The 231,213-nt window shown below is 36.2% G+C and overlaps 1 protein-coding gene across 2 annotated transcripts; it reads right to left on the bottom strand.

The window, feature by feature from the left end:
* Positions 1-91,063: 91,063 nt before the first annotated feature.
* VCAN (versican) lies at positions 91,064-230,047 on the bottom strand. Of its 2 annotated transcripts, XM_007487345.3 has the most exons (15): positions 229,341-230,047; positions 215,439-215,514; positions 207,600-207,977; positions 201,155-201,329; positions 198,732-198,859; positions 175,159-175,452; positions 165,608-168,682; positions 139,415-144,721; positions 135,943-136,056; positions 133,811-133,924; positions 123,669-123,827; positions 122,172-122,254; positions 96,216-96,360; positions 93,198-93,380; positions 91,064-93,055 (listed from the first exon to the last, which is right to left on the bottom strand). In XM_007487345.3, exons 2-15 carry the CDS (start codon positions 215,506-215,508, stop codon positions 92,928-92,930), a joined length of 10,353 nt encoding a protein of 3,450 aa, XP_007487407.2. In that variant the 5' UTR covers positions 215,509-215,514; positions 229,341-230,047; the 3' UTR covers positions 91,064-92,927. The 2 variants fall into 2 exon arrangements, with proteins under 2 accessions (XP_007487407.2, XP_007487408.2); XM_007487346.3 differs by lacking the exon at positions 165,608-168,682 and having other exon boundaries at positions 229,341-229,846.
* Positions 230,048-231,213: the final 1,166 nt, after the last annotated feature.

Genomic DNA, 231,213 nt, shown 5'->3' with positions numbered 1-231,213 from the left:
TTCACTTTGCATCAATTCATGAGTCTTCCCAGGTTGTTCTGAAACCATCCTGCTTGACATTTCTTATACTGCAACAGTATTATTCCATTATAATCATTTACCACAACTTGTTCAGCCTTTTCCCAAGTGGTGGATGTCCCTTCAATTTCCAATTCTCTGCCACTACAAAAAGTGCTGCTATAAATATATTTTTTACATACAGGTCTTTTTTCTTTGATCTCTTTGAGATACAGATCTAATACTACTATTGCTGGCTCAAAGCATATGCACAGTATTAGAGTCCTTTAGGTATAAAGGAAACATGGTTTTCCTATTTTTCTCTTCTTAACAGGCAAAATAATTTCTAAATTTATGTAAGAGAAAAATAGTCTTGCCTTCACAGCAAATAGAAGGTGGAATATTCAATTGCTATACATCAGTGAGTCTGAATCTAGAGTATAGTATCTCTTAAGACTTTCCCACTTTACTTAATGAGGATCATAAACCTAGCAAAAGACAGGAACTTAGAGGTCTGATCTCCAATGAGTTCAATTCCTTCATTTTACATATGAATAAACTGAGGCCTAGAAAGATCAAAATATTTGCCAGATTTCATACGAGTAATAAGTAGAAGAGACAGAATTTGAACCCAGTCCTCTAACACGCTATCCAGTGGGCACTCTGCTCTACCTCGCTTTCTTTCATTCATCCGGTAGCACTACAGAGAAAAAGACAGGTGATTAATAAATATAAAATCACATCTTCATTGCTTGTGTTTTGCTTTTCAGATGTGTTCTTTTCTCATTTTTACAGTACTACAAAAAGCTTAACCTCTACAATAAACTGTAATTTAATTCACAGGATGGCATTGATTTCTATCTAGTTTTAATGCCTTAAAAAATGCACATTGAACTTCCGGTTAAGATGGCGGCTTAGAGAAAGCTGAAGTTCAGATCTCCGGAAAACCCTTCCCGACCGATCTCAAACTAGAAGCTCCTAAGGCGCCGAAATTCAAAACGATCAACAGCACAGACCCTGGGAACCCTCCTCCTGGACCTGGACCCGGTTCAAAAGGTACGGCTCCCCTTAAAAGCCAGAACCCGAGATCCCTCGGACCTCAGGGGTAGGAGCGCAGAGTCCAAGGCTCCCGGAAGCGGCAGCCGCGCTGGGCTCAGAGAGCAGGGTCTGAGGAACAACAACCCTCAGGGTCTTCTACCCAAGTCCCAGTCCGGGTGAAAGTTACTGCCTGGGGCTTCCGCTGCAAAGAGCCCGTCGGTCAAAGAGCCAGTCGGTCCGGGTGAAAGTTACTGCCTGGGGCCTCCGCTGCAGAGAGCTGGTCAAAACAACAGCAACCCTCAGGGCGGGCAAGACAGCCTCACGGGCTGGATCCTGCTATCCAAGTCTCAGTGAAAGTCTGTGCTCTCGGAGCTTGGGGAAGCGGCAGCCCATCCCCCCGCAGGCCGACGAAACAGCCTCACGGCCAGGGATTCTGAAGGCAACTTCCGGAAATCGAGCCAGGGGGAGAGTGTGGCCTCGTGGTCCGACCCTTCCATTCCAGTTCCAGTGAGGCATATTCAGTTTAACCCAGGGAACGCTCATAGAACCAACATCTGCCCAGGACTAAAGCCTCTGATCACCAGACAAAGACAAGAAAAGCCAATCCTCCACGTTCAGAGATGACAAACTCCACAGAAGCACAGAAGCCCCAAAATACCAAGAAAAATAAGAAGAAAGGGGCGACTCTGGACACATTCTATGGAGCCAAAATACAAAATACAGAGCAGATAGAAGAAGATATACAAGAAAATTCTCCAAAATCTTCCAAAGGAAATAGAAACTCTCCACAAACCCATGAAGAATTTGAATCAGAAAGGACCAAAAAGATGGAAGCCCTCTGGGAGGAAAAGTGGGAAATGATGCAAAAGAAATTCACGCATCTACAAAACCAGTTTGACCAAACTGTAAAAGAAAACCAGGCTTTAAAGCAAGAACTAATAAAGCAAAGCCAAAACACCAAGAAATTAGAAGAGAACATAAAATATCTCACCGACAAGGTGATAGATCTGGAAAACAGGGGGAGAAGAGAAAATTTAAGAATAATTAGACTCCCAGAAAAGCCAGAAATAAACACCAAACTGGACATGGTGATACAAGATATAATCAAAGAAAATTGCCCAGAGATTCTAGAACAAGGGGGCAATACAGCCACTGACAGAGCTCACAGAACACCTTCTACACTAAACCCCCAAAAGACAACTCCCAGGAATGTAATTGCCAAATTCCAAAGCTATCAAACAAAAGAAAAAATCCTACAGGAAGCCAGAAAAAGACAATTTAGATATAAAGGAATGCCAATCAGGGTCACACAAGACCTTGCAAGTTCTACGCTGAATGATCGTAAGGCATGGAACATGATCTTCAGAAAGGCAAGAGAGCTGGGTCTCCAACCAAGAATCAGCTACCCAGCAAAACTGACTATATACTTCCAAGGGAAAGTATGGGCATTCAACAAAATAGAAGACTTCCAACTTTTTGCAAAGAAAAGACCAGAGCTCTGTGGAAAGTTTGATACCGAAAATCAAAGAGCAAGGAATACCTGAAAAGGTAAATATTAAGGAAAGGGGAAAAATGTTATCTTCTTTTACTCAAACTCTCTTCTATAAGGACTACATTTATATCAACCTATGTATACTAATATGTGGGGAAAATGTAATGTATAAATAGGGGGTAAAGAAAGACCAAATAGAATAATGGTTCTCACACAAAGATTCACAGGGGAAGGGGAGGGGAAGAAAACTCCTATAAGAAGGAGAGGAAGAGAGGGGGGGGGGGGTTTACTTAAACCTCAATCTCAGGGAAATCAACTCTGAGAGGGAAAAACATCCAGATCCATTGGGATCTTGAATTCTATCTTACCCAACAAGGGTAAGGAGAAGGGAAAACCAAGGGGGGGAGGGGGAGAGGGAGAACAAAAAGGGAGGGAAAGAGAGGGGGGAGGGGGAGGGAACAAAAAGGGAGGGACTAAAAAGGGAAACATCAAGGGAGGGGACAAGGGGGACTGATTCAAAGTAAATCACTGGACTAAAAGGTAGAGCCGAAGAAGAAAAGGTTAGAATTAGGGAAGGCAATCAAAATTCCAGGGAGTCCACAAATGACAATCATAACTTTGAACGTGAATGGGATGAACTCACCCATAAAACGTAGACGAATAGCAGAATGGATTAGAATCCAAAACCCTACCATATGTTGTCTTCAAGAAACACACATGAGGCGGGTTGACACCCACAAGGTCAGAATTAAAGGATGGAGTAAGACCTTCTGGGCCTCAACTGATAGAAAGAAGGCAGGAGTGGTAATCATGATATCTGATAAAGCCAATGCAAAAATAGACCTGATCAAAAGGGATAGGGAAGGTAATTATATTTTGTTAAAAGGGACTCTAGACAATGAGGAAATATCATTAATCAACATGTATGCACCAAATAATATAGCACCCAAATTTCTAATGGAGAAACTAGGAGAATTGAAGGAAGAAATAGACAATAAAACCATACTAGTGGGAGACTTAAACCAACCATTATCAAATTTAGATAAATCGAATCAAAAAATAAATAAGAAAGAGGTAAAAGAAGTGAATGAAATCTTAGAAAAATTAGAATTAATAGACATATGGAGAAAAATAAATAGGGATAAAAAGGAATACACCTTCTTCTCAGCACCACATGGCACATTCACAAAAATTGACCATACATTAGGTCACAGAAACATAGCACACAAATGCAAAAAAGCAGAAATAATGAATGCAGCCTTCTCAGATCACAAGGCAATAAAAATAATGATTAGTAATGGTACATGGAAAACCAAATCTAAAACCAATTGGAAATTAAACAATATGATACTCCAAAACCGTTTAGCTAAAGAAGAAATCATAGAAACAATTAATAATTTCATCAAGGAAAATGACAATGGCGAAACATCCTTTCAAACCTTTTGGGATGCAGCCAAAGCGGTAATCAGAGGCAAATTCATATCCCTGAAAGCTCATATTAACAAACAAGGGAGAGCAGAGATCAATCAATTGGAAATGCAATTGAAAAAACTCGAAAGCGATCAAATTAAAAACCCCCAGCAGAAAACCAAATTAGAAATCCTAAAAATTAAGGGAGAAATTAATAAAATCGAAAGTGATAGAACTATTGATTTAATAAATAAGACAAGAAGCTGGTACTTTGAAAAAACAAACAAAATAGACAAAGTACTGGTCAATCTAATTTAAAAAAGGAAGGAAGAAAAGCAAATTCACAGCATTAAAGATGAAAAGGGGGACAGCACCTCCAATGAGGAGGAAATTAAGGCAATCATTAGAAATTACTTTGCCCAATTATATGGCAATAAATACACCAATTTAGGAGAAATGGATGAATATATACAAAAATACAAACTGCCTAGACTAACAGAAGAGGAAATAGAATTCTTAAATAATCCCATATCAGAAATTGAAATCCATCAAGCCATCAAAGAACTTCCTAAGAAAAAATCCCCAGGGCCTGATGGATTCACCTGTGAATTCTATCAAACATTCAGAGAACAGTTAACCCCAATACTATACAAACTATTTGACATAATAAGCAAAGAGGGAGTTCTACCAAACTCCTTTTACGACACAAACATGGTACTGATTCCAAAACCAGGCAGGTCAAAAACAGAGAAAGAAAACTATAGACCAATCTCCCTAATGAATATAGATGCAAAAATTTTAAATAGGATACTAGCAAAAAGACTCCAGCAAGTGATCAGAAGGATCATTCACCATGATCAAGTAGGATTCATACCAGGGATGCAGGGCTGGTTCAACATTAGGAAAACCATCCACATAATTGACCACATCAACAAGCAAACTAGCAAGAACCACATGATTATCTCAATAGATGCAGAAAAAGCCTTTGATAAAATACAACACCCATTCCTATTAAAAACACTAGAAAGCATAGGAATAGAAGGGTCATTCCTAAAAATAATAAACAGTATATATCTAAAACCAACAGCTAATATCATCTGCAATGGGGATAAACTAGATGCATTCCCAATAAGATCAGGAGTGAAACAAGGATGCCCATTATCACCTCTACTATTTGACATTGTACTAGAAACACTAGCAGTAGCAATTAGAGAAGATAAAGAAATTGAAGGTATCAGAATAGGCAAGGAGGAGACCAAGTTATCACTCTTTGCGGATGACATGATGGTCTACTTAAAGAATCCTAGAGATTCAACCAAAAAGCTAATTGAAATAATCAACAACTTTAGCAAAGTAGCAGGATACAAAATAAACCCACATAAATCATCAGCTTTTCTATATATCTCCAACACAGCTCAGCAGCAAGAACTAGAAAGAGAAATCCCATTCAAAATCACCTTAGACAAAATAAAATACCTAGGAATCTATCTCCCAAGACAAACACAGGAACTATATGAACACAACTACAAAACACTCGCCACACAACTAAAACTAGACTTGAACAATTGGAAAAACATTAACTGCTCATGGATAGGACAAGCCAATATAATAAAAATGACCATCCTACCCAAACTTATTTATCTATTTAGTGCCATACCCATTGAACTACCAAAATACTTCTTCACTGATTTAGAAAAAACCATAACAAAGTTCATTTGGAAGAACAAAAGATCAAGGATATCCAGGGAAATAATGAAAAAAAACACATATGATGGGGGCCTTGCAGTCCCAGACCTCAAACTATATTACAAAGCAGCAGTCATCAAAACAATTTGGTACTGGCTAAGAAACAGAAAGGAAGATCAGTGGAATAGACTGGGGGAAAACGACCTCAGCAAGACAGTATACGATAAACCCAAAGATCCCAGCTTTTGGGACAAAAATCCACTATTCGATAAAAACTGCTGGGAAAATTGGAAGACAGTGTGGGAGAGACTAGGAATAGATCAACACCTCACACCCTACACCAAGATAAATTCAAAATGGGTGAGTGACTTAAACATAAAGAAGGAAACCATAAGTAAATTGGGTAAACACAGAATAGTATACATGTCAGACCTTTGGGAGGGGAAAGGCTTTAAAACCAAGCAAGATATAGAAAGAATCACAAAATGTAAAATAAATAATTTTGACTACATCAAACTAAAAAGCTTTTGTACAAACAAAACCAATATAACTAAAATCAGAAGGGAAACAACAAATTGGGAAAAAATCTTCATAGAAACCTCTGACAAAGGTTTAATTACTCATATTTATAATGAGCTAAATCAATTGTACAAAAAATCAAGCCATTCTCCAATTGATAAATGGGCAAGGGAAATGGATAGGCAGTTCTCAGATAAAGAAATCAAAGCTATTAACAAGCACATGAAGAAGTGTTCTACATCTCTTATAATCAGAGAGATGCAAATCAAAACAACTCTGAGGTATCACCTCACACCTAGCAGATTGGCTAACATAACAGCAAAGGAAAGTAATGAATGCTGGAGGGGATGTGGCAAAGTAGGGACATTAATTCATTGCTGGTGGAGTTGTGAACTGATCCAACCATTCTGGAGGGCAATTTGGAACTATGCCCAAAGGGCGACAAAAGAATATCTACCCTTTGACCCAGCCATAGCACTGCTGGGTCTGTACCCCAAAGAGATAATGGACACAAAGACTTGTACAAAAATATTCATAGCTGCGCTCTTTGTGGTGGCCCAAAACTGGAAAACGAGGGGATGCCCATCAATTGGGGAATGGCTGAACAAACTGTGGTATATGTTGGTGATGGAATACTATTGTGCTCAAAGGAATAATAAAGTGGAGAAGTTCCATGGAGACTGGAACAACCTCCAGGAAGTGATGCAGAGCGAGAGGAGCAGAACCAGGAGAACATTGTACACAGAGACTAATACACTGTGGTATAATCGAACGTAATGGACTTCTCCATTAGGGGCGGTGTAATGTCCCTGAACAACTTTCAGGGATCCAGGAGAAAAAAAAAACACCATTCATAAGCAAAGGATAAACTATGGGAGTGGAAACACCGAGAAAAAGCAACTGCCTGAATACAGAGGTTGAGGGGACATGACAGAGGATAGACTTTAAATGAACACTCTAATGCAAATACTATCAACAAAGCAATGGGTTCAAATCAAGAAAACATCTAATGCCCAGTGGACTTACGCGTCGGCTATGGGGGGTGGGGGGGAGGAAAAGAAAATGATCTATGTCTTTAACGAATAATGCTTGGAAATGATCAAATAAAATATATTTTAAAAAAAATGCACATTGACAAATTACTTTCCATAACTGGTGAGATAATTTCTTCATGGAGTATATTAAATATACTTGTTGATTCAGAATCTCCCATCTGTCACACTGATTTCCAGAAAGAAGCTTGGCATTTTGGTAAAAATCTTTTTGTTGTTGTTTTTTTTTAAGTTCATCAGGGTATCATAAGTAAGTGACTCTTCCAATATAGTTATTACCCTAATAGCTGAATAACCTCAATGGTACTAGAGAGTTCTAAACCTCCCTATCTCGAGTGAGTTACATAAGCACTGGAGTTTTTACTCAAAATTACTAAGCCCAGATTCTGGATTGTGTAGGAGAAATATGCCACACAGAAGCAGCAAAAGGTGATTTGACTAGTAGTTGTTTATACAAAGTATGAGGAAAGTGGATTTGCAGAAATAGCAATCTAGCAACAAATCACCAGCTTTAAAAACTCAGGTGGGAAAATCTGAGTGGGCATAATCTAGGATGAATTTGAGTAATCTGAGGTATTTGAATTTGAGTACACAGGTAAAGAATTTGAGAATAGAGCAGTGACAATCGCAAACTCCCTGGAGATTGCTTTTCTTGACTGCTCAAGGAGAAAGACACAGAGTGAGGGATCTGACAGCTGCAATAGGCTGGTGACAGCTGGGGAATCATTTGCCACTTTGGCCAAGCTTAGTGATGAATAAGCAAGGTTTTCCCCTAGGGAACCTATCTGTTGGTATTATCTGCTTTGGGAAAAGAAAAGCATCAGGGGAACTCTCCTTTCATGCTTAGTTTTATGGTCTTTGGGGTGACAAAAGCAAATGGTAGGTATTTGTTCCCTTTGCTTCATGCAACTCAAAGAATGGAACTGAATTTGCTGAAGCACAGTGTCTCATCATTGAAAGCCATTGGGAACAGGAGTTGTTTATTTTTCTCTAGATTCCATCAGGTCACAACTTCCTCAGCACCCCTGCCTCTCCCCTTCCACAGGTTCTATTCAGAGCCATTGACTCCACCAAAAAAAGGAGCCATTCATTTTAATTTCCTTACCATTAATGGACCACTTCTTAGTATGATCCAGTCAGAGAAGAAGCATGAAAGGATTTGATTTCTTGTGGTTAAGTGGGTCAATTCATTTTCCCCTTCATGGACCTGGAGAAAGAGGACATTTTAATTGCTGATATGATTTTTTATGGCTTTGAAGTCCTAGAGTGGGGAACCTACCCATAGTTCCCATTATAAGCCACATGAGGACTGATTTTCCTTTGCATTACAGTGATATTCCAAAAACCTCTCTGGTTGGGAAGGTCTAGACATTCTTGTTTCATGACATCTCCACTATAGATAGGCTTCTCCTCCTACATGTTTCAAGGGCAATTCCCTTCCCTTCACCTATCTGTGAATTCTCCCCTTCTGTAACCTACTAGTTTACTAACTAACTAACTGGGACTTGTCTTCCTGGGATGTCAAAGATGGAAAAAAAAATCATACTAAGTGAGATCATGTACCCCTCATAAAACATGTTAAACTTTTCTATTTAAGGACTGACCAAGTTATACTCACACCAATTTGGGAAGGAAGGATAATAACAAAAAGTGGACTTCAGGTCCAGAGGACCTTACACAAAATGATTGCTTTCTTCCTATTCTAGTCACGGAATCAGAATCTTTTCAATCAAAGCTTGAATTCTCCCAATGACCAACTCAAGGATGAATTCAACTCCTCTGAAGATCCGATTGTATTATTTGTATCCCTCACTATTCTTATTTACTCTCCTCTCAGGTACCATAAGTTACACTGCCGTGTTAACATTTTGGCATTATTGCTGGTTTGCATTTGTGAAAATTCCAGTCCTCATTTCCACTCCCCAAAAAAGCAAATGTAACAGAATGAGCAATTGTCTTTATTGAAGAGTTTGGCAAAAAGTTGTCTCTTTTTGGGATTTCAGCCTATAAGAAATCTACTTGCAGAGAGAGATCAAGATGAAGATGATGAAGGCAGCTTTGTGTAAGGGGTTTAGGGCTGACATTGGAGACAAGAAAATAGGGTTCAAAAAGGCTTGAAAACACTTCTTATAAGGCCTTGAGCAAGTCACTGGTGAGACTCAAATAATCAGGGGCACCAACAGCACAGCAAAGTTGTAATGACCAAATGATATCATGAATGTAAAAGAGTTTAAAAATATTCAAGTCACTTATAATTGGGAGGTATTTATTTGTTGTGGTACCAGGTTTATAATAGACTCTTCAAAGGCTATGAACTATGATCTTTGACTCAAGCTGAAATGTCTTCATGTGAGAGGTGATGTCCTTGTTTATTCCCAGTGGCAAGAAACAAAATTGACTTTCTGAGGTTAAGTCCAGAAAGACTTGGCACTGAAAATATGCAGTAAATGTAGGTAGCACAGTGGAGAGGGCATCAGGACTGGAGTCAAGAAGTTGTTACTGCTGTTCAATTGAGTTCAATTCTTCATGACTCCATGGATCGACCACAGCACACCAATATTGGCCATCAGGTTTTCTTGGCATTGATACTAGAGTGGTTTGCCATTTTTCTCTAATGGATTGAGGCAAAGAGAGATTAAATGACTTACCCAACATCACATAGGTAGTAAATCTGTTGGGCTGGATTTGAACTCAGGTCTTCCACATTCTAGGCTCAGCAATCTTATCTACTAAGCCATAAAAATGTCAGGAATTAGAAATATCTGAGTTCAAATTCAGCACATACTGGCTTTGTGACCCTAGGAAAATCACAACTTCTACTTGTCAAAGTTTCTTCATCTGTAAAATGGAGATAATAATAGTACTTATTCCTTGGAATTGTTTTGAGCACCAAATGAGATCATAATTGGAAAGTGGTTATTTCAGTATATAACACTTTAAATAAATGCTAGTTGTTATTATTATTAACATCAGGTAGCTGGATGGCATAATAAATAGAATGTTAGACTGGAAACAAGGAAGACTGCAAGTCATTTATTTGTTCTCTGCCTCGGTTTCCTTATTGGTAAAATGGAAATAACAATATCATCTATTATACAGGACTTCTGTGAAGATAAAAGGAGATCATACATAAAAGTGTTTTGCAAATATTAAAGTGATGTAAAAGTGCCAACTAATCTTATTATCTCATGCTTTAAAGTTTAAAAAGGACATTACATTGATTATTATTGATTAATATTTTTAGCCAAGGCTTATCATCAAACCACCTACTGAGGTATATACTAGAGTATAGTGGTGAAATATGTTTGCACAAAGGGAATAGCCAAGCACATGTAATAAGGACAGCATGGTTTATAAAGAGCTAGAGGTGTATAGGAGATAGGGGCAATGGACTTGATGGTTCAAATCCTGACTTACACATACACGTACTAACTCTATGAGACTAGACAAATTACTTAACTCCTCTGTGACTCAGTTCTCCAATATGTAAAATGAAGGAACTATATTTGATGTCTTGATTTGAATTCTATGATCCTATGAAATCTTTGAAGTATTGAAATTCATCTAAAGTGCTTCATATGAACAAATTAATTAAGTTTGAGGTTTTAATGATTTAGAGAAGTCTATCTGTGAGAACCTTGAAACAAAAAATGAACTACATATCCATTCACTTATTATTTTGAAAAGAAATGTATCTGGGTGCAATGATTGCAGTAAGCACAGAAAAGAAATAAATAAAGCTTGTTGTGGTTCTGACCATGTCTAAGTTCTACCAGACTTAATTGTCTTGCTTCATGGGGAATATATTTGCTGGTCTAATGAGGGTCAAATTTTCAAGTGGATAAAAAATGGATGTTTTTTTCCTTATCCTCAGGACAGAAAGGTTGCAAAAACTGGACATTCTGCACCATGGAGATGGAAATTCCATAAACTGTAAGAAATGCTAGGAAAGGCAAGGAAATGTGATTCATGCTCACACTATGCCCATGTTATTACTAAGACATGCTTCCAAAGGGGAAATCCAATGAGCTCTTAAATTAATCTGACACAGCCTTAATGAATTTAAGTAGTGTGTGCGGGAAGGAAACCTCTTCATTGACATCTGATCATTAGAACTAACATACATTTATGAGATACAGATGGAAATACTTATATTCAAACCAAATGAATGAGCAGCTAGGCATAGCAGTTGATCTTGAGCCAAAAAGAGAACCAAAATCAAATCCTGCCTGAGATACTTCCTAGCTCTGTGGTCCTTAGAAAGTCTCTTAGTCCTTCTGTGCCTCAGTTTTCTCTTATGTAAAATGGGAATAAAAATACCCTACCTACCATTGTTATGATGAGCAAAAAATTAGATAATATTTACAGGACACTTCATAAATCCTAACTAGTATTAAGAGATTTTTGTACACCAAAGTCATTTTTTGGCATACTTTTTCTATAATTGACAATGGAAGAATTTTTTTAAATCTTGAGAAGCTATGAATATATATATATATATTTTCTTACTAAATGCCTTATTTAAAAAGATAATATTTAGCATTAATTTGATATTTCAGTAAATCTGTGGTCTCATCCCTGTGAGTAATCAGTACCTCTAGATAATAACCCCTTTCAACCTATGTCAAATCAATAAGCATTTGTGACTCATTATGTGCCAGACAGGGTGTCTTCCAAAAGTTGACATTCTAATGTGGACAACATATAGACAACTATTCACATACATTCTATTATAATAGACAGACAGTCAGACTGACAGAAAGAGAGGAAGGAAGGAAGGAAGGAAGAAAGAAAGGAAGGAAGGAAGGAAGGAAGGAAGGAAGGAAGGAAGGAAGGAAGGAAGGAAGGAAGGAAGGAAGGAAGGAAGGAAGGAAGGAAGGAAGGAAGGAAGTCTGTCCCAGTCCAGAATAACAGTGTACATTATTTTCACTAGAACCCTTTAACAGAGAAGCTAGGTGGCACAGTGGGTAGAGTGTGGAGCGTAGAATCAGAAAGACTCATCTTCCTTAGTTCAAATCTGACCTCAGATTTTACTAATTGTGTGACTCTGGTCAAAGTCATTTTACTCTTTTTGCCGTAGGCTCCCCATCTGTAAAATGAGCTGGAGAAGGAAATGACAAAGGACTCCAGGATCTTTGCCATGAAAATCTCAAAAATGGGGTCACAAAGAGTCAGACAGACCCAGTTGAAATGACTGAACAACAGATGCCTTTAAGGAAAGTCTGGATAACAACTTATCGGGTATAATCTAGAGGTGATTCTTACTCAGGTATATATTAGACTAGCTGGACACTAAGGTCCCCTCCAATAGAACTTAAAAAAAGAAAACTTTTCTTGATCTTATCATTCTTCACTAGTCTCAACATGTCATTGTGTGGTTTGGTAGGCCTAATACTCTTCATCATCATCAATCATGAAATATTTTCATCAATCTTTAATTACCGTTCCTCTATCTTCTATCTTTAAATTATGTTTAAGTAATTACTCATTTTTCAATTATCAAGCATTTATTTTTTTCCCTTCTGCCTGCTGGAGGGAAAAAAGAAAGCATCTTCACAGTTACATTTTTAAAAGTTGAAAATTTTGAGACACATACAAAATGTGTTTAAATAAATTTAAAAGATTTCAAACAAATTTGATACAGCTAAGATTTAAAAAAAGAGAAATGGGGGGAATGTGGCAGTTTTGTTTTATTTTGTTTTTGTTTATTAACATGGGAAATATTTCCAAAATGCATAAGAAACTGATCCCAATTCATGATTTAGACAATGGAAGTTGCTTCCTGAAACCCCTACAGGTCCCCAATACTCACCAATCCATTATGAAGGAGAGAACTCAAAGCCCTTATTCCACTTTGACACCAAACCTACCTCTTACTTCTCAACTATGGGAGATCAGGCCCCACTGTTCCCTCCTCATCTACTGCTGGGTGGATGGTTCCTCAAAGTCCTTACCTGAGCGTAGAGTCACAACTATGATCCTTCTAATAAAATAGAAGACAACCAGAACTTCCAAACTGCCCTGCTACTATGCTCTCTGAATTACTACACATTGCAATATGACCTGTCAATGTATCCTAAAGACCTCTGAATGTTGTCATCCTCTTTGCACTGTAGTCTCTTATATCTCAATAAATGCCCATTAGAAATAGGAGTTCCTAGAAAGCAAGAACTGGCACATTTTCTATTTTTCTCAATGGTGCCTAAGTGATTGTGTGGCACATAGTAAACACCTCATAGAAATATTTTTTCAGTCATTCATGTCTTTTAAAAATCTAAATTGATAAATATGTTCCTTGTACAACCCTATCAGTCTCTCCTGTCAACTCTACACTCCCTTCCTCCTCATAATTGTCTCTACTGATTCTCTCCAACCAACAAGACATTGTGTTCTCATCTGGTTTCACTGAATTCCTACCTCATACCTAGTTTATACCTTTGATTAACTACTTCAATGGAGATGACTAAGAATTGTTCAGGCTTAGTTCATACCTTTAATTGGTCAAAGTTTTCTCATCTGACTAATCTATCAGGCACATAGTATTTTGTTAGTTACTTTAATTGAGATAAAGGGCTGGGAGATCCCCTTCTTCCATATAAACACAAACAGATTTACAGTTTAGAACTGTATAAGTCAATGTTCAGAAGCCCATTTTCCACATTTGCATTTCTCAATTTAAAAGTCGTTCAAGTTCAAATTCTCTTCAGTTGTAAATATGTTCAAGCTCTCAGGGGAAATTGTTACTGCTCCAGATGGCTGGCAAATGGAGAGAGTTCCCCCTAATTTCACTTTATTTCAAAATAATTGAGCTTCTCCCCTTCTCGTGTATGTAGTCTGCTAAAGGAAAGCAAACTATCTGCATGGTGTAAAACTGTGGTGGGAACCGTCCAAAATGTGTTGTGTAACTTAGTGTTTGTGTGTTGTTCATGGGTAAACATGAGAAGATGTTGAGTCATCAGAATTATTGTTTACAGGCCATCAGTTTGCCTGTCAAGTTCAAAAGGAAGAGTTGGCTTTTAGAAGAAGGCAGAACAGAAATAGTTTGGGATTTAGCAATAAGAAACCTTGATCACGTCTGTTCTCTTTTACCTAATAACTATATCACCTTGGTCACTTAGCCTCTCTAATATTCTTTGAGTCTTCTTCATTGGGAAAACACTGAATAATGCTTATACTACCTTCCTACTAGGGTTATTATGAGGCTCTGTCATGAGAATCATATGAAGGCAAAATGTAAATATCATACCTTGCAATGTTTGCACTCAGAGAATGATGTTTGTTTTCTAGTTGATCTTTTTTTTTCCTTTCAAGGTAGACTAACATAGAACCCCAACCAGGCAAAAAGGACTAGTTTCCCAATCATTTAATTCTAGTTTGAATTGAGACCTGGGTAATAGAGGACAAAAAGAAGAGAGCAGAAACTCACTTATCAGAAATGGAATAAATCAAAGATAACTCATGTCAGTGAGTTTATGCACACATTTCTTAGTGAAAATCTCTAGAGGGTCATCCAGATTAATGCTCAGGGGCTTACAACAGATTAGCAATATAGTAGTCAGAAATTGAGTCAAGTCAGAACCTCTAAGCATCCAGAACTACATATTCTGATGTAAATTGCAAATTAAGCTCTCTGGGGACACACCAGAGAATATTACAAAGTGAAACATACACATTTAAATGTTCTAGGATCGTAGTTAGTACTGGAAAGGAGCTTAAAGGCCTTGAGCCCTATTCCTTCATTTTACAAATGAAGAAACTGAGGTTTAGAAAGGTTAAGTGAGGAGATGTATACTAGGCACTAAAATGGTGGAGAAAGGGATGCTCAGCTCACATAAACCCTCAGAACACATAAAAATAAGAAATGAAGCACCTCCAAACAAAGGAAAGGGTCACATCCCACTGGGGTGAGAGGAAAGAGTAACTCAGTGAATACTGCATTGTAGAAAGATGGCAAAGCACTCACTTGTGCAGCTGTATTATCTTTCTAGTGAACTGAAGAAACAAAATAGCTGAGGAAGAGCAGCCCAAGACCAGCCCTCCAAAGACCTAAGATAACTGGCCTGAGACAACAAAGGGGGAAAAGGTATGGAAGATCAGCCCAGCACCAGCCCTAACCCTTTTCCTTATGGCTTAACATAATAAAGGCAGCACCAGCTCTACAAGGTAAGGAAAGGGAAGAGATGAGAGAAGCCCAGCTTGCTTCCAAATTGTCTGAGGCAAAGTGACAACAAAGTAGAGGAGTAGCCCAAAGCTAGTCTTTTCCACCTCCACAAGGCCTGAAGTAACAAGTAGAAGATGAGGACAGTCAAGCACAGAAGATAACAGGGAAATTGAAAGCAGAGGGAGCAAAATCTAGCTAGATAAAAACTGCCACAAGCCCCATTACAAGAAACCAGCCAGTCAATTCCTTAGACGTGACATTGAGGGACCCCAAAACAGCCACCCCTACACCAAACACTAGAGAAGACTATACTACAATTTTGGGAAAGCTCTCTTTTCACTCCAGGAACAGAGCAGAACCTCAGTAGATAGACAATGTAATTAAAGGGGGGAATAATAACTAGAAAAGTGAGGAAAAGACAAAGAAAACATCCTCCAAAGTTAGAAAGTTATTTTAATCACAGGGAAGATCAAAATACAAATTCAGAAAAGGACAACTGCAAAGAGAAAACATGTGAAACTTGAAAAGGAACTAAAAAAGGATGTAAGGTCCCAAAAGAAATCTTAGAAGACATTGAAAATAGTATTTTTGATGAAATAAAAAAAGAAATGATAGAGATTCAACATGTTGGAAAATAGAATGGGTCAAAAGAAAATTGAGGCCAAAAAATGCCACTGAAGAAAACAACTCCCTAAAAGCTAGACTAGACCAAGTAGAAATGGAGACCAAAGAACACTGAAGAAAACAACACCCTGTTGAACAAAATGGGCCAAATGGAATGGGAGGCAAAAAACCCCACTGAAGAAAATAATTTTCCAAAGGATAGAACAGGCCAAATGGGAGAAGAAACCCAAAAGCTCAAAGAAGAAAATAGCCTCCTAAAATTAGAATTAAGCAAATGGAAGTCAATGATTCCATAAGATATCAGGAAACAATAAGACAAAATCAAAAGAATAAAAAATAAAAAAATAGAACACAATCTGAAAGACTTCACTGGAAGAAAACTGACCTGGAAAACAGATCAAGAAGAGACAATCTAAGAATCATCAGAATACCTAAACGCTATGATCAAAACAAACAAATAAACAAACAAAAAACACTTGGACATTGTATTACCAGAAATCATTAGGGAAACTACCATATTATCCTCAAGTAATAGGAGAAAATAAAAACTGAAAGAATCCATTAATAACTTCCTAAAAGAGAGTGTAGCATAAAGCATTACATAACTATTATAGCAACATTTTTAAAATTCCCAAATCAAGGAAAATATACTGAAAACAACCAGAAGGAAATAATTTAAATATCATGGAGTCACAGTCAGGATTACATAATTCTTGGCAGTTTCTATATTAAAGGACCAGAAGACATGTAATATGATATTCCTAAAGTCAAAAGATTTAGATCCACAACCAAGAGTCACATACTTAGCAAAACTAAGCACAACCCTCCATGGGGGAAAGTGGTATTTCCCAGGTATTATCTCACGTGAAGATGCACCCAAGAATCAATATAGTGGAAAAGAAGATGGGGGAGGGCAGTGAAAAACAATGCTTGAACTTTACTCTAATCTGAATTAGCTCAAATTGGAGGGTGTAGTAGTCAGAAGCAAAACATTTGTGAACAGTGAAAGGCTAAAAGGGGAGAGAGAGAAGGGGAAAGGGGAAAATAAGATGGAGGGAAACACACAATTAATAATCATAACTTTGAATGTGAATGGGATCAACTTACCAATAAAGTAGAAAAAGATATCTGAGTGAATTAAGAAACAAAATTCTACAATATGTTGTGTATAAGAAACACATTTAAAGCCAGGAGACACAAACAGAGTAAAAGTAAAGAGCTGGAGGAGAATCAGTTATGTTTTAGCCAAAGTAAGAAAAGCAGGCATAGTAATTATGATCTCAGAACAAGCAAACATAAAATTTGATCTAATCAAAAGAAATAGGGAAGAAAATTCTATCTTGATAAAATGTACCATAGACAATAAAACAATATCAATACTAAACCTATGTTATCAAATGGCATAGCATTCAAATCCCTAAAGAAGTTACATGAGTTAAAGGAGGAAATAGTAAACATTACTAGGGAGGACCTCAATCTTCCACTCTCAGAACTAGATAAATCCAAACAAAAATAAATAAGAAAGAAGTGAGGGAGATAAATAAAAGTTTAGAAAAGTTAGATGTGATAGACCTCTGGAGAAAACTGAATGTGAATAGAAAGCAATATACATTTATCTCAAAACTAAATGGCATACTCACAAAAACTAACCACATAAGAGGGCACAAAAGCTTCACAAACAACTGAAGAAAAGCAGGAATATTAAATGAATCCTTTTTAGACCATAATGCAATAAAAACGTCATTCAACAAAGGGCAGGAGAAAAAGATAAAAGATTAATTGGAAAACAAATAATCTTACCCTAAAGAAAGAATAGGTCAAAGAACAAATAATAGACAGTATATACACTTTCTTTAAAAAGAGCCATGAGGAGACAACATACCAAAACTTGTGAGATGCAGTCAAAGCTATATTTAGAGGAAATTTATTTCTCTAAATGATTGTATCAATAAAATAGAGAAAGAAAAGATCAATGAATTGGGTCTACAACTAAAAATAAACTAAAAAATACAAAAAATTAAAAATCTCTAGTTTAATAACAAATTGGAAACCCTGAAAATCAAAGGGAAGATAAATAAAATTATAAGTACGGAGACTATTGAACTAATAGATAAGAAAAAAAGAACTGACTTTAAGGGAGGAGGAAAAAATAAAATAGACAAACAATTGGATAATTTGATTTTAAAGAGTAAAGACAAAAGCTAAATTACCAGTATTCAAAAAATGAAAAAGATAAAGAAATTACAACTAACAAAGAAGAAATTAAAGTAATTGTTGGGAATTATTTTGCCCCACTATATGCCAATAGATATGATAATCTAAGTGAAGTAGATGAATATTACAAAAATATAAATTACCCAGATTAACAAAAGAGGAAATAAAATACTGAAACAATGCCATCACAGAAAAAATTATATGAATTATCAAACAATTCTCTAAAGAAAAAGATTCCAAGGCCAAATAAATTCACAAATGAATTCTACCAAACATTCAAAAAACAATTAACTCCAATGCTACATAAACTGTTGGGGGAAATAGATAAAGAAAGATTGCTTCCAAATTTATTTTCTGACACAAATATGGTATTGATACTAAAACAAGATGAACTAAAAGAGAAAGAAAACTATAGACCAATCTTCATAATATGCAAAATGTTTAAATTAAATACTAGTAAGGAGATCACAACATTATATCACAGGTGAACAGGTAGGCTTATATCAGGAACGTAGAAATGGTTCAATATTATGAAAATCATTAGCATAATTGACCATATCAACAACAAAAACAAAAGAAACTATGTGATTATCTCAATAGATAAATTAAAAAAAAACCTTTGAAAAATACAACACCCATTCCTTATTTTAAAAGTCAGAAAACAAAGGAATAAAAGGAGCATCCTTGACAATGATAAAGGGCATCTATTGAAAACTATGAATGATTACAAAAATATAAATTGCCTAGATTAACAAAAGAGGAAATAGAATACTTAAATAATCCCATCTCAGAAAAAGAAATAGAACAAGCCATCAAGGAACTTCCTAAGAAAAAATCCCCAGGGCTGATGGGTTAACAAGTGAATTCTTTCAAACTTTTAAAGAACAACTAATCCCAATATTATACAAATTATTTAACAAAATAAGCAAAGAAGGAGTTTTACCAAATTCCTTTTATGACAAAAATATGGTAATCATTCCAAAGCCAGCCAGACCAAAAATAAAGAAAGAAAACTACAGACCAATCTCCTTAATGAATATAGATGCAAAAAATATTAAATATGATACCAGCAAAAAAACCCAAAAAACTCCAGCAAGTTATAATGAGGATCATTTGCTATGATCAGGTGGACTTTATAATAGGAAAGCAAGGATGGCTTAATATATGAAAACCATCCATCAACAATCAAACCAACAGAAATCACATGATTATCTCAATGGATGCAGAAAAAACCTTTGACAAAATACAATACCCATTCCTATTGAAAACTCTAGAAAGTATAGGAATAGAAGGGTCCTTCCTCAAAATAATAAACAGTATATATTTCAAACCATCAGCAAGTATCATCTGCAATGGAGACAAGTTAGAAGCCTTCCCAATAATATCAGGAGTGAAGCAAGAATGTCCATTATCACTTCTGTTATTTAATATTGTTCTCAAAAAACTAGTGATAGCAAATACAGAAGAAAATAATTGAAGGGATTAAAGTAGGCAATGAGGAAACTAAACTATCACTCATTCTAGATGATATGATAGTATATGGAAAGAATCCCAGAAAATCAACTAAAAGACTAGTGGAAATAATTAACAACTTTAGTAATGTTGCAAGGAACAAGATAAACCCACATAAATCATCAGCATTTCTATATATTTCCAACAAAACTCAGCAGCAGGAGTTAGAGAAACTCTATTTAAAAATACACTGTACCAATATAAAATATCTAGGAATCTATTTGTCTAGACAAACACAAGAATTATATAAACTGAACTACAAAAAACTTGTCACATAATTAAAACTAGATCTAAACAATCAGAAAAACATTAATTGCTCATGAGTAGGATGAGCTAATATAATAAAAATTACAATCCTACCCAAATTAATCTACTTATTCAGTGCCATACCTATCAAACTACCAAAAAATATCTTTATAGAATTAGAAAAAATTGTAATAAAGTTTATCTGGAAGAGCAAAAGATCAAGAATATCAAGTGGAATAATGAAAAAAAATGTGAATGATGGGGGCCAAGGAGTATCAGATTTTAAGTGAACTATAAAGCAGTGGTCATCAAAACAATATGGTACTGGCTAAGAGACGGAAGTGTGAATCAATGAAATCAAGTTGGGGTAAATGACATCAGGAAACTAGAGTTTGGTAAACCCAATGATCCCAGCTTTTGGGACAAGAACTCACTATTTGACAAAAACAGCTGGGAAAATTAGAAAATAGTATGGGGAAAATTAGGTTTAGATAAACATCTCATACCCTATACCACGATAAATTTAAGATGGGCAAATGACTTAAATATAAAGAGTGAATCATAAATAAATTAGGTGAACATAGAATAGTATAGCTGTCATGTCTATGGGAAAGAAAGGAATTTAAGAAGAAGCAAGAGATAGAGAACATTGTAAAATATAAAATGAATGACTATGATTATATCAAATTAAAAGGTTTTATACATAAAAAACCCAGTGCAACCAAAATTAGAAGGAAAGTGACAAACTGGGGAAACATTTTTATAACAAAACTCTCTGATAAAGGTTTAATTTCCCAAATATATAAGAAATTCTGAAGGGTAATTTGGAATTATGTGAAAAGAACTTTTAAAAATCACTGCCCTTTGACCCAGCCATACCACTGCTGGGTATATACCCCAAAGGGATAACAAGGAAAAATATTTGTACAAAAATATTTATAGGCACATTCTTTGTGGTGGAAAAAAAATTTGAAAATGGATGGGTGTACATCAATTGGGGAACAAATTATAATATCTGATGGTGATGGAATACTATTGTGGTGAAAGGAATAATGAACTGGAGGAATTCCATGTGAATTGGAAAGACCTCCAGGAACTGATGCAGAGCAAAAGGAGTGTAACCAAGAGAGCATTGTACACAGAGACTGATGCACTGTAGCACAATTAAATGTAAGTGACTTCTCTACTAGCAGCAAAGCAATGACCCTGGAAAATCCAGAGGAACTTATGAGAAAGAATGCTATCCACATCCAGAGAAAGAATTGTGGAGACAGAAACACAGAAGAAAAATATATAATCGATCACATGATTCAATGGGGATATGATTGGGGTTTTGATGTTAAAAGATCACTCTGCTGCAAATATGAATAACATCAAAATAGGTTTTGAACAATGATACATGTATATCTCAGTGGAACTGCTTACCAACTCCGGTAAGGGGTGGGGTTCAGGGGGGGAGGAGAGGGGCGAGGGGAATCATGAATCATGTAACCATGGGAAAATATTCTAAATAATTTTTTCAAAACTATGAATTAGCATTATCTCTAATGGGAATAAACTAGAATCCTTCCCAGTAAAATCAGGGATATAGCAAGGACACCCATTATTACTATTACTATTTAATATTATACTAGAAACACTAGCTATATCAATAAGAGAAGAAAAATAATTTGAAGGAACCAGAATAGACAATGAAGAAACAAAACTATTACTCTTTCCAGATAATATGATGGTATATAGAGAACACCAGAAAATCAACCAAAAGAATTAATAGAAAAAGTTAACAACTTTTGCAAAATTACAGGATACAAAATACTCATATACATCAGTAACACTCCTATTTATCATCAACAAAGTTCAACAGTAAGAGATAAAAAAGGATATCCCATTTAAAATAACTGTAAATAATATAAAATACTTAGGAGTATACTTACCAAAACAAACCCAGAAACTCTATGAACACAATTATGACACATTTTTCATAGAAATAAATTCAGACCTAAAGAATTATAAACATGTTGATTGCTTATGGATAGGTCCAGTCAATATAATAAAAATTACAATCCTACTAAATTAATTTATATAGTTAGTACCATTCCAATAAAAATACAAAAACATTATTTAAAGGGGACAAAATAATAACAAAATTCATCTGGAAGAACAAAAAGTCAAGAATATCAAGGGATTTAATGAACTCTGAAGGAAGGAGGCATTTCAAACCATACTCTAAAGTGTTAATCATCAAAACAATCTGGTACGGGCTAAGAAATAAAGTAGTGGATCAGTGGAATAGGTTAGTAAATCAACACATAGTATTTAGTGATCATAATAACTTAGTGTTCAGTAAATAAAAGATCTAAGTTTTAGGGATAAAAACTCACTATTTGACAAAAACTATTGGGAAAATTGGAAAACACTATAGTAGAAGCTAGACATAGACCAACATTCCATGCCATATACCAAAATAAAGTCAAAATGGATACTTTGTCTAGAAATAAAGAAGGATACCAGAAAAAAATTAAGGAAACATGGAAAAGTTTACCTTTCAGACTTATTGATAAGAGAAAACATTATGATCAAATAAAACAGAACATTACAAAAAATGAAATGAATCATATTGATTACATTAGATTAAAAAGTTTCTCTACAAACAAAACTAATGCAATCAAGATTAAAAAGGAAACAAAACATTAGGGAGGGAATAATTTATAGCAAGTGTCTCTGATAAAGGCCTCATTTCTCAAATATATGGAGAATTGAGGCAAATTTATAAGTGTACAAGGCATTCCCTAATTAATAAATGATGAAAGCATACAAATAGGCAATTCTCAGAGGAAGGGATTAAAAAATTTTATAGTCAGATAAGAAAATGCTCCAAATCACTAGTAATTAGAGAAATACAAATTAAAACAACTCTTGAGAAGCCACCTCACATCCAAAAAAATAACAAATATGACCAAAAAGGAAAATAATACATTTTGGAGAGGATGTGGGAAAATTGTAAGACTAAAGCACTGTGAACTATACAACCATTTTGGAGAGCTAGATGAAACCATGCCCTAAGGGCCATAAAACTACACATACTGTTTAACCCAGCAATACCACTACTGGACCTGTAGCCCAAAAAGATCAGAGATAAGGGAAAAGGACTTTCATATAAATATTTTATTACCTCTTTTTGAGCTAACAAAGAATTGGAAGCTAAGGGTATGTCCATCAATTACTGAATGAGTGAACAAGCTATTTTATACGGTTGTAATGGAAAACTATTGTACCATGAGAAACAATGAACAGAATGAGTTCAGAAATTTCTAGAAAAACATAACTGATGCAAAGTGAACTTAGCAACACATGTGTATAGAGTAACAGAAATTTTATACAATAATCAGCTGTAAAGGACAAAACTATTATCAGCCTAAACAAGATTTCAAGATGACTCCAAGGGACTTGTGATTAAAAAAAAGTGCTAAATACTGTGAAAGAAGGAACCATTAGAATCTTCTTACAAATAAAAACACACCAGTCTTTATTTCCTTAATGAGTTTTTGTTTGTATATGTGATAAATGTCTTCAATTACAATATGTGGAATATGGAAATATGTATTTCATGAAAGCAACTAAATCAGACTATTTGCTACCCTAGGGAAGTAGAAAGGGATAGAGAGAAGAAGAGAATCTGAATAATAGTAAAATAACAAAAAGGCAAACAGCAAAAAGCAATTGTCAAAAATTGTTTCCACATGTAACTGAAAGAAATAAAATTCAATTTAAAAAAGGAAAGGATAAGTGGTTTGCCTATGTTCACAGAACTGGTAAATATTTGGAATTCAGCCTTTCTTGACTCCAAGTGCAACATTCTATTCACTTCTGGATGTCTCTTCTCTTTAAGAGTCAGAATAATTATTTCAAATTATTTCAAATATCTTGAATGATTATTTCTAGAAAGCCATACAATAAATAGCTACTTAGTTCTATATTTTTTAGTTTGACTAGATTAAAAGAACATGATTCCATATCTACTAAAATACTTCTTGAAGAGCATTACTTAGGACCCTGAACTAAAATCTACCAAGAACACCTAGAGATGAAATTTAAACATATTATAAGCCCATATATTTCAAAGACTACTGTCCAGTATTAGATAAACAAAATAAGTATAGTTGGTCTTGTTTTATGATACCAAAGTAAAAGAGCTGTGGGACAGGTTGCTCAGTGGATTGCCAGTCCTAGAATTCAGAGGCTTGGGTTCAAATATGGCTTAAGTCACTTCTTAGTTATGTGACCCTGGGCAAGTTACTTAATCTAATTGCCTAGCCCTTTCTACTCTTCTGTCTTAAAACTGATAATAAACAGAAAGTAAGAGTTCTAAAAGAAAAAGAAAGAAAGAGGGGTGTAGGTGTGTGTGTGTGTGTGTGTGTGTGTGTGTGTGTGTGTGTGTCTTTGAGACAGAGACAGAGATAAAAAGACCTAGACACAAAGACAGAGAGCCAGCTGGCCCTATAGACATCATGAGTCACTTAAAGAAGCTTATTTTCCAAATTATCCTGGGGATGAAAGTGGATGTGGGAAAGAAAAGGGGAGCAGAACAGTTTTCATTCAATAATATTATATATAGATCCTTTGTTGATTATTCTCATTGTTTTATTATTTATTTCTGTTCTCCTCAAAAGTTGTACTATTTGAATGCTCTTCCTTATCTTGGTGGGTTGTCATGGTGAGAAATTCAATATTTAGGCTTGAATAAATTTCAAATATTTCACTTTTGGGACTGGGAGAGTGCAAACATTAAAATAGGTAAATTTTCATTTAAAAGTTCTTTGCCTTTGAACTTAAGTCCATAAGGGTGGGGCCTATAGAATTAAATATTTAAAAGATTATTAGTAGTAATCCAGAAATGGAATAATAGTCAGGATTTCAAAAAGGTAATAAAAATTTTCTTTTAATTAAAAATAAATAAATGAATGAATGAATAAATAAATAAATAAATGAATGAATGAATGAATGAATAAATAAATAAATAAATAAATAAAAGGAAGAGTAATAATAGAATTTGGAACTTGAGATTTTAAATGAATGAAAAATTATTTTAGATAATTTTTTGTCTAAACAAAACTTAGACAAAAAATTAAGTGAGAAAACATTTTAAAAAGAAAGAGCAATAATAAATATTTCTTAGGATCAATTTTTTTGAAAATTTTATTTAATTAGTTAATTTAGACTATTTTTCCATAGTTATAAGATTCAAGTTCTTTCCCCTCCCCCAATCCCCTTCCACACCCAACACTCAATTCCAGTGGGTTTTACATGTGTCATTGATCAAGACCTATTTCCATATTATTAATATTTGCACTAGGGAGATCATTTAGAGTCTATATCCCCAATCATATCCCTGTTGACCCATGTGATCAAGCAGTTTTTTTTTTCTGTATTTCTACTCCCACAGTTCTTCCTCTGAATGTGGATAGTGTTCTTTCTCCTAAATCCCTCAGAATTGTCCTGGATCATTGCATTGCTACTAGTAGACAAGTTTTATGATCATATTACCTTTGCAAGGTTAGAACATCACTGTATGTCCCCCAAAAAAATTAAAAAGAAAAATTAAAGTATTTTTCATATACCATAATGCAATAAAATAATATAGAGAATGAAAACAAAGGATGAAAATATGAATTAAGATGATAATAACATAACATAGTAGAGAGTAAGATATAGAAATGAGTAGAGCCATTTTGAAGGGAGAATAGCAAAAGAGCCACAAGTGAGAATAGATGCCTGATCATTCTAATCATTATTGGAGAGGAGGCTAATCCCTCACTATTCCAGTGAGCTCAGGCTAGGAAGAAGCCCATCAATATCCTGTCCCAGACTGAGTAGGATGGAAAAAGAAATGAAAGGCATAAGAAATAGTCAAAAGAGGAGGAAAGCTTGTGACTTACCTAGAAAACTCAAGAGAATCAGAAAAGCAAGGGGTTGTGATGATCCAAAAGCTTTAGTAAAGTAAAATCCAAAATAAACCCAAAATAATCATTAGTATTTCTCTATGGCAGTAACAAAAACTAGGAAAAAGTTATAAAAACAGAAACCCCATTTAAAATTTTAGAAAATGCATAAATCATATGAGCATCAATAATCTAAGATGCACACCAAAAATATAAAGACAACTAAAGAGACTTCACAGGAATAAAAGATGGCAAATAATTATGGCCCAACATGACTCATTTGTTAGATTCTGTCAATATAATTAAAATGATTGTCCTACCTCAATTAATTTATAAATTGAATCCTATATAAATCAAAACCAAGAGAATGCTTTAAAGAACTAGAGAAAATAATAAAAACAACAATTATTTTGAAGGAACAAAAGATCTAGAATTTTTAGGCAAACAATGAAATGAAGAAATTAAATGGGAATTGAACTTCTAGACTTTCAAATATGTTCCAAAAAACATGAAAAATATTTGGTACTGATTAAACAATATGAAAGTAGAATAGGATAGACTAGTTAAGACAAAAATCAGTTATAATCATATTCATTATCCCAGTATTTAATAAACTGAAGAGCCTGACCTTCATGGGGAAGGACTCCTTATTCAACAATTTCTGGGAAAATGGGGTAACCATTTAGAAGAAAATATGTTTTAGACTAGTCTCTAAATAATATTTCAAGATAATTTGAAAATAGAAACTTTATCATTTCATATTAAATATCACAGCTTTTAAAAATTAGGAGAGAAAGAAATGAGGGACCTTTCAAACATATGGCTAAGATAGTTCTTAATCATATGAGGGAAAGGGAAGAGGGGAAAGCAAACATTTGTTAAGCACCCACTATGTGCCAGGTATTGTGACAAGCACTTGACAAATATTGGTTTATTTGATCCTCAGATCTCTGGGAGAAAGGTGCTATTATTATCCCCATTTTGTAGTTGAGGTAACTGGGGCAGAAAGATGTTAAGTGACTTACTTGCTCGTGGTGACAAAGCTTGTAAATTTCTGGGGGTAAATTTGAATTTAAGATTTCTTGACTCCACACAAGGGATAGAGATAGAGAAAGGCAACATCCTAAAAGAAAAAATAAATAATTTGGACTATTTTTGAATGAAGCAAAATAAATGTGGTAAGGAAAAGAGAGAGGGGGAATTGTCAATTGGAGGAAAAATTTCTCCCTATTTGGAAAAAATGCTTCTATCCAAGCTATATAGGAATTGATACAAATATGTAAGACAAACATTCACTACTCTAGCTGATACATCAATTATCAAAGGATGTGAATTGGGAGAAGCAAAGATGTCAGTGTAAGGAGAAGTCATATAGCCAACCTCTCCTTTCAATTAGCTTGGAGGAGCACCAGAGCAAGTAGTAATTTGGAAATCTAAGGAAAAACCACAGTGGATTATTTTTCCAGCCCAAGATCATAAATTCAGTCTCTGGGGAATTGACCAGAAACAGCCTACAGTTCTGTCACTGATCATATAGCCAGATCAGAATTTCAGATTCAGTTTTAAAACTCACATTAGTTCTATCGCTGACTTCAGAGTAGAATCAAGAATCCATGACCCTGCATTCAGACCATGGCTAAGCCTTTTACCTCTGCCATTCTAAACCTTTAGAACTTCTCAACTAGCTAATCTGTGCTACAATCAGCAAATATCTACTGGACACGCCTAGAGGTAAATCAAAAATTTGTTGCCTGCATCAACCCTGGATCTGATGCCTGCAAAGTCCATCAGCAATCGAACCATGCCCTAAATCAGGCCACTTAGAGCCCATTAACATTTTGTAGCTCCCTGGCCTGAGAAGTTGGTATAATTGGTGAACCACAAAGCAATCAACATTTATACAAAACAGCTGCAGGACCCTAGAGACTACAAATCTGGACAAAATAAGGCTCTAGCACTCTCCAGAAGTGCATAGGGCCTGACTTCAACACAAAATTCTCATCCAAGAAGCAACTCTGAAGGGATGAATAAACAAACAAACAAAAAAAGATTTCCATGATAAAGAGCTATTATGGTGTCTGGTAGCAAAATGTAGAAATTGCCAGGCTGGAGCCTGGAAGACTCATTTTCTTGAGTTCTAGCCTCAGCCACTTTTTAGCTGAGTAGCCTTGTTTATCTCAGTTTCCTCATTTGGAAAATCAGCTGGTGAAGGGAAATGGTAAACTACTGCAATATCATTGCTGAGAAAAATCAAATGGAGTCACAAAGAGTTGGACATGCCTGAAAATGACTGAACAACAATGATGCCAAAGATACCCAAGACATAAACCTTAGCAAAAGAGAAAAATTCCAAAATACATACAAGCAAAGTCTCAGTGAAAAACACCACTGGCCCTTAGTTGAGTGGAATTTATGTAAGAAACAAAGCAAGAATTTTAAAGAGAAAATATTATATAGGCAATGAGATCTCTAAAACAAAGAATTGGATGGAGCAGCTGGGTTGCTCAGTGGATTGAGAGTCAGGCCTAGAGATGGGAGGTTCTAGGTTCAAATCTAGCCTCAGACACTTCCCTGCTGTGTGACCCTGAGCAAGTATCTTAAACCCTGTTTAGCCCTTACCACTCTTCTGCCTTGGAGCCAATACATAGTTGGTAAGGATTTAAAAAATAAATAAATAAACAAATAAATAAATAAAAGAATTAGAAAAGAAATGAAACTATAGAGAAAAGATTTAGAAAGACAAAACCACTTGGCATGAGGTAACTAATTTCTTAAAAATTAAAATGAATTAAAGAGAAGGTACTGACACCATAAGACAAAAAAGAATATGAAAATAAAGTTAAAGCTTGAAAAATAGAAGAAAATGTAGGATATCTCATATGAAAAACAAATGAACTTGCAAACAGATCAAGGTAAGAATATATTTATGTATATTCTCAAAAAATGGGGAAAAAATCCTGGATATCATGTTGGAGAAATTTTGAAGAAAATTTATGTTTAATATTTAATAACATACCTAATAACATACCATAAGTCAAAGTATAAATTATAAAAAATCCACCTGTCATCTCCTAAAAGAATCCCCCAAATGAAAACTTCCTGGATTAACAAAGGCAAAATTCAGAGATTTCAGGAGAAAAAGAAAGAAAGAAACAGCCATGTGAACCGGTGACAATAGAACTTAACTTCCCCACCAACTGGTCAGAATTCTGTAGAAAAATACATTCAAATCCATGGAGAAACAGGCACAAACAGGAAGATAAGAAAGGAGAGAAGAAAAGAGAGTACACATTCAGCAAGAGATTAGTCATAAACAAAACAAATGCTAAATTAAGAAAGCAGATCATGATGAGAGGTTCAAAAGGAAAAAAAGGGTAGGAATTTTTGACTGGATTCTGTCTGAGGGAAAAAGATCAGGGTCAGGGGAACTAAAGCTGATTGTAGCTAATTGTATAAAATATCACAAACCAATGCAGAGAAGCAGAAAGATAAACATTATTTATGGCCACAATGCAATAAAATTATATTCAACAAAGGACCATTGGAGAATTAAAAATTAAAGTCTATATAACTTAATAATAAAAAATTAATGAGTCAAAATAGATCATTAAAACAATATATAATATTAAATATAATGACAATGAGAGAAAAATAAGAGAATTTGGGAGATGAAGAAGCCAAGGCATCCTTTAGGAGATTTTTTAAATTTCTAAACACTTTCACCAACAAAATGGAGAAAGAAAAAATCACTCAATTGGGCATGAAACAAAATAAAACAAAATCTAGAAAGCTAATGATTTTAAAAATTAAATACCAAAATAAAAATTCTAAAAATCAAGGAAAATATTAACAAAATTGAAAACAAAAAATATTGATTTAGCAAATAAATGTAGGAGCTTGGGGGACAAAAATGTAGGCTCAATGAGCTAAATTGGTTTCTTTTAAAAGAGAAAAAGCAAATTTCCAAAAATGGAAAATTATATTTATTTATATAGAATAGTTTCCATGGTTACATGATTCATGATTTTTCCTACCCCTCGTCCCTCCCCACAGAGCTGACAAGCAATTCCACTGGGTTATACATGTATCATTGTTCAAAACCTATTTACATGTTATTCATATCTGCAGTAGAGTGATCTTTTAACATCAAAACCCCAATCATATCCCCATTGAATCATGTGATCAATCATATGATTTCCTTCTGTGATTCTACTCCCACAGTTCTTTCTCTAGATATAGATAGCATTGTTTCTCATAAGTTACTCTATATTGTCCTGGGTCATTGCATTGTTGCTAGTAGAAAAGTCACTTACATTCAATTGTGCCACAGTGTATCAGTCTCTGTGTACAATGTTCTCCTGGTCCTGCTCCTTTCACTCTGCATCAATTCCTGGAGGTTGTTCCAGTTCCCATGGAATTCCTCCAGTTCATTATTCCTTTTAGTACAATAGTATTCCATCAGCAACATATATCACAATCTGTTCAGCCATTCCCCAATCACTAAACACTATCTAATTTTCCAATTTTTTGTCACCACAAAGAGTGAAGTTATAAATATTTTTGTGGAAAATTATTTTTAAAGTAAAATTCACAAAAAAATTAAGAAACAAAGGAAATTATATAAGTATACATCAAAAAAAAACCCAAAACCAACATTAAATAGATGAATATTTACTGAAAAATAAAGTGCCAAGCCAAAATATAGAGATTTAAATAAGTCATTTTAAAAATATTTTAAATTTTAAATAAGTCATCATGATATTATCCCCTTTGATAAGTGGTAAAAGGCGAAAGTAATGAGCCAAAGAGAGAGAGACAGACGGACAGACAGGCAGAGACAGAGACACAGAGAAAGAGAAACAGAGAATCAAAGATAGAAGCATATGCAAATCCAAGTCCAGCAAAGACTTTTATTTATTGAACCCAAGAGCAATTATCTAGGAAAGAAACTAAAAGTGTGGGGGTGGGGGGAAGGAGGAGAAAGAAAAGTAAGTGATTCTAACACACATGTATAATGATGATAATAGTCAGGTAATAGAATACATCCCATTTCTATAGCACTTCAATGTTTACACAGCCCATGCCTTACAATAGACCTATATAATAAATAATGTGTCATAATATGTATTAAATTATAATAAGAAAGATCAAGGTGCAGAGAATAAAGTAACTTGCTTCGGGCTTTAACAGTGATAAGAAACAAGGCTAGGACTCCTTTCCACTATGGTATGCTGCCTGTGAAAGAGCTCCTTTAAAAATTCTCAGCTCCCCCAAATTATCAATCCCTATTTTGGATAAGGGTTCTGTGTAAGATATTAATTCTCAAAGTACTGTCTTTCCAGAGTTATGCTACCTTATTATCTTGAACTTATAATAAACATATATGTAATAATGATAACTAACATTTACATAGCCCATACCTATATGCCAGGCACTATATTAAGTGTTTTACCATGATCTCTTTGAATCCTCACAATAACCCTGTGTGGAAAGGAAACAAGACTGACAATTTGTGGGGGAAGGGCCCAACTGGGAGTGGCAGTTGGGTCTTGTGACTAGCACTTCCTTCCTGCAGGGTGTGGACTTGCTTCCGGGTGTTGGAGGAGAGAGGAGCTTGTTCAGCCCAGTCAGGAGTGGCATGCTCTTCTTGGTTCAGCCCAAAGACACAGGCTTCTGAAGGTTAGAATTGTTCTTGTTTGCTTTCTGTCTACTGCTAAGATTTCTAAAAAGACAAAACTGGACTGATATAGAGTAGACGGAAGTGGGAAAACCCTCCGCCAGCCTCTAGAGCCTGGCCCTATACTCTGAAGCTGAGAAAAAACTCCAATCCCAACGAGTTATTAAACTATATTATTTGAATTCACAGTCAGATAAGTGGACTATCTTTTCTGGTCATAGAGGGAGCTGAACTTCAGTTCAGTCATTCAAGGACCTCATTGGACCCCTGCTGTTTCCTCTCAGCAGGGGGCATCTCCCCCCCTTGCCTCATCAAGCAATATTCCCTCTCTCCCCTTAACTCCTCCATACCCTGCTACAAACCTCCCATTATCCCCCATTTTTCCAACCCCTTTTCCTTTCCCAATAAACATAACAGTTTTTGGCAGAGCCAGATAGGTTTTCCAACCTATTTTGTCAAGAATTTGGGAAAAAGAAGGCAATTGGAGTTTCAGAGAAGTCAGGCCTGCATACATTTCAAAAGCCTGTGTGACTGTGAAAAGTAACCATTTTGAGAGCAGTGCTGAGTGCAACTAATCTGCCTAGTGATACCACACCCAAATGTAACCAGGCAACTCTTAAAGGGCCAGACTTAAAAAATATTTTTCCTGTTGCAAAAGGCTTTTCAAGATAAAAGATGGCAAAGAAACTATTACTTGCCATGGGTTATCTAGCCTGGATTGCATATTTCTTTTACATGCTTTACGACTTATTTTTTGTCACGATTCCGGATTATATTTATTTTCTGCTTAGCATCTATGAAAGTTTGCATGGCTGAATATAAGTATGTATCGCTTGATTTCATTCATTCCCACATATGCTGGAGCATTATTCTTCGTAACCCAATTATACCATGCCCTAAAAAAAGGTGTGCATCTAATTTTTGGGAAAAAAGCAAAAGATAATGAAATGGCTGTGACGATTTTAGCCATGAAGGAGGAGATAATGCAAATAAAGGAAATGAGGAAAATTCTATTATTATCCCCATTTTATAGATGAAGAAACTGAGGCTGAAAGAGATTACAGTGATTTGTAAAGAATCACACAGCTAGGGAGAGTCTGAGACTGGATTTGAACTCAGGTCTTCGAAATTACAAACCTAGTACTTTATCCACTGAGCTGCCTATCTATCAGTATGTGTGTCTCTGAGTACACATTGTATATGTGTGTATTTATGTATAGTATACATACATGTATATGTACATATATATGCACATGAATGTATAATATACCTATAAATACATAATTCGTATATACTTTAGTTCTAGAATATAAAGCACTGCATTCATCATGTAACTTTCAATTCCCATAGTCTTATTTCACCCCTACTTCCTTTCCATATCTAGTCCCCAACTCCTTGTAACTTTATCCTCTGATTTACTTGTTTATTTTATTAAAAGGCTATTTAATCATTTTATTTGACAGATAAATTGCCCCTAAAAAGTCTCAGGCAAAAGATCAAAATGTCTCATTCTTTTTCAGGGAGCTCCCTGTAACTTAACAAACAACCTTCTTGATGTTTGGTCTCACCTTCTCCAGCCTATGGACTCAGCCATTCATAATGTGCTTATACATAAAGTTGTTTGTTTTCCAGCCACATTTGTAGCCTCTTTGTCAAGATACTATGAATCCATTTGAAAATGTGTCTCCTAATGTTCATTTATCACAGTGCATTACTGAAAAAAAAAATGAATTCTGGGGGAGATGTCACCTTTCTCAAACTTTATTTGAGATTTGACCTTTACCAATGTGCAATAACAATGTTTCATTGGAACATGATCTCATAACCTGGGTCTATGTCTATTTAGGAGATTGCTTTGAGAACCACATCCATTCTATTAAGTTCTGATGGTCTCACAGAGCGTTTTAGCAGTCTAAGCCAAGAAATCTCCAATCCAAACAAACAAAATGAGAAAATGTGATTAAAATTCAGCATCAGATTGATGCCTGTTTTGTTTTCAGTTCTCATAGAAATGAAAAAGGCTTGTGGGATGTCATCTGATCCATTGCTTTGAATTCAGATAATGCTTTAAAGATGAAAAAATAAAGCTTGACCTTTCTTTCTGCTCAATTCTTCTTGGAGGAAGAAAGAAGGATAGGTAAGTTATCATGCCATTAGAGGACAAAACTATCTAGACTGAGTCAAAATAAAAGTTATAAGTTATCTGTGACACGTCCTAGAATGAGTCTGTATCTAGAAATGGAACCAATTTAGACATTTTGGCTTAAAAGATTTCTATGGGGAGTCAGTGTGATGGAGGAAAATAATGCTGCCCATAGAGTCAGGCAACCTGGATTCCAATTCCATTTCTGATGCTTACAACCCATGTGACATTAGGTAAATCTAAGGACCCTAGGTCTTGGTTTCCTCATCTATAAGATGGGACATGGGAGGTAAGAAACACATGGCCTCTGAGATCCTTCCTAGCTTTATTTCTATGATTCTATAACCAGTTACTAAATTGAAAGAAGCTAGTATAACTCCAAGGAATATTGATGAGTGATTTAGCTCTTTGACTTTTCATTCACATAATATTTTATTCTGACTGCATGTTTTTCTTCAGGAGGGGAGAATTCCCTTGCTGACCATGTCTTTTTTTAATCTTCATGAAACTGAAAAGTCCTTAGATGCATCAAGCCCAGTTCTCTGAATTCAGTTAATATTTTCTGTTCATAAGACAAAACTTGACTTTTCAATTCATTTCTTTGATACTGAGTTTGGGTGAAAGACATATTTTAACATTTCGCTGTTATGCTTTATGATAGCACTTTGCAACCTTGAATACACTTTTCAGGCAAGACTGGGTATTACCTAAACTTCTAGGTATCTTATCTAAACTTCATCTTTCTGTGTCCAACAGTGTTATGTACACAGTAGGCATTCCACAAGTGCTTACTAAATTGAATTTGATAAATTAATGTCAGGAAATACAAAATAATATTCAGTAGGAAAGGTGGGGGAGGTTAAGGAAATAAAAAGATGAAAACATTGACATTGCTCCCCATTTTTAGCATGAGACCTAGTCTCCTACTTCACTGAGAAGCCTGGGTCACTTACTAGGAACTCTATGAGCTATTCTCTTTTGCAAATCAACATGTATCAGCATCTTCCTTTCTCTACTCCTCTCCTTTCCTAGAAGAAATATACTCACTCCTTACTAATGCTAATTAATCTTTTTGCCTCATCCTATTCTTCCTATAAGCTCCATGGTCTGGACCCTGCAATTTTCTCTTCTTTCTCTTGTACTTTAAATAATTTCCACTCCACTGTATCATCCCCCACATCAGGCCTATAAATATGCTTATGTCTCCCCAATCCAGAGTAAGATTTTCTTCAAGGAGTAAGTCACTATCCCATCCAGTTACCTCTTGATAAGAAATATCCAAGGGGAAAAAACTCTGTATCCCATATATAAACAACTATGTACATATGCTAGACAGACATGCCAGCAGACAGGCAGATAGACATATAAGCATAAAGACAGAGAGATAGAGATACAGTTGGAGATAGAGATAAATATATAAAAATGCAGGAAATACATACATGTATCTTATATATACCCATAAGTGCTTAGTGTCATGTCTAGCACATGTCTAGCAATTAAATGTCCATTTAATGATTGAATTTTACTGAAAAAGTTTCAGGACAGTGATGAAGGTAAAATTACAAGGGATTAAAAAAGAAACGGTATGGGGAGAAAGTACAGACATTGAGTATAGAGGATTTTTATTTTTATTATCTACATATGTAGATACATATACATATATAGTATAATATAAACATATACTTGTATTATATAGATGTTTGTAGATATATTCATATATTATAATAATGATAATTGTTTTATTTATTATACTCTATTATAGTGTTACATAAGGTATAATACATGTCATAATATATATGTGGTATATTTATATATAATAGATATGTATTAAAAGACCACTATATCACATAAACATTACATATAGAGTTATATGTGTGTATACTATATATATGTATATATATATATATATATATATCATAAGTAGAAAGTAATTTCATCACTTCCATATTCATATATATCATAAATGGGAATTCATTTCAAGGGAAGGCACTAGAAGTAGATGAAAATAAGAAAATCCTCCTGTAGGAGGTATGATTTGAACTGAGTCCTGAAAGAAGCTGAGGAAACCAAGTGTCAGAGATCAGGGGCAGAACGTTGGAGGACGGAGGAAAGCCAGTGCAAGGGAATACCTATAGGACAGGGAGTGTCATATATGAAGACAGTAAATTTACAGAGTGATTGTCGGAGAGCAAAGTGGAAAAAGAATGGAAGCTGAGAAGGAGCTGGTTTGGGATAGGTTCTAAATGACAAATAGGGAGTTCACTGGACTTTCCAGAGTATGGAGAAAGAAAGGAAAAATGACATGATAAGTCGTTTTTGCAGCTGAATGAAGAATGAATTCAACTAGGAAGAAACTTAAGACATGGTGACCAACCAGATAGTCACTGAGATGATTCATTAGTGAGATAATGATGGCCTATATCGGGGAGCAGCTGATTAGAGGAGAAAAAAGGGATCTACATGAGAGAATTTGTGAAGGCAGCAACAAGGCAACAATAGGTTGCTTTAGTGGAATAAGCAAATGTGAGGAATTAAGGAAAATCCTTTGGTTTTCAAAACTTACTTTCCTGGTTTACTTCTTATATCTCCAACTACTCCTTCTCTATGACTGATTATCACTTGCTTTTCCATACCTTGATATGCATATCTAAAAGTTCTGCCTTTAGCATGCTCTTCTTTCTTTTTCCTTTTTTACTTGGCAATATCTCTTCCCTCAGTCCCATCAATCACCCTAACTCAAGTGCCCATCAAAACTGCGTTCCTAGCCCTGGACTCTTTGGAGTTCGTACTTGAAAGACTAATTTTTCCTTTCATAGAAAATTGACATTAACTTTTCCCAGATGATTATAAATGTATTCATTTCCCTACCATTCAAAGGACCCAGAGGGGCAAAATCATTATGGATCTCAACCAGTACGCTCATCATACTAACACTCTCCGTAGGGGACATACAAATATCAAAGTTTTATCTCAGGGGTTCTGGCTTCACCAAAAATGTCAAAAGATTACAAACCTCACATGCATGGATTATGCTCCTACATAATAGCCCCATTTGTAATTGCCTTGAGAAAGGGATGGTTTCATTTTTGCCCTTGCATTGGCTGTGCCCACAATTTGCAAAACACTGTGTCTTCTTGAATGGAATTGTTCAATTTCAATTATTGTAATTTGAAGAAATTTCCTAGATGACATGTTTCAAGATCACCTTGAACATGGTGTACATGATGGATCTCTCCAATGGTACTTCCCAATGAAAGTTAAATTAATGTACAATAACCCAAGATAAATCTTCAGTCTCGTTAGAATAGAGACATAGGAATCCTTTTCACAGATGGACATACTGCATCAAAGTCAAATGGTTTTGCTGCTAACAGATATGCACAATCAAGACAGGAATGTGATCCAGGCCCATGAAGAAGAATGAGTTTGCCTCCTTCAATTAATTTTGTTCTGTCTCAAATTAATTTGATGTTAAGTAGAAAAGAATCTTAGGAATTTCTAACCATAAGTCAGGTAGTTCTCTCAGAGAAGCACTATTATTCAGAGCATGAAAAAAGATAGACAGAGACTGAAACAGACAGAGACAGAGAAATGGTCATTCATATCTAAGACAAATTACTAACCATCTGTCCTTATCAAGGAGAAATTTTCTATTCATTGCACCCTAGGAAAGGAAAATCAAGATGATCAGCAGGTAGCCAGCCCCGAAATGATCAAAACCATGAGCTGGAAACAAGAAGAAATGTCCACTGTAATCATGTGACTGGAAGATTAAGACCCAGAAGAAAATGCAAACAGTGAAATGTCCCTGAACAGTCAAGAGAGTGTAATGTCCAAGGAGCAAATAGTGAATGTCCAGCAGATAGTAACATCAATAGTGGCAGAGGGATGAATTGGCCTGACTACACATAACCCCTATGCATGTGTATTCTATACATTTATATGTGCCTTGACTACATGTATTCGCTATATATGGATATTATATGTATGTTTTCCAGGCACATATTTCTCTGCATGTTTTCCTCCCATAAATGGTATCATGGGGAGAATCTTTTCTTGTCATTTAATTTGCTATGCTATTGATTTAATGCCTTTTGATTTGAAAAATACCATCTGGCTGACTGAATAAAAGTAAATACATTAGTTGGTCTTATAAATGATGGTTATGAGTGAGGGCAAGCCACAGAATGGCTTGAATTTAAGGTAGCTTTTCTAGAAGAATGCAATGCAAGAGGTAGTATTTCAAAGTCTAACCATTCTTTACTTATTTTTACTAATTTCTAGGAATTTTAGAGCTGGACCAAAATGGCACTATAAATGATATTATAGGCTTGTGTCATACAAGAATCAAGGGTCCATATAGAAGTACATGGCCTTTTCATGTTGGTTATGAAATTACTCCTTGTAGAATAACAGAACAATAGGAAAAGCATTTCTTACCAGAAAATATAGCTTCTCAAGGGTAGCGGTTCTTCTTGTTTTGTCTTTATATCCTCAAGATCTAATATATAATTATAAAAATATTTCTAGCTGCTCTTTCTGTTGTGGCTAAGAATTGGAAGTTGAGGAGATGCCCATCAATTGGGGAATGACTGAACAACCTGTGGTATATGATGGTGATGGAATACTATTGTGCTATAAGGAATAATGAACGTTGATTTCAGAAAAAGCTGGAAAGATCTGCAGGAACTGATGCAGAGCAAAATAAGCAGAACTGAGAGAACATTATGCACAAGGCAGCAATACTGGATGATGACATCTGTGACAACTTGGCTATTCTCAGTCAGCAATACACTGATTGGGACAGTCCTGAAAGAGATATGACAGGAAATGCTCTTCACCTCCAGAGAGAGAACTGTTGGAGTTGTCCTTCACATCAGTGTATTTATGTATTATTAATTTGGAGGCTTTGGTTATGTATGAGTTTGCTCTTACAACAATGACTAGGATCAAAGTGTGTTTTGCTTGACAATAAAAAATGGAAAAGAAAAAGCTTTACTGTATATTAGACAGCTAATTAGAATTGAATTGAAATTGAAAACTATCTTCTAGCACCACCTGGTGTTAGGTTTGGGGCTACATATTCTGTAAACTCACCAGAGCACCAAGGTGAAGAAACCTCCCTACTTCCTTGCTATTAGATTTATTGATGATATACAAGCCAATGGAGGTACATATGACCCCAAAGGGTATCGTACTAAATGTGCTTTTCAACTCTATAACTACTAGAAGTCATATCTGCTTGTTTGGATGTTTGAGAAGGAAAGCCATGAATACAGTGGTGTCAGGAATCCATATATGTCCAGAAATGCAGACTGGAACACAATTAACTGGTAGATAATTTTTTTAAAAGTATGCTCTCACTGCCAAGAGGAACCAGTCTAATGTACAGGAATTCCCTGCACCTGCAGGCACATTAACCAGTTGCCTGAGTACAAGAGAAAGGGAACTTTCCAAATGGTAACATTATCTTTGGCACCATCTGCCTACCTAGTATTAATTCACCAGTCACATGTAACTGCTGCTGTTCTGCTGAGATGATGATGATGATGTGATGATGATGATGATGATGATGATGATGATGATGATGATGATGATGATGAAGATGGCTATGATTCAATGTCTCTCCCTCTGGTTCTCACCTCCATAAAACAAGGAGGGACCCAAACTTTCATTATTCACACATCAGATTAGCTAGGAAAACTTGCCTTCTAAGGAGCATTATTGCTACCCTCTTTCATGACCAGACAATCAGTCCCAGAACATGGAAGAGTGCCATTGTCTGACTTGTTGGTATGATCAAATTTGTTTGGCATCTCTAATGGCTTGATGGAAACAGTAGTCAGAACTCCAGAGAGATATAATAAAAAGAGTGCTAGGTTTGGTGTCAGAAGAAACCTGGATCTGAATATTGCTTCCAGATTTACTGGCCATGTAATCATGAGCAAATCATTTAATTTCTCTAAGCCTCAGTTTCCACATATTTAAAAGAGTAATAATAAAACCTCTAGTACTTACTTCACAAGATTAATGTGAGGATTAAACAAAATAATGCAAATAGTGAGCTTTATTTGGTTGTTTCAGTAGTGACCAATTCTTCATGATCCCATCAGGGTTTTCTTGACAAAAATGGTAGAATGGTTTGCCAATTCCTTTTCTAGTTCATTTTACAGATGAGGAAACTGAGGCAAACAAGATTAAGTGACACTCCCAGGGTCTCACAATTAGTAAGTATCTGACTTCCTGACTTCAGGCACTGCACTCAATAAATTACACCATACCACCTTAGCTGTCCTTAAAGCACTACAGATATAAATGATAATTCTCAACAAGGGTCAGTCATTTGTACCTGCCCTAAAATTCTGACATCACTTCATGATAAGCTGTTCTTCCAATATCCTAGTCAAAAGTAGGACAGAAGAATAAGTTAGCTCACTTTTAGATTAATAGCATATGCTATGTTTTCTTGCTTGAATCCTTCTGAGAGAGGGTAACATCTTTTATAATGCTCTAATGTTTTCCAATTTGGCAGAGCACATTAATATTCCATTATTTTCTCCATGTAGCCAACTCACATCCATCCTCATCATGCCCATGCTATTGATTCTAAAATGTTTCAGATAAAACAGATAATGAATGACGAGGTCTTAAACTACTCAAATTCCAGTTGTGCCCTCTCCACAGTTGTTTTTGTCGTTCCTTGCCATTTACCAGAGTAGCCCTGCTCTAGTTCAGTCCCCATAGGAGACCTTATGAAAATGAGAGGTATATTTCATAGGCAATCCCAGTGATCCGTATTTAATTCTCTCTATAAATAATGTGCCAGCAGTAGCTGACACTTTAGGAAAATTGTTTCCCCAGATATAAGTGGAATGCTGGTCAGCATTATTCAAGCACAGCATAATCATATTTGGGCTCAGCTTCCATTAGCACTTGTGTTTCCTTCTCTGCCTTCACTTAATTGTTCCTTCAGTGGTAGTGGCTGGGAATTTGACAATATAGAAGGACAATATAAGCACTCTGGCCCTGGAGTTAACATTATGTTCAAAATTCTAACTGTGGTATTTGCCAGAAGTCCCCTTCTGCTTTCCATGGGCCGACACTTTAGGACATCCCTAGTATAACAAATACAACAAATAGCTGGCTTTTGTCTTTCTCCCTGGGTCCCATTGCTTCATCTTCACTGTAGCCTCTTCTGGAGCAGTGACATTTCCAGGCACAGAATAGTCCCTCAGTTCTTCTTTGGGGATCATCATGGAAAATGGGATGTACCGGGAAGATTTTGGACTCATTTAACCTAATGATGAGGCTGAGATGGGTCTTAGCGTTGGCCATTTATTATTCCTTCTTGGGCCAAAAAACTAAGAGAGCTTAAAAATATTTGGCTACTTCACACTGAAGGAGCCATAGAGAAACAGTGATACAGTACACCTCCCATTGATGACATCTAGTGGCATAATATCTGAATGGCACTTTCTCTACAAGAGAACTCTTAGCCACAATTCACCCAGTTTCCCTGATTTCCCTGCCATGCAATTAGCTCATGTTCAAACCCTGCAAAAAGTTAGATTGAACTTTAAAGTAACTTAACTTAACATGTGAACTTGATGGTTGACAAGATTATAAGAAGACTACTTCATCTGCCCAGAAAAGATAGTGTTGAACTTGAAAATTTAGGCTAGCACCAGAACTAGTGTATCCAATGGAAATTTGAGTACAGCTTATAATGGAAAAGGATATTGAAAGACTGAATTCTTCACGTCCCAGCCCTCCAGCCATACTTCTTCAAGGCATGAAGGAGCATCTGGTTAAAATGTTCACACTTTCTAACATATGACTTATCACTTGTATATATATGGGCATATGATTTGGGTTTTGGCTTTAAAAGATTGCTCTATAGCAAAAATGAATATGGAAATAGATATCAAGTGATAGCATTTATACAACCCAGTGGAATTGCTTGTCAGCTCTGAGAGGGGAGAAGGAAAAGGGGAGGGAAAGAAAAATGAATTGTGTGAACAAGGAAAAATAAATAAAAATAAAAAATAAAAGTTCTATTGGCTCAAAAAATATGTTCAAACTTTCTAAGGAGCAGGTAACATCTTGCAATGAGGAGAGAAGACACCCCAATGTTTAGCATAACCTCAATCTATATGAGATCTCATAGCTATAAATGTAACTGAATTGTCTGATTCATCTGATAGGATTTCAATCGCAACACTTACTTAGCTAGTTGGATCTTTCTACCCTGAACTTTATCAGAAAACAGACACAGTGTGATATATAAAACTCATAAGGGCTGGGAATCAGGAAACCTGGGTTCTAATCTTAGCTCTGCCATGGACTAACTAGATAACTTTTAACAAATGAATTCATTTCTCTCCTTTTTGGTTTCACATATGATTAAATTATATTGAAATATGCAATGATCAACTGTGAATGACAGCTATTATGAGCAATGCAAGAATCCAGAGCAACTCCAAGTGACTCAAGATGAAAAAAGGCCATCTACCACCATAGAAGGAACTGACAGAGTCTGAATGCATATGGAAGCATACCATTTTTCATTTTATTTCCTTCATGACTTTTTCTTATATAAGTAATATATCTCTTCTTTCACAGCATGATGAGTATGAAAATATATATTACATGATAATACATGTATAATCTATGATATATTACCTGCCATCTCAGGTAGGGAAGAAGGGAGAGAGGAAGGAAGGGATTATGTATGGCAAAATGTCAGAAAATATTTATTAAATATTGTCTCCATGTAATTGGGAAAAATATAAAAAGGTTTTATTATACTGAAGAGATATTAATTAAACACTTCTACAGAGCACTTGCCTTGATAATATAGAGAAGGCAAAATTCTGAATGAGAAGCATCCATGACCTCTTAAAGCTTATAATTTGATAGAGGAATAAGATATAAACACACATAGCTATAATATAAAATATTAGATAATAAGTATATTAAATAGGGCAAAAAAAAACAAATGTTTATGGGTGAAGTATGAGGAAAGTCATTGATAACCATAAAATTGAAGACCATAGAAAAGGTGGCATTTTAGTTTGACTTTTAAGGATATGAATGGAAGCAAGATAGAAGATATGGGATAGCCAACAACTGGAACTCTCCCAATATTCTGCTACAAATACCTTAAAATTAACACATCAAATTAAATTTTGAAGCAAAAGAGCCAATAAAAAGACAGAGTGAGATATTTTTCTGACCTAAGAAAACTGATAAGAAAAGCAGAAGAAATATGTGCCTCTGAAGCCACACATACAGTATTAGCAATAGTAGCAGTAGCAGCAACAGCAACAGCTTCAGAAGCTCTCACTCTAGAATTTATAAGTGGGGGGAGGGGTGGGCTACTGGTCAGAAAGAGATTACAAGGGACTCTTTGTTGGTACTCTGTATATCTAGCCCTGAAGGGCAACTCTATTACCCAAACACAGTTCTGAGTTGCAGTGCCATAGTGGAAATGAGCACCAGCAGTCATTCACAAAGTAGCAAAGTCCATAGTCACAGATCCAAGCAAAGAGGAATGCTAACACTTGTGACTCCAGGGGATGAGGGGTTCTTCTTGGATAAAGACTGGAGTGTATACCAGAATAGTAATGAACATACCTCTCCCAGGATCACACTACCTTGGAAGTACCAAAAACCTGAAGACTTCCAGAACTAGCTCAGAAAATAGCAATTTGAAAAAAGTCTAAGGCTGAGGACAGTGCTTCCCCATCACCAAGTGATCAGAGTCCAACCTTTAACATATAGTTGAAAATCAAGAAGTGGGCTAGAGAAACGAGCAAAAAAACAAACAAACAAAAAAAAAAAACAGAAAGGATTTGACCATAAAAATATACTGTAGCATCAGAGAAGACAAAAACATTAACTCAGAAGAAAGAAATAATGTGAAACTACTTACCAAAAAATCCTAAAAGAAAAATGCTGTTTAAACTCAAACCTAACAAGAATTCTTGAAAACATCAAAGAAATAGAGAGAAGGGGAATAAAGAACAAACTGAGAAAAGAAATGAGTACAATGTGAATCTTAAAAACTACTCAGACTGTACTTCACAAGATTTGATTTAGCTATTTCCTTATTGTAACAATGGAGATACTTGGTCTAACAGAACCAGGAATGTCTTGGGAACTTTACATTCCTCCACCTATATTTAGACATACTTTAGGGGAAGATAAAGTTATAAACTCCTGATAGAACAATGAAGGTACTTAACTCATACCTTATAGTGAAGCTAGAACTTTAAGCTAAGTCTGGTTTTAGATCTAATACAAAAGGGTGTTAAGTACCTATAAAGGTTAAATTAATCACAAAAAGGTCAAGTAACTCACAAAAGGCAAGCTTAACAAAGAAGTGTGAAGTACTCAAAAGATATAATCTAACCAAAGAAGTGAAGAGTGATGAGAAAAAATGTGGGGTCCTGGATAAAGTGTCTACTGTGATTGGAAGATGTAAAAATTTAGGGGAGGTGACATAAGAGAAAATTCTCTTTAAAAGGAGGCTAAAAGTCAGTTCAGTATTGAGTCAGAACTCAGTTCAGGAGATTGAGTTCAGGGAAGGACTGGAACCCAGCTTGGAGGTGGTCTTGTGGTGAGTGATAAGACTGACTCCCTTTCCCTTAGGCTCAGGGAGGCCACTTTGGCCAAGGCCTTTAACTACTGCCTGGCTCAGCCTGAGCCAGAGCAGTTTAAATGAATTCTCTCTCTCTCTCTCTCTCTCTCTCTCTCTCTCTCTCTCTCTCTCTCTCTCTCTCTCTCTCTCTCTCTCTCTCTTTCTCTCTCTCTCTCTCTCTCTCTCTCTCTTTCTCTCTCTCTCTCTCTCTCTCTTTCTCTCTCTCTCTCTCTCTCTCTCTCTCTCTCTCTCTCTCTCTCTCTCTCTCTCTTTCTCTCTCTCTCTCTCTCTCTCTCTCTTTCTCTCTCTCTCTCTCTCTCTCTCTCTCTCTCTCTCTCTCTCTCTCTCTCTCTCTCTCTCTCTCTCTCTCTCTCTCTCTCTCTCTCTCTCTCTCTCTCTTAAAATCTCCATAATTCCCAGCTGACTTGGGTATTTTATTATTTGGGAATCATCCCTGGTGACCAATCATTTAGATTTCAAGTCAAAAAAGCTAAAATTATCTTTACAATGATGAAAGAAAATTATGAAAAGAGAATACACAGCTTGGTAAAAAATACTGAAGAAAATAAGATCCTAAAACAGAAATGGCCAAATGGCAAAAGAGATGCAAAAATATATGAAAGAGAAGAACTAAAAAAAACAGAATTGGCCAAAAGGAAAAAGAAGTACAAAAATCTCACTGGTGAAAATAATTCTTTAAAAATTAGAGTTGGGCAAGCAGAAGCTCAATGACTTTATGAAATATAAAAAAATAAAATAATGTTAAAATAATGAAAAATTAAAGAAAATATAAAATATTTCATCAGAAAAACAGCTCAGATGAAAAATAAATAAATCAAAGAGAGATCATTTAAGAATTAAGAGATAGAAAGAAAGAAGAAAGAGAAAGAGAAAAAGGAAGAAAGAAAGGAAGGAAGAAGAAGAAAGAAGAAAGAAAGAAAGAAAGAAAGAAAGAAAGAAAGAAAGAAAGAAAGAAAGAAAGAAAGAAAGAAAGAAAGAAAGAAAGAAAGAAAGAAAGAAAGAAAGAAAGAAAGAAAGAAAGAAAGAAAGAAAGAAAGAAAGAAAGAAAGAAAGAAAGAAAGAAAGAAAGAAAAGAAAGAAAGAAAGAAAGAAAGAAAGAAAGAAAGAAAGAAAGAAAGAAAGAAAGAAAGAAAGAAAGAAAGAAAGAAAGAAAGAAAGAAAGAAAGAAAGAAAGAAAGAAAGAAAGAAAGAAAGAAAGAAAGAAAGAAAGAAAGAAAGAGGAATTAGCTAAGGGGGAAAGAGAGAGCAAAATTCGAATGCAGAAATGTTTATTATATAAAAGAACTATGCAAGGAAGAGCTTTCACAATGAGGGAGGTAGTGGGGAGCAAGGTCTGAACCTCACACTCATAAGAAATGCTTCAAAGAGGGAAGAATATATATATATATATATATATATATATATATAGACATATTAAGTTGTGTATCGGAATGTTAACTATATAGAAATATGAGGGGAAGCAGATAAGAGAAAGGGGAAGAGATGATACAATGGAGGACAGATTAAGGGAGGCAGTGGTTAGAAAACTGGTTAGAGGCACAGGAGAGAGGAAGAAACAGAAGAAAATGAGATAGTTGGAAATATACTGTAATTACCACCATGAATGGGAATGGGATAAGCTCACCCATAAAACTGAAGCAAATGGCAGAACAGATAAGACACCAGAATCTAATGTGTTGTTTACAAGAGAAACAGAAAACACACATAGAGTTAAAATTAAAAGCTGGAGCAGAATCTGCTTCAGTTGAAGTAAAAAAGGCAAAAGTAGCAATCATGATATCAAAAAGCAAAAGCAAAAATATACCTAAATAAAAAAGATAATCAGAATAATAATAATTATTATTATTATTAAGAAGAATAAATCACTATTTGACAAAATCTGTTGTAAATGAAAAACAATTTGACAGAACTGAGCTATAGACCAGTATCATACACCATGTTACAAGATAAGAGCAAAATGGATACATGACCTAGTAACAAAGGGAGATATCATAAGCAAATCAGAATTACAAAGAAATATTATCTATCAGATTTATGGATGGGAGAAGAATTTGTTAATAAATAAGAGATAGGATAGAAATGATTATTAAATATAAAATGGATAAATTTTGAATACATTAAATTGAAAAGGTTTTGTACAAATAAAACTAATGAAGCCAAGTTTAGAAGTAAAATAGTTATTTGAGGTGAAATTTTAATAGTTCCTTGGGTAAATGTCTCATATCTAAAATACATATAAAACGTTGTCAAATATATAAGAATGTGAACCATTCCTCAATTGATAAATGGTAAAAAGGTATGAACATAGTTTTTAGATGAAGAAATGAAAGTTATATATAACTAAATGAAAAAAATGCTCTAAATCATTATTGATTAAAGAAATGCAAATCAAAACAACTGAGATATCACCTGACACCTATCAGATTGGCTAAAATGATAAAAGGGAAAAATGACAAATGTTGGAGGGAATGTAGAAAAATGGGTACACTACTACACTATTGGTGAAACTATTAACTAATCCAATTATTTCAATGTGCAATCCAGTACTGTGCTTGGTTATAAAAATGTGTACAGTTTTTGATCCAACAATTCCACTATTGGATTTATTTCCTCAGGTGATCAAGGAAAATTGAAAAGAATCAAACCAGAATCCTTTCCACATCATGACTTTCCCTATTGTATTTTTGATATGTCACAGGTCAGCATAAAAAATTAGGTGGAAAATTAGGGGGAGTTCAGCAGAAGCTGAATATAATACACAGCCAACAAAGTTTAGGAACTCATTTGTAATTAACACTGACCTACATATAGCATATGATCAAATGCTTAACCCAAATTATAATTAACAAGGATCCATTGAAAGGCAAATTTAAAGTTAATTGGAAAATAAATAATCTAATTATTCAAAACAGGTAGGTCAAAGAAGAAATCATAGAAACAATTACAGACTTCATTAAAGAGAATGACAATGAGGAGGCATCATACCAAAACCTACAGGGTATAGCCAAAGCAGTACTCAGAGGAAAATTTATATCACTGAGTGCCTATACCAAGAAAATAAAGAGGGAAGAAATAGTGAATTGGGCTTGCAACTTAAAAAAAAAAACAGAAAAAGAACAAATTAAAAATCCCCAGATAAAAACTGAATTGGAAAATTAAGGAGAAATTAATCAAAATGAAAGTAAAAGAACTATTGAACTAATAAATAAGACTAGGAACTGGTACTTTGAAAAAACAAAATAGATAAAGTACTAGTCAATCTAATAAAAAAAAAAGAAAGAAAATCAAAATAACAGTATCAAAGATGAAAGGGGCAATCTCACCTCCAATGAAGAGGAACTTAAGGCAATTATCAAGAACTACTTTGCTTAATTATATGGCAATAAATATGACAATCTAGGTGATATGGATGAATATTTACAAACATAAATTGCCCAGATTAACAAAATAGGAAATAGAATTCTTAAACAACCCCATCTCAGAAAAAAGAAATTCAACAAGCCATCAAGGAACTTCCTAAGAAAAAATCCCCAGTGGTCAGATAAATTCTGTAAAAATATAATTGGCAAGTTATAAAATAAAATATTTAAATGGAAAACTGTTCCAAAATAGGTTCAAAACTGATCAGATATTTTTGATAGAGGTAATCAAAAGTGTCCTCAGTGATGAAATGAAGCTGAAATGTGAACTTGCCTTCAGGGCCAGGCACAAGGATGCTAAAGAGACTCTTATTATAACATAAAATATTTATTGAAATATATAAGGATAAATAAAGGATTTCAAATTCCAAGGGATTCTAAATCCACACAAATAAACTCCCTGGTTCCATTTAACAGGCTACACTAATCCTCCATATCTAACCCAAATTTATACTATCTAAATAAAAACTAGCACTATATCCTTATAAATCTTAACTTTGGGAAATATCCTGGACTTCTGGGTAAACATGGTAGCAGTCTAGACTCAGGACTCTTCCTCTCCTCAATACCTACTGATATAGACTACCTCAAAAGACCAAAAAAAAGAACCAACCAAATTCATATAAACAAAGGGATTCAACAGTAGGGCACAGCATTGAAGGTACATGGTATTTGGGCATTTCCACACTATAAGGGGGTGAAAAGGTCTCCACCAAAACACGAGCTGATCTATCCTCCCCCACCCCACCTACAGAGACAGAGTCAAAGCCAGCACATGCTAGAATCAGTGAGTGAGTGAGAGGCACCTCTAAAGCAAGTGAAGGGCACCTCTAGGTCCTTGGCAACTGACTAAGATCACCAAAGACCTGGATAATATTTTATGGAGGAAAAATCCAGACTACAGAGGAAATAGCAGGACAAAATACAAATAAAGGCACTAAAACCTTCCAAAAAATGGAAATTGGCCACAAGTGCTTGAAGAATTTAAATTGGAGCTTACCAAGAAGATTGAAACCTTCTGGCAAGAAAAGTGGGAAACACTTAAAAAAAATAACAGTTTAAAAGACAAGAACTCCCAATTGGAGAAACAGCTGGAAGCCATGAAAAGTAGGATAGGCCAAACTGAAAAGGGAAATCAAAAGATTATAGCAGAAAATAAAAAGATTATAGCAGAAAACCAGGCCTTAAAGACCAAAATTGGACAATTGGAAATCAGTGATCTTGCAAAACAGAAAAAAATTGATAAAGCAAAGTCAAAAGCCTGACAAAATAGAAGAAAACAAAATATCTCACTGACAAGATGATGGATCAGAAAAACTGATCACAAAGAGACAATTTAAGAATCATTGGTCTACCTGAAAACCCAGAAATAAATAGAAATCTTGACATCATACTACAAGAAATTATCCAAGAAAACTGCCCTGATGTTCTTGAACAAGGAGTAAAATAGACATTGAAAGAGTTCATAGAACACCCTCTACACTAAGTCCTCAAAAGACAACTCCCAGGAATGTAATTGACAATTTCAAGAGATTCCAAACTAAAGAGAAAATTTTACAAGAAGCCAAAAAGGGACAATTCAGATATCAAGGAGCACCAATCAGGATTACACAAGATCTGGCAACTTCCATACTAAAGGAACACAAGGCTGGGAATATGATATTCAGAAGGACAAGAAAATTGGGTCTTCAACCAAGGATCACTTATCCATCAAAACTGACTATATACTTCCAAGGGAAAGTATGGGCATTCAACAAAATAGAAGATTTCCAAGTATTTATAAAGAAAAGACCAGAACACAAAAACCAAGAGAAATATGAAAAGGTAAATAAGAAAGAGAGGGGAAAGGGGAAAAATGTTTTTTAATTCAAATTTTCTTCTTTAAGAGCTTCAATAAGATCAAATTATTTATATTAATATATCAGAAAAATGTTATTTGTAACTCTCAAAATTTATATTCACTATTATAGTAATTAGAAGAATCATTCATAGGAAGAAATTGGGATAATAAGTGGTATAAGATGATATGCAAAAAAAAGAAAGAAAACATGAGGGGGGGATCAAGGATGGCACCAAGAGAAACTTGAAGAAAATAAGATAAATAGATAATATATACCACGCAAAGAGGCACATGGGAAGGGGCAGGGGAGAATACTCTTATAAGAAGGAGAAGAAGAGAATACTAATAGGTAATATTTAAACCTTACTCTCAGTGAAATCAATTCTGAGAGGCAAGAGCATCTAGATCCATTGGGGTAACGATTTTCTATCTTACCCTACAGGGAGAGTGAGAAGTAAAAACTAAGGGGAGGGGGGCAGGGAGTACAAAAAGGGAGGGAAAGGAAGGAAGAGGGAACTTTACAGACCCTAAAAAATAAGAAGAAGAAGGGAACAAAAAGGGAGGGGTCAGAAAGGAAAGCATATTAAGGTTAAGGATTAGGGGAACTGATTAAAAGCAAACTACTGATTTAAAAGGATATAGCAAAAGAAGAAAGGACAGAACTAGGAGAAGATATCAAAATGCTGGGGAATACACAAGTGACAATCATAACTTTGAATGTGAATGTAATCAACTCACCCATAAAACAAAAACAAATAGGAGAGTAGATTAGAATCCAAAATCCTACCATATGTTGTCTGCAAGAAACATACTTGAGGTGGGAAGACACTTACAAGGTTAGAATTAAAGGTTGGAGCAGAATCTATTGGGCCTCAACTGAGAAAAAGAAGGCAGGAGTTGCAATCATGATATCTGACAAAGCCAAAGTAAAAATAGATCTGATTAAAAGGGATAGGGAAGGCAACTGCATCATGATAAAAGGCAGTATAGACAATAAGGAAATATAAGTAATCAACATGTATGCACCAAATGGTATAGCATTCAAATTTCTAAAGGAGAAACTAGTAGAGATGAAGGAGGAAATAGATAGTAAAACTATACTAGTGGGAGACCTGAACTTACCACTATCAAATCTAGATAAATCAAATTAAAAAATAAATAAGAAAGAGATAAGAGATGTAAATGAAATCTTCGAAAAATTAGAGTTAATAGATATATGGAAAAAATAAAAAGGGACAAAAAGGACCTTTTTCAGCAACACATGGTACATTCACAATGATTGACCATGTTCTAGGACAGAAAAACAAGGCAAACAAATGCAGAAAAGCAAAAATAATAAATGCAAACTTTTCAGATCATAATGCAATAAAAATAATAATCAGTAAGGGTACATGGAGAGCCAATTCAAAAATTAATTGGAAATTGAATAATATGATTCAATAAAGTTGGTTAGTTAAAGAACAAATCATAGAAACAATAATTTCATTGAAGAAAATGGAAATGATGAGACATCCTTTCAAAATCTATGGGATGCAGCCAAAGCAGTAAGCAGGGGGAAATTTATATCCTTGAGTTCATATATTAACAAATTAGGGAGGGCAGAGGTCAATGAATTGGATGTACCAAAAAAAAAAACCCAAAAGTGAACAAATTGAAAACCCCCAGATGAAAACTAAATTAGAGATCCTAAAAATTAAGGGAGAAATTAATAAAATCAAAAATGAAAGAACTATTGAATTAATAAATAAGACTAGAAGCTGGCATTTTGAAGGAAAAAAAAACAAACAAAATAGACAAAGTACTGGTCAACCTAATTTAAAAAAGGAAAGAAGAAAACCAAATTAACAGTATCATAGATGAAAAGAGAGACCTCATCTCTAATGAAGAGGAAATTAATGCAATCATTAAAAATTATTTTGCCCAATTATATGGCAACAAATATTGCAATCTAGATGCTATGGATGAATATTTACAAAAATATTAATTGCCTATATTAACAGAAGAAGAAATAGAATTCTTAAATAATTCAATATCAGGGAAAAAAATTGAATGAGGCATCAAAGAACTCCCTAAGAAAAAATCCCCAAGGCCTGATGGATTCACAAGTGAATTCTATCAAACATTCAAAGAACAACTAATTCCAATATTATACAAACTATTTGACATAATAAGCAAAGAAAGAGTTCTACCAAACTCCTTTTATGACACAAATATGGTACTGATTCCAAAGTCAGGCAGGTCAAAAACAGAGAAAGAAATCTATAGACCAATCTCCTAAATGAACATAGATGCAAAAATTCTTAAATAGAATACTAGCAAAAAGACTCCAGCAAATGATCATAAGGGTCATTCATTATGATCAGGTGGGATTTATATCAGGAATGCAAAGATGGTTCAATATTAGGAAAACCATCCACATAATTGACCATATCATCAAACGAACCAAAAAAAATCACATAATTATCTCAATAGATGCAGAAAAAGCCTTTGACAAAATACAACACTCATTCCTATTGAAAACACTACAAAGTAAAGAAATAGAAGGGCCTTTCCTAAAAATAATACACAGTATATATCTAAAACCATCAGCAAACATCATCTGCAATGAGGATAAACTACATGCATTCCCAATAAGATCAGGAGTGAAACAAGGATGCCCATTATCACCTCTATTATTTCACATTGTACTAGAAACACTAGCAGTAGTAATTAGAGAAGAAAAAGAAATTGAAGGTATTAAAATTGGCAATGAGGAGACCAAGCTATCATTCTTTGCAGACGACATGATGGTCTACTTAAAGAATCCTACAGAATCAAATAAAAAGCTAGTGGAAATAATCAACAATTTTAGCAAAGTTGCAGGATACAAAATAAACCCACATAAGTCATCAGCATTTTTATATATCTCAAACACATCTCAGCAGCAAGAATTAGAAAGAGAAATTCCATTTAAAATAACCCTAGCTGATATAAAATATTTAGGAATCTATTTGCCAAGACAAACAGGAACTATATGAACATGACTACAAAACACTTTCCACACAATTAAAACTAGATCTAAACAATTGGAAAAACATTGATTTCTCATGGGTAGGATGAGCTAACATTCTAAAAATGACCATTCTACCCAAATGTATTTACTTATTTAGTCCCATACCCATTGAACTACCAAAAAACATTTTTTTTCTGAATTAGAAAAAAAAAACATAACAAAGTTCATTTGGAAGAAAAAAAATCAAGGATATCCAGGGAATAATGAAAAAAAAATACAAAGGAAGGTGGCCTTGCAGTACCAGTTCTGAAACTATACTATAAAGCAGTGGTCATCAAAACAATATGGTACTGGCTAAGAGACAGAAAGAAGAATCAGTAGAATAGACTTGGAGTAAGTGACCTCAGCAAGACAGTCTATGTATGATAAACCCAAATATCCCAGCTCCGGGGACCAAAATTGATTATTTGATAAAAACTGCTGGGAAAAGTGGAGGGCAGTATGGGAGGGATTGGGTTTGGATCAACATCTCGCTCCTTACACCAAGATAAACTCAGAATGGGTGAATGACCTGAATATAAAGAAGGAAACTATAAGTAAATTGGGTGAACACAGAATAGTATACATGTCAGATCTTTGGGAAAGGAAAGAGTTTAAGACCAAGCAAGAGTTAGAAAAAAATCACAAACTGCAAAATAAATAATTTTTATTACATTAAATTAAAAAGGTTTTGTACAAACAAAACCAATGCAATCAAAATCAGGAGGGAAATGACAAACTGGGAAAATATCTTTATAACAAAAACCTCTGACAAAGGTCTAATTACTCAAATTTATAAAAAGCTAAATCAATTGTACAAAAAAAATCAAGCCATTCGCCAATTGCTAAATGGGCAAGGGACATGAATAAACAATTTTCAGATAAAGAAATCAAAATTATTAATAAGCACATGAAAGTGTTCTAAGTCTCTTATAATCAAAGAGAAGCAAATCAAAACAACTCTGAGGTATCACCTCACACCTAGCAGATTAGCTAACATGACAGCAAGGGAAAATAATGAATTCTAGAAGGGACGTGGCAAAGTTGGGATATTAATGCATTGCTGATGGAGTTGTGAATTGATCTAACTGTTCTGGAGGGCAATCTGGAACTATGCCCAAAGGGCCCTAAAATACTGCCTGCCCTTTGATCCAGTCATAGCACTGCTGGGTTTATACCCCAAAAAGATAATAAGGAAAAATACTTGTATAAGAATACTCATAGCTCTCTCTTGTGGTGGCAAAAAATTGGAAAACGAGAGGATGCCCTTCAATTGGGGAATGGCTGAACAAATTGTGATATATGTTGGTGATGTGTGCTCAAAGGAATAATAAACTGAAAGAAATCCTTGTGAACTGGAACAACCTCCAAGAAGTGATGCAGAGTGAGAGGAGCAGAACCAGGAAATCATTATACACAGTGACTGATACACTGTGGTATAATTGAATGTAATGGATCTCTCCATTAGTGGCAATGCAGTGATCCTAAACAACTCGAAGGGATTTATGAGAAAGAAAACTATCCACATTCAGAGGAAAGACTGTGGGAGTAAAAACACAGAAGAAAAACAATTTCTTCATTACATGGGTCGAGGAGAATATGATTAGGGATGTAGACTCTAAATGATCATCCTAGTGCAAACATTAACAACATGGAAATGGGTTCTGATCAAGGACATATGTAAAACCCAGTGGAATTGTGCATTAGCTATGGGATGGGGGAGGGGGGGAGAATGATTCTTGTAACCAAGGAATAATGCTCTAAATTTACTAATTAAATAAAATTTTAAAAAATAATAATAAAAAAGAAATATCCTAATTAGATTAAGAAAAAATATAGTTTAACTACTAAATGGAGGGAATAAATACATATATTATAAAAATAAAAAATAAATCTTAACTTTGCCTTCAAATTATAAAATAGCAATGGCTAGCTGGTTGAGTCTCAACAAGAATCAAGTTAGGACTCTGAGTCTCAGACTCAGAGTCAAAACCAAAGACCATGTTTTTCTTTGGTCTTCTCAAAGTTAAACAATCTATAAAAACCACAATAGGTATTCAATACTGTTTCCCAAGTTAGGAAAGGAAAACACCGAGCTCCTTTAAAGCATTCCCTCAGACAGAGAGAAAGGCAAAGATGTTACCTCCTCCAGCCCTGAGAGAGTCTCTGAGAGTGTCTCTGCTCACTGCCAGAGAGCAACTCCCAACTGCCAGAGAGAGTAACTGACATAGAAAAATGGTTATAACTGTCACCAGTTGAAATTAACTTGCTCTCTCAGCTCTGCTTCAAACTCCAGTTCTTTTCTCAAGCAGCCACTTTACTCCTTATCTCTAAACTAATAAAACAATACTTATTTTCTAATATCATCCTTATAGTTAACTAGTGAATTTTATCAAACATTTAAAGAACAACTAATCCCAATACTATACAAATTATTTGACAAAATAAGCAAAGAAAGAGTTTTACACAATTCCTTTTATGACACAAATATGGTAATCATTCCAAATCCAGGCAGACTAAAAACTGAGAAAGAAAACTACAGACCAAACTCCTTAATGAATATAGATACAAAAATTTTAAATAGAATACCAGCAAAAAGACTAAAGCAAGTGATCAAAAGGATTATCCACTATGATCAGATGGGATTTATACCAGGAATGCAAGGATGGTTTAATATTAGGAAAACCATCCACATAATTGACCATATCAATAATCAACCAACAAAAATCACATGACTATCTCCATAAATGCAGAAAAAAAGGCTTTTGCAAAATACAATACCCATTCCTTTTGAAAACACTAGAATGTATAGGAATAGAAGGATCATTTCTCAAGATAATAAGGAGTATATATTTAAAACCATAAAGCATTATCTGAAATGAGGACAAGTTAGAAGCCTTCCCAAAAATATCAGGAGTGGAGCAAGGATTCACATTATCACCTCTTTTATTTAATATTGTACAAGAAAGGCTAGTAATAACAATTAGAGAAAAAAGGGAAATTGAAGGGAGTGAGGTAGGCAATGAGGAAACTAAACTATCACTCTTTGCAGATGATATGACAGTATACTTATGAACCCCAGAAAATCAATTAAAAGGCTAGTGGAAATAAATAACAACTTTTGTAGAGTTGAAAGGTACGAAATAAACCTACATAAATCATCAACATTTCTATATATTTTCAATAAAACTCAGCAGCAAGAGTTAGAAAGAGAAACTCCATTTAAAATCACTATAGATAATATAAAATATTTAGGTATCTATCTGCCAAGACAAGCACAGGAATTATATGAACACATCTACAAAGCACTTTTTACACAATCAAAACTAGATCTAAAAAACTGGAAAACATTAATTGCTCCTGGGTAGTGTTACAGGTAAATTTTTAGGGTTGAGACTAAATATAATTTTAGTGGTCACCAGGGATTTAAGTTCTAAATCCCAATGAAATACTCAAATCAGAATAGAATTTTATGGTGGTTTATTTACAATAGAAGGAAGAAATTAAGAATGAGGGAGAAAGAGGGAAAAGGATAGATCTACTATGGCCTGGCCTGAGCCAGGGGGAATTCAGAGGCCTCAGCCAAGGGGTCTTCCCAGAAGATTAAATATAGCTCAGCTTCCAGCCATGAGGCTTCCTCCAAGATGAGGGGCCTCCTTGGAGGCTGGTGCCTTCAGAAAGCCAGGGAAAGAGGATTCTGCCTTAACACTCATCACGTGGTCACCTAAGGTCTTAGTTCAGGCTTAGGTCTCCACACTCCAGCCCTCCAAGTCAAGAATCACCACAAAGAGCCACCAAAGTCGCTCTCCCGGGAAGTGAAGTGAAATATAAAGGCAGTTCTTTACATCACTTCCTGTGTCTCACATGTACCAATGGTGGCTTAAACTTGGCTTAGGACAGCCCAGAGGGTCAGTCAGTTGTTTCTGATTTGTCACTTGCTAGCACATGTGGGTCACAGACCATCCTCCCCCACACTTAATCCTTAAGTGGCAGTGTATACATTCCTGCTTGCTAAAATTCTAAAGACTAAGAAGGGTAGAATAAATCTAAAATTCACAGTAGGACAAGCTAATATAATAAAAATGACTATCCTAACCAAATTAATCATTTATTCGGTGCAATACCTATCAAACTATCAAAAAACTTTTTAATAGAATTAGAAAATATAACAAAATTCATCTGGAAGAAGAGTAGATCAAGATTATCAAGGGGAATAATGGAAAAAAAATATGAAGAATGGGGGCCTTAGTAGTACCTGATCTTAAGCTGTACTATAAAACAGTGGTCATAAAAACAATATGTTACTGTCTATGAGACAGAATGGTGGATCAATGGAATAGACTAGGGATAAATGACCCCAATAAGCTAATATTCCCCAAAAGCCCCAGCTTTTGGGACAAGAACTGATTATTTGACAAAAACTGCTTAGAAAATTGGAAAATAGTATGGGAGAGATGAGGTTTAGATCAACATTTTAAACCCTATACCAAGACAAATTCAAGATAGGTAAATGACTTAAATATAAAGAATGAAATCCTAAATAAATTGGGTGAACATAGAATAGTATACCTGTCATATCTATGGGAAAGGAAGGAATTTAAGACCAAGCAAGCGATAGAGAACATTACAAAATATAAAATAAATGACTATGGTTATATCAAATTTTAAAAGTTTTGTCCAAAAAAACACTCAATCCAACCAAAATTAGGAGGAAAGCAACAAACTGAGAAAAAAATTTATAGCAAAACTTTCTGACAAAGGTTTAATTTCCCAAGTACATAAGGAATTAAGTCAAATTTACCAAAAAAAAAATAGAATTATTCCCCAATAGACAAATAGTCAAGGGACATGAATAGGCCATTTTCACATGATGAAATCAAAACTATCAATAAGCACATGAAAAAGTGTTCTAAATCCTTCCTAATTAGATAAATGCAAATTAAAACAACTTTGAGGTACCATCTGAAACCTAGCAGATTAACCAATATGACAGCAAAGTAATAAATGTTGGAGGGGATGTGGCAAAATTGGGACACTAACGCATGGCTGGTAGAGTTGTGAATTGGTCCAACCATTCTGGAGGGCAATTTGCAATTATATGCAAAGGGATTTAAATGAATGCCTGCCCTTTGACCCAGCCATAACACTGCTGGGTTTCTACCCCAAAGAGATAATAAGGGAAAAGTATTATACAAAAATATTCATAGCTGAACTCTTTGTGGTGGCAAAAAATTAGAAAACAAGGGGTTGTCCATTGATTGGGGAATGGCTGGATAAATTGTGTTATATGTTGGTGATGGAATATTATTGTGCTAAAAGGAATAAATAAATGGAGAAAATCCATGTGACCTGGCATAACCTCAAGGAAATGATGCAGAGCAAAAGGAGTAGAACCAGGAGAACATTGTACATAGAGACTGATACACTGTGGCACAATCTAATGTAATGGACTTCTCTACTAGCAGCAATACAATGATCCAGGACAATCCAGAGGAACTTCGGAGAAAGAACGCTATCCACATCTAGAGAAAGGATTGTGGAACAAGAAATGCATTAGAAAAATATATGCTCATTCGTATAATGAGATAGGGATGTGATTAGGGTTTTGATGTTAAAGGATCCCTCTACTGCAAATACAAATAACATAGAAATATGTTTTGAACAATGATACATGTATAACCCAGTGGAACTGCCTGTCAGCTTTAAGTAGGGGAAGAAGGGAGAGGGGGAGAGGGGGTTATGAATCATGTAACCATGGAAAATATTCTAAATAATTTTTTTAAATAAAATAAACAAATAAATATAAAATAAAGAAAATAAAAACATGACAAGATTTATATGAACTGATGTAAAAGGAAATGCAGAAGAACTGAATTAATTACTACTGGAGAAAATGAATCATGCATATTGGCATTTATTCTATAAAAATACCAGGCACATAACTAAGTTGTAGCTAAATAGGAAAATTGCTAATACTTTCTTCTGAGAGAAACAAATTAAGGAATTACTAAGGGAGTTGACTTCCTTGTACAGACAAAGGTAATAAAAAATTATCTCATATGATATTTAATTATTTAATCTTACAGATAAGGTTAGACACACCAATGCATTAGATAGATAGAGAGAGAGAGAGAGAGAGAGAGAGAGAGAGAGAGAGAGAGAAAGAGAGAGAGAGAGAGAGAGAGAGAGAGAGAGAGAGAGAGAGAGAGAGAGAGAGAGAGAGAGAGAGAGAGAGAGAGAGATGGACAAAGAAGCAGATAGACATGCAGAAAGGTGGATGGTCAGACATGATAGAGATATGGATAGACAGAGACAAAAAGACAGATGAACTGACAGACATATGAATAGATAAATGACATAGATAGATGATGGACAGACAGAGAAACAGACTGACAGAAAAATGAAAAGACTAATTATAGGCAGTTGGATGGAAAGATAAACAGAAAGATTTTATTAAACACTATGATAAGCACTATGAATACAAGCACAGACTATTGAGGCAAACCCTGTTTTCTAAAGGATTACATTCTAATGGGAGAATAACATATATAAAAGGGTGTTGGGGTGGGGGAGCTAGATGACTCAGTGGATTGAAAGCCAGGCCTAGAGATGGAAAGTCTTCGGTTCAAGCCACAGATACTTCCTAGCTATCTTAACCTTAGCAAGACATTTGATCCCCATTGCCTAGCCCTTAATGATCTGCCTTGGAAACAAATACATAGTATTCATTCTAATATGAAAGGTAAGGGTTTAAAATTTTTAAAATAAAATAAAAAGGAGCTGGAAGTGTGGGATGGGAGAAGGAGTCAACATGGGGGGAAAACAGCTGATGAGGAGGCAGATCCAGAGATTAAATTGAACCAGGCGCAAATAATGAGTGAGCTTCCCTAGAACCCCTCAAGAAATGGTGGGTCTATATTGGGCAGTCACCAATCTGGAGAAAGAGAGTCCCAGGAGAAAGGTTTCTCTAGAGTTGGAATGCAGAGAAGTTTGCAGTCAATTTTTGAGCTTGGAGTGAAATAAACATAGCTGGGCGCCCTCCTGATATGATGAGCCAAGAGAGAGAGCCACCAATCAGGAGAGCAGGGTCTCAGGGCAGAGATTTCTTCCATTTGGGAAAGCAGTTGAAGAAAAAGAATAAAATCCAAAGAGTAATTTGAACCAGGAGTAATGTAAAGGCTGGAACCCCTTTCAGTTTTATAATGAGCATATGCAAGCAGACCACCAAGTATAATATTACATCTTGTGCTCTGGTATCTTTTCCAGAGAACGAAGTTGGAAAATTATATAAGGAATTTGATAAGGTCCTACAAATTAAGTTAGTATACTTTGAAACTCAGTGACTTAAATCAAAGGTGAAAATAGAAAGGGAGGTGAACAATATTTCAGAAAATAAGGTTGAGGAGTAAGAAAAAGAATAACCTAGAGGCTTATATGAAGCTTTAGATAGATAGATAGATAGATAGATAGATAGATAGATAGATAGATAGATAGATAGATAGATATAGATCAGTGATATCAAATGTGATCCCTGTATGGGATGCATATTGACTTAGAAAACCACAAATTAACATTTTCCATGTTGTGTTTTATTTAGTTTGTTCAACATTACCCAATTACATTTTAATTTGGTTCAGCTGCTCAATAATTTTGCTGCTATGGACAGCACCTCTAATCTAGATTATGAACACTTTCATCAAAAAATGAATCAGAAAATATTGGATGTGGTAAGAATTAAATATTCCCAAAAAAAGTGGACTTGAGCATATCAAGTGAAAGGAAACAACTTATTACTGATATCCTGGACTGAGTAAAAATCAAAATTATCATCAAATAAGAAGCAAGGATAAAAATGAAAAGACATAGCATTTCTAATTGGATCTTTAATTTTTTTTAATTTGTTTATTTGTTACATTAAAATACCCAGTCAACTCCCTCCCTACCTCCATTCTCCCATTAGAGGAGACATCATTTGACAAAATGATATATGTATAAATAAAATTATATCTTACTTATCTCTTTTAACCAGTTTTTTCTCTGGAGGTGAACATACACAAGTCATTCTTCAACCAATATTTCTGTTGCTTTATATAGTGTTCTCTTGGTTCTGCTCTTTTTACTCTTCATAATTTCATGTAGGTCTTTCCATGTTTTTTTCCAGAATTAGTGTTAGTCATTTCTTATGGTGCAATTATATTCCATCACAATCATATGCCACATCTTGTTTAACTATTCCCCAGTTAATAGGCATCCTTTCAATTTCCAGCTTTTTGCTACCACAAAGGGAACTTGCTATAAATATTTTAGAACATATAAGCTCTGTTCCTTTTTTTGATCACTTTAGGAAATAAGTCTAATAGTAGTACTGCTAAGTCAAAAGGTATACACAGTTTTATAACTCTGAACAGAATCCCAGATTGCTCTCTAAAATGGTTAGATCAGTTCAACCAACAGAATATTAGTGTCCCCATTTTTCCACATCCCCTCCCACTCCGACATTTGCAATTTTGTCCTTTTACAACTTGGGCAATCTGAAATGTGTGAGATGATATTTCAGAGTAGTTTTGATTTGCATTTCTCTAATAATGATGATTTAAAACACTGTTTTCATACAGTTACATATAGCTTTGATTTTCTTCCTCCAAAAGCTGTCTGTTCATATCTTTTGAACATTTATCAACTGGGGAATGGTTTAGATATGAGACCTCTTTCTGAGAAACTGTCTTTAATTTTCCCCTCAGACTTACTACTTTCCTTCTAATCTTGGCTAGATTAGTTTTAACTGGACTTTTTAAGAAAGTAGTCGACTCTGAAAATGGGAAATAAGAAAAAAAATAAAGGAACTAATTCTGCCATTAATTCTTAGAAAATTTTAATAGCTAAATAGCTATTTAATAGCTAAGTGACAAAAAGAACTCAGAAACTACCTCAGCCATCAAAGAGACATGATGGAAAAAGGAAACATTGTTATAATAAAAGTTCATTTGTAAAACATTATAGAACAGGATGAAAGAAAATCACAACCAGAATTGTAAAATAGTGGAAAGCATTTAAGGAGGAAGTGATCCTGTTGGGACAACATCACATGAAGCCTATTTAAGCTAGTCCATCCCAAAATCATTTGTAGATGAAATTGGAAGAAGGAAGCAAGATTTTTTAAAAAATGAAAAATCTCAGGGACATGACTTTTATCTCACACTCCAAAAAAATGTTATCAAAAGACATCATCAAATACTGACCCACTAATCTACTTTTTCATTTCTATAAATTCTCCTGGATAATGATCTCTTGTATGCTGAGAAATAATCCTTTATGAAAATATGAAAATGAAGCAAATGGGCTTTCTCAGCCACTTTTCTACAAAGCCTAGGTCTTCATAGCCACACAATTGAAATATATACAAAGATTAAAATCCTTTGGAGTCTATTGTTTGATCATTTCAAAAAACATTTGATGGAATAAAGTTTAATCTTAAAGAGTTTACCATACAAGATGTATGGATTTTTAAAATGTATATATGTTTAAACTAAAGAAGATTTTATAAGAAGGAAACAAGCATTTATTAATCACCTATTATGCATCAGGCATTGTACAATTATCATCTCATTTGATCTGCGCAACAGCCCTAAGAGTTAAGTACTATTATTTCCCATTTTGTGACTGGTGAGCCTGTGGCAAAAAGAGGTTAAGTGACTTGCTCAGCATCACACAGCTAGTAAATATCAGAGACTGAATTTGAACTCAGGTCTTCCTGACTCAAGGTCCACTTTCTATCCACTGAGTCACCTTGCTGCCTATGACTTCAAGGGCAACTTTGTTCTACACTGTTAAAGATCAGGATCTAGCAAGGCATCAACTAGGAAGAAAAGCATACTTCTAATAAACCAAAGAGTTCAGGGATACAAGCATCCATCCAAATAGGATAAACTTTAAACCTCTACTCACATTGGTGATCACCAGCACCATGGAAGATGTCTTACAGACTCCAAAACCGAAGAAGTGTTCTCTACTAATAACAGCATCCTCCAGATGCTCAAGTTCTCAGAAAACACTGTAAATGGAGCCCTGGAGCACTACAGGGCTTCCTCAGTGAGATCTATAGTCACTTAAAGAAATAGACCTCATTATCCACATTGGAAATATAAACTTGATGAAAAACATATATTGCCCAAATTACAACAAGCAGTTGGATGGGTCATGAACAGGCACTGCAAATGGACAAAGAGTCGACTCCAGAAGAGGAAGAGAGTGGCCTGGATTGTATTTAGGAAATTGTGTAGAGCTTTCAATGATTAAAGCTACTCAATGCTCCAAAAGTCCTTGTTAAGACTAATATTCTCCTGATGATGCTATATGGCTGCAAATCATGGAACACTGTGATCTCAGAGGAATCACAATTGTAAAGGACCCAAAAGGAAATGGAAAAACACATGGTGGGTGTAAGCAGACTGCATCATTTTTACCAATGATGACTTACATGTGAGATTGGGTGTAAAAGATTTCACCAAGGACCCAACTGCCTGAAAAAAAGAGGTAGGCTTGTCATCTGGTGAAAGTGGGGGACAACTGAGGGGCAACTTGGCACTGCACTGGTATCTATGAAGTATTTTTAAAAATCCAGTAGGCTGGGTAGATACTCTTTGAAGAGTTAAAAGTAGAGGGACTAGAGAGAGAGAGAAATATGAACAAGAATTTTATAAGATTAGATGGCATTGGAAGGCTTATGATACCTTTATGATGGAAGTTCCCACGTTTAAGATTATTGACCCTTTGAAATATTTACCTTCTCATTTTCTGAATTCACCGCAAATGTGCCAATTAAAATACAATATTTCTCCCCATTTGAATGTAAACTTTAAGGGCAAGGATTATCTTATTTGTTGTATGTGAATCTTCAATGTGTCTGGCACATAGTAAGTTCTTAATAAATGTCTATTGATTGATTAAATTATTTAAGTAAAATAATTTATAAAAAGTATCTTCTATCAGCCACTAACTTTACAAATTTCTTTCAGATACCTTAACCTACTAGACAGATGTATAGATGGAAAGACAGACAGATTGATATGACATGACATAAGATAAAACATTTATTTGATAGTGTTTATTATGTGTCAGGCACTTTGTTTTAGACTAGAGATACAAATATAAGCAAGCAAGACAATGTCTACTTTCAAGTAGATTGCATTCTTCTGGGAAAGACATACATAAAGGGACTGTCAAAAGGGGAAAGAGAGGAGGGTAGGCAAGACAGCTATCGTCTTGGAGTCCTGAGTCTCAGAAAAGTAAGGTGAAAATTCACTTACTAAATCTATCAATTCTGGGCAAAAACTCTGTGACGTAGGCAAGGAAAGTATTATTTTCCCATTTTACATATTTAAATGAAGGAAAGTAAGAAATAAATTAAAACTATCTAAGCTCACCTAGGACTAGTTTTAGTTCATTCATTCAACAATTATCTATTGCTCTGTTTATGGATATCCACAGGCCTCTGACTCAGAAACCAATTAAATGTCCTCATGGAAGACAGGAAACTGTCAGATGATATCTGTACCTGTTCCTAAGTGGACAGGGGGACAAGAATAGAGAACAGAAAGAGGGAGAGGAGTACCTTGTATCCCCAAGAGACTGCCACACTCATAAAAGTAAGGTGAAAATTCACTTACTAAATCTATCAATTCTGGGCAAAAACTCTGTGACGTAGGCAAGGAAAGTATTATTTTCCCATTTTACATATTTAAATGAAGGAAAGTAAGAAATAAATTAAAACTATCTAAGCTCACCTAGGACTAGTTTTAGTTCATTCATTCAACAATTATCTATTGCTCTGTTTATGGATATCCACAGGCCTCTGACTCAGAAACCAATTAAATGTCCTCATGGAAGACAGGAAACTGTCAGATGATATCTGTACCTGTTCCTAAGTGGACAGGGGGACAAGAATAGAGAACAGAAAGAGGGAGAGGAGTACCTTGTATCCCCAAGAGACTGCCACACTCATAAATATGCAACACTATGTAATACCTATATTGTAGCAAAGTTGTTAAGAACATGATAGCTACAAAGTGTTACACAAGTTCAAACATTATTTCTTTCTAATGCATTATGCTGCTTCCTTATCCTATAAGGCAAATATCTGGTCCCATATTGTATAAGAAGCTTGTCCTGATGACCCCCACCCAAATGACCACTGCTTTCTCTGAACTCAGCAAAGACAGCTAGGTGGTGTAGTGGATAGTGCTGGACTTGGAGTTAGGAAGTCCCACTTCAAATCCAGCCTCATATACTTACTAACTTTGTGTTCTTAGGTAAGTCGTTTAGCTTCTATTTACCTCAGTTTCCTCTTTTTTTAAAGTAGGGGTAACAATAGCACCTCCCTAGCAAGGTTGTTGTGAGGACACAATGAAATATATGTAAAGGGACACAGGCACATAGATAGTAGGTTCTTACTAAAGGTAAGCTATTGGTATTGCAAATTTCTATGGCAATCATAAAATTCTATGGCAATTCTTAAATGCTGAGTTAGCTCTTATACTGTTAGTTATGGAGTTTTGTTTGTTTCTTAATATGTATGTAGTTTATCTCCAATCTCCACTAAGGGTAACAACAGTCCACAGGCACATGGAGTTCAACTAGCACTTTATTCCTATTATTCCATTTGAATCTGACAACCTATCTACAAGACTGTAAGCGTAAGGACTTTGCTCAAATTCACCTAGTGTGAGAGGGAAGATTTAGTCAGGAATCTTCATACAGCCAGTCCAAGGTTCTTCCCACAGCACCATGTTGACTCTTCCCCCAAGTTCATGAATTCTTTTATGCTCCAAGAAGAGCATCCTCAATCCTGTAGGAGCTCAATAGATGTCTGCATTGCCTTGCCTGATTAACCACTAAAAAGGAACCAAGGATACCAGAAATTTCTGTTAATTGACATAAATCTCTGCAAAAAAAACAATGCTCTGAAAAATGGCAAAGAAAAACATGTATTCATTGCAGTGTGAGTGTACTTAAAGCAAGAACTATGGCAGTTCACATTTGATGTATAAGAGGTCCATCCGGTACGTCACTGGTACTTTGGCACTCCAACTGGGCTTTGTTACCTTTTTATATTCCCCTTCCAGGCATGCATAGGACATGATACAAAAGGAAAATGATGGATGGAGTAAAAAGTTTTTTGGAAATCCCATCAGTAGGAAAGAAGGGAAAGGGGGGAAAGATAAAGAAGTAGAATTCTAAGATGAATGAGGTCATGTGGAACTGGAAGCCTGCTGACCATGCTCTGGCAGCCTTAACTTGCAAATGGTTCGCAGATCTTTTTTTTACCCCTGTGCCCCAGTAGTGGCAGAAAAGAAAACAAAAGGAAGGAGACAGTTATTTCTGAGATGACCATTTGACCCCATGAAAGAGAATAGGCTGTAGCTGAGATTTCCAAGGCATATCCAGGTGTAAAATTAAGCCAGATACCTCAAGCAGCAAGCAGTCAAATGACCCAGAGATTATTTAGAATTTAGGATATAGGAACTATCTACCACCACTACCTCAGCTAATTGTAATTGTGAGTTTTCTTTGTTACATGTGAAAAGAAAGGCTTTATTATTCTTGATTAATTTGTAATTGATGTCATCTTTGTTCATTTAATGAAACAATTCATGGTATCTTCAGCCTGTCATCCTTTTACATAAAATATGACAGATTTGCATGATGGGAAACTGATAACATTTAGGTTTCAAACATAAATATACCTTGATAAAGGAAGATGGACCATTGTCAGATTTTGATATTAGCAATGGCATAAAAAGGAAAGGACTCACTAAAAAACTATATGAAGAATAGGAGATAATTATGGTGAGCTATTTTCTTCTTTCATTCCTATCCTACATTTTATCAAGTAATACTAAGTGGTACAGTGGATAGAGTGCTGGACCTAGAGTCAGGAAGATTCATCTTTCTGAATTCAAATCTGGCCTCCGACACTTAACAGTTATGTGACATTGGACAAATCACTTAACTTTGCCTCCATTTCCTCATCTGTACAATGAGTTGGATGAAGGAAACCATTCTAGTATCTTTGCAAAGAAAACCACAACGGGGGTCACAAAGAATCAGATATGCCTGAATATGACTCAATAACAGAATCTCTCAACCATTTTTGAGAAGCAAGGAATTCCCCTTCCCTGACCAGAGGAGAACTATGAGTTTAGCCTAAGATAAGGATTCTGAATCAATCATTACTAAGATCAAGATAAGATTTTTCTAAAGATTATCAAGTGAAATTTCCAATCATTTCATTATTTACCAAGTCTCTCATAGTAAGGAAATTATTTTGGGCAAACTTTTTCTTCAAAAAGAATTGAGAGGACAGTCAGCAATTTTTTTTCCATTTTGAAAGTTATTTCCTTAATATAAGATATAAACCTTTATATTTTCAATAGAAGAATTTTTCAAAATGCTGTTCTCAAAAGGCAAATTCAATTGATGTTTTAGAGATGTACACTAGCTAATGTTCTCTATTAGTATTTCATCTGGATACCCAGGCTAAAATTAATCTTTTTTTCTGGGGCATCATCACATTGATTGTGCCTTTTTCCCCCTAAAAGTATAATAAAAACACATGAATCGCATCCATACACCATTTCTTGGCTCAGTTTCATGCTTGAATGCAAAGAGAATGTCTTGGCACTACATCTCTGAACAATTACCAAGACCAAAGTGTCTTTCAAAGCACTCTTTATGTTCTTCCCTTTCAGTTACACAAAAGATTAAGTAACAAAGAACTTTTATGGTATGTTAACATCTCCCATTTTAAAGCTTTTCAAGTAATGTAAAAAGAATCAGTTGCAGATTGCTCATTATAAAAAATAAAATAGCAAGAAGATGGATGACTGCTAGATGAATTTGCATACAATTTTATATTTTAAGTGTGTAGAAAAACAGCCTTGTGACATTTTATATTTGAAATATTCCCTCATAGAAACTGATCAAACTCTTGATTTTCTAGAGTAGATATTTTTTCTCCATTTGCAAATCATTTTTATTTGCTTTTCAAATTCCACAATCTGGCTTTATTTAGTAAATCTTCACATGTTTTCAATGTTTTCAGTTAAATCCATTTCCTGAATCTAAAGGGCAAGTCTTATCAAACAAAAGGATACATAGACTTTAAGAAGTCCTTTACCTAGAAGGTTCAATAGGGAATTTTTCCCCTTTATATACTGAATTTTCAAAAATTGAATTTGGAAATAATATAACAGTGTGGAAGACAAAAGAAAAAATCATCAAAGAATAGCAAAGAGACTAGATTCATCTCAGCAAGACAGTTAACCTTCCTAAGAATCCAGTTTCCCAATTTCAAAATTAGGTAGTTTGCTTAGATGATATATAATATCTTGAACCATTATATATCTACTATTCTATGATCATATGAACTACTTAGTCTTCCTTGAGGTTTATTCATATATTTCTTAAACAAAGCTAAATGATGATATAAATATGCCACCCTCAGACAAATATTGAATTCAGCTGATCAACAGGCATTTATTAAGTATGTACTACAGACCGAGAACTCTACTAATTGCTGGGAAAAGGTACTTAGCACAAATAAAGACAAAAGATATCCCCTGTTCCATAGGAAGAGAGGCAGATATGGCATCAAGAGATCTTTAAAAACTGTTTCTTTTGTTTTCAAAAGAAGTCTTTCATTAATAAATCAACAAGTATTTTTTCAGCCTGTGTTCCTGAAGGCAATGTACTAGGCACTGAGCATACAACTACAAAAAAAAAAGAAACAATATCAACACTCAAGGTACTTGCATTCTAATGAAGAAGACACACAAATATATTCATATATAAAGCATAAATATGAAATGAATAAATGCAAATATATACAAAGTAGTTAAATAACAGAGTTTTGGGGGAAGACCCAATAAATGGGAGAATTAGGAAAGGCTTGATGAAGAAGATGATATCTATGTCTTAAGTGAAGAAAAGGACTCTCAGGCAGAAAAAAGAGTGGAGTGCATTCTATTGATGAGAGATGGTAAAGGAATGAAAATGAGATATGTTCTAGGCAGTGTTTTAAGTGCTGGAGAGACAAAAGATGAAAAAAACAATCTCTGTCTAAAGGAATATGCATCCTACTATAATAAACAATATAAATAGGTATAGAAAGGATATATAAAGAGTACATGAATCTGACTGGAAAGAGAAGACATTATCTCCTAGAGATCCCCTAGGAGAGAAGGAGAGATCTCCTATAGAAGGTGAGACTTGATATGAATCTTAAAGAAGCCACTGAAACTAGTAAAAGTAGAGGATAAAACATTGCAGGTATGGGGGAATAGCCAATCAAAGACAAGGACATAGAAGATTAAGTAGAATCAATTAATTACACGTCATGTTGGAAGAAATGTAAGTAGGCCATTGCATCTGGGTTGTACAAGTTATAGATGGAAATAAGGTATAAAAAGATTGCAATTATAGAATGGGACAAGATAAAGATATGCTCAACCAAGGAGTTTACAAGTGGTTCAGCAGGTAATAGAGAGTGACTAGAAGAGGATAAAGTGAGGAGAGGTTTGAAGAAGGACTAACAGTTTAAATTCAGGTGAAAGGGCATGAATGAATGATTGAATGGATGAATGAAGAGAAAGATATATGGAGAGATGAATGAAGAGGAATTGTGAAGAAAAAAATGGCAAGATCTGGTCAAGGTTTGGATCTGTCCCAGGAGTAAGAATAATGAGTTGAGGATTACATTGAGATTATGGGCACCTAGATAACTGGAAGAATTGTAATTATTTTTGATAGTAAAAGGGGAATTTGTAAGGTGAGAAGGCTTAAGGAAAACAGTAAGTATTATTTTGGACATGCTGAATTTGAGGTGTCTACAGAACATCCATTTTAAGATGGCCCAAAGGCATTTGGAGATGTATGACTATAATTCAACAGATTATGATTTTATATATATATGCATATATATATGAATCATCTGCATAGAAATAATTGAACTAATAGGAGCTAATGAGATCTAATGAGATCACCAAGTGAATAACCATAGAAGAAAAAGAGAAGACTGGAAGAGACACTCAGTTACTCAGGGTAAGACATGGATAAAGAACCAGGAAAGGAGACTGAGAAAGAGATCCCATACAGGATAGGGAAAACTTTGGTATGCTTAAAGGCATCAGGGAAGAAACCAGTAACTGAAAAGAGGATCATACAATATTCTGTGATGAATGAAACTCTTATTATTTAATGTGATAAATATTTAATAAACCTCCAAAGGATATGAACAGGCAAGTCTCAAAAGAAAAAATTAAAACTATCTTTAGTCATATGAGAAAATGCTCCAAATCACTATTAATTAGGAATATGCAAATTTATACAGCTCTAGGTACTATCTTACACCCACCAGACTAACATGACAAAAAAGGAACATGATAAATGTTGGAAGGGATGTGGAAAAAATGGAGACTGATAACACAGTTGATGGAACTATAAACTGATACAATCATTCTGGAGAGTAATCTGGAACCATAGCCAAAGGACCATCAAAGTTTACATAACTTTTGACCTAGCAATAACACTAAACTGGGCCTGTACCCCAAAGAGATTAAAGATAGGGAAAAAGAGCCTACCTTTTCAAAAACATTTAAAGCATCTCTTTCTGTGGTGGCAAAGAGCTAGAAACTGAAGGAATGTCCATCAGTTCAGGAATGGCTGAACAAGTATTGGTATATGATTGTAATGAAATACTATTAATGTCATAAGAAATGACAAGATGGTCACAAAAAACCTGTAAAGAGTTGTATGAGTGATGCAAAATGAAATAAGCAGAATCAAGATAATGTTGTACATACATATAGACAATAACATATGATGATCAACTATGAATGATTTACCTATTATCAACAAGGTAAGGATCCAGGACAACTCCAAGGGACTCATGATGAAAAAAGGAATATTCATAGCAATACAAGGAATAGATGGAGTCTGAAAGCAGATTGAAACAGACATTCTTCATTTTATTTCCTCCATGAATTTTTCTCTAGTATGAGAAATATGTCTTATTTCACAAAATGACTAATATGGAAATATGTATTATATAATAATGCATATGACTTATATCATATTATTTGCCTATTTGGAGATGTGAGAGAAGGAGAGAACCTAGACTGTAAAATGTCAGAAAATGAATATTTAAAATTGTATCAACATGTGATCTGGAAAATTTTTTTAATTAAAAAAACTATTTAATAGCCATCTGATTATAAAATTTAAATAGGCAATAATGCAGGGAGAAGGAAGCACATCAAAAGTATTCACCACTGTGATGGAATATACTTTTCACAAGGTTCAAATGGGGGGGGGGGAAGATTCCCTATAAATCATATCCTAACATAATAAGACCTTCTCATTTAAATACATAGTTTCAAGATAGTGTTTCAAAAACATTAGTCCGGTTTTCCATTATCAAAAAATTTTAATGATATATTCTAAAATATTTATAGCAGCTCTCTTTGTGGTGTCAAAGAACTGGAAATTTATGATACCTTCTATTGGAGAATGACTAAATAAGTTGCACCATATGATTGTGATAGAATTCTACTGCACTGTAAGAAATAACAAACAGATTAATTTTGGAAAAACATGGAAAGATCTACATGAAATTGGGAAGAAATCAGCAGAATCAATAGAACATTATAAACAGGAACAGAAATATTGTTTGAAGAATGATTTGTGTATGTCCACCTCCAGAGAAAAAACTAATAAATAGAAATAAGAAAGCTTTATATACACACTTTTTTTGTCAAATGAAGTATTCTTTAATGGGGGGAATGGAAAGAGGAAAGCAATTAAATGGGTATTTTAATATTTCATGTAATTAACTGATTAATTAAAATGTTAAAAATAAATAAAACTGTTTTTAATAATCTTTGGAATAACCTGTATACTGACCTAACAATTCATAAAAGAAAATCCCAATTGATGAAAAATGCCTATTTGCCAGATCATGGCACACAATTGGATGGCTATTCTATTGCATTAGTGTATCAAAATACTTGCCTAGCAGGGTCATTTTAAAAGGGCACTGAATTAATCAAGATTTTAAAAAGAGAAAGACAATGATTGCATTTGGGAAATTAATCGTTGTATTAATGTACCCAAGTTGCTCTTCAATGCAAAGACTCATCTTTTAAAAATTCCCAGTGGTAATGAATGTTTGAAAATCTTGTATAACTATGATTTCCACAAGTTTAAAAGTTATAGGTGGCTAAAGGGCAATAGAAAGGTATGTGGTGGGTACAAGAAGACTATGTCTAGTTCCAATGATGACCTACAAGAAAGAAGTGGATAGAGAATATTACTGAGGAAATGTCTGGTGGGTAAATGAGAAAGCCTGACCAAGTAGTGAGAGTGAGAGATAACAGGTGGAGAACCAAAACTCCACCAGTTTTCAAAAAGTACAAAATGTGAGTAAAAGCCTTCAGCATTGAAGAATCTCTAGAACAGTGTGGATAAAAATCCTTCAGGTTGAGAAGGTTTGTACTCTGCACCAATGGAAGGAATATCCACATCAATAAGATCTTTGATGCATTTTGGTATGGAAATATTAAACTAAAAACAACATGTTGAGGCAACTGTGAAGATCTCAGGTAACAAGTAAATGTGAAAGAATCTATATGTTATGGCCATATCTGTATTAGGAAACCTATCCATTTATAAATTACACACAAATTATAGCCGTGTATGAGAACTCTCTTATACATTCAAAATCAACAGGACTATTAGCACTAACTTGAAATAACTAGGAAAGCTCACAAGTGATTACTTCTGCTGCCTAACTTAAGTTCTCAAAGCATGAGAGTACAATGGGTACTTGGGCAAATCACTTAACCCTGTTTGCTTCAGTTTCCTCATCTGGAAAATGAACTGGAAGAAGACATGATGAACCACTCCATTATCTTTGCCAAGAAAACCCCAAAAGAGGTCATAAACAGTCGAATACAACTGAAAATGACTAAACCACAAAAATGATGACTAAAGTGAGATTGCCCTGTTTTTCTCCTAAAGGCTATGAATTAGTAGATCTCATTTCCATTTAGACTCTACCATGGATTATCAAATTAATCTATGTTTGGTCCTATGTTTCTCAATATGAAAAATGGGACTGATCACATTTTGACATCCAAAAACTTGGGTGCAATTTAGGGTATCTGAGAAGATCTCACCTGGTTGTTAATCCTTTCTTCCAGCCAGTTACAGAGGCACCTATGTAGACTTTCCTAATACAGACATGAGATGTTTATTGCATTCATTATAAAAATATTATTTCTCAAAAAAAAAAAAACAGATCAGTGATCTCATTCATATGGACACTGTCTTCCAAGATAAAGACTTTAGCCCATCAAAGCCTGCCTTATCTAACTCTGGTTCATGTCCTCCTACAAGATCACAACCCTGCTAGTGATTGGATCAAGCTTTCACATGGGACCTACTAACAGCTGTACGTGTTCTTTTGCATTCCATAAATGGTGGGATTCTTGGCATTTCCTATCCTCTTTCTTCCCACGTCCACCATCTATATATCTTGTATCTGGTTGTTTGCATTTTTTCCCCTTCCTCAGTCTGTAAACTACTTGAGGGCAATATCCTGCCTTTCTTTGCATATACAGCATTATGTACAGTGCTTGGTACATAATAATAACTTAATAAATGCATATAAAGGGCAGCTAGGTGACTTAGGGGATAGAGGACCAAGCCTGGAGCCAGGAGGAACTGAGTTCAAATTTGATCTCTGACACTTCCTACCTGTGTAATCCTGGGCAAGTCATCTGACCTCAATGATCAAGCCTTTATCATTCTTATGCCTTAGAACTGATACTTAGAATCAATTCTAAAACAGAAGGTATGGGTTAAAATAAAGAAACAAGGAAACAAATAAATACATGCATATCATTGTTACTGATGATGATGAAACCAAAAAGAGACCCCATGGGATGAAGGGCTATTTTGTATTGTTCTCAATTTCATGGATCATCATAACCAAAGAATTCCTCAACCAAGTTACCAGCCAGAGGTGTTAAGTCTCTCTGTATAAAATCAGGCAGATTTTCAGAAAATAGGTAAAATCTATTGCTGGGTCATACGTGAAGCCTGTGCAACACTGCAGGACCTGGCAGAGCTTAAACTTTCTTAGAAGAGCCAGCAGATGACCTAGGTGACTCAGGATCACATCTGTGGCATGATTATTCAGAGCAATGATAATTTGAGGAGAGAGATTGTTATTATTGCTATTTCTTTCTTTCATTTTAAAAACATTTACCTTAGAATCAATACTTAGTATCACTTCCAAGGCAGAAAAGCCATGAGAGTTTGGCAATGGGGGTTAAGTGACCTGACCAGGGTCAGACACCTAGAAAATGTCTGAAGTCACATTTGAACTCAGGACCTTTGTCTCTTGGCCTGACACTCTATCCACTAGCTGCCCCTATTACTGTTTATTTCTCATAGAATATAGAAAGGTGATTCTTTTTCCAAGAAGACTTTAATTAGACAGGGAAATCAGTCTAATTTGAAAATCTCTAGCCTCCAAATATCATCTGATAAAAACAGAGCAACAATCTTTTACTTAATATTTGTAAAGTGCAGAGCCAAGATGGTGGAGTAGAAACAGGGATAGCTCAAACCACTCTGAGAATCGTCTCCAACCAGCCTTAAAATAACTCTTCAAAACAAATACTGGAGTGAAAGAACCAACAAGGGGATGAAGTGAAGCAACTTTGATGCAGAGAAAAACTTGAAAGGTAGGCAGAGAGAGTTTGGTCAGTGGGATCAGAAGGAAGCACAGCCCACAGGAGGATACATCAAGGAGTACCAGCAACCCCATACCTGACATCTACTGTTTCAGATTCAGATCCAGGGTCCAAGGCACCATGGCAAGCCGGAGACCCTGCCTAAGCCAAAGGAGTGCAACCCCACACACTCCTAAAAGTTCCAAGCCCCAGTGCAAGCCTCTACAGAGGCCTCAAGCCCTGGTCAGAGCAGGTCATGGTAGTCCTGGAGGGTACCTGCCCAGATTAAGACTCTGAGCCCCTGCCCAAGCCTAAAGACCCCACGACCCTGATCTAGGAAGGTGGCCCAGCAGTACCAGATCTCAAACTGTACTATAAATCAGTAATGATCAAAACAGTCTGGTATTGACTAAGAAATTGAATGGTGGATCAATGAAGTAGATTAAATATGCAATATACAAAGCTAAGTGACTAGCAACCTATCATTTGATAACTGGAAAAAAGTATGGCAGAAATAGAGTATAGACCAATCTCTCACTCCCATAAGGTCAAAATGGGTATATGATTTAGATTTTTTAAATGATACCACAGTAAATTAGAAGACTATAGAATAATCTATATGGTAGAGCTATGGAGGGTTGAAAAAATTATAACCAAACAAAAGAGAGAATTACAAAATGTACATTGAATCATTATTATATTAAATTTAAAAGCTTTTGTACAAACAAAACCACCAGTGTAACCAAGATTAGAACAGAAACAAACTCAGGAAAATTTTTATAACAGATTTCCCTGATAAAGATCTAATTTTTCATATTTATAGAAAACTAGGTCATATTTTAAAGAATATGTCACTCTCCAATTGACAAATGATCAAAAGATATGAACAAGCAATTTTCAGATAAAGAAATCAAAGCTATAAGTAATCATATGAAAAAATTTTCTAAATCACTCTTGATTAGCAAAATATACTCTGAGGTGCATTACTTCATACCTATCAGATTGGCCAATATGACAGTAAAGTGATTAATGATGGAGAGGATGTGGCAAAATTAGAACACTACAATTCATTGTTGATAGAGCTGTGAACTGATCCAACCATTCTTGAGGGTAATTTGCCCAAAGGGTTATAAAACTGTGCATGCCCTTGGATCCTGTAATACTACTACTAGGTCTGAATCAGAAAGAGATAATAAAAAAGGGGAAAGAACTTACTTGTAAAAAAATATTTATAGCAGCTCTTTTTTGTGGTGATGAAGAATTAGAAATTGACATGTCCATCAATTGAGGAATGGCTAAAAAAATTGTAGTATATATTGATGATAAAATACTATTGTGCTATAAGAAATGATAAGCAGAATGATTTTGGAAAAATCTAGAAAATTCTACATGAACTGGGAGAACATTGTACAAAGAAACAATAATATGATAAGATGATTAACTGTGAAATATTTAACTGCTTTCAGCAATATAACAATCCAGGATAATTTGGAAAGACTTTTTGACAAAGAATGCTATCCACCTCCAGAAAAAATAATTGTTGGTGTTAGATGCAAATCAAAGCATACTATTTTTCACATTCATTTATTTATTATTTTATTTGGGGGCTTTGGTTTTATGAGTATTCTCTTATAACAGCGACCAATAAGAAATATGTTTTGCATGATAACACATGCATAACCCAGATCAAATTGCTTACCATGTCTGGGGGGGAGGGAAAGAAGAAAAGGCATCAATTTGAATCTTATAATTTTGAAAAACATATGTTGAAAACTATTCATGTAATTGGTATAAGAAGACTTTATTGCTGCCCTAATACTTCCAACTTGATCAAAAATTTAGGTCAGTTCAGCACAGAAGCGAGCTATAGAATGAAATTGTATAGTATAGAATAAAAAACCTTTGCTTTCAAAAACAGAATTTTTAAAATTTATAAAAATTTTACAAAAAAAATTAAGGTTTGCAAAACATTTTAAATTGATTATCTCATTTGACCCTTCAACAATTCTATAAGGTAGGTATTATGATGATTCTCAAGTTAAATGATAGAGTGGAAAGCATACTGAATCTCCAGATCAAATGATTTGGGTTCAAATCTCACTTGTGATATTTATTACCTAGGCAAGTCATTACATCTCTCCTGGCCTCAGTTTCCTTGTCTACTAAATGAAGAGGTGACCCCTTGGGACTCTTATAGCTCTCAATCTGTAATGTTATGACTTGCTCCAGATCACACAGTCATTATCTGAAATGGAATTTGAACCCAGGCTTCCTGACTCCAGTTCCAGAATCATCTTGTATGCTCTATCCAGTTGTGCATTTCTCAGAAACTCTGTTACAATAAGAAAACTATTAGATTATTTTTTCAAGTGGGCAAATTAAAGGTAATATAAATTCTTTCCAAATGGAAAAAGTCTTGCTATCTGTATGACAGATTTTAAAAATCCAAATCAGGTACATATAGTAGCTTGGTCCCTCATTCACTTTTTAGCACATAGGAATTGTGTCCCAATGACTCACATGTTGTGTTTCATTTAGGTTGGTACTGAGAACACTAGTTATGACAACTATGAACTGTAATATTGGATTCTTTCCAGATAGATCATAAAAGAGTAATGAATTGCAAGGCAGCCAATTCTCGTTTGACTTAGCAAAGGATATAAGATCAAAGTTGGAAGAGTTTTTTCCCTGTTTAACTTGAATGTGTTTCTTTAACTTGGAATCCTAGCACCTGGGACAAATTCACTTGAGCAAGTATAAGAGTGGGAGGGTAGACATTAATAACCATGTATGTAGTCTATGCCCCTCAGGGCCTGGTGGAGAAGTCAGAAGGCCTTAAGAGAGATAGTCTGGCTGAGTATAGGCATGGGAAAAGTCATGGACTGAACACTAGGCTTCCTCTCCAGAACTTCATAGTTTGCCATATTCTCTCCCTCCATTTTTCTCTCCCACTAGCTGTCTTTCCCCCACTTTCTTCAGATGTGTGAACCTGTAAGGTGTAAAGATGAAAGTTTCTAGTCTTCACTGGGAAGGAAGCAGATAGTGGTACCTGAGGAAAGGCTTTGACTGTCCCATTTTAGTTATGACTGTGCTGATCAGAATATTAGGAAACACAGATAGACCCAAGTTAGATCTTTCTTTGGAACTATTAAAAAAGTTATGTAAACCAAGAAAAGCCTTGAACCTATGAAAAACTATTTTAATGATGCTTAGCTACTCCTCACCAAAAGGTAAAGTGACTTGCAGCCACTCCACCTGTTTCTTTTAAGACTTTCTTTTAACATAGACAAAAAACTTAGATGTTTTAGAGATGAATAAGAAATTAGGTGCTTAAATAAGGTAAGTGAATATGTTTTTCATACCAATTTCTATAGGAAATCATTCTCTCAAGAGAGAGGGACTACCTTTCAGCAAGCTGAAAGGGAGTACAAAATGAAAAATGAATCAAAGAATTTACAAGAAGGAAAGCAAGGGGATGGGTGATGGCCAAAAGGAGAACAAAGCAAAGAAATATCTGTGTTAGGGATAGTTCTCTAGAGGCTGGGCAGCAGAGTTTTTTGGAATCCCAGGAGAACTAAACCTAGGGTGCCAATCTATTTTAGATAAAAGTAGAAATTAGGGAATCGGCTAGAATTATTGCTTCTTTGGTGGCTCAAGAATTACCTTAGGAAGGCCCTGAAACCCAGGGGTGTGCTGGAGCCAAGTAGTTGTTTAGTCATTTCACTTGTGTCTGTCTCTCCCTGATCCCATTTGGGCTTTTCTAGGCAAAGATGGTGGAGTGGTTTGCTATTTCCTTCTCCAGCTTTAAAGATGAGGAAACCAAGGCAAACAGGATTAAATGACTTGCCCAGGGACACAGAGCTAGTGACAGGAAAAATTTGAACTTAGATCTCTCTAACTTCAGGCCCAGCATTCCATCTACTTGTCAAATGCTGCTCCAAGAACCAACCAGTACTAGTGATTAAATTTTCACTGTGAGTATCTACACCTGAGAAATCAGGAAATAACACAAATCAGGACTTTGATTTGTTGTTTTGTTGATGTTCAAAACAACATCAAAAGTAGGAATCACTTCAGAAGCAATGGAGAAAATATTAAATTAGTAATACAGATTAAATTTAAGTGTGTCATGCATACATTTTTTTTTCAGGAAGAGACTTGTTAAATACTCACCAGCACACTCTTGGCCCTGACTTTGATTAATCCTCATAGAAAAGAAAAGTACAACTGCCAAGGTTAATAGAGACTTCATTATAGAGAGAAAATGACCTAATTCTTTAAGAAACTACAGTCTATTCTTTTTATCTTTAATTGGTTAACTGTACTTGAGTTACCTATTTTCCTTTTAGAGATCTTAACACACAGCAATGTAGTGCTTGATGACCAGTGGATGGGAGAAGGGCAGATGTGAGAGATAACAAGGAAAGTTTATGGCCCTGAGGTCCTATAGCTCCAAGAAAGATCTTCCAGTACCTACAGGATGGTATTAAAGGTGACAACCAGGGTTGAATTCATCCCTAAAACATGAGGAATTTAGTGCTAAAAATGCGCCTCAGAGAGCTCCCCCTTTTCTATTTGGTTGTTGATGGCATGGACACCTCTGCTACTGTTCCATGCATACTTATGGAAGCTTGCACAACAAGCCCTCTGCCTCTGTGCAAAATTCATCATCCTAATTGAGACCTGTCATTGCTGCAACTGGATCTGAAGAGTGAGAGGAATCATGTCAGCAGCACAAGGAGTAAGGAAAGTTGGCCCCCCACCCCAGCCTCTACTCCCTTTTCTTTTTAAGTAACACATGCCCGGTGCTGGCTATTCTCTAATAATCCTTGTTTTCCCTTGGAAGGGACTCTTTGTCAAGTTTTCTGAAACAATGTGTTCCTCCTGGTTGTAATTAAAACCAAATGGCATGTTCTTTTAAGAAGGGATGGGTTTTCTGGGAGGCCTGTGTTGGAAACCACCGAGCATTAATTCAGAAAGGAAGATGAAATATTAATACAATAAATAGAGAGAGGAAGGGATTGTTAAGGAGATTATATTCGACTTCCCATCCTGAATACATGAGGGTGACCAAATGCAAGTAGGCATATTTGCCCATCCTAATGAACGCCAACTACAAACAACTGTAACATATTGCCATGAGAGAAGTTTTCTTTGGGCCTAGATTCATTAAATGCATGCTTCCAAGTTTATTAACTCTAAAATACCAAGTCTTCTTTTCAATTGACTTCATTTTTGTTTTAAATAACTGGTGTTCAATAATGCAGAATGCTTTAGAGATCCATATGCAACCCAAGTTGCAATTACCTGTCATTCCAAGCTCCATGCAAAGATTGCCTTTCAGTAATTAGTCTCTTAGCATATAATTAGCCATGGAGGACAACCAAGTTAGTGGTACAGGAAAAAGAACAAGCTCAATGTAGCCAGTGCTGGCATGGAAAGATCTAAGAACTGCTCGATTTGTGTAGCTTCTAATTTAGGACAATTCATCTCTTGCAAACTGGAGAACTCGTAAAAGCTGTCTCTCGGAGGGAAGTCAGAGAGAGGAGTGATCAGCTTTCCATTGAATTGGGCTGGTGAATTCAATGTATGCCATGCCATGGTTTGGCATCTCCCTCTACTGAGGCTCTCCAATTTGAAAACTGGTCTGGTTCAAAACACCTTATGACTTCTAGAATGGTTTTTACCTTTCAGTAAGTCTATAAGAAAGAGTACTTTTAAGAACTATTATGAACAACTTTTACCTGCCTTAACTGAAATACGCAAGAAGTGCAAGCCAAAAAAAATGTCTTTCACATTTAATGTGGGTACATGGATTTTAATGTTGCATATTCACAGTCTTTTTAAGGAACCCTACAGGAGCAACATGTGAAAAAGGGATCACAATAATTGCCATTCTTATAACACCTAAAGATTTGCAAAATGCTGTAAATACATAACAACGATGAGGAGGAGGAGGAGGAGGAAGAAGAGGAGGAGGAGAGCTAAGAGACAATGCTTTAACTAAAGATTTACAAAGTGCTTTACAAATATTGTCTTTTTTAATACTCACAATAACCAAGGGACATAGGTGGTATTATTTTTCCTATTTTACAAATTAGTATTCTGAGGCTTATAGACTTGAAGTGACTTCCCCAGGGTCACACAGCAAGTATATTTCTAAGGTCAAATATGAACTCAGGTCTTCCTGACTCCAGGTTTAGAGTTCTATCAACTGTGCGAACCAGCTGCCTCTCTATGGTCTCATTTTAGAGTCATAAATAATTTTGACAGACAGACAATACAGAGAGCATGAACCCTATTTTATAAATGGAGAAATTGAGGCTCATATGAGTTGTTACTTGTCTTTGCTAGTTATCATCAGGGTTTAAACACTGTATTTCCCATCCAGTTCTAGTACTGCCCTGGAACACCTATTCATAAACAAGGGAAGGAGGAGAGGGAAAACATAATCTATATAAAAGAGGCCAGACAGCAAGGCAAGTCCCCTTCTTTCCTTAAAAATCAAGATCCTGATTATTGTGCTTGGACTTAGAGGATAGAATGAGGACAAATTTATGAAAGTTAAAAGGAGGCAGATTTTGATTTGATAAAAGGAAGAAATACAATAAACATTCACTAAGGGCAATTTATGTGAAAGGTGCCATACAATTGAAGCTATCTGAAAAAGGAATTGGCAAGGTCCGTCAACGAAAGTGCTCAAGGATAGGCTGGATGGCCAAATGTTGGGGGTACTTAAAAGGGCTTTAAACTTCAGATTGTATTGAACTGTACCCTCAAAAACCCTTCTAGCTCTAAAATATAATGTGGTTCTATGATCCAATAATAATATTTAAGATGATTTGGGATATCCCCTGGTACCCATTCAGGGCACTTTGAATGGTCTTAGAGATCAAACAAAGATTAAACTCACAAATGAGTAATAAGGAGCCAAAACAAAAAGAAAAAGAACCATGAGGGAAAATCTTCATAGGCTGTAAAACTCTCCCTGAAGAAGACAACATTGACCAAATAGAAACAGATATTTTGATGAATTGTTTTCAGAAGGAATACCCCTGGCCATTATTATCCAGGCTTGTACCTATGCAGAACATGTTATTATGTTGAGAAAAAAAATAAATGAATATTTACTTAATTTTTGAACACATGGAATCTACATTGCTGTACAAATAAGTAGCTTTTACCTGAACAAACTAAACAGATTAGGGGTAGAATAGAACCTAAAATACATTCCAAATAATCAGATCAATGATGTAGGTACTATATCCTTCAATTTCAAGATAACCATTAGGGTTTTTATCTTGTTTAGTCATGTCAGTCATGTCCAAATTTTCATGACCTTGTTTGAGGTTTGTTATTCATTTTCTTCTCTAGTTCATTTTATAGATAAAGAACTGAGACAAACAGGGTTAAGTGACTTGCCCAGGGTCACACAGCTAGTAAGTATTTGAGGCCTGATTTCAAATTATGAAAGACCGGTATTTTTGTTCTAAGGTACAGTACTACTGCACCACCTAGCTGCCTAAACCATTAGGGAAGTTATTCCTTAGTTCCTTCTTCTTGAGTAACTTGAATTCAGAATTTAAAATGGATATGCTCTCTCACTCTCTCTCTCTCTCTCTCTCTCTCTCTCTCTCTCTCTCTGTCTCTCTGTCTGTCTGTCTCTCTCTCTCTTTCTCTCCCCGTTTGTCCCTCTGTCCCTCTGACTCTCATCTGCAAATTTGATTTTGCTTGCCTAATATACTGTCTGGATTGACAATGCTGGTTCTACAGCATAAATAATGAATTAATTTTGAAATCACTCTCAAAAGTGCTGAATTAAATAGTTAAATGATAAATACATAAGCAGATGGTTGGAGGGAGAGAAATAAACAGTGATAAAGGCTACAAAATCCTAGTGCACATTTTATCATAATGTTTGCATAGCTATTTTATCTGAAGATCTTAGAAATTTTGACACAAAGATGAAAAATAATGGCATAGTCCTTCACTTGAAGCAGTTTCCAATTTAATGGGAGGTTCTGGGGTGTGGGAGAGAGAAAAATTTTTAAAAAGAGAGAAAGAGAGAGTTGGTAGAAATAAGAGGTTTCAATGAAAGAGATTGTAGCTGAGTTGGATCTTGTAGAAAGCTGAAGTTTTCAACAAATGAAGATGAGGGAAAGTATATTCGGCCATGTATTCAAAGGCATAGAAACAGAAGTGATCAATTTGAGAAATAGCTTTTGCAAGCTCCCCAGTTTGCATGAGTTGAGTAGTTTTAAATTAAAAGCTAAATAAAGCTGTTGTCCAGTGTAGTTGCTAACATGGAATCTTGAAATGGATGTCCAACTGACATCTTAAACTTAATATGTCCAAAATGGAATTTATTATCTTTTTTTCATAAACCTTTCCCCCTCCACCTTTGCTACTATTGAAAAGTCAATGCAATCCTCCCAGTTCCTCAGGCTTCCAACCTAGAATTCCAACCTGAATTCTGTGGAAAGGAAACAAAAACAAGTTCTGGACTTTCTGCCACTGTGTTGGAACAAGCAACAGTGGAATATTAGAGAGAGAAGAAATTGACAAGACTGACAGTGGTGGGGGAAGGGGCAACTGGGAGTAGCAGTTGGTCTTGTGACTAGTACTTCCTTCCTGGCGTTGGAATTGAGAGGAGCTTTGGCTTACAAGTCTCTGGATAGAGGTGCTGCTATTTTCTTCAGCCCAAAGAGACAGGCGCAACCAGCTCTGAGGATCAGAACTTTTCTTGTTGCTTGCTGTCTACTGCTAAGATTTTTAAATTAAGAAAACTAGCACAGATATAGCATAGACAGGAATAAGAGCAACCCTCCACCAGCCTATGAGGCCTGGCCTCACCTCCAAAGCTGAGAAAGATTCCAACCTTATTTAGGGACATCCCTCTTCTCTTTTCCCTGATACCACTCCAATCCGAACTGGTTATTAAATACTATCTTATTTGAATATCACAGTCAGATAAGTGGACTATCTTTTCTGGGGCATAGAGGGAGCTGAACCTCAGTTCAGTCATCCAACTACAAATCCTTATCAGACCCCTGCTGGGCGACCAAAGTCTGGGGAAAGGCTTGTCCTTCAAGGGGGGTCCGTGTTTACCTGCTCTGGGGCATCTTCACCATCAATCCATAGAGAAGACATCCCTGCATGCTATCATAAATGGCTCATTTCTTGGACACCCCATTTTGCTCAAAAATAGTCTCTCAGCAGGGGGCATCTCTCTCCTTTGCCTCACTGGCAGCCATATTCCCTCTCTCCCTTCAACTCCTCCATTCCCAGTTACAAACATTCCTTATCCCCCCCATCTTTTCCTATAAATATTAGAATTCCTCCCTCTCCCATCCCCCATATCCAAGCTATTCCCAAGGTCTATGAATTTTCACCTTTGCATAATCTAATACTTCCCCTTCTCTCCTTTTATGCTGTCTCTGCTCTAGCACAGGTCCTCATTATCTTGTGCCTTAATTACTGCAGTAGCCTGCTGGTAGGTCTTCCTGTTTCAAGGTTTTCTCCCATCTATTCTCCCATTTGACCACTAAAGTGATTTTTCTAAAATGCAGGTCTGATCCACTCCCCACCCTCACTCCTACACACACTCAATAAACTCCTGAGGCTCCCTACTGCTTCCAGAAAGAGATACAAAATGCTTTGTTTAGCATTCAAAGCTCTTTAAAGCTAGTCTCATCCTACCTTTCCAGTCTTCTTATATACTTTACTCTAACTTATATACTCTTTGAGTGACATTAGCCATCCTGGCTATTCTATGAACTAAATACTCCACATCTCCACTCCAGACATTTTCTCTGGCTGTTTTTCATGTCTCAAATTCTAACCCTTCTCCACTCTTGATTACTGACCTTCCTGGTTTCCTAGAAGTCCCAACTAAATTCCATCTTCTTCAGGAAACCTTTCCTAATCCTTCTGAATTTCGATGTTTTCTCTCTGTAGATTATTTCCTATTTATCCCATAAGTAGCTTTCTTTGTATATATTTATTTGCACGTTATCTACCCCATTAGATTGTAATTGCCTCCTCTAAAGCAAAAACTGTCTTTTTACTCCTTTTTTATGCCCAGAAAGATTGAAAATAGACAACAAGTTAGGAGGTTATTTTTACAGTGCTCAATTGTAATTGTACAATAGAAAGATGATAAGGGGGTTGATATAAGTGGAGAAGAGACATACAGCCCCTTTATGTTTTCTGTGTTATTTAATTTAAAGGTAGTTTTTTGTTTTTTGTTTTTAGAAACTGCCACTATTTGGATTAGATAACTTCTCAAGTTAAGTCCAACAGGTTGATCTTTTACCTTGTAATATACCTGTTAATAGAAGTAGGAAGTGATGTGTGGTGACCCATGGAGAATTAGTACATCCTCCTAATCAAAAGTACATTAATGAATTAACATCCACTCCCTCCACCAAATGTGGAAATGCCCATATCTTACCTTTTCATGGGACATTCTATTTGAAATGAGATATCTAAATGCTTCAGTCATCCACACATTCCTCATGAGTTACTCAATAAGTGCAAGAGACAGTGTTGTACTTGACATGAGGAAGACCTGGATTTGAATCCTGATTCAAACATTAATTTTATGACTCCTAGGGAAATCACTTAACCTTTCTCTCTCTTAGTTTCCTCTTCTCCAAAATAGGGATAATAATAGAACCTACCTCACAAGGTTGTTGGTAAGTATCAAATGAGATAACATGTAAAAATACCCCACAAACCTTGAATTGCTATATAAACAGTAGCCAGTATTACTCTAAATGCCAGAAACACTTAGAAGACACAACATAAGTTTTGCATTAACACTCTATGGGAACTCCAGATATATTTTGTTGAGTTTTTATGGTTGTGATGTTCTTGAATGTCAATTATCATCATTTTGGCTTATTTACCAGTTCCCCATCTAGGTGGCAAACGAATATGGCAGAATTGTTTGCTTTAATTCACATTTAATTCACATTAATAGTGCTGGATTTGGGCTCAAGACAACCTGAATTTGAATCTTGTTACAGACACTTACTAGTGGTATGCCTCTAGGCAAATCATTAACCTCTCTGACCACCCCCCTCCTAATCAATGAAAAGGAGATAATAATAGAACCTATCTTATAGGATCATTGTGAAGGTCAAATAAAAAAAATATGTCAAGTGCTTTGCAAACTTAAAGCACTATATAAATTTTAGCTACTGGTACTATTATTAGCCAGAAAAGGAAAAAAAAAAAGGTCTTTTGAGTTCTTTGTGAGTTAGTTCACTTAGCTTCCAGCTCACAAAATGGTACCCAGGATATATGCAAATGGGAAATTCTAGATGGCATTCTTCCTAAGGGCAGGAAAGAAGGTTACAGTTTTGCAAGTCTTGGTTTTAACATAGTGATACCACCTGGCAGCTAAGTGGCACAGTGGATAGAGAGGTTGGACCCAAAATCAAGAAGATTCTTCTCCCTGAGTTCAAATCTGAATTCACATATTACCCATGTATCTCTGGACAAGTCACTTAATCCTATTTGTCTCTGTTTCCTCATCTATAAAATGAGTTTGAATAGAAAATGGCAAACCACTCCAGTATCTTTGCCAAGAAAACTCCAAAAAGAGTCACAAAGAGTTGGACATGGTTGAAATGACTAAACAAAATCAGCATCGTTAAATTAATAGTAAATATCAGCAAGAGATATTTAGGTAGGGTATTAGATAGAGTGATTTGAAATGAAGAAGACTTAGGTTTGAATCCTGCCTCAGACCTCTTGTCTTTCCATCTGACATACTGACAGCATAGCTCAACACTCTGGCAAGTCTTATACGTTGAAACTAGAGACTTCAATTGCTTTCTTGAAATTCTATGACGTCATCTTTCATTGTCCTAAATACTTGTTCAGAAGGAATTAATCCAGCAGTCACCAAATAAACATTTAGTGATGATGGTCCCAGTTCTCCTCTGCTATGATTTATTTTCTTATGTCAACACAATGGCTCATGCTTGATTTGAGCTTTATTTCAGTTTCCTTCAACTCTTCTGCCAGGTTCCATCTCTACTGTATCCTCCTTTTCCCGTTAAGCCTTGGGGTGGACTCAGTCGTTACTTAGGTGCGTCTGAAGTCTGATTTTTAAATCCTTCTTCGACCCTGAAACTTCCAGTTAGTTGTCTTTCTGATATTTTTCTTAGCTGAATCTATGTCTCCTAAAATGTGATTACATTTCACATGATTCTCATATTTCCACATAAACTTTCCTCTCTTTTTAGAATGATTACTTATTTATAATCTCCACTCCCTAAATACTGAAACTTTCATGTTGTATCTCATTCTTCTATCCAATTCTTTTTTCACAACTAGAGCAGCTCAAAATACCAAACCCATTTCTTTTATGGCATATTTTTGGCTCCCTTTTTCTGGATCCAATCTGAGTTTCCCTTCAGTTTGGACAATCCCAATATTTTTTTTTCCTTTTCTTGAGGTGCTATTTTCATTTTTCTGAGGCTATAATGGATTTTTCCTACCAAAATCATAACCTTCTGTCACATTAGAAATAATGATATAGAATGGGAGAAAATGATATACTTGTAGTCAGAAAACCTGGGTTCAAATGCCAGTGATAGTGTTTAATTCTTTCTGAGTCTTGGACATTTTAACTGTGAACATGGTGGTAGGGAGGTCACTGCTGTTTTCTTTTCAGTCTCATAGCTTGTGAGCAAGTTTCAGATAGATGTCCCTCTGATATCGAATAGAAACCCAATAACATAGGGAAACGTTTGCCAGCATCCTTTTTTTAGAGTCTCCTGGGCCTGCTAAGTCCTCTTGTGACTTAGACATTCAGGTTTCTAAAATCATCTGTGTCAAGTAATCCTTTTATTGTACAAATGAAGAGATGAGTTAAATAACTCCCCTGAGCTCATAGAGAAATAAATTTTAACCTGCCTTCTAACTCCAAAACCAATGCACTTGTGACATCCTCCACAAGCTTCTAATCCACCTTGAATATCATTATCAGTCAACAATAGTTTCATATAGAGGGACAGCTAGATAGCATAGTGGATAAAGTGCCAGGTCTGAAGTCGGGAGGATCCAGGTTCAAATCTCATCTCAAATATTTCCTAGCAATATGACTTTGTTCAAGTCACTAAATGCCAATTGCCTAGACCTTGCCACTCTTTTGTCTTAGAACTTGTACTAAGGCAGAAGGCAAAGATTTTAAAATAATAATTTTATATAGGACAAAGGACAATGAAATAAAAATATCATGTTCTAGAATTTCAAAAGCTCCTGCTACTTCTGTAAGATCATCTAAGAAAGCAATTCCCAAACACCAATTCTAAGACATTCCTTTCAGATATTCTATTATCTTCTCAAGGAATGTGGTGAAGTTTTCTCAATTAAAATGATTTCAATCGGTTTGAAATTCATTATGTTTTTAAGTAATGACATCTTGGTCTCTTTTTCTAGTGGAACAAGGGAGTCTAAAATCAAGCATGATGTCAAATCCAAAGTATTTAGGAATCAGTTCTCCAAGTTCTTAATTACGTACAGAGTTGTTAGATGACACAGTTGGGTAGAGTTTTGGACTCAGAGCTAGGAAGACCTGAGTTCAAATCCTGCCACAGCTACTTGTTAGTTGTGTTACTTTAGGCAAGTCACTTAACCTCTCTTTACCTCAATTTTTTCATCTAAAAATGGAATAATAATAGCACCTATTTCCCAGGGTTATGAAGATGAAATGAGACAATTTATAACGTGCTTTGCAAAGACTATATAAATGGTAGCTATCATTTTTGATTCAAGCAGCATTTTTACCTTGTCAACAATAGCACATCTCTTTTTTATTCTGTTTTTTTCACAACCTGCATAAAAACCTAGGACTAGAAAGGAAATTGTCTGATTGAGGCATCTGCCACTAGTACTACATCCTAGACATATGGAAGCTCTCATAATCAGGTGAAGCCTTATGTGGAAACTTCTAAAAATCATATTTCTTCTGAGGTGTCCCTCTGGGGTTCTGAGTTGAAGAAAGGCTTTTTTTCCTTTGTTTTCCTTCTGCTGAAGTTAATATATGTAATGTTTTCTTTTTTCTTTTTTAATGTTTTCTTAATCATTATATTCTTGATCTTCTAAATGAATCTCCTTTTAATTGTCATCATTTAAACTATTTCAGTTTAAAAAAAAATGCCACTTCAGTTCCTGTGGATAACCTCCTACTTTTTCATCCCCTTCCTTCTACAACTGCAGAATCATTTGAAACATAAGCATTTCTATATTGGGGCTTGTGCAGGCATCAGATATCTAAGTGAACAGATTTGAGTCATGAAATATTTTAATTTCTCACCCAACTGACCAAAGGATTTGACCTTTAAAGGGACTGGATGAAATATAAACGTCGGATATTTTCTAAGATTTAACTGAGAGAATAGTGGATAAAACACTTGATTTTTTAATCAGAGGCTGTGGGTTCCATTCTTACTTTTTTGATCACCTGTGTGACCTTAGGAAAGTCAATTAGCCTTTATAAGCTGTAGTTTTCTCATTTATAAAATTAGAGTTGAACTAGATGTCTATGGATCTCTCTTCCATGAAAGCTCTATGTTTTCATGACTCAAACCCAGACATTTGAATCAAGTTCCAATGAAAACCTAGGGCCTGTTTATTCTGGACCTTCCACAACAATAACCATTCTTATACTATGATGGCATTTTTCTTTCTAATCCAAATGGAAACTGAATAGAGAGATGAATAATAATGAGGAAATAGAATGTAATGATTCCTTTGTAACCCTTCGAATTTCCGTTTTAGCTTGGTTTTAGAAAAAAATTCAAGTATGTTTTTAATTTTCTTTTTATTTTATTAGCTTCTTATGTATATTTATACTATTTCCTTCTTTATTTTTATTATTTTATTGGTAATTTGATTTTTTCTTCATTTGATTTTTTGATTATTTTTATTTCTTTGATTTTATCTCATGGTACACATATGAACTATAAAAAACAATTGTCCAAGCAACAATATCATAGCCTTCCTCTACCCCCTAAGAAAAATAACTGTCCACTTGTGAGTTCCCAGAGCTATTATTCTATTAGCTTTATGCTATTTTTCTTCTTCCAAAAGCATTGAACTATAATGTTAGCATCCTAGACTAGAATAAGAAACACATTATGATCCTTTCTTTGAAGACGTTCACAAGATGATAAACATCATGATAAACATCTTGTCCACTTGATCCACCTTCCTTGATGTCACTGATGATGAGGTGACCGTGTTCATCAGTGTCTATTCTTCCACTTGACTTTCATCCAATTCTACCTCCTGTTTTTACAGTGTTGGTCCCTATATTTTATCATCTTTATTTTGAATATCTTGCCCCTCCTCAACTCTCTCTTTCTCTTCAATGCACAAAAGCCCAGATCAGTCCTATCTTATATAAGAGCCCCCTTTTACCATTTTCACCAAGCTACTATCTTGTTTCCTCTTTTCATTTCCAACTTCTTGAAATTTGCTTCTATGGTGTTTAAATTCCTTTTGTGGCAGCACAGAGGCAGCTGAGTGGTACAGTGATTAGAACACTGAGCCAGGCATTGGGAAGACATGAGTTTAATCTGGCTTCAGATATTTATTGGCTATAGAATCCTGAGTAAGGCACTTAACTTCTACCTCAGTTTCCTCAGCTATAAAATATGGATAATAATACTTACCTTGAAGGATTGTTCTGAGGCTCAAATGAGATAATATTTATAAAACACATAGTATTACAGTTTCTGGCACATAGTAGGTGCTCTATAAATGCTTATTCCCTTCCTCTCCTCTTTAGTCCCAGTAGTAAACATTTGTCGGCAGAGAGGCAGTATGCTATTAATGGATAGGGGGTCAACCTCAGTCAAGCCTGCCTCTGACATTTACCAGTGGTCTTTGTAAAGGCAAATCACTTAATCTCAGGGCCCTAGGGAAATCGCTAAAAAAATATAAACTATAAATAAAATAGTGAATTACCATCTCCGTCAATGTTGGGAATTTCCACATAATCAGGAATTCCCACACAGATGAATTCATAGATTTGGATTTTTTAAACAACACTTGCATATTACATTGTTGATTATATTTCCCTTTTGAGAAATAATGATACTGACTCAAAAGAAGCTCAAAAACATACTATGGATTACAGTTGGGGGGGGGTGTCTTCTTTGCAAGTTGACCTGAATTATTGATGACCTTCACAATTAAGTCAGGATGCTCAGAACTTTATTGTCTCAGCTTGGTAATGAGAATGCCGTGTACTATAGAATCCAAACTTAGTGAACATTAAGATTGATTATACTGCATGTATCTACCATCAGCCCTTTGTAAAAATGAGGCAAATGTGTGCTGAGGGAGACATGAGAAAGAAGGGAAAAGATCTGAAAATACCTGGACAAGAACTTTAGCTTTACACTATGCTTTGCATTAGAAAAGACATATTTTTTCTAATCACTTCCTTTCCCATCTCCCTACAGAAAGCAGTTTAATCTCTTTCAATTAATCAGAATCTTCTCAAAATGAATGATTTAATGGCAATCCATTGTGAAGGTATTGACGCCCAAATGGATTCAGAGTCATGAAAGAACAAGACAAATCACAGTATAGTAAAACAAAATTTTTAGGTTTCTTTGGTGAAACAAAAGTAGATATAAAAAAGTTACAAAGATCTTAGATTTTCATTCACAAAAAAACCAGACATTCACATTATACACTATACAAGTTATAATATAAATATAGGAAAGTATTATGTGCATTGTAATGGAAGAGAAAAGAAAACATACAGGTCAACACTGGTCCTATTACCTTCTAGAACACCCAATGGTGTGAGTACATTGAGTGCAGCAGCCAGTGGGAGTTCCTTAAAGATGGTGTATCATTGGAGCCACTGTACTTTCTTGTAAGCCATGGCCAGTCTACTTTAAAGGGAGGTCAAGTCTGTTTAAATCACTGTCCTACTTCTACTTTGAATTTGTTCTGTATTCTTCTCATAGTCCTTGTCCCCAAAGGAGGGGAAGATCCCATTGCCTTGCCTTCTTTCCATTACAGTTTTTTTAAGGTTGCATTTAGTGGATGATGTTTCTAAATCACCTTCACCAGTTAACTACCCAGATAAGAGGGTGTGGAGTGAAAGGGGAAGGATAAAGGAAGAAGTCCTATACACACTCCATCTAACATGAAGAATTGCCTACACTATTTCTGAGTACACTCTTCTTGCTTAGACTGGGACAATGCCATCTTTCGTAAGCTATACACATTTTTCACTCTTTTCATAATAAACAAATGATGCACTGTATTCATCACATTATTTTGTGGGGGACAAAACACGTACATTACACAGAACCAAACTGGATGAGGGAATTGCAGGGGACTAACACTGAAAAGTAACCACTAAACTAGGTCAGTTTTCTGATCATGGGGGAAAATAATATCCAATAAATTAAATCCGTATGGCTTACTTCATTTATTTATGTATGCATCACAGCTGCAGCATTCATACATAAACATTCATAAATTTATAAAAGATTAAAAATGGTTATATATACAAAATTATTTTCTGTGTGTCATTGTTGCTGTTGTTTTTAACCTCAAAAAAAAGTCTCAGGTCTATATCCATTTGAAATGCAGAAACTGAAAAACTAGTTAGTGTTGTGAAAACCATTAGAAAGTGAACCTGTTTGAGTTAATAATTAGCACTTTGACCCCTATAGAAGATCTTGGCCATAGAAAAATCTTTCGGCAGTCTTTTCTTGTTGAGTAATGAAGCTAGAATGCAGCCAAAAAAAAGTTCCATATTGCAGTCCCTAGTTGAGCCTTGATTCCTCTTCACGCGTTACCTTCCCTAGATACACAGGGAAGCAAACTGCACCTATGGCGGAGAGTGATGCAGCCTCCTACAAGATTGCTTAGCTGTGTCCAGTAAGAGCCATTCTCAGGCTGGTTGACATATACAGGGTAATTGAAACCATTTCCAGCCTAAACAAACTACATAAAAGCAGCTGAGTCAATGATTAAAGCCCTCTGAGGCCATATAATCATCATTAAATATGCCTGAACTTAGTGTGACTTTTCATTTTATATACAAGATTAAAAACAACATTAAATCATCTTATTTACATTGTCATTGGTGCTGAAATTGAGCTGTTTAAATAGTACAGTAGGCTGGTATACTTTATAAAATGGTCCCCACCGGAGGCATATAGAAAACTAAAGAAATTGAATAGGCTGGAAATAGTTCTTTTCTTACCTCATTTTCTCTCTTTTTTCCCTTTTTTTAAAAACTTTCCTGTTAAATTCCAATACTCTCATTTGAAACGTTTTATGGACCCTGTGGCCCAGTTACTGGATGCTGATCCAAAATTTCAGAACAATCTGATAGTACTTCTAAAAGTGATAGGAAAGGCACAGTAAGTTAGGACTTTGGCTGAAATGATGAAAATCCATGTTCACCATTTGAGGGATCAGCGCCTTGAGTCCTGCCACCTGCTGCTCCAGCGATGATAGTGTTTCGGTGAATTTATTGAATTGTCCTTGGCTGATGAGGAATTTTTAAAATGTTTCTTAGAATAAGTCCTTTGGTATGTGGATGCTATATGAAAGGAAAGAAAGAAAGAGAACATAACAATATTACTTGCTCCATACCTTAAACTACCAATACCGTAGGTGGAATATTGTGGGTGGTTAATAGTTGTTATAGCAGGGCTGTCCGTTCTTTCTAAATGACCACTTACGGTTCATGCAGGTAATTTTGGGCAAAGCCCATCTTCCATTTCCTAGACACCGGATCGTTGGAAGATGGCGTTGAATGAAACCATCTTTGCAGTGATATCTAATCAGAGAGTTGATTTCATAACGAGGTTTCATCTTTCCAAAGGTCTTGGCATTTTCTACAACAGGGGGCTGTCCACAAGCAACTAAAGAAAAATACAGGAGTCATTTCCAAATATATTTTAAATACTATACTTTCATATGATTTAATCTTAGGACTTAAGGCATCAAATCTAATATCTGCAATAGAGGAGACCATTTGGAATTCAGAAATCTATGCTATGCGAGCTAGTTTTAATTAGGAATGATATCATTTTTATTGTTTTTATTAAAGGACCTTAGGGCCCCACATCAATGCAAATTCATTTCATCCTCTATTTAAGAATGCTATGAAAACATTTCAAGTATTTGGGCCTGAAATTAAATTGTAGACTGTTTCTAATGGAAGAGGAGAAGAAAACATCAGAGGTGAACATAGTGTTGATCTACAGAATACCCAAAGAAGCGATTGCATTAAATTTAGCAATCAATGGAATTTCCTCTAGGATAATGCTGATAATAATAATAATTCACATTTGAATGATGCTTGTGGATTTCCAGAGCACTTTTCTCACCTCATGACCTAAGTAGGGCCAATATTTTTACTTCCACGTTAAAAATGGAAATTGAGATTAAGGTCATGGATACATAACTAGGATTAGAACCCTTGTCTCCTGATTCCAAGTGCACTTTCCCACTGCACTAAAATACCCATTTATGAGTAGAGCTACTGTTTTACCCTTACAGACCACAGCAGGTTTACTTTAAGTAGAAATCATTTCCAGGCTAATCACTGTCTCTCATCATCATCAAAGACAGAGGCTTTCCTTATTTAATACCCACCTCCATATGGTACTAGACAAAGCAGGTTTAACTATAACAATCTTCACCCTCAGGGAACTTAGAATATAAAATAAGCCCTACAGCTTCACAATCTGGAAGCCCTCTTTCATTTCTGATCAATATTCCTTCTGTTTCAATTTAATCTCCCATTTCCTCTTGTTCTGGGCTTAGTGGAGAGAGTGAGCACTGGTCATCAAAATAATAAATAATCTCAGACAAAGGGCTTTCAACCTCTGAATCAACCAAAAGAAAAAATAAATGAACAAGGAAATCTACAAACATTGGTTATGATTTCTCATTTTTACTAGGAAATTCTACCCACCATCAACCTATATTAGCCAAAAGTAGCACACAACAAAGAAGCCTTGTTAATTTGAAACTCAACGGACTGGAAGAGAAAAACAAAACAACACAATTATTGCACTAACAGGGTTTGTCTTATCCAGTAAAAAACAATCAAACATTCAGGTTGAAAATGAATTTTAAATACTTTTGAATTAACTTGAGTTAAATTAATCAGGTTTTTCCAGTTGCTGTTGTTGTCATTCAGGCATTCAGTCATGTCCAACTCTTCATGACTCTGTGAACCCTAGTACAATGCTGTCCATGGGGTTTTCTTGGCAAAGATGTGGAACTGGTTTGCCATTTCCTTTTCCAGTGGATTAAGGAAAATACAAGGTAAGTGACTTGCCCAGAGTCACATAAATACTGAACATATGAGACTGGATTTTAATTCAGGTCTTCCTGACTCCAAACCCAAAAGTTCACTACCACATATTGGCTCTGCACACATACATGAACATATGCACATATATACATACACATACACAAATGAATGTAGCCCCTTATAGACAAGGATGCTAATGAGGAGTATAGTTTTTCCCATTTGGAAAGAGGCTCAAGGGAAAAAAGGAAACTATAGGTCAAAGGAAATTATAGCAAGAACTTTTGACTCTTAGAGGGAAGGGATGTAAGCCAGCTATGGCTCATAAGGGAAAGGTGCTATTACTCTGAACTGAATTATAAATGTATGAAGTTGGAGCTTTGTCTGACTCATTGATCCACTCAAACAATGATCTGCCTCATCACTGCCTGGAGAACTGGTATCCCTTGCCATTAAATCTAGTTTCTTTGTTATCTAAACTTTTATAACATGTCTATCTGTGAATAAAAATACATTTATTCTCATTGCATTTTGAGTGGCTGTTTGCTGGAAATGAGCGGATCTCACAAAGAAGAGAACAAGTAAAGAGTTAATTCCTTCAGGATCATTGTGGCAATTCATCCCTTATATTCCCTGCTGGCTTCTACTACAGCCCCCAGAGTTTCCTTTCCTAAAGGGTGGCACACATATATGAACACCTTCACATATATACAGTATATATTGCTTAGCAAAGAAGTAATTCAGTGTAAAAGAACAATTTATCAGAAAGGAGAGGGAAGGAAGCTCCTCAAAGAATCCCATTTGAAGCAAGTCCTTGTAACATTTTCTTATCTACTCCATGAAACCTTTCCAATGGAATCCTGAACAGTAGAAAGCTGAGTACCAAAATAGCTATATCCTCCCTGCCTGATACCCTCCACCCCGACAAAAAATTAACTTCATAATTATTACAATTCAATTTTATATTCCAAAGGAATATTGGTCTGCCACATTTGTATGACAGGGTAAAACTGCACTCAACTAAAAAGTTTCTTTGGTCTGATTTGCCATACACATTGACAGAGAGCTAAGACCAATACTATTCCCACCATTAATAAGAAAGGCAATGGGAGCAAGTTTCATGGATGCTTTATGATTTGTTCCCAAGAGTTTTTATGAAAAACAAATATAGCTGGGAGGCATTTTTGCTATGGAAAAGGTCCATCATTCAGAATAAACCTGAGAATTAGAGAAGCAAGAGCAAAACAATGATTATAGGTGTAAGTTCTGCCTGAGCATTAGAAGAGTGAAGCAAAGCTTATGAAGATGGGGTAGTTTCCAAACTATTATGCCATTTTCAAAGAGCCCCAAAAAGTGGCTAATTCTCTTTCCTGCTACATGACCACTCAAATGTACATTAAGTCAAAATATACTTTATTCATATAGGAAAAATTACCTGTTCCTTTCTTGCATGTATAAGTGAGATGGTAATTGCATGGAACATCATTCCATTGACCATTCTCGTGCCAAATAATTACTACACAGTCTTCTCCAGAGGAAAAAAAGCTGTCTGGCTGATTTGGCCTCCAATTCTCATATTGCTGTAAAAGTAGAGGAAAAAAATAAATTATTTATTGACCCAAGGATACTTAGCTCCTTTAGGAAACTTGGATATAGAATGTAAATTCATTCTATTCAACAGGACAAATAAGAGTAATTATTTATATTTCCATAGCACTTCACTGTTACAAGATGTTTTCATGTACCTTGTTTCTTCAGATCCTTATAATAACCCTCTGAAATAGATTCTGGTGAAAGTATTATTACCCCCATTTTACAGAAGATAAAATTGAGTACTAGAGGGGCTAAATGATTTGCCTTAGATCATATATAGCTGGTAGGTAGCAGTCAGGGCTAGAACTCACCTCTTCTGATCTCGAGTTCAGAACTGTTTCCACTACATCATACCACCTCTAAAGACCTATTCATCATAAATTGATGCAAGAGTATTAAAGGAAAAGAAAACTTTGGATATTTCATGGAAAATATACATAATATCCCCCAATTTGCCTGTTCACCAAGTTTATATACTCCTGTAATAAAACTCCTTGTCTTTAGGGATATATGTTATTATACAGAGAATTTCTTTAGACTCTATAATTATTTCTGTTCACATGTATGTTATGTCTCGTTTCCTGGAGACCTGGTTGAAGTTGATTCCCAGATGTCTGAATGCACCATGTTTAATCATTTCTCACCTTTTGATTTTAACTCAGCCAGAATATTTTTGATTCTTGTTCTAGAAGCATTTTAGAGGCACACACCATGGAAATACATTTGGAGCTATGCTTATAGACCACCATTGTAATGCTCTTATTTTCTCAGATCAAAACTGATGTTAGGAAAGGAAGTCTCACTAAACAAGTAGATACAGTGAGTGATGCAATCATCATTGATTTTAAGAAAAAATTGGCAGTGATCTGTGCATCCAAATGAAAACATTGATTTTGTCTATTGACATGAGGCCACACAGCTTGATGACTGAGTCATTTTTCTAGCTTTTTAATCTATCCAATAGCAAATATTTGGTCAGTGATAAATATCCCAATAGTCAATTTTTTTCACCTTTCCCTCTAATGGTCAGTATTGTGTAGATAAGATCATAGCCACTATATCCCTTAAAACATGATTTCTTGATGATGCACTTGATGAGAGATCTGTCTGGAAAGAGGTGTAGTCACTTAGGAAATCTGCTTTCTTGTTTCTTCTTTGTAAGTCACTAGTTGTATGACTTCTGACAAGTAATCATTTCTTCCTCCTTCAAGTTTCTTGCTTTAAACATGAGGGTGTTTGAGTTGATTAAATGTCCTCAAAGGTTTATTCTCAGCTTTCACATTCTGAGTTAATGAAAGTTTATATGCACATTTTTTTTGGTCTGGAAATGCTATTTCACTAGTAGACAGAATTGCCAGGGAGGAAACTCTCTCTTTAGAGTCTTAGAGAACTACCAAGAGACACTAAGAGTTAAGTGGGTTGATCAGTATCACAGGTATTATTGTTAGAAACATAATTTGAACCCAGGTCTTCTTGACTTTGAAGCTAACCTTGTATCCACAACACCTTAACCACATATACATAGACTATATAACAAAATATGGACTCTGATTTAATTTTCTGTGTTCCTCTATCTAAGGACACTCAATTGACTCAAATTATTTATAAAATGAGAAAGAGGGAAAGGCTTACTTTTTTCTTAACCATCCTTGCCTACTACCACATACCATGAAATTAATGCTTTGGTTTCTTCCATAAACACCGTGCATTTACATCAATGTGTAATTTAGATTAAATACAAAATCAAAGGCAAATATCAATGTTAAAATGTCACTCTTTGAAGATGAGAGTGCATAAAATATTATTTGAATTTTTTAAGTTATGTGATTAGTTGAATTAGTGGAGGCAGATTGATTCTTTAAGGGAAAAGACTGGATTAGAATGCATAAAATACTAGCTCATACAACTTCTTTTACTAATATACCGGTCTTACAACACAAAACAAGGCTGCCATATGAAATTGCTAATGGATTCCATTTGAGGAATAAGAAAGTCAAGATACTCAGTAACTAATCCCCTGCCTTAAAGATTGTTTAGCTTTGTTTCTAACTGTCCATCCCTTGCTTCTCTCTTTTCTCTCCTCCCCATTACTCTCCTCTCTCTCATCGTTTTAATGTAGCAAAAGTACCTTTCTGGAACCAAACCCTTAAGCCAGGAACAAGTGATTCTCACTAATATGAAGACAGTCTACCAAAGATGATATAAAAAAAAAGCAAGAAAAAAATTTTAGAAGCACATGTTTTGGCAAATATGCCAGGAAAGATGTGTTTCATTTCCCTCTATAGGGAGTCCTTCCTCCTCTCCATTTTCCCCACTTCCCCAAGGCCTGGGAATATTTAAGCCTAACATGACACTAGTAGTATAGTTGGGTGAACTTTATTATGACAGAACTCTTTTGTCCCTTCCCTCCCACTCCTTGGAATGGCAGATGTTATGGAACCCCTTTCTCACCTCCCAGGCTGCTGCAAAGGAAGGACCAAAATGAATTAGTCTCCCTTCAGCATCTCTTCACTTAAAATGAATATTTGGCTAACCTTTGTTACTTTTTAACTCCAACTATGTTCTTTTGCTCTGCTTACCCATCTTCCCTCAATCTCAGCCCTAATCTTCACTCTTTGATTTTAGCTTTTCTCCCTTAAAAAAAAAAGAAAAAGAAAAAGGTTGAGAGGGCAGTGGATAATGCATCAGGCCTGAAGTCTGAAGGACCTGGGTTCAAATATAGCCTCAGACCCTTCCTAGCTGTGTGACCCTGGGCAAGTCACTTAACCTCAATTGCCTAGTCTTTGACACTCCTCTGTCTTAGAACTGATACTAAGATAAAAGCAGTCTTTACAAAGCTGAGAAAATAACTTTTTCTAAGATGCAAAGAACTACACATTACCATTTTCTGGTATATAACCATCTTATAAATAGCAAAAGAACTTAGAGCAGTAAAAAAAATCAAAACCAAATCAAAAGGAATTTATTTAAAAAGCTGAGTATAAAACCCATAATTAATCCATGCTGGTCAAAGAGTTATCATTCCCCCAATATTGACATTTTATTTGAAAACTCAGAGCCTGTTGAAGACTAGTAAATTACCTTTTGATTTGAGTGCTTCTCTGTCACCATAAAACTCCTTTCTGGTGGCCTTTGTACAGACATTCAAGAAGCAATGAACCACAAGGGTCGGGTTTTTCCTCCCTTGTAATCAATGAAACTCTTAGGAAGGCTGTATCTATATTTCCCCTGTGACCTTTTCTTAAACATGCCTTCGGAAGATGCAGCATCTAGTAACCAAACTCAATTAACAGAAGTGTTTGAGGCAGAATAAATTTCCTATCAGTTTTGAACTATTAAGATCTCATTTTCATGCTGAAATGAACTTAGCTACATCACTCGTCCATTGCCTTAATTTTCGAGAATAAAGCAGGCTCAGTTGGAGCCTCTAGTTAAAGGTTTAATAGCCTTTGGAGAGAATTGTTCTTGGCCCTGGAAGCTTATTTAAAACTTGTGTTCTGTGTTGTTATTTGACAGAACTGTGCCCTAGTGGTGCAAGACCAAATCTCAGCTTTGCGGTTTTTAAAAGAATGTCTGATATCCACAGGCATGTCACACTGTTATTGCCTCCTATCAGATAGCAGCATCACTTCATGGATTTATCTTGGCTAGGTTGCTTTGACTTGTTTCAGCAGCATTGCCAAGCTTGGAGCCTTGGAAGAACTGGCTCTTTAAGCAACTGGCTGCCTTTGTCTCTACCAGATCTTCTGTAGTCATTGATGTTTCATTAATACTACTTAAAAGGAGAATAAAAATATATAAAAACCTAATATATAACCTGGAATCTTATCATCTGTTTTTATAACTAAAATGAATCCAATGCTAAAAATCTTGTCTGAAGGTATGCTAGTGGTCTTGGGTTCAAAAAGATGGTGCTGGCATTATGGAATCTCTTCAAGATCCTACCAAATTAAAAGGTCTAAGATAGTCTAGACTAGGGAACCTCATCTGTCTGAAGATTAGAGACATCTGTCACAGGGAAGGGCATAATTGATCTTTGCCCATAGTATTAAACCATCTACTTTCGTATGGAAGGGTTAGGATCTATCTCAGTGAAGGAAGAACCTACACAGATTAAAACATGGACCATATATGCATTCAAATAATAAATCTAAATTAAAATTAAAATAAAATTAATTGGCATTAGAAAATAGACTGAAATAGAAATCATAATATATGTACTACCTACATCATAATTTGTGTGAGGAAAGAAGCTATGGTTGTTGCCTGAGCCAATGGATATGGCAAACTAACTCATTTCTACAGATTTTCTTATCTTTCCCCCTTTTTTCAGGAAACATGTGTTTCTTGAGCCCAGGAAAGACCAGAACTCTTCCATCATCCTGTTGTATTTGTTTTCTCCTTTGGGAGAGAAGTGAAAGATTGGAGAGAATCAGCAACCCTCCCAGAGGAATCTCTACTCCCATGGGAACAGAGCCAAAAGGTCTCTCCAAGTAGTGTCATATGGATCTACTTCCTCTTCTCAAGCTACATGGATATGTTCGTAATAATTCCAAAGTATTTACATATGGTGTATGTTGGGTGTGCTAGAGGCCTGAGAAAGTAGCAATGTTTATTCCTTCTGTCTAACCTGGTATATGGATTATATATACAGCCCCCAGTTTCTCCCAAAGGAAAAATAAAAATTAGATTTAAAATTATGCACACAAAAGGAAATCTTAAAAAATATAATTAATTCCCTGTTATCCATTTTGGTCAAGGATGGTTAAAAGAATGATCCCTTTAATCCAAAATTCTTATACAACATGAACAAAAATAATTTTAGTTCCATCCATTCTTTGGACAGTGGGGTAGCCCTCCAAAATGTATTACAGGAGAAAATCACTTAACAATCAGACTAAATAATCCATGTGTAGGTTATCAAAAATTCACATGTGTGTGTTTATATGTGTGTGAATGTAAAATATAACTGAAACTTCTGTTACCTAACATTTTTAGAGCTCATATTATTAAATTTATCTATCACAGGATTATTCTTTCTTATTTCTTGATCGGTCTGATTAAAAATTTCAGATATTATCTGTATTCTACTAAGTAATCAAATTCCTTTGCCTGAGTTTCAAAGACTTCCACGAATCTGACACAACATTCCCTTTGCTGTCTTGACTCACTGCCACCTGCTTTAGTTTACAAGTAAACTAAACTACTTACTGTCCTTCAGAACACAGTCTCTGCTTTCTTACTTCCACCTGAAAATAAAGCATATAGATCTCAACATGTCTTTTCCCTGCTCAGTGGCTCCCCATTACTCCTAGGATAACACAAAATCTCCTCAGCCTTGTATTTGAAGCCTTCCACAATTACACTTCCACCAACCGTTCCCACCTTACTTCACATTACCTTTCTGCATTCTAGCCAAGATAGCTACTGCCTCTTACCCAGTCCTGATGGTACCCTCTAGTTTTCAAAGGTTATTTTATATGCTGAAAATTATTACCTCCTCATGGCCATGGATTTATTCAAAACTTGGATCAAGCACCAATATTCTCTGTAAACTATCCACAATACCCACTATTTTCCCCTTGAATATTCCTAGAATTCCTGATGATTTTCTCCTTTGTATCCTTTTCTTTCTACTGTGTATTATATACTTATATGCCATGTGCCCTCCATAGAAGGCAATCTCCTAGAGGTCAGGAACTATTTTGTACTGGTGTTTTTGTTCTGGTGCATCCCTAGCACCTGGCATTTTGGAAATGTTTTTTAATTGGATCTGGTTAAAATCCATTTATTGTTCCCCAAACTATATAAAAAAGTTTCAGTGTCAATACTTTTTCCCTGGCAGTTCCTCATGCCTAGAATGTTTTCCCTGTCCATCTCTACATTTCAGAATCCCTAGGCTCCTTTAAAACTCTTAAGTATCATCTTAGGATATTTAGGGTTCTTTTCCTGGTCCCCCTGGCTGCTTGGGTCTTCTCCTTTAAAGTTAATTTGTATCTATTTAATCTATTTATCTATCTATTCGTTTTTCTACTTATCTCTAGCTAGCTAATTTATCATCTACCTAATTAAATCTATTTTCTAGTTTCTCTATATACCTATAAATGTACATAGTGTCTCCCCTGTTAGCAATAAGAGGCCAGGGTCTATGTTTACTCTTTATACTGCCTGAAACATAGTAGAGCTTAAGAAATTCTCATTGACTGATACATCTTTCTCTTTCCCCACTGAAATCTTACCCATTCTTTTAAGTCCAATTCAAATAACACCTCTCTCACAACCTTCCCTGATACCTCCACCTACCTTAGTAAATCACAATCTTCCTGTTAGATTTCACATGTCCCTTTTAAAAAAATCTTTCTAAGATTCGCATCATGTGCAGAGAAAAATAAGCAGAACTGGGAGAAGATTGTACACAATAACAGCAATATCATACGATGATTATCTGTGAAAACCTGGCTACTCTCAGCCATGCAATGATCGGAAAGATTTATGACCGAGAATGCTATCCACCTCCAGAGAAAGAACTGTTAGAGTTGTCTTTTACATCAGTGTATTTTATGGTTTTATTTGGGGGTTTATTTTGAGGTCACACAACAATGGAAGTATGTTTTGCATGATAATAAAATACAATTTTAAAAATAAATAAAATGTACAAGTATGACTTTCACTAAAATTATGAATCTGTCTTATTCTCCTGTTCATCCACTCTATTAAACTGTAAGTTCTATGAAGAAGGAAACTGTCTTATCTAAACTTTGTTTCTCCTCTAGTGACTAACACAGTGCTCTAGAGGTACACAATAAATTATAAATGTTCATTGAACTTAATCCAGTTTAATTAAAAGTATTTTATTTATTTATCAAAGAAGCTTTCATGAGCATAGGATATTTATTCTGCCTCATTTAATAGCCTAGGGCACTAAGCAGTTAAATTATTTGCTTATAATCATACACTTAGTGTATATAGGAGGAAGAACTTAAACTCATCTTAACTCCAAACATCGCTCTCTATCAATTATATCATTGTACCACTCGGTAAAAATATACTGTATCCCAAAAGATGATTATTTCAAATTGGTTTTGGCCACTATTCATTTCACCATTCAGCTCCCTCATTCTGTCTGTCCAAAAAGATCAGTTGCCAAATCCATGAAGGGATCCAAGAAATATTGGCCCAGATACAATAGCTCTGCTATATAGTTATATCTTCAAGTGAATTCTCCCTGTCTCTATAAACCAGGGAAATTATTACTGATTTTTATTCTCAAAAACTCAAACCAGATTCAAACTAGTTATCATCAAAGCTACTCTTAACCTAACAAATGTTTTTACTCTCTTATTCCACAGGACCTATTCTTTGCTTCAAAGAAAACAAAAAATATTACACTTGAGTTTCCTATTAACATAAAAAGCAACAATAATCGAGAAAATCCATCCACAGTATACTGTTCAAGGGATACTTTGAAAAGATCTCTTCTCTGAGAAAGATCTAGTACCAAGAAAAACATATATAATCATCGTAAGAGAGGTGGTGGCTAATTTTTCTCACTAAGAAGTACTTTGTTGATTCAAGAACATTTCTCCTTCTTCCTCTTAAGGAATATCTTCATTCAGTTAGTGTATAAGCTCATACTTCTAAAGGTAATAAATAACTTGCTAAAGCCAGGCTGTGTTTGCATTCTATCAAAGGGAATTTGTGCTTGCTCAGCCTTCCAGATATCTGTTGTCATTCAGAGATACTAGTCATTCTTTTACCACTGGAAAACACACCAATGGACTGTTGTGATTGAAGGCCAGGATTTAAAGTTCCAACACAGTCAAAAGACAACCTGTAGAATGAGCCTCAACAAAATAAAACAAGGTTGAAAAAAGCATGGAATCAGATGACTTTTTCACTGTGCAAAGGCCCATGTCTACTTTTAAGACAAAGAAATGGTCCGTCAGAAATAAGATTAGCAGCTAGCCTTAATACCCTTATTTATTTAAAGACTTATCAAAGAAGGTCATTTGGAGCAAACATCAAGCCTTTTCTAGCAATACAAGACTCTAAGAAAATGGTATTCCTTTGGCACCTTTCTAACAGTCACTCATGAAAACTCATGGCAAAAGACTGCTCCTTCTCTACATCTATTGAAATTATATGAATGCCAATATATGCTGCATTGCAAACCGTGCACAACTAATTATCAAATGTGTATGTGTATATGTATATACATTGGTACTTACAGATAGATACAAAAGGTCAAATTAATATTTACTTATAAACAGATATGTATATATCCCTAGTTCTGTATCTATCTCCATTTGATTATAAGAATTCTTGAGAGCAGAGACTTTTTTCTTTTTCTTTATATCTCCAGCAATTAGGACAATACTCAACACATAGTAGGTGCTTAATAAATGCTTGTTAACTGTTTATATCTATATCTAGATAGGGGTACAGAAAGATAAGAGATAGAGGTAGAAATGTTCAACTTGGAAGTATATGAAAGCAGTGGTATTCATCCTAACTAAGAGAAAGGAGAAATGCCATAAGAGGAAGTCTAGCATACCCTTACTAAAGATACTTTCCTCAAAATAGGGTGAAAGGATAGAATTGCTATCAAATCAGTTAAATAAAACATTTGGAGGTCCAGTAAGAAGGGTTCACCATTCTCCAGTGGCGTACATATTTCCGAGGGCCAGAAAGCTAAATGAACCTCCACAAACAATCACTTAAAAAAAAGCTAAATACTAAACAAGTTGTGGCATGTGATTGTGATGGAATATACTGTTGTGCCATAAGAAATGATGAGCATGGTAATTTTGGATAAACTAGGAAAGACTTACATGAAATTACAAAGAATTAAATGAGCAGAACCAAAAGAACATGATATACAGCAACAGAAATAATGTTTGAAGAATGACATATATCCACCTCTTCCAGAGAAAGAACTGATAAATAGAAATAAGTAAGACACAGTTTTTCACATACACATATCTTTTTGTCAAGTGATGGCTTCTATAATTGAAAGAAGAGGATGGAAGGAGGGAGTTAACTGGGTATTTTTCAAAAATACTGAATAAGAGATATAATGATAAGATAGTTTAGGAATGTAAGACCATCAATGCTGGTATTTGCTGAATTTGTATTCTCCATGTAAAGTAATCCACAAGGATTGAAATGAGATGGAGATCCAAATTCCAGAAAAATAATCTTAGTTTTTTTGGTTGATTGTTTTTGGAGTATTGTTTTATTTTATTTTAAAGAAAGTAATGGGACAGCAAGGTGGCACAATGTTGAACCCAAAGTCAGAAAAACATAAAATCCAGCCTCAGATGCTTACTAAGTGTGTGACTCTCCTGTGTAAAATGAGCTGGAGAAGGACATGGCAAACCACTCCAGTATCTTTGCCAAGAAAATCCCAAATAGGGTCACAAAGAATTGGGCATGACTAAATATGACTGAACAAGAAAAAAGTATATGGTCAGAGCTAAAGTGTAAGAAGACTAGAAAGCTATGAAGGAGTAGATTGTGAGGGGGGAAAAAGAAAGCTATAGATACAGGTTATATGGATGTATTAACATGACATTTTACTTTAAGCACCATACATTGTAGAACTGACAAACTATTTCAATAAATAAGTAACACTCCAAATCATAGAATTCTCATATATTTACTCACAAATAGGATCAGCATAATAGCATTGGTCTAGAACTCGAAGGGGCTACAGAAGCGATCTAGAACACGATGCCTAAATTGAAGCCCCATATGACTTTCCTAATATCATACAGGTAGTTAATATATGTGTCTAGTGAAAAAAAATATTAATAATATTTACCTAGTCTGGTAAATGATGAAGCAGATAGAATCCTGAACTCGAGAGTTAAGAAGATCTAATCTGTGGGTTTTAAAACTAATATATAATAACTAAAGTATCATATTTTGTAAAGTTTACTAATAACAACTAAAGTAAATGAACTCCCTAACCCAGCCCACTGCGGAAAAAAGAAATCCAGGGCATAGTTTACACCAAAATTAATCCCGCCAACTCGGTGGAAAGAGGAGAGGAATTCTGGGAAATCCTGAAGGTCTTCTGGGGGGATGAAGTCCAAGCCTTCAAGAAGCTAATTAATACAAACCCTAAATATCCCTGTGACCATAGGTAACATCTCCTTGAGTTTTCGGTTCACATCTCTAAAATCAAGATAATACAAGCTTCTACTTGCTGGGGTTATTGGAGGATCAAAAGTGCTCCTATGTTCAAAGCTCTTGACAATCTTAGCCACTATTAGAGTTGGTTGAAACTTTGTGCCCTGGTTTAAATTCATTTGTTGTTTTCTTTCAAACAGAGGCTGTTATTGATGCTTCTTCCCCTTATTTCTCCCACCACACCGCAGCTCTGCTCGTTTATAACACTTTGAACAGCCTTCGCAATGAAACCACCAAGCCCTCCAGGCCCACCTAGTTTAGAGCCTGTCAAGGACTCTGGCCAAGGAAAACTTTTCACTGGATCCTATTACCGTGTCTGAGTTCAAGGGATCAGAAAGTCATCGCTTACGTTTTCCTCAGTTGCTGAGGTTTTGTCAAACAATTGACAACACTCGTTGGTTTCAACACATATTTGATCAATCTTCTGGTTTCACGTGAAAGGTTTAGGTTTCTAACGAGGTAGAGAATCCACCCTGAGATTTCATGACCTGAATCAAACGCAGCTTAACTCAGGAGAGAAGTCTCCAGAACAAGAGGAACCCACAGAATCGCGCAGCAGAAAGACTGGCTAATAATAATAAGCAGCTGCAATTTGTAGGCAAGGTAAACTGTAGTACGGCCGCTAGGTGGTGATGTCTCTCCATCATTAAAACCAAACTGCCATCCAGCTCCTTGATCACCTTGTTAGTCACAAAGATCTCCGGACAAAGAAAATATTAAGGATCTCGATGCCCACAGCCAAAGCGGATGAACAAAAGACTTCCGGATCACCTATAGCATGGAACCACCAGTGTATGTGGACGTAGAGTGGGAGGAAATATTGGGAGAAAATCTCGGCTTCTACCACTTAAAACCCTCAAGCTTGACGGATGGACTGGAGCAAAACAATTAAGCCAAAATTTTGGTCACATAAAATTTAGTCTATGGAGTCTTGGTGTAATTCCCCCCTGTTTCTGATGAAAATGTTAGTGAATTTCCTCAACAACCTACTTCCTTAATTCTATCTTGTTAAAAAGTCAAACATTTTTCTTTTAAATTGAGAGAGCCTTGGAAGTAAAGCCTTAACTCTAACTTGCAGCTAGTTTGTTTTTATGTAAATCTCTATCGGTTGGGCCAAGAAACTATTCAAAATGATACATAAGTAAAAGATAGGAACCCTCAATTTCCAAATCACAGCTTTGAGTGCTATCATCTACTACCAATTTTGACATTTTTATGTGATGGGTACTTGAGTCTAAATCCAAACAGAACTGAACCCCAAAGTAATGAGATAGCCTACACAATGGAAAAGTAAAATGTAAGCAGAAAACGGGGGTGGGATGGGGGTTGCTTTTTTCTAAGAACGTTTCTTTTTAGCCTGAAACATCCTGTGATAAGACCATAACTCTATCATTAAACAAGGTAGTTTGAATAATAACTCTGGGTTACCTCCAGCATTCTGAATGTAACACAGGTCAAATGGTTATCTTCAAGGGGGCTATAATGACTACTTATTGCTGAAATCAAAATATTTGGTGAGTTTGAAATCCCTTTCTCCCAAGAGGGCTATAACTATTGCACAATAGGCATGTTGTTTGCAGGCTGCCTATGGTACTTTTTCCATTTGTTTTATTTAACTTGCACAGACAACTGGCCTCCCCATGAGGTAGCTCTAGTCTCTTCTGATCCCTGTGTTCATTGAAAAAGATTTTTTTTCTTTAAGGAGGTTAGAGTTTTTCTGTTGTCTTTTAGTCAAACACTCTGATTCACTAACAACTGAAGGGGGGAAAGAGAGCATTTTATTAGGAAAGAGAAAGAAACTTTTGTTTGGAGGTCACCACCTAACACTAGCAAACCCAAAGTCCAGAATTACAAACGTGAAGGAAGCATAACAGCTCCAAGCCGAAAGGAAGAAAAACTAGCTTGAGGTCTCCTGACGGCTGTTAAAGTGGCAATCTGCCATTATTTTCCTAGCTGGCAGCCCCCTGTGCAGGACAGACAATCTGGCCCTAGACACTAGCCAGCTCTTTAGAACAGCACTAATCTTGTGTAACAGAGTGAGCTCACCGCCATACAAAGCACTAATTATCAACAGCATTTTCCAAAGGATATGAATAACTCCCACAGTGAGACAGAGGCCTCAGGAATAGCCCTAAGTAGCTCTATGCACTTAATCTATAACATGAAGGGTTCCAGTGGACCCTGTGCTTATTTGCACAAGTCCTAAGAGTGAAATGCTAGCAAGCCAAATACAATGAAAAACTGCCAAGAGCAACACCACATTCTCTGGCCTTTCCCATGATTATGCTTTACACCAAACTAATTGCAGGATTTCAGTCCTGTGGAAATGTAAAGTCCATAGATGGGTGATGGAAAGTCACTATGGTATTTAAGGTAGATCAAGATGATTATTGAAGAGTATCCCAATGAGAAGAGGTCCCCTTCCTAGATTTGTTCTCAGCAGCTGCCCTACTTGTCACTGGCCACTGAAAGAAAAAGCTCTTCCAGATATAGCCCATGTAAACTCCTACTTGGAACATTTTTGTATATAGAATCATTCACTGCATCTTGCTTTGCAGTTTTTTGGATAATCCCTGCAACCAACATCTTTGAACATATATGAAGAGGAGACAGACAGACAAAAACAGAGAGAGACAGAGACAGAGAGAGATAAAGACAGAGAGAAACAAAGAGGGAGAGAGACAGAGACAGAGACAGAGAGAGAGAGACAGAGAGAGAGAAATAAAGAGGAAGAGAGAGACAGAGACAGAGAGACAGAGACAGAGAGAGATAGAGACAGAGAGAGAGAAACAAAGAGAGAGAGAGACAGAGAGACAGAGACAGAGACAGAGACAGAGACAGAGAGTGGGTGTGTGAGAGAGAGAGGGGGTAATTAACATCAGTATAGTATGGAAGAAACTAAGGCTCAGGCCTGGCTTTGTGTTTCCTCTCACCCAGGTCAGGTTAATTCACCTTTCTAAATCTCAGTTTCCTCCTCTGTTAAATGAAGGCATCAGACTAGATTCCATATAACATCTCCTCCAACTCAAAAATACTTTATATTTCATTAGACTTGATCAGAAAGGAATTCATAAGAACTCAATTATTCTTTGTCAAAGTCTTGTTAAGCCTATAGTCTTGCCTTAGTATGACTATTAGATCTTAATGTCCCATAATTGAATTAGCTTTCATTTGAAGTGACATTAATTTATAAAGACTACGATAGAGCTTTAGAGGACTCCATGGAACCACAGGGTGCAGCGTGTAACAGTCTACATCACGGCATCACTTGACTATAAACATATTGAACATATTTGTGAATTTTTTAGGTAAACTATAATAGGGAAGGTGCCAAAAACTGAAAAAAAAAATATATATATATATTTGCCAGATAGTATGAAGTTACATCATCTCTCAAAATAACAGAAGCTAATGGGCGTGGTGACACATGTCTGTGATCCCTGCTACTGAGGAGGCTGAGATCAGCCCAGCTCTTGAGTTCTCTGCTGTTAGTAGGTAAGCTGGGTATCCACACTGTTTGGCATTAAAACAGAGGGAGAACAGAGCAGATCAAAGCTCTCAATATAGGATTGGGCATATGGGCATTCACTTTTATCCTAGGCAAGATGGCGAGACCCAATTTTGAAATTTAACATATTCCATAACCCAATATAAACAACTAGAACTAATACTGCTTTGTTTTATTAGATTAATCTAAACAACGATTACTTAAGACAAGGGACTGTGGAGGGTAGGAATGGGAGCTATAAAGTGAGGGCAGAATTTTCGTTTTTATAGAAAGGGAATAATAATACATTTTGAATGAAGAATAAAGGCTTATGGTTAGGGTATTTCATTGCCTCTCTTTCTACTATCTTCATTCTGCCATAGCATATTTCTTCATTGCATCTAATAAAGCTATTTTATTCTCACTAAACTTTCCTTGACAAACAAATCAGTTTATCTCAGGAACAATAAAAGGAATCTCTGGATGATAGCAGATAATCTAGTTATCTGATTTTCCATATGCCTACCAGACCCTCAGCAAATAAAATGTTTCTCCAGCTTTGGTTTGTGTAAGCTTGCCAATGCCAAATAACTTTTACTGAAGTATAAAATTCTTGTCATCTTCCAAGAATATTACTTTAACTGTAGGGATGCAACATTCCTTATCCATGTGATTACTATGAAATAATGGAAACAGCTCCATGAGCAACATAAAAGAAGATGGTCATTGATACTCATTTCTACCCCTGTCTACTGCTAATAGCAAGAAAAAGAGTAGTAGTTGTAGTAATACCTCATTTTTGAACTCAGCTTCACATTTTGACAAGTATTTCAATCACAAAAAAACTAAGTGGCCAGTAGTGCAAATTACATTATCTGTATTTTACCAACAAGAATACTGAGGTTCCAAGACGTAAAGATACTTGCCCATAGTCACAGAACTAATGCTATCATTTAAATACAAGTTTATGGATTATATTTCAGTGCCTTTTCTAGTACTGACTTCATGAGTTGATGCATTTAGATGAGAAGAGGTCTTCTTTTTCTCTTTTTGTTTAGAAGAAACTGGGTGCATCCATGTGGTCCATCGGAAAAGAAGCATAAACTGTTCTATCTATTGCCAAATTTCCTTTAGTACTTGAACTACCAAAGTCAGCTTGAGGTAGCTATGACCCTGTTTTCCTGTGGTTGGTCCTTTGTTTCAAAGAGAAGCAAAAACATGATGGAGTGATGTCTTGACTTGCTCATGAATTGGATTTGAATTGGGCAAAGTTGCACAAAGTTGTCAGGCTCACTCTCTCTTCCAGTCATTGAGGTCCACTGACAAGATAAAAGTTAGGATGACTGGCAATGGTCCAAGATTCAGTGGATGATGTTGCAAATTCTAAGCACTCCACAGTATTTGCTTCAGTCACCATCACAGCTGCTAGAATAAATTGTTCTCATCTGCCCATTCAAACAGAGGAAGTGTTCGGATGCTTGGGTAAGTATCCCCTTACTCACCAATGGTTTTGAAGCCTGTTGATTCCCTTTAACCTATGACCACTTTCTGATAGAGCACAAAGAGTAACTACCTAGCAACAAATTCTTACACAGATAAGGAGGTGATTATGAACAGTTGTTGTTGGAGTAGGAAAAAAAAAAAGAAATCAGTTAAGTATAAAATTAAGTCTTTGTTTGCCCACTACACCAAGACTTTTAATGGCCTCTATAAATCATAAAAGTAAACTTAAAGCTTTCATTTAAATTATTGAGTCCTGGTCCTTCTACACAAAGTTCCCTGGTCTATTTCTGATGTCCCTAAAGCTTTAAAATTGTGCTATAAGTAATAAGAGAAACACGGACAGTATGAACTGATGTGGTATGGTCAAACCAAGAGAGAAGTATAATAATAATTATTATTATTATACTAGTATTTTAAGATTTTTCAAAGCACTTTACACATCTCATTTAAGATTCACATCTTAAGGAGGCAAGTTGATTTAATTATTACCATTTTATAAGTGAGGAAACTGAGGCACATAAGTGTTAAGTGACTTGCCCAATATAGTAATTACTATCCATAACTAGTATATTTCTGAAACAAGACTTCAACTCGGGCCCCTGACTCCAGTCCCAGGATTCTATCCACTGACTCACCTAACCAAATAATACTAGATATCAAAATTTAGATTAATTGCAATGACCAATTAATTTTCCAAAGCACTAAAGATGAAACCTGTTTCTCTCCTGTTAGTAGAGAGGTGGTGGGATATATGGGTACAAAATGCTGCTGGCATACTACTGTGCTGTAATGAATGATGAACAGGTTGATTTAAGAAAAATACAGAATGACTTGTATGCAGTAATGAAGAGTAAAATGAGGAGAACCAAGAGAACATTATATACAGCAATAGGAATATTATTAGAATAGATATGACTGTCCACTTCCAGAGAAAGAAATGATAAATAACAGTATGCATGGCATAGTTTTACAAATAAGTGTATATATGTGTGTGTATACATACATACATATATATATGCATATATATATATATATATAGTTATTGTCAAATGGTAGTTTCCTCTAGCGCAGGGTGGGAAGAGGAGGAAATGGCTTAGAACTTAAAATGTAACCAAAAATGTTTTTAATGCTACACTCTTTGTGTGTGCCAGAGCTATTGATTGTTTTTCATAATTATTTTTCTTGGTAGATATGGAAGAATTCTTTTTTAGGATGTTGGGAAATTAAGCTGAGATTTTGTTTTTAGTTATCAATGAAACTTTTTAAAAAAGAAAGTTTTAAAATTATTTGAGAGAGAGAGAGAGAGAATGCTGACAGCAAATTCTCTGAGTCCTGCTGAGAATCTTCAACAATTGTTGAGACGAGGAAAAATGACAGCCCTGTCTGGCTGAGAGATTGCCAAGAGAAGGTTTTGAAAATACTAGTTGGGGGCAGCTAGGTGACTCGGTGGAAAGAGAGCCAAGTCTGGAGACAGGAAGTCCAAAACTGGCCTTAAACACTTCCTAGCTGTGTCACTTTAGACAAATCACTTACCTCCAATTGTCTAGCTCTTACAGCAATTCTGCCTTGGAATTGATAGTGAGGGGTTTTTTTTGGGGGGGTAGAAAAGAAAACTTCTAGTGAACTGTAACTGAGCTTTTGGGGAAGTCTGACTTACATAATGACATGATGAGGCTCCCTGGTACTTGTTGGTTTCTGTTTATCATGGTATTATGCAGGATGGGCTTTCTTTTTAACAAAGGAAAATAGTTCCGCAAAGCTGGCAAATAGTCTGAGAATCCGTCTGATTAAAATTATTAGTATGATTATGCCATAAAATTCACATAGGCTTAAAAAGAGCCCAACTGATATCTTTGCTGGCTGGTTACCTTTGTCAATGGAAGAAGAACCATTAGAACAAAGGCTCCAGACTCTGAAACTGGACTACACAACAACCCAGAGTTCTGTCTTAACTGACATTCAAAAAAGAAACCATGTAAGGCTGAAAAATCTAGAAAGAAAAGAAAGAACTAGAAACATTTAGAAATGACTCTTTCCCTTATTTTACTCCATTTGGGACACAAATGAAAAAAAAGTCTGACCACTAACAGATTATGTTCCTGGTCTTACTAAAATGGCCAAAGGGGTGGGGGATGAGGTGAAATAGTTCTTTCAACATACTAAGTAGTTACATTCAGTGTTTTCCTGCACTCTGGGAATATTGCACCCAAGAAACCCAAACACAGAGACAACTAAGGTTGAACATGGTCTATTTTTTCCTACTTGAAACAAAAGTACAATTGAGGATAAAGTCATGATAATGTGATCCATATGGTTTCCTACCCTGGTGCCCCTGGGACAGCTATTGATAAAAGCATGGCATCATTTCCGGGATGACTACTTTTTTCTAGTGGAGGGGTAGGAGAGAGTGTTAAAAGCTTTAGAGGTAACATTTATGCTGAGCAGAAGCATTCTACTTCAAGGACTACATTTTCATTCTTCCCAATAAATTGGAAAATAATTTTTTTATGCTTCAGACTGGCTAACAATATCATATCTTTGGAGTTTTAATATTTTCTCTATAATTAAAAGCAACAAATAAAAACTCTTTCATTGTAATAAACAAAAGATGTCGAAAAATTGCCCAAAGGATAACTTTTGTAACTAAAAAAAGAATTTTGCTAATAAAATTCCATGAAAGTTAAAAATCAGAAATATATTTTATATTATTTATATAATATTTTATATAATATATTTTATATTATTTATATTTATAGATATATTTATTCCATCAAAGTTTCAAAGTCTCAGAAAAAGTGTTTCTTTGTCTTAGAAAGCCAGTGGCAATACTTAATGCAAAATATACGTGTACATTTAAACCATCAACATTTATGTTTACTTTGCCAAGCATCAAACCATCAAACAGGAGAAATGTATGAAGTAGCCCTCATCTGGCACCTCATGTCAACTCCTCACCACTCCCTTAAATAGAAAACACATAAACAAGAAGTCTGGAGTTCTGTGGTGCCAAACTGGCACCAAATCCATGGAAGAGATAAATCAATATTAATATGAGATAATAAGCATTTTCTACTTTTATTTTAAAGTATTTACACTTATTTTGTGCTATTGTTTTATCAGAATGATACTGTAATTTCTTATAGATAAGCAAAATGAGAAAAGAAGATAAGTTGAGATCTTACAAATAAGTAAGAGTATATATGAGAATAAGGATTAGAAGGAAAGTACTTGAGGTAAGGTTGAAAAAGAATCAATATCTGACTTAGTTGTTTTGTTACTGGCCTTCACTATATAATGGTTAAAATGAGCACATACACATAGTAATTTTGATATTGTTCTTTGATCATTTCAATCATATCTAACTTTTCATGACCGCAGTTTTTAGAGGTTTTCTTAGCAAATATACCAGAGCGGTTTTCAATTTCCTTCTCTAGTTAATTTTACAGGTAAGGAAATCGAAGTAAACAGGTTAAATGACTTGCCCAGAGTCACATAGATAGTAAATGTCTGAAACTGGATTCAAACAGATAAAGCTGTCTTTCTGATTCTCAGTTCTTTTTATTAATATTATCTCATTAAATAGGACTTTGGCAGCCAAGATGGTGGAGTAAGGAACACTCTGAGCTAATCCAAACCCACCTCTAAATAATAAAAAACAACAACAACCTCAAATTAAATTTTGGAATGGCAGAATCAACAAGTCAGTGAAGCAGTATTTCAGCCAAAGAAAATGTAGAAGGACAGCCAAAAGGACCTGTTTCTCTGGAGTAAGAGTGGGGGGCAGCAGCAAGGGCAACAGGCCAGCACACTCAGGAGAACCAGTACACTAAGCACCAGAAGAACCTAGAACAGGACGGGTATCCTGGTATAATCACACTCAGGGAAACCCTAAATGGAAGGAGCAATCTGGTGCTCATGGCACACCAAGGAGATGGCAGTTGAAGAGTAGAATTCAGCTCAATCTAGTGTAAATGGCAAGTGGAGCTGAGCTTCAACACATAGGCAAGGTCTCAAAAAAAAAGTCCTTATTAAATAAATCAGGCTTTAATTATGTCTGTTATAAAATAACTATGAATTGATGTTTTCAAAATTCAGAGGTAATTTCTTCTTTAGATAAGAATTAACAGAAGGATTCAAAATGAAGAATTTTTAACTAAAAAAAGGGAATGAAGCAAACTTTAGTAACTCATCTAGCAATAGTTTTAAGAGAAAAAGTAATAGCCACCTGATAGGGGGAAAAACCTAGATAACTCAGGAGTGGCTAGGTCAGTTACTAAGATTTCATATTTAACTTGGCTAATTTACCTTAGTAGAATTCTTTGAAGGCATTATTACTGTGATGACAAGTTAAGGCAACCAACCCATTGTAGATACTGAAGAAGTTATTTGTTAGAGTTTCTGATAAAGCATTAGCCAAGTTCCCCTGTTGGAGATTAATGGCCAAGTTAAAGAATAACAGGTTAAGAGAAAAAGAGACAGAAAATGAAAATGCCTTAAGAAAGAATAACCCTCAGTAGACATTTTCTCATTTTAATATTAATTACAAGGGCAAGCCTGGAACTAATTTTATTCATGAGTGCTCTTTTGTGAAACACTTGATGTGCTCTCCCCACCTAAAGAAACATGACTGGAAAATTCCTTAAAAGTATAGCAGTAACACGAATATGGTCTCTAATTTGAATGATATTATCAATGATTAGACTTTAGAATTTGTCAATGGTAATTTAAGTGAAGCACCAAAAATGAGGGACAAAGTAATCAAGACAAAATACTATGGCCCATTTAGAAAACTTGGCCAGATGTATTAACTGGTATTGTTTAATACCTACAAATATAATTTAATTAATGTAGAAATGAAGCCCAGTTATTTATAGCCAACAAGATATAATCATTTAGGATAATTTTCAGAAATATAATTTGAAGACTTCTTTGGAAGGATTTACTGAAATTATGAATCTCTAACACAGCTGCACATATTGATAAACAAGGAGAAAGAAAGAAAGAAAAAAAAAAGAAAGAAAGAAAGAAAGAAAGAGAGAGAGAGAGAGAGAGAGAAAGAGAGAAAGAAAGAGAGAAAGAGAAAGAGAGAGAGAAAGAGAGAAAGAAAGAGAGCGAGAAAGAGAGAGAGAAAGAAAGAGAGAAAGAGAGAAAGAAAGAGAGAGAGAAAGAGAGAAAGAGAGAAAGAGAGAAAGAGAGAAAGAGAGAAGGAAAGAAGGAAAGAAGGAAAGAAGGAAAGAAGGAAAGAAGGAAAGAAAGAAAGAAAGAAAGAAAGAAAGAAAGAAAGAAAGAAAGAAAGAAAGAAAGAAAGAAAGAAAGAAAGAAAGAAAGAAAGAAAGAAAGAAAGAAAGAAAGAAAGAAAGAAAGAAAGAAAGAAAGAAAGAAAGAAAGAAAGAAAGAAAGAAAGAAAGAAAGAAAGAAAGAAAAAGTACTACTTGATACAAGGACTAACACATATGGAATAAGTTACAAGGGATAGTAACTGTAGAAATAACTACAAATGAGATCAAGAGACACCTATATTGTTTCTAAAGGAAGAAGATTTGGGGAGTGGACAGTGGTGATTAAAAAAAAACAGGAAAATGGGACTGAGATCAGTCAAAAAAAGGGGTGGGGGGAGAGACAGTCTGCTGGACAGATGGTCTTTTTCTGCTCCAAAATATTCAAAGTTGAGGGACACTTCTAAATGCACTTTTATTGTTCAAAAGGGAAGAATTAGGAGGAAAGAAAGTGCCTGTCAGCTTTAACTTTTCTGGATGAGCTTGTATGGTTTATTTGAAGGACTTTGTTGTTGTAGATATCCCATCTGATGTTTCAGGGGGACGCATATGGTATATCGGCACAGACAGATTGGAGAAGATGACAAAGATTCCATCTTTCACCAAAGTTCACTATTTGCTTCTCAACCAGTTTTAAAGCCATCCCGGTTTACCAAAATATTCACAAATTGTTTTCTCCACAGTGATTTTTTTCTCTTCCAAAAAATATATAAGCAGGAAGAAAACCTAACTGAGATTATACTTGCACAGGTTAATAAGGTGTATTCAAAACTAAATATTTAAAGTTATCCTATTTTGCCTACATCACTTCTCATTTTCTTATCTGACATGAAGAGAGAAATTTCCAACTATCCATGTAACTGAGAGTTATGCTTTAAGCCAGTCATCTTGAGAAGAAACAATGCCTATATATGTCTGTGCCTATGTATGTATTTATGTATATATTTATATGAAAGTTTCCATATTCACATACATGAAGCAGCTAGGTGGTATAGTGGATAGATTGTCAGCCCTGGACTCAGGAAGACTCATCTTTCTTCATTCAAATCTGTCCTTGGACACTTACTAGCCATGGGACCCTGGGCAAGTCATTTAACCCTGTTTGCCTCAGTTTCCTCAAATGAGCTGGAGAAGGATAACAAACACTCCATTGTCTTTGCCAAGAAAGCCTGAAATGAGGTCACAAAAAATAAGACAACCGAAAAAACAACTGAACAGCAATACACACACACACACACACACACACACATATAGTACAGTATATATATATACATGTACATGAATATATTGTAGAATATCTACTTGAGTGAACATGTATTTATGCATACATAAATACATATGAACATACACATATATGTATCTGTGTCTATGTGTATATATCTATATGTGTATGTCAAGAAAGCTTCTCTTTTTCTTACAGACAGTGAAATAAGCCTGACACTCCTATTTGCAAATCTCATTGTCCTGATTCCATAAAAGTCAAAAACATTTGAAGCTTTCTAAATAAGACCTAAAAGCACCCTAAATATTTTAACCTAATTACACACCTAGGAAAACCCAAGAGCCAGAAGAATACCTATATCCAGGTTAGGAAATGGAGTTGAATGGACAATGTAAAGAGTTTATTCATGTGTAACATATATGTATATGCATGTATACACACACAGATATATATATATATACACAAATGTATATTTTAGAGAGACACAGAGATAGAGAGAATATGAACCTATGACTTCGTCAGTATAGGTAACTCAAGAATGAAGAAGCACCTTCTTCCAATCCTCCAATGTAGGTTGGTATATTCTCGGCAATACATAGCACTAGAGCTGCTTACCACAAGGAAAAATTCCAGGACTTTCCCAGGGTCCCACAGCCAATGTGTGTCAGAGGTAGGACCTGAGCTCAGGGCTTCCAGACTCCAAGGACAGCTCCCTCTCCCTCACTATGAAGTGCTAGACTACCTCTCATATATTACACATGTAGCAATATGGGTATCTTTATTTTCCTATCTTGGACCAAAATCACAAAATAGACAAGGATTTGGGAGCAGAACTGAATTGGATGTGGAGAATGGGCTGGATTGCTTTTGGAAAACAGGAGAATTATTTTGATGACCCCTAAGCTTCTCCCTGAAACAAAGGTCCATCTTTTTTAATACCAACTTTCCTTCAGTGCTCTGTGGCTGAGTCATCGGAACACCATTGAAACTGAGAATCATCCAAAAGACAATGGAGAGGATTTGGGGGATATTTGGGGAAATATTTGGGGAAAATAGCATTGTCTTGGTCCTGAAATAATATGCCATTTTAAGTACTTAAACTAAAAAATAAGAAGAAAAATCCAGAACACATAAAGAATGTCAAGAAATTGTACAATTGAATTATAAATGTTTAGGTTTGAGATAACCAAAAGCTAACCTGTCTACTCCACTGGTATTATGACGATGTCAGGGAAAAATAAGGAAAACTCTGCATATATTGGATATACCTAGCATGGTGAACCTCTGGGAGGATGGGGTCAAGAATGAGATAGGATGGGAAGGCAGGCATGAAAGGTTGCAGTCAGCCCAAAGAGACTGAATGCCCTAATCAATAAAATTATAGATAAATACACATAAAAAGTACATTTGATATCCCGGGTTTTCTAGGATGGGAATTGAAGATGGAAAGAAATCTGAGAACAGATTTGAACAGGAGGGAGAGATAAGACTGGATTCCATTTAGGGAACAGTGTGGTATTTTCAATGGTCCTCAACTGCTCATTCCAAAGATGGAATTATGAAAAGGTAAAGCAACAGAAAGATATAGTGACAAAAGGAATGAAAAATAAAAGCTTTTGCTGTCAGGTAGGGGATTTGTTGAGATTTATGAGAAATAGTTGAATGGAAGAAGTATTTAAAGTGATTGTATACTTGAATAAATATATATTTGGGAAGTTTCTATGTAAGATATATTTAAATGAGATCACAATCTCAAGAATATACCTGTAGTCACATAGATCTCATCACAGCCCTGACTTTTCATCTTGGGTGACTAATTTCCATTAATAATAATAAATTTCTATTTAGACACTGCTTTAAGGTTTTCATTGGGTGTTCCATAATATACTCATTTCCTTCTGCCATCAATCAGAGGAAGAAACCTACTTTTCGTAAGTTAAAACTAGTCATGCTTGTGCTATAATAATTGCTTTTTAGAGTTGATATCTGACCATTGCTATTTACAAACTAGACAGTTAGGTAGTGCCAGAGGATAGAACATTGGGCTTGAAGTCCAGAGGTCCTGAGTTCAAATCTAGCCTCAGATAGCTATTAGCTTATGAACTTGGGAAAGTCACTTAATTTCTATTTGCCTCATTTCCTTCATTTTAAAATTTAAAATTAAAAAGTAATTAACAATTAACACCTATCTCTCAGGGTTGTTATGAAAATTAAATGAATTAATATCTGAAAGCACTTATCACAATGCCTGGTATAAAGCCTGTGCTTAATAAATGCTTTTTTCCTTCCTTCCTTGAACCCTATTCACAAGAATGCCACAAGTTCAGATGCTTAGATATACCCATCTATTCAAGCAAATCAACATCTCTATTCAAAAAGGATCCAATTCAACAAATTATTTTCCAACACTTGAAAATTTTCTGGTAAGATTAACACAGCACAAAGTATGTAATAAAACTCTATTTTCTATGAAGAAATAAAAAGGATTCCCCTTCCCTTCAAGGACTTTAATAAAACCAGAATAAATGTAATAATATTTCATGATTGTAATTAACAAAACATACAAGTTAATTTTACATATAACTGATTGTAGAGGACTCGATGTATGTATATGTACCAAAGGACCCACTGGAGCCCAATGTTGAATAATAATGACCTTGGAGTCAGAAGAAAGTAGGTTCAGTCTCATTCCCAAACTTATCTAGTTATCTGACCTTGGGCAAATCATTAAAGGCTCTGAGTGTCATTTTCCACATCTGTAAAATGTAGTACTTATCCCTGCCAGCTTAAAATAAATTGGAAGCTCTGATTCAAACAAAACTTTTTGATTTTGTAAATATGTATTACCTATTTCACAAGGTTTTGAGAAAAGTAATATATAAATAGTATCGATTTCCTAAATTTATAGGTTGAAGTGCCTTTGATAGGCAGAGGCATTTTAGAATCTGAACAATTTCTCCCAACTTGCAGAATTTGCATGAGTTGGACTATTATTATATTGGGCCAATAATCTAAACATAGCAAACTCAAAATAAAAATATTTGAAGAGTCCAAATAATTCACAAGAATGACCTCAAAAATGAAGTCGCTATTTGGCCTTTTATTTCTTTTTTCTAAGTCAGCAATTTTATTTGCAGCATTCTGATTACCTTATCACACCATAAATGTCCAGAGTCTTTACTGGCAATAAATCATTAAGTTTGCCTCTGATTTATTTAGAGAAACTTAATTTAGTTAGTAGATGATATAGTATATATCTGTGACCAGGACACATTAAGGACACACCATTCATAAGAAATACATCATATATGGTAAGCAAGAGAAATAAATTTAAAAGCAGTATTATCCAGCCAACGTATTTTGATGGATGGAAATTCACACAAGCATAAATCACCCATTTTTAAATGAGAGAATGAATATTTCTTGCCTAGATGAAATCAAGTCATTCCTGAAATCAGATATCTGTTTTAAAATGTTTCAGAAGGGGGAAAGGAGAAAATAGTCCTTGCTTATTCACTTTTTCTTTCTTTTCATTCTTACTTTGATTCTTAAAAAGAAAAGTCTGAAAGTCAAACCTATCTCAAGTCCTGCAATTATTTGGGAAAGTATCAAATGAACTACCATATTATTTCTAAGTTTTCTGATTTTTATTCCATTTTACTGGGAATCTGATACATTTTGTTCTTAAGTTAAGGTAGTCATTAGAAAACCAGAATAATAGCAGTAGTGGTGATGTTGATAGTGTTGATTGTGCTGGTGGTATGTGTGTGTGAGTGTGTAGGTTGTAGTGAGTCGATTCTAAGTTCTGTTTCTTATTGTTCTACAATAACTTGGATGGTCTGTGTGACCCTGCTCAAGCAATTTGATTTCTCTCCACTCCTGTTTCTTCATGTGTAATAGGAGAAAAACTTTCAGGAAAACATTTTAGTTTTAGAAAAAAATTTAGAAAAAAATATAGTTGTGGAACTTGAAGAATTATCCAGTAGAATATAAGCTTCTTAAGGACAGAGTCACTGGTTTTTGTCTTTGTGTGTCCCCAAAGGCTCCATCATGGTTGCTTAATAGATGCTTACTAAATAAAAATAAATTGAATTATCCATTCTATTATTGTCTTACCAGTGTGCTGCCATCTGTCCAGCGGAAGTCATGCTCAAACATCTTATCATTGAGGCCTATCCACTGATAATCATGGCCCACACCTGAAGGACAGGAAATACCACAGATATATATAGATATATATTTTAACTAACTTTCCCATATATGGAAAAAAATTTATCGAAAGAAAATTATTTTTGGAATGAATCATATTTCCTCTTCTCTGACTGGAACTATTTCAGGGGCTCATAAAAGGCACTCATGGGCTACAATCCAATAGTCCTGATTATCTTTCTTCCTCAATCCTGTCTACTTTAAACTGGCAGGCTAGCTTACCAACTCTAAAATGTCAGGTGGTGGCAATTAGTTGGGAGAAATTATTTCAGCAATTGACTGAAATTAAGTATTTTCCCTCAGTTACAACAGAAATATTCCAGCAAGGTTTTTAGCTAACTTAAACAGGCCAGACAAAATGGGAAAAATTTCAGGGACCCAAAGATTCCATGCCAACCTGGTCTGAGGAAGTGACACATTTGTTCTCACTCTAAATCAGAAAACGAACACCTAGAACAGATGTTTTCTGCCCATCAAAAATACAACTATTAAACTTTACACAAAGACCTTCCAGTCATCTGGAAGAAGAATAAGGTGGATATTGTGTCTCAAGGTGTAAGTTCTGTCTCTAAAGCTTATAAAATATAATTAGAGGATCTCTGGTTAAGAGCTAGAAGGGACCTCATGGGCCATCTAGTCCAACTTCCTCATTTTAACACAAGGAAACCAGAGGGGCCAATTAATTTGTCCAAAGATACCTAGGTCGAAAATAGTAGAGCCTGGTTTCAAATCCAGTGCTTTTCCCCCTTTTTGGTGCCATAGTGATATCAGATATCTTTGGGAAATTGTTAAAAAGAGCATGGAAGTAACCATGTTGCAACCAAAAACTTTACCCATGATCCACCTAAAAATCATTCTTTCTCTTTTTTTCTTTATTAAAAAAAAAAAAGATCTGATACTCATTTCATTTTCATAAATTTATTTTAGGGACACAAAACATGTCTAGAATATAATTTCATGCCCTTCAAGCTCCAATTATTTGTTTGATTGATGAAGAAAGTACTCTCTCTGGTTTAAAGGTGTTAATAATTAATTCAGATATAGAGCAAAGGGCAATTTAATAAAGTCCATAAACCCCTTCTCAAAATTTTGTTTTTAAGTGCATAAAATAAAATCCACATGATTACAAAGGAAACTAGTGATATAAAAATATAATTACCTGACTTTTAATAAAGTTAAGAAACAATGTTAAGTAAAAAATAGTTTTAAAAACCCCTAGAATAGTGAATGAAAGCAAAATGCTTGCTTTTCCCCCTTTCAATTGGAATTAAAGAGATAATAAACATGTATGAAATGAAAAATTAAAGATATTTAAGAGGAATATCCTCAAAGAGCATGTTGCACTATATTTTAATGTATTTCAATAATCAAGGTGCTCCCTCTAAAGCTCTAACTAGTACGTACGGTTCACAAATAGTTGTTCTTCATGGGACAGGATACTGGTCAAATGGGCACCCTGAAGTCGACATTCCCTTTCAGCAGCATCCCATGTTCTACGATGGGCAAAGTATTTGTAGCACTGACCTTGGAATTTGTGCCAGCCATAATCACATGTCTCTGTATCTGAGAAAAAAACAAAAACAAAACAGGGATTTATGAATTCCATGTCAGACATTCTCAAACTGGATTCACATACTGTGACATAGCCAAGCTGTTCCCCAAAGATTCAAGCTGTGTCTACAAAGTGTCACTAAATCAAACAGATTGGAAAGATTCAGTCACCATTCTCATGTGTGGTGCAGAATATCCAGGGGATTTGGGGAAAAGTTGCTAGTGCATTGAGGGTTTTACTGATTGACTAAGGGATATGGTGTCTTCACATGCATCGCCAAACACACACACACACACATACGTACAGGCAGGGCATTTCTCTAAATTGGAGCAGTGTGAGATTGGAGCTAACTTTTCCCTAAAGCACTTATGTTTTCTAATTGATTTATATGAAAGCCCAATATGCCGTGTTTATAGTGGATGGCGAGCCAGCTTCAGTGTCAAAAACAACTGTGAGTTCCAACTTTGATACAGACTGATGGAGTGACTAGGGGAAATTCCCTTGACTTCTCAGTGTCTCTAATAAGTAAACCTCTAGGTCTTCAAGTTGGAGAGCAGTTACCAACTTGCCTTGATGGAGGAAATTTCCTCTCAGGGTGTTCTAGACACCCACTAAATCACAGGGCCATTTTGCACCATAAAAAAAAACCACTAATATAATTGGAGAATACTAGCCAGGAAGGGTCCAATTCTTCAAGGATAATCATTGTTTTGTCTGCTTGAATTCTCCTTATGGTTAAACAGTAGCTAATATGCATAAAAATCATCCATGTTGAGATAAGAAGACAAAAATGGGTGATAAAGTTTAACGTTGTTCAGTCATTTCAGTTGTGTCCAACTCTTCATGACCCCATTTGGGGTTTTCTTGGCAAAGATACTGGAGTGATTTGCAATTCCCTTCTCCAGCTCATTTAACAAATGAGGAAACTGAGACAAGCAGAATTAAACGACTTGCCCAGGGTCATACAGCTAATAAGTGTCTAAGACCAGCTTTGAACTCAGGAAGATGAGTTTCCTGACACAAACTCCAGCACTCTATCCACTGCACTAACTTCCTAATAATCTGTAATATGTAGTGAAAAAAAGAAAGAAATTTTAGTTTTATTGATAAGAACTAATAAAGTTTTGCTATTTTCTTGAGTGTAAATAGTCATGTACTAATGAATTTACAAAAGTAATCAAACAGAATAATCATAGAATTAGAAGGAAATTTAGGGATTGTGTTTTCTAACCCTTTTTTATGTAAATGAGGAAACCAAGGCCCATCGAGGTCATTTGTGCCAGACATCACATCAACTTTTTAGTGGCAAAAAGAAATGTGAATCTCAGACTCTGGCTTCCTGTTGGGTGCTCTTTCCATGACTGTGTAAAAATGTACATTCTGAGGAATTTCACTTTTTACTCATTTTAGTAATTTCTGCTCTCACCATAGAGCAGACACATCTGATGTTAGCATGTTGTTTTTGTTTTGTTTTAAGTTTAGTCTATCATATTATGGTTGGGTGCTGGAGACACTGGTCTGAGGATTGTGTGGTGAACATTTTGGCTTTTATTATAACTCTTGTTTGGGGACCACCAAATCTCACAGAAAAGGAATCAAAAAATGACAAGCAGATTTAATGTCAAAACAATAAGTAGTGTGCAAGAATGATGGCTCTAATCTAATTGTCCACTGGGGAAGTGTTTATGGATTCTCTTAGAAGAAGAAAAAAATCTGATATATGTGGTACATAAGTTTTGTAGAAGGAGACCTGGATATAAGTTTTAGAACTTTCATTCAAAATGCCATTTTTTCTGATTTGATTTTCTGTATTATTTTGCATCAACAAGAGATTCTTTCATAAAGAAAATAAGCAATCTTAAATTTCATGTCCAATTAAATAATAAATTAAAAAGAAGATAGAGGTTCTTATTAAAACAAAAGGGATATCTACTTTTTCTTTGAAACATTATCTAAATACTGGCTTTTTTCTATTATGGTGATTTCACATAGTTTCCCAATATAACTTGAATGCTTGCAGTAGGTACTGTTGCTGCAATCATTTTGAAAAAGTAGTATTGATTATGAAATCTTCACCCTAAATCCAGAGTGCCAATCTGCCATGACTTACTGGGGAAATATCTTTTTTTTTTTTTGCTTCCCTGGGGAGATTTGAAATCTGGATCATTTGACTGAAAGATAGCTACTTTGGTTGTGAATTTCTCATAGCCTGTTAGAAATATGGAAAGGGTTCCTACAGTGGTTCTCAACCTTTCTAATGCCGTGACCCCGCAATACAGTTCCTCATGTTGGGGTGATCCCAAACCAAAAAATTATTTTGGTGGCTACTTCAAAACTGTAATTTTGCTACAGTTATGATTTGGAATGTAAATACCTGATATGCTTTATGTATTCTCATTGCTACAAATTGAGAGGTTGAGAACCACTGCTTTTAACCCAGTTTATGAGCCTTTAAAGGTGTCTTAATTTATTACTATTATGGGCTTCATATTTATTTATATGCCTGGGTTTAATATACCCAGATCCTGCTCGTGATATGAGCTGCAGATACAGTTCTCTAAAAATGTTTTTCCTAGGTTCAGGAAACTGGTACTTGGATTTTTCAGTATCTTCACAAAACAAGTACTTTATTTCCATTAGACTCTTCAAGGAGCAGAACTAAAAAAAAAAGAAAATAGCCTTGTTTTTAGAATGTAAAGGAAACACTACTCAGTGGTCAAAGGTATCTTGTATTTTGGCTCCAGATAAAGAGTGATTTCAGAGGTCCCAGAAGAGTACATTTGAATTTGAAATTGTCTCTTTTCTAAATATTGAGATTGCTGTTATTAATGCCCCACACGTTCCATTTCTGAGCATCCTGGAGCTGAGTAGATACCGAAGTCAATAACAGAGATTAACCAAAGAAAAGGTGACACCGTCATCTCAAATGTACTCAGTCTCTCCAAACTTAGCAACATACATGGAGACATACAATGTGTCCAGTGTCCATCCTTCTAGAACACAAGATGACCTCCACACTACATTTATCCCACCATGGCTATTTGCTACCTGGGTGGCCTTAGGCAAGTCACTTAACCTGACCCAATGTTTCCTCATCGGTAAAAGGAGGAGTTAGGGCTAGATGGCCTCTGAGTTCTCTTCTAGTTCTACATCTATGGTCTTATGAAGTATTGGAAAAAAGATTTCAGTAGACAGATGAACAAATCAATCAGACCAATCACAAACAAGCTGCCCTAGTGATTCAGACTTTTTCCAAACAAAAACAAGAGAACAAAGATAGTTGGCTTAAGAGTTCTGATAAAGAACTCTGTTTTTAAAACTGTGTTGCTGCTAATGAAGAAAACATTTGTTCTTAGGCAACCTGGATGAAGCAGTATATTAACCCCAGCATCCTGGCAGTAAATTGGAAGAGCACAGCTGGATTTGGTAAACAGTCTGGGATAGCTATTCTTCAGAAACTAATCTGGATGGAGGCCAGACTTTGCTCCAAGACAAGAAAGACAGAACCAGATACCTAGAATTCAGAAAGTCCTAGAAGGGGAAAATGAAATTACTACCACTTCATAGACCTTCAACCACACTTCACTCAGCTGTGGATCCAAAAGCATGAATGAGTATGTTGATACTTCAAAAGAATTGGGATGACATTCTCTCTTAGACTATCCTCTCAGAACAAGGCAGAAGTTGCTATGGCCAAAGACTTTGCCTCGTGTACAAACTTCACATAATACATCTACACCAGTTTTGTTCCATAAATACAGACAAGATTTTTCACCAGGCCCATCTCAAAATATTTTCTACTATGTAGACCTTGTCAGAATTTGAATTCTACCGGCACAACCAGATACAAGTTTACTTTCCTTCCATAAAAAAAGCATTGAGAGAAGATTGGAGCCTTGATCATATCACAAATTAACTGTTATTTTCAGAGCTGGTGGCCAGGAGGTAGGGTGAGTTTGACCTATGATTCCATGACTATTGGGAACTGCCAGAAAGGGAGTTCTTTACAAATATTGATCAACAATGGTATTTCTTCTTCTAGTTTTAGGAATTGCCTGGAATACTGAGTGAGAGAAGTTAGGTGATTTGTCCAGAGATACACTGTCATTATGTCTAAGAAACAAAACTTTCTGGGAGTGGGGGAGGAGAGAGAGAGAGAGAGAGAGAGAGAGAGAGAGAGAGAGAGAGAGAGAGAGAGAGAGAGAGAGAGAGAGAGAGAGAGAAAGAGAGAGAGGCAGAGACAGAGTGACAGAGAAAGAAGAGTAAAAGAAAAGAGAATGAGAAAAGGAGCAAAGATGGAGAGAGGAGAGACAGAGAGGTGTTAGACAGATAAAAGAAACAAGTGAGAGAAAGATACGGACCGTGAGAAAAAGAAAGAGACAGAGAGGGATAAAAAAGAGAGGAAATATAGGGAAGAAAGAGAGTAAAGAGAGAGAAGAGAGAGATCATAGAAAGAGGATGGAGAGAAAGAGAGATCATCTAAGCGGCATTTTTCAAAGCTCTGCTTATGTGCCCTAAAGATTTTCATGCATATATGTAGAAAAAGCTATCTGTTATCCTTTCATTTAATATTCTTCATATTTCATACTCTTTGGTTCGTGTAAACCCATCTATATACACTCCTCTCCTCCTTAAAACCTTCCATATATTCTTGCCTTCTCTTTATTATGTCTTGACTTTTTTACTTCTTTTTAATATGCCTTAACTTTCCAACCTCATGTATGTCCTTATGACTAGAAATGGGTTTTCCTTCCATATCCTTTTTCTGCACCTGTTGATTTTCCAACCTTTGCTCAAAATTTTATTTAAGTCATCACCATTGAGAACTCTTTGTTGATTCCCTCAATTAAGTAATGGTCTTTCACTCTTTTAGCCTCTTAAAATATTGTGCATGTCTTGCTCACACGTATTTTTCATTCATCATCTAGGGAGTAGAGTGGGAGACTTGGAAGAGACACCATCTGAGTTCAATTTCTGCCCCTGGTGCTCTAAACTATATGAATCCAAGCAAATCATGGAATCTCCCAGTGCCTCAGACAACTTCTTGGGATTTTTCTACCAAATCATAAATAGGTTACAATCTGTCTAACTAGAAAGAATTCCTATACAGATGAAATTATAAATCTGTCTCATATTCATATTTTATAACTAACTATAGTTATCTGGAATATGTGAAATCACCCCTTATGAGACTAGAAGCTCCATGAGGACAAGGGCCAGTCTCTTATCTCTGTTCCATTATATCATTTCAGTCAAGTAAGATTCTTCATGACCCCATTTGGGGCTTTCTTGGTGAAGATCCAAAGATTACATTTCCTTCTCTAGCTCATTTACAGATGAGGAAACTGAGGCAAACAGGGTTTAAATGATTTGCCTAGGCTCACATAGCTAGTAAGTTCTGAGGCCAGATTTGAAGTTGGGTTTTTCTGACTTCAGCCCGACTGTACCACCCATTTGCCTAATCTCATATTTTTTTGGTATTTCTTACAGTAAATTAGCCCAGTGCTTTATCCACAACTGACACTTTAAATCATCCGTAGAGTTAAAGTGAATAAGATATTCCAAAGTGCCATCATCACTTAGTATAAATAAAAGCCAGAATTTTGGTGGTAATATGATTTGAATGCCTCACTCCATGGTAATCCTCAACTAACGGCATCTTTCCCCAATTCTTTTACCCAAGAGGAAGATCCTGTATCTTCCATGATTATATTTATTCTTTATTTTTCTAAAATGAATAGTACACACCATACAGTGAAATGAAATAAGACACAGATTCATCCCAAAAGTACATGCTATGCTGTTGGGTTGCCCTTTAACTGTGCTGAAGTCAGGACTGATGCTGGGAAAGAAAGAATCTTGCCAGATAGTTTTGTCTGAATTGCTAATACATTTTCATTTTGTCTGGAATGGAAATTTGGCAGAGCATGCTTTTCTCAGGTCCCAAACCACTCTATGACTTTAAGTGGAGGAAATTTAATTCCAAAGCTGAGTGTGCAGAGAATGCAATCTGTTTCTGATTGATGAATGAAGACGTGTAACCATTAACCACCTAACATGCACTCTCAGGTTGGCCATAAAATGCAAATCGTAGTGCTTCAGGTGCTATAGTCATTCTGAACTTAGAATTTTCTGAAAGGGCCTCAGACTGTGATTTCTAGCTGTGTAACAAGGGGCAAGTCAACCTCAATTGCTCTTCTGCCTTGAAACCAATACTTAGCATCGGTTTTAAGTCAGAAGGCAAGGTTTTGGTTTTTTAAAGCATTTTTCAGACAGGAAACATTGTGAAGAAATTCTGGGTATCTTTTATGTTTCACCCCAAGACACATTAATGAAATGCTTAATTATGATCATGTAAGCTGTAATTCAGAAATTTGACCTAAAATTTTAACTAAAAAAGAGTTTTTTAGTCTTCCTCCCTTATAAAAAAAATATAACAATAAGCCCAATTCTCTCAAATGTCCAATGTTCCAATATCAAGGTAGCTTTTACTTAAGATAATATAAACTGTAGCTACAATGCTGCCTTATTAACTGGTTGTTTTTCAATACATCACAGTATAGGTGTCTCAACTCCTTTCTGTCTGCTAAGGAGTGATGAACAAGGCAAACATATTCTTGAGCTTCTGAAAATTAGTCACCCCATCCCTTCAACATGGTAGCTCCGTTTTCAGGGATAATGCTCTTATTTGTAAGGATAGAGAATAAAAAGAAGTAATGATTTGTAAGCTGCTATTAGAGAGGCAGGTAGGGCATTGGATGGGGATGTTGGATCTTTAGTTAGGAAGACCTGAGTTCAAATCTTGTCCAAGACACTTACTAGCTATCATACAAGTTATTTACCCTTTCTCATTCTCAATCTCTTCATTTATAAAATGGAGATAACAGTAGCGATTCATAGGGTTATTGTATCAAAAGAGCTACATGTTTTTCACTTTACAAATCATTAAGTGCCAGATAAATGCATTTGTTGTCCAATTGTTTTAGTTTTCTCCATTCTTACTTATCTTATTTGGGGTTTTCTTGGCAAAGATATTGGAGTGGTTTACCACTTCCTTCCCCAGCTCATTTTATAGATGAGGAAACTGAGGCAAATAGGCTTAAGTGACTTGGCCAGAGTCACTCAGCTGGCAAGTGTCTGAGACTGGATTTGAGCTCAGGTCTTCCCTGGAGCTTTATCTACTGCACCACCATTTTAATTTAGTCTATAGTCCAGAGTCAATTAATCCATCAATCAACAAATATTATGCATGTTCTATGTGATAATCACTGGTAATTGAGTGATTCGTTTTGTTTTTAATAGTGAACCTAGATTCTAGTAAATCATTCTTCTAGGCAACTGAATGTGATCCATAATTCAACAGTGTTGTTATAGCAAGGAAATGGTTGGGGTGAACAGCTGGGCCAGGAACAGGTGTCCATGGTTTATAGGCCCTACGGGGAATATCTGTCACTTCATTTCTACCAGCTAGATGGAAGCAAAGAGAGGGCCACATAGGGTTTCAGAGAGAGAAGAAAGGAAATTCAGTCCAGGAAGAACATGAGAAAGCCAGGTAAACAGGAGATGAAACAAGGCAAGGAAATGAGAAGGGCCAGCATTTTCCTGAAGCACATGCATGGCCTCCAGAGAGGAAGAGACCTCCATATTAAACTGACATCTTCACCACAAAGGGCAAGACAAGCAATTAAGGTCTTGGTTTACTTCAGATGGCTCAGAGAAGGAGAAGAGGATAGGTTCAAGATTAGAAAAAGAGAATTTCCAGGGCTAGAACATAAAGGTCTATAGGAGAGAGTAAAACTATAAATTTGGGAACTGGCTAAATATCTCAGATAGAGAAATCATGAGAAAACAATTAAAGATGGGTCTTTCTTGTCTAGGTAAAAACAAGAATAACAACAAAATCGAACTGAAAATTCTTGGCCAGAGGGAGGGAGATGAAGGTAATTGTTTTAAACTGTGTTATGCAGAAGTGTGGTATGATTCCTTGATGGCAGAGGGTTAAGAGAAGACAAGCAAGCACCTAGATGAGACCTATCTGTCTTTCACATCCAGAGCTCAGGTTAAGGAAGACTTGGAGAGAAAGGCTTAGACACATAACAGCCTGCCAAACTCAATCCACTGAGGAAAAAAAATAAAATAGCACAATTTTCCCAGGTAAGAAAGGAAGCATTCAGCCCAGAGAGAAGTGAACTGGCTGATTCAAAAGCCATAATCAGACAGAAGGGTACTAGTCAGAAAGTAAGATGGAACTAAGGAATCAAGTGATCAAACATTGATTAAGTACTGTGGTAGAGACTTGAAGAGAGAGGTTTTTCAGGACCAGCCAAGATGCAAGAAACAAGCTGGGGATCTGACCTGCCTGTCAATCAAGAAGAAGGTTCCAAACGGAATGTTCCCAGGAGTTGATAGTTGAGTCTGACTGAAGGGGAAGAAGCTGAGAACTGATCCCCTCTCTCTTCAAGTCTCTACCACAGTACCTACTATGTGTCATGTATTGGGTTAAACACTGAGGATAAAAAGAGAGGCAAAAGACTGTCCATGACTTCAGGAAGCCCTGGATCTAATGAGAAGACAACATGCAAACAAATTTATACAAAGCAAATTATATGCAGGCTAAACAAGAAATAATTGAAAGCAATAAGGTACTAGAATGAAGAAAGACTTGAAAGGCTTTTAGAGAACTATGGGATTGTAGTCGGTACTTTAAGGAATCTAGGAAGGTCAGGAGATGGAGTGGAGGAGAGAGAGTATTTCAGGCATGGGGGAGAGCCATAAAAAAAAAATACCCAGAGACAAAAAATGGAGCATCTGGTTCACAGAACAGCCAAAAGGCCAGTGCCTCTGGATTGAAAAATATGTGTCAAAGTAACAGTCATATTGTGGAATGATCAATTGTGATATACCTCGCTACTCTCAGCAATACAAGGGACAATTCTAAGGGACTTGTGGCAAAGACTGCTATCCACCTCCAGAGAAAGACTGTTGGAGTCGGAATGCAGATGAAAGCAGACGATTTTTCACTTGTTTCTTTAGGTTTTTGTTTTGAGGTTCTGGTTGTGTATCATTAGTCACTTACAAAAATGAACAACATGGAAATATATTTTGCATTATAATGCATGTATAACCCAAATTGAATTACTTGCCAGCTCCAGGAGTGGGGAGGGAAAGGAAGAAAGGAGACAATTTACGTCATATAGCTTCAGAAAACGTATGTGGAGATTTATGATGTGTACTGGTAAACTTTTCTAAAATTAACTAAAATGAAGAATATACTTCAGGAAGTAAGGTGTGAGGATACTGGAAAGCGGTGGGGTCTAAGTTATGAAGAACTTTAAGTGTCAATTAGGGCATTTTGTAATTGATTCTAGAGGTCCTAGAAAGTCATTGGAGTTTGAATACAAAGAGTGACCTAAAGGATGTTTTCTATAGTTTATGTAGAGACCCAAAATTAAGAAGATCTTTGGAACTTATCAAGTCCTTCCCCACACTGTAAAAATGATCATCATAATTTCCCTTCATGTAGTTCTTAGTTACTGAAAAGCTTTAAAATACCTGAAAAGTAACATGTTGCTTAAAGGGGGTAAGTGAAGGGAGGAAAAAGTCTGTACCTCCTCTCAAAGGTTTAAAGGGGCATTGGTGGAGAATATAACTGACAAAGGGGGGGGGGTGAGAGCAGCAAAAACCAGGAGGACTGCCAAAGCACTAAAATCTGGGGTTTGCTTGCTGATGAAAGAAAAGAATGCAAAATGCTTGGCATATAGTAGGTACCTGATAAATATTGATTGATTGATTGATTAAAATAGGTCACATAGTACCACAGCAATTAAGGAAACTGAGGTACTCAGGTGAGCTGCGATTTTATAATTGAAAAAATATGAAAATAGGATATTAAATAAAGGTGATATTGGCAAAAATATTCATTTTCTTCTAATATAACAAAAACACCAAAATGTAATAATTATCATCATTATTAAAACACTACAGTAGGACTTACCTTGTTCACAAAGAGCACCAACATAGCTTGGAAGGCAGAGACAAGTGAATGTATTAAAACCATCAACACAAGTGGCTCCATTCCGGCAGGGGTTGGACTGGCATTCATCAAAATCTACAGGAAAATCACACAAGCCCTCAAAAACACATTTACAAAAGGAAATACTGAGGAGAGAGGAAATTGTCAAGAATTATCTCTATTTAATTAGAAAGGAGATCACTAAATCCTGGAGAGCAGAATCAACTTCTTTGGTGACTCATCTGAGCTCTCCTTGGCCAAAGTCTGATTCCCAGATGAGAGACAACTGAGAATCAGACACCATGTAAAACCTGCATTGAAGGGAGCCCATAAAAATATAGAGGCCATTTTCCGGTGGAGAGTCCCTCTATTTGGCATGTAACAAAGATCCAGTTAGTATTTCTGAAATAGTTACTTAGGGACCCAGAGTTAAATATGCTATCTAATCGAAATACAACTAACCTCCCTGTGATATGTATGGATATGCATATCCAAAGAAGCCATCTCCTATCCTTCAATGGATACAAAAGTGTGCTGACAGTGATTTAGAGAAATTCTGCCCTGACTTCCTAATCATTGTGCTGCTCTTCATCTTTCTCCTCAGTCTCAAACTACTCCTCTCAACATATACACATGACTATTTATTAACTTCCATTCTTTTTTTAATTGACTATCAGTATTCACTCTACGAATATTACCATGGGTGTTTCTTAATGTTTCTTTATGTCGAGAATCCCAGAATAGAAGCAAGGGCTCTATCTAGTTGGATGGACAGAAACAATATATGTAAAGCCAATATTTCTTTAGCTTAGATTTGCTAGGTTTGCTAATTCTTACATTTGGATATTACAGTGTCAAATTGATTTAGTCCTTTCAGATGACTGAAATAACTATTAAAAACTGTGGTGAGTGTTTAAAAATTCACCCCAAAGTAATAGTTTCAGTAATGAGTGTAAATATGACAATTCAAAGTTAAAAAGAACATCCTGTTGAAATTTTAAATTTCTTTCATTTAACAAAACTTCAGCTAACCCTGTCAATATAGTTTCTCCATATAGGGCTGTGTGTCTTTATATAGGCACTGACATTTCTTTTGAAATGCATCTCTTTAAAAAAAAGAATTACAATTAAAATATCCCTTTATTAAAAGATATATTTTATGCACACGAATCAGGATATGAAAAAGAGAATCGCTTATTTTAATTATACTACATAATAGTAAACAATATCTTCAGCATTCTTTTAGTGATCAGCCAAGAGAGTCTTCCTAACAATTCTTTGGAATTTTTATGAGTTATAAAAGGGAGTTCTTTTTAACCCTATAAAAATAATTCAATTATCATTAAAAAAAATTCTGTGCTCTCAAAAGAATACCCTTTCAATCCCCACCACAATCTTTTTCTCAATGCCCCCCAAAGAAAGTTGGGAGCTGCCTTGAGTACTATAGGTTATCAATCGGATCAATTAAGAAGGAAATAGCCAAGAGATGAAAACAACTTTGCTGCATAATACACCATGGGAGAATTCTTAGAGAGCCTGGAGGAGGAAGGTAGTGCTGCCAAACTGAATCTGCTTTCTAGACCAAAGATCCCTAAACTCTAAAGAGAAAGAGGAGTAAAGCTGAGCAGGATGAGGATACTAGAATACCTAGATAGACATTAGAACAAAAGTTCCAGAGGAAGTTCTTTGTATAAACCTGGGGAGGACCTCAGGAAAGGTCAAGAGTCTCCTCCCTCCTTCTTCACAATTTTGGAGCACATGATGATGATCAAAGTATCATTTGAATATGGAATTTTGAGAAAAAAAGTATAACCCATGACTTGCTGATCCATAAAGGAATTGGAGAAATAGCTGTGTGTAAAATACAAATAAAATATTTAATCAGCTCTGTGGTTAAATGTTCTCTAGTAAAGTGAATAACTGGACTCTAATTCAAGCAAATAAACACAAAATCACTATTGTCCAAGTTATGAAACTATGGCCCAATTTCTATACTTTGCTAGTATGAATATGGTGCCTATATGTTAGGATCTCCTTGGGTCTCAGAAACCTTAATACTAAATTCTTATTCATGTCTACTTTTAGGAAAATACTTGCAGCCAATGACATCTTACCAAATTCACACTGGTCTCCACTGTATCCTGGTACACAGGTGCATACATAAGTAGTATCTCTGGTATAACAGGTGCCTCCATTAAGGCACGGATTAGTTTTGCAGAGATCACGCCCTGTGATGTTCAGAGAAGGAAGATAAATAATTAGCCTCATCCTTAAGATATTTATATTTTTTAGCATTCAAATTTTTCTATATTCTTATAATAATATAAATATTGTGATAGCAATTAGGAGATACTGCACAAGTAATGTTACTGTCTGGAGTGTTTTTCTTTGCAACTTTGTACTCACTACAAATTATAGTAAATGTTCTGAATAATATTTCACTATTGTTTTAAAATTAAATTTTACACTATCTCTGGCAACTGAAGTAGTCTATGGCAGATTTAGTTGGCATGATATGGCAATTGATTTTAGTCAAAAATGATTAAACATGTGCACAGTAAATGGAAATGTATTCTTTTAAACAGGGTTAGTTCATGTGGAATGGCTGGGTACACAGAAAGAACATGCATTCTTTTTAACAGATTGGCTTGTTACCATCATTTGAATTATTATTGCCTTTTACCACTTAATGCCCAGAAACTGTATTTCTTCGAAAGTGTGCACTGAAGTCTCTTCTGCTACATTAATATGCTTTTCCCAAAACACGTTCCAAATGTATTCCTTTAAACTATACTTGAAGAAAAGCAACATATGGATTAAACTCTAATTCAGGAGATTCAACCAAAATACAAAAACCTCTCCTAAAAATGAAATCTCAGCCTTTCAAATTATAAATACAGTATCATCCCTACTTAAATGCAAACCAAAACACGACATGATTGGCATATGTTGCCCGAAATGAAACTTTTAGCACATAAATGAAATGTAGAACCAAAGGAGTACTTATGAAGAGACATGTTTTCTAAAACCATCAGCTTTGACCACATTTTTACCATATATTTTATCCAGCTCAATTACTTGGGCACACAGTGAATTTAAGGAACTTGAATTTATCATTAAATTGTACTTGTGTATATTTCACCAAAGCAGTTTAAGTTCAAAATGTTTACATGACTAGAGAGAAATGCAATGTTTGCTGAATATATTTAAATTATGAACTACAGCTATGAAATAGAATAGAATCTAAGGATTTCTCACTTTTAAAATGCTGGAGTAATTGCACCTGAAAAAGAATGGCTTAAATATTTGTAAAGCTGCAAAGGAAAGAATAGATTAGATTGAAAAAACAATGCTGTAGATGACATTAAACCATATCCTCAAAAGGAACGTAGTCAAAATTAAACTCAAACTTTCTGAGTGTTAATTGAATTCAAAAAACCAGGGGAAAACTATTAAAGACATTGCATTCTATGAGGTTATTAGACTTATCAAGAGGCATACTTGAACGTTTCCTAAACTACGCTAATTTTACTGAGATTGTCTTTCATTCTCTGGGACTACTTAAAATCCCTTTTAGACCTTGCCTTTTCCCATTTAGATCTGCAGCTCTACAGACAGTAAGGGGAAAACCAGAGCCATAAGGGCCATGCTCACAGCTTGAGGCTGGGTAATGGAATGTGCAGTGTAGGGCTCAGCAGGGATGAGCGCCTTTCTTTGAAGGTGAAGCAGATGAGACTCAGGTCAAGGACAAAAGTTTACAGAAGAAAATAAGTTCAGAGAAAACTAATAGTTCACATTAGACTACAAAGTCTATGTTTGCATGAGCTCAGCTAGCCAATTCAGTTTAAGAACCAATTAAATTGATCAAAAAACTCAAAAGCTCAAGTTGGTAAGTTATTTTGATGCCTATAGACTCCGTCTCTAATTAATGGTAAATGCCGTGCAATGATTAACAACCAATTTGTAAAGTAAATCGTACTTTCTCATTACTTCAAACAGGATCATTTATAAAGCTCTGCTCCTGTTGCTTATATCTTGATGTTTTTCTCAAATTTAAATTCTTATTCTAGCCAAATAGAAGGAAATGAATACTGGTCAACTGAACTATTTGATGGTATATTAATTATAACCAGAAGAAAATAAAAGAGAATATTCAATTACTTTTGATCTAATTTAGTCATAGAACATCATAAGCAGTTTTTAGGCTTCTCTTTTTGCTCTTGGACCTGTAATTTCATTGACAGAAGGAACTCCTGGGGAGGAAATTCCCTCTACCAATGCAAATAACTATTTTTAACATTTATAGTCTTGACAAGCTCTCTGGGACTTTGAGGAATGTGATTTGTCCAAGGTCACACAGTCAGTAGTATGCTTTGGAGGTGGAACTTGAAAACAACTCTTCCTGACTCCAGTTCTCTATTCATTATGCAACACTACCTTTAAAACTGTTTGATTTTTTAAAATTCCCTCCAAATGAAAGAAATAATAAATCTGATTTTTGTGGTCAGATTCAAAAGGCAGTATTTTTTATTGGAACAGTCAAAATAATACAAAAGATAATATGACGCCATTGTAAATCATCAGATTAAGTAAATCTGATGAGAATAGTCAGTATAATACTCATTTCAAAGGAACATTGTGTTTACAGCTGTTATTCTAGAAGAATATTAGATTATTCTTCTAATGTGCCAATTATAACTGAAGATAATAGTCTGTTCTGCCATTATTATTTAAAATAACTACCTTCTCTAATGAATATTGGTAAGAAAAAATACTCAAAATGCAAGTCACTGGTTATGTGTACAGTCTTTTTTTACTAAAATGAATTTATATTTTGTTCAACTACCACTTATGAGAAACAAAACTTGACGTTGTGATCACCATGATTACCTATGGCTTATGAAGTGTTAAGTCTTCTTTAACAACAGTAACAAGTGATACTTATTGTTTCAGTGATTTTATATACGTGTATCTCTGAGGAAAAGTAGAGCCCAGGAATTGCTGACAAACAATGTCAATACATATAGCAAGTATAAAGTAGAGCCCATAATAGCCTAAGTCTATCTGCAATGTAGAAACTGTGAATGATTTCCCTTGGTATCTATGCAGCGATTGTGCAAAACAACTTTGTTCAAGATTTTATGGTGGCACAGTAGACTCTACAATAGGAAATAAAATGACAGGAAATATTTTCTACTTATAAGATGAAGTGTAATTACAACATATAAAACAAAAAAAGTTTTTCACTGAGAATGAAAACCAGTCGAATTTAGTGATTTACTGTTATTTTGGCATTCTCATCTGTTTTATAAAGGTTAAAGAACTCTATTAGTCTTCTATTTTTTTGCCCACATTTTGGTCATACCATTATTTTCACTACATTTCATTTATGATTGAATCATGGCCTGGACTAGTATAACAAACACACAGACTTTGTCTTTAAAACTATAGTATTTAAATATTATAAGGAAAATTTACATATAGTCATATGTGTATACTCATATGTCTATACATATAGATGTATAATTGGATCAAAATGAATGTTCCTACTTTTGGGGAACAGGTGTACAAGTGTTGCAGTCTTACCTGATAAATATACAGCTGTGCCTTCTACTGAATCTTCATTAGTACCAATCAGGAAATCTGTTCCATTAGAAGTTTCAGGAATGAGAAATGATGATGTTATTTGCTCGGTATTTAATTCCTCCATGCTAATTGCCTGATCCTCAGAATTAGTAGTTCTTGCAGGTATTTGGTTGTTTACTATTCCATTGTAAACCGGTTGCATTTCAGTGTTTATTTCTATGGATGCAAAGGGTGTAGTTGGGTTTTCAGTGGCTTGTGAGCCAGATTGAAATAGCATACCTCCTACAACACCATGGTTGGCAGAAGTGGGAGTAGAAAGCAGCCCCTGCAAAGCATCTTCTAAATTACGATCACCTGTAGCTTCTAGAGATGTTCCACCTTTGGGTAGGTCAACCCCTGGAGATGTTTTGGTTGTTTCTCCAGAAAATTTCTCATCAGTAAAGGTTTGAGAATATTCAGGACTCCTAGTTTCTTCCTTGGCAACTAAAATCTCTGCAGCAGAAGTTTCTGTCTCCTCTATTGCTAATCCTGTACCAGGAGAAGCCAAGAATGGTAAATCAATTCTGTGAGATGATACTTCAGATAGTGGCCATAAAGTTGCTTCAACATTTGAATTAACTTCTTTGAAAGTCTCTTCAAGTGAAATTCGGTCTGCATCTGAATCTGTAGTTGATGTAGAACTTGGAATGATTACTTCAGGGTATTCAGATGCATTGTCAGCTAAGTGGATAGTTGCTACAGATGAAGGAGCTTGAGAATACACTTCTGCAGATGCTGAATCTGACGGTTTTACCATGTACTCTGTGGGATTGGATCCTTCAATGATGTCAGGAGTTTCAGTCAAATTCTGATCAAGAAATTTGATGGTAGCAATAGTTACATCCTCTGTGTGGTTGATCAACTCATCTTCTTGCCCAGAAGATAATTCTGGCTTGAAAGAAGGGCTAATGAATTTCTTCCCATCATCCTCAGACTGTGTCCCTTCCAGATAACCCAAAGTAGAGATTTCTTCACTTTGATCAGCAACTGGTTGTCCATCTGACAATGTGCTTGATTCAAAGAGATCATCCAGGGTACTTTCAGTAGCAACATGTTTTTCTTCAAATTTTAGTTCTTTGATGTCTTGACTGATTGTGGAAGATATACTAGGAATGGCCAGGGATGATACTGTAGGGAGTAAAACACCTAATTCAGCTGCCATGCTAGAAATGGGGATTCCAGTTGTAAAGCGTTCACTGTTCTTTGAGACATAGTCCTGGCCTAATCTGATTCCATCCTCAGAAGCTGCTGATTCATTGCTTATTGCCTGAGTGGGTCTGGACCAAAGATTATCACCAGATCCCTCCGTTTTTTCTTCAGTGAAAGAAAGATTAAATGCTGCATCTTCTTTCTCTTCAACTTGCATACTTTCTTCATTACTGCCATATGGGACTGATTGTAATTCTGGATCTGTTTCTGTTTGCACTCTTAATATGTCTTCATATGCTGTTTTAGTGTGATCTATATCTATGATCGTGTTTTTATCAGGTGTAATTTCAGGTAGAGTTTCAGGGGCTGTGCTTTTGGTAGTCAGCAATATTAAATCACTGTCTTCTTTGTCAAGATCTAAAATAATGCTTTCTGTAAATTTCCTTCTTTCAGGCTTCAAAGTTAAGACTTCAAATTCCTTGAAACCATCTGGGGAGTGACTGGTGGAACTCTCAGAAGTCCTTAGATTAGGCTGGGTGCCAAGTAAGTTTTGGGAACTTTCATTTTGCTCTGTTTGAGTTGGTAATGTGCTTGCTGGTAGCCCACTTGTAACCAAAGCTTCCATCCTTGGAAACTCAGAATAGTTTCCTTCATAGCTATTTGGAACTACTGTGGTGATTGCCACTGCTGTTTGAACAATTTGAGTAGCATGAACTGAGTCTGCCCCATCTAACCACCCAGACCCTTCCCCAGAATTCTCGTAAGACTGAACAGGAATATGGGGTGCTGAAGTTACAAATACTTTAGCAGTTTCAACACTTGAAGGCCTAGTGAAAAATATATTAGTAGAAGTTACTCCTTCTATAGTTTCTGATTGGGAAGGATTCTCTTGAGATAATTTTCCAGTAATGGCTTGTTGCTTATTGGTCTGAGTTTCTTCTACTCCATTAAAAGTTTTATCTTCATTTTCAGAAACCTCCATTTTTAAGGAGTGAGTGACTGATGACAAAGTAGTTTCTTCATCACCATTGTCCCTGGAGCTTTCAAATAACCATGTATTGGCTACTGTGTGGCTTGTTTCTGAGGCATTGTTTGTTTGAGAATCATGGTATCTAACTTCGCCATGTGTTCCTTTTTTATTTTCTTCAGGCTCTAAATTTGGTTCTGAACTTTCAGGTTGATGTGTTTCAGGAGCTAAAATACTGATGTTTTCTTTTATCCCAGTGAAACTGAATACAACTGTAGACTGACTAGGAAAGACGTCATCTCCTGATCCTTCTCCAGAAAATACTGGATTGGTATGGAACTCTTGAATACTTGGCCTCATACCTTCTGGATCATTGTTTTCTATGTGTTCATTTTCAATAAGGAAAATACTTTGTTTTGTATTTTCTTCCTCTTTGATTGTTGGCTTTGTACCCATGGTTTTAGATATTTGAGATTCAGTCACTGAGATACCATCAAAGGGAGAGGGTGATTCTTTGGTTGACTCTATACGAGGAGCAAAGATACTCAAAGACTTTTCTTCTAAATCTGTACTAATTGTGCTAAAAAAGGAAATGTCTTCAGTGGGCCTTGGTTCTTTTATTCCAATAAAAGTCTCCTTTGTTGTTTGAATAGAATAGTCTGTGGTTTGGGGTTGACTTTCAGCAAATATTTCTGTGTCAGAAATTACTCCTTTTCCTAGAGTGCTTTTTCCTGATTCAAAAGGTTTTTCTTCTGTCACCTTTTCTTCTATGGGTATCTTATTTTCAATTCCTAATCTGGCTGTGTTGACTTCATGCCCAACACTTAATGCTAAATTGGCAGGTGTCACAGTGAAAGAATAAGACATAGAAACTGTACTGTTAACCTCTTCTTCAACTTTCCCTACTGGCATTTCAGAACCTTCAGAAACTAATGATGGTGAAGGAATATGTCTTTCTTCAGAATGAGTGATGAAATCCACATCTCCAGAACCTGAGTAAGCAAATAGGAAATCAGTACTGAATGTTTTTTCTGTGGCTCTTGAAGGTATATGATCTATAGAACTGCTTATTTTAGTTGGTTCTTCTCCTGAGCCCTCAGGTATAAATGTAAATTTTTCTGGAAGATGGTCTGGCAAGCTAACCACTGTGCTCTCAGGTCTTTCAGAATCAGTTCCTGACTCTGGCCTAGCTAAAGTAGTTGTTGAAAAATGTATTATATTTCCAGATTCCATCAATGTTTTTTCCCCTGAACCCTCTACTACTGCTATTTCCTCTTCACTTACAGGATGAGCTGCTGTTGAAAATTTTCTAGATGCAGAAGTCACAACTTCTTTTAAAGGAAAGTTGGTAGGGGTGTCATTTATTTCTGTGCCATAATTCGTTTCTTGCATCTTATCTGTACTGAAATTTCCTCTGGCCAATTTATTTACAATCCCAACGTCTGATACATCTGGAACAGAATTCAGAACTGAACTTGTTGGCTCAAAAGGCATAGCATTTGTTATAGGAGATGGTAGAGTGCCAGTCATTTCCTTTGCTTCATATTCAGTTGGCCTTTCATTAGCTTTAGTCGCCTTCAAAATTAATGAAGCTAAAGGTTCAGTTGTAAGCTCCATGGTAGAACCAACTTCTCCAGAACCTTCCTCAAGAAGGAAAGAATTAGAGCTAACTCCTGGAAGAGTAGGACTTTCTGGAACCATGTGTTGAATGGTAGTGCTCTTGTCTATATTCTCTTCCTCCAACTTCTTTGAGAACAGGGGTTGTGTAGGGATAAGGTCAGATTTATTTGTGTTCCCCTCAAATTGTGTGGATCTATTTTCAGTAGCAGAGGAATCAGAATCTGTAGGTTTAACTTCATCAGAATTTCTTGATTCAAAAGTGAAAATTAGCTGCTCCACTGTGGGCTGTATGGATGACTCTTTTATAGATGTAGCCATTATACTTGTGTTCTCCCTTTCATCATCTAGATTCTTTCCATCCACAGATGTGTTGATTCTGTTTTTCAATGATATTGATGTTGACCTGGGAACCTCAGTTTCAGTTTCAAATTTGGGAGTCAATATTTCTACAGAACTTTCCTCCCAAACTGGATTACTAGCACTTGTAGAAACACCAAAAAAACTTTCTGTGGGGATGACCTGACTAGTATCTAAGGGAACACCTTTTAATGGTATCTCAATTGTAGGTGTATGCTGTAATAAGCTAGCTACCACTGTGGAAGTTTTATTACTATCTTCTTCTACAAATCCAGAACCTTCTGGAATGAGAACCAAAGGAGGATTCCCTAAAAACTCAACAGTGTGTCTAGAAGTTGTGTCTTCCCAACTTTCTAGTGAGGATATTGTGTCAGGCTGTTGATTTCCCATAAGAACAGAAGATCTTTCTTCTGACAAGATGTCTACTGATACTGAATCAGAAACAGTTATTGGAGCAGATGTGATGATAGAATCATGTCCAGTTGCTTCTCCAAAAGCCACTTCTGTAGTCCTTAAAAAGACTACTCCCTGAGACTCCTGATTAACAAGAGAATCTCCTGAAGACTCTTCAGGAAATGAAGATGTTGTTTCATTATTTTCTTCTGAATGGTTAGGATGTTCAGAGCCAATCTGTATCACAGGCTTAGCCACTTCCAATGACCCTTTCCCATTTAAACCTGTTGCCCCACTCATTTGGTCTGTAGGGAAAATATCTGATTCACCACTTGAAAAAGGTTCTGATGTTTCAGGATATATATCTGGCTTCCATGTAATTTCAAAAGATTCGAGTATTTCTTTGGATTCACTTGGTTGAGATATAGTAGAAGATTCTATTTCAGATAAATCAAAAGGGTTAGTTTCACTGTGGGAAAAATTTGGAGAGGGTGCAACACTTTCAAACTGTCCCCTCCTGGCTTCTGCAGTTTCTGGGTCTTTGGGAACAGCAGTGACAAGATGTTTTCCATTTATATACTGCACAGATGGAGTCGTTGTTACATCAGTAGAATTTTCACAGTCATCATCTTCTTCATCTACAAAATATGGTGTTATTTCAAAGATTCCGGGTAAAAGTGTGAGAAAGTCGGGCTGCTCATCACTTTCTTCACTGCAAGGTTCATCTTCTTTTGAGTTTGAATCTATTGGGTGATCAATTATACTCAAATCACTCATTCGACCTGAAAAAAACAAAGAGTTTTTCACAATACTTACATAGAAGAGATGGCAGTGCACTACAGTGAATATGGCTAGCATTGATCACAAAAATAAATAAATAAAAGAATCGAAAATCAAATAATTTCAGATCAAGTCTTATTACCATTGAACATATGTTGGTCTTGGTCTTCAATAGTTCTCCATTTGTGTGGTCCAGAAGAAAAGCAAGTTCAGTTCTAGTTTGATAATAACATAGCTTCTAGATCATGGCAACCATTAATAGACAGTATTTTCAATGGACCAATCTATGTTTCCCTAGCCTGATTAGTTCCTTTAAAGCAAAACTTGAAGTCAAGTATAATGTCATCTAAACTAAAAATACACAACAATCAACTTTACCTTTTCTTATTAGAAAAACTCATAAGGGTGACTATATTCTAGAGCTAAGGGAAATAACCATCTTATTCTCTTTTAAAGATAAAACAACACTAGGAACACATACAGAGAGAGAAAATATTCTTCATGAGCAGATGACTAACTCTAAGAAAGTTAAACCTCCAACAACCAGAAGCCAACAAAAAGAGAAATTTTGACCAATGAATTCAGAAGCAATGGCACACATTTGACAGAACTATTTATCCCCAAAACTGTTTTTTTTTTGTAGATTAAATGTATATTACCTGGAGCAGCTACATGACTGACTCAGTGAATAGAAAGCTAGTAGGTCCTGGTTCAAATCTGGCATCAGACACTTCCTAGCTGTATGACCCTGGGCAAGTCACTTAACTCCCATTGCCTATCCCTTACCACTGTTCTGCCTTGAAATCAATAAACAGTTTTGATTCTAAGATGGAAAGTAAGGAATTTTAAAAAGATTTTTTAAAGCATACTACCTGTGCAAGAGCATTCCAGTGATGAGAGTGGGGACAGGTATGGGAATCTCTCCATGTATTTACAACTTAAGTGTCTACTCTGCCTTTTGAGAGACAGAGTGAGGCTGAGTAAAGATCAGGATTTCAGAGCTTATCATGATGTTTACTGACTTTTAATTACTTTTCTAGCACTTTCCACAAAGCTCAAAAGTTACAACCAAATAACTTAGCAAGTATATTTCAAATAATAAATGTTACCAAAAGATTCCTGAGATTATAAAAGTATTATGTGATATCAAGCACTCGTACAATGGTCCTTCTTGTAGCCAAAAGTGTCCTGGCAGTACACCTTCTCACTGTCCAGAACTCTTCCTGTTTCCCACTCTACTAACCTAGAGAACTATCCCTCTTCTCCCCTTGGGCTGAAACTACCCTTCCAGTTGCAGAGTATTAAAGGTAGGAAATTTTTATTTATGTGGAGAAATGCACAAAAGAAATAGGAAACATGGCTAAAGTCCTTTGTGGTATAGTGGCTGCAATAATATCTATAGATAGATAGATAGATAGATAGATAGATAGATAGATAGATAGATAGATAGACAGACAGACAGACAGATAGCGATAGAGATAGAGATAGAGATAGAGATAGAGATAGAGATAGAGATAGAGATAGAGATAGAGATAGAGATAGAGATAGAGATAGAGATATACAAAAGAACCATAACTAGAATGAGATATCTAGGGCTTTGTCCCAGGCATTGAGAGTATCAAATTTAGCGGGTTTGTAGCAAATCCTCCCTTTCCTTGCAAACATAGAGGATCACAGAATTACAAAGTTAGAGCTAAAAAGAACCCTACAAGCTATTATGTCCAGCCTTTTTATTTTACATCTAAGGAAACTAAAGCACAAAGAAATGAATGGCTTTGAATAGGGTCAAATATCTAACAAATATCTGATTCAAATCTAATGCCCCATCCTCTGTCCCATATTGCCTTTATCAAGGGTATGAGCAATAGGTCTGAAAGTAACAAGAGGGAAAAGACTGCCAACATTGATTTCTCACCCACTGCCATAAGACATTACCAAGACTTTATCAACAACATCCAATTAATTGAAGGAAGGAGTAAGGTCATTTTGGTAAATAAGGACAAGAGTATGAGAAGAGACCTTGAAAATGAAAACTAGCATACTGCAATGCAGCTAGGTGGCAGAGTGAATAGAGTGCCAGGCCTGGAGTAAGGAGGACTTGGATTCAAGCCTGATCTCAGACACTTTCTGGCTGTGTGACCCTATTTAACCCCAATTACCTAGGCCATCTTCATCTTCTGTCTTGGGATTAGTGCTAAGATGGAAAGTAAGCATTTAAAAAATATAACCTACTGCTATGGCAGTCAAATTCATCCAACAGTTGGCCACATGAGGGAAAAAAATCAAACCAAAAATGGCTGGTTTCTGCTCAGTTGACATGGCAAGTGTCATTAAAAATTAAAAATCTTAATTTTCCTACATGTGGCCCAGTGCTTATATTAGAAAATAAACATTGTGATTCCATTTTTGGGTCATTAGATATGTGCCTACAAACTGGTAAATTGTTCTTGCATTTTTCACAACTGGTTATAGTTAAATGCTAGTTGAAAATATTTTTATATCTATATTTAACTTCATGAACATAATTGGAAGTTGACATTTTGCTTTTTATAGTCATGCGTGATAGGAAAAAAAAGCTTTTTCCATTGGACATCATGAAAAAATAAGTATCTTTTATCCCATATGCTATTATATTTAGCATGGGCAAATTTTAAAATTATCACACTGATTTGGGCTCACAAATAAGAAAAACTAGAAATAAGCATAACTCAAATGCACATAGTGTTTTAAAACATGAGAGCTGTTTACACAAATTACTACAGCTGATCCTCATACCTACCCTGTGAACTATGCCTTATAACTATTTTTTTCTGACATTTTACAGATAAGAAAATTAAAGCGTAGATATGAAATAGCTAGACAATGACTTCCCATTGGCAGAAGTGGGATTCCAACCCAGGCTTTCTACCAAATGATTTTAAATCTGTGGAAACCCATTTTCATAGGCTTACACAATTGATAATGATTCCTCTTTTTCCAAAGCGGAAACCCAGTCAAAGTCAAAATATATGGTTCAGAGGATGACCGTGGTTGGATTAAGACTAAAAGAGAAGTTACAAAAGAGAATCAGGGTTTGTTTCTCAGTCCCAGAAAGGAAGCATTCTTTTTTCTTTCATTTGACCCTTCCATATAAAGCAGCACAGAGAGGTAGCAAAAGAAAAACTGAACTTACAAACAATGAAAAAATTTCTTTTCATAAAAAAAAAAGATATTATGCTTTCCCAAACTTGGAATTCAGAATAGATACTCCTCTCAGAGCCTGTCCAAGCCAATCCAAAATCCCAAAGAGATCTCCACCTCCACATACCCTCCAACTGGTCAGCTTAACCTTTGTTTGATGTCCTCCAATGGTATTGGTGTGAAGACTGGGTTTGCTACAACCCTGAGCAACTCATTCCATTTTTGAATACTTTTATTGTTTGCAAATTTATCTTTATATCAAGCCCAGATGTCTACCCTTTGCTTCCTACCTAGTTTTGGTTCTCTAGACCCAAGTAAAATAAGCCCAAGCCTTCTTCCATGAAGTAGCTCTTCAACTATTTAAAGACAATATTCATATCTCCCTACTGTCTTCTTCCAGAGAGATTTGTGCACCCTTATTGTGAACAACAAATACTTGCAGTCCTTATTGTGAATTATTCCACTGCTTAAATGAAGATATTTATAATGATAAGAAAGAACCTAAGTATATAATTATGCCTAAAATAACTAGCATATCTAAAAGTATTTTTCATTAGATTAAAATTATAATGTAAAAACAAACAAAATGCTAATGACTATGAAACTACATAAGATTAAACTAGACTTTTTCATGTATTCATTGGTCAGGTCTACACAAGTATGGTAATATACAAGTCTGAGCAAATTTTTTGAATGAGTTATCAGTTAACTTCTGCACAATAATGAAATACAATTTGGCACATATTTACTCATTTCTCTTGCAATGCTAATTCCATATTTGCAAGTGATATATCATAATCCATTCAGCTGAAGTTCATTTGAGGACACTTTCAGTCAGGGTATGGAATGACAACCACAGACTCTACTGAGAAACAAAGAGTATGATCCTTCCAATTCTACCATTTTAACTTAAAAGGATGTTAGTACACTTTTTAAAGCCATACAGTAAAAACAATTCTTTTTTTTTCAGTTCCTCAAAGGAAAAAAATCAATCTCACCTACAATATTCTGTACCTGCAGGAAAAGGTCATCTAGTCCAGCCTCCTTATTTTAGAATAGAAGAAACTAATTCCCAAAGAGAAGTGCCAAAAGTCACAAAGCAAAGAATTCAAAGAAATGGAACTAGGACCAGATCTTTCCAGGTCAATGCTGTTAGTACTATATACCATGATGCATCAAATATATATAAGGGCCTCTGCTCTGCAGTTTTATGTTATCTGAGGGAACTAATTCATCAAAAACTAAATTGTTAGATGCTAGTTATTGAACTTGTTTTCTAACATGAAAAAATATAAAGGTGCTACAATCACAATAATGTCATCTCTGAAGAAAAATACCTTTTTTTATAATCCCTTTAGGATGCATTTTAGAATATAATTCATATAAATACATTGTTAATATAGGGTAAAATAAACAGTCATGGGCCCGATCCTAATATCACATTCCCTTCTCTCTCACTTCATAGAATTAGATTAGTAGCTCTGATTTTAATTCAGGATAATTGATGTTCATGATCTCTTAAGTGTGTATTAATATATTGATGTCTATATCTGATATACAGATTTGAGATTGAATACTCAAACTTTGTTCTGTTATTTTAAAGAATTTGTAATGTATAACCCAATGCAGTTGTTTGTCAGCTCTGGGAGGAGGGAGGGAAGAGGAGAGGGAGAAAAAAATGAATCATGTAATGAAAGGAAGAAAGGAAGGAAGGAAGGAAGGAAGGAAGGAAGGAAGGAAGGAAGGAAGGAAGGAAGGAAGGAAGGAAGGAAGGAAGGAAGGAAGGAAGGAAGGAAGGAAGGAAGGAAGGAAGGAAGGAAGGAAGGAAGGAAGGAAGGAAGGAAGGAAGGAAGGAAGGAAGGAAGGAAGGAAGGAAGGAAGGAAGGAAGGAATCCAGCTTTGATGATTTGTGCAACAAAAAGTCTGAATAACAGAGGAATAGTCCAACCAGTTCACTTTTATAGAACACTGGTAAAGGTCTCCTTCTCAGTCTGCCATTCATCAGGAAGCATCCCCCAATCTACACCAGTGACTGTTTCCATTCTGGTAGAGATAGCCCCTTATATGATCCTAGAGTCAGCTCGTGATTAGGATACTCATCAAATCTATCAAGGACTTATATGATCCCTCCCCTACCCCAAGTCATCCTCAATTCCACCTAACTTCTCCCTCCCTGCAACATACACACAGTTATGGTTATGATTTTATTCCATTACATCTAACTGATCATACTAATCATTAGACTGTCAAATCCTTAAAGAAAGGGACTTGCCTTTTTTAACCTTTTTTTAATCCTCTTTCTCTTAGAATCAATACTAAGGTGTCAATTCCAAGGCAGAAGAATGGTAAGTGCTAGGCAAGTGGGGATAAGTGATTTTCCCAGGGTCACACAGCTAGGAAGTGTCTGAGGTCAGATTTGAACCCAGGACTTCTTGACTCCAGACCTGGCTCTTTATCCACTGAACCACCCAACCACCCCCTTTTGCCTTTCTTTATATTCCCAATCCTTAGCACCGTACTTGGCACATAGCAGACCATTAAAAAAATTATTTTGCCTTGACTTGAACTGCCTTATGAACAATATGAGAATCATCAGTCAGTCAACAAGGTTTCATTAAACACTTACTATGGGCCAGCACCCCATTAAATAATGGAATTCCTAGCCTTACACAAAATCTTAGCTCAGAGGGCATTCATTTATTAGCATTTACAACTTCAAAATTAACAAGTCTAAAAATAGTGAGGATGCTACCTAATAAACACCGATGAAAGCCATTTATTCATCTGTAACTTCAGGAAAGAAATGTAGATAAATATGGGATAGATTAATTAGACAAAAGCATATTTCTTGAGGTTGCTATTGGAATCGTGTACTCTGTCCCCACCAAACTATACTTCTCTTCTATCGCCATTCCTTTGCTCTCACCAACCTCTAAGACTTTACTGAATAGCACCCCCTACCCTACTCCAATAGCTGTTGAATTTGCTCACTCCTTTCAAAGTTCAACTCGGTTGCTCTTTCTTTCATCTCACTCTAGGAATGAAAATATCACCTGAATCTTTGTTATTCTTAGAAAATTTTTCTTGGAATGATGTACACTCTCCTCAACACTCTTCATTGCAGCAGTCTTACTACAATTCCACCCATTAGACTGTATGTTCCTCGAGGACAGATCCTATTTCATTTTATCTTTGCCCACCTTGCACAGAGTAAGCAGTTTAATCCATGTATTGATTATGCAACTAATTATCACATACCATCATTTTATAGGAATATTAGACATTCAGTAAGTTACCCAGTATCACAAAACTAGTTTTAAGTGCCATAGCTAAGACTTGAACGTGGGTCTCAACTCTTGGTCAGTACATTTTGATTAAACAATGCTACCCCCAACAAACATCTATAGAGCTGAAACAACCTTACCTACCCTCTTCTGGGAAAGCTAAGTAGATAGTGTCAGGAGTGGAGTCAGGAAGGCTCATCTTTCTGAGATCAAATCTAGCCTCATCTATGTGACCTTGGGCAAGTCACTTAACCCTGTTTGCTTTCATTTTCTCATCTGTAAAATAAGCTGGAGCAGGAAATGGCAGACCACTCCAGGATCTTTGACAAGAAAACCCTAAATTGAGTAATGAAGAGATAGGCATGACTGAAATAACTGAATGACAACAGTGCCCTTTTCTATTTCCAGAGTCTTCTTGGAATACAGTAAATGAAACTCTGTATTTGAAATACACAGTGTAATCCTCAATGGGCTTGATTTGACTTTTTAATGTTTTGATAAAAGGAGAAAGAATCATGTACCAGCTTTGAAGGAAATTTACCTATTGAAAGAGGACATCAAATAGCAGCATGCCACCTAAGAGCACGTCACCTCATAGAAGGACCATTTAATCTCATGAGATAAATTGCCACCTTCTTGTTGTTCAGTGCATGGCTAACTCCAGTCACTGAGAGTCACTCCAACTCCCTCAAGTGTGCACATCATTTATGTAACATCAATAGAGAAGGTTGTCGTCATGGTTGTTACAAATCAGTTCAGATCATGCCTTGGACACTTAATAGATGTGTGACCCAGAGCAAGTCCCTGACACTCTGTTTGCCTCAGTTTTCTCATGTGGCAATGGGGATAATAACATCACCCACCTCCTAGATTTTTGGTGAGGATCAAATGAGATAATTATAAAGCACTTAGTATTTTGGCACACAGAAAGCACTATATAAATGTTAACTTATCGTTGTTATTATTATTAAGTCAGAAGGCAGTAAGGTAGGCACCTCTAGGATGATGATGTTAAAATCAATATTTTATTGTTTCTGTAAAAAGGAGAGTCAGTTCTAGAGATGTTTGTTGGAGGTAGCACGGTTCAATGGGAAGACTACTGGCCACAGAGTTATGAGATTTACACTCAGGTCTGAGCTCTGGCTCTTAAATTAGTTTTCTGATACTGGATAATTTACTGAGTGTCCTGTTCCTACTAAGTGATGGTTAGGTCTAGTTGTTAACTAGAGTCTATGGCTTTCAAAAGAAAAAATAAACCTCATCATAGATTCAGAGATGCATCCCACATGGCTAGCTCAGGTTTAGGATTTGCAGGGGCAGGGGAGGAGGAGGGGTTGCATCCATTACTACAGTGATTAAAAATCATGTGAAAATTTACTCTAACACTTGAAGCCTTCAAGAGCAAAGGGAGAAATCAGATTAAAGATTCTGAAATTATCAGGTTCACTGGTCCATGTGTCTCCATTAGCACTATTAGCTGTGCTTCACTTACTGGCATTCCTCTGGCTCTTTATCTTCCATTGACAGCCTACTCATGTTAAGCCAAAAGCCTGACACTTCTTGTCATGAATTTTACATCTAAAGAGGATATAATGTACGTGTAAAAATATATGTGCATCAATGATAACCTGGCTGTTAGAGACAGACACGCACTGGGCAGGATAAGTGGAAATCATCTCTTTTTTCCAATTTAAATTTAATCTCTTCTTGATGCTATTTGTTAGAGAGGGGGGAAAGCAGTTTAGATAAAATCCTCTGGTCTAAATACACTTAGATCCTTATCATCAAGTGTGGGCTCTTTTCACTTGTAGAAATGACTTAAGACTCCATATTCTTCATTTTGGAAAGATTAAATGCTTTACTACAGATTATAATCAAGAGGTTTAGGATTCAGGGATTTTGAGAGTATCTGAACAACAACAGATAGAAAGCCATATGAAATCAGAAGTCATCAGGGTTACTACCATTTATACATACTTTGTTTATGGCCTAGGAGCAGAAGAAATCAACCAAATCTGAGCAAAGATCTCTACGTACATCTCCCTATTTATTTATGTCTTTGAAATTATCTTAAGACAATTTTATTCTTAATTAAACATCTTAAAAAGCAGAAAAAATGGCCTGGGCAGTTGAAGATAAGAATACTGGCAATAAATAGCAGGTCCCAAGGGGGGAAATTGCTTGGAGAAGCATTTCCAGTAGATGAAATAAGAAATTGTTGGGATGGTCTGACCATGAAATAGATTCAGTCATAAGCATATGTAAGCATATTGCTTGGGGGGAAAGAGTAAGTTGTTAAATGTAAACTTATTATAATTATAGCAAAGCACTTCTAAGCACTTACAGACACAACTAACAGGATAATCTTTCTCAAATATTACTTTCATCATGATCCTTCCTTGCCCAAAAACCTACAGGGATTCCAAATGACCTTTCTGACTTAAATGCCTCAGACCCTTTCATGTGAACTGGACTAGATGACCTCTTGTATCCTTTCATCTCAGAGATTCAGTGATTAATCTACCAACATCCAGCCCAATTGCTCAGTAAAAAAGAAAAAAAATTAAAATCACTAGTGAGAGTCAGGAAACCCCCCTCCCATTAAGCTTACTGTGTTCATTTCGAAAGCCATTTCTGCTCTCTGTGACTCAGTTTCTCCTTTTGTAAATGAGGAGATTATATTAGAGGATATTTAAATTCTCTGTCAGCACTACCATATGGAATTATTTTCCATTCATCTTCATGACTCCTTTTTTCTTGACCCATCCCCAACCTTCTCTTTCTATTTCCATATTTTTATTGACAATATTCCCCAAAACTAGAAAATCCTAGTGTTCCTGAATCCATCATTTCCTTTAAAGGCCTCATCTCTTTCCCATACCTATTATGTCCCTGATTTTTATTCCACAGAATTGTTGAATAATGTATTTTTCCCAATCTATACCATTCCTAGTTAACTACTTTTTTTGCCTTCCCTTCTCAAATCGACTTTGAGAGCAGAGATTCACTTTATGTCCCTTATAGCACCAACTGGTCACTGCCTGGTCTTCTCCTTACCATGAACCTCTTTCCCTACCACTACCTCCCCACCAGAAACTTGGACTCTATGCTTGGCTCCCTGGGCTTAGTCATCTTATCACATAAAGACCTGGACCTCTGGGAGACTTTGGGATTTCAAGATAGTCTCCTCACCATGCCCCAAGCCCAGGTAACCTCCTTCCTCCTTCTTCCTCACCTCCCCCTTGCCGGTTCTCCATTATATATGGCTGTATTCCATTAAAATGTAGGTCTCTTGAGAGCAAGGGCTATCTTGATTGCTTCTATTTGTATCCCCAGAGCAAAGCACAATGCCTGGCATATAGTAAGCACTTAACAAATGCATAATCCAGACCCTGTGTAAGTATGTATGCATGTGTGTACATAAATATGCAGGTATGCTTGGTCTTCACCTGATATTTTACATATATCAGTGTCACAGTGTATTCTTTTTTGTTGCCACAGACTTAATTTTATGGGGGCAATCAGTTTCCAATGTGGAAATTATCTTTATCAGCAAAGATCAGCAGCTATGTTTCAATTTAGAGTTTTAGAGTTGTCTGGGATAAGGAGAAGTAAGTGACTCGTCCAAGGTCCTTAAACTTTTGGCAGAGGTAGAATTTGAACACAGGTCTTCATGATGCTGAGCCCAACTCTTCATCTCCTATGCCATATTGCCTTAATCAGTGTTTTTTTGGTGTGTGTGTGTGTGTGTGTGTGTGTGTGCTCCCACAAGAAATCCTAAAAATGGCACTGAACCTATAAATATCTTGTTTATTCATAAGGCAAATGAATGATCTAAGAGCTATTAAGAAAGAAGAATGTAACCCCTGTGTCAAGAGCTGAAAAGTTTCTTTGACAACAAAGAAAAGACAGACAATATACGTGTATGCATTCTTGTGGAAATTTATAAAGAAATGAGAAAAAGAATCATTCTCTAATAGAAATGAAATGGATAGCTATCAAAGGCAAAAAGAGACTTTTTACATATATGAGGCATACAGAGCAAAACTAATGAATTTTACATTTGGATCTTCTCAAATCAAAACTGTATTTGAATTTATTTTAGATCACAGTCAGAACGGATTTCTATGCAAAATGTCTCATCATACTGATAAAACGTGATACGATAATGAGCTGAGACATTGACAAGGTATTATTAAATGACTGCTGTTGCTAATTAAATTTGGTTTGAATTTTGGTGGCAGAAAATTCAATTCTTTTTAACGATTACTTTTAGTTATATAATTGGTGCAAAGCAGGACCTAGATTTTTCTATTCCAAAGAGTTCAGCTTAAAATTAGGATTATTTTTTTTTAAAGGGGGGGGGGGGGGTTTGCAGCTAGGTAGCACAGTGAATAGAATACCAGGCCTGGAATTGAAAGGACTTGGGTTCAAATATGGCCTAATGCACTTCCTAGCTGTGTGACCCTGAGCAAATCATTTAACCCTGATTCTTTAGCCCTCTTTTGTCTTAGAGTTGATACTAAGGTAGAAAGTAAGTGCTAAAAATTTTTCAAAAAAGGTATCCAACCAATTATACTGTTTGAGTCAACAAACATTCAGTCAAGGGTCTTATATGAGTTACTCATTTTCACAGGAACCAGAATAAGAGAAAATTGGCCTAAATTTATAGAAATACTTTAAATTAAAATGGAATTAAAAGATTCCTGTCAATAGAGTGTGACATTTTTTATGGTTTGAGCTTATTAGCTAAAACAACAATAATACTCAGCTTACTGTAACAAGAAATCTTTTGAGGACTTTTGCTTCAGCAGATGGAAACTTGTTTTGCTTGACTGAATAATTGTAAAGACAGTTTAATGTATTGTTTAGTTTCATTTGTTTTATTTTGGGGGTTTTTCCCAGTGGGGAAGGAACAAGAGGAAAAATATCTGATAATTGGGGGTAAACAAAGAGCCAAAATAACAATTATCTTCAGTATTATTGTTTGTTTTTTGGACTTGACCAGTGATTTCATTTGTAAAATGGGAGCCCTAGTTATACATCAGGTCCTTCTCTGCAAAATGTATTGTTTTAGAGAAATGTTTGAGGCATTCATGTTAAGTGACTTGCCCAGAGTCTCATAGTTAATCTCTCTCAGAATCAAGATCCAAATGGCTTAGTGGATAGACAGCTGAACTTGGAACCAAGAACCTTGAAATTAAAATCTGACATCTGTTGCCTACATAGCTTTGTGACCCAATAATCATTTAATTTCATTAAGTCTCAGTTTCCTCATTTATAAAATGGGGTTCATAATAGCTCCTATCATATAGGGTTGTTGTAAGGAACAAATGAATATGTAAAGCCCTACATAAATGTTAGTTTTGTTGTTTTCCAGACATTTCAGTCATTTGGGGTCTTCTTGGCAAAGATACTGGAATGGTTTATCATTTCCTTTTCCAGCTCATTTTATAAATAAGAAACTGAGGTAAAAAAGGTTAAGTGCCTTACGTAGGGTCATAAAGCTAACAAATGTCTGACTCCCCAAGATGAGTCTTCCAGACTCCAGGTCTGGAATCCAATATGTATCCAATATGCCACCTAAGATGCCCAAGTGTTAGATTTATTATCATTATCTATATTGTTATTATTCCTCTTGATTCCCAGATACTCTGTCCTGCCACCTTTACTCTTTGAGGATTCTATGTTGAAATCATAGTGAAAATCTTTTAACCTGGGTAGTCATGTAATATGAAGGAAAGAACACTAGCTTTAGGAAGAATCTGAGTTTAAATATGGTCTTGGCCATTTACTACCTACACGACATGAAGATGGGATAATGACAATCTCTTTGGGGATCAGTTTCCTCATTTGTAAAATGAAGGGGTTGGAAAAAATTATACTCATTGTTCCTTCTGTGTTCCTACTAGACTTTTCCCCAGCCCCTGTCATGAGCAGGGGATTCAGAAGGCTTGGATGAGAAAAAGAGATTGCTCTGTAAATCGATACGGGAAAAAACACATGGCTCCTACACAATCCTTGCCCTTCCACTCTCATACACTTCAAATCATCAAGAGGAATGAGGACTATATCCTTCCCTCTACTTCTCCCCTTTGATGACCAATTTTTTCCTTTAAGGCAAATCTCACCTGGAGTGGGATTGTCATTAATACACAATGTGCTTAGCTCTAATCCTACCAACCCCAAAAGATGGCCTTGGTTCTCACTCCCAGTGAAATGTGGAGAAGCCGCCTTCCTGTTGAGAGCCGTTTCAGAGCCTGACCTTCCTCTATAATTATAGCCATTACACCCATTTTAGAAGCAACACTTCTGACAGAGAAATTAAGAACTTGTTGAGGCCCCCCTGCAAATCAGAAGGGAGACAAAACTCTAGATCTACCTGTTCATACAAAGCCTTGGGGATTTTGTTTTTGTTTGCCTTAAGATATAATTAAGCTTTGAAAGGATTATTAAGTTTAAGCACCCTCTGAAGAAGTTCTAGGTCAGTTACTTCATTAGTGCAAAATAATGAACTGTAAGAGGAGATGTAAAAGGACTTTGAAGAGTTAAAAACTTTTAACAAGTATAAGGTGGCAGCGTCATAGAGTACAGGAAAATTACGCTCAAGTCATTCCTTTGCAGACTGATCCCAGGTAGAAGCATGGCTTTCTTAGGGACAGCATCCAGACTGGTTGCTTAGACTTGTTTAATTCCATTGTAATGACTAACTAGATTAAAAGGTAAGGGAAAGTGGCTCTTTTACTATATATTCAATAGGACTTTCTAGGTCATGGGTGTAGGAGTACTTATTTCGGGCTCTGTCATTTGGCCAACTCCCATTTATTAAGGGCTTACAACGTGCTAGGCAAAAATACCACCCCTGTTCTCAAGAAATCATATTACAATGGGAAAACAACGTTAATAGCCTTGTACATATATGTGTGTATGTGTGTTTATATATACTATAAGTGGAAGAAGATTTCAAAGACAAGGCACAGAGAGGAGTCAAGGGAAACAGGAATGACCTCCTTATGAAATGAGATTTAAGCTGAGTCTTGAAGGGAATCAGGGAAGTTAAGGGGAATAGGTGAGGGAGCAAAGCCTCCCAATCAAGGGGGAAAGTGAATATAAAAGCATAAAGTTAGGAGATGGAATGGCATATGCAAAGAAGAACCAGAAGAACAGTGTCATTGCATTTTAGAGTATGTAGAAGGGGAATAACGTCTAAGAAGATTGGAAAAGTAGAGAGGGGTCAGATTGTAAGGAGTTTTAAAAGTAAAAAAGAGGATTTTCTTATTTGAACCTGGAAGTAATAGAGTAGTGATCGCAAAATTATGGCACAGGTGCCAAAGATGGCACTGAGAGCACCCTCTGTGGACATGCAGCCACCCTCACCAGCACCCCACTCCGCATGGTCCCCCCACCCCACCCCCCCGCCTCCAGAATTCATTACTAGAAAAGCAGAGGGACTCGGGTAGAGCTGCTCCCTTCCACCTCTCCACTGTGCCTGATGACATTTTTTTCCCATTACCCATCCTTCTGCTCAGAAGCCCAATGGGAGTACCTCCTCCCTCCCCTGTCTGGGGTAAGGTGGGCAGCTCACAGGAAGCAGAGATGAAGGGGAGCAGAGTGCTAGGGCTACTACCCTCCTCCATTCTATACTTGCTAGGAACATTCTTCACTTCAACCTATCCCTCTCCCCAGTAGCCCAATAGGAGTGCTTTCCACCTCCTCTGTGTGAAGTAAAGGGCGGGGGGGGGGGGGGGGGGGGGGGGGGGGGGGAGAATGCCAGGAACTTGGTCAGGGGGAAGGGCATGGCATGGGGTCTCTGTTAGGGGAGCAGACATGGCACGGGTCTCTGTTAGGGGAGCAGACATGGCACTTGGTCTGGGGGTGGTTTGAGGGTGGGGCCTGGCACTCCATCTATAAAAGGTTTGTCATCACTATAATAGAGAGACTGTCCCTAAGCAAAAAATGCAGGAAGGCTCAGCAAATATTGAGATTCAGAACACATGCTCTCCCTTTTCCCATAACCCTCCTGGGAAGCAGCTGGTAAAGACTAAAGCTTTGATTGTCCCATCTGACAACTAGACTTGAGAAGAACCAGAGATGTGTTTGTAGATCCAGACTGGGGAGCACACTATCAATCATTTCCTCCTCTTTATACCAATCTGTATGTATTTTTCAAAGACTGACTTCAAGTCCATAAACCTATTGCTACACATATTGATATCTCCTATCTCCAAATTCTAATAGATCTCTCTGCCTCATGATTTGTACTTAATTATACAGCCTTATATTTTTCTCTGTCCTCTCACCTCAAAAAAAAAAAGGAAGGAAGGAAGGAAGGAAGGAAGGAAGGAAGGAAGGAAGGAAGGAAGGAAGGAAGGAAGGAAGGAAGGAAGGAAGGAAGGAAGGAAGGAAGGAAGGAAGGAAGGAAGGAAGGAAGGAAGGAAGGAAGGAAGGAAGGAAGGAAGGAAGGAAGGAAGAAAAGCTACACCCCCCAAAAAAACCTCCAATAATATCATTGGGTCTCTTTCCAAAGGATAAGGAAAAACCTTTTCAAAAGAACGAAACTATACTTGCTGTTGTTGTTGCTGGTGTTAGTGGCAAGGTTGGAACTTGAGTTTTCTTGAATCTAACAACAGGATGCTATCTAGTATGTCACATTGCCTCATCACTTCATTTTTTTTGGATAAAAATGCCCTTCATGGTTAAAAAATATCATTCTATATCAATTCAGAAGACATAAGCATTATTTGAGTCTTACAAGGCTGGCTCATGTAACTATTATTTTTAAAAATTAGACCACACAATTCAATGCTTAAATATTGATACAAACCCAAACATTTTCTGTTCTTTTCTCTGAAGAGGAAACCTTCAGTTGATGTTACTTTCTATTCTATTTCTGAACCAAATTCCAAAAGCCACAATGTCAGAAAAAGAAAAAATGCATTGTTAGGGTACAGGAACCAAAATGTACAAGGTATTCATCAGAGGAAAATTATTCCTGACTCTTATAAGCAATTATACCAATAAGCCATCTGGGAAAAGTTTTCATACATGCAATTTTCTATCCAAAATATGTACATCAATAGGACAGGTAAAACTATCTTGAAATGTCACCACTCTTTAACAGCATATATTTGGTTTAACCACATATATATTTGGTTTTATTGAAAACTAAATCTGCATATTTCCTGTCTCTGTTCTTGTTAATAGCCTGATACCTATGATGAACCCAGTAAAGTCACCACCCCATATCTAGTTCTCAATGATATAAATTGCTTTCCAACTCATTATTCTTCAATAAAGAGGTCAATAAAGACAAGAGTGACCTTCCTTTGAGTCATTATTAGACTAAGAGTTCTGAGCCTGTCAGCCTTCAAGGAAACAATTAGCAGGCAATACAATTTAAAAGATAAAGCCATTTTTTTAACTATTGCCTTTATAAAGGGGAAAAAATGAGGATGATTGAACACACATGAAGGACCCTAATTTGTGATGGAAACAAGTACTTCAACAACACAAGTAAATGGATGCTTTTTAGTAGAATCAGATTGTCTCTGTAAAATTCATTTGATAATTTTGACACTACTCACAAATTTGTAATCAATAACTAAGAAATCACTGAGGATTAATAACCAATTCAGCTGAACTCAGTGTCTAGCAACTGGGCAAATTCCTCAAAACTATTGAATGAATTGTGTACACCAATATCTTCTCTCATCTTGCATGACTTCATGGAAACCAATGTCTTTTTTAAAGGAATTTTGCTGAGCAAAAGACTGCAGGTATCAAAAGATAACCAAAGACCAAATCAGAGTAGATGTCCACACACCTACACATTCTTTATTATAAAATATATTTTATTCCAACAAATTAATATATACATATAAAATGTATATAGTCATATATGCTTTATACATAAACATGTATACAAATACATACATGTGTTGTATTTGTCCAGGTCAGTGATTTCTTTGGCATGAGAACTCTTTTAATCAATACAGACTGAAATTAATAAATTAATTTCAGAAAACTTGACTGGGGCAATGCAAGGTTAAGGAACTTGCATTTGGTTCTACAGCCATCAGTACAAATGTAACTTGGACCCAAGTCTTCCTGAGTCCTATGTACATACAAACACATGTAAATATGTAAATCAGTGTGCAAATAAATAAATCTCTAGCTAGAACTATATACAGCCAAATATACCGAGAGAACGAGGGTATTAGCACACATTTGTCTATGTGTGTACATGTATGCACAAGCACTCAGTGACTTGTGGTCTTGGTCATCTTACTTTCTCTCATTTCTTACTGAGTAAAATTCCATTGGAGATGAGATTGTTAGTAAATAACCCCTGTGTCAAGTGCTACTAACAACTTCCCATTGCCTTTATAATAACTTCAGAATTCTATTATCCTGGCTGTTTTTATATTTGTAATTAAGACCTCTCTACATTATGATGATGATCATCAATACATTTAAATATATGATCTACAATAAATGTGTGATCTACAGCAATGCATTATGGGGGGTGGGGGGGAAGGCAGGAATTTCTGTGCTGACTTGCCATTCCAAGATGTATTATTCCAAAACTCCTTCCATAAAGAATGGGACTGACCCTAGAAACAGGCTCTGGTTACTGACCTTCATGTATGTTCACAAAGAGAACCTTTCAATACTTTCTCAGAATGCAGGTGTGCAAATTACTCTTGCAATAGACAGAAGTCATGTTTTCAGTAACCCCTGAACCTCTGTTAAACACCCCCTGTAGCATTTTTCAGCTCATAAAAGTTTTATGAGCTGAAAAGTTCCCTCAGCCTTTTGAGCTGCTAACCACAGTTCCCCTCCAGCCCCAGCACCAGCACCCAACTTGTTATTATGATCCACTGGGGTAAGGGTAACATAAAAGTGTCACAAGTAGCATGTTTTCTTTCATGGCACTGAAAAAATAAGATTGGTAGGACTGACTAAAGCAATGAAAAATGACAAATTCCACAGTGCAGTATCATTCGTGTATAGTGCCGTGTTGCTGCCTATTAAGATGCATTAAAACAGTATGGATTTCTACAAAGCTGAGTACAATTCACTGTCCTATGAGGAGATCTTGGGTCTGGAAAATGCTCTCTTTTTTCAGTTTTTTTATTAAATCTGTTTTTTGAAATGGTACACATACCTCCCCATCCATATCAATTTCCATATCTACTTAAGACTTTTCCTTCTGTACAAAGAAATTGTATCCTTCATAAGATCATTCATTTTATATCTGCTTTAGAGCTATTTATATGTCAAAGATTGGTATGGCTAAACAATTATCTCAGAAAAAAGAGGAACTTTAACCAAATAAATGAATATATGTGAATAAACTCTCTCTTCTCAACAAAAGATCCCTGCTCTATTTTAAGGAGAAGAGCAGATTCAGGAAAAGAAACTGGTCAATGAGGTATTCATCCGGGTTATGGTTACCAGGTGCTCCTTTTCCCAGTGGGTTGTTTGGTTGGGTTTTTTTTGTTGTTGTTGTTTTGTTTTGTTTTGTTTTTTTGAGCTAATGTCTCAAGGCTATTTTCAGAAAATTTTTTTTGCCTTTTTGAGCAAATTACTATTACTCTTTTCCTAGGCTTGAATCCTTCAGGATGCTCAGTTCAATTACTATTCAATTATAAATCCTCACCTTTTTCTATGAGCTGCCTCAGGGCTGACTGGGATGCTCAAACATGCTATTCCGCCTCCCCTTTTATCTCTTGCCTTAAGATCTTTCTGTAAGAGGAAATGTTTTTTTTCTCCCCATTTTGTAATCTTGTCTTCCATCACAAGTTTAAGATTGTCAAATGAAATACATTTTTACCTTAACTTAAAGGGCCTTTTGTTTGTTTTGTTCCAGTCTTGTAATTTAGTTAAAGAAGGGAAATCCATTTCCCAATGCAGGTTAGCACCTGTTTTGAAATTTACAGTCTTGGAGAATGGCCTAAGGACACTAAGATGTTAAGTTACCTGCCTAGAGTCACACAGTTATTCTGTGTTTCAGGCAGAATTTGAGCCTTAGGTCTTCCTGATTCTGATCCCATCTTTCTACCCACACCATGTCAATTGTCTGACTTAAAGTATACATTTGAAAATTAGTACTATAAATTAAGTAGGGGGAATCTATATATCTTTTGAGGCCATGAATTAGATGATAAAGTTTAGCTTCCCATCCCCCTCCCTGACCCAACCCCATAGCCAGATTCTTTCACTCATATAACAACCCTTTATCACAAATAATGAAGGGGCAGTCAAGAGAACATAGTTAAGGGGAACAGGAATAAGCTTGATGATCCTTAGCCAAAAGTCATATTTCCTATTCTTGTTCCCTTTAAAATGTCATTCATCAGAGAAAAATCAAAGCATTAGCAGTAATGACAGAAACTACTCTAAAAAAATGTCCATTAATTATTATTCTGACTCTGGACTTTTTCTTCCATGCTAAAAAAAGTTCTCCATCCTGGAAGTTCACTTTACTCTTAGGCTCATCGCTCTGCAGTATCTTCTGTCCTATAATTTCTCCTGATTGACCAATTCCTCCCAAAACATCTATTCAAGGAAAGGCCAAGAAAGCCATGTCTTCTTTCCTATCCAGTCTGCACTCCACATTCTTTCAATTTCACCATAGCTTCAGATCAAGTACCTTCTTTTCCCCAACCCAGAAACACATTTTTTTAGCTTGCTTTTCTATGTTGTCTTTCTCCATTATCAAGGTGGGGGGACTGTCTTTCTGCTTGTATGTGTATTCCTCGAATTTAGTCAAGGCCTGGCACATTGTAATCTCTTAACAAATGCTTATTGACCTAAGTCAACCTAAGAGCACAAAAACATATAGGAGAGAAAATTCAGATTAATATCATTCTAAAAATAATGATTAATTCCAAAGCATTCTCTCTATCTTTCTGTCTCTCTCCAGATAGAGTAATAGATGTAGTATATACACAGATGTAGTCTCAAACACACACACACACACACACACACACACACACATAAATTCCACAAGTTTCACTTCAGAAAAGGATTATTTATATTTATGTATACTTATCTCTTATAGAAGACATATGGAAATGAATGGACAGTTTCCAGGAGTTTTGAAATATTTCTGCTTGAGGTTTCTATGTAAACAAATAGCTGACCCATTATTTTAGTTACCACTCATTTGACCCAGTTGGGAACACTAGTCACTTTGTAAGGAAAGTTTTACTACTAAGAAAACAACCACTATGATCAACATCTCCAAATAGTTAGAATGCAAAGCTCCTACTAAGCATGATATTCCAGTAAATGACAATAATCTTCTAGTCAATGCAGAAGTGTTCATAATTATCTTCGCTTATTGTCAAGTCTTTTTATCTATAACCTCATAACTTCCCTGATCTAAAGAAACCTGGACCACTCTATTGAGCCATATGTGTAGTACACTCACAATTCCATTATTGAATGTAAATGTTATGACATACTCTTCTTTCAATGAGAATGCCTCCTTTCAGTAATTGGATTTGTAAGTATTAATCAATAGAATGGCTTTTAAAGACTTATTTCAGAGAGAAAAAATATAATCAAGTAGACTTAAAGATGTTACAAATATACACGGGAGAAGGCAATTAAAATTTAAATGTTCTATGTTACCATTTGGATCCCAGGTTATTTAGGAATCTAATGAAGCATTAAAATCACCACCAGACTACCTAGTTTAGGTTATTTGTTACTGATCATAAATAAAAAGTATAACATTTTAAAAGGTCAGTACTGTATCTATTTCTGTTCTGTATACCCATTGAATAAAAAGCTACATACAGAGACACAAGGACATCAGCTAAAAAAATGTGTTGAACTAGCATTAAAAAGAATGTTTAAACCACAATTTCTATGTAGTGCTTAATGATACGAACCAAAACTGATTACAACAAACCTGCAAAATCCCCCCAAAGAAAATTCTGCAATGAGTTCCAGATTCTACCTTTGTATGTATGCTCCATGAGGTTCCAACACTTTTTTAGCTGTCCACACTGTGAGTGCTGATGTTAATAATTACAGACTAATGGAATGTTAACACAGTCTAAATGCTACACTTAAGTAGTAATGATGGAAGGACATTGAAATTAAAACACTTGGTTCCACATGTTCTGAAATGATGTATAATAGATGATTTGGTTATATTAGATGACAAAGCGAGTTTCTTATGACTTTCAAAATCAAATGTTATCAAATATTCCTCCAATATTCTAGTACCGCCTTCCCACATACCACTTAGTGCAATTATATGTAAACTAAAATATAATTTTCATAACACATTTCACACTCCAGTTATCTTCTAATGGCAGCATCTGATATGTTGGTGTTTCAAAAAATAACTGTCATGGTAAAAATGCTGATTGCCTTGAATGGCATGTCTAGAAAGGATAGACTTACCTGTCTTGTTGCCTGTGACTGTAATAATAAATACATTTATATCTGGATGGATTGTTTCCCTTGCCTGAGGCTCTGAAGTAGAAACTTCCTGAGATACTAATGCATCTTTGCCTTCCTCAGTTGCAGGTTGTCTTGTTGTCTGGGCAATGGAAGAAGCACTTGAGGTTGTAAAATATTCTCTATCAATATCTGTTTCCAATTCTTTAGTTACTAAGTCTTCAAGGGGGGTAGGTGTACTATGATAGGTTGATTCATCAATTATTACCAAGTCACTGGTTGTTTCCTCACCGGGTTCCCCATCAATTATCGGTGGCTTATCTTTTGTAACAAAGGACTTAGAGGTTGAAGTGGAGTGAATTTTGTCCAGTGGACTGAAGAGAGTAGTTGCATCACTTGGCACTGTTATTTTCACTGTTGGAACTGCAGTGAGTGCTACTGTTTCTGTGCCTTTGGGCCTTTCCAATAATCCTGAGCCAAGCTCTGTATAATCTTGAGATGTTTGCTCTTTTTCCTGAGCAGTCATTTCCTGTGTACTCTGAGGTACACCTTCAGTAGTGAATGAGCTCAAAGGTGTTCTGGATTCCCAAGTTGAAGGACTGCTAGCCTTTCTTTCAGGTTCTTGTTCTGGTCTTGGACTTAAGTGCCCTTCAGATGTAGTAGCTGCTGTCACTATTTCCACTTCAGTCTTCACTTTGTGCTCAGTCACAGAAATATAATGTGGATATGATGCACTATGCTCTCTTGATCCAGCAGTAGTTTTAAAGACTGTAACTTGCTTAGAATCTGTCACCAATTCATCTTCAGAGGTTGGATATGCTGATCCATCAAAGTCACCTTCATCAGTATCTTCAGCTGGTGGAGTTATCAGTAACTCTGAAGAAGTAGTGGCTACAAAACCAGTGGAAAACCCTGGATACTCAGTAGGTTTTTCTTTCTCAGAGACAGGAGTTACTTGTATGGTTTTGCTTATTGTTTGAATGGTCTCTAGAGAATGAGTTGCTTCAAAAGGAGTCTGATCAACCAAGTGCACATCTTGGGTAGCTTTACCTTCTGATGAAACAGAAGGTGTAAAGACTTCCCATTCTGGCTTCGGAATTAACAAAACTGTTTGTGTAGCATCTACATGAGCAGGAGGCTCTAGGGTGCTGCTACTATGACTAACAAATACTGGTACTTCCCCATATATAGTTTGTGTAAATTGAGGGACAGTAGTTACTGGCTCTGGTGTATCCAGTTCTAGCCTTTCCTCAAAAGCACTCCCTTCTTTGGTCTTATCAACAACATGCCTATCAGTTCCAGTGCTAGAGGGAACTTCTTCTGTGGGAGAATATTTGGCAGTTGGCTCTGTTTCAATTCCAGTTTTAGGAATTGAATAAGAACTCTCTGTGAACTCCTCTTCGTCTTCCCGCAATTCTTCTGTGAACTCCACCATTGGTCTCTGAGTAACGTCTGTTGTAACAGGAAAAGTTTTTCCAGTTTCAAAATGCTCAGAAGTTTTATCTCTTCCAGGTTCCTCAAAACGTGAAATTTGTTCTACTTTTTCAGTTGTAAGTAAGGCAGTGGGCAATATGGTAGTACCCATATGCTCTGTTGATGTCAAAAGCTTAGAGGTTATGTTATCTTCATGCAGTGGCCATTTGGATACAGTGACTACCTCAAGATTTAAAGTGCTGCCTGTGGAATGAACTTTGGTTTTATTTTCTTCCATCTTTGTTGTAATAGGAGGGCCAACTGTTTCTAAGTTCACTGGTGTACTTATAAACTTGCCTTCAATATCTTTTTCAACACTTATCTTTGTTCTGACTGTGGTTGTCATAGAAGCATCAAAATACTTGGTCATTTCATCAGTGGATTCTGTGACATCAGTTTTCTCTGGAGAAGATGGGAAAGGCTTCATTCCAGAGAATTCTTCTTCCTTTATTCCTCCATAAAATGGATCTTTGGTCATGCTTTTCTCTGTTTCTTCAATTGCATGATGGACTGTAGTTGCTTCTGGTTTTGCCACTTGTTCCCTTTCTCCATCTTCTGTTTGTTGATCAGGATAAATAAGTGTAGGTGTTCCCTCAACTAATCCCTGTGGTGAAGTAAGATCAGGGGAAGGAGCAAAAAATGTTACTTCTGTCTGATTTTCTAATGGCAAAGGCATGGACACACGTTGACCAGAAATGTCTTCAGTAATCCTGCCACTGGTTTGTGTCTCCTCCCAGCTGTCTGTGGATGAGCCTTCCTTGGCAGGCAGGGTTACAGTTAAGGTTCCTGTGACTGTTGGGATTGATACGGTGTACTCCGTCAAAGTAAGGTTACTCTCTTCTGAGATCTTTGATACTGTAACCACTTCTGGAATTTGGCTGAAAGGAAAGCTGTTCTGATCAGGCTTAATAGTATGTGTTTGTTCTTCATCTTCTCTTGTAGGGAATTCATAGAGATCTGTAGGACCTGACCCAGAAATAAAATCATTTGTTGAATCTTTTTCAATTTTATTTCCCATGGTTATTTTAGTGGAGAGGGTCAGAGACTCATGTGTAGAGGACTCCTTCACTGGAGTATGCCCTGAAGTTTCTAGATATGTTACCAAGGGTCCCACTTCAATTTCTTCAGTTTGGGTAATTACCTCTTGTGTTTGAGTATCTTCTGTGTTCTTTTCCCACAATTCAGTGGCATTGTGGACCACTCCATTCTCTGAGGAAGTTGGTTGTGATAAAGAAATTCCTTCTTCAATTTCAGATGTATCTGATTTCTCAAGGGGTCCTGATACAGATAATGGATATTCTGTATACCACAAACTATCTCTACTTCCAGCTGTTGAGCTGCCTACGGTAGCCTCAGGTTGAATTGTGGCCTCTTCGAACTTCTTCTTAGTCTCTCCATATGGAAAAACTGTGACTTTCTGTTCAATATTCACTATTTCCCCCATAGGGGGGATATTTGATTGAGTGACAGGTAATTCGGTGATTAAAGGGATGCCAGGTGTAGCTTGGATTGGTATTATTTGTGGTTCCTTGGACAAATTGGGTGGTTCAGTTTCCACAGGGATATTCAATTGGATGGTTGTAGTCTCTGATATGTTCTGTTTAGCTAGAAAGATAATTTCAAAGAGCAAATTAGATAAGCCACTGATTTTTTAAACAGGGTTTATGTTTGCCCGTCCGGTATTTGGGGTAAGGGGAACTAAAAACTACACCCCAGGGAGTCCAAAGACAAGTAATCAATCATGCAGATGAATATTCAGTGTTCACAAATCAATCATTGTTTCATTTGGCAAAGGATGAGTTTTGTGGTCCCTGTATGTATGACCAGGTTAAGAAAAATTGATAATTTTATGATTTTAAATAATTAGGAGCTCTCAAAAATTTTGCAAACATGTGTTAGAAACAACAGTAACTGAACATCTAGCTAGAAAATTTTGAGTGATCTTGCCAGAGTTAGGTTAAATTTTTGGGCTCAGGCTTTGTACAATCTCCCACCCTGTGGCCCAAGCTGAGAGAATTTTGCAGGCAGCATGGAGCCTCCTGGGAGGGGGAGTGTCTAAGATTACTGAAAAACAAAAAGCCACATCAAATGTAATTGAGTTACTACTAAATAGCTAGATTGTCCATAATCTGGAGATTTTGATAAAAACAGGATATGAAGTTGTTTTTTTTTTTAAATAAAGACTTTTTAGTGTATCCCAGGTGTTTAAACATTTATCTTCATCTTCCTTTGAACCGAAGCATGGTCTTATAAATGGTCTTCTTACATGTTAGTAAAATGTCTCTGGAACATTTTGCCTGGCTTTTGTTACATCTCTACCTCTGTTCTGCACTCAGTCATAGTCACACTCATGGGGGCTATTTCCAGGCTGACTTTAGCATAAAACACAAATGTAGAACAGGAAGTGGAATACCCACATGGTATATTTTCAGCCTATAATTACAAATCACCAAAAGAAATCTCGAGCAGCAGTAAGAGTGTGTTTAGGCAACAGAAAGTAACACATCATCATAAAATGCTATATTGCAGTGCCTCGAGTTTTACCAGCAATTGATTGAACTGTCCAAATGAATGCAGTGTACAAATGCAGAAGTAATATTTGACACAGGACTCCATAGCTTTAAGGTAAATAAGGACATTTGAATTTGGAAAAGTTGGAACTTGAACTAGTCGTCAGGGTGCTCTTATAAGACTACTGTAGACTATAATACGTCTTGTAGAGTGAAGGTCTAGCGGCTTTAAAGAACACTTCTCTCAGTGATACCAGCTAGAATATCATTGGGTTTACCTTGTGATAGTCCCAATACCATTTTATAAAAATAAACACATTTTGATAGTGTCTGTCAAAGCTTAACAATGAATGTAGCCTGTCTTCTATGCCATGGGATGGAATTGTAATAGGTTCTTCAGTATATATGGGCCACATGGTTTCATTGGTTATTTCCTCCTGTGCATTGCAAAACTATAGAATCATGATTTTTGTTATAAAAAAGCAATCTGCAAAGCCATTTAAACAAATCTCTGTTTAAGCATTATTGGAATCATATTACAAATTACTATTCATTTCCCTTATTAAGACATGAAAATACCAGTCTTTTTAAGCAAGTTGAAAGTGAATTGTTTTCTTTTGCTTTCTTTCTTATTTTCTCTGACTTTTAAAAAAAATGTTTTTTGAAAATTATCATTACACTCAATTTCTGAGAGAATTTGCAGATGACTTCTGGGATATACCTATTTGCCTTACAACTTCTTGTTTAGCTTTCTGTAAATTTGTCTGACAAGTCTAATGCAGTTCAAATCTCAGATTTATCTTTTTACTGCTTTGGAGGGAAAGATGAAAAAACTTAAAACTAAAAGACTAAAAAATGTGGTAAGTTCCTATGGTAATGTCATATGAACGTTTAGCGACTTGCTACAGGGTATATTTTAAATGCTTAGTAGTATTTTAAATTAATGGATGATTAATAAATCAATGGTAATCTTCCTCTCCTCCCTTGTGCCTTTTTTAACTTGCTACTGACATTAATTTAAGGGGTAGTAAATGTGTATTTAGAATCAATTCATAGGTCAAGGAGTCAAATGCCTCTGAATTCTAACTTGGGCTGCCTGCTACCAGTTCTCTCTGGCACTATGGAAATGTCTTTACGTTGCCTTGAAAACTAAAAGTTCTGTCCGAAATAATTCTCATTCTAGGTTTGGACAGTGACCTTGAAGTCCAACCATCCCTGCCATGGGTCCTCATTGCCATGTCCAACTTTAAGTGATTTCTTTTCTCTTCAAAAACAAGTGGCATTCATTGATTTTCAAGGCTATGCTGGCAAGTCTACCAAACTACATGAAGGTCAGGCTTATAGGCAGGAAACTCCTTCATCTAATTCTTTTAGGATGCTTATGTGTGTGTGCGTGTGTGTTTCATTATCAATAGTTGGGTACGATCATAGCATAGTTTGTCTGATCCATAATACAACCTAAGACAACAGAGAAACTGAATTGACTGTATTTCAGAAGTCAGCATAAATAACCACATGGCCTAAGAGACATCTCATGTGTAAATTGATACAGAATGTGCAAAGATAGAAATGTAGTAATATGTCATTGTATACATTTCCCTTCCAAGAGGGAGATCTGATGGAAGCGTGTTCTTTTAAAAGACACCCACCAGTACTAATGAAGGTCATAAAAAGGGAGCTTGCTTATGGAGCCTATCCTCTACACAGATGTTTCATATTACTTTACTTGTTGCCCTTTGGGTCTACCAGGCTATCTTATTTTGTACTTTTGATAGGAGACGTGAAGCAGCATTTCCTAATAAAATATAAAAATCTATCAGCAACCTGAGAGTAAATTAGCTCACCAGCATCTGCCTCACCTCACCTCACCTCATTTGCCTCAAAGGCAAATATGTAGTTATTAAAATGGATTGTTTGTATTATTGACAAAGAAAAAGGATTCTTATCTGTTTCTTCTGAGATTTCTCCATTTTTAAAGATACCTTATCCTCAGTTATTGTATTAGGCTTCAGATTCATCTCTGCCTTATTGTACAATGTTATTTAAATAACATTATTGGGAGTAGTTGTGAAACAGGAAAGATGTTCAGGGGTTTCTGCAGAAATTCGCTTAGATATATAATGGGTTGGAGGAAGAAACTTGAAAAATTATATGTCATTTAAAGTTACTTGACAATTGAAAGAAATTGTGAGAAAGAGGCAATTTCAATAAGTTCCACAAGGACAAATACAAAGGAGTACACTTGGGGTTGAAAAACAAACTCCCCATAATAAATGAGGAAAGGCTATTCATTCAGACAAACAGCAGAAAAAGATCTGGGGATCACAGCAGAAAAATAATACACCCTGGGTAAAAATTGAGCACTATGGGTTTTTTAAAGCAGGCAAATTACCAGGATATGTACATAAGTAGTTTTTCCATTATGCACAGCACTGATTAGTTTTTTACTAGAGTGCCATGTTCACATCCAAAGGAGGTTGTGAAAAATTTGGAGAGGGTTCAAAGAAAGATCATAAAAATGATGAAAGACTGGTAAAACAAGACATCAAAATAAAGAAGCTTTTTCAGCCAAAGAAAAAGGCCGAAGGACAACTTGGGGAGGAACTTCAAATATATGTAAGTTGGTGACTAATTATTCTTTCTACTCACTGAAGATAAAACATGTTGTCTGCTTCTCTGGAGGTCTCTAATGACTTAGTGATGTGACTCTCATGTGTCCAGAGCAGGCTAAGGGTTAATCCAAATTAGAGATATATAGCAAAGAACTTTTAAAGATCATTTGCAACACTTGAGTTTTATGATTCTTATTAAGACCTAACCATCTTATTAGAGAGAATTAGATTGTCTGACTCAGGAACAACTTGTTTGACTATGAGGTTTATTGGGTTGATTTTATATTTTAATGATATCTAAGTTTACTTATGGAAAAAAATATTAAGGACATTCTATTTTACAAAGCTACTCATTAATGTATTTCCAAAATGCATTCCGTTTTTCAAAAGCAAGAAAAGTTTAAAGTTCACTTATCATTAACATTGGTCATCTGGGCATTTTGTTCCATCCTTTGATAGGGATAAAGAAGCTAGAAAAGTAATACCTGTCATCCTATAATCATCAGAGATATAATTTACCACACACTCTCAATGAAGTATGTAATGCTTTGGGAGACGAAGACAACATGGATTATTTTACTTGACAAATATATGTAAGAAACTATAAACACTCTAGCTAATGTCACTCTTGGCTGAAACAGACTTTAACCATAGCTGAGGATCACAACCCAGACAATGTTGCTTAGCTGTTTTACACCTGGCATTTGAGATTATAGTCTTCAACATTTCACACAAAGGACTCTAGTGACAATGTGACTATCTGGAGAAAACGGACAAAAATCATCAAGGACTTGAGATAAATTCCCTGAATCTTTGGAATATGTCAACGGTCACTTCAAAAAGGTTGAATGAAATTGAAGAAAACAATTGGCATTATAGAGCATCCAAGGACAGATTGCTTCTCTATTTCTATCTCTATACTTACATAGGCTATTCTTCATGGGAAATTACGTTCGAAGATCAGGGAAGTCTATTTATGAAAGGGGTAGAAATGAAATCAAAGCTAGCCTCTAGGTTAGCAGAGTAGGTCGTGAATATATTCCATTTACATGAATTTAGGAGATGCTTCAATTGAAATTGGGTTTAACATGTCAAAATTCATGGGATTTTAAATTTGAGAGGGGTGATTCTATTTGAAGGGAAGACATGCCTTGCTATTTCTTACTTTTTCTATGGATTGCTGGTATAAATTATTTGGGGAAAATGTGTTTATTCACAAATAATGGCAAGCAACTGCTTTGATTTTCATTCACATAGGGGGTGGGGTTGCCCTGAAGAATAAGTCCAAGTTGTAAAAAATTTAAAAATAATAAAGCTTTCTAATGCCAGGTCTAAGTAGTACCAAGGGTATTCAAGCATTAAAATCAGACTGTCTGGGTACTTCTGCCCCTTCATCACTCCTCCCTCCCCCCCTTCCACCAGTCCCAATCTGCTTTTTCCTTAATCATATGAGTAATTCAATCGAAAGCAGGCTTTAGAGCCTGAAGTACTTTGATAATCGTTGTTGTGTGAACCTAGTCTGAAGAAAGGAATGTCTCTCTCCTTTTGTAAATACAGGGTTTGTTTTGAAAATGATTAAGAGCGACACCTTCCCTGGCAGAGCTCAGTTGCTCCAGTGCCTGTGAAAAAGCTAGTCTTCCCATTGGCTCCTTGCTGATTGGCTGTCTTGCTTCAAGCTAAATAGGCAACATGTGGCTTTAACACTCAGAAAGTTTAGTCAGTGGGAACTGAACCAGCCTTCTGGCAAGAGATGGAGGCAACTTAGCTGGGATATAGCAGCATGTGACATCACTCCCTTCCACTACGTGAACATCTGTTCTGCAGACCTTAGGCATGGGGCTACCTAGTTATCTCAGCTCAGTTTCTTCCTAGTCACTGAGTAATACAAATATGTTTCCAATTAAAGAGTCACTGGTGTCTTCAATTAATGTATTGCCTACTTCTTTATTTTACTATGGCAAGATACACTGGAATTTCATTATAATAGTGCTAACTATAACATGAAATGCAGAACGAGGAATAGTCTTTTTTTGGTTCTCTCCTACAAAGCAGGCATAAGCTCTGAGGTCAGCCTTAGAATGAGATGCCAGTGAATTGATTTGTTCAACTAAGTCCTCATTTGGTTACTATAGGATTTATTCTGCTAAGAATAGACCTAGAACAACTGAACTGAGACTCAATAGGTTTTTAAAAGTCTAGGACATTTAAATAATTATCTAATTCATGTTGAAAATGTGTGTTTGCAACTAGTTTCAAGAGAGTAGGAACAGTATAGTATTAGGTTTCGCCTGTTTACCTAATACCTCACATTAAAAAAAAAAAGAAAGATTTATTTCACTGTTATTTATAGCTATAGAACTGTTTATTGAAAGTCATCAGATTTTATATTAGTCATTTTCTTTTTCTAAGGGATAATTGGGGATTTTTTTGGTGAACTGTAATAGCATTCTATTATTTAAAATTCTAGATACTTACCTAATAATTATTTATATTAAAACTGCTATACCATTTGAGAGAAATGATCAGTCCAGGAAATTACATAAACAAATAAAAGGAGAAGGTTTTAACTTGACCACATGTCACCTCAGCATCACAGCCCCAATAAATTCCCAGTTCTAAGGAATGCCACCAACGTGGAGAGTTATCTAGAAACAGGGGCTGGAATTCTAAGGCATAAGTGAGTACAGTTAAGACCTTACGCTGGCATTGTCTCCTCTTAATTGTAATTTTTTCTGTCTACCTCAGTGATTTGTTGTTGCTGCAGCTGTTGTTATACTCAGTTACTGCTGTTTAACTATTTGCTTTCCAGAATTTCTATAATGAATAATTTTCTGGAGCAGGTTATGTGCTGCTCTACCATGAAATGGAATCCACTACCATGGAGAAAAAGTTGTCTTCAATTCATAACTATGAAGCACTCTTCAAATTCATAATTTTTAAAAAATAGGAAGAGACTTACGTTTATAGCAGTAGGCATCAAATTTGCTATCAGGTAAAGGGAAGCCTGTCTGGTTCTCAAAACGATACAGGGTTCTCACCCCAAGTAAGCCACCTCCACACTGGGCCCTGGCCACAGTCACAGGATGGCGCACACTGGCATCTGACAGCCAGCCATAATCACATTTGTCGTATCCATTTCTCCAGGCAGCGTGCAACTCTCCCACAGTAGCAAGTCGGGCATCCTGGTTCGCACACTCTTCTTCAGCCTCTTCAAAGGTAAGCTTGTTGGGACCCGTGACATGGAATACATCCCCTACGAGAAGGTTTGAAAAAAAAAATGAAAAGCTAGGTTTTCACTTCTTTTGTATGTTGAGAATATATAGTAAAGATTAATTCTAAAGCATGGATTACACATTGCAAAAGAAATAATTTATATGCCCAGACATAAATACTGCAATACTTTCAAACATAACAATGAGTTGATATCATCACATCTGTAGGAATAGGGAGTTAGGGGTAAGAAAAGGGAGAAAGATGAGGAAAGAGGTAGAGGTATGGGTTAGGGTAGGGATAAGGATATGATTAGAAATAGAAGTGGGGATAAGGGTAAGGAGGGGTAATAAAAGGGGTAGGGGTAGAAATGGAGATCCAGATGGGGTAAAGATAGGGTAAGAATAAGGACAGTGATAGGGTCTACAACTCTAGACCTATAGTTTCACTGGTCAAGAGAACCCCACAGTGCTTCCTCTACCAATTCAGATCAGCACCTTCTCTGTCATTTATAACATTATCATTTCCTAGGACACTAAGAAGTTAAGTAATTTGCTGAGGTCATACAGCCAGCATGTGTCAAAGTCAGGACTGAGATCTAGATCTTTCTGGCTTTGAAGCTGGCTCTCTAACCATAATGCCACACTGCTTCCTATCATTATAGAAATATATTATCATCATCATCATCATCATTATTATTTAACCTTTACAAAAGACATACTTCTGGACTAAACCACAAACACCATGTATCCTTTCCAGCTAAGCATAAACTCTGATAGGTTCCATTAAGTTGGAAGGACTTCAGGTACAGCACATATTAGATGACACATCTGGCCCTAGAGAATCAATCTGGTATTATTTTTCAGTTGTGTCCAACTCTCCCTAACCCCATTTGGGGTTTTTTTGGCCAAGTATAGGAGTGGGTTTGCCATTTCCTTCTCCATCCTCATTTTACAGATAAGGAAACTGAAGCAAACAGGGTTACGTGACTTGCCCCAGGTCACACATTTAATAGGTGTCTGAGGCAGGATTTGAACTCTGCTAGATGAGTCTTCCTGATTCCAAGCCTGGCACTTTATCCACTATACCACCTAGCCTCCCCAGAGGATCAAATTAGCTATTTTCTAGGAGATTAGTCACCCCCAGAGGGAATATTTTGGGTCACAGTAACTCATAAAACTGTCCTCTAAAGTAAGGAGAAGTTGTAATCTGTGTGAATGAAGAAAGTACTCACATATCTGATGACATAAATAATTAAAGTGTTCCAGTATAGAACAAATAAAAATAACACATTTCTGTTATACAAAACCCATTGCAAAAACTTTATTTGTATGAAAAGATATTTCCATGGCCACAAAAAAGCAAATTATCTTTTTCATTGTAACAAATTTTGTACAATATTTTGCATGTGCTTTCTCTGATTCCAGTTCATCTAAATTATTTCCTTAATGGAGGAACTTAATTATATACTGTCAGCATTCTAGTAAGTTAAGGGAGTGCTGACTTCAGCTGTAGCTTATATTTTGACCCTTTTTTTCTGTTCTGCCATCAAACAGCAATTATCTGTCAGTTCCTCATTTCATGACTCCCCACTGCACCTCTGACATGACAGACATCCCAACCACTCAAACCAAATGGACCTAACCTCCCAAACCTCAGGACAAAACAAAACAGTACAGGAAATTATCCTGGAGTTTGGAGAAGCAAAAGGAAGAAAGTGGGAGTTAATGGCAGCTTCTTTTTTTCCTACAAAGTAAAAGCAGTGTTTTTATTTGTTGGTTCATTAACGAGAAACAAGAAGTTAGCTCTATTTCATCTTCAACTCTTACAGAATATGATTTCTGGCAACAACAATAATAGCGAATGACTCTATGTAGAACTTTCAAGTTTACAAAGTGCCTGGCGGGCACCATTTCATGAGAATAATGTATTCATAATGACTAAATCCTGTTTCTATAAAGTAACCTGGAAATCTTCTGGAGTTTGTTATGATGGAAGTTAATCTATAATAATATAAAATGTATGCTTAATCATAGTGCAAATGAAAAGCATATATTTCGTGAGAGAATGTGTATAGCTGAAATAGTGAGCCAGACAGAATTAGGGACAACCAGAGGAAAATGTTAACAGAAGGGATGGAAGAGCAACTGTATAGTCAGGCAGAGAAAACAGGAATCTCCATGCCTGGAACTCTTTCCTAACTCATCTCTACATCCTTGCTTCCCTGGCTTCCCAACTGTAATCTTGCCTTCTGTAAGAATCTTTTCCTGATCTCTCTTATTTCCAAAATCTAGTATATAGCTTATTTATACATAATTGCTTATATTTTTTCTCCCTGACTAGGGTGTAAGTTCCTTGAGAACCAGGTCTTTTACCTTTCCCTGTATCCCCAGCTCTTAGGATCTGATACTTAGTAGGTACTTTATAAATGTTGATTGACTTATTGAGCATCTATCCAAGCTTTCTTTCTTATGCTGGTGACACTATGGTCAGTGATTATCTTGCAAATATGTAGTACAATAGACAATTTGGACCTGATGAACTATAGTGTGACTGGACTCAGATTACATGGATTTCACCTCAGATGAAATAAGATTTACATTTCAAAGATAACTATTTAAATTGTCAGTATATAGTCTTCCCAGTTATCCACTTGGTATTTATTTTAGAAAGATAATGGCAGGCAATAAGAATAAAGGAAAAAAAATGGTCCCAGATATGACTATCAGTTTGAGTGATTGCTATCAGTAGAAATATTTAAACTGTCCAGAATCAGACCAAAAGCCTTGATTGCTACCTAACACGAATAAGCTGAGTAATCAATAAAATTGTCTGGATTGTTCAGTTCAGCCCAAAATGATAAGCTGTCTTGTAAAAGCCGACCATCTGTTGTTCTCCACTTGGCTTTGTGAAGCTGGTGCACAGTTGTATATAGGATTTTGGTGTCAATATGGCTCTGTAAGTAGTTTTGGGGCACCTAAAAATGTTTTAATAGATTCAGGTGTGCAGGCAAGGAAAATATTCACATGGGATTTGGATGGTAGCAGCAACAGAATTGCTAGAAACTTTACCTACTGTGTATTACATTCTACACTAAGTGCTTTACAATTATTATTTCATTTGACCCTCACAACTCTGGGAGGTAGGTGTTATTATTATGCCCATTTTGTAGACAAGGAAACAGAGGCAAAGAGAAGCTAAGTGATTTGACCATAGTCAAATAATTAGTATCTGAAGCTGATTTTGAACTCGGGTCTTCCAGATTCTAGACCCAGTATTCTGTTCACTTTGCCACCTAGCTAGTCATTTTCAAATGTGATCATTTCACTAAATATTTCAGTGTAATGTGGATTTTTTTAGAGCAGCAGTAGATCTGTGATTTCACTGCTCTAGGAAGTTTTCATCATGTGCCACTCAGAATGGTACCCTTCCTGCAACATCTAGTCTACAAAATTTGCCTGGGAAACTCAGATTAAATAAAGAATTTTCCCAGAGTCACAAAACAGGTATGTGTCCAAGGGAGGCTGGAACTCCAGTCTTCCTAATCCCAATACCAGCTTTCTTTCCAACATACTACATTACCTGTTCCTGATTTGTTCATACTCAACCAATCACTCAATCACCAAAGATTTATTAAGGCCCTACTACAGTAACACCTCATTTTATGTTAACTCAACAAAATTCCTTTGACTGGCAATTGAAAAATAAAGGCAGAAAAGTGTATTAAATGAAATTTTTAAATTATGCACTAAATCTATGCCATTTTCCCAAGAAGTAGAAAGTCTCGCAGCAGTTTGCCCACTCGAAGCTCATTCTCGCTCTTAGAAGCAACAGTATGACTCATTACATTGTTTTCCAGCAAACATCAGCTCCCACATTAGTCTTTGTTAGCGAGTTCTCTTTTGCAACAAATTGTTTCTGTGTCAGAGAGTGCTTGTCTTTGTTTCTATTTAGTTATTAATAATGGCCCCCAATGTACAAAAGGAGTGATGCTGATAGCTCTGAGAAGCCTACGAAACGTTATAAAGCACCTAGATACCATGTTTGTATGAGAAATACTTATTAAATAATGGGGAATTGTCAACTTTCAAAAATGCTCTTGGAATATGTTGGTCACATAAAATGAGGTCATAGTACGTGTCAAATACCATGCTAGGGACAAAAATGAAGCAGTTTGGGGCCTCAAGGAGGCTTCTAACAAAGATACAACATGCGCCTATCTAAATATATACAGCATACGTACAAATAAGATGTTTTAAGGGTGAGGAAGATACTAGCTTTAGGAGGATTAGAAAAAACTTCACATGGAATGTGGCTTTTGACCTGAGTTTTGAAGTAGGCTAAGAAGTGGAGATCAGCAGGGAGCATAGTTCAGGGATGAGGAAACAGTGCAAAGATATGGAGATGGAAAATGGAGGATCATGAATAGGGAACTGCAAGTAGGCTGGCTTGATACGGAGTGTGTTATATAATGTAAAAAATTTGGAAAGGGAGGTTGGATAGGGTTGTGAAGTGCTTTATATTCTAGTCAGGGAAGTTTATGTTTGATCCTAAAGAGAATAAGAACTGTTGGAGTGTATTTTTTAAACCCTTATTTTCTATCTTAGAATCAATATTGAGTATTAGTTCTAAGGCAGAGGATCAGTAAGGGATAGGCAATGGGGTTTAAGTGACTTGCCCAGGGTCACACAGCTAAGAGGTCACATTTTAACCCAAGACCTTCCTATCTCTGGGCCTGGCTCTCAATCCACTGAACCACCCACCTGCCCACCATTGGAGTTTATTGAATAGGAAAATGACTTGGCCAGGTATGTGTTTTAAAAATGTCATTTTGGCAACTGTGTGGAGGATCATTAGAATCAGGGAAGACTTGAGGCAGAGCAACAAATAAGGAATTTCTTTCAGTTGTCCAGTTGAGAGAAAAGAAGAATCTAAACTAGAGGGGTAACATTATTAGAAAAGAAAAGGGGACAGATGTGAGAGATGTTGTTGAGGTAAAAATGATAAGAGTTGATGACTGATTGGCTCTGTGGGATGAGCAAAAATGAGTCAACTAATAACATTGTCAGGAATGCTACAGATTGAAATGAGCCAAGGCTTATGAGGGAAAGTAAAGATAACAAAAAAGATTGGGGAAAGAAACAGAGAGAGAGAGAGAGAGAGAAAAGAGAGACAGAGACAGACAGACAGACAGACAGACAGACAGACAGAGACAGAGAGAGAGAGAGACAGAGAGAGAAAGAGAGAGAGAGAGATGCCACAAAACTGGAGAAGGGAAAATATCCTGATAAGAAGAAGAAGAAAAGACAACCTAAAACAATCAGTCTGTTAAGGTAATTTTAGTTTCTGGAAAAATAACCTGCTTTTTTTTTATACTATTACTAAATTTGTCAATAAAGAAAATATTGTTGATATAGTTTAATTTTATTTTTAACAAAATGCCTTATAAAATATCTGATGCTATTCTGGAGACATGTATTAGATAATAATATAATCAAATGGATCTAGAAATGGTTAGATGTCTGGATTCAGAGTTATTAATGATTGAATATCAACATGTCAGGTGGTCTTCAGTGGAGTATGTCAGGAATCTTTGCTTGGATTTGTACTACATGACTTTTTTATTAGTGACCCAAATAAAGATAGTGTGTTCTTCAAATCTGAAGCTGACAGAAAACTAAGAAGGATAGCTCACACTGGATGACAGAGTCAGGACCTAAAACCATGATGACAAACCTATGACACACATGTCAGCACTGACATGCATAGTCATTTTAGATGACACGTGGCCACATGCAGCCACATACAGAGAAGTATGGAGCCAAGAGGGACATTTTTTTTCTCAAAGTGACACGCCACCTGAGTTATGCTCAGTTTTTTGGCAAATTTTGACACACCAAGCTCAAAAGGTTGCCCATCACTGACCTAAAAGGAACTTGACTGGCTAGAGAAATGGGCTAAATCTAAGAAGATGAAATTAAATCAAGACAAATGTACAGTTTTGCAATTGGGTACCAAAATAAGTCAACTTAAAGTTGATAGTAATATATGAGAGAGACATGGCTTGATAATAGTTATGAAAACTGTCTAAATGTTTTAATGAATTATAACTTCAAAATGAGTCAAAAGTGTTAGATGGGTAGAGAAGTTAATGCAAACTTGTTTCATTAAGAGAGACATTTCTTCCAGGAGACAAGGAGGTAATAGTCCCACTGTGCCCTCTCATTAGACCTCAGCTAGACATTAGTCTCATTAGACCTCAGCTAGAGTAATGAGTGTTTGTTCAATTCTGAACACCAAGAGTAGAAGGCAACTAGAATAGGAAAATGGCCTCGAATCCATAGCATATGAAGATTGGGGAAAGAAATGGGGATGTTTATCCTGAAGAAAGAAAGAGTTAAGTGGAGTATGATAGCTGCCTTTAGACTGCCCTGTGGACCAGAGCATTGTTCTTCATCTGCACTTAAAACAGAGACCAGAAGACCACTTGGCCATGTTGGAATAGGAGTTCCTTTTGTCTACAGACATTTCCAACTGTCAGATTTGGGAGGAGGGGGGAAGGGGGATTCTGGTATGCTATTATTCAAGGATAGCATTGGTAACTGCTAGTCTTTGATGCTAAAGAGGATGGTAATGACCTTGATAGAATCAGGAAAATTTGGAAAGGAGGTAGGCTTTAAGAGGGAAGATAATGAGTCCTATTTGGACATGCTGAGTTTGAGGTTCCTACTAGATAGCAAATTCACAGTGCCTGGAGCTGGAGTAAGCCCCATATGAATCAAAGAATGCCATTGTCTTGTATTACGAAGTGAGCAACTCTCACTTCTCTCCTTTGACAGAAAACTAAAAGTAGTGTTGCTCTGAAGCTCTGGTTAATTTTCTGGGACACGTGATCCATCTCACTGACGGACCTTGTCTCGAGACCACATGGCAGAAGGCAGACAAAGAGACGGCATCACCCTGACCAGTTCCATTCCTATCAATATTACACTTGTTTAGGTCTGAAAGGAATGCAAGTGTGAAAATGGGCAGCGTGCCAGTATTTTTCCCTCCTAGGTAGAACATTTGGGCTTGTTATTACAGCTGGAGTATCAATTTCATTGCCTTCGTTTCCTTCAATGTAGGGAGTTTCTACTTTGTGGAAAAACTACTGTATTTGCTAAATGCTAAAGGGTATTTGACACACTCAAGTACGGCAGAAAAATACAATTACCGAGCAAGTCCTATTTCAGCAAGCAACACTGTTATTCTATATGTTAGAGGATAAATAGCATGTGCCTCTCAGTAGTTTGCTTAAGGAACCAGCCTCCATGCTGAGCCAGACCAAGAGTTTACTCAGTCAAATAACCTTGTGGGATTTACTATGAAACTAATCTCAAAGTTTTACACAACAAACATTTTGTATGAGACCCTGGCAGGTGCCAATAAGGCATGAAAAGGAATATGTAATAAATTGCTAAATGAATATAAACCATTTAGATTATGTTGAAAGACTTCCTATACTCTTTCTTTCTTTAAAAAATTCAATCATTTCATTCATTTGTAGCATGGGTCATGTTCCCAATTATCCATTCCATCTGCCTAATAAATAAAAGCTCCCAAAGTAGTTATTTGCTTTAAGTCTTCCTCTGTCATACAAAAGCCATCTATTTCTAAATCCAAATTTATGAGCAGAGAACATTTCAAACACCACAAACCAAAACAGAAAATATATTAAAGGGAAAAAACACGATGAGGTTAAATGTGGTGCAAATGGAAAGAAGTGGGTTACCTACCACTCTGCTGCCACCTCTCTGGTATTGCCTGAGCTTTCTTTTTCAGGAAAAGTTTAAGAGAATGCAAAAGAGTGCCCAAAAATCTTCTAAAAGTATTGTCATTCCATCATATATTGTAGGATGTCTTGTGGTACAACTGCAGTGAATGGGGGGGGGGGGTGACATGTCTAAAGCAAAGAGATTGAAGAGTAGCTAAACATATAGGAAGACAAAGGATCACCAAAATCCTAAGAAGAGAAAATAATAAAATATTGCATAGCACTCGAGATGGATTCTGATTGAGAAGAAGCCCTTAGATTGAGGTACAATCCACACTCATCAGACTGGCTAATACGACAAAAAAAGAAAAAGAAAGAAAAGAAAAGAAATGCAGAAAGGTGGATTTGAAAAAAATATTCTAATGCACTGTTGATGAAACTGCAGACTGGTCCAACCATTTTGGAGAACAATTTGTATCTGTGCCCAAAGTACAATAAAATTGCACATAATCTTTGGCCCAGCAATACTATTATTAGGTTTATATCCCAAAGAGATCAAAGGAAAAAGAAAGAGATATATTTGTACAAAAATTTATAGAAGCTCTTTTTTTGTGGTAGCAAAGAATTGGAAACTGAGGGGATGCCCATCAGTTAGAAAATGGCTGAACAAATTCCTGTGATGGAATACCATTGTGTTATAAGAAATGACAACAAAGGTGGTTTCAGAAAAACCTGGCAAGACTTAAATGAGCTGATACAAAGTGAAGTGAGCAGAACTAAGAGAACATTGTCCATAGTATCAGCATTACTGTAATTACAATGTACTTAGCTGCTCTTATCAATACAATAATTCAAGATTCTTCTAAAGAACACATTTTTTAAAATGCTATTCATAGCCAAAGAGAGAAATGACAGATGCTGAATATAGGTTGAAGCATATTTTCTTTCACTTTCTTTATTTTTCTTGCTTTTTTTCCTTTCACAATATTACTAATGTGGAAATATCTTTTGCATGATTTCATATGTATAATGAATATTGTATTCATTGCTTTCTCAATGAGTGGGAAAGAGGTGGATGAGAGACAGGGAATTCAAAACTGAAAAGATTTTTTACTTCATTATATTTGACAATTGAAAGATCATTGATAATTTTGGAGAGAATAATATCAGTGGAATTATGGAGTTAAAAACCAAATTGCAGAACATTTCAATTTGAGAGAAAGAAGTTATGTAGGTACTTAGCAAAGAGGAATTTCTCGGGCTTAACTAAGAATGGGAAGAGAGAGATTTTATGTTAGAATATAGTGAGAATTATTTTTTGTTGTGTTTTAAGGATGGGTGAGTCTTGGGTATATGTGTAGTCTGTAGAGAAGCAATCTATAGATGAGGAGATAATAAAGACTGAGAAGAGGGAAGTGAAGACAGTAATTTAGGGATTAATGAATGAATGTAGAAAAAAATCATTTATTAGGTAGTAACTATATGCCAAGCACTTTGATAAGTCCTGGGAACACAAAGAGAAAATATAAAGACCCTGGTCTCAAGAACTCATATTCTAAATGGAGGAAATGACATATATAGAAGTATTTAGCTAAAGGTTAGATAGAAAATACCTATATGTCCCAAGTATGTATCAGTGGTATATGTGGCAAGTCCAGGGGTGTTTTCAGGTTCATCAGCACTGAGAATGAACAGTGTCCAGGTATTTAAAAGGCATAGTGATAGGGAACATATTATAGTCTAAAGGTCTATAGGATGAAAAGGAAGGGCAGATAATAAGACCCAGAGATCTTCCATATTATTGGAAGGACTGTGTAGATGGTGTCAAACTTATGGAGAAGATAGGAAGGTATCAAATACACTGAAAGAGGTTCTCCTTGGCTTCCTCATCAAAGATTAAAGTAAATGTAGAGTTACTTAAGAATGATATCAAAGGAATGTGGGATAAAAAGAAAGAAAGGAAGCTTGGGACAAGAGGGCTAATTGTTCTTAGTGAAATTGAGATAAGGTCTTCATTTTGGATTAAGGACAGTGAGTATAATGAGTGACTAGAGGAGAGAAAATATCATCTGTGGTCAGTAGGACAAAGAATCAATTAGGGAGGAGTAGAAAGATCATTTTGTTTCAATAAGCAAGGCTCAGCTAGTCAAGATTAGATAGTATAAAGTCCCTAATGGATCAAGTCAGCGGTTTCATGACTTCCTTTAGCTACATTTAGCAAGATATGAGTAGAAGAAAAGGAAGTAGAGTAATCCAGGATTTGGGTTTGGTAAGGCATGTGTGGCAAAAGGACAAGAGAGTAAGATATTCAATAATAGAGAAAGGTATAGAATTGAACTAGTGATAAACAGAGACTATTTCCAGATGAGGCATACTTACATCAAGTCAATGATATAAACAGGACAGACAATAACTTTCTCATTGTATAACATTAGGAAGCCTATTTGTGACCGATGTTTGGCAAAGACTAATGGTTTAAAAAGAAAGAAATCACCCCTATATATAGATCATAGATAAATTCATTCATGGTAAGATTCTTGGCCAAGTCTCAGTCTACTTTCCAAAACAGAAAACTAGAAGCATTTCCATATTTGTCAAAATCTATGTTCCCCAAAATTACATGAACTACAAACTCTTGGCTATGATGTGAAAATATGTGGGAATGAAACTTCATCAGCTGATGTCTAACATTTAACAGTCTATATTCTATAGGTTTTTAGTTTTGAGTTTACAAAGTGCTTTCCTCATAACTACCCTATGTTATAGGATTATAAATAGTATTTTAATACTATTATACATTTGGTGATACCACCTGGCTGGGAATAATGGAATACCTTATAGTCTGTGAGGAAATAAATTGTGGATGACCTAAAAGGCAATGGTAGATAGGAATGGTATAAAAAGAAATCCATAATCAGAAATTAAGATAGATTGCTGCTCATAAAGCATTCAAAATATTACATAGCTCTACTATGGATAAAATATAGAAATAATAGTAAAAACAAGCATTTATTAAGCTTTTGTAATATTTATGGTACTCAACTAAACACTACTACATACAAAGAACCCAAAGAATACCCAAAAAGGAGAAAATAGTTCCTGACTTCAAGGAGCTCACATTGTAATGAAGGAGACAACATACAAACAAACAATTGTGTATATACCAGATATATATACAACAAGTAAGAAGTAATACCAAGGGAAAATACTAGCCTTAGGGAAACCAAGAAAGACGCCACCCCCCAAAAAAGTGAACTTTGAGCTGAGTCTTGAAGTAAGCCAGTAAAACCAGGAGAAGAGAGAACATCTCAGACATGGAAGACAACGGACACAAAGGTATCAAATTGGGAGGTGTGGTGCTTTGTGTGAATAACAGCAAGAAATCCCATGTTGTTGGATGAGGTATGTGAAAGGGAATAAAGTGTTAAAAAGCCTGGAAAGGTAGAGGGGCACGATTATGAAGGGCTTTAAAAGACAAAAAGAATACTATTTGACAATAATCAAATTTTATTGATTTTTCTATTTAATTTTCTTTTTAGATATTTGATTATGTGAAGATTGGATTTGGCTATCTCCTGATTGTAACAATGAAGGTACTTAGCTCTTCCTTGATAGTGAAGATAAAATTGTAATCTACAATCTATTTTTAGATCTTAATCCCCAAAGTGTTAATTCAGTATTTAAAATAGTTCTACCCATTTTAACTACAAAAAGGTGTTAACTAACCAAAAAAAGGTGTTAACTAACTCCCAAAAAGGAAGGTGTGACACCCATTTCATACATTGAGTGGGCAGTCCTGGAGAGGAGTATCTGCTGTGATTGGTAGATGTAAAAATTTAGGGGAGGTGACACAAAAGAAAAAGGTCTTTAAATGGAGGAAACAGAAGCACACAAATGAATCAAGATTCAGTCACTCAGAGTTGGACTGGAATCAAGATCAGTCACTTGGGCTTGGAGTGAAGAAGAGTCACTCAGAGGAATGACTGGAAGACAGACACTTGAGGAGAAACTGGAAAACAGACACTAAGACTTGGAGTGAAGACACTTGGCTGTGGAACTGGACCCCTGGAGGAGCACATGCAGGAGCCCTTAGACTGTTTTCCTTTTAGATGGTCACTGTGGTGAGTGAAAAGGCTGACTTCTTTCCTTGCCTTTTCTAGAGGTGTGAACCTCCAAGAAAGGCCCATCGTCTTGAGACTCCTTTCCCCTAACTAGGACTTAGAATTTCTACCTAGCTCTGAGGAAGCCACAGCCTTCTCCCTTTCTCTCTCTCCTTATCTCTCTTCCTTTATATCTTCCCTCTATTGTAAATTAAACTACCATAATTTCATTTACTTGAGTAATTCATTTTGGAGTTTAGAAATTAAATCCCTGGTGACCACCAATTTAATATTAAGTCCAACCATAAATTTAGCAATTATAAGTTAATAGGGTACCACTACAGTTGATTGAGTTAAGAGAGGGTGAACACAATCTGACCTGTACTTTAGAAAGATTACTTTGGCAACTGAGTGAAGGATGGAACAGAGAAGAAAGAGATGAGGCAGGGAGACCAACCTGAAGGGTATTACAATAGTCTAGACATAACATGATGGGAACCTGAACCAAGATGATGGTGGCATAAGTAGAGAACTTATAGGAGACATATTGTGAGAGTAGAACTTATAAAACTTGACAATAAATTGGATTTTTAAAATGAGAGTGAATCAAGGACAACCTGGGAATAAAGTTTTTGTATACATGTATGTATGTCATATATATGTATATCATATATAGTATTGAGACAGATCCCTAAATAATACATACAGAATAAATATTAAATGTCCTTTTTCAGATTTCCTTAAAAACTTGAATTTTCTCCTCTTGTTCTTAATTTGGTCAATTTAGACAAGATCTCAATAATGACTAATAACTTGCATTTATAGAGACCCTTAAAGTTGGTGGGGATTATCTCATCACAGCCTCAGAGCAGCCCTAATACAAGCATTATTATCAGCCATTTAGCAATGAGGCAAAGAAAGCCCAGGGAGGTTGTTACTTGCCCTGATTCACAAAAACTAAGTACCAGAGGCAAGATTTCAACCTAGATCTTTTTGACTTCAGGTCTGTCACTCTAGCCACTCTACAACAATTTATGAAAATAAATGCACATTCATCTCAAGGTACAATGAATCTTCACTAGTGTATGTTGGTTAACAATTTCCAGAGTGCTATATAACCTTTAAGGGGAGGCACTTCAGCTATTCAAAAACATGCCTATTACTCTAGTAATTTGAACTTTAATCCTTGAAAAAACAAACATTTTACTAACTCTATCAGGAAAAATTCTGGTGCTGCCAAGGTAATCTATTTCATTTCAGAATTAAAGATGGAATTTGACTTGCTATATTTTGAATTTGCTGGTAACAAATAAAAAGTCAGATTAGGACCTTCTGGCCCCGTGGTAAGAGAGCCTAGCCTGGAGTTCAGAGGTACTGGGTTCAAATTTGGCCTCAGACACTTCTTAGCTGTGAGACCCTGGACAAGTCATTTAACTCTATTTGTTCCTGTCTTTACCACTCTTTTGCCTTGAAACTGACACATAGAATCAGTATCAATTCTGAGACATGAAGTAAGGATTTTTAAAAAAAGACTTAGTACTTTCTAACCTTAAAGTGAGAAGCAAGATGAAGCTTCCCCTTTGTAAAAAAAAAAAATTGGCTTAGCATTTAACCCAAAATTAACATGCCTGTTAGCAAAATAACCTTCTGGTTCATTAAATACATTTATGTGGAAATACATCAACCTGCTTGTTGGCAGTTCATTGGGCTACCTTTGTAAGTGTGTCTGTGGAAAAGCTATTTAGCATATGAAGGAAGAAGGTATTCAGAACAAAATGATGTTCAAGAAATGTTACAAATGTTACAAATGTTTCTTATTTAGAGCCATGAAATTTTAATTCAAGTGAGGAAAGATTCTAAAAACAATTTCTGGGTTGCTGACTCTTGAAAAGACCCAGTGGAGGCACCTGGGTAGTGCAATGGATAGAGAACTGAACCTGAAGTTAGGAAGACTTCAGCTAGTTGCATTATCGTGGGCAAATTCATTTGATTTCTGTTCACCTCAATTTCTTCGATATTAAAATGAGGATATGAATAGCATGCTTCTTCCAGGGTTGTTGTGAGGATAAAATGAGATCAGATTTGTAGCATGCCTTACAAACATTAAAGCTCTATGTAAATGCTAGCTTTATTATCATGGGATTGTTGTTCAGTTGTTTCAGTTGGGTCTGATTTTGTGTGATCCAATTTGGGTTTTCTTGGCAAAGATACTAGAATGGTTTGACATATCCTTCTCCAGCTCTTTTGACAGATGGGAAACTGAGGCAAAGTTAAATGACTTGCCACACAGACAGGGTCACACAGCTAGTGTCTGTGGCCAGATTTGAACCCAGAAAGACATGATTCTTCCAGACTCCAAGACCAATACTCTTATCCACTGTAACACCTAGTCCCTCCCCCCCCCCATTATTACATAATATAGTCTGACAATCAAAGTCTGTTACAAAATCTTCCCTTCCTTTTTGTATCTTGATCAACATACTGTTCCATGTATATTTGTTCTTGGCAAGATTCCTTTTAATTCTATGATCTTTCCCATTACAGAGAAAACTGTTACATGATTTTAACCCTATCAAAAAATCCAAGGAAAAGAGTTTGATGATCACCCTGATCCTAGTACTGCCAAATAGCTCCTCTAGCCTAACAACTCTCAAAACTTTTTGATCTCAAAATCCCTTTACATTCTTAAAAATTACTATGACCTCCCCCCTCCCCAAGTTTTTGTTTAGGTGGGCTATATCTATCAAAATTTACTATGGAAATAGGAACATTATATTATTAAACATAGTATCATTTTTAAGATAGTTTTGTCCTTGCAGACTCCCCTGGATCCTGAGAACTACCACTCTGGCTCTTTGTATACGAAGGTAGATTTAAAGATGTAAACATAGAAAAGAAATCCCAATATACCCACTGTTAAAAATATTGAACAAGAAAAACTCACAGATCTGGACAACTCCTAAAATAAAATGTAATTTTGGAATTGCTGATATGACAGCAGATTTGCATTGAACAGAACCTACCTTGTAAATAGAGCAAATTTAGTAAATGTTTGCTAATTAATGCTATTAAAACAAGTTTCTGAAATTTATTTTTCTGGGGATGAATACCAAAAAGCAGGTGGAATAGTGTATGGAAAGCTGGCCTCAGTCAGCAAGAGCCGGTTTGAGACCCACATCTGACACCTTTTGTCTATAAAACCCTGGGCAAATGATTTTTTCTATTCAGTGTCCCAAGACACAATCTAGAACCTAAAGATGAGGAACAGTTGATAGGCAGAATTTCTTCTCAAACTGTCAAAATGAATATGCCTATGCCAATGAAATCAATATCCAATCAAAAAATGGTTTAACCTCTTAATTCCTAGACCGTGAATTATATCTCCCTAGGGGCCTCAGCAAACACAAAGGGGCAATGCAATATACGTTGTTTAAATTGTTGACCTAACCACTTAATAAGCTACGTATTTTGAGCTTATTAACTTGGTAGGTATTTCTTTTCACCAATGGGCACTATGAAAACATTATTGATACACCAAAGGCTCCTTAACTGAGAAAGTTTGGGAACTGATTCACTGATTCAATCAGATGAACAAGAAAGTTGGTTCCATCCAACTTTAAGATCCCAAGTGATATACTTTATAAACAAAGAAGCTAATTATTTGATTCCTTGGAATATCTGGAATTGTTCTTATACAGAGTAGTATGATAGAGAGCCCATCTCTGAACTAAGAACTGCATTCATATCCCACTTTAGCATATACAGTGATCCCTCACCCATCCCAGGAGTTACGTTCCTGAGAATCCCATGATGGGTGAAAATCCACAAAGTAGCAGCATTATATTTTTTTATTAATTATATAATTTTAAGGCTTTATAAACCCTTCCCATTCTCCTGTAAACTTTTCTACACTCATTAACTGACAGTCACTGAGCCAATCAGTCCCCTTTCATTCCATCAGACAATAGTATGTCGCAATAAGTATATATATATATATATTTATATATATATGTATATATATATATATTTTTTAAACCCTGATACAGTGAAGGCAGGATAAGTGAACCATGATATAGGGAGGGACAACTGTACTGACAAGTCAATTAACTTCAGAGTATCTTAGACAACTCTCTAAAATTCTCAGTTGGCAAGTAATTGCTACTTGTATTGGTAGAAGTTTCCTCTCAAGAGGAAACATGGGCAGCTAAATGGTCCAATGGATTGAGAGCCAGGTCTAGAGACAAGAGATCCTGGTTACCAATCTGGCCTCAGACATTTCCTAGCTGTGTGATTCTGAGCAAGTCATTTAATCCCATTGTCTATCCCTTACCACTCTTCCACATTAGAACCAACGCACAATATTGATTCTAAAATGGAAGGTAAGGGTTCAAAAAAAGAAAAAGAGTTCTCTACATCAATAAAATCACAGGACTAGTCCAAATAGAAAGAGTATAAATAGTTAATTATGTATACATAAATGTAAAAATTGAATATAAAAAAAGAAGGGGACTTGTGATGTTAGGTTTGGGAAATCAGAAGTTTAGACATCAACACTATACAAATTTATAGAACACTGTCCATATTACTTTTCCATTATACTATAATGTATATAAAGGCTGATCTTTATGAATCTTTAGAGGCCGGTGATAAATTCATGCAGTTATGCCTTATTGACTTAACAGAACCAAAGGGACTGTCTAGCAATGTCAACTGGGATTACCATGACTTGTGTCTCTTGGAGGAACTGCTTGGGTGGTAAGCTCAGAAACTTCCCACAACAAGCTGTTTAACAGACCTATAAGATTCCTCAGAGTCCTTCATTGATATACAACAGCCACTTTGGTTCTAAACTAGAAATACCACTCCATCCTTGTAATGCAGAGGATCAGAAGCAAAGGCAGCTGTACACATCATGAACTGAGATTCTGCTAGTTAGGTGCAAAATAAACATCATTGGGTTATCAGAAACCACCCTCAAGAACTGTTTCATTACACCACATTCATGTTATGTTGTTGCTGTTGTTCAGCCATGTCCAACTCTTCTCATCCCTGTTTGGAGTTATCTTGGCAAAGATAATGGGGAAAGGGCTCCTTCTCCAGCTCATTTGACAGATGTGGAAACTGAGACAAACAGGATTAAGTGACTTGTCCAAGGTTACACAGCTACTAAGTATCTGAGACCAGATTTGAACTTGGGAAGATAAATCATCCTGATTCCTAGCCCAATGAGCTATCCACTACACCACCTACCTGCCCCACATATAATGTATGTGTTTGTATACACACACACATACACTCACACAACATGCATGTACATATATATTTTAAATCCCCCAGTCAGTTAATAAACATTTATTAAGAGCCCATAATGAAAAAAGGGGGCTAAAGAGCCTGCTATGTGCCAAGCATTGTGCCAAATGCTGAGAATATGAAAGAGGGCCCAAAAGTCTTAGATAGTATACTTGTTCTAAGGTTTAAAATCAGAATCTGAATCGGCGGTGGATTAGTGCCTATACATAAGAAATTCATCTAAATTATTTCTGTATTAAATAAGTTAATTATACAATCAAATCAGCATTATCATGGTAGTTACACCAGAGAATAATCCACTGTAACATTGAATTAAAGTCAAAAAGTTGGCCTATGAAAGAGGTTAGATAATTCCGGACTTTAATCTCTGCCTTTGGCCCAACCATAAGTCTTCCAAATGCTAGAGAAGTTTAAAATGAGTCCAACTGTTAGACTTAGGGGATTTATGGAAATAGTGAACTACAGCCAGTGAAGATGCTAGAGGAAAAGGCAGCAAAGACCCCCAATAGATCAGGGAAAGAGGTCAAATGAGATTGACCCCGACCTTTTTCTTCCTGTAAGAAACTTGGTAAATCTTCATCAATTGCCCCATTCACTTGGCAGGATCTAACAAAGGCTAAACTCACTGTAAGGTGAAAAGTAGAAGATGAGAGAGATGATTACTACATGTTGATTTCAATAAGATGAGAGCTATTATGCTCTAGGCATTTGGAGATATTAATATATAAAACCAATGCCTTTAATTTAGCCTGAAAAAAGTCACATTTATTACTACAATGAGAAATAATTCAACCAAGGCATTAAATTTGCAAAGGCTAAAGGCATGGCCGGGGGTTGGGGGGGGGGGGGGCGGGGGATTTGGGATTTTTGTGCATTCACTAGTTAAAACCAAAATGAACCAAAAATGAAAACAAACAAAATCAAGCTCAGCAATTTTTCCTCATTGCCCTCCCCAAAAAAGCTAGCCATCTTCCAGCTGGCAATGTCACAATCAAGAGATTTTTTAGTATTGAAGATGACAGTGGAGATAGAAAAATGGATACAACTGCTCTTATATAGTCCGGTATCCTGTGTGTCAAAGAAAAGCCTAGAAGCAAAATGCATTTAGCTTCAATGCTTAGCATTTCACTAGGCTGTTAATAAAAAAGGGAGGGGCTATAGAAGAAAAGTATGACCCTTGGCAAATAGCTTATTTGCCTTAGTTTCCTCATCTGTAAAATGAGCAGGAGGAAGAAATGGCAAACCATTCCAGTATCTTTGTCAAGAAAACTCCAAGTAGGGGCTTGAAGAGTCCGATACAACTGAAACAATTGAACAAGAAGAAAAAAAAAACACCTCAGTCTACTGATATATTTTATTAAGTACCTACTACATATACTTGGTGCTTCTCTAAGCTCTAGAAATACACAAGTCATAGTGAAGTAGACCCTAGTTACTCTCGAGGAACTCATGACCTTTCGGAAAAGATTAGCTTTGGCATGAATAAGTAAGTCAATACAGACTACAGGCAGAATTTCTACCAGGCATTGGTAGGGAAGGGACAGAACTAGCACCTAAACTAGGGAGTTCAAAGAAAATAGAAGGTGAGAGTTGAATTTTGGAAGAAATCAAAGATTAAAAGAGATAGAAGTGGGGAAGAAGGGGCAGAGAGCCACATGAATAAGAAAGACAGTCAATGCAAAGACAGTTAGAGGATGAAATGTATGTGAGGAAGAGCAAGTTGGCCAGTATAGAGAGACCACAGAGTATGTGGAGGGAAGTGATATGTAAAGATAGGAAGATCACAAAGAATAAATTAAATACCATAGAAAGAATTTTATTTTTGTATCTAAAGGTAATAAGAAAGTTATTCAGTAGGAGGTGAGAGGGTTTGATCTGCCTTTTAGGAAAGTCATTTCAGTAGTTGCAGAGGGAAAGGTTTCAAGGGGTGAGAGAGGTGAGTTAGGGAGACCAAATGGGAGGCTGTTGAGAGGTATTTAGAATCTGGCTCCCCAACTGTAGTATCCCTCATAAATGTAAGCTTCCTAAAAGTAGGGATTGTTTTATTCTTTGTCTTTCTATTTCCAAAGCCTAGAACAGTTCTTAACACATAAAAAGTATCAATGAATCATAAATTATATAATAATTCATTAAGAAATACTTATTGATTGAACTATGGTTCTGGCTGTGTGAGTGGAAAGAAGGGAATATATCTAAAAATGGTAGAGATAGAAATGACAAGATTTGGTAATCAATTAGATGTATAGGATGAGTGAGAACAAGTAGAAACGGAAGGCACTAAGGTTGCAAACTTGGTAGGTTGGGGGGGGGGGGGGGAAGGCTAGCCAGTTCTGTTTTGAGGATGTTGAATTTGAAAGCTATTACATAATATCCAGTTTGAAAAATCTAATAGGTAGTTCATGACAAGGGTAAGGTTCAAGAGAGAAATTAATGCTGGAAATACAGATTGAAGTGCCATCTGTTTAGAGATGATTAACTGAACTCATGGAAGCATGTGAAGTTAACCAGAAAGAAAATTTAGAGAGAGAATATATGGGAAACAGAGGAAAGAGTTTGAGGGAAGAGAGGGGACACCTACAGTTTGTGGATATGATGAGAATGAAGATCCAGCAAAGAAAACTAAAGTGGAGTGGACAAAGAAAGGAATTTATCCAAAGGGACAGAATAAGAATAAGTTTAATGAACCAGGCAAAAGGGAAAAATATCACTGGAATGGAGGGTAGTGAGGAACAGTAAGAGGACTGAGAGAAATTGATTAGAAAGTAAAGAAGGAGAAAAGAAATAAGGGTGGAAAAGTAAAATGGTAACAGTTTGTGTAAAGACTTAAAAGCCAGACAGAGGAATTTGTACCTTTTATGATAGGATACAGGGAGTTACTGTATATTCTTATGTAGATATTTGACATAATGAAAATAGTGTTTAAAATGATTTATCAAACACTAATTAAATTAGCAATTAAGGATCAATCAATCTACAAGCACTTCTTCAGCCCCTACTATGGGCTAAGTACTGGGAATACAAAGACAAAGGTGAAGCAATTCCAAACCCAATGATTACCTTCCAGCTCTGCCATGCTGGGGTCCCATTTAATAAATCCTTCTCCACAGTTGAGTTCTTCAAAATAGTGCCTCATTGTTGAATCTTGGCTAATGATTGACCATAAGAGCCAGATTTTTTTTTTCTCAACTATACATGCCTGCTCTTAAATAATTGCCAAATGAGTTAAATATAATTGCCCTCCTGTTCTATTGTTTTTAAACTACTATTGAGTGTTTTATTCATAATCATAACTATCCTTTAATATCTATGACTCTCCTAAATTTTTTTAAAGGACACATATGTTTTTTATCCTATCTGGCTGAATTTAATTTAGTCCAATTGTTTAGACTTCATGGAGGAAACCATGAGCCAGGATGAATACTTAACTATGTCTTTATAAAACAAGAAAAGATGAAAAAAGAAAGTTGAAATATTGTTAACTAAACAAGCATCTTTCTCAAAAAATACTGAAATCAAAACTCTAAGTTAATTGCATCTTTGAACTCTAGTTCTCTTTCTCCTTAGCTTACTTACTTTATAAAACCATCTGGTAAAATATGACTTCTGATCCAAGGTCAAGGTACTTTGGCTCCCAACTACTGTCCAAGTCATTCAAGGATATACATGCTAAAGATTTCAATTTCTCTAAAGATTACACCCTCCCACACACTTTTAGCTCCAAATAATAATATCAGGATAAAAGCAGGGTGTGATACAAATGAATACAATCATAAACATAAATTATGACCCATGTTCATGGGAATTGTTTGTTATGTAGCAAATAAAAACCCTGAGTGTAATTTTATTGTCTTGATTTTTCTTATGAAAGATAGAAGCACATAGTTTAGTGATTGATCTTTTCTTCCAAGGCAAGAGCTCTACTTTAGCAATGACATTGTAAAATTTATATTATAAATTAACTTGGATCCCTTTCCCTCTTTACCTTAACTTGACATCTGCATAAGGGCTCTACAACCTCCCGTTCCAAGCCAAGAAGGAAAAGAATACTTAGTAATTTGCCAAGGTTTCCAAAGGCCAAGAAGAAAAAGTGGAAGAATGATCAGAACACTGTAACTAGGAGCGTTCCGCATTTCCTCTGCTATTTCTCAAGGCCTCTTTGTGGGAATGAGCAACAGCCTTAGATTAATTTAAGTAGTGGGTTTGTGGGAGTTGTAACATGAAGTCCTGATCAGACAAACTCCAGCTTATGTTTAATATCCTGTACTGTTCATATTGCCTTTGAAATGCAGCATTTTTTTAGATATTGAACTAGAAGTGGAAGTGTTGGAAATTGGAAATATTCTGCTGATTTGGTATCAATGTTTCATCTCAATTTTATTCTGAATTCTGTATTCCAAGGTTTTCTTCATCACCTTATAGACTCATGATAGTGCCTACTCAAACACTAACAACAGCATATTCCAAGTAACCTCATCAAGAATAATAAAATGCCTGATAAATGGCTAAACAAATTGTGGTACATGACTGTAATGGCATACACTGAAGAAAAGAAGATAAAATGCACCAAGGTCTTTGTCAAGGTAGGGAATTGTGGGTATGCAACATTGCATGCATATAGTTTTAGACTCGATGTGATGGTTACCTTTATTCAACTGCTTTCTTTTTCAAAACTTTTTTATAAGGAATAATGAATGATGTTCCTAGAATAGAGAACTGAGGAAAGAAGGGGCTCCACTAATCAGAGAATTATTCTAAAGATTAATAACCCATTTCATAGAAAAAGCAGGAGATCCTTTATAGCCCAGCAGGGATTTAAGACTGCAAACTTCATAAAGCAGGAACCATGTCTTACCTAAACTCTGTATTTCTCTCAGTGACTAGCACATTGATATATAGCAAGTGTTCAATAAATACCTATTGAATAGATGAATGAATGATGCTACAGAGATGATCCTTCTATTTCTTTGACCACCTTAGAATTCTCCTACTCTATCCTGGGTAAATCTGAACCAGTCTAAGAACACAGTCCTACTATGGTAGAACTATTTATACTTTGATTTCTCTTGACAAATTTGTCAATGTAATTAAAACTATTTAAAGACAAGTTTTTAAAATTCAGGTTCTTTTATTGAACATACTACTTCAGGCCCTGAAGATGTAACTAATCATTTCAGTCATTAAAGTAATATTAAAAATGAGAAAATGTGGCAAATTTTCAATTCAAAAAAATAATACCTTATCTTAAAGAGAAAGCATTGGACAGTGATTAAAGAATTCTCTTTGGAATCAGCTAGAACTGAGCCTTGCCTCTGACACACCCTACCTGTGACCCGAGGCAAGTCACTCAAGCATTCAATGTGGTCACCTTACTAGTGGAGAGAGTTCCCTCACCAAAAGTTCTCTATACCAATGAAATCAAAAGTATGATCCCAGAACAACAACAACAAAAAAGATACACTAGTTAGTCAATATTACGCCCAAGCATGATAAAGAAAATATTAAAGAAAAGTTCTCTCTTGTGCTAGACTGGAGCTTTTGGTTTGATTTGCAATGGAAAAAGCTCAGATCTGAGAGTCACAGTACCTGAGTTCAAATGCTAACTTCACCACTCAAATGCCAACTACATGACTTTCTGCAAGTCATTGAATCTCTCCAAGCCTCAATTTTCCCTTCTGCAAAATAAGAGGGTTTCTCATCTCTAACACTAGGTGACCTCTAAGGTTCCTTCTCATCTCTATGATCCTATTCTTCTGTTGCAATTCTTAAGCCTGGGCCAGAAGGGTAACTTGGAATGGTCCAGTTTTTTACCTGAAGCTCTGGGTGTGGTGGATGCCAGCATTCCTCTCTATGGCTATTATAGCCTTCCATTCAGGACATTCTAAATGCACATAGGAAAATTTCCAGGAACCGCTTTACAGAAAGAACTACCCCTAAGTATAGAAATCCCAAACCTGACTGGCCATTTTTAGGTCTCCTTCCTCCAGCTTCTAGTTTAATTTAAGCCTATTAAACCACATAACCATAGGGTTGTTTTCAACTACATGCACCTTCTGGTTCTGCTTAGCAAAAAAGCAAATCTGCTGGAATTCCATTGCCATGCCAGGTTTTCATCAATATTGTTAGCTTTCAGAGAGCAAGAGAAACTTGTAGATGACTTACCTTCTAAGTGATCCACATAACAATATACATCATAGGTTTCATGGGGGGCACGAAAGCCATAAGTTCTGACTCCTTCTTTTCCCATCATATCTCCGTAACAGCCAGCTCGGGGGGCTCTGATGGGATATCTAAAAGAAGATGATGATGGTAAGTCAGGTTAGCATGGTGGGGTGCATGGAGGTCCAGAGTTGGACACAAAGGCGTTGGCAAGAGTTGTGGCTCTATCGTTTATTACTTGTCTTGGGCACATTACTAACTTTTCTTGCTTTTAGTTCCTTGGATGTAACAATGAGAGAATTAGTCCAAAAGAGCTTGGAGGTTTCTTCCATCTCAAAATCAACCAACTCATTTCTTCTTAAAGGAATAAATAGATTCTTTCCATCACAGAATTTCAGGGTTTGGAAAGAACTCAGTGGTCATCTACTCCAATCTATTTTTTAAACCCTTGACTTTTATTTTAGAATCAATACTAAGTATCAGTTCCAAGGAAGAAGGGTGGTAAGGGCTAGGCAATTGGGGTTAAGTGACTTGCCCAGGGTCACACAGCTATGAAATGTCTGAGGTCAGATTTTGAACCCATGTCCAGGCCTGACTCTATCCAATGAGCCACCTAGCTGTCCCTACTCCAATCTATTTTTTTTTATTTCCTTTATAAGTTACCTGACAAATGACTGGGAAACTTTTGCTTAAAGATTCTTGCTGAGGGGGGATACCCCTACCTTCTGAGGCAGCTCAATTCACTTTTGGAAAGTTTGAATTATCAGGAAGTTTTTCTTATATCAAACTGAAATTCTCTCCTTTGAGTTTTCCACTCTTTGCTCCTAGTTCTACTCATTTAGGCCAAGTAAAATGAGTGTAATCTCTTTACAATATAAAAATGCTTCAATACTAACATATTTCTACTTTTGAAATACCATAAGTTTGCTAGCATGTCCCCCTACCCAAGCTTTTCCAAGCTGAGCATCCCTAATTACTTCAAATGATCATCAAATGGTATGAACTTGAGACCCTTCCCCTTCATGGTTACCCTCCAGCTTCTCAGCATCTTTCCGAAATTAAGGCATCCAGAACTGAAGAAAATAGTTTAATTGTTTTCTAACTAATAAGGATAATCACCTTCTTATTCCTGAAGACTATGCTTTGCTAAATTTGCATTATGTTTCTTGGCTGCTAGGTCATACCATTAACTGATTGAATTTACAATCCATTAAAAAAAATCTTCAGGCAAATTGTTGTCCAACCTTGTCTACTTTACAGTATTATGATGTTGATTTTTTGAAGTTGTGAAAGACTAAATTAATCTCTATTAAATTTCATCTTACTTAATCCAGCCTCTTTCGTAAAATCTTGTCTCTCTTATGTGAGCTGATTCAAAGTGAAGTGAGAAGAACTAGAAGAGCAATGTTACAACAGTAATAGCTAGCTACTCTGATCAACTCAATGATCCATGACAGTTCCAGAGGATTCAAAATGAAAAAATGCTATCCATATCCAGAGAGAGAACTGATGTATTCTGAGAGCATATTAAAGCACATTTTTCACTTTCTTTTTCTTGCTTTTCTTGCAATGTGGCTGATGTATAAATGTTTTGCATGACTTCAAATATATTGTGCTATTTGTATTTCTTAACTTCTTAAGAGTGGAGAAGGGAATGGAGGGAGGGAGAGAACTTAGATCTGAAAAAAATATTTTTAATAAAATAAAATATTGTCTCTGCCTTCTGGCTACTATCCCTCTCAGTTCTGTGCTATCATTTTTATACATATACCATCTAGACCTAAATGCAAGTCAATGATTTAAAACAAAACAAGTTAAAGCATTAGAAAGGGAAAGGCTGAGTGCACATCCCTAAAGCAATTAGGGACCTCTTACAGTGTTGACTCTTAATGACTTACTAGCATTGTCCCAGTCTATCCTTTAGCCCAGATCACATCAAGGAGATTGTATCTAATGCTCTGTTAAAACCAAAGTAAACTATATCAACAAAATTCTCTACATCGACCAGTTTAATAACCTTATGGAAAAAGGAAATTAATTTAGTCTGGAATAATGCATTATTTTTTAGGCAATGGGGGTCAAGTGACTTTCCCAGGGTCACACAGCTAGGAAGTGTCTGAGGCCATATTTGAGCATAGGACCTCTCAACTCTAGGCCTGGCTCTCCATCCACTGAGCCACCCAGCTTCCCCCTGGAATAATGCATTCTTGATGAAGCTATGTGTGTACCTTGTGAATACTGCTGCCCATTCTAAATATTCACCTGTTAACCCATTAAAAATATACTCTAAATTTTCATCAAAAACTAGCTAAGAGAAACAGAGAAAGACAGAAATTGAGACAGAGAGAAAGAGACCAAGAAAGACAAAGAGATCTAGCCTATGTCTGGATAACTGAAGTCTAGACGGTCTACATTGGATTTCTTACCTCACAGTTTGGTCAGACAGCCAGCCTGCATCACATTGCTCAAATCCATCTTCATATGCAGCTTTTAGCTGTTCCGGATTTGCTATCACAGCACCGTTGTCCAGACAAGCCTTCTGAGCCTTCTCAAAATTTAAAGTGTACCTACTGGTTGCAGCTCGATAATGAAAGACAACACCTGGAACAAGAGCAGAATGCCGGAAAGTAGTTAAGAAAGTATTAAAGTTTCTCACGGTAATATGTTAAATTTCTTAGTGGGGTAATATCTAATTAGATGGTGATCACGATGTGACAGCCTCATTGCTTTAATTTCTCATAGTTAAGTAAAGCTAATTAAAAAGCAAGAAAAGGTCATAGATAGGCTAAACCAGTCTCATACATTTGAAATTCTCTACTAATGGTATAATTTAACATCCCCAAATGCCACCGTGACTGCCAGTCCACCATTAAAGACTGATTCCATGTGTTTGAGCCCTGTTCATTCCATGCATTGTCTTTGGAAGTATAAATGTGAGGTGACTAGATGGTACAATGGATAAAGTGCAGGGTCTGGAGTCAGGAAGACCTGAGTTCAAATTCAGCCTCAGATACTTACTAGCTATGTTACCTGGACAAATCTTTTAACCTTTGTCTGTCTTACTTCCTCTGTCTGGCTTTTAAAGCATTTCATGACCTGCCCCTCACTACCTTTTCAGTCTTCTTACACCCCAACCCCATACACTGTGATCCAATACAGTGCCCTTCTTGAAACAATATACTTAGTTTCCTAATACTGAGCATCTTCTCTAACTGTGCCTGGAATTAGTCCTCTTATTTACCTCTGCCTGATGGCTTTCTGGGCTTCTTTCAAGTCCCACCTCAAAAAATAAGAAAAATATAAGAAGTGTGTCCCAATATCTCCACTCTAGTACCTATCCTTTCCCTATCACCAATTTATATATATATAGCTTGTCTGTACATAGGTACATAGCTATTTAGATATCGTTTCCCCCATTAGACTGCGAGGTCCCTGAGAGTAAGGAGAGGCTGGTTTTTGCCTTCAATAACCCTTTACCTGTTTTACAATTCTGCAAAGAACTGACTCAACAAATGGGCATTTCACGCCCTTACCAAAAAGTCTCCTGAACAATATATGTTCCTTCCTTCCTCTCCAGAGGAATACAGATCTGATAGACCAAAACTGAGCTATATACAATATGTCTGGCACAACTGAGTGGAAATGGGCAGATGAGCACATTGTCATCTTTAAGACTTTAACTTCACAACATTCTTCAAATAAATGCAGGTTAAAAATATGAGGGTCTCACAGAACGATGACAATTAGGCTGTATCTTATTGTCTTTAACCAAAGCCAGCCATTGTTGTTTTTGACTCCAATAGAATGGCACATAGTAGGGATTTAATAAATGCTTGTTGTTGCTTTTCCCTAAATTGTCACTTGGACTTTGTCTAGTCATTTTTCAACAAGGTTAAATATGAATATCTGAATTAGACAGTAATGATTTGATGCCTCCTCACTTTACTTTCTATTTAGCACAAGACATAGAGATAAGATTTGGGGATTAGATCCAAGGAAACTCCATCAACAATTACATGTTGACACTTTCCCATCAATTTAGAGTTTTAGAGATTTGCCTGGAACAGTGAAGGTTAAGTGATTTTCCTAGGGAGGGGAGCAGCTCTGCCTGAGTCCCTCTGCCTTTCTAGTAACCAACTCTGGCAGGAGATGATGAATGCTCTGTACATTCTCTTTGGCACCTGTGCCATACGTTTGCTATTAATGTCCTAGGGTCACACAGCTTACGTTGATCTGACAAACAGACACAAATACAGAGACAGAGAGATGTGAGAGAGAATGAATTACAACTCAGACCATTGTGGCCATCTCTCTACTCATTGTGCAACCCTACCTCTCAAGCACAAAAGAACACTTAAAAAGGACAAAAAAAAGAACAAAAAAATTGTAAACTAATCTCACTAATGTTGGCCCATAAAATGGGTCAACATTACACACCAGCAATCACTTACTAATATATGATTTGAAAGGGTACTAGGAAGGCCCTTGGGTGAGCACCCTTACATTCATTTTCCCCCAGTCAAGGGATATAAACACATAATGCAAATCTAATGACTGGATTAATCTCATTTAAACTCTCTGCCCGAATCTAACTAGTTATCAGCTTTAGATCAATGATCTTTGTATGACCAACCTAAGAATTTCCTTCCAGAATCTAGCAGTGAAGAATTGAAGTAGGCAAATTAGGTATAGAAATGTTCATTTCTTTCACATTTTTTGATCCTTTTTTCCACATGCCTGCTCTCTGAGTCTGAACAGTCTACAGGGATTAGGATCTGGAGGACAACTGAAACTTCAAGCACACAAGGCTCCATCAGCAGTCATTCTGACCTGCCATACTTGTTCAATCTTGTCCAACTCTTCATGACCCCTCAGACCATACTGTCCATGGGGTTTTCTTGGCAAAGAAACTGGAGTGGTTAGCCATTTCCTTCTCCAGTAGCTTAAGGCAAACAGAAGTTAAGTGACTTGGTTAAGACCACGGTCACACAGAAAATGTCTGAGGCCAGATTTGTCTTCAGATCTTTCTGGCTGCAGGTCCATTGATCTATCCACTGAACAATCTAGCTGCCTCTGCTGAGCTTAGCATTACTATTTTTCAGGATGATGCGTCACTTCATACCTTTCCTCAGTGACTGATGTCTTGATATTTCCAAGGGCCTGGAAGTTGTCTGCCTCTCACATTCTGGCACCCAGATGTTGGTTGGACCAAAGGAGTAACTATTTAGTGAAGGGCACCTCTACCTTCGGTATCTATTATTTTGGTTCCCCAAGATAATTAAATTCATCAACATGATCAAAACTTCTTAGAACATCCCAGGAGTATTATCACTACTGAAGAATTCAAATGGTTTTTCCCTCTCTTCTCACTTGCAGGCTAGTTTGGAAGACTATGAGGCTCTCCTTCCCACTTAGGCTTTGCAAATGATAAAAGAGTTTGCTGTCCTAATGATATCATCATTTATTCCCTAAACTATGTGTATAGTAGGTGACAGCATGATTTTGAAAAGCAACTAAGTTGATGTAACATTATGTTTCCATTGAAAAGCTCTAGCAACCAGCTCCAGAAGAAGCCTTCTTCTCAAGGGCAAAAGGGAGATGTGGTAGACAGTCAAAATTAACTTTCCAATTAGAACCCTCTCCAATCTGTGAGTGCATTTGTTATTATGAACTTTTCTTCCTTTTGATATATCCTATCTCATGACCTTGCATAAACCTTCCAATTGACACAGAAAATGGTCATCTCCACATAATCTGTCCAGAAAAGAAAATAGAAAGTTCCCATCACTGTTATTTTTGAGGAGCTTCCATTTCTAGGATTTCAATACATGGCTTGTGGTCATTTCAAGTCCTCAGAAAGAATTTAGGCAATTCTTTATTCTTCTTACTCTGACCTAAAAATTAAGGTTTGACGTCTTTGCATTTAGAAGTGGCCAGTGCCACTGGTGATTAGATGGACAAAAAAAAATGGTTCTGTGTGATGAATGGAGAATATGTTAGTATGCTTAGGGCCTCTGCAATGGCTGGAATAATTACAGGACTCCATGTGGCTAAAGAGATTAAGCACAAGATTTTCATTGTTTCAGAAGGGAAAGAGACAAAACCATTGTTTGTTCTTTAATGCTCATAACTTCTTTTGAGATTGTTCTTTGTACAAAACAAAATAAAACAAAACAAAAAAACTAACTTGGGATTAATTTAGGAGAAAACACTAACTGGCAAATAGATCAGAAAAGACCTAGATTTTTGAGTGAGCTTTTTGGCAAGCACAAACACAGAATTATAGAAGGAAGCAACTGAATCTGTAGGCAAAAGGATGTGCAAGAAGGTATTTGTCTGCATCTGAAATGCAAAGTATTTCCTTTCTGGCAATACAAGAAAGGGTTTTAATAAATACCCCTATATGTTTCTGAAAGTTAAATATTTTATAAGAAAACTGATAGTTGAAAGAAAATTAGTCTGCTTCGACATGCCTCAAACAGTTCTGGGTAAAATTTGCCAAAATCTTTTGTTTCTAAAAGTTATGTCATTCAGCACAGATACAATAAACAGAATTATTGCTAGTTGGGCTATTAATTTAAATATTTAAATGATATATGAACTATGGCTAACTAAGGGAGAAATTTCCCTTTAAGAAATAGAAGAAATAATTCATGAATTAACTTTTCCAGACATTTTCTTCCTTCTGGTCTACTACTATTTTTTATATCATTCAAGATCAATATTTATTGAGCTCTTACTTTGTGAGAGGCACAGTGCTAGGCATTGTAGCATTTAGTAAGGATTGTAGTGAAAATCAAACGATATAGTATATGTAAGCACTATATAAAGGTATCTAATATGAATAGAGCACAAGTTAGCAAAGTAATTTATAACATTTTATCCTCATGACAATCCTGCAAGGTCAATCCTATTAGCATTATCATTTTACAATAATGTATAAATATAAGTCAAGGATCTACAATTGTTTTGTCATGGGAAAGTGAACTCCCTTCCCCCAGAGATCACAATGCACAATGCACAATGATTTATAGTCTTTAAGAGTTATTTGAAGTTGCATTTAACTGATTTTCTCCAGCATCTCAAAACTTGTTTTCCTTCATGACCCCATTTGGGGTTTTCTTGCCAAAGATTCTAGAGTGGTTTGCCATTTCCCTCTCCAACTCATTTTAAAGATGAGGAAATTGAGACAAGCGGAATTAAGTGACTTGGCCAAAGTCATACAAGTACTAAGTGTCTGAGGCCCTATTTGAATTCAACATACAAAGATAAGTATTCCTGACTCCAGGCCCAGTACTCTTTCCATTATGCCACCAAAGTGACAAAGGTAGGAATCAAAGTCAGATCTTCTTGATTTCAAGAATAGCATTCTATATTGCTAGTGGAGTTGTGATCTTATATAACCAAAGGGTTATAAAACTGTGCATACCCTTTGATCCTGAATTACCACTAGTGGGTCTGTATCCCAAAAAGATAATAAAAATGGGGAAAGGGCCTACTTAAACAAAATTTATTTATAGCTATTCTTTTTGTAGTGGCAAAGAATTTGAAATGGAGGTGATGTCCCTCAATTGGAGAGTGGCTTAACAAATTGTGGTACATGTTGGTGATGGAGTACTATTATACTATAAGAAATGATAAGCAAGATGCTTTCAGAAAAAACTGGAAAGATCTGTGGGAACTGATGCAGAGTGAAATAAGCAGAACCAGGAGGATACTGTATACTGTAACAGCAATATTGTATGATGATTATCTGTGAAAACTTGGCTATTCTCAGTAATGAAATGATCTAGGACAATCCTGAAAGACTTATGATGGGGAATGTTATCCACCTCCAGAGAAAGAACTGTTAGAGTTGTCTTTCATATAAGTGTATTTATGGCTTTATTTGGGGGTTTGGGTAATGTTTGAGTTTGTTCTTATGACAATGACCAATATGGAAGTTTAGTTTGCATGACAATAAAAATAAAATTTTTAAAAGATTAGAATTCTATCCTACATACCAAACTGCTTCCCCATGTAGCATAAAATTATAGGAACACAGATCTAGAGCTTCAAGTATTCATCCAGAATTCATCTGGTTCAATTTCCTCATCTCATAGATAAAAACTTTAAGCTCCTGCCCAATTTCATATAGGCAGCTGGGTTCAAATTCAGGTTTGGCGATACAAAGTTCAGGATCCTGAACTACACCATTCATACCCTCAGTAAATGTAAGCTATTATTGTTATGCCATTATAAAGTAATATATTGTTTTATTGACTAATAATAATAGATATTAATATATTATTTATGTAATCAATAACATATAACACTAACTGTTTCATCTAGGCAAGATATGGCTGAAATTCCTTAAATCTAAACCAAAGTCATAAAGTGATTATGGAAGGTAAGTGTGAGGAAGGAAGGAAGGAAGGAAGGAAGGAAGGAAGGAAGGAAGGAAGGAAGGAAGGAAAGAAGTAGGAAGAAAGAAAGAAAGAAAGAAAGAAAGAAAGAAAGAAAGAAAGAAAGAAAGAAAGAAAGAAAGAAAGAAAGAAAGAAAGAAAGAAAGAAAGAAAGAAAGAAAGAAAGAAAGAAAGAAAGAAAGAAAGAAAGAAAGAAAGAGGGGGATAGGGAGGGAGAGAGGAAGGAGGGAAGGAAGGAAGGAAGGAAGGAAGGAAGGAAGGAAGGAAGGAAGGAAGGAAGGGAGTCAATTGCCCAGTTATCCAAAATAAGTAACAATTTATAACTAGAGCAGAATGTTGGGTTTCTTTCTTTTCTGATCGCCAGAGTGACATTAGAATCAGATAGTTAATTTAAAGTACTAATTTGCAATATTGATAAAATATACATTTCATCAAAAAATGCCTAGACATTAAAAGAAAATCTTACCATCCACTGCCAATGACACAGTGTCTTGGGTGTCTTCAATTCCATACATGACATCACAGCGATAAAGACCTGCATCGCTTGCACGAAGTTTAACCATGGTAAGTGAAGCATCACCCACGTCCTCTGGATGGGTGGGCACTGACACTCTCCCTTTGTAGCCCTGACCAATCTTGATATTCCCATTTTGGGCCACAAGAACAGTAGTTTCTTTCAAATCTTTTCCACTTTTATCTTCTTCAATTTTTGACCATTTGATGCGAAGAAATTCACTTGTGGTATTGTAACTGGGTGGTAAAGTGGGCATGGTTGAGAAGTGGCAAGGTAGGCTGACTTTTCCAGAAAGGAATCCCTTTACAGGAGGACTTTTTTCCACTGTGACTAGAATTAAAAAAAAAAAAAACATTATGGATGCTAGAAATAACAATCAAATTGAATGCTACAAATATGTAGTTAAAACCATAAAAGACATGCCCACTAACCTGAAGGAAAAGGAGAAAAAATTCACTATTGGCAAAACTAGTCTAACAGTTTTAAATACAGTAAATGACAGAAGTAACATACATGCAAAAAAAGACTAGGGCTCAGTAATACATTGTAGGGGTGGTGATTTATTCTTTTTGGTGATAATATTTTTAATAAAATTAGCCATAAATAGAGAAAATAAGATATTCGGTCCTTGAGACCACAAAGGACCCTGCAACTAGACAGTACAAGAGAGTTATAGCAAGTCTGGGGTCAAGATGGGAAGGGCCAGATGAAAAGCTTAGGACAAGAGTAGCTCAAAGAAATGATATCTAGATATTAAAAGAAATCAAAATGGTTGATCATAGTAATTTGTACATGATGAAGGCCTTGGGAGAAATGAAGATAAAGTAAAATGAACCATTTCAGAAAGATGGAACAAGGGGAAATGCAATATTTGAGTATAGTTTGGCTTCTGCTTTTGGCATCACTACAACTCCAGCCATAATCACTTTGCAGCAAGATGCCGCCACTCAGTTATCTCCTTAGGGGAAACTGACTTCTGGTTATCTGACTTTTCTAAGATAGGCATGTGGAGAATCAATTTCTATTCAAAATTTTTAGCCTCCAAAATTTTAATTTGTGATATGTCAAATGAGTTCTGTTATATGTAAAATTAAAAATCCCTGCTACTTCTTTGGTTTGACATAAACTGAGAATAATAGTTTGGGGCAGTGAAAAAAAAATATTAGTAATATTATCTCTCCTGTCCAGTGCAGTAATTTGAGGGATGAATTCAGTCACTACATTAAGGGCAGCTTAGCAAATATTAGTTGTCTAATAACATTATTGACTGAAGGCTGGGTCAGGTTCTTCAGATCAAAGCAAATGGGGTCTTTTGAATATTTCATCATTTTCTAATGATCAGAAACCTTAGAGGTCATCTAATCTCACTTGTTCTTTTACAGCTGAGGGAAGTTAGGTCACACTATGAATGAAAGGAATGTATTGAGCCATTACTATATGCTGGTATATCACAGGTAATCAGAACTTAATCGCCTGCCTAAGGTCCCATGAGTATGAAATTGCAGGATCAATATATGAACTGTCTTCTGACTCCAAATCAAGCTCTTGCCCACACTTCTCAGTGGGTTCATTGCTTCATCTCTTATCAACTTGATAAAGATACTGCTCCCACCATGATGTTTCTTACTGTATGACAAACTGCTGGTTGGACATGAAACCAGCCCAATATAAACTCCTTTAAGTCAAGGTCTATCTTTTATGACCTAGGGCTCCTAGGGCAGCCTCTTTAATCTATAAGACATTTAATAAATGTTTAATAAATTGAATCCAAAATATGGCATCCTATCCCAGAAATTAAAATTCTTCCTTAAGGGATATTTTTATTCAAAAATAAGTAGAATTTCAGTGTTCATCAATATATGATTCATCTGAGAAAAATCATTGATCTAATCTAAACTTTGAAATGCCTATTGTTCACTTGGGTAATCTTGTGAAAGGTAGATTGAAATGCTTGGAATTGTTGAAGTGTAATCCTTTAGAAATATTTTCATTTAGAAATGGCCCATTCAATTTATGGAAAGTACTTATTTGATTTAAAGACTGTTTCATTTAAGCAGAGTCCACCTTAAGATCATTTCAGGAGGAAATAATACATTCAACTATTTTTTCTTATTAATGAGGACAATGTTGTGAATGGGGCTATGGAGCAAGAGGTTCTCTAGAAGTGTTTCAGTGACATCATTCTATGTTATAGGCATATCAACTATACCTTCTATTCCAAATCAGACATACTTTTCCAAATGATTTTTGTGGTCCAAGGTTAAAACTACATTATCTTCTTACTTATTGTTTTAAAAACTACCATGATTAGAAATAATGTTCTTTAGGTTCAAAATGAGGCAAAAATTTCAATTCAGACTTTTTTCAATCAGAGGATGAGCCTGATTCTTTTTTCCTATAAAATTAAACTGGTGTCTCTAAATTTACTATACAAATATATGTTTCTTCTAAAAGAATGGCTGAAGGCCAAAAAATCTTCAAGAAAAATCTGTATAGTGGTAAGAGTCATCAATTGTTGATGTCTTTAAAAATGGCTATGTAGAAGACCATGTAGAGCACTGGGCAATTGGTAGGAATACCTAGGTTCAAGTTCCACCTCTGACACTTTCTAGCTATTTGACCAAAGGGAAGTCGTTTGAACCCCATTAAGGTTCAGTTTCCTCATTTTAAAAATGACTATAACTATCTGTAAACCTCATCTCACAGTATTGTTGTTTGACGCAAATAATTGCAAACATATATAAAGCCCTGTATAAATGTCAAGTATAATTATAAAAGTTAGTATTTAGTAAAATGGCAGACCAAGTATTTTTTTATCTCAAAACTATAATTCTCTTTTGTTTTAAATAACAAGTAATAATTTATCTATTTGTTTCTACAAATGTGAGTCCTGGAGTTCTTTCTCCTGTAAAGTTTGATGTAAAAAGAAAACCCACTAACCTCAATTCTTTATTATCTTTTTTAGAATATTTTTCAATTTTCTGATGATATTATGGATACTTAATTAAATTCCTTCCTTTCTAATAAAAAACACATACAATATCAGAATTGTGTTAATTTCAAATAATGAGAAAATAAAAATTTCAGAATCTTCAATTTGGAAAAGTAATCAGATCAGTATAAACTCTGTCATTTACCGATGAGGAAACATAAGCCTATATAAGTTTAAATGACTTGTCCAAGGTCACAAAGTATCTTTTTAGTAAATTCAGACTCATAAAGTAAATATATAACTTCGAGTATTTCACAGTGGATACTTATGGCATATGATCTTAATCTGTTTCTTACTCCCTTAGAAAAGACTGCTCATTAGGTAGGTAGGTAGGTAGAGTTCTTTAATTTTTTTAACCCAAGGATGTTTTAGAACTTTTAAAGTGATGCAAAAATTATTGGTTTATGTTAAAATATTGCTTACCTGAAGAATTTCATTAATTTTTAAAAGAACTAAACATTTGCTTCTTATAGAATATAATTTCATCATAAATTTCTTTTATGTATAGATTGCAAGGCCTTTCATTCCCTAACTTCCAAAAAAATAGTTAATCCCTTTCCCAAAGAGAGGTTTGGGGTTTGAGATAAAGAGTCTTCATCCTTTTAATATGTACCTATACTAGACAATATCTACTAAATTCTAAGCTCATTGGTAATGGGGGCCATATGTTATTTAAACTTTTTCTTTTTCATAGCCTAGAACATAGAACCTAATACATAGAACCTTGTGTAGGCACACAGTAGGCATCTAATAAATGCTTTTGTGCCTCAAAGACAAAACTTGGTGTCATCTTACTGACTGCTTTAAAAAAAAAAAACTATCATGATTAGTAATCATCCACTTTAGGTTAGGCATATCTGCATATGTATTCATAGACCCTGGGGCATAGCTCATCAGTAGTCTGGAGACCATGTTGATTGGTGGACAGAAAGTTGACTTGAGTCAGCAAAACCTAGTTTGAAATCCAACCTTTGACACATACTGTTCATATGACCACTGAGAAGTCATTTATGCTGTCGGTGTCCCAGGTAACTTTCTAAGGCTAAACGATACAGAGTTGGGACCAATCTAGAAGTTCTTCACCGGGAGTCCCCATGTTGATGAAATCACAAATGCAGTCTTTTTTTTTTTTTAAGTTGATATTTCTTTATGGGCCAAGAAAGTGTTAAGTCCCAAATGACAAATGGATGTTTCAGACATTGTGGATATTGCCATGGTAGAAAAATGCCGGAACTTAATGTTAGATAAGAGTATATTTGCCAAGAAATATTTGCTTTAATGTGCATTTATAGGCATAGGACAATGAAAAGATTTTGTTGGATGGGAATGTATATTCTTCTATAGTCGAGCTTAAGATGAGTATTAACAAATCTCTGGGTGGCCAAGCCTCTTGTGTATTAAATCTGGTAGAATGTACTGAGGCCAAAGAACTAGGTTTCCTAAATCTAAATATTTTAAGAAGGAAATTCATTTCTTTAGAATATAATGTTTATAGACTGTAAAAAAAAAAACTACCTGTAGGAGCTTGTATGAAACTTTGACAATGAAAATAATAAAATGAATTCTAACAAAAAACTTACTGTTCTCACCAGATGGTTGTGGTGGAAGTGAGTGCAGTAAAGGAAAGGGATGTAAACCAGGCTTTAAATACTGACGGATCAATTACTTCTTATATTCTCTCAGTAAATCCAGCAGACAGGATGATGTAAATTCCATCTGCACAATGTGACCCAAGGACCCCCTCCAAAAAAAAATTGGCCTTGAACATATAAGTATCAGATAATATAGAAATTTACTGCCCTGTCCAAATATAAAGGGGTTTCTCCATGGCATATTCCCTCATATCCTCCCCCAAATACCTGTGCATCAGCTTAAGAGAACTCTTGTTTTTATAAGTCACTATGTCAGTCTACAACCTCATATGGACAAACAACTCTACATGAGTAGACAAAGTTAATGCTCAGTAGACAATGTGTTCATTAATTTGAGTTATTAATCCCTTGAATGCCTTGGGATAAACAGAATAAACCCTAGGATAGATCTATTGTACCTAACTCTCCAGATGAATGCCGTTTATCTTGCTAGCTTTACAAATACTTTTCATATGTCTTTAATTCTTTTTCACCAAAAGAAACAAAATTCTCTTGAAATTAACCCAAAGGAAGAGTTGGCCCCTATCTATAACAACCTATCTGTATAAACCCAATGCATGTGTCCATGTTGGCTCTATGAGATACTGCTCCTGTGATTTGGGGAGTGCTTTCTTTTTGTTTACAAACAAAGGCAGCATGCTATAATGAGTAGTAAGCCATCCTTGAAGCCAGGAAGACCTGAGATCAAGTCCTGTCTCTGAAACATACTGGTTCTTTGGCCTCAGTACATTACCCCAGATTTAATATACAGGAGGGTTGGCCACTCAGGGAGCACTCATCTTAAACTTGACTCTAGATATATACATTCACATCCAAGAAAATCTTTTAATTGCTCTATGTCTATAAATGTGTATTCAAATAAATATTTCTTAGCAATATGCTTTCATCCAACATTCAGTTTCAGAATGTTTTCTACCATAGCAATGACCACCATGCCAGAAATGTCCACTGATCATTTGGGACCTAGGCAAATCATTTAATCTCTGTGTTCTAGACTACTCTCTGAGAATAAAAAATGCAGAAAAGATGCCAACCGATGTTGGCAGAAAGTTTCTTAACTCAGTAGTTCCTGAAATCATAGGTATAAACCCTATCTCAAATGTCGTGACCAGCCTCTGTTACTTTTATATCATATCCTCACATGACCTGATCTTATAACATGTCACAAATCTCCAAATCTTTCTTCCTTATTCTCACCTACATTCCTTCTCTAGGAATTTCATTTTCTCTTGACTCTTTGCTATTTTTTAAACAGCTCTTGGACTATTTGTTGATAGACTATTAAATATATCATGTCATCTCTGAGCCTAGACCAGCATTGATGAAGTATTGGCACATGTGTCACCCCCAGCACAGGATAGCTACTCTGTCTGATAAGGGGGGGGGGGGCCGGGCGAGGGGGGTGGTGCTCACAGAAAGCTTGAATTTGCCCTCTGGGCACTCGAACTCAAAAACCATCACCAACACTGGCCTAAACCAACCTGGGCTAACTTCCCAAACTGCCCCATTTCATCTTAGCCAAAGTATCACTGACCACTAACAATGAATATAAAGAAATAGGCTGAAGCTGTTATCAATGATACAGCCTCACAGGTCTGAGGTTCAACTGATTATAGGTCCTTCAAAAGGGAATGTCAGGTATATTCTGATGATAATAAGCAATGGGCAGAGGGTCAAGCCACAGCTGCTTTTCCTCCCAGCTAACAAAGCTCACCAGACAAATCACTCAGCTTTCCAAAGAATTTCAAATCCTGAATCCCTCTTCAGTTTTTGCTGTCACTGGAAAAGATGCTACCTGAGCAGAAGTAGAGGTCATTATAGTAAACTTCCACTAGAAATGAACAGAGTAGAATTTTTGGTTTAGTCTTTCTTTGAGATCTAATTTCTGACTATTATTATTCAGTCATTTTTCAGTAGTGTCTGTCTCCTTATCAACCCATTTGGTGTTTTCTTGGCAAAAATACTGGAGTGGTTTGTCATTTCCTTCTCCAGCTCATTTTACTAGTGAGGAACCGAGGCAAGCAGAGTTAAGTGACATATCCTGGGTCACATGGCTAATAACTATCTGAGGTCTGATTTGAACTCAAGAATATGTCTCCTGACACTCTATTCACTGGGCCACTGAGCTGCCCCTACATAAGGATTACAAATTTTTAAAGAGACTGAAAAATAGGTTAAACATAGTTATATTTTGACATACTGTCATATTTATTAATTATGCCACTGGTATTACTGATACTTGATAATCAACTAGTAACAATGATGCCAGGTCCTATGTTCACATTGAAAGGACAATCTGACCGGGGTCAATATTTTTACTAATAGGTTCTGACTAGAACTTGTTTTAACTTAGTGTCATTGATGAATCACTTTTTTGCTCCTAGTCTTAGCTACTCATCTATAAAATGAGAAGAATGACATTCATACTATCATACTGTAGAAGACTGTTGTCAGGCTCAAAAGAGATAATGCACATATAGTCTTTTGTAAACCTTAAAATGTTATGTAAATGTTCATGTAATTAGAACCATAATTTCTTTACCGGGGTTAAAAGTAAAACTCAGCTATATAGGACATTTGGATTACAAAGCCTCTAAATTAAAGTAAAAACTTGGTTTCTTACCTTCACTTTTCTTATTCAATCCACCTATACAATTTCTAGTGTGATGAGTGCTTAATGAAGAATGGGGGAAATGAGAGACTAGGTAGAAAATAAGTTTTCTTAAGTTATCCTTGAAAACTCTATATCATATTTCAATCTTTGCTCTCTTCTTTTTGACATGAGAACTTGTTAGATTACATGGCAATCTCTATTTTTGAGAGGGAAACCTTTGCAAAGTATAATTTGTACCTTTGAAAAAGATGAAAGAAAATGATTTCCACTTCTACACATGACCACTTTCCATGGGACTAAAATTAGCTTATGATATAGTGAAAATAAATATGTTTTCTCTGGGACATTTCTTATCTAAAAAGCATGGCTATGTCCCCAGTGCTATCCAAAAACTAACCTTATTGGCTGAAAGTTTCCTACAGCAGAGGTATGAAAAATTCGTCTTTATTTTCAGCAAGTCCATATTCCCATTTCATTCCCAAGCACTCCAATTTCATATTCATAAGTCACCCCAAGAAGTTTACTATACTCACCTTGACGTACTGCATGTGTTACAACCAAAGTAGAGTACATCCATAAAACACTTTTTATGCTTAATAACATCTTGACCTGGAAACAAAGTAAAATATGAAGCAAGTTAAAAGTATTCAAATTTGTGAAGAGCTGTAAGTCATTAAAATGTCAAGAGTAATCTTCCAGAAACCCAATTCATAATGGAAGCTGGGATTGTAAAAATAAAATCGTCTACATTTGGAGGAATTATCATTTAACTCACTTTTTTGACACTTTAATGATGTTTTAATCTCACTCAAATCAGTAGTTAACCAGATAAGGTTAAGGAGGGATACTTCCTTAAACCAATTTTGAGTATATAGGGCAATGTGGTTCTGTAGAACAACCATATTTGGTCAGAGAAGATACATAGATCACAGCCTGAACAGGGAACAGCTGGGTAGCAGGATCACTGAGTGGTGACCACAAAGCTCTTTGGAAGCAGAAAATCAATCATGGATGAAGAAAGAGGAAGAGGGGGAGGCAACAGGATAGAGAAGTTGAAAAAAATCATTTCTATCAAACGAGAGTGAAGTATGATAGAAACCTTTCTTGGGAAAAGAAAAATTAACTCCACCCTATGTGACTCATATATATGGTATGAAATCAGAGAATGGGACTGTGGTCTAGTTCCTTTAAAAAAAAAATCTAATTTCTAGAAGGCCAGATGGTCAAAACCACAAGTTGTTCCTTAACAAAAGGGACTAATATTTGCAATAAGTAAGTGTACTAGAGTTAGTTTCAGCAGTTTTGTGGTCTAGAGGTAAGACAAACAAAGAACAAGGAAATATGTGGAAGATATCAATGTCAATACCTACACTGATATCTAGAGATCAAAGACTAATCTTCAGAACCATATCTGAATTCCATATTTTTAGGATCACATTCTGGATGCCAACCGCACTTGCTTCTTCCAGAGAACATTACCTACAATATTCAGGTTAGAATGGAAGCTCTTTGATTTGCTTTTATTCCCTGAGCCTAGCACAGAGTGCCTTATACATAGTAGGACCAAAGAACGGATGTTGAATTGAACTGAATTAGTATTGCCTGATGTTCTTGCAATTAAATCCAGATTCATAATGAATCCTACCCTTCCTTGTGTGTCTATGTATGTGAGAGAGTGTATATTTTTCTGGACCTATAATATATTGATGTGGGGAAAAACCATAGGTGAAGAAATTTCCTTTAGCAAAGCATAGCAGTATAGATGTTCTGCAACTTAAAATCTCATGGCTTGGGGTGCTGAAAATATAAGGGACTTACCTAGGGTCATTCAGTCAATATCAATCAGAGGCACACTTACAAGTCATTTTTATACATTATAGATAATGTGCTAATTTCTCAGATTTTACTTGAATTTTTAAGGTTAAATAGCATATAATCTTTATTTCTATGGTAGTAGATGTCAATATTGATCACCTGATTGGGATGGCTAGTGAACACTGCTGAAACACTACTAAAGAGGCAGTGGAATATACCTTAGAGAACTGGTCTGCTTTTCTAATTTTTTTTTCCTCTAATGGGATGACCCCAGGCCTGTTACTTAATCTACAAAGTAATGGAGTGGGACTAAATATTCACTACAGTTTCTCTTAGATCATATCTCTGTCATGACTCTCTGGTCAACAATGCAAAATACTCCAAATGTCCTGGATTTATTATGAGAATATTCTGGCCAGAAGATTAGAAGATTTGTTTGGTTCATAAATCAATATTGTTCTTTACGCAAATGAAAGTTAGTTGAAGGAATGAAGGAATATAATTTCAATACACCTGAAAAAGAAATCCAGTCCAACATTTCATAACCTTTAAACATTAGGTCTCTTTAAAGAAGCAACAAAAACAGGAACCTCTGTCTCCCTAATTTAGAGTGAGAGACTGATGAGTTCTGATCTTCTTCAAGCATATTTGGGAGAACCATGGTCTTGCTTTTACAGGAACCTGCTATGTAACTGATGACTAGTACTGCCCTACCTTCAGCTACAAGGGATTTGGACAATTCTTATCAAATGCTTAAGGACAATAAATTGGGGAACAATGAGGATGTCCTTTAACAGATCAACAATAATAAATAGAGTGCTAGAGTACTGCACTGAATCTCACAAAATGTGAAAATTACTTGGAGGTCCTTCAAGATGCTGTGTGAACTCTTTACTGATGGCTTCATGGGTGGAAAGGAATAAGGGCTTCCCCAAATGGTAAAGTGTAAATTAAGTGATAGTGATTCCCTTGGAATGAGAACTCAAGACTCTATGGGAGAAATGACAGAAAAATACTAGGAAGGAGCACTAAGGAATATTTCTTCGGGAAGAGTTAATGAACTTTGATTTAGAAAGCAAGAAGTACATCAGGAGTGGGGTGAGTTTATAGCTACTCTCTCTGCAAATAGCACCAGTGTCCCTCCCATCCCCTTCTATATAGGGGACATAAATTCCACTTCCTGGGTGAGTGGTCTGTAAGCATGTAAAGATCACTGGGTTGATGACAAAGGGGAGATGCCTAATCTGACACCTGGCATTCTTAGAGCTTCATCTTGTGAAGGACAAAAATATAGCTGCTGACCAGCTGCCAAACTAGGAAAGGAAATCTTGGTCTTCTGCTAAAAAGCAGATTACCTCAAGAGATTTAAGGGTATTGTCAGAGTGGTGACAAAGCAAAAGCCACTGGTTAGGGAATTCTTGGATTTCCTATACTAGAATTTAAAGGATTCTTAGAGGGAAGAACTATGGATATCTAGGACCGCTGGATTAAAGAATCATAGATTTAGAGCTGGAAGAAATCCTAAAGATCTTCTAGAGATACCTGCTAGGGACAACAGATGATAGAGTATAGTAATGATGCTAGAGGAGGTATAGCTCAGAAAAGTGGGAGAAGACTCAATATTAGAACTGTAAGTAACAACAGAAAATATACATTTGGGGATCTTACGGTTTGGGGCACACATTCGTCAATTTAACTCTTCTTAAACAGGCCTTATTGGGCAGCTAGATGATGCAGTGGATAGAGATAGGGTTTGGAATCAGAAAGACTCAACTTCATGAATTCAAATCCACCCTAAGATGCTTATTAACTGTGTGACCATGGGCAAGTCACTCAACTCTGTCTCATCTATAAAATAAACTAGACAAGAAAATAGCAAACCACTCCAGTATCTTTGTTAGAAAACCTCAAAATGGCATCACAAAGAGTTGGACACAGCTAAAAACTACTCAACAACAACAACAAAAATCAGGTCTTGTGGTAATTTTAGAGGCGAGGAAATTGAGGCAGATAGTGATTGAGTGAGTAGCTAAAAATTATACATGCGCGCGCGCACACACACACACACACACACACACACACACACACACACATGCACATATACTCAAAACTAACAAGTACCTAAGTTTGGATTTGGATTTTTTGTCATCCTGACTCCAGGTCCCACATCTATAACATCAAAACCTTGGGTTTTTTTGAAGGTGTAGAATGATAATGGTGTGGAAAATGTTGTATTCACCATAGTTCATGGAATTGTTTTCAAAAAGAAATAATTATATATTAGAAAAAAATTTTCATATGAGAAATAGCACCATCTTAGAATTCTCTTCCCAATTGCTGAAATACTTTTCTTCTTTTCACAGATCTGGAGCCATGTCCTGGATTTATATAAAATACCACAAAACTTAGCTGCCCAAAATCTAGTCTTCCAGAATGTATAAAAGGAATACTTCCCTAAACTTTACAGTTTAATTGTCAGGGTTGGTTGGGAGGTAGGAGAACTGACCCTATGGAAGACTATACAGTCAAACAAGTTAACTCCTTACACTAAATGGTATTGTTAAAGTCTATGTATCAATGTATAAACAAGCAACTAGGTTTATCATGGAAACCATTTTACTATATATGGATTCCATTCTTTCTTCAGTAAAATACAAAGGAAGGACAAGAAACTTAAAAAAAAAAGAAAATAAATTAGTTTAGGGGCCAATGTTGAGGTAGACATATAATCAATAGTCCTTTGTCTCCCAATATCTTCATTAACAACTAAATCTATAGACTTTGCAAGAAATTTGATTCCATATACTCTGAAACAAAGTATATTATATACATTTTAAGTGTACTCCATTTCCTCTGGTTACTAAGGCAGGAATATTTTTGTGCTTTGTGTTAACTTTGAAAAGTTCTATCATTTAAAAGATATCCAGGTCTTGATCAATGATACATATAAAACCTATGGAGTTGCACGTCAGCTTGGGGGGGGTGGGGTGGAGGAGAGGACTAAGGGGAAGGGAAAGGAAAGAACATGAATCATGTAGCCATGGGAAAATATTCTAAATTAATTAATTCAATAAAATTTTTCGATTCAAAAAATAAAATACAATAAAAATTATCTAGACAATGCAAGGGTACTTAAGCTAATCCAGAAACTTCATTTCTCAAGGGTTAGAAGACTTGGAACAAAATCTGAGATTTGGAGATAAATTTTTTTCCAGTTTGAGTTCTGATAATGCATCTTACTTACTTTCTGTTCAAAATTCAACAAGTTGTATAACCTTTGGACCTCAGTTTCCTCATCTGTAAAATGAAAGTATTAGACTAAATTACCTCTAAGCTCGCTCTCTCTCTCTCTCTCTCTCTCTCTCTCTCTCTCTCTCTCTCTCTCTCTCTCTCTCTCTCTTCTCTCTCTCTCTCTCTCTCTATCTATCTATCTCTCTCTCTGTCTCTCTCTCTCTGTCTGTCTCTCTCTCTATCTCTCTCTCTGTCTCTCTCTCTCTCTTTGTCTCTATCTCTCTCTCTCTGTCTCTCTCTCTCTGTCTGTCTGTCTCTCTCTCTCTTTCTCTCCTGATGTGTCTCTATCTCTGGCCTTTCTTCTTTGATCCCTTGACTCTGATCTGCTCCATAATCCTCTTCATCCCTTTACATCATATCTACTTTATGTTCTAGAAATCAAAATAAGCTTTTAAAAATAGCATTCTTTCTTGGCTAAATACCTCTTCTTGCACTTCTTTTGGTTTTCCATTTTGAAAAATAAATAAAATTCAACCTAAGAGAAAAAGCAAGGAAGTGCTGCTTCAGGGTACAGATATCTTTCATCATCAGTTTCCAGAGTTAATCTTTGATAAGTGTTGAGGAAGCACTTTTGGGGGACCCTGTTTTCTTAGGTTTGCTGAAAAGCATCCAAAGTTTGCATTCTCCCTTAGTCCTTCTTCAAACTGAAGCATTTGAAGATCCATTGGCCCAAGATAAGATAAACTCCCACAATTTTCAGTTCTTTGAAGCCTTTCTGTCAAATTCTTATTTTAGCTTGAGGACACCTAGCTAGTCCATATATATATACATATATATGTATATATATATATATATACATATATATGTATAAACTCAACAATAGAATAAGTAATGTGAGGGGGAAATAAGTAAAAATTTTACTGCAAACTAATAGAAAAGTCATTAAAATATAAATGAACATTTGGAAAGAAAAATTCAAGGATAAATATTAGGGAAGGGGGCCTATGGTATGGGAAGGGGGTAGAGCAGAAAGCATAAAAGAAAAAATATGCCTCCCAAAGTCAAGTAAAGCATATTAGAAATTATTTTTCTCAGACCTAAGATAGATTATATTCTTACAGTATTATAGTGGTATATATAGTATATTATATATGGTATATATAGTATTATATATGGTATTATATATTAGTGATTTGAGAAATTTTTTTAATATCTGTCATTTGAGAATCACTCATTAGTACTTGTCACTTTCTCCCAAACCAACCAAATCATTCCATTTGGTCAAGCCAAAAGGGATCCAAAAAATTGGGCAAAAAAATCAGTTCTGGGAGCAGCTGGGTGGCTCAGTGGATTGAGAGGCATACCTAGAGACAGGAGGTCCTAGGTTCAGCAATGATCTCAGGCACTTCCTAGCTAGCTGTATGACCCTGGGCAAGTTACCACTTTTTTCCCTTAGACCCAAAACACAATATTTATTCTAAGATGGAAGGTAAGAATGTAAAAAAATGTTTCTTTTCAATCAGTTGTTTGAATGAAATGACTAATGTTGTTTAGGACTTTTGTGAATGAGGAAGGGAGATCAAAAGGGCAATGAAATGGCCCATAAATTCAGTCAAAATGATTAATCCCTACAACTTAAATCATAAATACTGACCCACTGCTCCTTGGACCAATGTTTTCCCAGTTTTGGAGGCAACGTTTCCTTTCTTTTGCCTCTCTTCTACCAGTTCCGGTGTCTTCAAGAACCTCCTCTTATTATTTCCCCCAACTCTTCTGCTCTTGCTCATCATCTAGAATTTTATACAACTTCAGGTGATGGCAAGACTGGCTCCATGGAAAGGACTGGTCGATAGGAACTAAATTGTGTTTTGAACCTACTGCTTAGTGAAAAGGGAAGGGAAGGGAAGGGAAGGGAAGAGAAGCCACTGAAACTCAACTTTTAGTTAGTCTTCTATGATGGCCAAGAAATTGTATGGAGTAAGATTTGGAATCTATATACATGGGAAAATGTAAAAAGATTCCTGGTTCCAAGGATTATACGGGAATATATATATAGTTTATATATACACAACATATATAGGATTCTTATAGCTAGAGCCAAGACTAAGAATAGGCTGCTGTTTAGGGTGCTATTTTAGACTAAGAAGGGAGAAAAAGGAGACCCAAGACTTTTTATAACTACTTTTTAATAAATATGCTAGTGGTTCTGTTATCTAATCGGTGCAGAAATTTCCTTAATGTATATGCATAATGCATGTACATATTATAAATATACATATTTTAATGCCAGAAAATCCAGCTTCCAAGGACCTGTAGATATCATTTTGTGGTGACATCATGTATGTTTGCATGAAGTCTTCAAAGGCTATAATGAACAAGGGAGTACAATTTTCAGATCATGCCTTGAATATAAGCATTTCTTTTTGTAAGGGTGTAGACAATGTCTACGTGAACTGCCTCTCAAGGAAAATGGTCCAGGGCTCCATTAAGCTACTTTGCCCTCCCTCAGAAGTTCCAGGTATTTGTGGAACAACTTGAGGTCAGAAACAAAGGGTTTTTTTCTTCTAAGTTCTTGAAACATTGAACTTCAAATCAGGAGACAGACTTCAAATTAAAAGTTTGATATTATCTGCTTCTGTGGACAGATCACAAGACTTCTCAAAAACACAAAACTTTCTCATTAATAAAACATATAAATAATGCTGTCAATATTGACCTCAAAGAGTTACCGGGCACTTTAAAACTGTGAGGAATTAATTAGTGGCTCTGGAATACAAGTTTCTACCTGGAATTCTCTACAAAATGAAAATTATAAATCTTAGACTTCAATGGACATCCTACAAGTAAGTGTCTTCTCACTAAAGGAGACAATGTTATAGGGAGAGGAGCTTCATGATGTGTCTATGAAACCACTTCCTGAGAAGATTCACTCACTGTAGAGTCTCTCCAACCCACTAGTGTATTCACAGGATCCAAAGGAAATTTGGCTGTGTGTGTGTGTTGACTAGTCCTTTACCTTGAAAGAGATATGGAGACACCAGGATGCAAGTAAAAAATTATTCTTGACCTTAGATCCTAAGAAGTAACCAAGAATAGGACATTATTGAGGGTGTATTTGTTTTGAAGACACTCCTGGCATGAAATATCAATCAATTGCCATTTATTAAGCACCAGCTAATGCTATGCTGGGAGCTAAGGAATGATACAAGTAAAAAAAGAGACAGTCCCTGTCCTCAAGGATCTTACTTTCAACTAGAATATAAGCTCAGGTCCTAATAACATAATTCTGGGCTATAGAAAGTGATTTTTGAAAAACCCTCAACTTCTATCTTGGAATCTATACTAAATATAAGTTCCAAGGCAAAAGAGCAATAAGGGCTAGGCAACTCTGGTTAAGTGACTTGAACAGGATCACGCAGCTAGGAAGAGTCTGAGGACCTCCCATCTCCAGGTCTGGTGCCCTATCCACTGTGCCACCTTAGCTGCCCCAAAAATGATTTTTAACATTTCATTTTACCATCTTTCAAATGTATGCCACGAAAGCGTGTACATCTTTTAAGACCAATCTGTCCCATTTTTATAAGGAAAGGTTTCATTTTGATAGTACTCTCAGAATCTACTAAGACAGAGAAGCTTTAGGCTTGAATAATCAAAACATTCAAAATTACTCATTAGATACTTAATTCTTATGTTATTTATAAATAAGAGTGAGTGCTACTGAAATCTCATGTTGTGAATGCTATTATGGATAGTACAAATAAAAGAAACTATTTTATATTTATCCGTACACATGCCAGAAGGGTTTTTTTAAATAGCTGACCAACACATTAAACAGAAATCACTTACATCTACCAGGAACACGCAGCCTCCCTGGCACATTTGGTGATAACAGTTTAGCAGTGTCCAGAAAACACTGGACTTAAAAATGAAAAAAGAATTTATCCAGTCCAGACTCTAAGAGGAAACTGGCAGAATGCACTACCCGAGATGGAATGTGGCCAAGACATTTATCTCTATTTCCCCTTGTTCTGCTTCCAAACCAGAGAAAGAGTGCAGGCCTTGTATTTTCTGGTGTGGTACAGTCCCATGTAACAATCAGCATGTTTTCTCCAACCAGAGCTAGTAAGGCCTAACAATACATATTTGTTGGTCTTAACCATTTCCTCTAGGTGGGTGGTGAAGTAATGGCCTCCTCCAGGCCTTCATTCATTATTTTTTCTCAAAAGAAGCACGTGTCTGAGAAGCTATGCTCTGAAACAAGAAAAGATTCTACTTTAAATGTAATATCTAAAGGTGTTTGGAAACTACGTTAGGTTTAAAGCTCATTCCGAAAGGCTGCTCAAGCTATGGCTGTGGGAGAAGGAGTATGTTGACCTTATGTTCTCTGCTTATCACTGGTGATCAATGAGTGTACAATCATTAACCATGAAGGACTAAGGAAAATCTTGTGGGAAGGGAGAGAACAATGGATACAACTTTAATAATTAGATAGTAGCCTGAGAGAGGTACACTTTTACATCATTTGGTGTTTCATTTCTGCTTATGAATTAAACTCCTAAATCCATCATTGAAGAACTCGATAAAACCAATAAATGCCTATAAAACCAGTAGGATTTTTTTAAACTTTATTTAATAAATCAGAAACCCCGATTCCCAACTAGTTTTAGACACTCTTTCTTTTCCTTTTTTTAGTTACTTGGGAAAACAAATCTCAGCCTATATAGAAGCTCCTCTAGGTCAAATCTTTGTAGAACCCTCATTCTTAGTTTCTTCATCTGTTAAATGGGTAAGATAGCATTGTGCTCCCTGCCTCACAAATTTGTCATGGGGAAAGTGCTTTGAAAACTGTTACTGGATGCTAGAAATAAGCAATTGTTATCAGTGTGCTATATAGCTGTGAGCTGTTATTCATTGTAGCCACTTCAGGTTTAGAGTTTGTACACATCCTGCTAGGGGAAGTAATTTAGCGCCTATGGAGTCCCCCCTATCCTTATGCTGGGCCAGAGGAAATTTTCACAGAGAAGTGTAAAATATTCCTTTCTTCTTTTCCAAAGGGAACTGAATCCTAAGCAGAGGAATCAAAGTTGGATCTTTAAGGATTTATTCATTGTTGTTGCTACACTCCCAAGTCTAGGAACAGTATTTAGCTTGGAAAAGCACTTGTATTAGATGTGCCCTGATGATTATGTTTTAACTAAGCCCACAGATTCCTGTCTTAGAGAAAATTTAAATCAATATTTTAGTGATAGACTTTGCTGATAGTTGCCAAGGGTAGCTTAGAAGGTTAGATGCAAAATCTTTGATATGACTGCTCTAGATTAATGGGAATTACAGTTGGAAGGGGTCTTAAAGATCATCTAGTCCAACTTCATTTGAAAGGTAAGCAAGCTGAGGTCCAGAGAGGTCATGCCTCCCACTCAAACTCATACAGCTAGCTAATGTCAGAACCATGCAGAGCTAAGCTACTAAACCTCTCTTCTAGGTTCTACTCTCTTTCCACTACCTTACACTGCTTCAAGATGACTTAGACTTACACAACACTTTAAAATTTCCAAAGTGCTTTCCTCACCGCCCCTTTTTTAAGTATAGAGTTCAAGTATTCTTATATTTTACAACTGAGGTGAGGATCATGAAGATTAGGTCATTTCCCCAGTCATACAACTAATGAATGTATGTGCAAGGATTCTAACCCAGGGCTCATGACTCCAAAGAAGATTCTATCAATTGAAGTTTTGTCAAGATTCTCTCAGAGAGAAGTATCTTTAAAAGGTCGGTCAATTAGACTCTACTAGAGAGAATGAACTTCATTTGACTGCCCTTTCTTCAAAGCAAGTAAACTTTTATCATCAGGATTTCACTCAAGCCAGGAGACCATGTATGGTAGAGCATTTGCCATTACTCATTCTTTTCCCTTAAAATCGTATAATTTAAAGTGCTCCCTACTTCTTTTTGATGACCCCTCCTCAGAAGAGAAAAAGAAAAGAACCACCAACAAACACCCCTTTGGTGCAGCCCTTTTTACAGCATCTGGCTGCAAGGCTGAGTGTCTGAACATGCCACACCTGTCTGACTGCTGTTTGTGCTTGATTCACACCCACTCTCGGGGTCTCCTGGCCGCCCTCCGCCCCTCAACCTTTTTTCTAAATATGTTCATTGGCCCGCAGCAAACTGGAGCTCCACAGAAAACATATGTCTGCAGAGGAGAGGAGGAGGAGACCTGAGCTGGGCTGGCAGTTCAGTTAGGGCTGGCTGCGACTGACAGCCCTAACATGACTCCAAAATCCTAGGCAAACCCAAAAAGCCTTGCAACTTTTTCGCGGTCCAGCTTTACAACACATGTTCTGAACCCAACATGAAACTTAAAAAGAGAAGAGGTTCCAGAATGTCTCTGGCACATTTCTGGATAGGATAGGTTCAGTCCACGTGGCGGCGGGTAAAGCGCAGAGATGGGAAGGAGGCCAGGCCTGCTCCCTCTCCTGGGCTTGGGGAAGAGCGTGCCCGGTCGGCTGGGCGGCTGGGTGGGGAGTGAGCCAGCCAGCACTCTCAGTAATAGCTGCCTGCCTTTGTCCTTGGAGCGGGGCCACCTCCTAATGAAGATCAGTTACCTCCTCCCCCACCCATCGTGGAGCTAGCTCTCGGCCCCAGACCGGTTTGGGAAAGCTGACGGAATTCGAGAAACTCTTAAAATAAGACCTAAGACAGAGACCCAAATCCAAGCTGTTTAAAGTGCCGGCATTTTATGAAACATCCTTTCTTGCCTCTCAAGGTACTGCAAGCTTTCTAGCTTTCCCCTTCCTTGTACGCTCTTTCCCTTGTTTCCCTCCTCATTCTCCTTTCCCTCCTCCTCTTTCTCTTCCTTCTCTTCCTTCTCCTTCCTCCTCTGTCCGTCTATGTCTCTCCTTCTCCCCCTCTGCCTCCCGTTCCTTCTTCCTCTCCGTCTCTGTCTCTCTGTCTTTCTCTGTCTCTCTCTTTCTTCCTCCATCTCCTCCTCCTCTTTCTTTCTTTCCTCTTTCTTCTCCTCCCTTTTCCCTATCTTCTAAAGGCTTTACTGTTGTCAAATGCGTGTCGAGAAAAGGATCGTAAGCATTAAAAAAAAGTTGCAGCCTCAGCTTAGTCAGTCCTGCTTGTGACAGATACCCCAATCTTGGAGAATTTCTGGGAGGAAAGATACCACTCTTAAAAAAAATAAAACCTTAGATCTTGAAGCAAACTTAGATAAGATGTCTCCTCGTTTTCCCCAGACTATACAGTAGTGCCCCAAGCGCCTATTTGGATCCTTCTCCCAACCTCCTGCCTAGCTAGAGGAATAAAAAACCGGAGAGAAAGCTCTCCATCTATTAATGAATGGTTTGGAGGGCGGCTCCCTCCCGGAGGTTTAATCAATGGAAAATGTGGCCCGGCAGAGTTTCTCTTCTCCATCAGGGGGCGCCGCGGCTCGCTGCAAAGTGGGAGATGATTCCTAGACATCTAGGTTGGGGAAAGGCAAAAGCCAGAGTAGGGGCAGATCTGCTGCTGCGCCCCGCCTTCTCCCTCCAGCCCTAGGAGGAAGGCTGGGATTTCACACAGCCCATTCATTTGTCAGCTGTGGGGGGAGGGGGAAAGGGGAGGGAAGAGAGGCACTGGCCAAAGAGCCCTAGGCAGAGACCGATAGTGGGGGAAGAGAAAGAGAGTTGAAGGGGGAAGAAAAAGAAACAAAGAGGAGAAGGAAGGGATTACGTGGGAGTATTTAGGTGTGGATGAGGGTGGGGAGGTGCACTGTGAGCTGGAGGGTTCAGATATCCTGCTTCAGTCTTGGTTTTTCCCTCTCTAGTAGCTTCCAGGGTCTCAAGGACATCTCCCTCTTCCCGGTCTCCAGAGTCCGGGTGTGCGCTGAACAGCTGAATCCGAAAGCAAATAGTTTCAGCTATGACTCGTATTTTGCTCTTGCTCTCGCCTTTTGCCTATCAGAGTGACCACTCCACACCCTTTCATAGAGAGGGAGCGCAGATTCTCCCTATGCAAGAACACACGAGCAGAGCTTCTGATTTCCTGATTGCGTGCTTTTCTGAGCAGAAAAAGGAGAAACTCCTAGTTCTAGCCTGCCTCCTAAGCTCCCAGCTCACTCTCTCCGCGAGCTCTTTGACCCAGTAAGAAAAGTTGCTCAACTTCAGTGCAAAGAAGTGGGAGGGACCAGAGAAAGAAAAGAAGGCAGAGAGGGATGCTTCGCAGGGGATGGGGACCGATCCCAAAGTTCTCGTTAAGATGCAGACTTTAGGTTTCCGGACCACCTTTGTCTAGGGAGCTCACACTCAATTAGATTTCCCAGTGGGTGCAGGAGGGATGCAGAGGGGCAAAGCGCCCCTCGCCCCTTTCAGTGTGAAACACTAGGGAAATTTAACTACAACTGCCACAACCGCCACCACCACCACCACCACCACGGATCAGCTTCCCCAGGGAGAAATGATCATTCACAACCTTTCTTGATCGGTTCAAGCTAGAGCTTTTTCCCGCCGCCTTCCGGGTCTCTATAGCACTTTAAACCCATCCCCACCCCCATCTCCAAGTCATTTCACGCTGCTCCCCTTGTGTGGCCCTCGGACAAAAGACATAGGGGGCGAAGAGGGAGAAAGCTTTCACCCTTACTCCTCCCAAGAAGATGGGGGTAGGGGAAAAGGAGTTTTGCTCCAGTGACCCCTTGATTTCTCTCTACCCTCACCTCCCCTAAACAGCTCAGGTGGCTGAAAGGAGGTCGCCTGCTCTTCGTAGCCTACTATTGCTGCGGCAAGAAAGGAAGGATGCAGTCTCCAGGTCACTACCCAGTCTCTCTTCCAGGGGCTGCCCAGAGTGGCTTTCCAGGAACCCAAGAAACTAACCACAAACCAGGGGCAAGAAGACCCTGTGGCCAGCGCTCACTCAGAAAGATTTCAACCACTTTTCATGGGCAACAGCTGGCTGTCTGATTCCCCAAAGAGCCCATGAAGCCGGTTTAAAAAAAAAAAAATCACTGTATAGTCACACCTTCCTAGAGATTGAAAATCCAATTCCTCTGAGAGTTGTCTTTCACACCCTCTCCTCTCCCAATTCTTTCGATCTCTTTCTCTCCCTTCCCACCCTATTTTCTTTGTCCCGCTCTTTTCAGCACCACAGTCCCATCTGTATTCCTAACTATGGCATTTCTTTTGCAAAATGCACTTTTATAAGTTACCTGCAATTTGTTTAAGGAAAATGGTGCTTTCCCCCAACTTAACCTAAAAGCCGCTACTTTTATTTGTCTCCGGGGAAAGCCTGCCACAAATAGCCATGTCCTTCTTTTTTTTCCTTTTCTTTTTTTTTTTTTAACGCTCACAAGTGCTTCCTAGCAGCCAATTTTCTTAAAAAGAAAAGGGGGAAAGAACAAAAGTCATAATTACCTTAAAGGTGGCTGACTGCAGAGTTTGGGGGGCAAAAAAAAAAGGAAAAAAGGAAAGAAAAAATCCCAGTGTAGTGCTGAGGTTATTCCAGAGTTGTTCGTGGTCACACGAAGCAGTATATCCCTTGATTAATGTTCAAAGAAGGCTTGCAGGAGATGCTGAATCCTGGAGGGTTCCTTGCTCCCAGAGCCTGCTGGAGAGCACCTGATTCTGAGCGTCTGCGCCCGAAAGGAGTTCCTCCTCAAAGAGGCTCCCAGGCAGCTTCGCCTGCAAGTTCAAATGCGGGCTGTGACACCCATCATTATTATATCATTGTACCGTCAGCGCTGAGGAGGAGACTCAACTCGAGTAGAAGGAGGAGGAGGAAGGAGAGGAGGAGGGTTCATTCACAGGCTCCAGAAGAGCTTTGCAGACACAGTCACTAGAGCCCAGGTCTTCTGGAAAGCAGGCTGAGGGGGCAGGACAGGCAGCTCCAGGCTCCTGCAGCAGGGGCCGCCTGCCTCCCCAGGCACTCCCACCTCTCCTGGTTTCCTCCTGACAAGAAGTACCAATAGGCTTGGGGAAAGAGCAGCGCTCCCCATTCAACAACTTAGTGTAACATCTTGCCTTACACAGGAGGGGGAAAAAAAAAACAAAAACCCTGCTAGCCTCACTCACTCCAGCTTTCCCCTCACTGCCTAAGAGCCCTTCTGTTCCGGAGCTAGAGTCCTCTAAAAGCTATTGTAGGATGTGTAATAGAAAAGTGAGCTGGTCATTTTTACTTTGGAGCAGTGAGATTGTGGAGGAGAAAAGAACTTGGTTACAGTGTGTTTACACTACAACAAAATCTGACTGCATGTACCATCTGTGGAAAGTGTCAGGCTTCTGGCTCCCGCCAGCCCTAAAGGAACGCTGAGAAACTGATTATATTAAAAAAGGAAAAAGAAAGAGAGATTGGAGGCAGAAAGGGTGTGGGAGGGGGAGAGAGACACAGAGAGAGAAGAAGCCAGAGAGAGAGCCCTAATTGTTAATCTTGCAATCTCAGAAATTAATACGATTTTTTACTGGTATAATTTGAAGTAAATTTAGCATTGGACTCAGCTTCAGTAAATTGTCCTCTTTCTCAGACACATACACATATAAAACCTTATTTGAGTTTACTATCTGCTTTGTTCATCTATATTTTTAGAGATTCAACTCATCATGATTATGATGTAATCAATGATTTTCTTTATTTTCAGTTAAACATTTAACTGAAATTTAAACAACTCCTTCATATACAGTCAATTCTGCAAAAGAAAGCATTAATATTAGGAGGCAACATGCATAGATCCCATCTTTAAAAAATCCAAATGCACCTAATATGTTTTAACAAATGATCAAATAGCATTTGACATAATTGATTTAGGAAAAGTTAGAAAATGTGGAATTTGAATTTTTAATCCCCTTTTTTAAACCCAATTCTGAATTATGGCAACCCTGCAACCGTTTGCTTGAGCACAGGTAAAACCAGGAATATTAGAATCAATGGTGAAAGTCTCCTTCACTTTTCTCTTTCTTTGTGCTGGATGAGGTTGTATCTACTATGATATTTGAGTCATTGATCCTCCATTCTGAGGCCCTAGTTAGAAAACCATCTCAACAGCAATACCTTTGCCCAGTGGTGATTAAAGAAGAAAGTTTCAGTTTTCACTGAATTTCCTTGCTTGTGTTGGTTTAAGCAAACTCTTTGGGTAACATAGATTTTCTGTGTGTGCACATTTATAAGCATTCCTTTTGGTTTCTCTCTAGATGCCTAACTATAGATTAAAACAACAACAACAACTTAAATGATAAATCCATATAAGATTTACCAAGAAAATCCCAAATCTCAAGATGTGCTCCTTTCATTTGT

Source organism: Monodelphis domestica, chromosome 3 (genome assembly GCF_027887165.1).
Source record: "Monodelphis domestica isolate mMonDom1 chromosome 3, mMonDom1.pri, whole genome shotgun sequence".
Lineage (NCBI taxonomy): Eukaryota > Metazoa > Chordata > Mammalia > Didelphimorphia > Didelphidae > Monodelphis > Monodelphis domestica.
This window is presented reverse-complemented; position numbering and strand designations above follow the sequence as displayed.

Excerpts from the sequence above, each read along its gene's own strand:
- VCAN (XM_007487345.3), bottom strand. The coding sequence starts at position 215,508 with ATGTTATTAAGCATAAAAAGTGTTTTATGGATGTACTCTACTTTGGTT. Across the intron at positions 198,860-201,154 it reads CTGTCTGACCAAACTGTGAG|ATATCCCATCAGAGCCCCCC; the intron begins GTAAGAAATCCA and ends ATCTTCTTTTAG. Across the intron at positions 136,057-139,414 it reads CACAGCTGTATATTTATCAG|GGCGTGATCTCTGCAAAACT; the intron begins GTAAGACTGCAA and ends TGAACATCACAG.